Source organism: Physcomitrium patens, chromosome 4 (assembly GCF_059467195.1).
Source record: "Physcomitrium patens ecotype Gransden chromosome 4, ASM5946719v1, whole genome shotgun sequence".
Taxonomy (NCBI): Eukaryota; Viridiplantae; Streptophyta; class Bryopsida; order Funariales; family Funariaceae; genus Physcomitrium; species Physcomitrium patens.
Genome location: NC_143413.1, coordinates 13,187,692 through 13,473,241, shown reverse-complemented (window position 1 = coordinate 13,473,241; position 285,550 = coordinate 13,187,692). Strand labels below are relative to the sequence as shown.

General features: G+C 36.9%; 23 protein-coding genes and 2 non-coding genes across 63 annotated transcripts; 14 read left to right on the top strand and 11 right to left on the bottom strand.

Moving 5' to 3' along the window:
- The first annotated feature begins 74,659 nt into the window (after positions 1-74,659).
- On the top strand, positions 74,660-77,893 carry LOC112280814 (SNF1-related protein kinase regulatory subunit beta-2). The gene is made up of 4 exons (XM_024516670.3): positions 74,660-75,439; positions 76,318-76,514; positions 76,767-76,929; positions 77,290-77,893. The coding sequence occupies exons 1-4, from the start codon at positions 75,122-75,124 to the stop codon at positions 77,614-77,616; spliced, it is 1,005 nt and encodes a 334-aa protein (XP_024372438.1). The 5' UTR covers positions 74,660-75,121; the 3' UTR covers positions 77,617-77,893.
- A 355-nt stretch (positions 77,894-78,248) lies between these two features.
- LOC141045364 (uncharacterized) lies at positions 78,249-80,187 on the top strand. The gene is made up of 2 exons (XM_073533789.2): positions 78,249-79,733; positions 79,871-80,187. Exon 1 carries the CDS (start codon positions 78,779-78,781, stop codon positions 79,712-79,714), a length of 936 nt encoding a protein of 311 aa, XP_073389890.1. The 5' UTR covers positions 78,249-78,778; the 3' UTR covers positions 79,715-79,733; positions 79,871-80,187.
- A 4,165-nt stretch (positions 80,188-84,352) lies between these two features.
- LOC112281879 (ribulose-1,5 bisphosphate carboxylase/oxygenase large subunit N-methyltransferase, chloroplastic) lies at positions 84,353-88,937 on the top strand. 2 transcript variants are annotated; one of them, XR_016502643.1, is made up of 13 exons: positions 84,353-84,760; positions 85,414-85,627; positions 85,800-85,963; positions 86,117-86,200; positions 86,329-86,386; positions 86,550-86,603; positions 86,774-86,842; positions 87,038-87,121; positions 87,309-87,478; positions 87,623-87,725; positions 87,848-88,001; positions 88,111-88,236; positions 88,340-88,937. XR_016502643.1 is itself a non-coding variant. In XM_024518862.3 (13 exons), the coding sequence occupies exons 1-13, from the start codon at positions 84,600-84,602 to the stop codon at positions 88,478-88,480; spliced, it is 1,578 nt and encodes a 525-aa protein (XP_024374630.1). In that variant the 5' UTR covers positions 84,353-84,599; the 3' UTR covers positions 88,481-88,937. The 2 variants fall into 2 exon arrangements, 1 of the variants encoding a protein (XP_024374630.1); XM_024518862.3 differs by having other exon boundaries at positions 87,852-88,001.
- Positions 88,938-90,428: 1,491 nt separating this feature from the next.
- LOC112280880 (phosphoinositide phospholipase C 2) lies at positions 90,429-95,201 on the bottom strand. Of its 4 annotated transcripts, XM_073533144.2 has the most exons (11): positions 95,064-95,183; positions 94,605-94,689; positions 93,703-94,148; positions 93,343-93,536; positions 93,024-93,159; positions 92,769-92,909; positions 92,215-92,591; positions 91,793-92,057; positions 91,391-91,462; positions 91,054-91,162; positions 90,429-90,902 (listed from the first exon to the last, which is right to left on the bottom strand). In XM_073533144.2, exons 3-11 carry the CDS (start codon positions 94,135-94,137, stop codon positions 90,712-90,714), a joined length of 1,920 nt encoding a protein of 639 aa, XP_073389245.1. In that variant the 5' UTR covers positions 94,138-94,148; positions 94,605-94,689; positions 95,064-95,183; the 3' UTR covers positions 90,429-90,711. The 4 variants fall into 4 exon arrangements, with proteins under 4 accessions (XP_073389245.1, XP_024372560.1, XP_024372559.1 ...); XM_024516792.2 differs by lacking the exon at positions 94,605-94,689 and having other exon boundaries at positions 95,064-95,201; XM_024516791.2 differs by lacking the exon at positions 95,064-95,183 and having other exon boundaries at positions 94,605-94,792.
- Positions 95,202-101,863: 6,662 nt separating this feature from the next.
- LOC112281845 (CASP-like protein UU7) lies at positions 101,864-104,857 on the bottom strand. 2 transcript variants are annotated; one of them, XM_024518789.3, is made up of 4 exons: positions 104,640-104,857; positions 103,265-104,064; positions 102,349-102,487; positions 101,864-102,175 (listed from the first exon to the last, which is right to left on the bottom strand). In XM_024518789.3, the coding sequence occupies exons 2-4, from the start codon at positions 103,954-103,956 to the stop codon at positions 101,945-101,947; spliced, it is 1,062 nt and encodes a 353-aa protein (XP_024374557.1). In that variant the 5' UTR covers positions 103,957-104,064; positions 104,640-104,857; the 3' UTR covers positions 101,864-101,944. The 2 variants fall into 2 exon arrangements, with proteins under 2 accessions (XP_024374557.1, XP_090105957.1); XM_090249831.1 differs by having other exon boundaries at positions 103,265-104,857.
- A 376-nt stretch (positions 104,858-105,233) lies between these two features.
- LOC112281846 (uncharacterized) lies at positions 105,234-108,482 on the top strand. Its single transcript, XM_024518790.3, has 8 exons — positions 105,234-105,323; positions 105,823-106,083; positions 106,295-106,405; positions 106,567-106,635; positions 106,933-107,064; positions 107,269-107,346; positions 107,467-107,628; positions 108,049-108,482. Exons 2-8 carry the CDS (start codon positions 105,844-105,846, stop codon positions 108,262-108,264), a joined length of 1,008 nt encoding a protein of 335 aa, XP_024374558.1. The 5' UTR covers positions 105,234-105,323; positions 105,823-105,843; the 3' UTR covers positions 108,265-108,482.
- Positions 108,483-110,281: 1,799 nt separating this feature from the next.
- LOC112281114 (uncharacterized) lies at positions 110,282-113,655 on the top strand. 9 transcript variants are annotated; one of them, XM_073533687.2, is made up of 5 exons: positions 110,282-110,901; positions 111,260-111,480; positions 111,586-111,672; positions 111,776-112,056; positions 112,258-113,655. In XM_073533687.2, the coding sequence occupies exons 1-3, from the start codon at positions 110,724-110,726 to the stop codon at positions 111,652-111,654; spliced, it is 468 nt and encodes a 155-aa protein (XP_073389788.1). In that variant the 5' UTR covers positions 110,282-110,723; the 3' UTR covers positions 111,655-111,672; positions 111,776-112,056; positions 112,258-113,655. The 9 variants fall into 9 exon arrangements, with proteins under 9 accessions (XP_073389788.1, XP_090105960.1, XP_090105959.1 ...); XM_090249836.1 differs by having other exon boundaries at positions 110,292-110,901; positions 111,260-111,433; XM_090249834.1 differs by having other exon boundaries at positions 111,586-112,056.
- A 1,241-nt stretch (positions 113,656-114,896) lies between these two features.
- Positions 114,897-119,068, bottom strand: LOC112281226 (uncharacterized). Of its 2 annotated transcripts, XM_073533683.2 has the most exons (6): positions 118,870-119,068; positions 117,501-118,417; positions 116,975-117,223; positions 116,656-116,823; positions 116,462-116,549; positions 114,897-116,301 (listed from the first exon to the last, which is right to left on the bottom strand). In XM_073533683.2, the coding sequence occupies exons 2-6, from the start codon at positions 118,167-118,169 to the stop codon at positions 116,198-116,200; spliced, it is 1,278 nt and encodes a 425-aa protein (XP_073389784.1). In that variant the 5' UTR covers positions 118,170-118,417; positions 118,870-119,068; the 3' UTR covers positions 114,897-116,197. The 2 variants fall into 2 exon arrangements, with proteins under 2 accessions (XP_073389784.1, XP_073389785.1); XM_073533684.2 differs by lacking the exon at positions 116,975-117,223.
- Positions 119,069-119,220: 152 nt separating this feature from the next.
- On the bottom strand, positions 119,221-126,275 carry LOC112281224 (uncharacterized). Of its 5 annotated transcripts, none has more exons than XM_090249827.1 (10): positions 126,033-126,275; positions 125,597-125,745; positions 124,506-125,482; positions 124,302-124,333; positions 121,940-124,055; positions 121,531-121,655; positions 120,914-121,381; positions 120,145-120,783; positions 119,824-120,004; positions 119,221-119,561 (listed from the first exon to the last, which is right to left on the bottom strand). In XM_090249827.1, exons 5-10 carry the CDS (start codon positions 122,784-122,786, stop codon positions 119,413-119,415), a joined length of 2,409 nt encoding a protein of 802 aa, XP_090105953.1. In that variant the 5' UTR covers positions 122,787-124,055; positions 124,302-124,333; positions 124,506-125,482; positions 125,597-125,745; positions 126,033-126,275; the 3' UTR covers positions 119,221-119,412. The 5 variants fall into 5 exon arrangements, with proteins under 5 accessions (XP_090105953.1, XP_090105955.1, XP_090105954.1 ...); XM_090249829.1 differs by lacking the exon at positions 124,302-124,333 and having other exon boundaries at positions 124,506-124,874; positions 125,391-125,482; XM_090249828.1 differs by lacking the exon at positions 124,302-124,333 and having other exon boundaries at positions 125,961-126,275.
- A 444-nt stretch (positions 126,276-126,719) lies between these two features.
- Positions 126,720-128,058, top strand: LOC112281228 (ribosome production factor 2 homolog). The gene has a single exon (XM_024517510.3). The coding sequence runs from the start codon at positions 126,720-126,722 to the stop codon at positions 127,731-127,733; it is 1,014 nt and encodes a 337-aa protein (XP_024373278.1). The 3' UTR covers positions 127,734-128,058.
- Positions 128,059-129,073: 1,015 nt separating this feature from the next.
- On the bottom strand, positions 129,074-132,199 carry LOC112281225 (glutamyl-tRNA reductase 2). The gene is made up of 5 exons (XM_024517507.3): positions 131,612-132,199; positions 131,119-131,360; positions 130,745-130,879; positions 130,063-130,527; positions 129,074-129,929 (listed from the first exon to the last, which is right to left on the bottom strand). Exons 1-5 carry the CDS (start codon positions 131,880-131,882, stop codon positions 129,414-129,416), a joined length of 1,629 nt encoding a protein of 542 aa, XP_024373275.1. The 5' UTR covers positions 131,883-132,199; the 3' UTR covers positions 129,074-129,413.
- Positions 132,200-134,435: 2,236 nt separating this feature from the next.
- On the bottom strand, positions 134,436-137,301 carry LOC112281914 (ferredoxin-thioredoxin reductase catalytic chain, chloroplastic). 4 transcript variants are annotated; one of them, XM_024518944.3, is made up of 7 exons: positions 137,136-137,301; positions 136,676-136,899; positions 135,964-136,076; positions 135,633-135,682; positions 135,329-135,400; positions 135,102-135,162; positions 134,436-134,770 (listed from the first exon to the last, which is right to left on the bottom strand). In XM_024518944.3, the coding sequence occupies exons 2-7, from the start codon at positions 136,827-136,829 to the stop codon at positions 134,726-134,728; spliced, it is 495 nt and encodes a 164-aa protein (XP_024374712.1). In that variant the 5' UTR covers positions 136,830-136,899; positions 137,136-137,301; the 3' UTR covers positions 134,436-134,725. The 4 variants fall into 4 exon arrangements, with proteins under 4 accessions (XP_024374712.1, XP_024374711.1, XP_024374713.1 ...); XM_024518943.3 differs by having other exon boundaries at positions 136,676-136,887; XM_024518945.3 differs by having other exon boundaries at positions 137,176-137,301.
- Positions 137,302-146,318: 9,017 nt separating this feature from the next.
- Positions 146,319-149,405, top strand: LOC112281018 (uncharacterized). The gene is made up of 3 exons (XM_024517135.3): positions 146,319-147,022; positions 147,299-148,724; positions 148,835-149,405. Exons 2-3 carry the CDS (start codon positions 147,555-147,557, stop codon positions 148,907-148,909), a joined length of 1,245 nt encoding a protein of 414 aa, XP_024372903.1. The 5' UTR covers positions 146,319-147,022; positions 147,299-147,554; the 3' UTR covers positions 148,910-149,405.
- A 1,124-nt stretch (positions 149,406-150,529) lies between these two features.
- LOC112281151 (dynein regulatory complex subunit 2) lies at positions 150,530-158,942 on the top strand. Of its 4 annotated transcripts, XR_012217337.2 has the most exons (16): positions 150,535-151,186; positions 151,352-151,405; positions 151,548-151,607; positions 151,763-151,894; positions 152,076-152,210; positions 152,359-152,457; positions 152,547-152,642; positions 152,774-152,863; positions 153,003-153,157; positions 153,308-153,428; positions 153,566-153,661; positions 153,774-153,879; positions 154,055-154,254; positions 154,419-154,559; positions 154,745-157,584; positions 158,058-158,942. XR_012217337.2 is itself a non-coding variant. In XM_024517367.3 (15 exons), exons 1-15 carry the CDS (start codon positions 151,148-151,150, stop codon positions 154,838-154,840), a joined length of 1,620 nt encoding a protein of 539 aa, XP_024373135.1. In that variant the 5' UTR covers positions 150,535-151,147; the 3' UTR covers positions 154,841-157,615. The 4 variants fall into 4 exon arrangements, 2 of the variants coding, with proteins under 2 accessions (XP_024373136.1, XP_024373135.1); XR_012217338.2 differs by lacking the exon at positions 158,058-158,942 and having other exon boundaries at positions 150,530-151,186; positions 154,460-154,559; positions 154,745-154,772; XM_024517367.3 differs by lacking the exon at positions 158,058-158,942 and having other exon boundaries at positions 154,745-157,615.
- A 799-nt stretch (positions 158,943-159,741) lies between these two features.
- On the top strand, positions 159,742-165,644 carry LOC112281634 (putative E3 ubiquitin-protein ligase XBOS32). Of its 11 annotated transcripts, none has more exons than XM_024518380.3 (11): positions 159,742-159,923; positions 160,674-160,952; positions 161,595-161,654; positions 161,800-161,871; positions 162,655-162,836; positions 163,002-163,162; positions 163,442-163,500; positions 163,663-163,709; positions 163,997-164,140; positions 164,306-164,397; positions 164,548-165,644. In XM_024518380.3, the coding sequence occupies exons 2-11, from the start codon at positions 160,776-160,778 to the stop codon at positions 165,231-165,233; spliced, it is 1,680 nt and encodes a 559-aa protein (XP_024374148.1). In that variant the 5' UTR covers positions 159,742-159,923; positions 160,674-160,775; the 3' UTR covers positions 165,234-165,644. The 11 variants fall into 11 exon arrangements, with proteins under 11 accessions (XP_024374148.1, XP_024374147.1, XP_073389678.1 ...); XM_024518379.2 differs by having other exon boundaries at positions 159,761-159,923; positions 160,665-160,952; XM_090249825.1 differs by having other exon boundaries at positions 159,798-159,923; positions 160,665-161,213; positions 162,655-162,722.
- A 10,804-nt stretch (positions 165,645-176,448) lies between these two features.
- On the bottom strand, positions 176,449-181,423 carry LOC112281578 (transcription factor GTE9). The gene is made up of 9 exons (XM_090249826.1): positions 179,507-181,423; positions 179,296-179,338; positions 179,043-179,180; positions 178,834-178,949; positions 178,469-178,571; positions 178,008-178,180; positions 177,849-177,915; positions 177,605-177,735; positions 176,449-177,493 (listed from the first exon to the last, which is right to left on the bottom strand). Exons 1-9 carry the CDS (start codon positions 181,007-181,009, stop codon positions 177,164-177,166), a joined length of 2,604 nt encoding a protein of 867 aa, XP_090105952.1. The 5' UTR covers positions 181,010-181,423; the 3' UTR covers positions 176,449-177,163.
- Positions 181,424-184,998: 3,575 nt separating this feature from the next.
- LOC112281157 (cytosolic endo-beta-N-acetylglucosaminidase 1) lies at positions 184,999-190,562 on the top strand. The gene is made up of 13 exons (XM_024517390.3): positions 184,999-185,151; positions 185,465-185,539; positions 185,958-186,455; positions 186,650-186,787; positions 186,924-187,033; positions 187,229-187,340; positions 187,548-187,655; positions 187,978-188,090; positions 188,333-188,414; positions 188,590-188,670; positions 188,791-188,843; positions 189,288-189,414; positions 189,649-190,562. Exons 3-13 carry the CDS (start codon positions 185,967-185,969, stop codon positions 190,483-190,485), a joined length of 2,250 nt encoding a protein of 749 aa, XP_024373158.1. The 5' UTR covers positions 184,999-185,151; positions 185,465-185,539; positions 185,958-185,966; the 3' UTR covers positions 190,486-190,562.
- A 1,847-nt stretch (positions 190,563-192,409) lies between these two features.
- Positions 192,410-197,379, top strand: LOC112281576 (transcription factor GTE9). The gene is made up of 9 exons (XM_090249821.1): positions 192,410-194,323; positions 194,492-194,534; positions 194,650-194,787; positions 194,881-194,996; positions 195,259-195,361; positions 195,648-195,820; positions 195,913-195,979; positions 196,093-196,223; positions 196,335-197,379. The coding sequence occupies exons 1-9, from the start codon at positions 192,821-192,823 to the stop codon at positions 196,662-196,664; spliced, it is 2,604 nt and encodes an 867-aa protein (XP_090105947.1). The 5' UTR covers positions 192,410-192,820; the 3' UTR covers positions 196,665-197,379.
- A 16,626-nt stretch (positions 197,380-214,005) lies between these two features.
- On the top strand, positions 214,006-216,991 carry LOC112281807 (uncharacterized protein At2g38710-like). The gene is given in 6 exon segments (XM_090249820.1): positions 214,006-214,180; positions 214,183-214,246; positions 215,235-215,354; positions 215,812-215,926; positions 216,400-216,489; positions 216,675-216,991. Coding segments are annotated over 5 exon segments (354 nt in total). The 5' UTR covers positions 214,006-214,143; the 3' UTR covers positions 216,418-216,489; positions 216,675-216,991.
- Positions 216,992-218,441: 1,450 nt separating this feature from the next.
- TRNAL-UAA (transfer RNA leucine (anticodon UAA)) lies at positions 218,442-218,525 on the top strand. Its single transcript has one exon. It is a non-coding gene; the product is annotated as a tRNA-Leu (tRNA).
- Positions 218,526-219,136: 611 nt separating this feature from the next.
- Positions 219,137-219,220, bottom strand: TRNAL-UAA (transfer RNA leucine (anticodon UAA)). The gene has a single exon. It is a non-coding gene; the product is annotated as a tRNA-Leu (tRNA).
- Positions 219,221-231,430: 12,210 nt separating this feature from the next.
- Positions 231,431-232,280, top strand: LOC112281791 (ubiquitin-ribosomal protein eS31 fusion protein). The gene is made up of 2 exons (XM_024518681.3): positions 231,431-231,527; positions 231,677-232,280. Exons 1-2 carry the CDS (start codon positions 231,506-231,508, stop codon positions 232,120-232,122), a joined length of 468 nt encoding a protein of 155 aa, XP_024374449.1. The 5' UTR covers positions 231,431-231,505; the 3' UTR covers positions 232,123-232,280.
- A 5,591-nt stretch (positions 232,281-237,871) lies between these two features.
- Positions 237,872-240,786, bottom strand: LOC112280983 (SWR1 complex subunit 6). The gene is made up of 4 exons (XM_024517004.3): positions 240,445-240,786; positions 239,647-239,746; positions 239,142-239,260; positions 237,872-238,816 (listed from the first exon to the last, which is right to left on the bottom strand). The coding sequence occupies exons 1-4, from the start codon at positions 240,550-240,552 to the stop codon at positions 238,613-238,615; spliced, it is 531 nt and encodes a 176-aa protein (XP_024372772.1). The 5' UTR covers positions 240,553-240,786; the 3' UTR covers positions 237,872-238,612.
- Positions 240,787-241,384: 598 nt separating this feature from the next.
- LOC112280981 (L-type lectin-domain containing receptor kinase VI.2) lies at positions 241,385-244,623 on the bottom strand. 4 transcript variants are annotated; one of them, XM_024516999.3, is made up of 5 exons: positions 244,301-244,475; positions 244,079-244,127; positions 243,825-243,956; positions 242,199-243,643; positions 241,385-241,685 (listed from the first exon to the last, which is right to left on the bottom strand). In XM_024516999.3, exons 1-5 carry the CDS (start codon positions 244,331-244,333, stop codon positions 241,665-241,667), a joined length of 1,680 nt encoding a protein of 559 aa, XP_024372767.1. In that variant the 5' UTR covers positions 244,334-244,475; the 3' UTR covers positions 241,385-241,664. The 4 variants fall into 4 exon arrangements, with proteins under 4 accessions (XP_024372767.1, XP_024372769.2, XP_024372764.1 ...); XM_024517001.3 differs by having other exon boundaries at positions 244,079-244,195; positions 244,301-244,440; XM_024516996.3 differs by lacking the exon at positions 241,385-241,685 and adding an exon at positions 244,484-244,623 and having other exon boundaries at positions 241,780-243,643; positions 244,301-244,353.
- A 2,821-nt stretch (positions 244,624-247,444) lies between these two features.
- LOC112280982 (mavicyanin) lies at positions 247,445-249,629 on the bottom strand. Of its 2 annotated transcripts, none has more exons than XM_024517002.3 (3): positions 249,310-249,629; positions 248,607-248,988; positions 247,445-248,198 (listed from the first exon to the last, which is right to left on the bottom strand). In XM_024517002.3, the coding sequence occupies exons 2-3, from the start codon at positions 248,806-248,808 to the stop codon at positions 247,840-247,842; spliced, it is 561 nt and encodes a 186-aa protein (XP_024372770.1). In that variant the 5' UTR covers positions 248,809-248,988; positions 249,310-249,629; the 3' UTR covers positions 247,445-247,839. The 2 variants fall into 2 exon arrangements, with proteins under 2 accessions (XP_024372770.1, XP_024372771.1); XM_024517003.3 differs by having other exon boundaries at positions 249,168-249,434.
- Positions 249,630-285,550: the final 35,921 nt, after the last annotated feature.

Here is a 285,550-nt window from a genome sequence, read left to right as displayed (position 1 = left end):
CTGTAGCTTGAAGTAGAATTTTTACTAAAGGATAAGGTATATATATGGATCCAACCATTGTATGCATGTTCAAAGCTTTTACATTATCTATACAATAATAACAAAGGAATGATTGTAAGAAAGCTTTGGCAACCAAAACATTACAAGCAATAAATAACAAAGTTAATCAATTTGATAGAAGAGACATTTCAAAGTATTTAAGATGTTATATGCAAAAAATAGAATTAAATTGGATTTTTGAGAAGAAGATAATTAAGCTATTTGGACTTGCCATAATATCGGAGATTAAAGAATATATTATATCAATTATGAAGCATTATAGGAGTTTATGGAAAATATTTTCACATGCATTAAAAGATGAATATTTCTCAAAAGACAGTGATTGTGTTACTAAGAAATTATTTCTAGAATAGATTGAGAGGCCTAACAAGAATTTATAAGCAACAAAGCTATTAAGGAAGTTTGAAAGGTAATATTCTCAATTATAAAAGGTAGAGAAGTTAACATTAGAGCCAAATAAGATTGAATTATTTCTTGAAGTTGTCAATAAAGAATTACAAGAAAAATTAGACTTTCTTCTTGAAGACAAAGAAGAAGATAAAAGATTGACAATGAAGTGGAAAAATGTTGAAGATGCAATGGATTTGTTTACAAAACTAGAAAAGATGAAGGATGGAATTAATATTCCAAGAGTAGTATAAGCACCTAAAACTCAAGTATATACAATAGGACTAACAATGAATATTGTTCAATCTCCAATATCTACATCAAAGAAAGAAGATACATGAGTTGAAGAGATTATATGTGGTATGTGAGATTTTCAAATCAAATTAACAAGTCTTAAAGAAATGACTTCTATAAATAATTTGAAGGCTATTTTTAAATAAAAATATATACAAATATGTATTTGATGTAACAATGCTTCTCATACTAAAAAGAATTGCAATAAATTTAATAATATGATGTAATAAAGATTTATTTTTTTGAAAAGATGGAAAGGTGGCTCTAAAAGATATAGAGAACCTCTTTCAAATCAATTTTGGCAAGAGAAGTATGAGAGCATTGATTCAAGACTATTTAGTAATACATAGAGTAGCAACATGAGAAAGTGCAAGTTATAATATTAGGGTAGATGATGATCTTGATGAAAATATAGAAACAAGTGTATTTTAGACTTCTATCATTTTAATAATATAAAAAAAAAAATACCTTAAGAAGCATTATTAAGAACTGAAGCAATAATATGTAATAGAATAGTTTGTTGAGCTTTTGTAGAAAATATTTTAGTTTATGCATATATTCTTAAGTATCAACATAAAGCCTTGATGGAGGAAAAGAAACAAGAAAATTTTGATGATATAAGAGAAAAAAATTCTTCTAAGAAAAAAAACTTGAAAAAATAAGGTTCATGAGGCAGCTTCAAAAAAATTGCTTATAAAGGATATTTCAATAAGATTAGAAGGAAGAAAAAAAAAACAAAAACAAAAAACAAAAACAAAAAAAAAACAAAAACAAAAAAGAATAAAATAAAAAATAAATAAATAAATAAAATAAAGATAAATCAATAGCTTATAAACTATACTCTAATATTAAAGTAGCAACAAATTTAAAGAGAGTATTGGAAGAATATATGGTAAATACTAAGGTGGAATTCATATTAAAAGAGATTTTAGGAATTGCAAAGAAGGAATTTTATGATATTATTATTGATAGCATCAAAAAGAAGAGATAATTAATAAGTGAAGCTAGAATGAATCTTGCTATTGATGCAAGAAAATATAAAGATGAAGAAAAGATTGATAATTATTATAAAGAATCAAAAAATAGAAAAAATGATTATAATCAATAAATATATTTTAAATTTTATAGTGACAAGGAAATAGAAGCTTCAAGCTATTATAGTCAAAAGTATTAAACAAGAATAACTACAAAAGGATTGGTGAAGGTGGGAGATATAAAACAACTGGTTGTTCCTTTGATTCACCATGGTTCTAACATAAATCTTATGTCCAAGGATTTTTATAAGAAGTAAAGGTGGCTAATTGATATAGAGCTTGGATGGATAATATAAGCAATTAATAATACATGAAATGAGTTATATAGAGTTTGTTTAAATGTTAAAATTTGAATTAGAGATGTTGTAATAAAATAAAAAAATAATTTAAGATACAACATCTTATCCAATGATTTTAGAAAAATCATATATTACAGCAATATGGATAGAAACAAAAATACTTGATGATGGTTCAGCCTATGCATAGATACATAGTGAAGATAGAAAGAAAGTGGTGTAATTTTTGACTGTGCTTCTTAATCACAAAAAAATCAAGATAGATTAAAGAAGATATCATTACCAAGAATTGTTAAAGAACTTAAGGATTTTTAAAAAGTACCATTGTAAAAAAAGATTATGGAAGTACAAAAGAGAAGATACTCTTATAAGCTATAGGTGCCTTTGATGCAAGTTCTATTGGCATTTTTGGAAATAAAAGTATTATGTATAAAAAATTTAAAGATTTCAAATATATATATATATATATATGTATATATATATATATATATAATATCAAAATAAAATTATATAGATTAGAGACATTAAAAGATAATGAAAAGATTTCATGTATTTATGAAGAAAATAAATTTTAAAAAAAATGGAATTAATTGTATCCATTGGATTAGAAGATGATGATAAGATTGTAGAGATTCTTCCAAGAGAGTCTTATTCTATACTTGAGTCTTTTCAAGAATCAAAAGTTATTATAGAGACCAAAGAAAAGAATTGGAATGCTACAACAAGTAATAGGAAATATGAAAGAGCAACAAAAAATACTAAAAAAAATTTACAATAGTTCTTAGGCAAGACTTAGGAAAATTTTGTCTATCCTTGCTAAACTTAAGAAAAAATATTGGTAGAAAAATGTATATTGAGATGTACTTTATTTGTAGAATTAAGTAAAACTTATCAAATATATTTTAGTATATGATATTAAGATGGTTTACATTCAACATATTTATTGAAGGAAATGTAAAAAATAAACGTAATCATCTATCAATTATAAAAGCATTAATTAAAGTTTGTAATAAAAAAATTAGATAATGGCCTCAACTTTTGCCATTTGCATCATAGGTTGATTGAAAAACTCATAATATAGTAATGGAATATATGTCTATTGAACTCATAATAAGGCAAAAATCTATTATACTAATTAAAAAAAAAATATTTACTTGAAATATGTTCCCATAGAAAGATGAATTGACAATAGAGGAACTTTTAGCTATTAGAATTCAATAACTTGAGGAAAGATAAAAAGATGTACAAATAGCATTAGAAAGGTTAAAAAAGGTTAGATTATAAAATAAAGTACAATTTGATAAACAACATCAATTGAGACCTAAATCAACTGAAGAAAGTGATTGGATTTTGGTCTATGATAGTATCTTAGACAATCAATATAGTACTTTAAGGAAGTTTTTTAAACAATGGCTTAGACCATATGTGTTAACAATTATTCATGATAATGCAACTTATTTAATACAAGAGATAGATAGAACAAGGTTAGAAATATCAAATTTGAAGAAGCAAATAAAGATATTCAAACAAAGATAGATAGAAATAAATATAAAAGACCTAGTTAAAGATATAAATCTTTTAAAACAAGTAGATGATTTTGACTTTAATAAAAAAGATAATGAAGAAAAATTAGATGAAAACATAGAGAATATAATATGAGTTAAATAAGATTTGGATTATTTATTGTATACAAGAAAATGTACAAGTTCAAAGGGGAATAAATATTATATAGTAATATAATTATATGGTGAAAAATAAAAATAAAAATAATATTATAAAAGAATATAATAAAAGAATATAATAAAAAATAAAAATAATTTATAAAAATTTAGTAAAAAAAGCATAAATAAAAAAATAAAAATAAATAAAATAAGAAATTAATATAAAATTATTAAAAAAAGAGGTAATAATAGGTTGAAATAAAACTTACCTCAAATTATTAAAAATTGATACTTGGAGAGAATCAATTGTCAACTTGAGTCAAAATCAGATCCTAAGGCATAAAATTATATATCAATAGTGACTTTGGAGTTTTTAAGTTAATTAAAGAGAGGTATTTGAAAGCAAAGTAGAGGAGAGATTTTTGAATATTGGTTTTTTATCATATGGATTGATATTGAGATTTTAAAGGATTTTTAAAGTTAGTAATATATTAGGTGGATTTGGATTTTGAGAAATAAAAATAAGTTTATAAATTTTAAGTTTTTATGAGTTTTGTAGTATGTTTATGAGTGAAAATTAGAATTTTTTTATTATACTTGTTATAAATACGTGTAAAAAATTTAAGGTCAATTAAGCAATTAGATTGAAGCATATAAGGGATTTTATGGATTATGGTCTCAAAAATTGGAATTTAAAGGATTGGTGAGGATTTCTAAGATATTTGTTAATCCGCCAATTGAATTGAAATACAATTTTTTTCAAAGGTAGCTACCTTGATTTTGAATAATTTAGAAAAATTTGAAATGAATTAAATAATAAAATTAAGACATTATGGCTTTGAAATATCAACATTAAGGTTGAAGAAGGAATTCGACTGATTCTTAAGTGGAAGTTTAGGATTATTTAATTGGTATAAGAATTTTTTTTTAAATTTTTTGTGCTTATTTTATACTTATATGTTTTAAGGTATACAAAGTTTGAATCAAAATAAATGATTTAATCATTAATTATTAAATTTTTAATCCATTGTAGAATTATTAAGAATTTCATTTAATATTTAAGATTTGATTATAAATTGATTAAGATTAGTTTAGGATCTACGATTTGATTAGGATTTATTTAGGATTTGATTAAGATTTAGAATTTTGTTTTCATTTGATTAAGATTTGATTAATATTTGATTAAGATTCAATTAGGATTTATCTAAAGTTTGATTAGGATTTCATCAATATTTTATTTAGATTGATTTAAGATTTAAAATTTGATTAGAATTTGATTTAGGATTTGATTAAGATTCATTAAAATTTCAATTATGATTTCAATGAAGGTTTGACCTTAGATTTGATTAAGATTCAATATAATTTTAATTAAAATTTGATTAGGATTTATTTTGGATTTATTTTAGATTTTTATTTTTAATATTTAAAAATATTTTTTATTATTTATTTAAATTTTTTTTATTTTAACATTTCTTTAAGATAATTATTATTTCTTTAAATTTTTATTTTTATAGTTTTTTAAGATTTTTTTTTTTTTTTTTTTTTTTTTTTTTTTGAGATTAATTTATAACTTCTTTTATAACTTCTTTGAGTTTCTTTTGTAACTTTTTTTAAATTCATTTTGGATTTATTAAAGTTTAATTAGGATTTTTGGAGATTATTTAAAATTTGTTTAAGACTTTATTAGATTTGATAGGATTTTTGTTGCTTTTTTACTTACCTTCTACAACTAAGTACCTAATGCATTTTCAAATAAGAACACATGTAATACAATACCATTAGATGTTCTAAGCTTGAACAAATAATTATAATAGATCATAGATTTAAAAGCATTAATTCATTTTTTAAAGAATAGATTTTTATTAAGTAGTTTAGATCCCTCAACTTCTTATTTTATAACCTCAGTCTATGGCCAATCTTACATAATTCAAGGACAATCAATAAAAAATATTTATCAAGGATGTAAATTTTAAAGAATTAAAAGATCAAAATATTCTTATATTACTTGAAATAATTAGATAATCAGTCAAAGATAATATAATATTAAACTAAAATGGCTATTGCCAAAGACAAGAAGATTAGAAAGACTTGAAATAAGATTAAAGAGAAGAAAGGCATTAATAAAAATGAAGAAGACTTTACTTTTGCCTCCATATATACTATTTAATTAAGAATTACATAGCAAGATTCTATAGAACCTCCAATACATGTCCAATTTGTAAGACATGTGTCTTAATTTGTAACTCAAGTTTCTTATGTGTACCATATTATATGCTTGTACCACAAGCTACCAACACATACAACATGTGGTTAACTTGTTGGCCAAGTTTTTAACCTATTAATCAACTATAAATATGTATAAAGTTAAATATGTATATATGAAGCTTTTGAAAAACTTCACCATAAAATCATATCAAATCTCTTACATTTACTTTTTACTTAGCACTCCTTATTTAGGTAAATATTTATATCCATCATACTATTTTCTTTTCCAAAAACAAGTTCCATGAAGAGCAATCATTATATCTTGAGGAAGTCAAAGATGCAGCAAATTGTATTTGTTACATATTCTAATCTTTATTTCTTTTGAAAGTGGTTGATAGATCTTTTTAATTATTAATAGTATCTTATATCAAGGTAAAAAGATCATCTTATTATTTGATCATTATTAAGGCCTTTATAACTTCTTTCAAATAATACATTTAAAATACCTTGAAGAATTATTCTTAATTCCAATAAAATCATCAAACATTGGGAGTTTCTTCCAAAGTTGTGATACCAAATGTATTGTATCTCGCCATCTATTTAAAAAATAACATGTTATTCTGGAAGGTCTTTGTCTCTATTACATTATTTTGAAGGCTATGACAATTACAACGTCTCTTTTGATAAGTCAACAAATAATAGTTCTTGAATTGAATCTGTTGGTTGTTGATTCTCTATCTTTTAAGGGTCAAAAATATACAAAAATTAAAAAAAATTATAGAAAATAAAATATAATTATTCTTAAATTGTATTTTTTTTATAGAAAAGATTTATTATTCTTCATGTTAATTTTTATGGATATTGTTTAAAAAAAGTGTCAACCTTCTTTGCTATATTTAAAATATTCTTAACTAACTTTCATATATATTCACTAATATTATATCCATGCCAATGAACAAGATATTTTAACCTATTTTGATGCCATTTTAGATCTAAGTCTTCTTCTATCTCAAGTTTTTGATTATTATTTACTTTTATAAGAAGCAATAGCATTTGTCTTCTTCTTGAGATATTTACTATCTTATATGGCTCAAAAAAAGATATATAGAATATATGATAGATATTCATAGACTTTGATAGATATAATCAATAAGAAATTGGATTGATCTGTTCATAAATATAAAATGATCGAAGCCTATAGTAATCCAATTTGGTACAAAGATGGCTAGTCCTAATATTGAGACAAAATAATCATGTCTTATTACTAATGTAGAATTGAGGTTATTTTTTGCAACACAGATCTACATTAGTCCTTTGTTATTCTTGAGCTCTTTTAATTATGCCTTCATTATTCCATGTAGCTCAAATAATTATTTTTAAAATATTTTTCTATAAGATTATTAATTTCAAAAAAATTAAAAATATCAAATCACTCATGATAACTTATCACGGATACAGAAATACAGACTCGAGATCTAACAAGAAGTTCAAGAAGAACTAGCAAGAACTAGATTAATCAGATGAATACAAGAACAACACTAGAGAGGTGAACTAGAGCTCTAAGAGATGTGTTGTTGAGACTGAAGAACTCTTTAGCCTCGATTCCAATATATACTCCTATTTAGGAAGCTTCTCAAGCAACTTCTACCAACTAAGAAGCTTCTAGAAGGTTCTAGTGACTTGCTTCTAAAAGGTTCTAGAAACTTGTTTCTAAAAGGTTCTAAGGACTATGTCCCTAACATCTTCTACTAACTAAGAAGCTTCTAGAAGGTTCCAGAGACTTGCTTCTAGAAGGTTCTAGAAACTTGTCTCTAGAAGGTTCTAAGGACTATGTCCCTAACATCACCTCTTCATTTAGCTTTGAGGTCTCTGAGAAGAAATGTTATTGTTAATTAGTACCAATGCAAGAAAATGAAGATCTATTGTATAACGTCTACTATAAACTCCAACTGTTGTTCACAAGGCAAGTGATTCATCGGCCCTTGAAGCCAATGGTAGTGGCCCACTTCTTCAACTTCTGACCAAGCATGAACTTCTATGTCCACATTGTGAAATTGTCTTGCAAACACGCCTTCTGGCTGACCATCGTAAGCAAGCTTGAACTCAAATACAATCACTAGTGATCGGTTACTCGGTATCCTCCGTCGTCATCATAGTGTAGGCAGTTCTTCATCTCGAGGTTGCCTTCGTGAGTTAGTCGATTGAGATAATCTGACTGGCATAGTATCTATCTCTTGGATATCTATATCAAAAGACCAAACTATGACTACTGAAAAAATTCTACTTTATCTTGGAAAAAATAACTACATCAATTGCAAATTTTGGTGGTGCTCTCTCCCTTTCTTATATTCTTAGGTGAGCAAGCTTTAGAAAGAAGCTATCATTGAACCGGCTTAGGTTTATGATGATGTTGTTGATAAAACTCATGTACCTTTTGTGGCACATTGGCGAGATTTTCAGCTGGCTCCCACGTTTGCTCATTAATGTTGTAGCCGCTCCAATGAATAAGATACTGCAACTTGTCCCACCTTCATCGTGAATCTAGCACCTTTTCAACCTCGTATTTCTCGTGGTTCTCGATCTCAATACTGGGTGGTGGACATTGCACTCTTCTAAGAAAAGAACTCTCGATAAGGCTCCAACAGAGAAACATGAAAGACTGGATGTACCTTCATAAAAGCCGATAATTCCAGATGGTACGCCATTGGATTGATTTGCTTCTGAATGATAAATGGTCCCAATCTTCGATAGTCCAACTTATCACATGGTCGCTTGGTCTTGATGTTCCATCAAAGAAGCCAATCTTTATCTCCAATTTTGAAAGTAAGTACTTGATTCCGAAATCTATCTGCAAATGCCTTATAGGATTCTTGAGCAGATTGTAATTGAAGCTTCAATGTATTTTGAAGCTCTAATAGTTGTTTCGCAAATCCTTCAGCTGTTGGATTTTTATTTATTGAGAGACTCAATAAATCAAGCTTCGAATGATATCCATAGTTGGAAAAGAATGGTGTATATTGAGTTGACGCATAGAGGGTATTGTTATATGCAAACTCGGCTAGGGGCAGATATGTGGTCCAATCATCTTGTTGATAGTTGATGCTGCATCGTAAGTATTGTTGCAAGACTTAGTTCACCCGTTCCGTTTGGCCATCAGTTTGAGGATGAAAAGCCAAAGAAAGCTTGATATCCACCTTCAGGATCTCAAAAAGAGATCTTCAAAACTTTGATACGAACTGGTTTCTTCGATCTTACGATATATCTGTAGTCCATGATATCAATATTTATTATCAAGAAAGAGTCTTGCTGTGACTTCACTGAACGATGTCTTCTTGCAAGGGACAAAGTGTGCCATCTTTGTAAGCCGATCTACCACAACAAAGATGTTGTCAAATGAATTCGATGATGGCAGGTCCATGATGAAGTCCATGGAAACTGAAGACCATAGTCGATGTGGAATCGGCAATGGCTGTAGGAGTCCATAAGGGCGATGCCGAGGATTCTTCAATCTTGAACAGATGTCGTAGGAGAGGACAAAATCTTTCACATCCTTCCACATTTGGGGCCACCAAAAATCTTGAGAAATAAGATCCAAGGTCTTGTTGAATCCAAAATATCCCGCAGTTGGAAAATCATGGCGAGATAGAAGAACTCGGAGTCGTACTGGTTCTTTTAGGATATACAACTGCTCCTCAAAGTATAAAAGATCTTCCTCCACCTTGAACTTGTCGTCATTGGCATACTGCTTGATATCAATGGCTATTGAATCTTCAATGGTCATGGTACGTACTTGATTCAAGAAGTCAGCATTAATTAGTACAATAGTAGCGCAAAGCCAAAATTGCTTTGGCTTCAACAACATCGTACATTGTTAATCAAATGTTATTTTTCCAACCTTTGGTACAAGATACAATCTCCTCGATAAGGCATCAGATAGTCCTTGCTGCTTTCCAGGTCGATAAGTGATAACAAAATCGAATCTAAATACCAACATACTCGATCGAGCTTGACGTTGATTTAGAACTCGAGCCAAAATTAAATACTCCAAATTCTTGTGATCTGTGTATATGGTCACTGGATATGCAGCTCCTTCAAGAAAATGATGCCATTCTTGGAAAGAATCCACTATAACAAAAAGTTCCTTATCGTGGATTTCATAATTGATTTCAGCAGCAGAGAAATTTTGAGAATAGAATGCAACCAGATGGAGCTTCTTGTCTTCTCCCATTTATGAAAGTAGAGCTCCCAAAGCAAAATCAGAAGCATCAATTTCTAAATAAAAGGCCTTTGTAAAGTCTGGATGTACCAAGATTGGAGTCGTAGTAAATGCGGTCTTCAAGTCTTAAAACGCCTTCTCCACTAGAGGTCCCATTCTTACTTATCCTTACATGTCAATCGAATGAGAAGAGCAGCAACTTGAGAGTAATTCTTGATGAAGATTTGATAGAAGTTGGCAAAACCAAGAAAGCATTGTACGTCTCTAATCGTCTTCGGAACCTCCCAGGACACAATTGCTTCCACCTTCTTGGGGTCCATCTTCAAGCCTTCCGTAGTCGCAACGAACTGTCAAGGATAAGAACTCGATGAAAAAATAATTCAAACAAGTGAGCCTTCATTCGAAGAAAGGTAACAAAATATAAATAAACAAGTATGTATATTGAAAGAGAAACTAGAATGACTATTGCCAAAAGACAAGAAAACTAGAGACCCTTAAAACTAGAGTGGAAGGAAGAAAGGAGTTGACAAGAGTGAAGAAGGCTTCACTCTTGTTTCTATATATACTATCTAACTAGAGGCTTCGTGGTGACGTTCTATAGGACCTCCAATATGTGTTGACTTTGTAGGACACATGCCTTGACTTACAAGAAAAGTTTTTCTACGTGTGGGCCACATAATTAGCTTGATCTTCAAGCTAACAACATAAGTGGCATATGGCCAACTTGTTGACTACGTTTCTAATCCAAAAAGTCAATTAAAGACACTTATGAAGTCAAAGCAGTGTCTATGAAGCTTCTAAAAAGCTTCCATATTAAATACTATAGAATTAACTTATTTTTACCTACTTTTATTTATTTCTACCTATTTTTATATGTAATTACTAGCTTACATGAGTATGTCCGTGACATTACCCCTTCTTCTAGGAACAAGTTCTACGAGGAGCGATCATCATATGTTGAGGAAATCTATGATGCAACGAATTATATTTGCCACAAACTCTGATCTTTGTTCTCTTCGAAGATGATTGATAGGGCCTCTCAACCATCGGTAGTGTCCTATACCAGGGTGGAAAGACCACCCGATTATTTAATCATTGTTGAGGCCTTCATAACTTCCTTTGAATAGAACATTTAGAACACCATCAAGAGTTGTTCCTACCTCTAGCAAAATCACCAAACATCGGGAGTCCCTTCCCAAATCGTGATACCAAACGCGTTGTATCTCGCCATCTATTCGAGAAAGAACATGTTGTTCTTAAAGATCTTCATCTCGATTGCATCATCTTGAAGGTTGTGACAATCGTAATGTCTCGTCCGACATGTCAGCAAATGAAGGCTCTTGAGTTGAATCCACTGGTTGTTGGTTCTCTATCTTCTGAACGTCACAACTATAAAGAAGCTACAAACAAGGATTGAAAGTAGAATGTTATCTTCCCTAGGTGTTGTTTCTTTTATAAAGAAGGTTTTCATCTTGATTTTGATGGATGTCGTCGATGAAACCCTCCACTACCTTTGCTGCATTTGCAAGATTCTTTATTGGCTCCCATGTGCATTCACTAATACCATATCCGTGCCAATGGATAAAATATTTTAATTTATTTCGATGCCGCCTTGAATCTAAGACTTCTTCTATTTCAAACTCTTCATTATTATCCACTTCTATAGGAGGAGGTGGAGCTTGTCATCTTCTTGGTATATCCACTGTCTTGTATGGTTCAAGAAGAGATACTTGGAATACTTGATAGATTTTCATTGACTCCGGTAGATGTAAACGATATGGAACTAGATTGATTTGTGCACAAATAAAAAATGGTCCCAACTTTTGATAGTCCAACTTGTCACGAGGACAAGTGGTCTTGATATTGCGACGAAGTAGCCATATCTTATCACCCAAGAGGAATGGTAGTTGTTCCTTTCGATAGACATCCGCATTGACCTTTTGTTGTTCTTGAGCCTCTTTTAACTGCGCCTTCATTATTGCATGTAGCTCTGATAAATGAATCGCCAAATCTTTTGCAACAGGATTATCAACTTTTAAAAAGTCAAAAGTATCAAGTCGTGGATGATAACCATAATTAACAAAGAAAGGTGTTTGTTTTGTAGAAGAATGTATCGTGTTATTATAAGCAAACTTTATCAATGGTAAAAAAGTTGTCCAATCATCTTGTTGGTAGTTAGTGGTACATCTTAAATATTGCTCCAAAACTTGATTAACACGCTCTGTTTGTCCATCAATTTGAAGATAGAATGCCAAAGATAGTTTTATATCCACTTTTAGAATCTTAAAAAGAGTCCGCCAAAATCTTGATACAAATTGAGTTTCCCTATCTGATATAATATCCTTGGATAATCCATGATAGCGATAGATATTGTCAAGAGAGAGCTTAGCTCTTTCTTCACCTGTGATAGATTTTGTACATGGTACAAAATAAGCCATCTTGGTAAAATGATCTATTATCACGAATATAGAATTATAAGAACTTGAGATTAGAAGATCTATGATGAAGTCCATAGAAATAGAAGACCATGGTTGTTTTGGAATGAGTAATGGCTGAAGAAGTCTAAAAGGTCGATGACGAGGAGTTTTTGATCTTGAACAAATATCACATGATTGTACAAAATCTTTGACTGCCTTTCACATTTGAGGCCACCAAAAATCCCTAGATATCAGCTCGAAAGTCTTATTATATCCAAAATGTCCTACTGCTAAAAAATCGTGATGAGCTTGAAGAACACATAAACAAGCTTCTTCTTCTGAAACATATAGGCATCCTTCGAAATAGAGTAGGTTGTTCTTGAATTCAAATTTAGAAGAATCATGAGATTTAGAAGAATCATTCTTGATATCATGAATGAGAGGGTCTAAAGACATACTTAACTAGACTTGCTTAAGAAAAGTTAAATCAACAATCAATGTTGATTTTATTGCTTGAAGATGAAATTGCTCTGGCTTCAAGAGAATCATTTTTTGTTACTCAAAAGCTGTATTTCCTTCTTTTGGTGTAAGATAAGAATGTCTAGACAAGGCATCGGACAAACCTTATTGTTGTTTTGGTCGATAAGTGATGATGAACTCGAATCTTGATAAAGACATGCTCTAACGAGCTTCACGACGATTTAATATGTATGCTGACATAAAATATTCGAGGTTCTTGTGATCTATATACACGGTGACTGGACTGGAAGCGCCTTCTAGATAATGATGCCATTCTTGAAAAGAATCTACAATTGCAAGAAGTTCTTTGTTGTGGATCTCATAATTGATTTCTGCTACTGAGAATTTTCTTGAATAAAAGGCTACTGGATGAAGTTTGTCATCTATTCCCATTTGTGAAAAACCGCATGCAGAGCAAAGTTTGATGCATCTGTTTCCATAAAGAATGCTTTGGAAAAATCAACATGATACAAGATTGGTGCAGAAACAAACACTGTCTTTAAAGATTCAAAAGTAACTTTTGCTTCTTGATTCCATAGGAGTTTGTCTTTATAAATCAAACGTGTAAGTGGAGCTGCAACTTGAGAGAATTCTTTGATGAAGATCCGACAGTAGTTGGCAAATCTCAAAAAACATTGGATATCTCTTACCATTTTTGAGATCTTCCAATCTATAATAGTTTGAATTTTCTTAGGATCCATCATAAGTCCATCATTTGAAATGATGTAACCTAAGAAATCGACTTGAGTAGTGTAGAATACACACTTTTTTATCTTGGCATAGAGTCCTGTAACTCTTAATTTTTGTAACACATGACGAACATGAAGTTCATGTTCTTCTGGATTCTTAGAATAGATCAAGATGTCGTCTAGATAACAGACCAAAAAATCGTCCAAAAACTCTCAAAAAACATCATTCATTAGATGTTAAAAAGCTGCTGGTGCATTTGTAAGTCCAAAAGGCATGACGTTGTATTCAAAATGTCCATACCTAGTTCGAAACACAGTCTTCCATTCATCTCTTTTTTTGATGCATACTAGATTGTATGCTCCCTAAAGATCTATTTTTATATAGATCTTAGCTTGATTCAGCTGATCAAGAAGTTCAGATATTAAAGATAGTAGATACCTGTTCTTGATGGTAATCTTGTTGAATCCTCAATAATCAACTTACATCCGCAATGATCCATCTTTTTTCTTCACAAATAGAATTGGAGCTCCTGTTGGAGATTTAGAATAGCGTATGAAATTATTGGCTAGATTTTCTTCAATATACTCCTTGAGTTCAGTCAACTTATTTTGTGATAAACTGTAGATAGGTCCGAATGGCCGTTGTGCTCCTTCTTGAAGGTCAATTGAGCAATCATAGGGATGATGTTTCGGGAGTGTATCTGCATTTTTTTTTTCGAATACATCTTGAAATTCTTGATATTGGCTTGGAATGCCACTTGAAGTCTTTTCACCAGTAGGAACAAGTGTGGCATAAATAATATATGGTGATTCTTTCATAGCAGCTTGTGAGAAAGCTTTTGCACCTATAAACACGGGTCTAATTGAATTAGACTTATGACTCTTTACTTGATTAACTACACTGTTAGCTATACTTTTAGAGAAAGTAAGAGTTTAGAAAATCCAATCTATTTGAGGGTTGTATTTTTCTAACCATGATAAACCTAAAATGATTGGATTAAAGGGAGATCTAATGATATTAAATACTACAAAACTATTATGACCATTGATTATTACTTCTATAAGAAGGGTTTCGTGAATGATATCTCTAGAAGACAATGGACGACCATCTATGTCTTCTACATGAACAAGTTTAGTTTTCTTTACTAAAGATATGCTATGTCTTTTAGTAAATTTTTCATCTAAAAAATACGTTGAGGCTCCCGAATCTAATAACGTAGAGACTTTGTAATATTTAGGTCCTAAAATAATATTTAATGTAAAATAAGAAGAGGGCTCTGAGGAGAGAATAGGATCTTTACTAGATGTTGTGTAAGGTTCCAGCTGCACGGTCCCTATTGTAGCTGGACAAACTCGTTTTCTGACATATTGTCTTCTTTCACAGCCATACTCCTCATTTTGTGATTGCGTCATTTCTTTGGACAATATTGAGCAGTGTGCTTTGGTTCTCCACAATATAAATATAATCCTTTTTGACGATGATGAGTCTTTTCTGGCTCAATAAGAGGTTTGAAACGTACTGTATCAATTTGCATATCCTCTACTTTTGAATGTATGTGTTGAAGAGGTATTGGTGTTGCCATTGAATTATAGTAACATTGAGGTCTACTTGTATGGTTCTTAGATCGGAATTCAAAAAGGTGATTGTCGTACTTTATAGCAAAGTCAATTGCTTGACTCAATGTTTGAGGATCAGGTAAGTTGAGCATTAATTTTTTTACCTCATATTGTAATCCATAGAAAAATTGGCTAATAAGTGCAGCATCATCTCACTTAATATCAGTTGCAAGTTGTTGAAATTATGAAGCATATAACATTACTGATCGATTGCCTTGTCGTAAAATATGGATCTTATTTGTTGCAACACGAATTGCATCATGTTCTCCATACATGAATCGAAACTCTGCCAAAAAAGCCTCTAGATTATCCAATATTGGATCTCGTCATTCAAGAAAAGATGAAAACCACGATAGTGCTGAACCTGAAAGAAGCGTACCAATGAATCTAACTTGCGATCCTAGAGTTGGATAGCTTTGGGATTGAAGTTCAATCACAAGTTACACTTGATTGATAAATCCTCGAAACTTGGATCTAGTGCCATCAAACTTCTCGAGTAGGATAATTCTTGGTTCTCTAATACTAGAAGGGCGTACCACCATAGGAGAAAGGACATGGTTTGGTGCAGATGTTGAAGCAGCTTCAACCATTTCTATATCTTCACTTCTTGCCAATCTTGTTGCTCCTTGTGGTAGTAAATTGAGTTGATGTATTGCAAGCATTAACTCTCTCAATTGTTCTTGCATTTGTGCCATTGAATTCTTCATTTCAACAAGTTCTGCCATAATAACACTTAGAAAAGAGAAGATGTCTAATATCGCTCAAGACAAATAGAAGAGAGGGCTTGAGAACAAAGAAAATACTAAGGACAATATCAATTTAGAGGAGGATAATCCGCAACTTCTAATATGCTTATATCTTATCAAGAAAAAATGGTAATCCACTCTTAATCAAGATTAGACAAAGCTCTGATATTGTAGGTGTACTCTTGTCAATTTGTCAAGGATAAGAACTTGATGAAAAAACAATTCAAACAAGTGAGCCTTCATTCGAAGACAGGTAATAAAATATAAATAAACAAGTATATATATTGAAAGAAAAATTGGAATGACTATTGCCAAAAGACAAGAAAACTAGAGATCCTTGAAACTAGATTGGAAGCAAGAAAGGCATTGACAAGAGTGAAGAAGGCTTCACTCTTGTCTCTATATATACTATCTAATTAGATGCTTCATGGCAACGTTCTATAGGACCTCCAATATGTGTTGACTTTGTAGGATACATGCCTTGACTTACAAGGCAAGTTTTTCTATATGTGGGCCACATAGTTAGCTTAATCTTCAAGCTAACAATATGTGTCACACATGACTAACTTGTTGACCATGTTTCTAATCCAAAAAGTCAATTAAAGACACCTATGAAGTCAAAGCAACGTCTATGAAGCTTCTAAGAAGCTTTCATATTAAATACTATAGAATTAACTTATTTTTACGTACTTTTACTTACTTCTACCTATTTGTATATGTAATTACTAGCTTACATGAGTATGTCTGTGACACAAACCCCAAAAACTCCATCTCTATATAGTGAAATAAACACTTCTATAACTTGGCATATAGTCTTCGCTCGCATAGTTTCTTCAAGACCAAACGAACGTACTTTTCATGCTCTTCCTCATTTTTGGAGAATATCAAAATATCATCCAAATAGATGACAACAAAATCGTCAAGGTGCTCTCAGAAAATGTCATTTATCATATGTTGAAAGACCGCCGGAGCATTGATAAGACCAAAGGGCATGACATTATACTCAAAATGGCCATACCTTGTACGGAACGTTGTCTTCCTTTCATCTCCTTCCTTGATTTGTATGAGGTTGTAAGCTCCCCTTAGATCAATTTTTGTAAAGATCCTTGCACGTCCAAGTTGTTCTAAGAGACCAGAAATCAAGGGCAACGGATAACGATTCTTTTTTGTTACCTTGTTGAGGCCTCGATAGTCTATGCACATCCGCAATGAGCCATCTTTCTTCTTCACAAATAAGATGGGTGCTCAAGCTGATGATTTTGAATGACAGATGAAGTTCTTGACTAGATTCTCGTCGATGTACTTTCGCAACTCTATCAATTCAGTCTACGATAGATTGTAGATTGAAGCAAAAGGCAGTTGTGTTCTTTCCAGCAAGTCTATGGCGCAATCATATGGTCTGTATTACGGTAGCATGTCGGCATTCTTCTTTTGAAACACATCTATAAAATCCTTATATTGCTCAGGTATACTTGCTGTCGAGTTCTTCCTAGTAGTTGGAGCCGCATAAATGACAAACGGTGTACCTTCCTTGGACAATCTTATAAACGCTCTTGCTCCAATAAATAAGGATTTTTTTATTCAGGGTTTTCTACTAGGCTTACTCTTGAGTAGTTTTGTGGGAAAGGTCATCTTTCGCAACTTCCAATCTATGGATGGGTTATGCTTTTCTAACCAAGAAAGACCAAGAATAATATGATTTGATGGAGTTCTAATAATATTGAAAATAATGTGACTACTATGGCCCTTAAACGTCACTTCTATAGGTTTTGATTCATGGATGACACTACTAGACAATGAAAGGTGCCCATCTATGACCTCAACTTGAACAGGTTTGGATTTTTGTACTAAAGGGATCTTATGACGCTTCGCAAGTTCTTCATCTAAGAAATAAGCAGATGCTCCTGAATCTAATAATGCTAAGGTTCTCAGTTTCTGAGGGCCAATAAGCAAAGGGATTATAAAGCAAAGGGCAGATTGAGCGGAAAGAAAAGAACCTAGTTGTTGTTGCAATATTTCACTGTCCAGCCGTACAGTTCCTATTGTGGCTGGGCATCCTCATTTTTCTTAATAAACGTGCTCCTAGTCTTGACAATATGTCGATTTTGCTTCTTGGGGCAGTTTCCAACTTTGTGGCCTTCTTCATCGCAATACAAGCATAGACCTTCCTCCATATGCTGCTTTTTTTCTTCTAGAGTAAGGGATTTGATATGTACCGCATCAATTTACATGTCTTCTATCTCTGAATGTGAATTCACGTTGCTTGCCGACATAGTTGGGGTGTGGCGAATCGTATGTTATCTTGAACGTTGGTCTTGGTAGCATTGGAATAGGTGATTATTGTACTTCACATCTTGGCTAATAGCTTTGTTGAGCGTTTGCAGATCAGGAAGAGTTAACAGTAAATCCTTCACATCGTCCCTTAAATTCTAATAGAATTGACTCATCAACGCTTCTTCATCCCAATCGATGTCGCATGCTATTTACCTAAAGTCCGATGCATAGACTCATGTAGAGTGCATCCCTTGTCGTAGTGACCGAATCTTTATTGTAGCCCATCGAACTTTGTCGTGTTCATCAAATGCTTCTATAAATGCCTCCAAAAAGGTTTCAAAGTTGTTTAGTATGGACGATCGTTTCTCAAACAAAGGAGCAAACTATGATAGAGCTTGTCTTGTAAGTAAGGTTCCAACAAGCCCAATACATGACTCCTTGGTTGGATAGCGTTCGGGCTGTAAAACTGTTATCAACCTGATTTGGTTGATGAATCCTCAAAACTTGGAACACGTACCATCAAACTCGTCCGAAAGGCTAACTCGGGGCTCCTTATGTTGTAGAACCAGTGGTACTTGTCGAACCTGAGACAAATTTGCTTCTCTAAGTGTAGAAGTTTGAGGCTGGTGCAACCTAGATTGTGCCATCCGAGATGCTCCGTCATAATGAAGCCTTGCCACGACTCCTTCAATCTCTGCAGTTCTTTGCGATAACGTAGCGAGGGCATTCATGATAGCATCCAACTTGGACTCTGAACTTTTCATCATACTAATGTCTTGGCCCCTGGCCATTCTAAGAGAAGGACAGAAATGACTCTACAAAAAGAAAATATTGGTTTAGAGGAGGATACTCCGCAACCTCTAAAATACCTTAAGAGCTTCAAGAAAAGGAGTAATCTACTCTCTCCAAGAAGAATAAGACTCCAATATTGTAACAAAAGAAGTATCAGTTTAGAGGAGGATAATCCGCAACTTCTAAAATACTAGTACACTTCCAAGCAGAGGGATAATCTACATTCTAACGAGGAAGAAATTAGCTCTGATATCTGAGGTGAGTGAAGTCTCAACAAACTATCACGGACATAGAAATACAGACTCAAGATCTAACAAGAAATTTAAGAAGAACTAGCAAGAACTAGATTAATCACATGAATACAAGAACAACACCAGAGAGGTGAACTAAAACTCTAAGAGATGTGTTGTTGAGACTGAAGAACTCTTCAGTCTCCATTCCAATATATACTCTTCTTTAGGAAGCTTTTCAAGCAACTTCTACCAACTAGGAAGCTTCTAGAAGGTTCTAGAAACTTGTCTCTAGAAGGTTCTAAGGACTATGTCCCTAACATCTTCTACTAACTAAGAAGCTTCTAGAAGGTTCCAGAGACTTGCTTCTAGAAGGTTCTAGAAACTTGTCTCTAGAAGGTTCTAAGGACTATGTCCCTAACATAACCATAATTAACAATAAAAAGTATTTATTAAATAGAAATATTTACCATATTATTATAAGTAATTTTTTCCAATAGCAAAAGAATTGTCCAATCATCTTATTGATAGTTAATAATACACGTCAAATACTTCTTCAAAATTCAATTCACTTACTTCAGTTGTCCATGAATTTGAAGATAAAAAATTAAAGATAGTTTTATTTCTATATTAAGAATCTTAAAAAGAATTTTTCAAAATCTTCATATAAATTGAGTTTTTATATCTAATATAATATCTTTAAATAATGCATGATAGCAATAAATTTTGTTAAAAAAAAACTTAATTGTTTCTTCACTTATAATAAAATTTGTATATAGTACAAAATTTGTCATTTTTTGAATTAATCTACTATCACAAATACAAAGTCATAAGAATTTGAATCTAAAAGATGTATGATAAAATCCATAGAAACAAAAAACTATGGTTGTTGTGAAATAGGTAATGGCTGAAAAAGTCTATAAGATTGATGACAAGGAGTTTTTTTTTCTTAAATAAAAATTTTATCATTACATAAAATCTTTGACTATTTTTTATATTTGAGGCTACCAAAAATCTCTAAATATAAGCTCCAAAGACTTATTGTATCTAAAATATCCTACTATTGGAAAATTCTGAAGAGCTTTAATAATATATAATTATACTTTGCCTTTTAAAACATATAAGCATCTCTCAAAATAAAATAGATTATTCTTAAATTTAATCTTAGAAGTATTGTGAGACTTAAAAGAATTATTTTTAATATCATGAATAAAAAGATTAGAGGATATATTCAATTAAAGTTTCTTGAGAAATATTTAATCAATAGTTAATATTGATTTTGTTATTCAAAGATAAAAATGGTCTAGCTTCAAGAGAATTATTTTTTGTTAATCAAAAGCTATATCTCCTTCTTTTGGTGTAAGATAAGAATGTCTAAAAAGGACATTTGATAAACTTTATTGAATTCTTGATTAATAAATGATCTTGAAATTAAATCATGATAAAGACATGTTCCAATAGTATTATATTATGTATATTCTTGCTTAAAAATTCACCAAAAACCTAGTTGGAGAAGGTAAGTAGAAATGTAATAACAATGCTACCAAGTCTAATAGAATCTGAAATAAACTTCAAATCATCTTTAATAATCTTAATAAAACTTTAATCAATTTAAAATAAATTTAAAAGAAATATAAAATTAATTTTATTCTAATTATAAAGAAAGATAAAAATAAATCTTTAAATAAATAGAAATAAACTTTAAAAATTACTAAAAATAAAAACTAAAAACTAAAGAAATAATAAAAAAAATCCTAAAGAAATATTAAAAATAAAAATCTAAAATAAAACTTAATAAAAACTTGATTCAATTGTAATTCAAATCTCAATTTAAATTTTAATGATATTAATCAAATCTTAGGTCAAATATTAATGAAATCCTAATGAAATCCTAAATCTTAGATCAATCTTAATGAATCTTTCTAAAACTCTAATCAAATCTTAGAAAAATCTTAATCAAATTTTATTCAAATCCTAGTCAAATTCTAATCAAATCTAAAAAAACTCCTAAATTCTATCTAAATCCTAGAAAAATCCTAAATCCTAATTAAATCCTAATTAAATTTTAGATCTTAAATCAATCCTAATCAATCTTTAATCAATTCCTAAATCTTAAACAAATCTTAATAATCCAATATTAGTTTATAAATATATATTTTTTAGCAAATTTAAAAGTGAAATTTAAAAAAAACATAAATAGAAATTCCTTCAATAAAAAATAGCATTAAGACTAAATTCTTTTATTATCTTTTTATAATTTTTTATTATTTTTTTACTACATATTTCTACTAGGCTTCTCTATAATAACATCCACATTTTTATTTTCCATCTTATAGTCATATTATTACATATCAATGAGCTTATCAATGATTCAAAACATGTACTAACATGAAATATTTGAAATTCTTGTGATCTGTATATATAGTAAATGGATTAGAAGTATATTTTAGATAATAATGTTATTCTTGAAATTAATCCACAATTACAAAAAGCTCTTTACTATAGATCTTGTAGTTGATTTTGGCTATTAAAATATTTTTGAAATACAAAGTTATTAAATAGAATTTGTTATTTCTTCCTATTTTTGATAATACTGTTCTTAAAGCAAAATCTAATATGTTTGTTTCCATGAAGAATGCATTGAAAAAGTTGATGCAATAGAAGATTGGTGCAAAGATATAGCCTATCTTCAAATTTTCAAAAGAAGCTTCAATTTCTTTGCTCCATTCAAGTTTGTTCTTATATATTAAATATATAAGAAGAAGTATAATTTAAAAAAAAAATTAATGAAGATCCAATAATAATTAATAAATCTCAAAAAACATTATACATCTCTTATTGTCTTTAGAACCTTTTAATTTATGATAGTTTAGACCTTATTAGGATCTATCATAAGGCCATCATATACATATCAAATTTATATCAAAATATTCTTTTTATTGAAAAAATCATTGACATGAAATATTTGGATTTTTTTTATAAAATTTTTGTATTATATTAATTAAAGCATCACTTTACATAGTGATTGTAGCACAGTGTCAAGACAAAAAAAATAATCCTTATAAACTTACTAACTTTAATCCAAAGAATATAATTCTATCTTTATTTGTAGTAAATTTTAAATAATAAGTAAATCAATTAGAGTAGTTTTCAAAATCCACTTAAGTCTCTACTATAAAGCAATTTCAACATTGGCACTATAAACTAGATTACATTAATTTTCAAAATCTTAGCTTGCTTAGTTCTAAAAACTTAGTATCAAAAGTGCCTTCTTTCAAAATAATACCACAAATCTATAATACTTATATAGAAAGAAAAGAAACATGAGCAACAATTCATAAGTTACTTACAAATAGAATAACTAAGCCTCTCAAATTGATTCACTTAGAATTATGCAAATTGCTATTGATACAATTATTAGAAAAAATTAAATATTTTATTTTATTCACAAATGACTATAGCTACAAAACATGGATCTATTTCTTTAGATCAAAAGACGAAGCTTTAGAAAAATTCAAAATATTTAGGATTATGGTAAAAATACAAAATTTCAAAAATAAAATCATCAAATTTAGATTAAACTATGGATGTGAATTCACCTTCTATAAATTTATAGATTATCTCAATGATCACAACATTATTTGGAAATTAACCACAAATAGGACATTCCATTAGAATGGAATGTTTGAACATAAAAACAAAATCATTTTTAATATGATGAAAGCAATATTAAATAGAAATAGAGTTCTAAAATTTGTTTAAATAAAAGCCGTTCATACTATTATATATATCAATAATAGTACATCAATTCATTTCAATGATGGAGCAACTTTAATAAATTTTTTTCATAAATGAAATTAGATATTAGCCAACTTATGGTATTGTATTATGTATATTGTTGCTTGAAAATGCACCAAATATCTAGCTGTAGAAGATAAGTAAAAATGCAAAAATAATTCTATTAATTCTAATAAAGCCTTAAATAAACTTCAAATAATCTCTAATAAATCCAATCAAATTATAACCTATCAAAATAAATTTTTAAAAAATATAAAAGAAACATAAAAAAATCATGATTTATGTCAACAAAATCAACCCACCTTAATTATTTTTGGTAGTTTGGTGGAGTAACTTCACTCACATAAAGTTTACTATTTTCTATTTTTTAACCATTATTTATCTATGGTTTTATTTTATCAAATTTTTATGTATTTTCTTATTTTTTTTATTTACATGAATTTATATTATTTATTTATTTATTTATTTTTATATATATTTATTTTATTTTATTTTATTTATTTATTTATTTAAGATGTCTAACAATCAACTTATGAGAGTTTTTATATACATCACTTCCTTCAATAAAAAAGCAACCATATTAAAATATTGATCATAATACCACCATTGCCTATTATTACATCCAAAAATATGTATAAGAATCCTTCTAAACTTGTTGTCTAACCACTATTGAAAATCAACTATCACCTTGCAACAACATGGCAAATCATGACCAATCTGCTATAATCATCAACTCTCAAGCAATGTCCTATTTTTATCGCTACAAGATCATCTCTATGTTTCCACAAAACTACTATTCTGATTTTTGGCAATAGGAATGCTTTCACTTCACCACATCCTTTATAACAACCGTGCAACTTAGATCCATCAATATCAACCTGACACAACACTGCCTTAGCTTCTCTTTTAGTCAACTCAAGTCCCTCTAAAATTGCAACCCCCTCTTCTTCTTAATTGACAACATTTTCTACTAATTTGAATCTATTCCTATGTCTACAATCTCATCTACTTAATATTATTGATATAACCTGCCCAGTTCGGAACTGTTTAGGTTGGAAATTGCACAACTCAAATTGGCTCAACAAGATAGGTCGCTAGTCTAAGGTTTTTTTTTTTTTTTTTTTTTTTTTTTTTCCTAACACATCCTTACAAGAGATTGTTAGGAGCCCTTTTAGAAGTATTTTTTACTCTATTCTTGTTGAAAAATAGTATGTCCAAAAAAATTAATATTTTTAGTATATTTTTTTAGTTCTAAAGATTCAAATAATATATTTTCTACCATTTATTTCTTTCTTCACTACTTCATCAATATAACACCGCTATCTCTATTTAATCTAATTTTAAACCATAATCGTTTCATCTACCATTATGATTTTTCTTAATTCTTAATATCTAAATGAGACTTTTTATCAATAATTTATCCTACTTAACTACATCCAAAAAAAATTCTTCCTAATTTTATATTTTTTTATTCTAATATTTATTCTAATTACATTGTAACTCATAAAATTTGGTTCACAATTTAATTTCAAAGAAAAATAATAAGAAATCTTAAAGAAATAAAAAATTAAACCTTTCAAGAAATAAAAATAATCTTTAAAATATTTTTAAAATAGAAAATTTTAAAAAATAAAAAATAATTCTAAAAATATATTAAAAATAGAAATTTTTATATAACTCTAATTAAAATTTTAATTAAATTTTAATCAAATCTTAGGTCAAATCCTAATTAAAATCCTAATTAAACTTTAATTAAATCTTAAATAAAATCCTAATCAAGTCCTAAATAAATTCTAATTAAATCTTAATCAAGTTTTAAATCAAATCCTAGATCAAATCTTAAGCCTTTATCAAATTGTATACAAATCCTAAATCAAATCTTTATCAAATTCTAGTCAAATTCTAAACCAAAACTTAAAAAAATCTTAATCCTAACCAAATCTTAGACCAAATCCTAAGCCCTAATCAAACCATAGACAAATTCCAAACTGAATCCTAATCAAATCTTGGATCTTAAAAAACTCTTAATAAATCTTATAATAAAATAGAAATTCAAAAATTAATGATTAAATCCTTAATATCAATTCAAAATTTTTACACTTCTTAATATTTTAACTAAAAAAAAGCATAAGAAAGATGAAATTAACCGCACTTATCAATTAAAAGATATATAAGATAATCCAATTGGGTGTTGAGTGGCCTCCTAATCTAACCTAAATATTGAACTTCCAATGCTAATATTTCCTTTTTGAATTGTTGAATTTCTCTCAAATTTCATTCAAATGTTGAAAATTAAGTTTAATATCTATACAAAAAAGTTTTAATTCAATCCAATTGATAGATTGCTAAAGATCTTAAAAACACTCACTGACCTTTAAACTCCAATTTTTGAGACATCAATCTATAAAAAACTTTATATATTTCAATCAAACCATTCAATTGACCTCAAAATTTTCATATAAATTTATAACAAGCACATCAATATATTATCCAAATTTCATTTATATACATACCTCAAAACTCAAGAGATCTTCAAATTCATAAATATATTTTTATATCTCAAATTCAAATCCTACCAAAAATATCACTAAATTTGAAAATCTCTCAAAATTTGAATATTGATCCAAATGATATAAAACTAATTCTTAAAACTCTCTCTTCAATTTTTCCCTCAAATATCACTCTTTAATCTCCAAAAGACTTCCGGAGTCACTATAGATACGTAGTTTTGTGCCTTGAGATCTGATTTCAATCCAGGTTGACAACCAATCCTCTTCAAGTATCAATTCTTGGCTTCTTGATATAAATTTTGCTAAAATCTACTCCTAATTCTTTCCTATACATGCTTATATCATTTAATTTTTTATTCTATTTTTTTTTTGCTTTATTTATGATCCTACAAAATAAGTAGCTCATTTTGAAAAAAATAGTATTAGCACTTTTTAATTTTACTACCATTTTGTCTATTATCTATATTTCTAAGATAATTTTTTACAATATTTTAAAATAAGATCTTTTATAATATAATTTCTTTTTTTCTTTTTTTCATATATTACCCATGTTACATCACAACAATGGTATTTGGATGTGTAGCATTTGTTCACTAAGACAAGTCCAAGCAAGATAAGCTAAGGCCTAAGTCAACTTTATACATTTAACTAGGATTAGACAATGAGTCCATAAGATATAAGGTATACATTCTTTCATTATACAAAGTTTAAGTCACAAAAGATGTAAAATTTGACAAAATATGACTTTTTATAATTATTTTAAAGGAATCTACTTTCTTCTTAGATTTATTCATTTCAGTAGTTTCTATCCATGATCTAGTTGCTGCAACCTCAAATAAAGAAAAAATTAAAATTTAAAAAATAAAATAAAAATCTTACTTAGAGTAATATCATTGGCAAAAGAAAGCATATCAATAAAAAAGCCCTTGCCACAAGCGCCATCAAAATCACCACCTTCATTCCATATTCTTATGTAACTATCACAATAAGTCTTATCAACTAGTACTATACAACCTCAACTACCATCTAACAACATTCATACAAGCCACAATCAAAATGATTACATATTTAAATTACATCTTTATTATATCAAAGGTATTTATTGTTATTACTTTGCTAACATCTAATTTTGAGCCATGTCATTCTATCTTTGATGACCTAGAAGAATGGCCATCTAATAATGCCTTCAACTACTATCAATTTTTTCAGCCACTATTTATTGATCCTAACTTTTAAAGTAAATTTAGTCCTAAAATTAGTAGTAATTAAACAAGCTTAATAAAATCTTCAATCTTCTAATGTAGTGGCTGTACAAAAAATAATTTAAATGGTTTTAAGACTACTTTATTGGACTTTATAAAATAATGGTAGAACCTTCTATCTTCAAGGAAGCAATTCTTGACAAGAAATAATGTGGATCTATCAAGGACATGAATTGAAAGATGATGCATAAACCAATGAAATTTATGTGAATGAAAAAGTGACAAAATAGAAATAAGAAAGTATGTATATTAAAAAGAAATTAGAATGGCTTATTGCCAAAAGATAAAAAAACTTGAGACTCTTGAAACTAGACTAGAAGCAAGAAAGGAGTTGAGAAGAGTGAAGAGGGCTTCACTCTTGCTTCTATATATACTATCTAACTAGGAGCTATGTCACGATGTTCTATAAGACCTCTAATATGTATTGACTTTACAAAATACATGTCTTAGCTTACAAGGTCAGTTTTCTACATATGGGCCACATAGTTAGCTTGTTCTTCAAGCCATCAATATGTGTGATACATGGCCAACTTATTAACCATGTTTCTAACCTAAAAAGTCAATTAAAGATGCCTATAAAGACAAAGCAATGTTTATCAAGCTTCTAGGATGCTTCTATAAAAGATATTATAGAATTGATCTACTTTTACCTACTATTACCTAAATCATATAAATAATTATTGGTTTACATGTATATATCTATGACATTACCTCTCCTTTTAGAGACGAGTTCCATGAGGAGCGATCTTTATATGTTGAAAAAATCCAAGATACAATAAATTATATTTGCGACATACTCTGATTTTTGTTCTCTTTGAAGATAGTTGATAGGCCCTCTCAACCATCGATAGTGTTGGATACCAGGGCGAAAAGACCACCCTATTATTTGATTGTTGTTGAAGTCTCCATAACTTCCTTCAAATAAAATATTTGAAACATTGTTAGGAATTGATCCTACCTCTAATAAAATTACCAAAAATGATGAGTCTCTTCCAAGGTCATGATATCAAATGCATAGTATCTTGCCATCTATTTGAAAGAAAACATGTTGTTTTTGAGGATCTTCATCTCAAATGCATTGTCTTGAAAGTTGTAACAATTACAATGTCTCATCCGATGTAGGGGTAGAGAGAGTTTGCCTCAAGAAAATGCTGGGCTTCTGGCTGTCACTAATTATTCAATCAAGCTTGAAAATAAGAAAAGCCCTAAGTTTATATATAATTTTTCTCTTTTTGAGTAATTACACTAAATACACAATCCTCAAGTAACCCACAACTTCCAAAATATTATAAAATCTTCTAAATCCTTGTTTATTCTTATGTAGAGATTTTCCCAAACTTCAACACCTCATATCTCTTAATCCGACCGTCCAAAAAAACTCAAATTTTACATGAGGTACTGATTTATTCTAATTAACTTCTACAACAATTTTCAACTGCAAATTCATTGCAAATCTTGAGATATCTTGAAATCCCTAACAGCCGCTTCAAACCCTTGTCTTTATATACCTGCATGCAATTTTCTTCATATCTCACAAAATATAAGCTCAAATGCCACGAAATTTGTATGTTTAGCTTTTTAATACAAAACTTTACATTCTCCCAAAGTTTGAGCCAAAAATTCATCCAAATACTCAAGTTATGGCTTCAACCATTACTACAAATAAACCCGCTTACTTACTGCTTTTGATTTGGAAGCGTCGCCTTCAACTCCTTACAACTCCTTCATATGAACTCCAAAAGCAATAATTCTTTCGTAAAAGATGTAGGCCTTGAACTTGCCGTTCTAGTCGCACCTTCCGATCTTCAAAAGCTGCTGTAAAATTCCTCGTACTCTCAAAAGAGTAACAGTAAGTCTAAAATAAATACCTTAACTTCAAACGGTTATAACTTTTTTACTCTAACTCCAAATCCTCTAATTTTTGTACAAAAATTGTTCTCCAAATCCTAAACTTTACAACCTTAGCTTTAAATCTCTGAATGCTTCCTTTGAAGTCACCAAAATCCTTCTTAAAGTTGCAGGCAGCCTCGTCAAAGTCCATTGGGCATGGTATTCCACCAATAGGGATGAAGTTTCCCATTCCTTGCCTTCATCCGACCATGCCTTACTTTCATCCCTCCCAATTAGCTTTCTACTAGTTTAGATTTTCATCCTTAGGTTTCCACCTTTTCCTAAGGTTTCATACTAAACATTTAGGTCCTATCTATATATATATATATATATATATATATAATAATGTCAAAATCAAAAGAAATAAAGAAATAAAATAAAGTTTCTTATTCCAACTCCTTTTAATTTAATCTATTAGCCACTCTAACATACATCTAGATTTATCAACATATAATATGTTTTAACTAATTTTTACATACTGTAAGCATTTACAGTACGACATCTACCCCCTCCAAACTTGCACATCCTCCGGTGTCGTATTACGTGCTTTCCTGCTCGAGAACGCGTCGGACGTCTGGCTGTAGAAGGTAATATGGAGTTTCGCCAATATTCAAGCAGTCTATCAGTTTTGACTGCTGGAATATAAACGACTGCATTAATGTACTGTTAACCTATACAGATGCTCTTCGACTGCTTGTCGAAGTCCTTTTTGCCCCAGCCAGTAGGTCTCTAGACGTTACAGAGAACCCCGAACAACCCAAACTGTTAATCTTCAATATCGCTTTGTACTTACGATCTTGTATCCACTGACTGTCTTGTTAGATTAACCCAATAAATTTCATTCACTCCGCATACTCAATCCTATAGACACCCTTTTAATCCTTCAATCACAAACATGACTCGATTTCACAAAACAGTCAAGAGTATTCAAATCCACTTCATTAAAAATCTCGATTCACCATTACAATACTGACTTCAGCAACGATTGCCTCAGTCTTCCCAAAACTCTACGAAGAAGAAAAATCCAAATTCTATGTCTTTCCTTCACCGACCCGAAGCATGAAGCTCCCCTATCTAATCTCCTTGATCTTCAAAAACCTCCAATGAAAAACCGAACTAATAACCTTGCAAAAGCTTGAAAACTAGCTCCCCCCCGATTCCCAGAGAAAAGAAAAAAACCCCCCCTTCAAAACTATATCCCCTCTAACCTTATCCTCTGAATTTCTTCAATCTTCCATCTTAGATCCGAAATTGGCTCCCACCGTCAAGCTTGGATCCGAAATTGGCTCTTGCCGTCAGAGCTTTTTCCTCCGTTTTTACCTTTAAGAAATCCATTTACCAAAAACAACGTTCCCTGAAACGGCACAGAAAACAGGACAGCCTGAAACAGAATCGAACCCCGTAATCGGGACCACATTGAGTCGCCCGACCAATTCAGGTCTCATATTAGGAAAGATGCCCGTAGTAACCTGGATGTTCCCGTAATTGGATCAAATTGGTCCTCGCGTCAGATTGGCTAAGACCCGTAGTAAGACCTGGATTTCCCGTAATTAGACTGCATTGGGTTGATGGGCCAATTCAGGTCTCATATTGGATAAGAGGACCCGGATTGGATTCTCGAAATTGGATCCAATTGGCTCTTCGAACCCGTCGTGCGAATTGGCTCTTCTCTTCCTATTGACTCCCGTTATTAGAATCGAATGGAGCATTTCAGTATGCCCCAGCTGACTGTAATGGAGTGACTGAACCTAACCACTCAGTATTTGCACTAGAGTTGGTCGATGCTCCCAATATTCGAGGTAACTGAATATTAATAAAATTCCCCATTCTTTTTAATTTCACTGTATACTCGTATTACAACACGACATCCACCCCCTCTGAACCTGTGCATCCTCAGGTATGCACCAATTTACCCAATTGCTGTTTGATTCAGAATATATCCTCTACGTATTTGTCCAGTTCGTCTTCATCACCTTCATTATCTAAATCACTTTCATCTTCTTGCTGCGGAATCTGTATACCTTCATTAAGGTCTTCCATATTCATCTCTACGTGTCTTCGTTTAAATATTTTTACTCGCTTTCTTGCAATTGGTATTTTCAATTTTGTACCATCTAACTCTCGTAATGAGTAAGTCGCATTATCATGAACAGTTGTTACCACATATGGTCCAAACCAACGTTTTGAAAATTTCCGCAAAGTACTATGTTGATTATCCAGACTATTGTCATAAACAAGTACCCAGTCACCTTCCTCGATTGCTTTTGGTCTCAATCGATGTTGCTTATCGAATTGCGCCTTGTTTTGTAACCTTGCTCTTTTTAACCTTCCCAATGCTATCTGGACATCTTTCGTTCTTTGCTCCAATTGTCGAATCCTAATAGCCAGAAGTTCTTTTCTTGTCAATCCATCTTCTCATGGTAGCATATTCCAAGTAAGTACCTTTTCTTCAATTGGCATAATTGGTTTTTGACCTTTCATAAGTTCTACTGGCATATATCCTGTCACCGAACTATGTGTTGTTCGATCAGCCCATAATGCAAATGACAAAAGCCGTGGCCACTCTTTAACTTTCCCATTACAAGCTTTAACTAATGCTTTCACAATCGGTGGGTGACCGCGTTCGCTTTTTACATTCCCTTCTGGATTATAAGCAGTAGTCAGTGATAGTTTAACTCCACATCTTTCAAAGAACTTACGAGCTTCTTGTGCATTTAATTCTCCATGATCTGCAGTGATTTTTCCTACGCACCCATACCGGCAAATGACATCTTCAAGCAAAAACCTACAAATCCCCTCTGTAGATTTTATCCTCAATGCTCTTCTTTCTACTTGATTTGATAAATCTTCACGAGCTAAAACCAAATATCTCATCTGCCATAACCCAATCGGCATAATAATCAAATCAACAACCCATTTAAAATGAATAGCCAGAGGATACGTAGGATGAAGACCATCTCGATGTCGGATATTAAAATACGATTGACAAATTTCACATGACTCTACAAATAAGAGCACATCTCGATACATATTTTCCCACCAATATCGTTCCTTGAGTTTAGCAAAAGTAGCCCAGAGTCTTCTATGCACTGCCCATAAACTATCATGAAACTCCTTTAATAATTTTAGTTTTTCTTCCCATTTACCTATCACTCGTCGTGACATCTCAATTCCTTTCTTCGGTCTCTTCCATAAGAATCCATCTCAAAGTAAAAATCCATATGCTTTTTTTCTTATTTGTTTGAATTTTTCTATAGACCAATTCCTCTGCTTAGTTAAGGTATTCAAATAATGACCAATATCCAATAATTCTCCTTCATAAGATTCTTCAAGAAATAGCTTGTCTTCTTTGTTGAGATTTAATATTGAATAGAATTTCAATCCGACATCATCAATGTCTTCAACCATTTTGTCCTCCCTCTCATATCTTGCTCGAGATAGCATGTCTGCTACTAAATTGTCCTTCCCAGTGATATGCTTAAATTCTGAATTTAGTGACTTAATATAAGCAATCCATCTCAACATTGCAATATCTAGCGTTGAACAGTTAGTAATCATTCCAAGCAATGGCAAGCAATCTGTTTCAATTACTACTACAGCCCCAATCAAATAGTCCTTTTCAGCTTTCATAGCCGAAATGACTCCCCAAAGTTCTCTTTTGACTTGCAAATATGCACGCTGACGAATACTTAAAACTTTAGTTCCAAATCGAACTGCAAATCTATTCCCATTTGAATCATCTTGACCCACAGCCCATCCAATGGCAATTGGACTAGCGTCCACAGTAAGGATCACTGGTCTATTGCACTTATAATCAACCTTCCTCAATATTAGAGGTGACATCAATAATTTCTTCAATCTTTGCATTGCTTGAATATGCCTTTCTTCCCATTTAAATCGGTAACCCTTGCGTAACAGTTCATATAATGGATCCGCTATGTGAGTAAAATGAGGGATCCAGATTCGATAAAATACACATGCACCCAAAAACCTGCGAACCTCTGTTAAACAATCACAATCCTCTTTCATCCTTCCAATTGCATCAACTTTAGTCGGATCTAGTTTTCTTCCGTAAGATCCATATAAATGTCCAACAATCACAACCTTTCATACTCCAAATACAAACTTCATACCCGATAATGTAAGATGAACTTCTACAAGCTGAGTTAAAATCTTTTCACAATCTTGTATATGATCATCAACATATTTGCGACACCCTCTCGTATCTAAAGTTTCATCCTTGTCTCCTTCTCTGCACCCTTTTATAGGAACATCATTCAAAAAAGGCATAGACTTTTCTGGAATAAAATCTCTCAATACCTTATTCATCCCATTCATCATATGCGCAATTGAGTCTATCGCACCTTGAGGAAGAATGCATATTCTAACCAATCCAAGTGGTGTCCTCATTGTTGTCATATCTCTACTTCCTTCAGCAAGTTGAAATTGATCATAACTTGAATACAAGTCACCCATTGAATAGTTCGCCCTTCCAGCAAACGCCTCAGCAAATTCATCCACAATAGGTCCAATTCTTACATTCCTGACAATTACTACATTCACCGGTTGCATATCTTGAATAAACTGTAGTCACTCATTCTTCCTAGGTACCGTAAACCATTGACTAGAATACGACGCAAACGAGGGTTCCAATATTTTCATCTTTATCTTTTCTTTTAATAGTTCAATCAATTTAGGTAAATGTGCCCTCGGTATTGGAATCGATCTAAGATTCCAAGGTACATGTGGTACAGTGAAGATAACCATAGGTGTTATAATATTTGAATCCACACACCCAATTTCATGAGATTCGAAGGCAAACGATCTATCTTCTTTAGCCAACATCTTTTTGAAGCAAGTAATTTCCTCCGGCAATAAAAAACCATCAGAACCAATCTTCAATTCTTCAAAAGTCTCTTCAGTAAACTGATGTCCAATACTCATTGGATCTCTTAAACTTGCTTCTTTTGATGCTTCTCCCATTTGTTCTTTAGAATCCTCTGGTAATGGTCCGACAACAGGCTTTACCTTCTTATCTGCCGTTTTATATCTCGTCTCTACAGTGACTTCTGGTGCTTGAAAAGATTCAAGCATGGTATAAACCTCTCTCGAATGAATCTCAACAATCTCATCATTATCCCCTAACCCAATAGATGTAATCAATTCCAATGAATCTTCCAGTCGATTTTCTTCATAAACATCTAAAATCCTCTCATCATCTTGCAATGTATCTATCTTGCGTAATTGTCCTTCAATATTATATAATCCTTTTCTTTCTTTTCTTTTAAAATCATCAACTTTTTTATACATAATATTTCCATTCTTCAATATACCAATAAAACTCGCATCAAAGGCACCTTCATCTCGCGAGAGTACCTCTTCTTTTGTACCTCCATAATCTCGCTTTATAGTGGTACCTCTCCAAAATCCTTAAATCCTTCAACAATCTTTGGCAATGGTTTCTCCCTCAACCTATCTCGATTCCGTTCATGGTTAGGAGGTACTGTTAGAAATTGTACATCTTTCCTCCCATCTTCACTCCGTACCCTTGCATAAACAGAACCATCGTCAAGTACTTTTATTTCCATCTGTGTTGTCGTAATATAAGGTTGTCCTAAAATCAACGGATAAGATGTTGTATCTTGAACAAAGAAATGTTGCTCCATCGCAACATCCCCAATCCGAATTTTGACATCTGGACAAGCTCCATATAATTCGCCCCGTGTGTTATTAGCTGCTCGAATTGCCCATCCATGTTCCATATCAATTGGCCATTTTTGATTCTTATAAAAATCTTTAGACATGAGATTTATTTCAAGACCATGGTCGACTAAAGCAACAACTGGTTCTTCTATATCTCCTACTTTCACCAATACCTTAGTAGTTGTCCTTGCCCAATGCTTTCGAGTATAATGGCTCAAAGTTTCCATTTCCTTATCACTATAATCTTCAAAATGTACTCGTTGATTATACCCATTCTTTTCATTTGTTGGTTGCTTGTAACCAATATCAACCTCTTCTTCATCTTTATATATTCTTGCATCAATAGCATGACTCATTCCTGTTTTGCCTATTAATTGCCTCTTTCACTTAATGCTATCAATGATAACATCATGAAACTCCTTCTTTGTAATGCCCAAGACTTCTTTCAATGTGAATTCCACCTTAGCGTTTAATATACGTTCTTCCAACACCCCTTTCAAATTTGTTGCCGCTTCAATGTCAGAAAGTAGCTTATAAGCAATTGATTTGTCCTTATCTTTTGTCTCCGTAATTTTTTCTCCCAATGATGCTGAGGTATCTTTTACAAGCAATTCTTGTGAAGCTGCCTCCCAAGCCTTGTCTCCTCGAGTTTGCATCTTAAAAGAATTTTCTTCTCTAGTATCATCAAAATTTCCTCGTCTTTTTTCTTCCATCAAAGCTTCATGTTGGCTCTTAGCAATATATGCATGAACTGAAAGAGACTCAACAGGATCCTTTCAACCTGTTCTACCTCATATTGTAGCTGCAGTTCTCAATAGCGCTTCTCGAGGTAATTTCCCTTCTTGGATTGTAGAAACGGCAGAAGCCCAAAACTCACTAATTTTTGTACTTCCACCAAGGTCATCATCTACTCTAGCACCATAACTTGCACTTTCTCGTGCTACTGTTTCATGCTCTTTTAGGTAATCTTGAACCAATGCTCTCATTCCTCCCTTGCCAAAGTTGGTTTGAAGAAGATCCTCTCTATTTTTCAATGCTATCTTTCCATCTTTCCAGCAAATAATTCCCTGCCGTATCATATTATTAAATTCATTGCAATCTTTTCTAGTGTGTGAAGCATCATCACACCAAATGCATCTTTGTACATATCCTTATTTTAAAATATTCTACGAATTGTTTATAGAAGTATTCTCTTCAAGTCTTGCCAATTTGATTTGAAGATCTCGCATTCCTTGTATAATTTCTTCCATACCCATATCTGCTTTCTTTGACAAGGATGTCGAAGGTTGAACTGTAGGCATTGTTGGTGGTGTTGTACGTACTGGAGCTTTGGGTGCTTGTACTGTTTTCGGAATATTGCTCCTATCCTTCCTCCTTTCTTTTTTTGTAAGCAACCCCACCGCATCTTCAACTTTCTTCCACTTCGTTGTCAATCCTTCATCTTCTTCTTTGTCTTCAAGAAGGGATTCTACTTTCTCTTGCAATTCTCTATCAGCAGCTTGAAGAAATAGATCAACTTTGTTCGGCTCCAATGTCAATTTTTCTACCTTCGATAATTGAGAGTACTGCCTCTCAAATTTCCTTAGTAGCTCTGTTGCTTGCAAATTCTTATTGGGCCGTTCAATCCATCCCAGAAACAGCTTCTTAATAACGCAATCAGCATCTTCCAAGAAATATTTGTCTTTCAATGCATGTGAAAAATCCTCCCATGAATTCTCATAACGATCTGTAATCGATGTAATGTGGTCTTTTATCTCTTGTATCGTGGCAAGTCCAAATAGTGCAACCATTTTCTTCTCAGAAACCCAATTTAATTCCATTTCATGAACATAACATCTTAAATACCTTGAAATATTCCTTCCATCAAATTGATCAATTTTATTGACCACTGCTTGCAATGCTTTAGTTGCCAAAGCTTCCTTTCGATGATTGCTTTGTTGTTGCTGCATTGATAATGAGAAGGCTTGAAACACACTAGCAATAGATGGATCCATGTGCATACCTTGTCTTTTAGAAGAATCTCCACCAGAAACTCCTCCCAAAAATCCTTCAAAATTTTTATTTTCGTTTTCCATAAAAATAAAGATAAAATCAACCGAAATCCAATACCTTCCACCTCAAGCTTTCACATCGGGTTCACCACTTTTTTTGTATTACGTGCTTTCCTGCTCGAGAACGCGTCGGGCGTCTGGCTGTAGAAGGTAATATGGAGTTTCGCCAATATTCAAGCAGTCTATCAGTTTTGACTGCTGGAATATAAACGACTGCATTAATGTACTGTTAACCTATACAGATGCTCTTCGACTGCTTGTCGAAGTCCTTTTTGCCCCAGCCAGTAGGTCTCTAGACGTTACAGAGAACCCCGAACAACCCAAACTGTTAATCTTCAATATCGCTTTGTACTTACGATCTTGTATCCACTGACTGTCTTGTTAGATTAACCCAATAAATTTCATTCACTCCGCATACTCAATCCTATAGACACCCTTTTAATCCTTCAATCACAAACATGACTCGATTTCACAAAACAGTCAAGAGTATTCAAATCCACTTCATTAAAAATCTCGATTCACCATTACAATACTGACTTCAGCAACGATTGCCTCAGTCTTCCCAAAACTCTACGAAGAAGAAAAATCCAAATTCTATGTCTTTCCTTCACCGACCCGAAGCATGAAGCTCCCCTATCTAATCTCCTTGATCTTCAAAAACCTCCAATGAAAAACCGAACTAATAACCTTGCAAAAGCTTGAAAACTAGCTCCCCCCCGATTCCCAGAGAAAAGAAAAAAACCCCCCCTTCAAAACTATATCCCCTCTAACCTTATCCTCTGAATTTCTTCAATCTTCCGTCTTAGATCCGGAATTGGTTCCCACCGTCAAGCTTGGATCCGAAATTGGCTCTCGTCGTCAGAGCTTTTTCCTCCGTTTTTACCTTTAAGAAATCCATTTACCAAAAACAACGTTCCCTGAAACGACATAGAGAACAGGACAGCCTGAAACAGAATCAAACCCCGTAATCGGGACCACATTGAGTCGCCCGACCAATTCAGGTCCCATATTAGAAAAGATGCCCATAGTAACCTGGATGTTCCCGTAATTGGGTCAAATTGGTCCTCGCGTCAGATTGGCTAAGATCCGTAGTAAGACCTGGATTTCTCGTACTTAGACTGCATTGGGTTGACCGGCCAATTCAGGTCTCATATTGGATAAGAGGACCCGGATTGGATTCTCGAAATTGGATCCAATTGGCTCTTCGAACCCGTCGTGTGAATTGGCTCTTCTCTTCCTGCTGACTCCCGTTATTAGAATCGAATGGAGCATTTCAGTATGCCCCAGCTGACTGTAATGGAGTGACTGAACCTGACCACTCAGTATTTGCACTAGAGTTGGTCGATGCTCCTAATATTCGAGGTAACTGAATATTAATAAAATTCCTCTTTCTTTTTATTTTCACTGTATACTCGTGTTACAACACGACACCGGTATGTGCCACATGTTATTCCTCTTCATCTTCTTGGTCTAAATATTGAGATAAGAATTCTTGAAGGTCTTCTATTTGAAAAAATCCATCTCTTTTCTTGAAAGTTTTCACCCTCTTCTCTGCTATTGGATTCCTTACGATAGCTCCATCTAACTCATGTAAAGTATATGTGGCATTATCATGTACTGTAACTATTAAATATGGTCCAAATTATTTTTTAAAAAATTTCTTTATAGTACTATGTTGATGCTCAAGGCTGCTATCATAAACTCGAACCCAGTGTCCAATCTCTATAGGTTTAGGTCTCAACCTATGAGTCTTATCAAATCTTTCTTTATTTTTCAGTCTTACTTTCTTTAACCTCTGAGTTGCAATTTGTAGGTCTTTAGGTAACCTACCCAATTGTTGGATTCGAAGCTCCAATAATCTTTCTCTATTTATATCATCTTCTCAAGATAAAAACATCCATGTAGGATAGGTTTCTTCACTTGGCATTATAGGTTTTTGTCCTAACATTAATTCCATGGACATATAACCAGTGACAGTACTGTGAGTAGTTCTATCAGCCCATAAAGCAAATGGAAGCAGTTTAGGCCATTGAATTGACTTATCTTTATATGCCTTAACCAATACATAAATGATAGGAGGATGACCCCTCTCACTCTTTCCATTGGCTTCAAGATTATAAGAAGTAGTCAACTTCAATTGAACTCCATACCTGTTGAAAAATTCTCTTGCTTCAATAGCATCCAATTCTCCTCTATCAGCTCTCATCCTTCCAATGCTACTTTATCTACTAAAGATGTCTTCCAATATAAATCTGTATATTGCTTTTGTAGTCTTGGTTCTCAAAGCCCTCCCTTCAATATAATTTGATAGCTCTTCTCTTACCAAAATCAAGTATTTCATATCCCAAAGTCCTAATGGCAGTTAGGGACATAGTCCTTAGAACCTTCTAGAGACAAGTTTCTAGAACCTTCTAGAGACAAGTTTTTAGAACCTTCTACAAGCAAGTCTCTGGAACCTTCTAGAAGCTTCTTAGTTGGTAGAAGATGTTAGGGACATAGTCTTTAGAATCTTCTAGAGATAAGTTTCTAGAACCTTCTAGAAGCAAGTCTCTGGAACCTTTTAGAAGCTTCTTAGGTAGTAGAAGTTGCTTGAGAAGCTTCCTAAATAGGAGTATATATTGGAATCGAGGCTAAAGAGTTCTTCAGTCTCGACAACACATCTCTTGGAGTTCTAACTCACCTCTTTGGTGTTGTTCTTGTATTCATCTGATTAATCAAGTTCCTTCCAGTTCTTCTTGAACTTCTTGTTAGATCTCGAGTTTGTATTTCTGTATCAGTGACAATTTGTCAAGACTGAACTCACCTCAGATATCAGAGCTAGTTTCTTCCTCGTTAGAGTGTGGATTACCTCTCTGCTTGAAGGTATACTAGCGTTTTAGAGGTTGCGGATTACCCTCCTCTAAACTGATACTTCTTTTGTTACAATATTGGAGTCTTATTCTTCTTGGAGAGAGTAGATTACTCCTTTTCTTGAAGCTCTTAAGGCGTTTTAGAGGTTGCGGAGTACCCTCTTCTAAACCAATATTGTCTTCTTATAGAGCCATTTCTGTCCTTCTCTTAGAATGGCTCGAGGCCAAGACATTAGTATGACAGAAAGTTCGAAGTCCAAGTTGGATGCTATCATAAATATCCTCGCTACGTTATCACAAAGAACTACAGAAATTGAAGGAGTCGTGGCAAGGCTTCATAATGATGGAGCATCTCAGATGGCACAATTTAGGTTGCACCAGCCTCAAACTTCTACACTTGGAGAAGCAACTTTGCCTTAGGTTCGATAAGCACCGCTAGTTGTACAACATAAGGAGCCTCGAGTTAGCCTTCCAGACAAGTTCGATGGTACGCGTTCCAAGTTTCAAGGATTCATCAATCGAATCAGGTTGATAACAGTTTTACAGTCCGAATGCTATCCAATAGAGGAGTCACATGTTGGGCTTGTTGGAACCTTACTTACAGGGCAAGCTCTATCATGGTTTGCTCCTTTGTCTGAGAAACGATCGTCCATACTAAACAACTTTGAAACCTTTTTGGAGGCGTTTGCGGAAGCATTTGGTGAACACGACAAGGTTCGATGGGCTACAACAAAGATCCGATCACTATGACAAGGGATGTGCTCTACATGAGTCTATGCATCGAACTTTAGGTAATTAGCATGCTACATCAATTGGGATGCAGAAGCGTTGATGAGTCAATTCTATTGGAATTTAAGGGACGATGTGAAGGATTTGCTGTTAACTCTTCCTGATCTGCAAACGCTCAACAAAGCTATTAGCCAAGATGTGAAGTGTAATAATCACCTATTCCAACGCCACCAAGACCAACGTTCAAGACAACATACGATTTGTCACGCCCCAACTATATCGGCAAGCAGTGTGAATTCACATTCAGAGGTAGAAGACATACAAATTGATGTGGTACGTGTCAAATCCCTTACCCTATAAGAAAAAAAGCGACGTATGGAGGAAGGTCTATACTTGTATTGCGGTGAAGAAGGCCACAAAGTTGAAAACTGTCCCAAGAAGCAAAATCGATGTATTGTCAAGACTAGGGGCATGTTTATTCAAAAAAATGAGGATGCCCAGCCACAATAGGAACCGTATGGCTGGACAATGAAATATCGCAATAACAACTACGTTCCTTTCTTTCCGCTCAACCTGCCCTTTGCTTTATAATCCCTTTGCTTACTGGCCCTCAGAAACTGAGAACCTTAGCATTATTAGATTCAGGAGCATCTGCTTATTTTTTAGACGAAAAATTTGTAAAGTATCATAAGATCCCTTTAGTACAAAAATCCAAACCTGTTCATGTTGAAGTCATAGATGGGCAACCTTTATTGTCTGGTAGTGTCACCTATGAATCAAAACCTATAGAAGTGATGTTTAAGGGCCATAGTAGTCATATTATTTTTAATATTATTAGAATCCCATCAAATCCTATTATTCTTGGTCTTTCTTGGTTGGAAAAGCATAACCCATCCATAGATTGGAGGTTGCAGAAGATGACCTTTCCCACAAAACCACCCAAGAGCAAGTCTAATAGAAAACTCCAAATAGAGAAATCCTTATTCATTGGAGCAAGAGCGTTTATAAGATCATCCAAGGAAGGCACACCGTTTGTCATTTATGTGGCTCCAACTACCAGGGAAAAGATCTCTACAACAAGTATACCTGAGCAATATAAGGATTTTAAAGACGTGTTTCAAAAGAAGAATGCCGACATGCTACCGGAACACAGACCATATGATTGCGCCATAGACTTGTAAGAAGGAGCACAACCACCTTTTGGCCCAATCGACAATCTATCATAGACGGAGTTGGCAGAGTTGCGGAAGTACATCGATGAGAATCTAGCCAAGAACTTCATCTGTCATTCAAAATCATCAACTGGAGCATCCATCTCATTTGTGAAGAAGAAAGATGGCTCGTTGCAGATGTGCATGGACTATCGAGGCCTCAACAAGATAACAAAGAAGAATCATTATCCGTTACCTTTGATTTCTGGTCTCTTAGAACAACTTGGATGTGCAAGGATCTTTACAAAAATTGATCTAAGGGGAGCTTACAACCTCGTACGAATCAAGGAAGGAGATGAGTAGAAGACAACATTGTCGTATTATGTGCTTTTCTGCTCAAGAATGCAGTGGGCGTTTGGCTGTAAAAAGTAGTATGGAGTTCGCTAATATTCAAGCAGTCTATCGGTTTTTGACTGTTGGAATATAAATGATTGCAAGAATATGTCGTAAATCTATACGGATGTCCTTTGACTGCTCACCGAAGTCCTTTTTGTCCCAGCCGATAGGTCTCTAGACGTTACATAGAACCCCGAACAATCCAAACTGCTAATCTTTGATATCGCTTTATACTCATGATCTTCTATCCACAGTCTTGTTAGATTAACCCAAAAAATTTCATTCACTCCATATATTCAATCCTATAGACACCTTTTTAATTCTTCAATCACAGATGTAACTTCGATTTCACAAAACAGTCAAGAGTAATCACATCCACTTCATTAAAAATCTCGATTCACTAGTACAACACTGACTTCAGTAACGATTGCTTTAGTCTTCCCAAAATCCTATGAAGAAAAAAAATCCCAAATCTCTGTCTTTTCTCCCCCTCCCGCCCCGAAGCATGAAACTAGCTCTCCGACCCTTAAAAAGATCTTTTTACCAAAAGGACGTTCCCGGAACGGCACAAAGGATGGAACAGCCTGAAACGGAATCAAAACTCCCGTAATCGGGACCACATTGAGTCGCTCGACCAATTCAGGTCTCATATTGGCTAAGAGGCCCATAGTAAGACCTGGATGTTCCCGTTGTCATGTTATGGTTCGGCTACTATATGAAAATAATGTAATTATGTATTTAATATATAATTTATTAAATAACATGGTGAGAGCCATGTTAGTAGATTTTAGTTGGTTGTAGAATATAATTTGATTATTACTTTGAAAAGAGGTTGTTTAAAAAGATTACTATAGAATTTGTATAACTTTAATTTCTTTTTGATAGTCGCTTTTAAGATTGGTTTTGGTTGAAAGTAACTTCTAAATATTTAGAGTCACCTTTGTTAGACATTGGTGACATTTAAAAACTTATTTTGGTTCTTTTATTTGGTATTTAGAACATACATTATGTAAATCTTATAAGAAAAAGGATTGAAGAAGGATTTTGGTAGCAAAGGGAGGAATTAGGGCACCAATATAGATGAATGGAGATGAAAAATAAAAATCTCCATTCCTATTGGTCAAAAATCATGACTAATGGGCTTTGAGGAGGCTGCCCGAGGCCATATTAGGGATTAGGGTTAGTTTCTCGAGGCCATTCGAACTTTGAAGGCTAGGGTCAGAAGGTTTAGGGTTTTGGTTAAGGTTTTGGTACAAGTTTTGTATCATTTGGGGTTTTTATGAAGAAGTTATCGACGCTCAAAGTTAAGGTGTTAGTTTTGGACCAACTGTCACTCTTTTGGGCATAACGCACGCGTATGGATGGCAATTTAGGATCGGCAACCGCGACTGGAGAGAGCACTTTTGCGGCTATACTTTTCATATACTGCTTACTGGATTCCTAGTTGGGATGAAGGAGTTATTGGATTTTGAAGTCAGTACATGCAATCTAAGGGTAGTAAGTAAACCGATTTACTAGTGTTTGTCTCTTGAGCTATATCTTGAGCAATTTTGTGAGGTTTTGGCTCAAAATTTCAAGGAATGTGTAATTTCATGTTAGTAAACTTTGTGCATAAGTTTAATGATATTTAGAGTTCGGGTTTTTGAGATATAACGAAAATAGTTTTCAGATGCTTGTAAATTAGGGTTTGGAGTGTCTGCTAGGATTTCTTAGATGCCAGAAGATCGGGAGTGAATTTGCAGTTGATTTTTTTGTGGTAAAAGTTAAGGGTAAATTCTACCTATCTTGTAAATTTGAAACAAACTGAACAATTAGATCAATAGTTATGATTTTCTAAAGTTCTGGGCGAGAAAATCCTTAGCGGAAAAAATATGTTTTGAAGGGATTTTGTTATATTTGGAGTTTTATAAAAAAATAAAGGAGTTTTGGAAGCCAAGAAAAGAATCATATAAAGGTTTAAGGTACACTCTCTACAGTTAGATACCCAGTGTATTCTCAGATAGCAAATCACACCATATGACACTGTAATTTGATTAAATTGGTCCTTCGCGTCAGGCTCGCTCAGTCATCAATTTAGTCCTTTCAATTCTGTTGACTCCTACTATTGGACTCAAATGGAGCATTTTGTTACTGGTAAGTGTGCCATGACCGACTGTGATGGGGTGTCTAAACTGGCCCCAAAATATTGGCACTAGAATCGGTCGTTGCTCCCAATATTCGAGGTAATTGAACATTAATAAAAGTCCCCTTTCTTTATATTTTCATGGTATACTCGTGTTACAACACGACATCTTCCTCCTTTGAACCTGTGCATCCTCCGGTATGCACCAATTTACCCAACTGTTGTTTGATTTATAATATATTCTCTACGTCTTTGTCCAGTTTGTCTTCATCACCTTCATTATCCAAATCACTTTTATCTTCTTGCTGCGTACCTAACTTGCATAATTCTCCTTCAATATTATATAATCTCTTTTTTTTCTTTTCTTTTAAAATCATCAACTTTCTTATACATAATATTTCCATTCTCCAAAATACTATAAAAACTCGCATCAAAGGCACCTTCATCTCACGAGAGTACCTCTTCTTTTGTACCTCCATAATCTTGCTTTATAGTGGTACCTCCCCAAAATCCTCAAATCCTTCAACTATCTTTGGCAATGGTTTCTCCCTCAACCTATCTCGATTCCGTTCATGGTTAGGAGGTACTGTTAGAAATTGTACAGCTTTCCTCCCATCTTCGCTCTGTACCCTTGCATAAGTAGAACCATCGTCAAGTACTTTTGTTTCCATCCGTGTTGTCGTAATATAAGGTTGTCCTAAAATCAACGGATAAGATGTTGTATCTTGAACAAAGAAATGTTGCTCCATCGCAACATCCCCAATCCGAATTTTGACATCTGGACAAGCTCCATATAATTCGCCCCGTGTGTTATTAGCTGCTCGAATTGCCCATCCATGTTCCATATCAATTGGCCATTTTTGCTTCTTATAAAGATTTTTAGACATGAGATTTATTTCAAGACCATGGTCGACTAAAGCAACAACTGGTTCTTCTATATCTCCTACTTTCACCAATACCTTAGTAGTTGTCCTTGCCCAATGCTTTCGAGTATAATGGCTCAAAGTTTCCATTTCCTTATCACTATAATCTTCAAAATCTACTCGTTGATTATACCCATTCTTTTCATTTGTTAGTTGCTTGTAACCAATATCAACCTCTTCTTCATCTTTATATATTCTTGCATCAATAGCATGACTCATTCCAGTTTCACCCATTAATTGCCTCTTTCGCTTAATGCTATCAATGATAACATCATGAAACTCCTTCTTTGTAATGCCCAAGACTTCTTTCAATGTGAATTCCACCTTAGCGTTTAATATACGTTCTTCCAACACCCCTTTCAAATTTGTTGCCGTTTCAATGTCAGAAAGTAGTTTATAAGCAATTGATTTGCCCTTATCTTTTATCTCCGTAATTTTTTCTCCCAATGATGCTGAGGTATCTTTTACAAGCAATTCTTGTGAAGCTGCCTCCCAAGCCTTGTCTCCTCGAGTTTGCCTCTTAAAAGAATTTCCTTCTCTAGTATCATCAAAATTTCCTCGTCTTTTTTCTTCCATCAAAGCTTCATGTTGGCTCTTAGCAATATATGCATGAACTGAAAGAGACTCAACAGGATCCTTTCAACCTGTTCTACCTCATATTGTAGCTGCAGTTCTCAATAGCGCTTCTCGAGGTAATTTCCCTTCTTGGATTGTAGAAACGGCAGAAGCCCAAAACTCACTAGTTTTCGTACTTCCACCAAGGTCATCATCTACTCTAGCACCATAACTTGCACTTTCTCGTGCTACTGTTTCATGCTCTTTTAGGTAATCTTGAACCAATGCTCTCATTCCTCCCTTGCCAAAGTTGGTTTGAAGAAGATCCTCCCTATTTTTTAATATTATCTTCCCATCTTTCTAGCAAATAATTCCTTGCCGTATCATATTATTAAATTCATTGCAATCTTTCCTAGTGTGTGAAGCATCATCACACCAAATGCATCTTTGTACATATCTTTGTTTTGAAACATTCTTCAAATTATTTGTAGAAGTATTCTCTTCAAGTCTTGTCAATTTGATTTGAAGATCTCGCATTCCTCATATAATTTCTTCCATCTCCATATGTGCTTTCTTTGATAAGGATGTCAAAGGTTGAACTGTAGGCATTATTGGTGGTGTTGTACATACTGGAGCTTTGGGTGCTTGTACTGTTTTCGGAATATTGCTCCTATCCTTCCTCCTTTCTTTTTTTGTAAGCAATCCTATCGCATCTTCAACTTCCTTCCACTTCGTTGTCAATCCTTCATCTTCTTCTTTGTCTTCAAGAAGGAGTTCTAATTTCTCTTGCAATTCTCCAACAGCAGCTTGAAGAAATAGATCAACTTTGTTCGGCTCTAATTTCAATTTTTCTACCTTCAATAATTGAGAGTACTGCGTCTCAAATTCCCTTAGTAGCTCTGTTGCTTGCAAATTCTTATTAGGCCGTTCAATCCATTCCAGAAACAGCTTCTTAATAACGCAATCAGCATCTTCCAAGAAATATTCGTCTTTCAATGCATGTGAAAAATTCTTCCATAAATTCCCATAACGATCCGTAATCGATGTAATATAGTCTCTTATCTTCGGTATCGTGGTCCAAATAATTCAACCATTTTCTTCTCAAAAACTCGATTTAATTCCATTTCACAAACATAACATCTTAAATACCTTGAAATATTCCTTCCATCAAATTGATCAATTTTATTGACCACTGCTTGCAATGCTTTGGTTGCCAAAGCATCCTTTCGATGGTTGCTTTGCTGTTACTGCATTGATAATGAGAAGGCTTGAAACATACTAGCAATAGATGGATCCATGTGTTTACCTTGTCCTTTAGAAGAACCTCCATCAAAAACTCCTCCCAAAGATCCTTCAAAATTTTTATTTTCGTTCTCCATAAAAATAAAAATAAAATCAAACAAAATCCAATACCTTCCACCTCAAGCTTTCACGTCGAGTTCACCACTTACATCGTATTACGTGCTTTCTTGCTCGAGAACACACCGGGTGTTGTCGTATTGTAACACGAGTATACGGTTAAAATATAAAGAAAGGGGACTTTTATTAATGTTCAGTTACCTCGAATATTGGGAGCAGCAACCAACTCCAGTGCAAATACTGAGTGGCCAGGTTCAATCACCCCGTTACAGTCAGCCAAGGCATACTAAAATGCTTTGTTCGATTCCAATAACGGGAGTCAGCAAGAAGAGAAAGGACCAATTCACACGACGGGTGAGCCTGGTTCGAAGAGCCAATTGGATCCAATTTTAAGAATCCAATCCGGGTCCTCTTATCCAATATGAGACCTGAATTGGCCGGGCAACCCATTGCAGTCAAATTACGGGAAAATCCAGGTCTTACTACGGGCCTCAGCCAATCTGACGTGAAGGACCAATTTGATCCAATTACGGGGACATCCGGGTCTTACTACTGGGCTCTTAGCCAATATGAGACCTGAATTGGTCGGACGACTCAATGTGGTTCCAATTATGGGGTTTCGATTCTGTTTCAGGCTGTCCTATTCTCTGTGCCGTTTCGGGGAATGTTATTTTCGGTAAAAGAATCTCTTAAAGGTAAAAATGGGAGAGAAAGCTCTAACGGCGAGAGCCAATTTTGGATCCAAGCTCTGACGGTGGGAGCCAATTCCAGATCCAAGACGAAAGATTGAAGAAATTCAGAGAATAAGGTTAGGGGAGATAATAAGTTTTTTAGGGAGGTTTTGAAGATAGGAGAGAGCTAGCTTCATGCTTCGGGTGGGGAAAAAAGATAGAGAATTGGGTTTTTTTTCTTCATAGGGTTTGAGAAGACTGAGGCAATCGTTGCTAAAGTCAGTGTTGTAATGGTGAATCGGAATTTTTAATGAAGTGGGTTTGATTACTCTTGACTGTTTTGTGAAATCGAGTTACGTTTGTGATGAAGAGTTAAAAGAGTGTCTATAGGATTGAGTATGCGGAGTGAATGAAATTTATTGGGTTAATCTAACAAGACAGTTAGTGGATACAAGATCGTGAGTATAAAGCAGTATCGATGATTAGCAGTTTGGATTGTTCAGGGTTCTCTGTAATGTCTAGAGACCTACCGGCTGGGGCAAAAAGGACTTCGACAACCAATCGAAGGGCATCCGTATAGATTTACGGTGTATTCTTGTAGTTGTTTGTATTCCAACAGTCAAAAACCGATAAACTGCTTGAATATTTGCGAAACTCCATACTACCTTCTACAGCCAGACGCCCGACGTATTCTCGAGCAGGAAAGCACGTAATACAAAAAAAGTGGTGAACCCGATGTGAAAGCTTGAGGTGGAAGGTATTGGATTTTGGTTGATTTTTTCTTTATTTTATAGAAAACAAAAATAAAAATTTTGAAGGATTTTTGGGAGGAGTTTCTGGTGGAGATTCTTCTAAAAGACAAGGTATGCACATGGATCCATCTATTGCTAGTATGTTTCAAGCCTTCTCATTATCAATGCAGCAACAACAAAGCAATCATCGAAAGGAAGCTTTGGCAACCAAAGCATTTCAAGCAGTGGTCAATAAAATTGATCAATTTGATGGAAGGAGTATTTCAAGGTATTTAAGATGTTATGTTCATGAAATGGAATTAAATTGGGTTTCTGAGAAGAAAATGGTTGCACTATTTGGACTTGCCACGATACAAGAGATAAGAGACCACATTACATCGATTACAGATCGTTATGAGAATTCATGGGAGGATTTTTCACATGCATTGAAAGACAAATATTTCTTGGAAGATGCTGATTGCGTTATTAAGAAGCTGTTTCTGGGATGGATTGAATGGCCCAATAAGAATTTGCAAGCAACAGAGCTACTAAGGAAATTTGAGAGGCAGTACTCTCAATTATCGAAGGTAGAAAAATTGACATTGGAGCCGAACAAAGTTGATCTATTTCTTCAAGCTGCTGATGGAGAATTGCAAGAGAAATTAGAACCCCTTCTTGAAGACAAAGAAGAAGATGAAGGATTGACAACGAAGTGGAAGAAAGTTGAAGATGCGGTGGAGTTGCTTACAAAAAAAGAAAGGAGGAAGGATAGGAGCAATATTCCGAAAACAGTACAAGCACCCAAAGCTCCAGTACGTACAACACCACCAACAATGCCTACAGTTCAACCTTCGACATCCTTGTCAAAGAAAGCAGATATGGGTATGGAAGAAATTATACAAGGAATGCGAGATCTTCAAATCAAATTGGCAAGACTTGAAGAGAATACTTCTACAAATAATTTGAAGAATGTTTCAAAACAAAGATATGTACAAAGATGCATTTGGTGTGATGATGCTTCACACACTAGAAAAGATTGCAATGAATTTAATAATATGATACGGCAGGGAATTATTTGCTGGAAAGATGGAAAGATAGCATTGAAAAATAGAGAGGATCTTCTTCAAACCAACTTTGGCAAGGGAGGAATGAGAGCATTGGTTCAAGATTACCTAAAAGAGCATGAAACAGTAGCACGAGAAAGTGCAAGTTATGGTGCTAGAGTAGATGATGACCTTGGTGGAAGTACAAAAATTAGTGAGTTTTGGGCTTCTGCCGTTTCTACAATCCAAGAAGGGAAATTACCTCGAGAAGCGCTATTGAGAACTGCAGCTACAATATGAGGTAGAACAGGTTGAAAGGATCCTGTTGAGTCTCTTTCAGTTCATGCATATATTGCTAAGAGCCAACATGAAGCTTTGATGGAAGAAAAAAGACGAGGAAATTTTGATGATACTAGAGAAGAAAATTCTTTTAAGAGGCAAACTCGAGGAGACAAGGCTTGGGAGGCAGCTTCACAAGAATTGCTTGTAAAAGATACCTCAGCATCATTGGGAGAAAAAATTACGGAGACAAAAGATAAGGACAAATCAATTGCTTATAAGCTACTTTCTGACATTGAAGCGGCAACAAATTTGAAAGGGGTGTTGGAAGAACGTATATTAAACGCTAAGGTGGAATTCACATTGAAAGAAGTCTTGGGCATTACAAAGAAGGAGTTTCATGATGTTATCATTGATAGCATTAAGTGAAAGAGGCAATTAATAGGCAAAACAGGAATGAGTCATGCTATTGATGCAAGAATATATAAAGATGAAGAAGAGGTTGATATTGGTTACAAGCAACCAACAAATGAAAAGAATGGGTATAATCAACGAGTACATTTTGAAGATTATAGTGATAAGGAAATGGAAACTTTGAGCCATTATACTCGAAAGCATTGGGCAAGGACAACTACTAAGGTATTGGTGAAAGTAGGAGATATAGAAGAACCAGTTGTTGCTTTAGTCGACCATGGTCTTGAAATAAATCTCATGTCTAAAGATTTTTATAAGAATCAAAAATGGCCAATTGATATGGAACATGGATGGGCAATTCGAGCAGCTAATAACACACGGGGCGAATTATATGGAGCTTGTCCAGATGTCAAAATTCGGATTGGGGATGTTGCGATGGAGCAACATTTCTTTGTTCAAGATACAACATCTTATCCGTTGATTTTAGGACAACCTTATATTACGACAACACGGATGGAAATAAAAGTACTTGACGATGGTTCTGTTTATGCAAGGGTACGGAGTGAAGATGGGAGGAAAGATGTACAATTTCTAACAGTACCTCCTAACCATGAACGGAATCGAGATAGGTTGAGGGAGAAACCATTGCCAAAGATTGTTGAAGGATTTAAGGATTTTGGAGAGGTACCACTATAAAGCGAGATTATGGAGGTACAAAAGAAGAGGTACTCTCGCGAGATGAAGGTGCCTTTGATGCGAGTTTTATTGGTATATTGAAGAATGGAAATATTATGTATAAAAAAGTTGATGATTTTAAAAGAAAAGAAAGAAAAGGATTATATAATATTGAAGGACAATTACGCAAGATAGATACATTGCAAGATGATGAGAGGATTTTAGATGTTTATGAAGAAAATCGACTGGAAGATTCATTGGAATTGATTACATCTATTGGGTTAGGGGATAATGATGAGATTGTTGAGATTCATTCGAGAGAGGTTTATACCATGCTTGAATCTTTTCAAGCACCAGAAGTCACTGTAGAGACGAGATATAAAACGGCAGATAAGAAGGTAAAGCCTGTTGTCGGACCATTACCAGAGGATTCTAAAGAACAAATGGGAGAAGCATCAAAAGAAGCAAGTTTAAGAGATCCAATGAGTATTGGACATCAGTTTACTGAAGAGACTTTTGAAGAATTGAAGATTGGTTCTGATGGTTTTTTATTGCCGGAGGAAATTACTTGCTTCAAAAAGATGTTGGCTAAAGAAGATAGATCGTTTGCCTTCGAATCTCATGAAATTGGGTGTGTGGATTCAAATATTATAACACCTATGGTTATCTTCACTGTACCACATGTACCTTGGAATCTTAGATCGATTCCAATACCGAGGGCACATTTACCTAAATTGATTGAACTATTAAAAGAAAAGATAAAGATGAAAATATTGGAACCCTCGTTTGCGTCGTATTCTAGTCAATGGTTTACGGTACCTAGGAAGAATGAGTGACTACAGTTTATTCAAGATATGCAACCGGTGAATGTAGTAATTGTCAGGAATGTAAGAATTGGACCTATTGTGGATGAATTTGCTGAGGCGTTTGCTGGAAGGGCGAACTATTCAATGGGTGACTTGTATTCAAGTTATGATCAATTTCAACTTGCTGAAGGAAGTAGAGATATGACAACAATGAGGACACCACTTGGATTGGTTAGAATATGCATTCTTCCTCAAGGTGCGATAGACTCAATTGCGCATATGATGAATGGGATGAATAAGGTATTGAGAGATTTTATTCCAGAAAAGTCTATGCCTTTTTTGAATGATGTTCCTATAAAAGGGTGCAGAGAAGGAGACAAGGATGAAACTTTAGATACGAGAGGGTGTCGCAAATATGTTGATGATCATATACAAGATTGTGAAAAGATTTTAACTCAGCTTGTAGAAGTTCATCTTACATTATTGGGTATGAAGTTTGTATTTGGAGTATGAAAGGTTGTGATTGTTGGACATTTATATGGATCTTACGGAAGAAAACTAGATCCGACTAAAGTTGATACAATTGGAAGGATGAAAGAGGATTGTGATTGTTTAACAGAGGTTCGCAGGTTTTTGGGTGCATGTGTATTTTATCGAATCTGGATCCCTCATTTTACTCACATAGCGGATCCATTATATGAACTGTTACGCAAGGGTTACCGATTTAAATGGGAAGAAAGGCATATTCAAGCAATGCAAAGATTGAAGAAATTATTGATGTCACCTCTAATATTGAGGAAGGTTGATTATAAGTGCAATAGACCAGTGATCCTTACTGTGGACGCTAGTCCAATTGCCATTGGATGGGCTGTGGGTCAAGATGATTCAAATGGGAATAGATTTGCAGTTCGATTTGGAACTAAAGTTTTAAGTATTCGTCAGCGTGCATATTTGCAAGTCAAAAGAGAACTTTGGGGAGTCATTTCGGCTATGAAAGCTGAAAAGGACTATTTGATTGGGGCTGTAGTAGTAATTGAAACAGATTGCTTGCCATTGCTTGGAATGATTACTAACTGTTCAACGCTAGATATTGCAATGTTGAGATGGATTGCTTATATTAAGTCACTAAATTCAGAATTTAAGCATATCACTGGGAAGGACAATTTAGTAGCAGACATGCTATCTCGAGCAAGATATGAGAGGGAGGACAAAATGGTTGAAGACATTGATGATGTCGGATTGAAATTCTATTCAATATTAAATCTCAACAAAGAAGACAAGCTATTTCTTGAAGAATCTTATGAAGGAGAATTATTGGATATTGGTCATTATTTGAATACCTTAACTAAGCAGAGGAATTGGTCTATAGAAAAATTCAAACAAATAAGAAAAAAAGCATATGGATTTTTACTTTGAGATGGATTCTTATGGAAGAGACCGAAGAAAGGAATTGAGATGTCACGACGAGTGATAGGTAAATGGGAAGAAAAACTAAAATTATTAAAGGAGTTTCATGATAGTTTATGGGCAGTGCATAGAAGACTCTGGGCTACTTTTGCTAAACTCAAGGAACGATATTGGTGGGAAAATATGTATCGAGATGTGCTCTTATTTGTAGAGTCATGTGAAATTTGTCAATCGTATTTTAATATCCGACATCGAGATGGTCTTCATCCTACGTATCCTCTGGCTATTCATTTTAAATGGGTTGTTGATTTGATTATTATGCCGATTGGGTTATGGCAGATGAGATATTTGGTTTTAGCTCGTGAAGATTTATCAAATCAAGTAGAAAGAAGAGCATTGAGGATAAAATCTACAGAGGGGATTTGTAGGTTTTTGCTTGAAGATGTCATTTGCCGGTATGGGTGCGTAGGAAAAATCACTGCAGATCATGGAGAATTAAATGCACAAGAAGCTCGTAAGTTCTTTGAAAGATGTGGAGTTAAACTATCACTGACTACTGCTTATAATCCAGAAGGGAATGTAAAAAGCGAACGCGGTCACCCACCGATTGTGAAAGCATTAGTTAAAGCTTGTAATGGGAAAGTTAAAGAGTGGCCACGGCTTTTGTCATTTGCATTATGGGCTGATCGAACAACACATAGTTCGGTGACAGGATATATGCCAGTAGAACTTATGAAAGGTCAAAAACCAATTATGCCAATTGAAGAAAAGGTACTTACTTGGAATATGCTACCATGAGAAGATGGATTGACAAGAAAAGAACTTCTGGCTATTAAGATTCGACAATTGGAGCAAAGAACGAAAGATGTCCAGATAGCATTGGGAAGGTTAAAAAGAGCAAGGTTACAAAACAAGGCGCAATTCGATAAGCAACATCGATTGAGACCAAAAGCAATCGAGGAAGGTGACTGGGTACTTGTTTATGACAATAGTCTGGATAATCAACATAGTACTTTGCGGAAATTTTCAAAACGTTGGTTTGGACCATATGTGGTAACAACTGTTCATGATAATGCGACTTACTCATTACGAGAGTTAGATGGTACAAAATTGAAAATACCAATTGCAGGAAAGCGAGTAAAAATATTTAAACGAAGACACGTAGAGATGAATATGGAAGACCTTAATGAAGGTATACAGATTCCGCAGCAAGAAGATGAAAGTGATTTAGATAATGAAGGTGACGAAGACGAACTGTACAAAGACGTAGAGAATATGTTTTGAATCAAACAGCAATTGGATAAATTGGTGCATACCGGAGGATGCACAGGTTCAGAGGGGGTAGATGTCGTGTTGTAATACGAGTATACCGTGAAAATATAAAGAAAGGGGACTTTTATTAATGTTCAGTTACCTCGAATATTGGGAGCAGCGACCAACTCCAGTGCAAATACTGAGTGGCCAGGTTTAGTCACCCCGTTACAGTCAGCCGGGGCATACTGAAATGCTTCATTCGATTCTAATAACGGGAGTCAGCAAGAAGAGAAAGGACCAATTCACACGACGGGTGAGCCTGGTTCGAAGAGCCAATTGGATCCAATTTCAAGAATCCAATCCGGGTCCTCTTATCTAATATGAGACCTGAATTGGCCGGGCAACCCAATGCAGTCTAATTACAGGAAAATCCAGGTCTTACTACGGGTCTCAGCCAATCTGACGCGAAGGACCAATTTGATCCAATTACGGGGACATCCGGGTCTTACTACTGGGCTCTTAGCCAATATGAGACCTGAATTGGTCGGGCGACTCAATGTAGTCCCGATTACGAGGTTTTGATTCTGTTTTAGGCTGTCCTGTTCTCAATGCCGTTTCGAAAAATGTTGTTTTCGGTAAAAGAATCTCTTTAAGGTAAAAATGGGAGAGAAAGCTCTAACGACGAGAGCCAATTTTGGATCCAAGCTCTGACGGTGGGAGCCAATTCCAGATCCAAGACGGAAGATTAAAGAAATTCAGAGGATAAGGTTAGGGGAGATAATAAGTTTTTTAGGGAGGTTTTGAAGATAGGAGAGAGCTAGCTTCATGCTTCGGGTGGGGAAAAAAGATAGAGAATTGGGTTTTTTTTCTTCATAGGGTTTGAGAAGACTGAGGCAATCGTTGCTAAAGTCAGTGTTGTAATGGTGAATCGGAATTTTTAATGAAGTGGGTTTGATTACTCTTGACTGTTTTGTGAAATCGAGTTACGTTTGTGATGAAGAGTTAAAAGAGTGTCTATAGGATTGAGTATGCAGAGTGAATAAAATTTATTGGGTTAATCTAATAAGACAGTTAGTGGATACAAGATCGTGAGTATAAAGCGATATTGAAGATTAGCAGTTTGGATTGTTCGGGGTTCTCTGTAACGTCTAGAGATCTACCGGCTGGGGCAAAAAGGACTTCAACAAGCAGTCGAAGGGCATCCGTATAGATTTACGGTGTATTCTTGTAGTTGTTTGTATTCCATCAATCAAAAACCGATAAACTGCTTAAATATTGGCGAAACTCCATACTACCTTCTACAGCCAGACGCCTGGTGCGTTCTCGAGCAAAAAAGCACGTAATACGACAGCATCTGGCTGTAGAAGGTAGTATGGAGTTTTACCAATATTCAAGCAGTTTATCGGTTTTTGACTGTTGGAATACAAACAACTACAAGAATACACCGTAAATTTATACGGATGCCCTTCGACTGCTCGCCGAAGTCCTTTTTACCCCAGCCAGTAGGTCTTTAGACGTTACTAAGAACCCTGAACAACCCAAACTGCTAATCTTCGATACCGCTTTATACTCACGATCTTGTATCCACTGACTGTCTTGTTAGATTAATCCAAAAAATTTCATTCACTTCGCATACTCAATCTTGTAGACACCCTTTTAATTCCTCAATCACAGATGTTACTTCGATTTCACAAAACAGTCAAGAGTAATCAAACCCACTTCATTAAAAATCCCGATTCATTAGTACAACACTGACTTCAGCAATGATTGCCTCAATCTTCCCAAAACCCTATGAAGAAAAAAAACCCCAAATCTCTATCTTTTCTCCCCTCCCCCCGAGGCATGAAGCTAGCTCTTTGACCCTTAAAATCCCTTATTCCTTCCTTCATTTCTTAACATATCCTCCCCTTTAACCCTAATTCTCCCCTCTTTCAAATCCTAGCCTCTGAATTTCTTCAATCTTCCATCTTGGATCCGGAATTGGCTCCGTCGTTAAAGCTTTTTCCTCTGTTTTTACCTTTAAGAGATCCTTTTACTGAAAGGACGTTCTTGGAACGGCACAAAGGACGGAACAACCTGAAACGGAATCGGAACTCTCGTAATCAGGACCACATTAAGTCGCCGGACTAATTCAGGTTTCATATTGGCTAAGAGGCCCGTAGTAAGACCTGGATGTTTCTATAATTGGATCAAATTGGTCCTTCACGTGAGGCTCGCTCAGTCATCGATTTAGTCCTTTCAATTCTGTTGACTCCCACTATTGGACTCAAACGGAGCATTTCGTTATTGGTAAGTCTGCCCTGACCGACTATGATGGGATGTCTGAACTGGCCCTTGAATATTGGCACTGGAATCGATCATTGCTCCCAATATTCGAGGTAACTGAATATTAATAAAAGTTCCTTTTCTTTATATTTTTACGGTATACTTGTGTTACAACACGACAGCGTTTCATACAAGGTATGGCCATTTTGAGTATAATGTCATGCCCTTTGGTCTTATCAATGCTCCAGCAGTCTTTCAACATATGATGAATGACATTTTTCGAGAGCACCTTGACGATTTTGTTGTCATCTATTTGGATGATATTTTGATATTCTCCAAAAATGAGGAAGAGCATGAAAAGTACGTTCGTTTGGTCTTGGAGAAACTACGCGAGTGAGGACTATATGCCAAGTTGGAGAAGTATTTATTTCACTAAATAGAGATGGAGTTTCTAGAGTTCGTTGCGACTACGAAAGGCTTGAAGATGGACTCCAAGAAGGTGGAAGCAATCATGTCTTGGGAGGTTCCGAAGACGGTTAAAGACGTATAATGCTTTCTTGGTTTTGCCAACTTCTATCGAATCTTTATCAAGAATTACTCTCAAGTTGTTGCTTTTCTTACTCGGTTGACATGCAAGGATAAGCTGGAATGGGGACCTCTAGCGGAGAAGGCGTTTTAAGACCTGAAGACCACATTTACTACGACTCCAATCTTGGTACATCCAGACTTTACAAAGGCCTTTTATTTAGAAACTGATGCTTCGGATTTTGCTTTGAGAGCTGTACTTTCACAAATGGGAGAAGACAAGAAGCTCTATCAGGTTGCATTCTATTCTCAAAAGTTCTTTGCTGCTGAAATCAATTATGAGATCCACGGTAAGGAACTTCTTGCTATAGTGGATTCTTTCCTAGAATGGCATCACTTTCTTGAAGGAGCTGCACACCTAGTGACCGTATATACAGATTACAAGAATTTGGAATATTTCATGTGAGCTCGAGTTCTAAATCGACGTCAAGCTCGATGGAGTATGTTGCTATCTAGGTTTGATTTTGTTATCACTTATCGACATGGAAAGCAGCAAGGACTATCTGATATCTTATCGAGGAGATTGTATCTTGTACCAAAGGTTGGAGAAGCAGCGTTTGATCAACAATGTACGATATTGTTGAAGCCAGAGCAATTTCACCTTTGCGCTACTATTGTGCCAATTCATGCTGACTTCCTGAATCAAGTACGTGCCTCGACCATTGAAGATTCAGTAGCCATTGATATTAAGTAACGTGCCAATGATGACAAGTTCAAGGTGGAGGGAGATCTTTTATACTTTGAGGAGCCGTTATATATCCCAAAAGGACCAGCACGACTCCGAGTTCTTCAATCTCGCCACGATTTTCCAACTGCGGGACATTTTGGATTCAACAAGATCTTAGAGCTTATTTCTCAAGATTTTTGGTGGCCCCAAATGTGGAAGGATGTAAAAGATTTTGTCGTCTCCTACGACATCTGTTCAAGATCCAAGAATCCTTAACATCACCCTTATGGATTCCTACAGCCATTACCGATTCCACGTCGACTATGGTCTTCAATTTCCATGGACTTCATCATGGACCTGCCATCATCGAACTCATTTGACAACATCTTTGTTGTGGTAGATCGGCTTACAAAGATGGCGCACTTTGTCCCTTGCAAGAAGATATCGTCCAGTGAAGTCACAGCAAGGCTCTTTCTCGATAATAAATATCGATATCATGGACTACTAGATGATATCATATCAGATTAAGGAACCTAATTCGTATCAAAGTTTTGGAGATCTCTCTTTGAGATACTAAAGGTGGATATCAAGCTTTCTTCGACTTTTCATCCTCAAACTGACGGCCAAACAGAACGGGTGAACCAAGTCTTGGAACAACACTTACGATGCAGCATCAACTATCAATAAGATGATTAGACCACATATCTGTCGCTAGCCAAGTTTGCATATAATAATACCCTCCATGCGTTGATTCAATACACACCATTCTTTTTCAACTATGGGTATCATCCAAAGCTTGATTTATTGAGTCCGTCAATAAATAACAATCCAACAACTGAAGGATTTGCGAAACAACTATTAGAGCTTCAAAATACGTTGAAGCTTCAATTACAATCCGCTCAAGAATCCTATAAGGCATCTGCAGATAGATTTTGGAATCAAGCACCTACTTTCAAAATTAGAGATAAAGCATGACTTCTTCGATAGAATATCAAGACCAAGCGACCATGTGATAAGTTGGACTATCAAAGATTGGGACCATTTATCATCCAGAAGCAAATCAATCTAGTGGCGTACCATCTGGAATTATCGGTTTCTATGAAGGTACATCCAGTCTTTATGTTTCTCTGTTGGAGCCTTATCGAGAGTCATCTTTTCCTAGAAGAGTGCAATGTCTGCCACCTAGTATTGAGATTGAGAACCACGAGAAATACAAGGTTGAAAAGGTGCTCAATTGACAGTGAAGGTGGGGAAAGTTGAAGTATCTTATTCATTGGCGCAGCTATGACATTAATGAGCGAACGTGGGAGCCAGCTGAAAATCTCGCCAATGTGCCACAAAAGGTACAAGAGTTTCATCAACAACATCCTCATAAACCTACGCCGGTTTGACAAAAGCTTCCTTCTAAAGCTTGTTCACCTGAGAATATAAGAAAGGGGGAGAGCACTACCAAAATTTGCAATTGATGTAGTTATTTTTTCCAAGATAAAATAGAATTTTTTTAGTAGCCATAGTTTAGTGTTCTGATATGGATAACCAAGAGATAGATACTATGCCAATCAGATTATCTCAACCGACTAGCTCACGAAGGCGACCCCGAGATGAAGAATTGCCTACACCACGACGACGACGGAAGATACTGAGTAACCGATCACTGGTGATTGTATTTGAGTCCGAGCTTGCTTACGATGGTCAGCCAAAAGGCATGTTTGCAGGACAATTTTACAATGAGGACACGGAAGTTCATGCTTGGTCAGAAGTTGAAGGAGTGGGCCACTACCGTTAGCTTCAAGGGCCGATGAACTACTTGCCTCATGAATAACAGTTGGAGTTCATAGCAGACGTTATGCGACAGATCTTTATTTTCTTACGTTGATACTGATTAATAATAACATTGCTTCTCAGAGACCTCGAAGCTAAAAGAGGGGGTGATGTTAGGGACATAGTCCTTAGAACCTTCTAGAGATAAGTTTCTAGAACCTTCTAGAAGCAAGTCTCTGGAACCTTCTAGAAGTTTTTTTGTTGGTAGAAGATGTTAGGGATATAGTCTTTAGAACCTTCTAGAGATAAGTTTCTAGAACCTTCTAGAGATAAGTTTCTAGAACCTTCTAGAGATAAGTTTCTAGAACCTTCTAGAAGCAAGTCTCTGGAACCTTCTAGAAGCTTCCTAGTTGGTAGAAGTTACTTGAGAAGCTTCCTAAATAAGAGTATATATTGGAATCGAGACTGAAGAGTTCTTTAGTCTCGACAACACATCTCTTAGAGCTCTAGCTCACCTCTCTGGTGTTGTTCTTGTATTCATCTGATTAATCTAGTTCTTGCCAGTTCTTCTTGAACTTCTTGTTAGATCTCGAGTTTGTTTTTTTGTATCCGTGACAATGGCATAGCTACCAAATCAATCACCCATTGAAAATATATTGAAGGTAGATAAGTAGGATGTAATCGATTTCTATACCTAACTTTAGATTGTAGTTGACACTCTGTGCAGGAGCTAACAAAGTCTTCGACATCCTTGTATAAAGCCTTCCACCAATACCTTTCCTTGATCTTAGTATATGTAGCCCAAATTCCTCTGTGCCCTGCCGAAAGTGTATCATAATATTCTCTTAAAACCTTAAACTTAGTTTCAAGATCTCCTACTATCCTCAATGAGATTTTATCTCCTCGTTTTGGCCTCTTCCATAGGAATCTATCTCTGAGCAAATAACCATAGGATTGATGTCTAATATCTTTGAAGATTTTACCCATCCACCCTTCTTGTTTCTTCATTGTACTTAAATAAATTCTAATATCCTTTAATCTGCCTTCATACAAACCTTCATAGAATTTTTGAACCTTATTACCAAAATCCATTCCACCAGTAGCAAATGAATTTCCATAACTCTTCTCTTCTTCATCTTCACCTTCTTCGTGTGCCATCATTTCCTCTTTGAAGGTATATCTAGCTCTAGACAACATATCCGCCACCAAGTTTTCTTTGCCAGTGATATGTACTAAAACAGGATTCAATGTTCTTATGTAGGCTATCCATCTTAATATGGCAATATCTGGAATAGTATAGTTAATTATCATTCTAAGTAATGGCAAACAGTCTGTTTCCAAAACCATATTTACTCCAATCAAATAGCTCCTCTCAACCTTTAAAGCGATGAGTGCTCCCAAAAGCTCTCTTTTAACTTGTGGATAAGCCCTTTGCCTCTTTGTAAGAATTCTAGCTCCAAACCTTATAGCAAATCTTCTCCCTTCTACATCATCTTGTCCAATAGCCCATCGAATTACTATAGGGCTTATATCTATTGTTACAACCATTGGTCTCCCACATTGATAATCTACTTGTCTAAGCACAGGTGGTGAACTCAACATCTTTTTTAGATTTTCCATAGCTATTTTTTCTTCTTCTTCCCAAACAAATCGTTTATCCTTCCTTAATAATTTATATAGTCGCTTTGAGATATGAACAAAGTGAGGTACTCAAATGTGATAGAATACACATGCTCCTAAAAACCTTCTGGTTTCTATAACATTTTTACAAGCCTTTATTCTAGATATAGCATCAATTTTATCAAGGTTTGGTTTCCTACCATACCTGCCACATATGTGTCCCACCACTAGAATTTCATCAACTCCAAAGCTTGATTTCTTCAAAGATAACGTAAGATTAACTGATTCCAATCTCTCCAATATTCGAGCCACATCTTTAATATGCCTCTTAACAAACTTTCTACAACCTCCAACCTCCATGGTCTCATCCTTGTCTTCTTCTTTATCTCCTTTTATAGGTATATCATCCAAAAACGGTATGGTTTTTTCAGAAATAAATTCTTTCAATATTTGGTTCATAGCATTTTGCATATGAGCCACTGAGTTGGTTGCACCTTGAAGTAAGGTACACATCCTCATTAAACCCAAAGGAGTCTTAATGGTAGTTAAGTCCCTACTCTCTTTAGCCAATTGAAATTGGTCATATCCCAAATATAAGTCTCCAATAGAATAGATGGCATGACTTGCAAATTGTTCAGCCACTTCATCTACTATATGACCTGATCTCATATTTCGAATAGTTACTCTATTTGTAGATTGCATATCCTGAATAAACCTTAATGCCCCTGACTTCTTGGGTACTGTGAACCATCTATTAGAATAGGGAGTAATTGAAGGTTCTAAAATATCCATCTTCACCTTGTCTTTAAGTAGTTCTATCAACTTTGGAAGTAAAGCTCTGGGCACAGGTATAGGCTTTAAATCCCATAGAACATGCGGCACAGTAAAGATTACCATAGGTACTACAACATTAGGATCCACACATCCAATTTCATTAGGAGTTGAGGCAAATGCCTTACCATGCCTAATAAGCATTTCTTGAAATATAATTTTTTCTATTGATGTCAAGAAATCACCTCCTTCAATCTTCAATTTAATTAATGTTTCTTAAGTAAATTGATGCCCAATTCCACGTCCTTCTCTTAGACTTGACTCCTTAATTGCTTGGTTGATATGATCCATAGTATCAACTGGTAATTGAGTAGCTATAGGCTTTACCTTTCTTGCTACAGCTTTATATTTAGTTTATACTCTAGCATCATGTTTCAATCCATAGCTTGTAGCAAGTCCACCAATTACCACTATCTTTTCTAATTCTTCATAAGTTTCTCTTGAATATATTTCTACTATAGCATTTCCATCTATGCTTATAGCTAAATTTTCAAGAACCTTTATCAAATCATCTTCTAAACCTATTTCTTCTATTACTCCAACTATGGCTTCATGACTTGAAACTAAACCCACTCTTTTTAAGTTTTTCTCTTGTTTCTTCACCCTTCTTCTATATATAGAATCTAAATCTTTAATCTTTCGAATATTTACAAATCCATTATTAGTCAAGTTTAAAAATCCAAAATTCATATTATCTACAATGGAGTTTGCAGATGACTTATTTGTACCCATGTGTCTCCATTCTACAAGGGTGCTTTCTAGAAATCCACAAAGTTGTTTCCTGGCTCCAAAGGCATCCCTCTTAATTGTTCTCTATACCTTTCATGAATGAATTTCACAGTAATAAACTGCACAGCTTTCCTTCCATTCCAACTACGAATCTTAGCATAATGTGAATCATCATCCAAGACTCTAGTTTCCATTCTAACAGCTGTAATATAAGATTGACCAAGTATTACCGGGTATGTAGCAGAGTTTTCCATGAAGAAATTTTGCTCCACTTCCACATCTCTAATTCTAGTCCTTACAGCTGAGCAAGCTCCATATAAATCACCTTGTTGGTTGTTTGCAGCTCTAATTACATAACCATGATTGGTATCAATTGGCCACTTATTTTTCTTATATATTCGCCTTGACATGATATTGATTTCTGATCCATGATTAACTAAAGCCAAAATTGAATCTTTAGAGTCTCCTAACCTCACATATATCTCCGTAGTAGCTCTTGCCTAATAAAGAATTGAATAGCTACTACTTTCCATTCCATCATTATTACATTTAGAACAAGTATTCATACATGCTTCTTGTGCATTCTTCTTTATCCTAGTAATTTTCATAGATGTATATTTCATTTGATGCTCATCTATAGCTTCTTCATATTTATTTAAAGCTTCATTCTCCATATCAACCTTAATTCCAGCTTTTGGTATTGCAAATTGTGTAAATACTTGCCCTATCTCTTCTTCCTCATCCATAGTTACCCAAGTATCCAATGCCTCTATCATAATAGCTTCAGCTGTCATTTGCTTCTTCCTCTTTATTACATTGATGATCAACTCATGAAAATCCTTTTTAGCTATACGAAGAGCCTCTCTCAGAGTGAATTCAATTTTTGCATCTAAGATCTTTTCTTCCAAAATACTCTTCATATCTGTAGATGTTTCAATGTCAGATTGAAGCTTATAAGCAAGATTTTTACCTTTAGATTTGCTTGCATCATCTTTTTCTTTCTCTTTGCTCTTCTCCCACCACTCTTTTGGTAATGGTGCACCACCAGGATGAGTAGAAGAAGGCATTTTTTCAAATTTTTGCTCCTTAAAAGCTTCTTTGTTTCTTGGAGATCTTTTCTTATTTTCAGGCTCAATAACATCTTCTTCATGAATAGCTCTATCTCTTTTTTTTTCAACCATGGCATCGTGTAAATCATCATTATATTTATCTCCGCATAAATATGCTTTAATACTAATAGCATCAACTGAATCATTCCACCCAGTCATTTTTTTGATAGCTTCAGCTCCCCTGATGATGACTTCTATAGTTGGTAGTGAAATAGCCTTAAGTGCTTTTTGTTCAATTGTAATAGAGTAAGACTCAGTTCCTTCTCTTTATATGGCATTATTTCTTCATATATGCTCTTCTACCAATTTTTTCATGTCACCCTTTCCAAAATTAATCTTTAAAGGTTCATCTGACCCTGTGAGTCTTATCCTGCCCTCTTTGAAGTATACAATACCATCCTTGATTGCACCTTTGTAGCTATCACATTCACCACGCTTGTGGTTTGGATTGTCACATCACATACATCTCTCTACAAATCCCTTTGAGCCTTCAATTGTCTTTGATGAATTTGCTATTTGGAATTTCTTCAACTCAATCATTTCCACCTTCAAATCTTGTATACTCATAATCAATTCTTCAAGAGTACCATCATTAATAGTCTTGATCATCTTTTGAGGTGGTCCTTGATTCTGAGATGTATGAACTGGTTCCAATCTCGATATTAAACCACGAGTCTTAATCTTCTGTTGTTTAGCCAAAAGTTCCACAGTCTCTTTTACTAGCTTCCAATTACTTATAAAACCACTCTCAGATGTCTTATCTACTAGATAAAAGAAAAGCTTGTCTTCCAAATATTCATCAGTTGTTTGTAAAAATAATCCAATTTTCCTTGTTTCCAAGAGCTACCTCTCTTGCTGAGGTAATTGCCCAAACTTGGTCTCAAATTCTCTAATTAATTTATTTGGAGCCAATTGATTCCCTGGCCTTTGTTCAATCCACTCCAAAAAAAGTCTGTCTTGTCATTTTTTTTGAATCTTCTTCAAAAAATTCATCTTTCAAGAGTTCTTCAAATTTCTTCCATGATATAATCTCAGAATATAACTCTTGCACCCTTTCTCTGATTTCTGGTACCACTGCCAAATCAAAGGTGGTAATCATCTTCATCTCTGAAACTTGATGCACCTCCATTTCACATGTGTAAATCCTTAAGAACTTGGTGATATTCCTTCCATCAAACCTCCCAACTTTATCCACTACTACTTGTAAGGCCTTAGTAGTGTTTCTATCCTCTCCATGCACCTATTGTTTTTCTACCATAAATTGAGTAAATGCCCTGAATAAATCATGGACATCCACTCCTCTTGATAATCCAAACCCTGGATTTTGATCCCCCATTTCAACTTGTTGAAAAATCAGTGCCTTAAGGCTCTCTTAGTGGAAGCACTAATATGTCGGGGTAGAGAGAGTTTGCTTCAAGAAAACGCTGGGCTTCTGGCTATCACTAATTATTCAATTAAGCTTAAAAATAAGAGAAGCCCTAAGTTTGTATATAATTTTTCTCTTTTTGAGTAATTATACCAAATATACAATCCTCAAGTAACCCACAACTTCCAAAATATTATAAAATCTTCTAAATCCTTGTTTATTCTTATGTGGAGATTTTTCAGAACTTCAACACCTCATATCTCTTAATCCGACCGTCCAAAAAAACTCAAATTTTACATGAGGTACTGATGTATTCTAATTAACTTCTACAACAATTTTCAAGTGCAAATTCATTGCAAATCTTGAGATATCTTGAAATCCCTAACACCCGCTTCAAACCCTTATCTTTATATACCTGCGTACAATTTTCTTCATATCTCACAAAATATAAGCTCAAATGCCACGAAATTTGTATATTTAGCTTTTGAACACAAAACTTTACACTCTCTCAAAGTTTGAGCCAAAAATTCATCTAAATACTCAAGTTATGACTTCAACCATTACTACAAACAAACTCGTTTACTTACTGCTTTTGATTTGGAAGCGTCACCTTCAACTCCTTACAACTCCTTCATATGAACTCCAAAAGCAATAATTCTTTCATAAAAGATGTAGGCCTTGAAATTTCCGTTCTAGTCGCACCTTCCGATCTTCAAAAGCTTTTGTAAAATTCCTCGTACTCTCAAAAGAGTAATAGTATATCTAAAATAAATACCTTAACTTCAAACGGTTATAACTTTTTTACTCTAACTCCAAATCCTCTAATTTTTGTACACAAATTCTTCTCCAAATTCTAAACTTTACAATCCTAGCTTTTAATCTCCGAATGCCTCCTTTGAAGTCACCGAAACCCTTCTTAAGGTCGCGGACAGCCTCCTCAAAGCCCATTAGGCATAGTATTCGACCAATAGGGATGAAGTTCTCCATTCCTTGCCTTCATCCGACCATGCCTTGCTTTCATCCCTCCTAATTAGCTTCCTACTAGTTTAGATTTTCATCCTTAGGTTTCCACCTTTTTTCAAGGTTTCGTACTAAACATTTAGGTCCTATATATATATATATATATTAATGTCAAAATCAAAAGAAATAAAGAAACAAAGTAAAGTTTCTTATTCCAACTCCTTTTAATTTAATCTACTAATCACTCTAACATACATCTAGATTTATCAACATATAATATGTTTTAACTAATTTTTATATACCCTAAGCATTTACAGTACGACACCGATAAGTTAGTAAATGAAGGCTCTTCAATTGAATCCACTAGTTATTGATTTTTCATCTTTTTAGTATCACAAATACAAAGAAGCTATGAATAAAAATTGAAAATAGAATATTATCTTGCATAGATTTTATTCTTTTTATAAGAAAAGTCTTCATCTTGATTTTGATGGATGTTTTTGATAAAAAACCTCCACCTTCTTTGCTGCATTTCTAAGCTTCTTTGTTGGCTTCCATGTGTATTCACTAATATTAAATCTGCACTAATGAATAAGATATTTCAACTTATTTTGTCGCAACCTTGAGTCTAAGACTTCTTCTACTTCAAATTCTTCATTATTGTCCACTTTTATAGGAGGAAGTGGCACTTGTCTTCTTCTTGATATGTCCACCGTCTTGTATGGTTCAAGAAGAAATATGTGGAATATTGGATGGATTTTTATTGACTCTGGTAGGTATAAATGATATGCAACTAGATTGATTTGTATAAAAATAAGAAATGGTCTAAGCTTACGATAGTTCAAGTTGTCACAAGGACGAGTAGTATTGATATTACAATAAAGTAACCATATCTTGTCACCCACATAGAATGGTAGTTATTCCTTTTGATAGACATCCGTATTGATCTTTTATTATTTTTGAGCTTCTTTTAACTACGCCTTTATTGTTGCATGTAGCTTGACAAACAATTTGCCAAATCTTCTACCCCATGATTATCTGCTTTTGAAAAGTGAAAAGTATGAAATTATGGATGATAACTATAATTAGTAAAGAAAGACATTTATTTTATAGAAGAATGTATTGTATTATCATAAGTAAACTCTCCCAATGGTAAAAGAATTTTTCAATCATCTTCTTAGTAGTTGATGGTACATCTTAAATACTGCTCAAAAACTTGATTAACATGCTTCATTTGTCCATCAATTTGAAGATGGAATGCCAAAGATATTTTTATATCCACTCTTAAAATCTTGAAAAGAGTCTACTAAAATCTTAATACAAATTAAGTTCTCCTATCCGATCTAATATCCTTGAATAATCTATAATAGCGATAGATGTTGTTAAGAAAGATTTTAGCTATTTTTTTACTTGTAATAGATTTTGTATATAGTACAAAATATGCCATCTTAGTAAAACGATCTATTATCACAAATATAGAGTCACAAAAATCTGAGATTCAAAGATCCATGATGAAATCTATAGAAACAAAAGACCATGGTTGTTCTGGAATGGATAATGGTTGAAAAAGTCCGTAAGATTGATGTCAAGGAATTTTTTATCTTGAAGAAATGTTGCATGACTAAACAAAGTCTTTTATACCCTTCCACATTTGTAGCCACTAAAAATCTCTAGATATAAGCTCTAAAGTCTTATTGTATTCAAAATGTTTTGTTGTTGAAAAGTTGTGACATGCTCGAAGAACACGTAATTGTGCTTCTCCTTTTGGAACATATAATCGACCTTAGAAATAGAGTAGGTTGTTTTGAACTCAAAATTAGAAGTATCTTGAGACTTAGAAGAAGGATTCTTGATATTAAAAAAAAAGAATCAAAAGACATGTTTGATTAGATTTGTTTCACAAGGGTTGAATCAACAGTTAATGTTGATTTCATTACTTGAAGATTAAAATGCTTTGGCTTCAAGAAAATCATTCTTTGTTGATGAAAAGATGCATCTTCTTCTTTTGGTAGAAGATAAGAATGTCTAAAAAAGACGTCTAATAAACCTTATTGTTTTCCAAGTCAATACGTGATCTTAAAATCAAATCTTGATAAGGACATGTTTTAATGGGCTTGGCAACAATTCAAAACATATATTGACATGAAGTACTTGAGATTCTTATAGTTCATATACATGGTAACTAGTTTAGAAGCGTCTTCTAGATGATGACGCCATTCTTGAAATAAATCTAGGATTGCAAGAAGCTTTTTATTATAGATTTCAAAGTTAATCTTGGTTGCTAAAAATTTTCTAGAATGAAAAGCTAGTAGGTGAAGTTTATCAACTATTTCCATTTATGATAATACGACATCCAAAGCAAAGTCTAATGCATCTATTTCCATAAAAAATGCCTCAAAAAATTCAACGTAATATAAGATTAGTGTAAAAATAAAGGCTAACCGCAAAGCTTCAAAAGATACTTCAGCTTCTTTTTTCTACTCAAGTTTGTCTTTGCAAGTTAAATGTGTAAGTGGAGTTCTAATTCAAGAGAAGTCTTTGGTAAAGATCCAATAATAGTTGAAAAAGTCTAAAAAGAATTGAACATCTTTTATTATTTTTAGAATCTTTCAATCTATAATAGTTTGAACTTTCTTAAGATCCATCATAAGTCCATCATTTGAAATGATGTATCCTAAGAAGTCGATTTAAATATTATAGAATATACACTTTTCTATCTTGGCATAGAATCTCGTATCTCTTAATTTTTGTAACACACTATGAACATGAAATTCATGTTCATCTACGTTCTTAGAATAGATCAAGATATTTTTTAGATTACAGATAACAAAATCGTCCAAAAACTCTCAAAAAACATCATTCATTAGATGTTAAAAAGCTGCTAGTGTATTTGTAAGTCCAAAAGGCATGATGTTGTATTCAAAATGTCCATACTTAGTTCAAAATGTAATCTTCCACTCATTTCTTTTTTTAATATATATTAAATTGTATACTCTCTGTAGATTTATTTTTGTGTAGATTTTAGCTTGATTCAGTTGATGGAGAAGTATAAATATCAAAGATAGAGGGTATTTATTCTTGATGGTGATCTTGTTGAGTCCTTGATAATCAACACACATTCGCAATAATCCATCTTTCTTATTCACAAATAAGATTGGAGCTCCTACTGGCAATTTAATATGGTGTATGAAATTCTTGGCCAAATTTACTTCAATATATTTCTTGAGTTGTGTTAATTCATTTTGTGATAAACTATAGATTGGTCCAAATGGCAGTTGTGCTCCTTCTTGAAGATCAATTGAGTAGTCATAGGAATGATATTCTGGAAGAGTATCCGCATTTTTCTTCTCGAATACATCTTGAAACTCTTGATACTAGCTTGAAATGCTACTTGAAGCCTTTGCATTATTAAAAATAGGTGTGGCATAAATGATACAAGATAATCTTTTTTTTGTAGCATGCAAGAAAGCTCTCACACCTACAAATATAGGTTTTATTGTAGTAGACTTATGACTTTCTATTGGATTAATTTCACTCTCAATTATACTTTTAGAGAAGTCAAGAGTACGAAAAATCCAATCTATGCAAAGATTATATTTTTCTAACCACGATAAATCTAAAATGATTGGATTAAAGGAAGATCTAATTATATTAAAGATTATACAACTACTATGAACATTTATTACTACATCTATAGAAAATATTTCATAAGTAATATTTCTATAAGACAACGGATGACCATCTATGACTTCTACATGAACAGGTTTAGTTTTTTGTAATAATGATATTTTATGATTTTTAATAAATTCTACGTCTAAGAAAGAAGTTGAGGCTCTTGAATCTATCAAGATGGAGGCTTTAAAATTATTAGGTCCTAAATGCACATCTATTATAAAATAAGGATAGGGTTCTGAGGAGAAGATAGGACTTTCATTAAAAATTGTACAAGATTATAGTTGCACAGTCCCTATTATAGCTAGAAAAATTTGTTTTCCAACACATTGTCTTTTTTGACAATTGTGCTCCTTATTTTGTGGTTTTTTACTTTTTTGGACAATGTTGAGCAGTGTATTTAGATTCTCCATAATATAAGCACAATCCTTCTTAATAGCAATAAATCTTTTCTTGCTCAATAAGAGATTTAAAACATACTGTATCAATTTACATAACATCTATTTTTGAATGTATGTATTGATGAGATCTTGATATTGCCATCAAATTGTAGTAATGTTGAGATGTACTTATGTAATTCTCAGATTGAAATTCAAAAAGCCAATTATTGTACTTCATACCAAAGTCAATTTTTTGACTCAATGTTTGAGGATCAAGTAAGTTGAGCATCAATTTCTTTACTTCATATTATAATCCATAGGAAAATTGGCTAATAAGTGCAATATCATCTTACTTGATATTAGTTGTAAGTTGTCAAAACTATGAAGCATATAATATTATTAATCGATTGCCTTGTCACAAAATACAAATCTTTTTGGTTGTAACACAAGTTGCATCATGTTTTTTATACATGGATCAAAAAAATTCCAAAAATATCTCTAGATTATCTAATATTGGATCTTGTTCTTCAAGAAAAGATGAAAACTACGATAGTGTTGAATTTGAAAGAAGTGTACCAATAAATCTAACTTGTGATCATAGAATTGGATAGCTTTGAGGTTGAAGTTCAATCACAAGTTATACTTGGTTGATAAAACTTCAAAATTTGGATTTTATACCATCAAATTTCTCAAGCCAGACAACTCTTGGTTCTTTAATACTTGAAGGATATTCCATTGTGGATAGAAGGACATGATTTGGTGCAGATGTTGACATAGCTCTAATCATCTCTATATCCTCACTTTCTGCCATTCTTATTGATCCTTGTGGTAGTAAGCTAAGTTGATGCATCGCAAGCATCAACTCCCTCAATTGCTCTTACATTTGTGCCATTGTACTCTTCATTTTAACAAGCTTTGCCATAATAATACTCAGAAAAATATCTAATACCACTCAAGACAAGTAGAAGAAAGGACTTGAGCACAAAGAAGATACTAAAAACAATATCAGTTTAGAAGAGGATAATCAACAACTTCTAATATGCTTATGTCTTATCATCAAAAGAGGATAATCTACTCTTAATCAAGATAAGACAAAGCTCTGATATTATAAGTGGACTCTTGTCAATTTGTCAAGGACATGAATTAAAAGATGATACATAAACCAATAAAATCCATGCCAAAGAAAAAGTGATAAAATAAAAATAAAGAAGTACATATATTAAAAAAAAAAACTAGACTTACTTATTGCCAAAAGACAAGAAAACTTGAGACTCTTGAAACTAGACTAGAAGTAAGAAAGAAATTGACAAGAGTGAAGAGGGCTTCACTCTTGCTTCTATATATACTATCTAATTAATAGCTACATGGCGATGTTCTATAGGTCCTCTAATATGTGTTGACTTTACACAACACATGTTTTAGCTTACAAGGCAAGTTTTTTATATGTGGGCCACATAGTTAGCTTGTTCTTCAAGCTATCAACATATGTGGCACATAGCCAACTTGTTGATCACGTTTCTAATTTAAAAAGTCAATTAAAGACACCTATAAAATCAAAGCAGTGTCTATCCAGCTTGTAGGAAGTTTCTATAAAAGATATTATGGAATTGACCTACTTTTACTTACTATTATCTAAATCATATAAATAATTATTGGTTTACATGTATATGTTTGTGACAGGATCAATAGAAGATAAAATATTTTCTATATAAAAAAACCAAACCTAAAGATTAGAGACTTTATTACTGAGAAAAGTACTTATTTTTATAAAATAGATGTATAAAATAAAATTTTGTCTTGATAATATTTTACAAAAGAAAAAGACTCAATTTATTATCCAAGGTCTCAAGAAAAAAGAAGGTTTCAACTATGAAGACACTTTTGTACTAATAGTAAAGTAAAAGATAATAAAGTTGCTTCTTGTTTTTGTATCTCTATGCTAATAGAAATTATATCATATGGATGTATAAATTTTGTTTTTTTATAGCAATCTAAATGAAGAAATCTTCATCATACAATTCAAAATATTTTACTAAATAGTGAGCACTTGATCTATCATTTACAAAAAATAATATATGACTTATGTTAAGTTTCCAAAGCTTGATACAAGAAAATTAATTCATTTCTTTGCAAACAAGGTTTTATAAAGGTTGAGAGAGACAACAATTTATATGTTGTATATAATAATGACAAGATCCTACTTTTAGCCCTATATGTAAATGACTTATAATTTATGAGAAATTATTCCAAATAGATAGTTTGGTTCAAGTAGTAATAAGAGTATTGCTTTGACATATCAAAGCTAAGTAAAAGAGACATGATGCTATTTTTGAAGGCTAAATGCATACTAGTACCAAGATAGATCTTTCTTATACAAAAGGCATATGTAATTTAGACTCTCAAAATTCTTAAATTAACCAACTATTTGTTGGCATCTATATCAATTGTAGCAAGATTGAAGTTGAGACTTGATATGAATACATTGTACATCGATTCAATTTTCTATGGCAAGATGGTAGGTAAAAATATTTATCTAATCCACATTAAGATTGATATGTCTTATATTGTCAAAAATTTTGTAAATATATGCAATGTATAGAAATTCTTTGCTTCCAAATAGCTAAGAAAATTCTTTGCTATGTAATTAAAACAAAGGAATTCAAAAAATTTTATCCCAAAATAAATTATTTACAAATTTTGGACTATACTAACACTAATTGGGTGGAAAATTTGGAGTATGGAAAATTTACAATAAGATTTAAGTTTTGTCTTGGAATTGCTCTATTTATATGACTAATTAAAAAAATAATCCATTGTAGCTCTCTTTTCTTTGGAGGTAGAATATATGGATTTATCCACTCCTACTTGTGAATCAACTTGGTTAGAGAAACTATTGCAAGACCTAAGACTAAAGATTACAAAGCTAGTACTAATTAGATGTGATAATGAAGCCAATATGAGAATGGCAACCAATCTTGATATTAATCTTTAAACAAAATAAATGTCTATAAATTTTTACTTTAATAGAGACAAGATTGAGAAAAAAGATATTTTCTTAGATTACATGCAATCAATTGATTATATTGTAGACATTTTTACCAAGCTTTTAGACAGAGTCTTATATGAAAAAAATTATATTTTACTTAACATGTATAACTTCAAGAATGTTGCAGAGATGAAACAACTAAAGTCAATATGCTAATTCAAGTATCACCTCTAAACCTACATCTAAATTTTTTTGGCTACAATCAAATAAATACTCATCTATCTACTTATCAAAATTCCAGTTTACTGGGTCTTTATTCCTATCATAAGCTATTGTTGTGCTAATATAGCTCTCTTCATAATAGGCATGAAATTCCTTGTTTCCAATCTTCATAATTGAGTATCCAATCTTACTAGGCTTTGCATATTGACTTAAGAAATGATATTCTTTTGATCTTCATTTAGATGCTTGCATTTGCAAGTATCTTATACAAAATCTAAGCTTGTATTATCTCTTCTAGTATTCCTTCAAGAAACATGTTCATTATTCTTGGTTCTTTTATTTCTTCTAACTCTAGAGGCTCATTTTTTGTAGCATCTTTGTACTTATCATCATTTGAGTCTTCTTGTACAAACAACAATGATAGTATATTGGGCCCATCTATATCTTTAAATACATGTTGATAATTATTAGGAGTCTCACATTGTGTCTCTCCTTAATCTAATCAAAACTTCTTATTATAGCTCGTATAATATGGCATCATGTCTGCTCCTCTACTATTTTATCTATGATTCCCTCTCATTAAGTCAAGTGATTATTATGTACTTCCATGCTGAAGGCCAGCTTTCTCCTTTTTTATTTCTCTTAGAAAATAGGATCATTTGGTCCTACTAGCTATTTTGTAGCAAGGGAGGGAGTTGGAATAGTTATTATTTTTAGCTAATAAATATTACTTTATTATTAGTTGTTAGTTATTTATTGTAAGTTAGTTTTTCAAGTTTATTTCTTGGCACCCTTTGAAGCTTGTGTACTTATACTAGTTCACATCCCTTAAACAATATTGAATATAATTTTATTAGTTTTACTTCATTTCTCTACAAATGTACATTAAAACTTACCACGTGAAGAAACCAAGGGAGAGAAATCTAAGACTCTTTACAATGGATTAATCAATGGAAAGACTAGATTAGACTCCAAAATTTGATACCACATATTGAAGCATACTAAAACATTAGAAATATGAATTTTGTTCAATAAAATTTAATGGTGATACAAAGTATGCAGTTTCTGATCCTAGTTTTTAAAGCCTATTTATAGTCCAGAATGGTGTGTCTGTGAATATTGGTGCTCAAAAAAATAGTATGACCTTGTGCTAGCTCACGATGCTACCATGAAGAAGGCGCTTGTTAAAAGCCACTCTAAATCTTTTTTACCTTTCATATGATATAATCGAATATTGATTCTGCTACAGAAAAGGAAAGAAAAGGAAACCTCGTCTAGAAAAAGAAAAGGAGAAAGAATAAACCAACCAACAAAGGAACAGAAAATATTACAAAAAAAAAAAAAAAAAAAAAAAAGAACAAAGAAGGAAACAATCCACCTAGAAAGGAAAAAGAAAAGAAAAGAAAAAAACAAACAACAACAACAACAACAACAACAACGCACGGACGAAGGCAAAGAAGGGAGAGAGAGAGAGCGAAAAGAGGAAGAACGAGCTCCTCCCCTGCCTAATCAGGAACAAGCAAAAAGAGCTGGCTGTGGCACACAATTAATTGCAGAGGAAAAGCAGAGCGGAGGAAGACGAGGTAGACGAGGTAGACGAGGAAGAGTGGTGAAGAAGTAGAAGAAGAAGAAGAAGCAGTAGAAGGCGGACGAGGACGACGAGGAGCCGAGATCGATTGATTGATTGATTGTTTGATTGGTGAGGATTCAGCAGCAGCAACAACAGCAGCGATGATCCATCGCCGCCACGCTGTTGGGACTGAGATCCCCCGCTCTCCCCGACTCTCTGCTTCTGCTGCTGATTTGGGTTTTGTCCGCAGAGCTTGCAGCACCAGCGGGGTCTCACTCGCTTAATCCCTGCTACATTCCATTCCAGAGCCTGGAGCGTTGATCGAGAGGTGGGACTAGGGGGAGAGATTGCGGTGAAGCAGGCGGTGTGAGCAGGGGGGGGGGATGGGAAACGCAAGTGTGCGAGAAGGAGGCGGAGGTAGTGTAGGCGTAGCAGGAGCAGAAGGAGGGGGAGGGGTTGGTCAGCATCACCATCCGCATCAGCAGCCTCCCGTGGGGTTTCATGCTGCAGTATCGGGTGGGCAGCAACAGCAGCAGCAGCGAGGAGGCCCCTCGGGACATGGGATTCGTGCGCATTCGCAAGCGCAGCCGATGCGTGATCAGCCGAGGTTTGGGCATGCGCCGTCCACTGAGAGTATGAATCAAAGCCCGTCTGGGAGCCCTGGCAGCGTCGCGCGATCGCCTCTCACGTTCAATCCTCAGGTCAGGAAATATTCTTCTCTCGCTCTCTCGTTTGTGTGGATGATCCTCTGGGGTTCGATCCGTAGGCTGAGATCAGTTGGCGATTGGTTTTTAATTTGTCGAAGTGATGGGCATTTTTGACTGTAGAAGCTCAGAGACAACTGCGTTTATTGCGCCAGGTGTTGTTGTGGGAATTGGGTTGGTCACGGGAAATGACAAATGAGGCACGAGTTAGTTTTGCAAATGAAGAGGGTGAAAATTGAAATAGAATATTTTGCGACGGAGTCGGTCCCCTTTTTCTTTAGGGCTTGGGCTGAGTTGTTGTTTCTGTAATTACTTGAGTTACAACGATTCGGAAGTTTAGGTCACTAGGTTTGTGTTACTAGTTTCCAATGGGTCAATGTTTCCGACAGCACATCCGCTCGAATTATGGCCGCATTCAACTATGAGTACAGGCCAAGCATACTTGATGCCCGAGAAAATTCATGCTGCACAGCTGCAGAGCATTGACTTAGTCAGATTGATGGTATAGTTCATTAGCTTCGGCCATCGTAAACACTTTTTGGTGCATTGAAATGTGATTAATACAGATTGAAAATATAATTTACAAATCTTTGGCCAACCCCAACTTCTTTACTAATGAAAGGAGCCAGTTTAATCTGTCATTGATGTCAAATTGGCGTCCGCTCCTAATCTTATGCGGAGATATGCTGTAAGTGTTCATCGAACGATTGTAGGGTTCCGAAGTCTTTCAACTGGTTAGGTTTTCCTTAAATTTTTTAAAACTAGGTCAAAGAATGGATTCAGTTTACAGAATCATCGAAGTTGATGAATTGTTTTGGTGTTATAATTTCTGCTTCTACTCATCGGGGTAGAGAGGTTTCGTGTGCATGTCGCAGGTGCCCATGGTGCCCATTTCTAAACCAAATGAGTTGAATTTGGGAGGATATGCACAAGCGAAGCGCACTCAACAGCAAAATTATTATGAGACGTGTCTGTACGGAGAGCCTGAAAAGGAGGTGGCTACCATGATAGTGTGGAGTCATGGGGGCGTCCATGTTGGTGTCATAGGCTCCTGGGATAATTGGCAAGTAAGGTGCGGAATTTTCGTTCCTCTAGTGTCTCAGCAACGTAGAAATAGATGGCTGTCAGCCTTGCGGAGCAAAAATTGCCACTTCAGTTTATGTGTCACACGTTTCGTGTCTCCTCCTTTGTTCATATGTTGGTGACTGCATAGAACTGGTTATTGTCGTGAGATTTTGCACCCGACATAGTATGGATGATATTTTCTGACTTTCATGCGATGGCAGAGAGTGAATGAGTTGAGTTATTCTGTGTTGTACCACAGGCAATCACTCCAGAGATCTGGTAGGGATTTCACATTGGTCAAGGTACTTCCCCCAGGAGTTTATCAATACAAGTTCTGGGTTGATGGACACTGGAGGTACTCACCCGATTTACCTGCAGTTTCAGATGGCCCTAACAACTTAAACAATATGCTGGACGTGCAAGTAAGTGTATTTATAGACTTCATTACATTCAGTCCTTACTCTCTAATCTGTTTGAAAAACTACCTCGAGTATGTATTTGTGTGCCCCTTCAAGGGCATCATATGCATGTGGTAATGAGCATTTTTGTGATGCACTATCTAGGCTCTAGTCGATGCTGTCTGGTCGATCAATGCAGAGTAATTCAAATAAGTGCCATCTGAAACTGGCACTAATAGAAAGATCTATTTCGGATCTTTCTTTGTTACAGTACCTTTCCTTTTCACTTGTTAAATCTTTTTTCTCATTTCCACTTGTCGCCATGCTGCCTTGTTTACCAAATAGACTATTTCTGAGTGCTGTATTGTACAAACACAATTGTAGGACTACGTACCAGAGAACCTGGACAGTGTTGCTGGGTTTGATCCACCACGATCACCTGATTCCAGCTATAACGATCCACTGCCTGGTCCTGAAGATTTTGGTAAGGAGCCTCCATCCTTGCCCTCACAACTGCGTTTGACACCATTGAACATGCCTCAACAAAACGAGACCTCAGCAAATCTTCCTCGGCCACAACATGTAATTTTAAACCACTTGTACGTTGAGAAGCAGACAACCACAGACAACCTTTCTGTCGTTGTGCTTGGTACCACAAATCGTTTTCGATCGAAGTACGTGACGACTGCACTGTACAAGCGCTTGATATGAGTTTTGGAAGCGGTTGTTGAGGACGGGGCTCGTATACAAGTTGAAGACCAAGGTCCAATTTATTTACATGTAGTGTACACATTAGGCTGTGCCTAGCATACAACAGTGGCCAGAGCGCTCTCACCATAGCTCTCAGACCACAGGTCGTAGAACTGAGATTTGATTTCGAAGGCAAGATGTGGAGACCTTATTACTTGAATTGTGATCTAGCAGAGTTGGTACTCCTTGCACAGATGTATATTTAAATTCGCTGGACTTTAATTTGCCAACTTCCCAACTGCGTGACTTCTTGTCTTGCAAAGATTGTTTCTGCTACTCCTGATATTCTGCTGGCTTACCTGGGTACTTATCAGTTGGTTCCCTGCTTCCTTGTACTTCTAAATATCTTATTGTATCTATCTTGTGAGGTTGGCTCTTTCGTTGAGGATTGTGTTCTGCACAAAATTTAGATTCATTACGCTAACATTACGAGGTCATTATCTTTCCCATACTGATGCAGGTCGGGATTCTGCTAGTGTGATGTAACTGGCAAGGTGTGTCTTTTCTGACTCGAAGAGAAACAGGGAAGGAAAGTTTCTATTGGGGTTCGATGGTGAGTTCACTACTTGAAGATTCGTTAGATGACGCAATCTACTCTCTTGTGATATGAACAAGAACCAGGCCGAGATATGAATGAACAAAGCAGCCCACCGTCCTATCTCTCTTCTCGGTTTCTTTGAGAGCGTGAATGAGGGAGCTGATTAGGCTTGTAAATTAACTCGAAATTGCAGCCGTGGAAAGGGGAATGAAGCTGCTTGAATCGATGTGCGGGTCTACGTTTGCTTCTCTTTATGATAACTATATTGACAGTAGTTATGCTTTGACCAGGAACCAGTGGAAGTGATTCACTGGTTGTAGTGCTGTCGGTGGTGGTAGTTACAGATTTTTAAGAAAATGCTGCCAATCTCGGGGTTGCTCGTCTGGAGGCAGCATCTATGGCTCCGCATCTGACACGATAAAGCTCCAATTTAGTAGAATCAACCTTCAAGGACAAGCGAACCCCTATAGAGACGGAGAAAAATCAAGCGGTACACGATAATCTGTCACACTTCAGAGGGTGTTACTCGCAGGATTCAGGCACAAGGGGAAATGCAGAGTTCTGAAATTGAGGTTTACAGGCCCAATGAAGATTCGAAGTTGGAGAAGCAACGTTTTTGGAATGTGGTCACTGGCAAGGATGCTTGCTTGCGTTTTGCTGCAGTGGGCAGTATTGTGGATCAATGTGGGGACCTTCGCCCGGGGTCTAGCCTTAGATTTGGTAGAGACGGAAACAGGCTGGAATTTCGAGGACGTCGTTGATTATTCCTCTCCTCCCATCGAGGTCTTTGATGGCAACGTAACAACAGCCCTATCTGCCCATCTACCTCCGAAGCACATTTTTGTTCTGAATAGTGACTTCGAACTAACCACTGTAACAAGCAACGTCACTGTCCTCGCGGATACGACCCTTCCCACCATAATTCCCAACTGGTTGCCTGGTGGAGCGGGGGTCCAAATCCTTCAGAGCGCATCATACCAGATGTCGACCTTCGCCGGAGGTGTGTTCGCCATACACCTGAACAACCCTTTCTCTGCGGGTAACAGCACTCAAGGTTCGATATCCACCATGAACTTGCCTGCAAATCCCAAACCTGCCACATTATATACGGTGCAGTATGACTGCGCGCGGATGCCTGACGGACCTCTCAACCTGGTGACCACTTTGAAGGTCTCCTCGATGACGGGGCTTACGACCAATTACTACACGATTCACACATCGAGGTATAACATCACAGACACTCCTAAGCAAATCACCTGGACCCGGAAAAGCTTTCTCTTCATGGGCACCGGCGCTCTCACTAGCATCCGGTTCGAGAGTATGTCGGAGAAGTATGGACCCATCATCGACAACATCGTCCTCCAGCAGGGGGTCCACATACTTCACGACCTTGGCCCTCCAGCTCGCATGCTTGCTCTGTGGCAGTGGTTGTGTCCCATCTTCACCGCCTTCGCCTTCATCGTCGTTGTGCAGCCACAAGATGTGCTCCTCTTCAGGGAAGCAGCTCAATACCTACTCTAATCGGTTGTGTAGATGTTTTGTAAGTCCAGAATCTTGTGTTTGTATTATTTAATGGAACCAAAATGCATGGTGCGTCTTTATGAAGTTTATATTTATGTTTACTCCTCCAAATGTCATTCCTTTTACTGGCTCTTCATGTTCATGTAATGGCGACAGTTAACCACAGAACCCAGAGTTGCGCTGATCATTTCATTACCAAGGAAGAGGACCAGATTCGCCCTACCGTGTGCATAATATTTCCATTTGGATGGGAGATGTTTCTTTTCATTGTGGGATTCCAGTACAATTCAGATTGGTCTTTTAATGTTGATAATCACTGTAGTGCAACACTTGAAATATGCCATTGTGCACAAATGATAGTGTTTGATTTGCATGGAAACGTATATGGCTAACGCCACACTTGTCAATGTGTCTCTTGAAACGACTCAGCACATCTTTTTGATTCAGGAATGGTAGTGCAAGGGGTTCTGGTATTTATGAATGTGTTTGTTTGTTTGTTTGTTTGTTCTGTTGTTGTTGTTTTTTTTTGTTTTTTGTTTTTTGGGAGGTTGCCATCTTCAAATTGTTTTTGCAATGCAGGCCTTAATTGCTTGTTTATGTTGTTCCAATGATTCAACCACCATGTAATGTTATTCGTCTAGATTGCCATTAAAAGATTTTTGTCTGATGTAAATGTGATTGCTCAAAATACATTTAAAAAGTACATGGTATTGTGCTTCACTTTTAGTTCCTGTATCACTATTTTTTTAAATTCAAGGACTATTGTAATCATTTAGTACAAACAAATTTGTAAAATTACAATAGTTGTGTTTTTCAACCTATACTCAAACACTACTAAATTTGATGGAATAAAAAATTTCATTGATATATATAATGGTAAATAATGGTAATTAGAGGATGTAAATTCAATACAACCGAAAATTAAAGTAAAATAAAAAGAATAATATTTAGGCATAAATACATGGATGTAAATGAATATATTTAGTGAACTATAAACTTATTAAATCATGCAAAAATTCATGCTTTTTATTCTGTATCTACTTTAAAAAAGCTTCAATGTACTAAAAACATATTAAAGGTTTGTAAATGAAAACTTTTTTAATTATATAAATAAAATTTCTATGTTATTGTTATTATTCAACATCTTAAAAGACTAATGTCTGATGCACTATATTAGCTTGCTACATATTAAGTAAAAAATCTCAAATATGTTTAAGTTTTTTTTTAGTCATTTTTTATTTGGATGTTTTTAAAAAAAAAATTATAATTATAATTTATTTGATAAGATATTTATTTAATATATTTATAAGTATCTTATTATATTTTTAAAGATTTTTCACTTCTTAAAAAGTTATATCACTTGATCTTCTTGACTTGGTAGCAAGAGTATTTGAACTTAAGCATTGTCCATTGATTAAAGACATCTATAAGAATTACATTTTAGGACGTGCACTTACAAGAGTACATACTATTGAGTTTCAAAAGCAAGGTCTTCTGTACAAGCATTTTTTTACTCTTTTTTGAACAAAATAGTAAAGTAAAAGATCCAATCAATATTAATAGAATTATTTGTACAAAGTTCCCTATTAAAGAAGAAGATCCATTACTATTTGAGACAATTATTACTTGCATTGTTTATAGTCCATGTGGACCTTAAAATATATAAGTTCTATATATGAAACATAGAATATATCAAAAGATATATTTAAAAGAATATCAAGAAGTAATATCAATGAATGGTGATGGCTATTATCAATATTATAAAAAAATAGTAGAAGAACTTTCAACATTGGCAATTATGTTGTAGACAATTGAGATGTTGTTCCATACAATCCAATTCTTAGTAGAAAGTATAAGTGCTAAATTAAAGCAAAAAATTTTAATGTTATATTTATTGATCTTATTATGAGAGAAAGATTCTATCTTTGGCTTCTTCTATTGATAGTACTTCAACTACATTCATTTGAAGATCTATGTATTGTAAATAGAGTGCTTCAATCAAATTTCAAGAGTGCATTTACAAATGGGATTGTTGTAAGATGACAAAGAGTGGAATCAATAATTAGAAAAATCCTCCATAATAAAAACGAGGAAGCAGTTAAGAGCATTATTTGTTATTATTCTTCTTCAGTGTTCACTTACACATTGAAAAGAGCTATAGAATAAGTTTAAAGAATTTTTTTGTGATGATGTAAGTTATCAATTGATTCAAAATTATAGAATTAAAAAGCCAACAAAAAGAAATATATTAGATTATAGACTATTTCTTCTTAATAAAATTCTTTAAGAATCAAATAAAATATTTATTAATTTTCTATTGATGCTATTGTGAAAAAGAAATTAGAATAAAATTGCTAAAAATTGAATGTTTATAGAATATATGACATAGAATCATAAAAAGCTAAAATAAATAGTAGAAGAATGTACGTTAATGTTGAATGATGAATAACGTACTATATATTTTGATATCCTTGCTTTAATAGATAACAATCTTAGAAAGATACATTTTTTAGAAGAACCAACAAGAAGTGGAAAAATATTTATCTATAGTACAACAACAATAAAGTTTTGGGATGATGGAAAATTTATTTTGTATATTGCTTCTTCTTAAATTGCAACACAACTTATAAGCATTAGGTGGACTACACACCCTATGTTAAAAATTGCACTCCATCTTGATAAAGATTTGTTTTATAATATTGCAAAGAATATACCATATACAAATGTGCTAAGAAAGATAATTCTTTTTATTTATGATGAGGTACTAATGCAATATTGCCATTGTATTAAGATAGTTGATAGAGCTCTTTAAGGCATAAATGGTACTAACAAGTTATTTGGCAAAATTACTATAGTTTTTTGTAGATATTTTTAATAAATTCTTTATGTTGTTGTTAAAGGCTTAGAAGAAGAGATTTTGATGCTTCTTTGCAACAATCAAATATCTGGTTTAATATTAAAGTATGCAAGTTGACCAAATATGAGCATTTAAAAGGTGTATCTAACGAGTATCAATCATTTATTGAAGAGCTCTTGAAGATATGCATTGTATAAGACTATTACATTTGAAAGTTTTTTTTTATGATACGATATCTTTATTTAATATATCTAAGAAATTTTTTTATTTACAAATTAGAAATAAATTAAAAATTGTGGATCCATTGAAAAATACCAAAATTCTTCTAAAATGTATGAAAGTAGGTCCAACATCAAATGATTTGATTCAAGTTGTTTATTTGGAATTGGATGATGATATGATACTTAAAGATGAATATTCCAATAATAAATTTATTTTATTTTCTTGAAAATATAATATTGATAATTTAAACAAGTGTACTATATAGAGATTTCATGGAGTTTCATATGTTTATCTTAGCATAGATGTAAAAATTCTAGAAGATAATGCCCATAAGATAATTATTATCCAACCAAGTATTTGAATAGCTTAAGCCTATCTAGATTGCCATCATTTAGCTTAGGACTCAAGATTGGATGTCCTATTATATTATTACAAAAAATTGCTCAATGTCAAGGACTTTGCAATAGATCATGTTTGGTTACTATACAATTGATTGATTAAGATACAAAGGCAAGATTTTTATCTGGAGACTACAAAGAACTATAGGCTTTTCTTCCAATGATCATATTATATCCATTATTTGCAAAGATTTTGTTCAATGAGCAACAAAGGTAATTTCTAATAAAAGTGAGATTTGCAATAGCCATTAACAAATCTCAAGAACAATTGTCAAAGAATGTAGGAATAGATCTTAGAACCTTTATATTTGCTCATAGGCAATTGTATGTTGTCCTTTCTTGATGCACTTTTCTGAACATGATTAAGATCCTAAATCTTAAAAATAATGAAGTCAAAAATACCACCATAAATGTAGTTTATCTTGAAGTTCTTTTAACTTAGTTATTTTAGTTGTTATTTATATAGAATATAAAAAAATATTTTTCTCAATTAAAATGAAGAAACATAAATGGTTCCATTGTTATGTATATATTCTTTTTTATTTTTATTTTTCTTGGTCAATATTTTTTATGCATATATTATTTTTTATTTTTATTTTTCTTGGTCAATATTTTTTATGCATATATTCTTTTTTATTTTTATTTTTCTTTGTCAATATTTTTTTAAGAGTGATCAATTTTTGACTAAACAACCACAAATTAAGATTTTTCAACTTTTTTGAGGCCAAAAATGCGGGTTTCCATTAATATATATATATATATATATATAAACTACTATAATTATTCATACATCCATTTCGTTAATGAGTTTAAATTGTAATAAGGTTAAAAGAAAAATACCATGAAATGTCATTTTTAAAAATACATCCTTACATTTACATATCATTCCAAAAAAATCATAAAAAATTTCAAACACTTTTCATTCACGAATTTCGAGTCTACACATAATTTTGTGTACCACATTCAAGCAAGTAGCCGTGTAGAAAACGAAGACTGTCATCGACCTGATGGAACGAGGTCTTAAGCCGAGAATCCAGTCCCCCGTGGTTGTTAAACGACGGTGTGAATGGATCCCGAAACGCCAACGTGGAACAAGACCTGTGTCTGGACCTTGAAAGTGGATAGGCAAGCGGCAGGCCGAGCGCGAGCGTGATGGAGAGCGAATGCGTGCGTGAGTGAGTGAGTGAGCTGCTGCTGCTGTTTCACAGCTCCTCTTGCAATTGCAAGCATCACTCGCCGAGCTTCCTCTCTCGCTCGCTCTCCCCTTCTTGTCCCGCCGGCTTGAAGCCCTCTGTTCCAACGCAGTAGCACCGCGTTGAAGAGTTTCTCTTACTGCGGCTGCCGTTGCGATTCTCCGACTATCTTCTTCACCCGACACCGCGATTTCTCTCTTTCTCTCTCTCTCACCATGGCTTCTTTCGCATTCCACGCCATCTCCCTGCGTTCTTCCTTCCTGCCCCCGACTTCCTCTCTCGCCGTGACTTTTTCTTCGTCTTCTTCACCGCTTGCATCCCCCTGTGTCGTTCGATTTCCAATTCTCTCTTCTTTGCAGAGTACTGCGGAGGACAGGTTTTTACCTCCTTACCCCCTCCTTTACTTGGCATTTTCACCCTCGTTTTTTTCCTTACACTCCCTGTTTGGCGTCTTTGAAGATTTTTGTCGTATGAATTTTTGGATTGGAGTTGGTTAGAGCAGCGGTCGAGTTGAGCAGATGGTACCAGGCGCCGTGGACAGGAGCTCCAGAGATTGTCGAATTGTGACATTGTTCGTGCCCCGAGTTTGGGCTCTTTTTGTTTCCGAATCGGCAAGAGATGGATTAGAGCTTTTTTTTATTGTCACATTCAGGGATTGTATTGTATTGGCCTGCTGTGTTGTACTAGACTTTGGTTCTACGTCAGGGTTTATGGATACGTTTAGCTAGTAGTTGAAATTACTAAAAGTCTTTCATAACAGTTCTTTGTTGATACTGAGAATAGTTTCTCAATTTGAAAACTGGAAACAAGTGGCTTACAACTGCTCTTCTATATTCCTCCCTCGACTACTCCTTCACGCTCTCAATCAGGTCGCTGTTTTTGATCAATCGAAATTTTGAACATCGGCATTTCGTGAAGAAATCCAGAGTATTGAATTAGGCAGTTGACGATGACAATATTGCCAGTTGGATAGTATAGTTGTCAAAGGATTTGATAGCACATATGAATTGGAATAAAATCTCTTTCCAGGAAGAGGACAGGCGTGAACTGGGGGTGCGATCCTCAATCCATAGAGAAAGGGTCGTTGCTGCAAGATTGGTTGATGAAGGAAGGACTTGCGAAACAGAAGCTGGTGTTGGACAGAGTAGATTCTGGTGGCAGGGGTCTTGTAGCAACGCAGAGCCTGCGTCAGGGTGAACGGCTGTTGTTTGTGCCATCTGGGCTTCTTATCACTGCTGATTCGGTGAGTTCATTCCTCTGGCGATTTACTGAATCATGGAATGGAGTGGAATGATGTTAAGTAATTTGGAATATCTCCTTCGTGTAGAGCTAGCTGCACTGTGGTTTATGGTCGAGAATTCGCTTGAAATGTTTGTGAACGGTGCATTACATTGTCTTGATTTATGGTGTGGCAGGAGTGGGGGTGTGCTGAAACGGGCAGAATAATTAAGGAAGCCGGACTCCCAGAATGGCCCATGCTAGCAATATTTCTTATCAGTGAGGCCAGTCGAGAAGAGTCATCTCGTTGGTTTCCTTACTTCGCCACCTTGCCGAAGACACCTTCGTCAATCTTGCAATGGTCAGTTCTTGTACATGTTCAGACCCTGAGGTGTAACTCTTGCTCTTAGAGCCCGTAGAAGTATCTTTAGTCTAGGCAGGGTCGCATTGGCGAAAATTTTGCACTTTCTTCGTTAACCTAAACCCTAAGAGGCCTGTTGGGATTTCGGAACAGGACCGAGGAAGAAGTGAACACATGGTTGACAGCATCACCTGTCAGAGAGAAAGCTTTGGAGTGCATCAGAGATGTGACAGAGACGTAAGAATATTGACCACTCAAATTGCAAAGTCGTGTGGAACTTAAGGACGATCTATTGCGTCGTCAGTCGTGAAGTTTTCATAACAAGTTGCACATGAGATATTAACAGCGTTTCGGTCTTTGAACAGATATCGAGATCTCCGGGCGACCATTTTCCTCAAGCATCCCGAAGTATTCCCTTCTCAGGTATTTCAGAGGTCACTAGTGTTTTATTTCTACTTCTCTAGGTTCCCTTCACAATTCTTCCATTACATCGAGAGTTGTGGCTGTTTGTGAGATCGCTCATGCTAATTCCCATAAAATGGCGTTGATCTTTCAATTTTTGACGTTCAGCAATGCCTGATCTCAGGTTTACACTCTGGCGGCCTTCAAATGGGCTTTTGGAATACTCTTTTCTCGCCTCGTAAGTCCGATCTTGTTCCCCATTGTGTGTGGTAGTGTATCATGGCAACTTAACAATTTAGCTGTTGACTTTTTAGAATTGATTTACTGACTTGTTTGAAGCTGTGTTCATAGTAGGTAAGCCAAGTGTGAGAAACGTCACTGTTGATACATTTTCTATGGATTTGACAGGTAAGGCTTCCGTCGGTTGGAAAATTGGCCCTTGTACCCTGGGCGGACATGTTAAACCACAGCCCTCAGGTACCATCTCGTATTTTCGGCGTTCTAGATCTTGTCTTTTTTTTTTTTGAGAAAGCGTTACAGCAAGATATCTGTGCCGGATTGTTTGTTTTGGTGAGCTCCGTGATCTGAGTCAACCATAGAATAAAGTTCGTAGTTAGAGTCAAAGATGGTGAGTATTTCTTGCCACTGAAGCACCGTGCCAGGAATTTGCAGGTAGATTCTTTCTTGGATTTCGATCAGAACAATGCAAAGTCGGTTGTGACCGTCACTGATCGCGCTTATCAATCTGGAGAACAAGTATTAACTCCCAGACTTTTAAATCATGCATTTAATATTGTGTTGCATTATCGTCGTTCAGTAAATAAGTAGTATCTGCTTTTCTTTAGCGATTAGTAGAGAATATGCAATAGATTCAAATTTGTGTTCGAATAGGTTTGCTCCGCATTGGCCAAGATATGGGGATTCAGGAAGAGATATTAAACAGGTATTCATTTCCTACGGCAAACGATCAAGTGGGGAGCTCTTCCTCGCATACGGCTTCATTCCATCAGAATTAAATGTACATGATTCTGTGGAACTGGAAATGGAAATAGACAGCGACGACCCTTCATTCGAAGCCAAGTTGAGAGCAGCAAACGAACAAGGCCTTTCTTCGTATCATTCATCATTACTTTGATATATTTGAATTTATGCTTTTCCTTTACTCTGAAAAGTTCCGCTAGTGATTCTTGAAGGAAAATTCTTTAGGTCTGTATGCTTTACTTTAGACGGTAAAGGTTGGATCCTTGACGGAAATAGGCCTCAGAGATTTCCAGTAAGGAAAGATGGTTTTCCAGCACAATTACTTGCATATGCTAGACTTATTGCGAGCCGAACTTCAGACCCTGCTCAACTGTCTCGGGTATGGTTTATACTTGCAGCTATTTTACTAAGAACCTACTTGATTTCTTCTCTCGTACATCAATTTGGGGTTGCTTAGGCTCATTTTGTTTGTTATTTATTGCCGGAATTCGGAATGCCCAGATAGATTGCTAGAGCAGCCACTGAAGCAAACGCAACGGAAAAGGACGATTCTGATGTGATAGCCATGCTCTCTGCTGAGGAAGAAACGAACGCTTACGAGCGAGTTCTGGCAGTCTGTGAGAATTCCATCGCAGAGTATACCAAGTTTCTGGAGGTAAGCCCTACAAGGATTAATCATCAAAAGAGTGTGTTTCGTTTTGTATCGGCTGTTTTCCGAATGCTCATCATTTTTGTGGTTTTCCATGCAAATCAATCTTCTCCAGGCACACGAGTTGGATGAAGTAATGAATTCGGATACCAGCACACGTGTCAGCAGAACTCGAATGTTACAGCAGTTGGCGGTGTCCCTTTGTAAAAATGAGCAGCGGATGCTCTTTAGATTACAACATGTCAGTAAGCTACCCTTCTCATCCTCTAGAATGTAATTTTCATCTTATCAGAATGATGACAGAATTTCTGATGCTTTGTCATCTGGGGCTGTGGCTGCAACAGATTCTACGAACAGACCTGCGGGGACTTCGTACCTTGCCCGCCACAGAGAACATGAGTGGAGGCGCAAAGGGGAAGGCACAGCGTAAAAATGGAGGTCTGTTCGGATTGTTTAAATGGGATATTGACATCCTGCAAAAGTAGTGTGGGATATCGTGGAATCTTTGAATTCGTCATCTACTCATGATAGAATGCACGCAAATTCTAGTCCTACGACACTTTTTTTTGTGTTAAGCTAGGAGCAATTCAACCGTGATTCGAAGTGTCTTTCTGTAGCCTAGAATTTAATGCCTCCTGAACTAAGACTTAAATTTTCTCTACTTCTGGTTTGAGAGTCATTTTAGAATTTCACCTAGTTGCCAAACGGTGCTGATGATATCTCACTTGAGGGACTGACGTTGATGATATCTCGGTATGCATTTTCAGAATCAGCAGTTCTCATGATGTAAGCCATAGTTTCAGTGTGTGGAGTTTTCATTCAAAATGCAGCCTTATCCAAGTGGACCTTGAACAGCTTGAATTGTACATGAATCCCCAAACCAGATGACGAATGGGTCTGATAAGAAATATAGTATTTTACTAATCAACAGTGGTCACACAAGCGTCAATTGAAAGTGACTCTGGTCGAAGAGTGAAAGATGTAGGCCACGAGAGCTGATTGCAAGTGTCATGCTCGGGACAATTGAACATTTTAAACCATTGGATGCACTCCTTGTATAAAAAGAATATGGATTGCTTGGGGATGCAGCCAGCGTTGGAGTTGTATCCACATCACAGATATTTTGCAATAAATGCCCCTTTCGTAGCTTATTGCAAAACAATTGTGTGCTCTTCTTTAGCAGCTGTCTCAGGGCAATGGGTGAGAAAGAGAATGATAATTTGGGAGTTGTTGCAAGAAGCTATTTGCTGATATGGTAAAGTGCACTATGTGGAGAGTACACTTTTCCAACCATGTTTTTCCTTGTACAAGGAGTCACAGAATGTGACAAGCTGTGAACACATTCAAGTTTTGTGCTCTAAATTGATGAAGAACAGAAGAATTCAAGTTGATATTTCATGACGTGAAATTCAAAAATTAAAATGTAAAACTGCAAATCATGCTATTTAATTAGTTGTGTGTGATGTGATGATCTTTTGTTAGTTGATACACATTTTTGTAACTAATCAGGAACATTAAAGAAAAATGTGAGCGTGTGCAGAGAATTAGTGAGTTTGTGTAGGCCACATTAGAAATAGGATGTAGCTTAAATTTTCCTCAATTGAATTACTTTTAAAAAACAAGAATAAATAAAATAAAAAGACGTAGAAAAAAAAACATGAATCAATGTATACCAATTTTATTATTAATGCAATTGGGTTCCAATTATATTTGATCTGAGATGTGGAAGAAATTTTGCACAATAATTATTTCATACGAACATTATTATACTATCCTTTAAAAGTGTTCCAATCATGATTAAATTAAATAAATAATGTGTTATATATAAACATAATTAATAATAATTCATTATGTGCATTAAATTACCTTTAATCAAAATTAATATCAAGTGTTTGTTTCTTTTTAATGTAATACTTGAGCTATCAAGCTTAAAAAGAATAGTACAGATAAATATTACAGTATGATGTTATATACTATGTTGTAATATCTACTATGATGCTTCAAATCCTCTTTATCTCATCCATTAATAACTTAATATTTTGTCAAGGTAAACTAAATTTCGTTCTTTTTCATTAACATTTCTTAGAAAATGTAACAAACTAACACGTACTACTACTCCCTTTAACAATTAATTTATGTTTTATGTTTAAAAAAACGCACATAGAGATTCGCATGCAAACTGGTTAAATTATACATTTTTAAAGAGAATCAAATTATTCCATATTAAAATTTATAATAAATAGATAAATGGTTGTTTGTCATACATAGAGCAATTAGTACGTAAGTAGACTAATTGACATTTGATCACTTTGAAAACCACAATTAAAGTGAAGACAGCACCAAGGATGATCAAGCCGAGGAGGAAACAATTGATTCCAAATTACAAATGGAATTGGATGTAGAACTGAATGACATGACGGTGAGTGCCGAAAGTCTAATTAATTTACTCAACAGATGAGATTTGATTTATAAATTGGATACGTAAGGAACAATATCCTGCTACCTACGTCACTACTGGAATTCGTTGATTAGGAGAAAGAATTTATTTACAATATTGCGGCCATGGTCAAGGATTGCTTCAAAAGAAGAATAATGCAACCATGGAGGAGCTCCTTCTGAATATTCATGAAATAAACACTCAAAACAATGGAAACTTGAATTATAAGAAATCAGCTATCAAATCAGCTACCAAATCAGTAAATTACTTGGTGCGAACTCATAATGTACGTGTGATGAAGTGGCACAAGAGCTTCGAGCTCCGAGGCTCTCCCTTTTTAGATGCCAGTTGCACAGCACGAATTCCCTGCCGGAGCTCAGTGACGGGTACGCAAGATTGGCCAACCATATCATCTCGGACGATTCTGTCATACTCCCTCACCTCCAACCTGAGTATTGCTAGCTCCGGCACTGAAAACAAATTTACACTTTAAACATTAGATCCACCCCATGAGTCTTCTAAGCATGTTTCTCTACTTCAATGATTTCTTGACAGAAGCAACAATTGGATCACAGGATCATCAATGCTTGCGATTGCTTAACTAAAAACATGGGACTTCACCTCGAATTTGAAATACAAATTCTTCATCCTCCCAGTGAGGTTCCCGAGACCGTTTGCACACATGTGTTTTGAACTTCTGCTCATCGTCATGCATGCCATGTATGGCAACCTGATGATCAAAATATTTTAAGAACCAGGTCAACATGCAATTTTTCTGAAAGCGTTCGTTCTGTATCCTGAATGACTAAAAGTTCCTGACATGACTTGCACTCAAAAACTGTCAACCCTCAGTGATGTAAGTTGATAATATTTCATTCAGGATGAGGATGAAGCATCTAAATGATTTAACAGATTGAAAATCCTTTACTGCTTCTGAAGACAAGACTACGCAAAGTACCTTCACAAAATAGTCTGGTTTCTTGAAGACGTCATAGTTTTTGTGCCAGTCGGTCCCCAATAGAACCGTCACCTACATCAAGTGTACAATGTAGGAAGGTTAAGACGCTGCTCAAGTACTAAACAGCAGGTTCACTCAGTTTCACCATTCAGAAGGCTATCGGCGTGATAAATTGAACCTTGTATTCACCTTTGGATAAACCTATAGTCATAATTCGTTACGGAGTTCCGACCTAAATTGACGTGAAAAAGAACTGTAAATGGAAGGTTTTCAATGTTGCAAAACGATCTCAAAATGTAAAAGTGTGAATCGCTTTGCTTCCGTGTGGCGAGTTGCAATAATTAGGTTATACCAAGAATTGGCAATCCATTTGCGAAATCAACTGGTCAGTAGAGGACTAACCTTCAGCTCAAGCTTTGGTTGCAAATTCATTAGGCTTTTATGGTCCATATTAGATTCAGGTAGAAGAATATCGGGCTTCTTGACGTAGCCGCAACCACCGTTCCTACTAAATATTGCTTTGGATATCCATACAGGTCGATCTCGTCCTTGCATATTTATAGCTGCAACTTGAACTCCATGCTCCCAAGCGTCCATAGGGTCTGCATTTGATGAAGTAACCCGAAGTCCAAATGGGTACACTCTAGTCAAATTGGTCTTCGAGAACCTGGCAAACCATCGCCATACCACATATCCCACATAACCATGGGCGAAATGGACTCAACATACTGACACGTATGTGCTGATATGTGTGTAATTTCATTCATACAACGAGTCCAAAATCAAAATAAGACTTTTAGGGGTCACAATGTAAGAGTACTTACTCTATCAGAGAATCGGTGTGATCCTCAATAAGGTCATCGAGTTGTGATTCGCTTAGATTAGCCATTATTGCATGTTGTCCTTTAATCAATGGGCCACCTTTCTTTTGCTCGGTAGCCATTTCTGTGGGTTTTTGACAATGAATGTATAATAATTCATCAAACGCAGGATCATTGGCTATGGCTGGCCTGCCAGAGTCACCAAGTTTTCCTGAGGGCAGTTTCTGTATCCTGCTTTCAGCGATTTGGCTTTGACGTCTGCGTAGCTTCTTCTTCTTCCCCCTCCGTCCATGTCTGTGTTCATGTCTGTTGTCTGGGCTGGGGTCTCTCACCACTTCATGCAATAGCGTCTGCTGTGCAAATTCAGGCTCATTTGCAGCCTGCAGAGAAATGATAATACTTTGCTCAGTTTCCTGCCATTGTATTCCTAAAATAACAAGAATAAGGTTCTTCAATTCGTTTGAGTTAGACACCCTTGCGTAGAACAGAGAATACTGAAGTCTGGCAGACTACATCGCTGTAACAGTTAGTTTCAATGCTGCGATAATATTTTATACCTGACTTAAAAGTGCGTCACCCGGAGGTTTATCAGAAATGATAATGCGATGCTTCAACTGCTCAGGTGATCGAAAAGATTGGGGTGGAAGTTCATTGGGAGGGGGGACAAACATGATATTACCGAGTATCTTGTTTAACACCTGCAGTCCGTAAGAGAACACGGTAAGTCACAAAATGAAACTGCATACTAAGGAATCCTCTGTGTTGAAGAAGTAAATCAGTGGATGATCATCCAATTGAAATATTCAACTTACCCTGGCGGCTTCCTTCTGGTGCTCTAGATCCAAGTGACTTTCAATGGTAACAACGACAGGATAAGCCGAAGTCGTGAAGGCATTGTCTTTTATTGCCTTAACGCAGTCCTCAAATGGAACTGCCTTCGTCAAGGTCCTGTTGAGCCAAAAGACATGCCAGGGCTAACGATGAAAGCTGATATGAGTTGAAAATGAAGAAATGCAACTGCTGCGTAATGCCTCAAAAACAGTCACATTCACTTTTGGAAGACATTAATGCATTTTGACGAGTATAAACTCATAATACTCCAAATCGAGTGAATTCGCAACGGATACTTACCCGCCATGAAGGACATCAATTCTTTTGTTAGAGCCATTCCAACAATCCAGCTCGATTACACGACATCCATCCAGCAGTGCTTTCACAATGGGGGCAGTGCTGGATGGACTACACAACTGGTTTCCCATCAAGTAGGTATTGTGACTCGAAAAGATATAGTAATCTGATAGTGGCGCATTCATGTCGTCTGTCGGCTGATAAAAACGCAAAACAAATATTTAGACCAAAGCGAAAAAGATTAATCGTGTCCACACAGCCCTCTCGCAACACAATGCAATCCAGTGAAATGCTTCTGCGACCACTACAGTTCTCAAAAGCATCAGCAGTTGACCCAGTCTTACGAGAGAGTTCAAAGTTCACCGTTTTCGAAACAGGTACTCGGTGACCGTTAAATTCAGGATGCAGGAGAAACTTTAGAAAGGTAGCAATGTCAAAAGTAGGAGTCTCTGGCGCCGATTGACCGTGTTTGGAGCCACTGTGCCTGGAGCTAAGGGAATATTTCGAGCTGTGACTTAACCCAGGAATCCTCAAGGCGCGAGAGGCAGTCGACTTCAAGAAATTAAAATCAGCCATCAAGGATGTCGCGCGCTCTTCGGTCGCATTTCTGTCGCCCTGCCAATCTGTCATAAATTTTGCCAAATCGGCGGGACCAATTACCCGTACATCCCTTCCTATCGTCGCCTGCTCAAAAACTCTTGTAACTAATGCTGGCGGAGTACATACAGCATGGTAGGGCGCTACGGTGGGCGGTAGGCAATGCGAACATGCCTCTTTCAATCGCGCAATAGACACCATCCTAAGCTAGCCTGACACACACCCCCAACAATTCATTACATTCACCACGAGGGCATTGAGGAGGATCTCGTAGAAAAAATCCTCGAGGAACACGAAGGCACCGTTCGAGCGCCTCCGATCAAGATGTCAAGCAAAATCCCTATACAGATCGCGGTTGCGCGTAGCAACCAAATGAATCCTCAAGTAACTACCTGCTCTAGCTCTGACACTATCAAACTCCATCGCCAATCTTCGTACCCTAGACCTCCAATGTAGGAAGTTGTTTCGCTAAAAAACCATCCGTTGCACACAACAAAGCACGATTCAACCGTAACAAATTCGACGAAGTGCTTTCTTTTAAGATTCTCGCCCGTAGCCCTATTTCATACCACCAACTCAGCTGTTCACTCTAAAGCTACACTTGCAACGGTTTCCACAGGCCAGCCCGACACCAATCACCCCGAAGTGACAAGAAGAATCCCCATTACCTGCTAGACAACTCGTAATCTGAGAACGACACCAACGCCCGCAGATGCGGGTGCTTAGATCTCAAAGGGAGTCCTGATGAAAGATCTTCCTCAACGAAACTACACAAAAATTAGCGCCATATGTATACACCGAGTGGGTGCAATGCATCAAAGAAGCACGCACAGCAATTGTAAACGTTGAACAACGCGGAAAAGATTTAGGAAGAATTAGTCTATATACCAATTCTAGCTGGGCGACTACTGGTGATTTTAATGCGCAGAAGACCCACAGACCGACGAACAGTTCTGCACGCACGTGAAGAGGACGAAAGCACTCTAAATTCCTTGACCTCACACCGAGGAAATCAACCTCGAAAATTCGGGTCTACTGTAGGACCAGACTGCACTATCCTGTCGATCCATGAGCCCATACAAGTGCACGTGTAAAGAGAGCCATACAGACAAGAAAGGAAGACTTACAAACGTCGACTGGTTTCACCGGTGGTCTAAGACCACCCATATTGTAGTACGGCTCGCACACGTCCGGTCCAAGAAAACGCCAGATAAAATTAATGAACACCTGCCAACCATGATGGCGAGGAATGGCAACCCAGATTCGCGTAATTGAGACAGGAAGGAAAGGTTTCGAGGGTTGGTGCGCGCGCAGTCAGTCCTCCACGGAGACACCGACAGTGCTCCGCTCCAGGTTTCCAGTCATCCAAGGCTCCAGCGCGTGTGCGTGGACCAGTCATCCACGGAGGAGGAGTAGGTGCGCAGACGAGAGCAAATCAGGTGGACGTGGTGTCAAAATTTCCCTGAACAGCGGATTCAAAGCAGTAAAAGTAGAGGCAAAAATGAGACAAGGTGAGGCCAAGGCCGAGGTAGAAGTAGGAGTACGCAGGGAGAATGGAAGGAAGGAAGAATGGAAGGAACGCATTTTGAAAGCGAAGCCGAGGCATTGCCCCGCCCCCACCACCGCGTCCCTTTCTAGGTGAACCTACCCCAAACGTGCCCCCGCCCCCGCTGCCAGCCTGGCAGTACTCCTGTTTGAATCCCTGGCCTTTCCCTCCATGGACTCGCTAGCCCCTCGCAATCTGACTCAGATCCCCCTCGCCGTCGATCGACCACTCTGCCTCATCCACGGTGGTCGTGTCCTGTCTGTTGGTTTTACCTACTTCAGCTTTTAAATGATTTTGAGATTCATTACCTTTGAATTGAGCTTGCATGGTTACAATTTTGGAGTGTGTGGATTAAGTGAACTAGGAATTGAAATAAAAAAATGAAATGAAATCGAACCCACATAAATCTCTTCAGTAAATAGTTTTTGATGGAGAATACCATTTCTTGTTTCTTATTGAATAATCATGCCATGATCATCACACCGAGGCCCTTTTTTTATAGACCTTGAAATGGGTAAACAGGTGAAACTTTTTCTTTCTGAATGAATAGATATTTAAAAATCCAATGGTCCAAAAAGTGAGAAATTTAAAAGTCAAGAATGTTATAAAGAACTCTTTTTTAAATGCCCTTTGATAGAAAGAGCATTTTCTTTTATGATGATTTAATAATATATAAAATAACATAAAATAATAAATATTTTAATGCAATTTGGTAAAGTATACTTGTCTTAGGTCTAATCTAAAGATTTCTTTTTCTAAAAATTTACACTCAAATTAATAAATAAATAAACTTATATAACTAAAATATATATAGCAAGTTTAGAAACACATGAGAGATTTCTACTTACAAATAAATTTAGGTTTTATATTAATTAGTTAAAGCTTTATATCGTACTAATTTGCCTTTCATCTTATTAATTTGTCCAAATTTTTTGATAAAATAATCCCATCATGATAGAATCTTAGAATAATTTTTTTTTTTTTTTGTTATTGATATAAACCATGAAGATGAATCATCTCTATTTATTGATATTGAGTTGTAAACTAAAAAATCCACAAGATAATAGTTGTTTCATAATAAAATCATAAAATCATAAAATCATAGTGATAAAGCTATTATTAAGATATTGAATGGATTTGATAATATCTATCTAATTGCCATCCAATCAAGGTAATTTTAAATATGAGAATGTTAAATCAATCCCATCTATTGTTAAAACAACTCATCCAATATTAAAATCATCAAAAACTATATCATCACCAAATTGCACCAATATGAATATAAATCAAAAATTAGAAAATAGATTGTTAAAGTGCATTTTGTCACCATAACCATTATTAAAAGATTGATCGGAACAATCATATGCACTTGTCTTTGGATGTTTTATCATAGTTGCAACCAGCTTTGTAACCATGTTTAGAATGAGTAAGCTTTCTTTTAGAACACAATAGAAGACTATCTATTATTTTGAATTCTATATGACTCTTTTTTAGTGAATATAGGAAATGACTAAGAAAAAAATATTTTACAAATATATTTGTACATCTTATATCACTACCTATGCCAATGATCTATAATTAAGAAACTAAATCAATCTTTCATTATTATTATTGTGTATTGTGAGCAAGTGTATTTTCTATGAATTATGTTAGACTCAACAATTTAGCACGAGGCTAATGCTTGTAACAACAAAATCTAATTACAGTTGATTGTTTTCTTTATTATACCTAAAATTAGCCATGAGCTCTAAACTAAATCAAATTCATATTCAAATTGAACTATGTATAGGCAACCATTGATCTACAATACAACTACTAGATAGATGTAAATCTAGCAACCTATTTGCTATATTTAATATCTATACAAAATATTATTATAAATCATATATTTATACAACTTCCAAACTTTATCAACCACATCTATTTACTTATAAATTTCAACAACTTCAACATAAATCACAAATCAAAACTAATAACACAATATCAAACTATATAAATTATAGGATACATATATTATAAGATTCAATCCAAATATTAAATTCCACATTCATAAATAATACATAGAAGATTAAGTATAGGAGGTGGAAAGAAAGTGATAGTACTAATAAGTTCAAATCTAACAATAATAACATAATATCATGGACATACATATTTATTTATTTAAGAAGTATTAAATAAAAGATAAATATAGATAGATTTGATATTATCTTATGTCAAAGTTCTTAGAAGCTTCATAGACATGTATTTGACATTAAACATGTTTATAGTTGATTAGTAGGTTAAAAACTTGGCCAATAAGTTAACCATGTGTCGCATATATAGGTAGCTTGTAGTAAAAGCTAACAATGTGGCATCCATATAGAAAAATTATTTTACAAGTTAAAATAGGTGTCTTGTAAATTAGACATGTATTGAAGGTCACATAGAACATCACTATGTAGCTCTTAGTTAAATAGTATATATGGAGACAAGAGTAAAGTCTTCTTCATTCTTATCAATGTCTTTTTAGTCTTTAGTCTTGTTTCAAGACTTTCTAGTCTTCTTGTCTTTGACAATAGCCATTTTAGTTTAATATTATACTATCTTTGAGTGATTTTTATATCTTTTTGAATAATATAAGAGTATATTGATTTTTTAGTTTTCTAATTTATGTCCTTAACAATTTGATAAGAATGCTAATTTTTTGTTTTTATTTTGTTTTAAAAAATGAATGGATTATCTCACTTCTATTGTTGTGTTTTGAAGGTTGTAGATTACCTATATTTAAATTAGTATTCTAATTTTTTTTTAAAATAAATTAAATAGAATAAATTATCTTTATTTGTGAAAATTTTTATTTAGTATTAGATATTGTAGATTATCCTCCTCTAATTTGACTTGTGGATTTGTTTGAGTTTTCAATAGAAGGAAAAATTATAAATTCTACTCTCCATTAATTAGAAAATAGATTTTTAACTATTATAGATCTTTATAACCTTATCAATATTATTAGAATAGAAATTTTATATATTTTTAATATAAATTATAGATATACTATTTCTTTGCCTATGGAAAAAATCAATAATAAAGTTCAAAGACTACATTAAAAATTTATACAATTAAAAAAAGTAAATAAATCAAATTTTCAATCAAATCCAAGAAACCTTATTATTACAAGTATGAAGGAGGTAAGAATAAGTATGCCAAAGAAGTTTGATGGAACAAAATCAAAATTTTGAGGATTTTTACAAGTGAAGCTCTATCTAAGGTTGCATCTTTTTCAATATCCTAATCGATTTATTTAAGTCAGATTCATATATATCCTTCTAACTTAGAGTACTCTTTTTTTATATATTTAATAGAAAAGAATTTATTCTTAGAAGTATTTATGGCTATATTTTAAAAAGGTGATTGAAAAAAGATAATAGACACAAAATTCATATCTTTACAATAAGGATCATGTTCAACCACCATATATGTTCTTAAATTCTAAAATGTTCTTGTAATATGGATTAGAATAACAAAGCTCTTATTAATTATTTTTTATATAAATTGAAAGATAATGTTAAAGATTTATTATTTACTATATCAAAAATAGATTTATTAGAGTAATTTATTCTTTAAGCCATTGTGTACAATAATTGATTCTTTGAAAGACACTAAGAATAAAGATTTGATTAGTGAGGTACAAGTCAAGTCATGGTGACACCTTCTAAGTTTATTGGAAGCTTATTCATCTAAATTAGAGCTTATTCACAATGACACAATATATTTTAAATTGCTTATTGAGCAAGAAGGTTTAGGCTTATATTATAGAGAATTCAAGCTTATATTATGGAGAATTCAAGCACACTATTCAACATTGTTCAAAAAAACAACTTAATCACAAAATAAGGAGTATGGTTGCCAAAGAGAATAATGACTTAGAAAATAAGTTTCTCTAGTTATAATTGTCACAGATATACATAGGTACTCTAGTAAATATCTATATGATTAGATAGAAATAGATAAAAGTAAATAAAAATAGATTAATTTCATAATACTTTCTAGAGAAGCTTTTTAGAAGCTTCATAGATACTACTTTGACTTTACAGGTATTTGTAGTTGTCTAACAGATTAGAAACTTGGTCAACAAATTAATCACATGTTGGTAGCTTACAAAATAAGCTATCTATGTCATACACATATAAAAAACTTGCTATGCACGTTAAAATACATATCTTACAAAGTCAACACATTTTTGAAGTCCCATAGGATATCTCTTTATAGTTCTTAGTTAAGAGTATAAATGGAGGTAAGAATAAAGCCTTCTTTATTCTTGTCAACACTTTTCTAATCTTCAGTCTTGTTTCAAAACTTCCTAGATTTTTTGTTTTTGGCAATAGCCATTCTAGTTCAACATTATATCATCTTTGAGTGACTTTCTAGTTCCTTTCAATGGCACAAGAGTGTATTGAGGATTTTCATTCTTTGAGATTTATATCCTGCATAGTTTGACAAGAATGCTAACTTTTTTTTTTTTTGTCTTGTTTTAAAAGTAAGTGGATTATCCTACTTTTATTGTTGTATTTTGAAGGTTGCAGACTATCTACCTTTAAACAAAAAAATCTTATTTTCTAACATTGATTTGTTCCTTAAAGAGAGTGGATTATCCTTCTTTGTGGAAATTTTCATTAGAGGTTGCAAATTACCCTCTTCTAATTTAACTTTTTGATTTAATTTGAGTTGTCTATGGAAGGAAAGATTATAGATGCTACTCTCAATAGAAGTGAGAATAGATTTATAACTATTGTAGATCTTCATGAACTTGTCAACAATCTAAGAATAGAAAACTTGTATATTTTTAACGTGAATTATGGAGGTACTATACCTACATCTATAGAAAAAGTTCAAAGTGTGTAATAAGAAGTTGTGCAATTGAAAGAAGCAAATAGATCGACCTCACAACCAAATCCAAGGAGTTTTGCTTCTACAAGTATGACAAGGAAAATGATTAGTATGCCTAAGAAGTTTGATGGAACAAGATCAAAATTTTGAGGATTTCTGTAACAAGTCAAGCTCTATCTAAGGTTGCATCTTTTTCAATATTCTCATAGATTAACTCAAGTTGGATTTGTAGGTGTACTTCTATCAAGAAAAGCTCTCTCTTCGTTTGCACTTTTAATAAAAAAATATTTTGTAACTTCTTTATGATTTGAATTCATTCCTAAAAGTGTTTACAGCCACATTCAAAGAAAGTGATCAAAAAAGAGTAGTAGAAACCAAGCTCTTATCTTTACAACAAGGATCACGATCAGCCACCATATATACTGTTGAATTCCAAAACCTCACTTTTGATGTAGACTGGAATGACAAAGTTCTTATTTATCAATTTCGATATGGATTGAAAAATAATATCAAAGATTTGTTACTGACAATGTCCAAGGCAAAATCTTTGGAACAATTTATTGCTCAAGCCATTGCATGTGACAATTGATTATTTGAAAGAAGTTAAAAACAAAGATTTGGTTAGAGAGGAACAAATCAAATAATGATAGCAGCTCCCAAGTTGATAATATTTTATTAATAATTTATAATATTCTAAATAATAATATATTTAAAAATTAAAAATAAGAATTTATATTTTCATAAAAAATAAAATAAAAACTTAATATAAGATTATGTTTTGGTTTTTTTATAAAATATATATTAAAAATTTTAATCTTTATAATTAAAATTATATTTGATTTTGTGTTTGTATGAATTGATATGTTAATAAAACTTCATGTAAATTATGCCTTTTAAAACATCTTTGAAGAAGAAGGTATCTACTTATTATATTCAACTATTAAAAATTTATCAATATTTAACCATCTTTTAATGATTTTTTTGATTCAATTATCTATGTATCATTTTAAAAAATGCTAAAATTTCTATACTTTATCCAATAATTAAAGTAGCAAATATTTAAATTAACATTTTAATCATATTTTTATTTCTTCACCTTTGTCTTTACTTTCCTAGCATAATATTTATGATTAATTTATCTTTGATTTTTAAAGACTTTTGTGATAAATGTGGAAAAAAAATTGACTTGCATTAGTTGAAACTAAATGAAGACTTCTATATTTTTATATTAATTTCATAACTCTTCAACTTTAATTAATTAAAATTTTCAAACATACATCCCAAAGTCTGCAAGTTGAAAAGAAACACCAACTTAAAGATTGGATTCCGCTATCAATTAAAGAAGTGGTATCAATTTCTTTTTGGAATACAAGCTTTCTTGTTGAATTTAATTTAAAACAACACAAACTTTAAGCAAGCCCATCACATGATAGAACCCATTCTAAATGCAACAGTATTTCAAAAGAAACCTAACAGAAGGGTTTTAATGCAGTACAATGAACTAAATCACTAAGGTTCTGTATATCAAGCATCTCGCTTTTAATTGAATATATATGTTTACAAAAACCCCATGAAATCATTTCACAAAATCTGCAATCATCTATGAAATTCCCTCATCATCACACAAATGCGATAAACGGCAAGAGCCGTAGAAGAAAACATCACCAGAAAAGTGAAGAAGCTCAAAGTTACAGCAGCATCTGCCCTAGCGCAGAAGGAAGCAAGATCAAAGCGTGAGCACAAGGAAACACCCATCTCTCCATTGTAGGAGATGTTGGCTATTGTTCCTGCTGAAGTGCTTGCAGACAAAAGGAGATAAGTGAATAACTGCACATGCAAGCACCACGAACACATAAAGACACCCAGCTTAAGCACTGCATGAAGAAACGCTCACTTTCAACTGAACTGAATGAGGTAGAAATAAATCTGAGCAAGAGTTATATGTACGTCTGAAAAAGTCTCCGTTAACTAGAAGAAAAAGGCAATACAGGAAAACCAACCTGATCAAATCCGTAAGTTGTCCACGTGCTGATCACAATAGAAGGAATGAAAGAAATGCCTAGAATCACAATATACATCAACTGTGTAAACTGCAGAGTAGAGTAGAAAATAACACACACATTTACAGCTATCAAGTACCTGCATCCACAGCACAGATCGACTGCGTTAGCATGAGATCTGGCAGTATTACACCACAGTGTCAAATGCCTGAAACCGTCAATACCAGAATTTGAAATTCATTAACACAATGCTACTTAGTACCCACTTGACAACACAAGAGACATTCATGGTTGCAACACCAGAATAGACACCAGGGTTAACTTCATGTGGTCGCTTCTTTACGGCATGGGCGCAGAATCAACACCCTCTCCTGCTCAATATTGCACTAAAATTTTAGCCTCTTCTATACCATTTTCAATCTCGGAGCATTCCAATCAACATGCTAAAACTTCCATGGAATCAAGGAAATGCAACCCAATGGGTACGTCGACGCAAATAGACGCCATTGATTCAAAGAGATAGAACTAATACTAGTCGTGGCCAGAAATGAAGACTTCACATATTACTTGTGTAATTCAGAGGTACTGAGCATCCAAGTGTCAATTTTTTTATCAAATATGAAGCTCCAGATAAATTTCTTTACAATGAAGGATGGAAAACAAAGCAGCCTGAATGACCCTGTGGAATTAAAATCCGAATAGACTTGCTCCTCAAACACTAATTTGCATTTTAAGCTGTAGCTAGTTCTGCTGGTCACTCAAGGATCTCCAGAAATTAGAATTAGAATTAGACCCTTTCACAGACTCATTGTGACCTTCACAAAGGTCATCTGATAAATCTCCAAAAAATTTCATCCACAAGAAAGACTTGAGGCAACGTTTGTCACGCCGTTAAATGTGATTTGTGGAATAATACCTGTAAGCCTGGAAGTGGTTGAATTTCAAAGTGCCGAAGTCTACCTCAGGAGTGTGCATGCGTTGGGAGTTGGAGCACATGACCACAATGGAGATAAGAGAAAGTACGATTTGTGAGAGGCGGAATCCGAAGCTGCAGGCTCCCATAGGAGTCAAGTGCTTGCGCAGCTTGGATTGTTTTCTTGAAGGAACTTCTACCATCGCTCTTCTTATAGAACCTCTTGGGGTTTCTGGCAGAGTTTCGACCTCCTTCGTCTCGGTAAAGTGCATCTGCAGACCTGCGTCGTCATCCGGAAGCCGTGTCATTTCGAAAGTGATGCTCTGGAGAGTAGGGAGATGAATACCGCCGCTGAGACCACGAAGAATGCCTCCACTTGCGCCACGATGGATATGGATTCGTCCAGGTGAAGCATTGACACGTTTTGCATGAGATTGTGCCCCATCTTCAGATCCCGCCGGGCCATCTGCGGTTCCTTGGTGGTAGATCGAATCTGTTGGCCAATCTACCTTGACTCCAGCTCTAATCTTACTCGAGACATAAGCAACATTTTTTCCATTAGGCTTGAAGTTGTTTAGATCAGGTGATTCCAACCGATTACCGTGTCCCTGAACCGCATCGATCGACTCCACCCCGCCATCTGTTTTCTCTCCATGCTCGTCCGCTTCTGCTTTTGAATCCGTCACAGTTCCCATTCTAATCCTTTCTTGTTGGCAGCACAGAGAAACTGCAATTCGCTAAGAGGTTTTTTCCGCGGTAACTTTACCACAAATATGAACCCCAGATAATGACATATGTCGAACCTGATATGTTCAGAAATCCCAAATCTCACCAAGTTTCAAGAATTACTCCTTTGTCCATCCTTGGATTAATGATCAATCTTAGCATACTCGACTACAAGATTTACACTTAAAAAGAAAAATCACCTCCTCTCCTAAACCTCCAGACTCTATGGTTTGCAATTCACCTTCGAATATCCCCACCACAAACCTCTTCATACCCAACAAATCTTGATGCTGACAATTTTAAAGCAGCTCAAACTCCCAACCAGCGACAAGTACCTTTCCTTCACTTGTGACAACAATTACCAGAGTTGGGAACACCTTATCCCTCTACTGAACACTTATGCACCCCTTACAAATCAAATAATCCACATAGCGCCGCTAAAACAACTGTACAATCAAAACGATGTTCCAAAAATACAAATTCCACATTAGATTATCTTTCCGACGGACACCCTGACAACATAGTCACACTGCATGTACAGTCTCATTTGTGAATGTGTCTAATCCCACGGTGGTCGTCTATGACTGTGTTTGATCACCACAAATGATCACTGTCATCGCGCCGCTAGTACATACAGAAGTTGAAAACCTACCTTACTGTTTCGTCCGATCATTCTAAACTGCATACAAAAAGTCCTTCGACCGACATAGTATGCTTCTGAATCGAACTAACATCACAGAAGTGTTGTGATGCAAAACGACTACCAGCCCGGACGTATGCAAGATGGTCAATCCAATGGGTATCGTGAACTCTATCGACGAAGCTCTTTCAAAAAGGAAAAGCCTCCGCAATATCTTGTGTCGGAAATGATTTCACAGTGTACATGAAGGCCAGAAGGGCTGCGAAGCTGTTCCGAATGACACATGGCGCGGCAAGAGTAACTTCAGGGCTTTTTAGTAGGCGGGAACCAGAAATCCAGGTCCTTGGTAAGTTACCGCGCTCACATTTCCCACCACCCACCCAACGCGAAATCAATAAAATGCGTCGCAAGGTAAGAGTTGAATGTTCGTTAACCAGGATTGATATTGGTGTCACATACCCTCATGTGGAGGATGTCGGATAATGATACCCGGTATAAGTTTGCCAAGATTGAAGCACGTCTTCTTCACAGCTCTAGAGTATTCTTGCACAAGACGATGGCGGTACAACCCCCAAGTGGTTCCCGCGATTGCTCTCGCATCTGAGTTATCTCGGCATTGGCTTCGAAGTCGTCTGTTTCCAGTCTTCTCCGGTGCTCCTACGGTTGCCAAAGCATCCGCATTTGCCTACTCACGAGGTCGGAGCTCCATTACCTCGATCTGCTCTATCTTTCCTAGTTCCTGTTGTTTTATGTGGAAGGGAAGAACAGCAATTTTGTTCATGTAGATAGCATCTGTAGTTGTTTAACATTTAGATGTTTTTGGGTTGTGTGTTTTTATTAATTCCTGGGGTGTAGTCACGGTTTTATCACTGGCGTTTCTGATTTTTTAGGGGAGAGTTGCGGAATGATGCTCGAGGGTTGAGTGTTTTGTTCTCGTGACATTTTATATTAACAATGATTGATTCAATGTGATGGAAGTGAAAAGATTTGACATTAGTAGTCATTGGCGGGCTTTCTCAGCCTTGTTCTGTTTGATTTGATGCTCGATTATGCCATCGAGTTTTGATAGACTTTTTTATTTTTATTTTAAACTTGCGGTGGTATTGATTGATTGTAAGCTATCAACCTTGCGAATTCTTAGGGTATCCTGCGAGATGCGTATCCTGATGTAAGTGTTTCTTTTTTGTCGTGTCAGGTTTTGAAGGGCAGGACTTGAATGATCGGGCCAGGAGTGCGATTAGCAACTATGTCTTCTCGCCGATTCTCCATGATCTTGCTTCTGCTTCTAGCGGGGGTGTTCATTTCTGGTTTGGAACAAGTAAATGCTGATAAAAAGGTGGTTGCTACAGCTAGAAAGGAAGACATCCCATTAATCAAATGTAGTGTGTGTGAAGTCATAGCTAAGCAATTGGTGCGTCAAGTCAAGGATAAGCGTGAGAAAGCCGCTCCTCGAAAGGTATACGTACCACCGAAGATCTTGAGTCACTGATGATTCAGCTTTATTTCATGTTTGGAACAAACCTCTCTCTTGTGCACAAGTATATAGCTGGTTGGCCGTCGAATGCCGTTCAGAATGTTATTTTGGTGAGTCTCTCTCCGGTCACGCTCTGTGAGCTTGAAGATGTTTTCAGGATACGTATGCCAATATTTTTTTTAATTGTCTGCAGATCACGGAACTTGAGATTATCGATGTCGCGGAGAATATCTGCAACATGAAAAAAGAAGAAAGTGACTGGATTTTGAAGCTCGACATTGTGGAGAAAGGGGACAAGCTTCAGGTAGGGTACAATATTTCTGCTGTGGCAGAAAAAGCTGTACTAACTTGTTAATTTTCCAATTCGTTTCTATTGAAAGCTAGGTAGAGAATAGTACATACCCTACACTAAGAGCGATTGTTTTCTGACTTCGGTATTGATTTTTGGTGGTCGTTGTCTTGAAGCTGGTAGAGCAACAGGAGGAAGGTGTTTGCAACACAGAGTGCAAAACTATTGAACGAGCTTGCCGAGAGGTACTGGGATCGTCTTTTCTAGCAACCTCTTACATTTACATTTTTATTATTCGGAAGAAAGTTGCCATTTTTCCACAGTAACTTCCCGCAATGCTTGAGTTGAGAATTTTCCTTCCCCGCATTTTTTCCATTTTCTAGTGGCGACCAGTTGATGAATTTCTAGGAAGGACAGGAATCAATTCATTCTCTTCTGAGGTACTTTTGTAAATACACAAGATTCCTCGGTTTTATGGCAAGCAGTCCGATCTAGTTGGACTAAGCTGGATACAAGCTCTAACACCTGGTGTTTTAATGAAGGTTATGGGAGATCATGACACGGATCTAGCAGAATATCTTTACAAAGCTGGGGCAACACGAGCTGGCTTGACGAAACTGCTCTGCAAGGATTTGAGTAAAGCCTGTGTAGGGAAAACACCCCGTGTGCCCAAGGTAGTACTAGATCACTTCATAAACTTATTTGTTTGAGTGGATACTACATACTGGACCCTTACGTTCACACCAAAGTGGAGGACACCCAAATCAATTTGTATCAAAGTTGAGATAGCTCAGATTGCAGTCTTTTCCGCATTTGGGTTCCATAATATTAGCTACATTCTCTCACAAACTTTGACTGTATGTGGTGTTGATGAGCAGGATAGAGTACCAGGAGAAGCTTTTACTCCAAAAGGAGGCAAGGAAGCTGAAATGGAGAAGCTCATGCGCTCTCTCAATGTGAGTTTATTGCAATTTGTCAACTGTTTGATCTTAGACTTAAAGAGCAACGCTAATCCTTAACTGCTACATTTAACTCCCGGCCTAATTTTCTACCAATTATGCCCAACTATTGCGCAGGACGTGCCAGGAGCACCTTCGATGAAAATGTTCTCCAGGGAGGAACTTCAAAAGAATCCCGGTTTAATGGGTGGTGGCCGCGGCTCTGATGACCCTGATGCCGAGGATGAGGAAGAGGACGAGGACGAGGACGAGGGTGAAACTGACGCTAAGACGAGTCAGGTATTTACGATTTATAGGCTCCATAGAACACTCTCCATGCCTTCCTGGTTTCTAATTAGCCGTGAGGGCGCGCAGGCCCAGAAACTTTACTACAAAACTAGGCTGAACATCGACGTGGGTCATTGTGGCTGTTCTCGCTTGCTTCCCTATATTTGTGTATATATGTGTTATCTAGTTGTTAGTTGCTTGAAAGCTTAAAATATTCCTGAAAGTCGTATTCATTAGGCTTGAGCTGCACCAGTTCCACTTTAAAATTCCTTTATTTAGGATCACTCATGTATGTGGTAGTGAGGGAAGAAATTTGGAAGCCAGTAGAAGGTTGCAGATAAACCGGATTCCATTGCTGAGGTTCCGGATGCTGTAATGTCATGTTACGTGATGAGGTTTCTGGTTGATACTTTTGTGACGTAAATCCCGCAGGTGAAAAAACCATTGGTGAAAACATGGGGAGACTCTGTTTCTAAACTTAGTAATGAAGTCGGAGCCCGCACTCAAAAGGCCATTCGAACTGCGTCGAAAAGTGTGAACAAAGCAATGCGAACCATTAGCAGTTGGTGGAACGGCAAGAAGCCAGCTAGAAAGGCTGCCCCATCATCTGGTGCTAGGCAGAAGGCAAGTTCACATGGGGAGCTGTAATATTCTCCCTTCGTTACTTTTTTAGCCTTAGCATTGCATTCACGAAGTTAGCGAGAAAAAATTTAGCACTACATGTCCAAAACAAAAGTACAAATTTAACTGTCATGTTTACTGTCTGCTTAGTAATGATTCATTATGGAAGAGACTATGAATAAGCAGAGTGGAGATAAGAAGAGGAAGCAAACAAATAAAGGTTGAGACTACAGATTGGAGCATCACCTTCTTTGCTTGTGTCCTGCAATGACCATCGCTTCTGATGGTGTTGCTGAAGCAACGACTACAGAACCATCTCAATTATCATAAGTACCACAAGGTTGAGGTCGTCATTAATTACGTCAAGTTTTACTCGAAAAATTTCGCATCATTCTGGGTCTCGTTAAACCAGAGATCCACTAAACCAGTATTAGTTCAAAATAAATACTTTTTTTTGTCATCACGATTGACAGACATTTAGCTTTCATTCTATATTCATGGATTCATCAGGTCCAAAGAGATGGATATTAAACTCAGACTTATGATGAAGACCATTCTATTACCCAGGAAGTAACTCGTCATATGAAGCTATTTTCCGTGAGGGATTGGTTTAGAAGCGACATTAAGTTTTGCATGAGCCACTTGATCAAATATACAGTGCAAGATGAAATTTTAGTGGAAATATTGTAATATTTATCTTACAAAATTGATTAGGCTTGGTGTTTTTTTATTATTATTATTATCCTTGCTAATCTGCTTAAAATGCTACGTAGTGATGTAAGATGCCAAATCAATGAGGGTGTTCTGGGCAGTTTTTGGAGAATATGTAATTTCTCCAAGCTCAATAAGATGAGATAGAAAAGATTGCTAGTATGAAACTATGATAGTTATATCATTGAATGACTCCTTGATCAATTTCGTTGTGTATAATGGGGGTGAAATAATGAGATCACCCTTTTCGTTGGTATTTTTTACGAAAATTTTCAAATCCCTTTCCCGTCTTTATCTTTGTAAGATAAATATTAAAATAGTAAAAACATAATAATAATTTTCAAACTTTTCTTGGTTTAATGAAAAAAATTAGATTATGTTTACAAAAGTTATTAATGTTTGACTTGGTTATACTTTTTTCAAGACATTTAATCATCAATATAATCTTATTTATTAACAAATGATGAAGTTTACATTTAAGTTCAATAGAGTTTTAAAATTAGTTGTAAAAAGGAATAACAATGGTTTGTAATTCTTATATATATATATATATATATATCTATATGTGTGTGTGTGTGTGTGTGTGTGTGCTTAAACAGATATTTTCTCTTGTTGTATTTTTTTTTTATCTTCTTTATTATTTTATAATTTCTTCAAATTTTTAGCAGTGATTGTTGCTTGAACACTCAAAAATAAATAAGTTATTGCACACATCATTCTAGCAATTTTGTGAAATAAAGATTAAAAAAACAGCATAAAAATTATTAAAATGTGAAGGTATAACAAATAAAATATTGGCAGGATAAGAATCATATTAAAAGAAATAATAAATAAATAACTACAAGACTTATGATTTTTTTTCCCATTGCTAAAGAATAAAAAAAAAATCAAATAAAAAACTAAATTTCTTAAATGTCAGAAAAAAATTAAAGATTTTAATACTGGACTGTCAATATTTAAAAATACTAGCAATGACAAATGAGCTAACATCAGAATCCAAACTATAGGAAATTTTTTAAAAATTATAAGAAAAATAGATTTCTTAAATAATTTCAGCATAATACTTATTCTAAAAAGTAAGATAAAAATCTAAAAAAGGGGGTTTTAGTCTCTTTAATCCAGAACCAGTAACAAACCCTACTGCACAAGTAACGACCCAGTGAGAAACCAGAGGCTGCTAGTTCCCAGATCCGTTCTCACGTTCCCAATTCAGTTCCCATGTTACCAAGTTCCCTTTACAGTTCTCGTGTTCTCAGAGGAGTTCTCAGGTTCCCCTGGCAGTTGTGTCGGCCGAAGTCGGTAGAACCAGCGGCAGTTGGGAGGCGGAACGATGCGCCTCATGGCCAGCCAGCCTTGGAAAGGATGATCCTCTCGCCTCTCCCGGTACTGTAATGTAATGTAATATAATGTAATGGAAGGTAGTCAATGTAATGCATTACATCTTTGCTCCACCCCGCTCCACCACCCACCCTACTCGGTATCTCCTCAACCGCCACGCCGCTCTGCATCGCCTCTCTTTCTCTCTCTCTCTCTCACATGCTACCACTTCTTGCTTTCTCCCCGATGCATGGGATCCTCCGCCTGTAGTGTCGTCGGTGCCAGGATGCGTTAGAAGCTATAGCAGCGGATTTGGAATTGGGATATTTAGGATCTCTGGGAGTAGAGCAGGAGCTGATCATGAATTTGACGTTGGGAAACGGGCAGCGTGAGTGAATAGAGTGGGGTTATGATATTAGCAGGTGGATCGTGACCTTGTTTGCTTCTCGTTTCTGAGAATGTCACAATTGGGAACGCCGATGGTCCAGTGCACAGACAAGAACATTCTCGTGACCCTCATGTACAGCAAAACCAGCCAGCAGATTCTGTTTGTGGAAGCTGGGAAAGAGTTCGTGGATCTGGTTTTGGGGTTCCTAACCCTGCCCATTGGCCGTGTCATCAAGCTTCTCTCCGACAGTGAGCGTTTCTTCTAAACCCAGCTGCGATCGCCAACTCATTTGTTACTGCCGGTGTTGGGTCTGCATTCGAATCAGTGTCGGGTTCTGAAGTTTTCATGAAATTAGGGTTTGTTAAGTCACGTGTATTGTGTGGCAGCTTCAATTTCTTTTTAGGCGTCGCAATTCTCTAAAACCTTCTCTTCTCGACCTCGGATTATGATGGTCTGTTTCTTGCATGAAGTGCTTATGCGCAAGTATTTAAGAGCTACACGCGCACCGCATAGATTTCTGGATCGAGCTGGCAAGTTGAGACCATTTACGCAGAATTCTCTTACAAATGGAGACATTTAATGTCGAAGTTCCTCGGAATGATGCAGATTCATTGATAACCCCCAAGGCTGTAGGCGGCATTGCCAATGTTTTCAATAGCATCCAGAGGCTTGAAGCTGAGGAGACTCTTTGTACCAATAAGATGATGCTCGTAGATCTGAAGCCAGTGCATGGGCTGGGTCACTTGGCTACAGAGGATGAGATTAGACGTTCGAGAGAGGGTACCTCGGAGCCCAACAACTCTGAGCAAAGTTTCTTCTTATGCGGCGCAAGTTCTCATTGCGCCTTTGTCTCTCCAACGCACGTTCCAGTTGTTGTTGTTCCACTTGAACACTTACTATTAAATTCATCTTATATTATTGATGGGTGGCAGATTTGTTTGAACTTTAGATTGAAAAGAGGTAACCTGACACAGTTAAGGGGATTATACTCTCCACTTTAGAGCCCAATGACCTTTAAGGTATTTCTTAATTATTTTGGTGAATCCAATTCATTTAGAGCACAGCCACAGCTCATGAGTGTGACACCGCGGATTCAAGGTTTTAAATTATCTGCTTGACCAGATGCGGAGCGAAATGCCCTCGGCACCAGAAGAAGATAACCACGCAATGCAAGATAATGCATGAGAGCGAGACGTCACCGAATACTGAGACACATAATGGTTATGTGAAATGCGGTAGCAAATATTTTGTGACTGATAATCTTGAGATCTTTCCCAGCTCCAAATCCTTGGCTTTGCTGAAGAAACTGAATGTGGAGAACATGAGCATCTTCACACCTTTAACAATCGATATACTTGGCAGCAATTATTCAGCACTCTTTTAGGCAGGAAAGTATGAACCAGGTCATCATCATGTACTATCTAAAATGGGTGCTTTTCTGCAGTTGATGGTGAAATTGTGGGTGATGTCATTGCCTTCAGTGAAACTTGATTATTAACTGAGACAATTCTGAATTCCATTCCCATGAGAGTAGTACTATTCATCAGTCATAGTAATGATTTCTCCGAGGCTCTATTGTAATGACCCCCCCCCCCCATTTTCAGGTGTTGCAACTACTGAGGGCATCCCTGACATCCGTCAACGTCATGAGTGAAGTGTTCGGAAAATCACTTGGGGAAACCTGTGTGATTACAACCAACCAAGTGAACCTTCCCTCGACACCTTCACAATACAAAACCTTCAGCAGCGAGGAAGAGAAGTCGGAGCAGGCTCCACAACACAATCCAGTGAGACAGGCCCAGGAAATTGCACGTCATTTGGGGGCAAGGACTCCACACTGCCTTGAGGGAAATCCAGGACACAGCATTTCACAGCGGCAGCCTTGTGAATTACGAGAAGGAGAGGGAGCACAGGATCAGCTGTGTTTTGCGAGACTTGAGCTACCCTGCCTCAAGTGTCACGTCCCATTCCAGCAGATCAAGCTCCACTAGTGTGGGCACAAAGCAAACCATCAGATCGAATGGAGACCACACGATGCCTGGGCCTTGCAAGGAGATGCTCATGTTGGAGAAGCAGGTGGACAAGCTGATGGCGAGGGTGTGTCATCTCACCTCCTTGGACCACCCACCCAAGCCCAGATCTGCCCCACCAACTGTGAAGCCTCCTTGGATTACTCATCACTCTACTTCTCGCGTTCGAATACCTCCCAGAGTCTGGCATCTCTGACACGCTTTATTCTCTTCTTTTTGCTCCATGCGGGTCTTTCTTCATTTTTTAGCCTTGAGAATGAATTCTAGTTTACCATTGTTCATGGGTATGGCAAACAAGAGGACGGTTTTGTCATAGCTGGGTTTTGCTGTTGGAACATCTTCAGCAGAGACGTGGGTTAGCGGCAACAAATTGCAGTAGTTATACTGATTTGATAGGAGAAACTATGAAGATTCCACTGCTTCTCTCTCTCCGTGACTACAATCAGCGAAGTTGCAACCTCATTGGTTTAACATGATGTGGCAAATATATTTCAGTGGGTTCTTTTCAAGAGCAAATTCCAACAGTATTTATTTGATGTCCATTCATCCACTGTAAATATCACTTAAGTCAATGACCATCATATGGGTATGTAAAAATAATTATTAAATAATACCCAAAACTGTTTATTTTCCAAATGACTAGAAGAAAAAAAAAGAAAAAAAAGAGAAAAGGAGAAGTCAAGTGTTGAATGTAAAACATATGGAATAGAAGACTTAAGGTGTCTAGAACCTTTTTTGTTCAAAAAGGAATATCAAAGATAGTAAATGAAGTCACATGCAATTCATGGTAGTCTAATGAATTATTACTACAGAATACCAACAAGAAATTTTAGATTCATGATGGCGAAGTTGTATTTTACTTTTGTAGGTGTTAAAACCTTTTAATTGCTTTATTTCTACAAGAAAATATATTTTTTTAAATAAACCATGAAAACATTCAGAAAAAAATTATTAGTATCAACATTTTTAAAATATGTCATTAAATATACTCTTATGTAATTTGAATTCTAAGTAGTTTAGAATGATTGGAAAAATATCTTAAGAAATGTATGATTTTCATTATGTACCAACTCTAAAACAATACTTTAGAATTTTATTATTAATTATTATTAGGTTATAAATTTATTATTTAACAAAGATATTATGTTACAAAATATTTACATACATTTTATATTTACAATGTCAACTTGTAAGTTTCCAACTAGATAAATATTGCATAAACAACATTATTTATAATAAATAAGATTAAAAGACAAAATTTTAGCAAATAATTTATTTTATAATAATCTCTATTTTGATATTATTAGAAGCATATCAACAATAAAAAAATAAAAATTAAAAAAATGTTGTTGAGAGCTTTAAAATAAATCAAAGCTACATAAATATAAACATTGGGTGCATATAAAGAATGCTCATTTTTTTTATAAAAAATTAAAAAATTAAATTTCCTTAGTAGCTAAATTTTATTTATATTTTATAAAAAGAAATTTATCAAATCATCTACAAAATATCATTGAAAAAATTCATAATTATAAATTGAAGTATTGTATGCCTAAAAAATGAAATTAATCATAATGTTTATTTAAAAAATATCATAAATTTTATTTAACTAATAAGTGATTATAATCAAAGTAGTATTTCTATTTTAGTATGTACATGCTATAATGGATTATGTTGTTATTTTTGGTAATACTTGTGGAATTTTGACTTCTCCAATTTAAGACCTTTTTTTTTTTTTTTTTTTTTTTTTCTCTTCTTCTCTTCTTAATTACTGATTGTTATGTTTATCAATAAAATTTCTTTGTAAGATTGTGAAGTGTTAATCTACTTTTTGTTATGTTAATTTTCAAAAAGATATCATAAGCTTAGCGTTTTTGCTCGAACATCCAATATAATAATTTCAAGATAATATTTGTTGGAATCCATTGAAAGAGTTATTTTAGATAATAATCACTAGTAATGCAATGTTTTAAAATTCAATATTTTAAGTTATTATCTATAATAACTATAATAATGATTTATAATATTTAATATTTTGAAAAATAAGAAATAAATGTAATTTTTAACTAAATCTTTTGCAAGATGATTTGTGTAAAATGCCCTATTGTATAAATATTCAAAATAAAAAATATAAATATTAGAAAATATTAATTCTACACACCTTAAATTAGGTCATGATTAGAATACATCAAAACGGTAATTGATTCAAAAGATAAAAGAAAAAAAAATCAGTATTTGATAAATATAGCAATATTAATAGAAGAACTTACATTTCAAGAAAGAAATTTTACCAAAAGTGGTAATCCAAACACTGAACAGCACTAGTAATTAAGGACTGACACTGAAAATGGTGTGGTGAAGACTTGATCCTATTGGGCTAACAATGGTTACACTAGTTTCATTACGGTGGTTCATCAAAGGCAGGAAAAAAATCGTTAACGTTGTTGTTGACTAACAAAACCGACGATGAAAGAATGAGATGTACCTCAAGTTCAGGTCAAAGAGCCACAATCTTGTGACGACACCATTTGTAATGCAGAGATTCAAATGGTGAGTGTGGGGTTTCTGTGCAGGAAACTGAAGTGTTGCTGAAGGTATGAAGCTCCAAGGACGCTACTTTTACACATCGTTCACAAGAGGGCTGAACCTTCCGAAGGTGGGTGTGAAGAGAAGGCTCAGCTGTTCGTCCCCAACTGGCAATTCCCAAAGGTTTCCACACCAGATGCTGCCATGAATGGTCCACATTTATTCACACCCACACAGATAGCTATTCAGCCCTGAAACTCATCAGCGCGGTGCTCCAAGCCCTGCTTGCGTTACTTTAGTTCTGCAACCTCATCTTCATTCCTGAATGCTCGAAAACCTTAACCTTCTAGCAGAAATTGTTTTCATACAGTTCGATGGTGAGACCGCCAAGAGATGTGCTTCTCTTAGCTCCTGATCCAGCTAAAAAATCGTTAACGTTGTTGTTGACTAACAAAACCGACGATGAAAGAATGAGATGTACCTCAAGTTCAGGTCAAAGAGCCACAATCTTGTGACGACACCATTTGTAATGCAGAGATTCAAATGGTGAGTGTGGGGTTTCTGTGCAGGAAACTGAAGTGTTGCTGAAGGTATGAAGCTCCAAGGACGCTACTTTTACACATCGTTCACAAGAGGGCTGAACCTTCCGAAGGTGGGTGTGAAGAGAAGGCTCAGCTGTTCGTCCCCAACTGGCAATTCCCAAAGGTTTCCACACCAGATGCTGCCATGAATGGTCCACATTTATTCACACCCACACAGATAGCTATTCAGCCCTGAAACTCATCAGCGCGGTGCTCCAAGCCCTGCTTGCGTTACTTTAGTTCTGCAACCTCATCTTCATTCCTGAATGCTCGAAAACCTTAACCTTCTAGCAGAAATTGTTTTCATACAGTTCGATGGTGAGACCGCCAAGAGATGTGCTTCTCTTAGCTCCTGATCCAGTTTTATAACCTGCCTTGGAAAACTCGCTACTGTTGGTTGTTCCTAGTTAAAATGGTCTATTGGCCAACATAGGAGTCCCCATACGAGAACACTGGCAGCAAGGCTTGTCAATACACTGAGGGAAAAAAGCGTCCTTCTTTTCTTCATGGACTGTACATTGGCAAACGGCAAGCTCAAACACAGGGCATTAACATCAAGCATCCAATTTCTCCTATTCTGATATTCGCTTACAATGTTCAACTCCTCTTGTAATACCACACTGACAAAATACTTTGCACACTGATTGAGGGAAGGCTTGTGTAGAACTAACCAACGATTTTAGGATCGGTGCAGTACTTGCCGAACACGTCGTTTAGCACATTTGTGGAAGTAAAGGAGAATTTCAACAGCTCTAAGATCTGTAATGAATCCCATCAGCAAGTATTCACTAACAAGAACGATATTGTTTCGTAAAATATTCTCAGCTCGGTCAAAGGAGACAAAGGAGACAAAGAAGGTAATCACCTCGGCTATCACGACCTTCACTGGCATGGTGTCCAAGTCACCAACTCGTTCAGACCGAATAATCTGAAGGGTAATAAGGGCCTTGATTGCCTCAGAGCTTGCGTATATTTCAAGAGTGTTGGTGACCATATACTTGGTGCCTTCCCTCACGTATCCTCCTCTGAAGTTCTGCCAAGCACAACTTCATATGGCCAAGCTTTAAAGCGATAAACTCATCCCGCAATGACCACAACCAACTTTGTATGTATGTATGCCTATGCAAAAATGAAGGGAATGTAAAGGATGCAGGATCCGAGGACCCTTGCAGCGAAGTACATACGATAGAACGAGCTCGTGGAGCGGTAGAAAATGCCAGCTGCATGTCGCGACTTCCCCTCGTCACTCGAACAGAGTCAAATGCAGAAACTACAGGTTTCTCTGTCAGAGATAGCCTATTTTGAGCTCTACTTGGAGAGCGCTGAAGCTTGGTAGACGGGGCGAGGCGGGGCGAACCACAACTCTGCGAGGCACATTGCCGTGCACGCTGTAGTCTAGTACCAACATGAACTGACTCGGTATCTGGCTGCTCCTGCCCAATTAGAGTTCTGTAAATCTGTCAGCTTTTAGACCCGTCACAATTGACAGCAAAGCAGCACGACACCTCTATAGCAGCGCTCTCGACTAAGAGCATTTCCAAATCCCACCAGTGGTACAATATTCTTGCAAGTGATGCTTGGTTTCGAGTTTGTTGGAAAATAATTTTACTAATATTAGCAAGCATCGCAAATGCCATGGAGAGAACGGAAAATAAATTCTCTCCATGGCATCTGCGATGATACATAAGAGCAAAATATCCATAGCCTAACCTGAGGGATTTCGTCACTCCCTTCAATAGCGTCACTCTGAGAGGCCACATTTCTCTCCACAATCTTGAACGGAATGTTCATTTTCTTTTTGTGCTTGGGGCACTTAGTGGCTGAATTTGAAGTGAGGAAACAGCAAACATTCCCACAACCATAGTAATTTGCAACTTCCGAACCTTGTGTTGACTCGTCAGAGCTAATGAAGCTCTGCGAATCCAGAAGCTTGCCAGCTCCGAACGGCGTAGCTGGCTTCGGATCAACCAAACAATTCTTCTCCACCATCATCTCCTTATCATCCAGCTTTGCTACGCTCTGTAAAATGTTGGAGATGGAACTCATGGCGAAATGCTCACCAGAGTCTGTCTTTCCTTTTCTAGGGGCTGGAGAGTAGGGACAACCGGGAGGGAATGTAACGGTAGTCGAAGGCCGAGGCGCAACTTTGCACTCTGGCCTATGAATCATGGAGGCTCCTTCAAGAAATTTTATGATGCGACCAACAGGTAGGGTAAGAAACCCAATCAGCGTGTCCACAAAGTCTTTCCCGGCTTCCACACACAACACTTGCCTGGTTGCTTTAGAGAAGAGTAGCGTGATGGGGATGCTATCATCTCGCTTGCATGGTGGCATACCACAGTTGACGCATAGCTCCTGTGTTTCGCTGTCCCCCGCCATTGCAAAAAGTATCGGTTTTATGTTAGGGCTAACGGCCCATGCCTCGCCCTGGAGTCCCTTCCTTGCGCAAACGTTTCAACAGAAGGTGGACCTGAAGTGGTGCATCCCAGGAACTGCTTCCAGGGGAATTGTTAATCCAATCTTGACTGACAAAGCCGTAGGCATCTCCCGAAACCCTGACTAGAGCTTCGCTTGTGGTGTAGTTAAGCACATGCAGCATGTTATATGGAATTCCAAAATGAGATAGCCTGCATTCGAGTGTCATACTGATCATTGACGCATTTAAGAGAAAAGTAAGAAATTTGAAACCTAACAGGTAATAATTGCCTTAGTGCTCAAGTGCCGAATCTGGAATCATACTACGAGTAAAGGACGAGTAATTTGCGCTAATCAGACCTCTGAAGACAGTAAACAGTGACCCTGAAATTGATCGAATGACACAGAAGAAGGGTTTTAGGAAATTGTGGCTTGCAAATGGCACAGTGCAGTGCAACAAAACGAAGAACAATATCACAACTCCTTTTTCTGGTACAATGCAGAGCTATTTCGATAGACACCTCATGACCAATCTTTCAAATATGATACTCGAAATGCAGGTTCCTGCCACCAATGAAAGCACAGCTAACAATGCTGCGTAGCGCATCACATGAAAGTAGGATGCAGTTCAGTTCTGGATTTAAAAGATGAGGAAGAAACTCACTTGTCTACATACGCACAAATTAGAAGATCCGATTACATGGGTCCGTCGCAATGATCGCAACAAGATAAGTCCGAAAAGGTGAAGATCACGTTCAGTGCAGTGAGCCTAGGAAGAGGCAAAATTATCTGCGACGCGAAACTGGCGAGGGACGTGGTCGACAAGGATACGCAACTCGCGCACATGTATGCGAAGCGTTTCAACTGAATCTCATAGGTCACTTCGTTATCAGATCTGGACTCCATCCATCTCCAGCGCTTTTTTCATTCATAAATGTACACGTGGAGCTGTGAAAACGTAGTAGATGCAGGAAAACATGCTCTCCTAACACACCACTGAACAGATACATGGAAGTGCAAGAAAAAATGACAATTCTATAAAATAGAAGTTCTACTTCGTGATACAGATCGACAGCTTGCCACAAAACGTCGAACTTCTATGAAATATTGAGGTGCAGTAATACTACATTACACACGTTATAGTTGAAGAACCATGTGACAACCACTATTCACATTGATACACAAGGTTGCAAACACGAAACCGCACTCAGAGTGCCCACGAAGAGCGCAGTACGAAAGCAGGGGTTTGTGACTGTTTATTTAGAAGATACACTAAACCAGGTTGTAGAGTAAAACCACGTCCCATACTAAGCTTCAGAAATGCCTCCATTTGCAATTGCATGTCACATGATCCACCTGATACAAAAATATGGCTAGAACGTGAGACAATCTTACATTCAGCAGACGATGATGCAAAACAAACTTGAAGGAACTAAGAAAACATCAATAAAAGCAAGAGCCCAGCTATAGTTGGACAAAAAATTCCTAGATTTTCTAAGATTTTCAACTACTATTTCTTAGATTTTCCAGAGGAAAGTATATCTTTAGATGTCGTAGCGAAAACCAGGTTTGCTCGAAACAAAGCTTACTAATGCAATGTAAAAGTTGAATAGCATACCTAAACCATCTTCAGCACAAGTATATCTAAGATCTTCGTTTCTGGTAGAGTTCCACAAGTCCACTTTTGAGCTACCCACACACAAACCCCAACCAGCCGTTGTCCCGACAGTTTTTGTAAGGCTCACTGTCCATTCGATTTCTCTGTTCTCGCCTTCTTGGAGCCAGTACTCTCGGTCAGCCTAAAACAAGCCACACAGTGCAGGAGTATGACTGATTGTATAAATAGTATGATTCAAAATCCAGCGAACACAAAGTTAACCTCAAATCACTGCCATTAAGGACAAAATTTCAATACACAACATGGTTGAGCATCACCAACCTGGGCCCAGCCTGCAAGGCTCACATTTGCACCAACATCAATTTCACCAGCTACTGCAATTGACTGCATTGCACTGCCATGTGTCTCCGGAATAGTAATGATTCCACGATCTGGTTCACCATTAGGTGTTCCCCATGAGGCGTTTGCAGAATATCCAGATGGATTGTCTGATGATGTCCGAAAATCACGTAGCCTTGTGTCCATGGATGTTCGAAAATCATACATTGATAAACTGTCCATGGGTATTCGAAAATCTCGGGGACTGTTCACAGGTGGGCTACTGGAACCCGAATTTTTCCGACTATGATGAGACTTCGAGAGAACTAGTGGTCCCATTTCACTCCAGTGTAAACCTCTGAAAGAAGGCAAGGGAGGACTAGGCCAAAAGCGATTAACTGCCGAGAGCGAGAACACAGAGTTCTCCCACGGTTGAAACATAATATGTGCCAGGGTGCTGAGACAGAGAGGCCCACTATTCGCTGGCCCATCAGATAACAATGACCCAGTGCCCCAGCCAGAAAGGAACTGTGACAATGAAACGAGCGCCGTTTTTCCTCTCAAAGTAGCTCCTAAAGCGGAACCCACACAATCGTGGTACATGGAAGGTCCTACCTTGGCAAATTGTGTCAATGCATGACCCTGCAAAACAAAATCAATTGATTAGACACTGTCCTTCTTAGAAAGCTTGACCAGATTAGACCACCCCCCTCAGTAAATAAAATTGGTAAGTCGATAGCAGAACATAGGTGATAATCACCATCATAATCACCTGCAATGGGTTCACAGTCTCCGTGATATCACTACCACGCGCTCCTAGGGGCGCAACCACAACATTTAAATCATCTGTAACTTGAGCATTGTAAACGAGCTTGGTAACTGAAATGGGACCCCCAAGTATGCTGCCATCACTACCAGAGTGCCCAGCTGAACATTCCGTGATCATCACATCTCTCTCCCTGTAAGAGGTCTCGAATGTGAAGCGCACATCCAGGCCTGTGTGAAGACCAGCTTGCTCGAGCGCAGCACGGGAGTGTCGACTGCTCTCATCGTCCAATAAAACGAAAGCACCGCCAGAACAAACTTCCCCCTTCAGTTTCGTCTTAGCACCACCTCCTTCAAGCGAAGTTTGCCCCTTTGATGGACGTAGGCCTGTGTGAAACTCAAGTCTATCCAGACGCTCTCTGACTCCCAACAAATCTGAAAAAGTCTCACGCTGTAGTCTCCTCAAGGCAGCAATCTGCACAGAGGATAGCTTGTCAACTGAATCAACAAAAAGAAAATATGAAAACAAACAACACAGACTAAATATATCGTTTATTTCAAATAGCATATTAAATGTGTAAGCAGTTCGCAAGAAGGGACTGCAGAGTTTCTTAAATTACAAACCTCAGAGCTCTTTGCAGGAGTCTCATCTCCATTGTTCTGCTGAATAATCTGCGTCGCGTATGCAGAGGCTTCATCCTTCAACGCAACTCGCTCGTTTTCCATTCCATTAGAACCAACCAAATAGCCTGTTAAATTGCACAGTGGACAACCAAAGGCTCGGTCTGAGTTCACACTCCGCACACTACTACTAGGAACCAGAGGAAAAACTGGGACTCCACAAACCAGGTCAACAAGTTCGGTTCATTACAACCTAAACAGAAAAAATAGGTGAATTTCTTGCAAGTATAAGATTTCATGAAATGTGAGTCCTTGCCAGATTGTTTTCAATGTCTACCATTAGCAGGAGATAGAAAATTAAAAGAACTGTATGCAGCCTTTTCGATTGATCTAAAAATTTCACGAGCCGTACCCTTGTCGGACGCTTTGGAGGGCACCTTTGCAGACGAATGCTCCGCAGCCCCAGCTCTATTATTCCTTCCAAGTGGCAGATTATCAAAGGGCCCCTTTCCACCTGAAGCATCTCCTGATGTGGAGGTCAAGGACGCCAGAACCGGTGCGCGCTGATCCAGATTCTTAACAGGCGCTTCCTTGCCATGTTGCTGTTCATCATCTCCCTCCTCCTTCTCAACTCCATTACTAACCAGAACCTCCCTCTCTATTTCCCATCCGCTTCCGTCATTGCCACTACTCCCATCCCCGCCATTCCCCTCATCCCCACCACCCCCACCTCGAATTCCACTATCACCTTCACCTCCATCTCCAGCTTCGCTAATCTCCAAACTATCATCCGCTTTGGAATTCCCTGCATTTTCCCAAAACGGATGCCAAAACGAGAACCCTGATGACGCACTCGCCACAATAGAACTCCCCAACGTCCTCTCCCCTAGGTCGCTCCACCACAACGACTTCGATCCTTGCGAAATTTCCTCCGTGGATGTCAAGGTGCGGCGAACCCTGCTACGTCCAGCAAATCTCCTGGAACTCTTCGCACCTCCCCTCGATGATAATACCCTTCTCGCACGACCACTCGAACGCAGCTCACAACCATAATCACCCTCTTTTCTCAAACATTTGGTGTCTTCCCCATGCTCCAACGCTAAATCAACAAAATGAGCTCTCTTGCTGCGAGGCATCTCCGACAGCCAGGACACATCGTTCGAATCCCCGAGCTTCACGGGAATGTCCGCCCCGGAGCTCTGCGCGAACTGCGCTTGCAAGACCCCCGATGTGGCGTAGTGCCACAACCCTAAACCCATGGATACTTGGAGCAATCCCCACACCCAACTCGACAATCTCAACCTTTTTCAGGAATCCTGCAACTCAGCCATCATATGCCAATCGACAATCGACACCCAACTCTCTGGAGTACAAAAGCTCAACGATTGCTCCAATTTTCGCTCATCGTCACTGGCTGATTGCATAAGAACATAGCTTGACTTCTTCCGAGTAATTGCCCCATCCCATTCACTGACGTCGTCGACATGACGCATTCTCCAGGTGAGCATCACGACGGAATAATAAACACAAAAGAAAAGCAACATGATCCACGCTGGAGATTGACGAAGTCCGTAACTTCGCACAAGACTCTGAAAAAGGAGCTCGTCAACAATCACGGCGGGTGCACACTTCATCGAACGGATGAGAGCCAGTGCGCATTCTTCGACAGGCATGAGTTGCACTTCGAACCTTTATTTTCTCGAAAGAATATACCTCTGATAACGAATTTCACCACTGGGGAAGAGTAATTCCATGGAAAAGAGATTATTCCTTTTGAGATGCACTAGGTGTGAGCCATGTGGTCGAAGTTGGATTCGACTCAGGTGCTGTATTACATTGAAGATGAGGGTTTCAACTGTCGGAGGATTCGAGCATTGGAGACCCAAAAGCTGGAAAACAGTACTGATCTCCATGAGAATGGTGACGATTTTCTACATCGGGTTATTCAAGGCCGAAAGCTGATCAGTGCCCTGGGGATCTATAACCCTGATACCTATCAACGCGGCATTAGTTTCCTACCAAAAGAAGTAAAACTATAATTAAACAGTTCAGTTTGTGCTTACGCAGGACGTCAAAGAGTTATGGGAGGAGTTGTTTGTAGGTAGCAAGAATTTAACTGATTTCTCAAATTATTCAGCCTGAGTTTTCAGCAGTTGTGCCATCGGCCCTTTCCTTCACCTAGTCTTAGCAATTGTAACTTCAGCTCAACAAGAGTTAGAGGCGTTGAAGGATTCCGGCACGCAACGTAGATCTCCACAGCCGAATGCCAATTCGGACCTTAATTGGACTATTACATGCCATGCAATTGGCATTGTTTATGCTAGAGTGATGATTGTACGATTATTAGTTGTGTTGAAAGCATTTGAGGCGATTTCATTCTATTCACTGTAACATTAAGTACTTCAGAACCAATTGTAAGTGTAACATGTTCGTGATCAATAGCTTGGACATTAAGCATCTTGAACAACCCGCTCTGCATCACCACAAAAAGGGTCGGGTCTCGATCTCAAAGTCGATATAAAGTCTTTCTGCGGTCCAATCAAATTTGGAAACAGTGTTAGTCCATTTTGTAAAGCAGACTTTTTTTCCACCACGAACACAGCTTATACGAATCCTTACAAACAATTGCACACAACTAGCCTGGAGTTGAACTTGTATGAGCATTATTCCACGAGGGGATAAGGATCGTTAGTATTGGTGCAAGTCACATGATGTTTCAACCAAAGTAATAAACAAAAATTCACAATAGTTCCAGCGTAGAAAATCAATGCTACCTCCGTTAGATTCAACAGCAGTTGAAATTCACCTGTGCACAATGGAACGTTCCAAGCCATCATACAAAAACACTTCCTACTACATTGCAACTGCACTTAATTATTTCTTCCATGATGATCAGTACCAGACAAGTTTCAAGACATTATTTTCTTGTGTGAATATGCTAGGCAATCAAGGAATCATCAACGAAATATCAAGCACACCTTTAGGTCCATGATAGCTCGTTGCAGCGACTCCCGCGCGGAAGCATAGATACGACCATGTACAAACCCAATTACAGTGACTATTGCCACAACGCCTTGTCTCTCATTTATGTCCGCAGAGAGTAGAATCATGACCACAACAAAATTAATCAAAATACGAGATAAAACACTTAAAGCCAAAGAAGTGTGCACAAATCAGCAGTGTGGGTATGTCAAAAGGGTGAATCAGAACTAACCCCCTGTTCTTCCATTATTATGGACATGTGCAAGGTGTTAAACAACCTGTTGGTTGCCCAAAATCTTTACACGGCTATGTGTGCTTAAGCTAAAAAGTGCAATAGCATACATGTTATGGGCGACAATCTTAGTCTGTAGAACATTTTGGATCACACAAGGAACCCAAAGTTAAAAAATAGTATAAGTATTCCAAAATCCTAAGTCTCAACACCAAGAAAGTGGAACATGAAGCTGACTGTCACTGCTTCACTAACCACAGCTACGGCGGACTTGAAGCGTGCAGATACAACTGATATGTTTGCATATAAATTGTCCCAAACAGTTCTAGCAGAACCTCCATTAATATTCACAAGTAATGATAATCTGTATTGCACCGAGCAAACAATCGTACTAAGAACATCGATGGTGGCAAGCTTTTCCCACAATCCACTAGAAACATGAAAATATGCAAGATAGAAATACTCAGAAGAAGGTGCTCATCATTTTCAAAGGTTCAAAGGAGACGCAGATGCCACTGCCCTCACTGCCCAGCTCAAGCGCCGCACCAAACAAAGACCATCTTCAACTTGACGTTTTAAGCCTTACGGATTTTTTTATTCAAAGCAAGACCATATCGTGGCCTGATATCGTATAAGGACGATGACCTACCACAACATCGATGTCGAGTTTCTTGAAGCATCCTCAGAAGCAAACATAATTCTACCAACCACATCCATTACTCCAACAAGCATCGTCGACACCTGCACAACACAAAGACTCCAATAAGTACGGTTTCGAAGCGGAAACTTTAACCACGATCTGCTGGGAAGAATAGCCCTGATTCATATCCACAAGCAGTTCAGATGGCATCTCACCTGGCGAGAGTGTTCGGCAACCCAAACAGCGTCAATAATCACGGAAGGGTTGGCTAATGCTGGCTTTGGATTTGCATTCCTCTTACCGCTGTTCTCTTTCTTGCATCTATATGCACCTGTCAGCTTAGCAGCTTCGTCTCTACTTTTACCTGGGATTGAAACGAGAGAAAATATAGAGTCACGGAAAAGTTATGCACCCGATTCTCCATCTGATAAAACATTCGATTCCCAAAGTTCCAATTCGGCACGCAGCACATGATTCTCATCTCATCTACGGTAGAATATCAAAACAAATTTAGAATGATGATAACAAAACCTACTTGGTGCGCGAAAAAACAGAAGAATTATCGATGAATTAACTCACTGAAGCAGGAAACAAATGATAAGAAAAATCGCATGCACTTGCAAGCGGGACTGGGATAGTGCATCGACATACAATTCCATTTGCCCCTTATTATTCTCTACCACAATCAGCACCATTCTGCTCCCACTCTCCGCTGCTTCCCAATTTTCACACAATGCAAACAGCGCCGAACCTTCAAAAGTCACTTCGAAAGCAACACACTGTCCCGCTCCTAAAAAAGCAAACTCTAACCATTCGTCTGCCCTTGAATATGTCAAAATCAACTCTCCTCACGGTTTAGGGGTCTGCCCACATTGTCCACTTGTCCGCAACAAATGATCTTCAACAGAAATACTAAATCCAAATCTCCCAGGGACACATGGCTCTGATAAGGACAGTATAACAAGTTCTTGTCTGGGTTATTCAAAACTTTTTACTGGGCATTTGTAGTTTCAAATGGAACGTGTCAAGCAACTTCTCCCTAATATTTATGCCAGCTTTTACATTATAAATGCCGACCATCAGACAGGCTCAAAACTGGGACTAAAAATAGGGCTACCCACTTCTTATGAAAGGAAAATTAGGGTACGGGTTCCTAAACCCTAGAGCACTTTCCGCGCTGGGTTTTGGTTTGACCTGTACCGCCTTAGTTTTGCAGAGTGATTGAGGTTTGGGTAGAAGTCGGAACTGGCGAAGCGCATGGTAGTAGTGGAGTAGTTTTGTCGTTGGTAGGGTTTTCAGCTTGCAATTCTTTCCAGTGGTTAATAGGAATTAGCAGCCATGCTTCGTATAGTGAAGCCCAAGACGAAGAGGGCAAAGCGGGAACTAGAGAAGCGAGCTCCCAAGCTTGAGGAGAACTCGAAGAAGCTGCTGCTCTTGCACGGGACCAAGACCACTGCGAGTATCAAGCAAGTGTTATCGGATTTCTACCACCTTCGCAAGGAGGGTGGGAAGGCTATTAAGTACACGAAGAAAAATGACGCGATTCGACCTTTCGAAGGTGGAGGCGAGACATCTCTGGAGTTTCTTTCCCAGAAGACGGATTGTAGCTTGTTTGCGTTTGGTTCGCATTCGAAGAAGCGGCCTAATAATTTAGTTTTCGGGCGCATGTTTGACCACCATGTTTATGATATGATGGAAGTAGGAATAGAGGATTTCAAGTCTATTGAGACCCTTGGAGGAGGGAGGAAGGCTGCACCTCAAGCTGGGTCTAAGCCATGCTTTGCTTTTGTGGGTGAGAAGTTTGAATCAGACCCTAAGTTTCGTCATTTCAAGGAGCTCATTGTCGATTTCATGCGTGGGGAGGTCGTCGAAACGATAAATCTTCAAGGACTAGACAGAGTTTTTCTTTGCGTTGCTGTTGGAGACAAAGTTATTTTCAAGCACTGTGCCATTCGATTCAAGAAGTCGGGCACTAAAGTACCCAGGGTAGAACTTATTGAAGCGGGTCCTTGCATGAACATGGTTCTTAGAAGGAACCGGGAGCCTAGCACTGATTTGCGGAAGGAGGCTATGCGACTTGCACCGAAGACTTCTAAGAAGAAGGTCAAGAATGTGAGCACGGATTCCTTGGCTGGTAAGGTTGGGCGCATGTACGTTCCCGCACAGGAGGTAGGTGACATGGCCTTGACGAAGATGAAGGGGCTGAAGCGGGAACGGAGGGCCGAAGCTGCTGCCAAGGCTTCTTCTTTGCGAAACAAAAGCGAAAGTGGTGGAGGTGATGTGACAATGGGAGAGGCAGAGAATGAGTTCGCTGGGTCTCCCAATAAGAAGCTGAAGAGCAAGGGCACGTAATCTACCAAGGCAACCATAGTGAGATTCAGGACTCGTTTTGGCGAATGATAAAAAAAAAAGCTGCTGATTCGGTTAGAGTTTTTAAGGCTTCAGATTTCATTATATAGAGTACAATTAGCAACGATTTAGTACAACTAAATTATATCTAATTTGAGAGTGCTAGAAGCTGGCCATCATAACCTTAAATCCGAAGGTACGCACAATGAAACAATGTGCGAACCGGAAGCTACGTGCAATTGTTTTGCAAAATTGCACATTACTGTTTTATTTTTTTTTTCGCTTAATTTATGACCTGAGCATTTTCTCAGAACGCGGCTTCCTTCTCTCTTTCTTCGTCGTGTCATTTCATGCTTGACGGAATCGATTCCCCTTGCAGATTAAGAAATTCTTTCTTCACAACTGTTAACTCTTGGTAAAACCTACTTGGTGAGATGGCATCAGTATAGGTGCTGCATTCAGAGATGCTTGATTGTGGGATAATCGAGCGAAAAAAGTTGTGGTTTTTCTCAATCAAAAATTGTAATTGTTGTAAGTTCGTCGGGTATGGATAATAGGTGAAGGAACGAGTACGTAGTAGCATCAAAAAAATCGCAAGTTTGCATAGGTTAGATGCGGGTTAGCACTATTTCAATCTCATGCAGGGCAAGTAGATCATTTGAGGCTCGAAGGACGTTGACAGGACGCAGATCATTGCCGGGTTGATTTGGAAACACCATCAGATCATCTATTAGAGACATGGTTCTAATAAAAAGAACGCAGATGTATATGGCCATTTAGGCGCAATATATTGTAAGTTTTCTATACAAAATCGTGTTATTTCCAGTAATACTCCCCAGCTGTGTTTGAGCTAGTCCGCCATTACGTGTGTAACGATCACCATATCACGGTTTTTTTCACAACTTCCTTCAGCATTTTCATGGTGATGGCCCTCAGCGTTTCCATGAAACTCAACTGCTCTTGCATAGATTTATGAAACTGTTGTTTGGAACTCCAAGCGCAAAGAATTAATCAGATCTGGCAAAACTTAAGGTAACAGATTGAAACGTTGCCAAAATCGTTTAGTCAGGTAGTCTACTATTGTCGACACATACGTAGGTACCGACAGGTGATTGCAGGGTGGCACACAGATGTGGACAGTGCAAGGCCTACGACAGTACTTAATTGAGCAAGAAGCGGATCTCGCGAGTCGAGTCAATTCTCATGTAAGTACAATAGTAGTCATTCACCTTACTTGTACAAATATACATACTTTAAATATGTTGTCTGCAATCGATCAGGCAATTCTCGTCCATTCGATACGAAATGATATCTCAATGTCACATAGTCCATAACTTCGATCGTAGTGAAGAGCTAACAAGCATCAAGCTTATTCAGAGGAAAGCTCAATGTGCATTAAATTGAATTGAATGATACGAAGGGAAACCCCTCAATGCCGAGAGTATTAATACAAAGATGTGATTGTGCCTTTCATAACCAAGAGTCCAGGAAAGACCAGCAACAGCTCTTCTAAGATTCCATGGACACATGGCATGCTGCACCTGTATCCAAACAACCAGAGTCTCATGTCCCCAAACGGAACTTTCATCGATTTGACATTTCGACCATTCAGTAGTTTTTCAATATTAGTGATGATTCTCTCCTAGTGTACAAAACAGTGAAAACGAAGCTCTAACAGTTGAATTACTTCTTCCCCTTCGCTTTGGTTTCCACAACCAAGACTTCCGAACCAAGATCAAACATCCTTTCCAGTGCATGCATGTTCTCGATAGTCTCGCTAACCGTCTTCGAATCCGTCCCATCTGATCTCAAGTGCTGCATTGGACCATGCAACAACTTGTTCACAATACCCCTGCTTAGATCCTCCAAAGCCCGTTTCTGCTTTGTCGTCAAATCCTCTGGCATTTTGCTCAGCGCTTTCTCTAGCTCTGCCTGCCTGACACGCTCAGCGTATGACCGCAACTTCTTAATTGTGGGCACTGTTTCCAAAGAATCCCTCCACGCCTCGAAGTTCTGAATTTCGGCGTCAATAATCACTTGAGCATCAGCAGCCTTTCGTCGCCTATCTTCCTTGTTAGCAGCCACCACTTCCTTCAAGTCGTCTACATTGTATACACGAGTGGAGGACAGGTCGGAGAGGCAAGCGGCGACGTTCCTTGGCACTGAGATATCAATGAAATGCCTCACACCGCCGCTAGTCTGTGACAAAAGATCAATGTTATTAAGCTTTACACAGCAATAAATTGTACCCAGAATAATAGATTGAGATATGAGTTTTAAAACTGCAAAATTATTAGGAAGAGATGCGAATAATCATTTATGCCATCCTCACCTGAGATGCAGGGGTCAAAGGCTCCACATTCTCTTTCGTAAATAGAGGAATCTCGGATGAGGTACTAGTGAAGACGAGGTCAGATTCTCCAGTACACCGCAGCATTTCAGTGAGAGGCTCGTATATAATGTTTGCATCTGGAAACTCAGTTTGCAAATCCAGAACTCTTTGCTCTGACCTATTGACGATGGTCATACGCGTACATCCTTTCGAAATCAAATGCTTCACCAATAACTTTGACATCTTCCCAGCTCCTACAATCAACACGTTCACTCGTGACACACCCCCTTCCGGGAGCTTCATGACGGCTAGCTCCACTGCAGCTGAGCTGACCGAGACGGCCCCGGCAGATATATTAGTCTCTGTTCTTACTCGTTTTCCTGCAGTAATTGCCTGCTTGAACAAACCTGTAAGATTACGACCAAAACCAGAAACTTCTTGCCCAACCTTAAGAACCTGTTTAACCTGCACATCAACATAAAACATCAGGAACTGATTAGCAAATAAGATGCACCAATAGTCATCTTGCTATGCTAATGGTGACACTGCGAGGGCATTCTGAATAAGACCATGCATATTCTCAATGAACACCACCAAGTGCGGGAATGTTCAATCATCACTAGGTCACGGTTATCGTTAAAGCAGCACGTTATCAAGGAAACCTCGGAAGTGTATCCCTCACCTGCGCAAGAATCTGACCTTCTCCAAGAACCAAAGAGTCTAGACCTGAAGAGACTCTGAACAAATGCTGAGTAGCATCTTGATCCCGCAAAATAAATATGTGTTCCATTAGATCCTCAACAGAGATACCACTAGTCTGCACAGCTCATACACGTCGAACATGTTAAGAGCAGCAACTATCTTTCAGGCTCGCAACTTCTTTTTCTTCTCTTTTTTCTTTTTTGGGTCCAGACGAAGAGATAGAGAAATCGAGAGAGGCAGTAATCGAAACAATGAAATACACCTGACAACGTAATTTACCACTCGAATTTAATACAAAACAGCAACGATGCCCAAAATGTGGTGTAAAGAAAGGCAGAAAAGAGGACGCGGTACCTTCGACATCCACTCGGTGACCTCCTTAACTCCTCTATTCCATGAGACAGCAACCACATATATCTCAAACCGATTGCATGTGCTGAGAACACCAGCTTCCTCAATATGATTCTGACTTGAGAGTTCGTCGATGGCACGAGGCCATTCAGCTTCGGGTATAGCAAGCTTCTCACGCATCTCCACAGGAGTAGTGTGAATACTTAAACCCAATACCATGACACTGCTCTTCACTTTCGTATACCCTGCACACAATGTAAAGAAACAACTAGTCTAAGAAGAGACGCGTCGCGAGGCACTGGCAACCATTAAACAGAACCATCATGTTGGAAGCAACTGCATCATTTAAATTGAACGCAGACAAAATCGGTTCAAGAGTGTTTTTGTTCGGTATAGTTGGTGAATGGCAATGCCTAAGACCAAATGCGTGCAATCCCCCAAGCCTTGTGGACATGATTAATCTGTGACCCCAAGAATGGCAATGCAAAGCACTTACGATTAGCGCGGGCGTTCTGGAACTCCTGAAAAGCTGATAGACTAGCAGCCTTAATCCTGTGGCTAGGGGGCATCTCACGATCAGACATGTCAGCCCTGGGAGCCCCAGAGTTGACAACCTTCATCCCCGCCAGCTTCACGGCGCACAACCCCTTCGAGGAACCCCACACACTGGACCTGCCGATTCGCACTCTGCGCAAACTCACGCCCTTTGACGCAACCCCCTCCACGAAGGAAGGCGCGACCACCTGACCCACCCGCATCGTCACCATGGCTATGGCCACAACCCCAACTCCCCACCTTGCACAAAACAGCTGCCAATGCTCAAGCCTACTGAAACCTGCCCTTCACGAAAACCGCGGGGATCCAAAAACTCCACACTAATGCCTCATCTTCGATTGAGTAGCCCCCAATTAGCGTACCCACACGAGACTTGGCTAAAAGATCAAACCCACAAACAGAATAGCACAATAGCAATCAGACAGAGTCCAGTGCACCGTTACAGTGCGAGCTGTGGATTCAGAGAAGGAATTGCAGCCACGAGCGGGCCGCAGGATCGACAACGACCAACCGATCAACAGCGGTTTGGAGCACATAGAATGAGCAAAATCTGTCCAATCCAGAAACAAGAAGGGTTGGTAGCTATCCCTCCGCATGGAAGAATGGATTCGTCCCAGCAATTGTTCGAGGATTGGCTGGGGGGCGATTTTACCCTCCGATGAGGATCACGGGTTGGGTATGCCGTCAGATCGGTGTGGGGTCCAGGAACGAGATGACACACGATAAGAAGAAGAAGAAGACTGGCGGATGGATGATTATCTGACTCTTGGGGTAGCGTTGGACTTACCGATTTACACCCACAATTCTGTGCATTTAGTATGTCCGAAGCGAGTAAAACAGTTCCTCTCCTGTTTTCTTTTACAATTCCCTCGAAATCGCACTGTCGAGCCTCACATCTTGTCGATATTTCGTACATCTTTTCCTGATTACTGGTTACTGACTCCACCAATCGCGTTCATTGTTTCGTGAGAAAGTGGGTTTTGGCTTTCGGAGGCGAAGTGATGTGCAGGGTTTCTCCAGACACAAGATTTGTTGCCCATCATCACGAGCAGTATCATGGCAACCAATCACGTTCCTGGTGGCGAAAACAGAGATAAAGACGCCGCGACGCCCCCTCGGGCACGGTTGCGACTCCGGCCCACTCCCAGCCACAAGCGCGGCTCTGACAAAGGCGCCATCGTCGTCACCGCCGTGGTCCAGCAACCATTCCCTTGGATATGACCGCCCTACATCCGCGGCTCCGCAACTGCCATGGCCTTGTCCCAACCCAGTTTCGAGAGCTTGTGGCACGCGCTGCTCCTCGACCACACTCCTCCACCGCTCCCTTCTTCCCCAACTCCCTAGCACCGCATTTTACCTCCTTTCGGAACTTGTCCTTATGCTTCTTCTTCTTTGCAAACTGGACCTCTGCAGCTGTGCGCACACATCACCTAGAAACAAGAAAAAAAAGTGGATGGCTCTGGGGAGAACCACACGATCTCCCCCATTGCTATGCTACCACCAGCTCGCCACGCCCACAGATCCTGGTGTATCGTGCACCCAGTTCTGATGCACCCGTGTCTTTCCTGTGAGATAAATCCCAATTGCGACGCTCCTTCGTCTTCTTCCCTGCCCAGACCGGTCTTCGGCGGCAATCCACTCAGCCATCCCGAGCAAGCGCGGAGCTTTTCAGACGGTGTTTTTGATTCCTGTTATGTTTATTTAGTGAAATTCATTGGGATCTTTTACAATCACTTAGCATTTTATAAAAATAAAAAATCATCTAAGAAATTTTAAAGAATGTTTTTTGATGAAGTTTTAGAAAAGATCTTTCAGCGGTTTTATGCTGCAAATCCTTTCATAACGTATTTGCTGTCTGTGATTTGTTTAGTGTGCATAACTTTGTTTTTGGATTTGATTTGTTTCTATTCAGGACCATTTTCATTCTTATTGCTAAAAAATACCAATTTCGGTTATGTTGAACATCTAGAGAGCTTAACCCTTTTTTCTATTTTTCTGGAGCACCCTGGTATTTTTATTTTTTTGAAAAGTTGCAAACATTGTAGTATAATTTCCAATGGTTTATGTTCAAATCTGCTAGTTTGTAGTTATATAGAGTGAAGGAAACAAATCACTTCCAACAAAAGTATTAAAAAGAATATGAGATGTGACATAATATTTTGATTCCATTAAAAGATATTGTTGAGCAATGAAAACCACTTTATTAAAGAAGATATTTGCCAAAAGTTTATTGAATCAAAGTTTGTTCTCATCAATCATGATGCCCGTGTATGTATGTATGCAATACAAGTATCATAAAAAGCAAATTTTAGATATGTGGGAAAAAAAAAAAAAAAAAAAAAAAAAACAGTAATTTTACTACCACCTATAAATGTGGCAAGATTGAGGCAGGTGGTAACAATTCAAAATTGGTAATATTGATTATATAGTTGTTTCAAAAACATAAAACCTATTTCATTGAAAACAGTGTTCAACAAACATTTCAACAAAGAAAAAATATGCATATTACATATTTTATAATTACTCTTCCAACAGTTTCATAATGATTGAGGAGGCTATATCCATGCTACGTGCATCAAGTTTGAACTTGAGAAAATGCATTTAACTGTTCTGCAGAGTGTCTCATTCTGCATACATAGGCCTCTAAATTTTACAACCATGTATATATATATATATATATTCCTAATTGTTGCGCCCACTCATTTTACATACACTCTCCAATACGGGAGTCATTTAAAGCCATTTCGAAAATAGTAGACCACAAGTATAAAATTGCAGACAAGAGACTGCATTATAAAATGGGAGGAGCTGTCCTTGGGCAAGAAAACATGTGCGGCTCTCTCAGGGGCTAAGACAATGTTATATGCTACAATCCAGTTCAAAATTTACACTCTGAATGCATCAATTCAGAAGCTGATGCTACGTCATTGAAGATACAGCCATCACCTTCTTCTGATACACCAAGGCATCTATAGATGAGGTCTGCCTACAGTGCCACAAGAAGTTCATACAGAAAAATAAAACATAGTACAAATGCCTCATCCAGCACACAGCCTTAAAACCCTTTAGTCAACTCAGCAATTTCTTCCGCCGTGATTTCCTGGACAGCACAACACGAACACTTGGTGAGAGATTGATACGAGACAGAGGAAAGAGAAAAATACTTGGGACTTTCACCCGCAGTGCACCCATTAAGTATTAAACTAAGGGTACTCTATCATACCATCTTCGCCATCTGCTGTGAATATTTCATTCAACTGAATGCACATAGAATTTAAGAAAAAGTATGCGTTGTCGCAGTGTTCAAAAAAGTTACTTTGACTAAAAGTATTAGTTCCTTAGATCCCACAGAATATGATCCAGACAAAACCGACAGCTGCAACATGAGAAGCAACAGGTATTTTTGAACATTCATATATTATCAAGGGTACCTGCTCATCTCCCGCAAAGTCGTTGTCTTTGGTCAAGAACAACATGCAATGGCACTCCTTCCTGAACAGACACAAGCTCTTGAGGAAACAGAAACCACTGCACGAAGGTAATCCCTCACTAGCCTAAAAGCAGTAGACTTTAATCGCAAGCAGGCATTCAGGACACAAGTCACAGCAGACTAAAGAATTAAATACCAGAAAAAAGTAGTAAGAAAGTAAAGCCACACCTCTCACGCATAGGAACACAAGGACAGTTCCAAAACCCTTGTTTAACTTCAGCCTCCTTATCATCGTAGTGCCTGTAAAAATGAAAAAATGTGATCTCTAACAATTTCACAAAATTGTAATGGTGGTACCTACATAGGGTTGAATCGCCGATTGTAATTCCTTTTCCCTATTATTTTTCAATGATAAGATAATACTAAAAAATATGAGGCTTTGAAAGACCAGTTTCTAGTAACAGGTTGAGAGAGAAGGCACTGATAGTCGGAAAAGACCAGGTGTACAACCAAGCAATCTTCCGATACAAACCTGCATGGACAAAGAGGAGCGCCTAAGGTGTCCTTATGCTCTGCCAATCCCTGCAAAGTAATGACCAGCCTACGTATCTCAGCAAAATCAAGAATTATAGGATATCATGATGCAAAAAACAAGATAATCGAACAGAGTACACCAAATATTAACTTGCGCGGTAATATACCTCCACGAAACCTAGTAAACAACAAGCAAGTTCCTAACTCATGTAAATTACTACTAACATACAAACTGCCCCAAAACAGTTCTGAACGAAATTCCGATTATTTAGTAGTATTTGAACTATCATGGAAAAGAGGGTGCTAACGATGAATACAAGATCACCCACCTTAATAACAACGGCAGTAACACCCTTGTCCACGCAGAAGTAAGTGTCTGATTTCCTAGCATACTGCTCCGAAAATTTGCGCATGGCATCGAGAGACTTCTCAGATGGCTCTCCTGCAATTAAAGCAGATCCACACATAAGGCACCAAGCTTCAACAACGTTCCAGTCTGTTTTTTGTTTTCTAAACTACCAAGAGGAGACGGAAATCATCGCCTCGGAGACAAGTGAACAACTGTTGCTTCAGAAAGCTCTTAACAAAAGCAATCCAGTAGAATTGCCCGACAAACTTGGCACGAGTCACTAGTGTCAAACATGCGGAACAATGGCACTTGCTCATGACACTACAACAACCCGCAGCAGCAAATTCGTGAAGTGGCAAACGATGAAGTAAAATCAAAATCGTCAAACAAAGTTCAGAACCTGACGGAGCCATGTCGTCGGCAAGCTTTACAACTACAGGATGCTGAACGCCCTAACTAATTTGCATATGTCGATTGATAGATGCTCTTTGGGAAAAGAATTGCTCTTAAATATGTTTATTGCACGTTCCATAACAAAGATAGATTGCAGGAAAGAGATTGGCAATATGATCACTCCCCAACTCTACTGTCCCGAGGCGAAAAACGACAGTGACTGCCTCAACTAAAACCCCCAGAAACAAAATTCTAATTTGTTACCAACAGAAGTGGCGAAAGTTGAGATGCTTGCGTACCTGCTGCGCGAATTCCGTGACCCTTTGAAACGACAGGAACAGAAGTACACGTCCCAGAGAACCCACTAAACTGCGAAGAGAGCGAGTAACGGCTGCTGAGTTGCGATGATGAAAAGACCGCTGTCATTCCAGCACCAGCTATCAAGCACGCCATCTTTGCTTCCCCTCAAGGTCCGCTGCAATCCAAAACCCCCACCAAACCTCGCCTTATCCTGCGCAGACACCTGAATGAGCAATGCAGTACCCCAGTTCAAAAAAACCAGAAACCAAAAATAAGTTACATGAAACGCCTCAATTCATCCAAAATCCAATCTCTCTTGACAGAATAGAATCCACTGCACACCACACTGTTTCAATCCCATCGACGTCGAAATTCTCTACGGCATTACGAAACCAACTTCGTACAAATCCAAAAATTAACCAAAATTTCAGCTCAAAGACCCCCACAGCAAAAACCCACCAAGCAATGAAACCGACGGAGACAAAAGCACGCCGTCTACCAACTCAGAGGCGCAAAAAATGGCACCGACACTGGCACTATTCTCCACAAAATTGAACCCAGAGAACGACTTCAACCGTGCAGCAATTCGAGGAGCCAGAGCGTGCAAGCAGAGCCCAGCATTAGGGCTGGCAAAGGTGATCGAAGCGGTGGATTCCTGTGGCTCATGAGACTCCGCTTCGGAGACGGCGAATACCAATAAGCATCCACGCCCAGTGGATCATGTGGATGCCGTATGGATGATTTCAGACGCGCATTGATGAACAACTCTCTTCGTCTCCGTCCTCATCCATGAATGAAATTATTTCATATGTTTGTCGATGGATGTATTTCGTCCTTGGAAGAATGTACATAATAAATGATGTCGTCGAGATGGGATGGATGATAACCGCTCGGCTTGTCGAAAGGGTGCTGTTGGTTGTACACTCTAGAATGTATTAAACTCTACAATAATCTAGGCACATCAATCGTCTATACTCCGTAAAGCAATTAGTGTTTATTAGATTAGGCGTAGATTTAGGTGGAAATTGAATACTCCCTTGGGATTGACTCTTTTCTTTCTTTATGATATTGCATTTAGTTACGACTTAATGTTTTCACCTAGTGTTTTATTTTATTTCATTCTATTTTATTGGTGATAGCAATGGATTTTGTAATGTGTGTAGAGTGTACACATGTGCTGTATTATTTTTGCTCATATCCTTCTGAAATCTGTTTCTGATTTTCGGATGGATAGAATGCAGTTTTTATTATTTAAAAGTTGTTATATATACATATAGACTAGTACGAGAATAGTGTTTTGCTATGTGCGTGATGTGTACTTCTAAATGAATTGTAAATAAATGGAACCATGGTTAGAGTACTTGAATGAACGTTTGAAAGTTAAAAATATCTTTTTAGTTACCTAATACTAAAGAATAACAACAACACTAAACGAAATATAAATATCATTGAAATTGAAATTGAAATAAAATATTTAAATAAAATAGAACAAATGAAATCATGTATTGATTGATTTATTTATTTTTGCTTCCAGTATTTTTTATATAATGAATTAGAATAGAATATTTCAATCAAATACTCAACTTTAATTTAAATACAAATGATTGGAGCATATTACAATTATTAAATTGAGCTAAATTGAATAGTATACAATAAAGGCCCTTTCATGTTACAATCAACTTCACTTTATGTTTTATGGAACAATCAATGTTAATCTAAAAAATATTAACATCAGTAAGTGTATTTCTATTAAAGTTTTAGAATGATCAGACGAAATAAAATTATCATAAAATTTTCACATTTCAAACTACATGGAAATTGTAATAAAATTTAATTACAGAAATGAAGTCTTAAAAAGAATATCATGCATATGCTAATAGACAATGTAAAATCTATCATATTTCATGCTTTGAAACAATCCTTAGAATATGTATTTTGTTAATAACTGCCATAGAAGTTTATAGAATACATTACATCAAAATAAAAATTCACACAAGAAAAAAAAAAACTGTAAAAAAAATAAAAATAAAAATAAAAAAAATGATGTTTTACACATGCACACATTATTAATAAGAAAAAGAAAAAAAGAAAAAAAGAAAAAAAAAACACAGTAAATTCTATATCACATCCTTACAATGCAATTAGGATAATGCTATCAACTTGGACAATTAGGATTGATTTGTGTGACTTTTCAATCCTCCAAATTCATTATTCTTTTTATCATTTAAAAATATAAATTATTATAATCCTAATTTTAAATAAGTAAAATAAACAAGACTGGAAATACAACAAATCAATAGTTCATCAATCAACATTATTTGTAGAATTCTGGCCAACACATTTAAAATTTAATTTTTCAAAAAAGACCCTAACAACAATTTACACAACTTTTTAATTATTTACCTCCTTAAAACATTTATGTATACACAAATTCCATTTGGTGTTGCAAGACAAAAAGACTGTACATCTATAAGACCTCTCCCATTTTCAAATCCCTCTAAACAAAACCAACAGTACTCTCAAATTCCATTAGAACTCAAATCTAAGTTTGATTACTCAACACGCAGAGTAATCGAACTATTGTATCTATAGTATTCCAAAATCATCCTGGTACTATACGTCTACGTTATTGTTGTACATTAATATAAACCACACGCACCCATTTCAACTCTTCAAGCAAAGTGACACCAGGGGGGGCATCAGACGAGACAAAAATAGCTGGGGATTTATTTTACTTTTAATTTTTAATGAACTTAGTTGGGGTCCTATTTCCACAACTACGTTTTTCGGGGCTTCACAGCCTGGTGCCACGCCGAGGTGGAAGGCCGAGCACGGGGGCCACAGTTCGGGAAAGCTGATGTGGAACAGCAATACAGCACGAACGAGCCACGTCGGAGGGTGGAAATGGAAACAGGGTGACGTGGAGGCAAGGCTGTGCCACCTCACCTTCCAACTCAGACTTGCGCTCCCGCGCGTGCCCTCGTTCCCTTTCCTCACCTCCGTGGTGCCACCAGCTAAAAGAAGAAAACGCGAAAGATAAAGAAGGGAGATAATGAGGCGAAATGAAAAAAGGAGCGAACGATTAAGAAAGGAGTGATAAAGAAAAGAGGAAGAAGACGATGACGGCGAGCTCCGCCCCGCAAGCAGCAGGAATGGTGCAAAGGTGAGTGCCGCGAGCAAGAATGTGTCAACAGGCAACGGGGGGAGGGCGAGGGAGAGGCAGATTCACTCTGCCAGTTGAAAATCGAGGGATCTGAACTCCAAACTCAGATTATCTGGCAATTTTACGACGACGCCAGCGGCGAGTTTGGTGGAGTTCCCCGCAGTGAAGGTACAGCTGACGCCCCTGACGCTACCGCGCCTCGAAGATTGGTGAAGTGGGTTTGCAGAGCAAGAGGGAGGGAGGGGGAAAGGGAGGTGGGTACATGATTGGTGGTGTTGAGGATGATAATTTAGGCACTCTGCCTGCGTGTGTGTCCTGCGGTGTAAGAAGAACCCCTGCTACGCTGCAGAATGCAGTTGATGTTGGTGATCGGTAAGCTATATCTTACACAGTAGTTGCTTTGGTAAGTGTGTGTATGTGTGTGTTTGACGACGTACTCATGTTATTGCATCCACATTATATGGGAATCAGTATGAATGTATGCCGCTTGCTCCACGTGTGTGTTTTTTTTTACCAGTGATTCGAACCATGTTAAGTCATATCCTCTTTCCGGTTGTTTGCAGATCACACTGAGCTACAACCAAGGTACTCAAATCTGGGATATAGGGAATTGAATTCAGATTGAGCACTGTGGGCGACGTTAATGGCCTGGTACTTGCAGATTCAGCGACCTTGGCAGATGAGTAGTACCACAAGGAGTCAGGGTTGGTGTTGTTCCTCAAGTACCTGGCTCCCCTATGGACATAAAAAACATGGGAGTCAATGGAAGACTGGTGTACTAACTTTTTACCTTGCAGGGAGGGAGGAGAGGGTAGCTTCAGTGCAGAGGCTTCACTGTCAGATGTGGAGCTTATGCTTGGTTGGCAACTTGGCAAGTAACTGCATTACAGCTACTCAAAACAGAGCAATCTTTTTACGAACCCTTGACGATGGATTGTGCGAAGATCAGGGATTTACCTTAATATTCCCTAAGAACTCACGATAGCGTGGCTATCGCTTGTTTCGTGCGAAGTGAATACCTTGAGATGGGCCAAGATTCTGCGACAGAAAGAACACAGTAACTATTTAATTTTTTGTTTTATTTTTATTTTTATTTTTTTGCTCCAGAATCAGGTATTAGATTGTGATGTGACACGAGGCGCTGTCTACTAAAATCTGAAAATCAGCTTGAAGCTACTTGCTACGTTGCCAACTTATTCACCTTCCGAAACTTGCAATTCAACGGTGCGATGTGGCAGTTCTCCACGCGAGGATTTTTACTACCACAGTGTGAAGAGAAGAGAAGAGAGATAAAGAAAGAGAGTGTCTGTCCCTGTCTTGTAAGCATTATAAATTTTTACTTGAGGCTCGGTGAATCTGTGAAGCAGACCTGGACGTGCAATGATCAGCGTCTTTGCTGTAGTTACAAGCACATTGAAGAGAAAAAGGGTTCTCATACATCCCGATTACAACAAGCCTGTTCACAGAGTCTTAAGGAATACGTCACTGTTGAAATGAAAAAAACAATTTATGACAAGGACAATGATATGGCCTCCCCCTTTAAGTGTAGTCACAGACCTTCCTTTCTGCACCCTTGCAACTGGAGACCCAGCATAATTGATGGAAAGAAAAACAGAGCCGACTCTTGCAGAAGAAAATAATAATTGCTAGTAAAGCCTTGAGATTGTGCAGATACATCAAGCAAATCTTTTGAGTTACATATATAAAAATAAAAATCTTAGAATATATTTGGGTCTAAATCCAGGGGTTGTTCTTCAAGGCACTTCACCATGAGAGGTAAGCCTCAAAACTATGAAGGCTCAAGGAAATTAGAGCAGATAAGACAAGATTAATATAGAGCTCCAAGTGACATCAAACCCAATTGCAAAGTACAGTACTTTCAGGTGGCAATCTGAAGGCATTGTTTGTTAGACAAGCAGGCCTTTGTTAGCACCAAATTTCAAAATCTATTTTTGCATGCTGCCCTAAATGCATCCTTCTGCATCCAAGTACCCATGTCATGGATTATACTTGTGCAGGTGTTTGTTCAACCCCCCCCCCCTATGGAAGGTGTAAGGCAGCTTTAGATTCCAGTTTCAGAGCATGGGATGCTGCTGCTACTTCTGCTCCTCTTCCTCTTCCTCTGCCCACCATGGCCAGATCTAAGCTACCCAACAAAGTCTTGTGAGTTTGACTCAAAACAGTCCTTGCTGAACTTGGCATTTTGTGCATTCAAGAGAGGAAAATTCTTGTCTTAAATAACAACAGTCCATAGATGAGGGGCAAGATTTGGAGACATACCATCCAAAGTCAAAGCCCAGCTCCCCAAAAATATATCCAACTTTGCAAAGGATTGGTGTGTCATACAACTCACCTGGACTCAGAAGATTTCAATATAATATGTCAGAGTGCTTGTGGGCCTTAAGGTGGGTAATCCAAGCAACAGCACAGCCTCTCCCACCACCAATCCATCCAAGCATTCTGGAACCTGTCTTACAAGTGTTATGATTCAATCTATACAATATGGAAGCTTAGGTATATGACAAAGACACAAAGAAGTCTTCTCATTTTCTGAAGCCCAAAAAATTGTTAACCAGCAGAAGCCCTGTATAACTTGTAGAAAGATCTCCACCTTTTCTGTGCTTAACTGCACAGGTTTCAGCTAGTCTATATAATAAGAAAGTTTAGGTATAAGACAAAGAGACAACAAAGCCATCTCCTTGATTGAAATCAAAGAAATTGTTAACCAGCAAAAAGCCCTTCATAAACTGCAAAAAAGACCTCCAGTTTACTATCTGTAAACAGCTTTTCTGTACCTGAATGCACAAGTTTCTGCTAGTGTTTCATTTTGCAAAAATCTTAACAACCTTTACCAGGAGTTGTAAGGAAGCTTTCCACCAACTAGTGCACATCAAAGGGCCATTGATTTTCCCATTCTATGTTGTGCCTTCTAACCATGTTTTAACTCTCATTCAAGCTTTTGTTGATGCTTGATGGGGATAGACTGTGTACTTGACATAGTCAGTGGTAGTTTTGATTTCTACAAAGGTCATGAAAATATTTTAGAAGGTTGCCAGCTTGGTATTCCTAATAAGAGTTTATTGACAAGTTGTGTTGCAAGAATGAGGGTTATGATTTACTGTAATAACTGTGTTAAATGATTGTGATGTATTATATGCAAGCTCAAATAAAATGTTCTGAAATTTGGTTGCAAAGTTTTCTTAGTATTTGTTGCACTACTTTGTGTGTATTGTGCTTGTGTTAAGCACTTAAGTCAATTTTATATGAATAAACTCTAAAGTTGAACATGTTTTAAAAATATCTAAAATTATAAAATATTTGGCAGATAGACTCTACAAACATCATTTCAATAAACAAATATGTTACAACAATGTGTGAAGAGTAATTGACAATTAACAAGTACTATTAATTGAATTATGGAAATTTATTTTCAAATTGGATGATAAACATATGTTCAGTGTTTTCATTAATATACATGATTGTATTTTAGATTTTAGGTTTTACTTTGGATATCATATAGTTTGAACATTTCAAAGCTATTCTTAATTTAGAAATAGATAAAAATATATAAAATAACTAATTTAATTTGATGGAGTAAATTTGGTACACAATTAAGTGAGAAAAAAGCATTGGAGTACAAGTTGATGTTAATGTTTTCAAAATTGAAAATTTATACCAAATAATTAAAAAAATTGAATCCACATTTAAGAAAAATACTTTACATTTCTGATACTGAATCCAATTTTGAATAATAAAAATAAATTATTAGAAGGCCTCAAAGTTCAAATGAATATTATTAAAATGGATTATGAACATAAGAAAGATGAAATGGTTTAATGACCTCACCAACCTATGATCTTAAAACAGAATTCAAATATTACATAGTTATTTATTACCATTTTTCAGTATATAAGACCAGTCCTTGGTGTAGGTCAGTTCACAGTACTTTTTAAAAAGTGCGAGATAAATTTAAACACTTGTAATAACACACATCAACAGTTTTACTATTATCTTGCATGTAGTTAGGATTGAGTCATGAAATCAATATTTCTTAAAGGTCTATAATAAATTTTAAATTTAATATAAAACCAAAAATAAAAAAACATCTTGTAGAATTGCAATAGGTAATCAATGATTGCATGATTAGCAAGAAAAGCGAAACACACTAAAATGAGCCAACACACAATAGAAGTTATTAAATAAAGATATATCATTAAAAAACCATTAGGATTTTAAAATGTTGAAACTGGAAACTGAAATTACCTATATTTTTACAAAAATAAAAAATCATATTCAATAGAATATTGTGCATTCTAACAACACAAAAACAAATAGAACACTGATGTTTAATAAATAAAAAGTTGCAAAATAATTGTATAAATGTAGAACAGCATGCATGAATTATGATTAAAAAAAAGCTTATGGTAGCTTCTCTATTCACAAATTTATCATTAGTTGTTGAAAAAGACATTCTTTTTTTAAAAAAAATACCAAATTGAAAAAAATAGAAATTAAAATGTATCAGAGATTATGTAGAAATTGAAGTAATAGTGGGTTTTAATTTTAATTTTTTTAAAATAAAAATAAAAATCATAAGATTACTTGATTAATTCAAAAACTTTACAACATGTCTAAAAATTTCAAAAAAAAAAAAAAAATGCAAAAAGGCTTTTGGAGAAATAAGTTTTATGTTACACTCTGGAATAGGATGCAGCAAAGCTTATGCCTACAATAAAAACAAAGTCACAATACATTGCACAAGAATACAAACAATGATTTGTAGAGTTGACATGCATCTCTTTGCAAACACTCCATTCAATTATATTGTCCATAAACTCTGCTTTTCCAAGCTTTCTATCACTGTACATGAAGAATCATGGGGTTGACTTGCATCTCTCTAAAATCATTCTATTACAACATCTTGTAAAAAGTCCTATACTTGTCCAAACTCTCTATTATTGTGTCATACCAATATTAGTATTAGTATTCCAATAATTGATTTGTTAATAAAGACAACTTGCAATACCGCGTTCTACACAATTATCACAAGTTAACTAATTTATTCGTTTTCTCCTCCTCCATTCATTCATTCATTTTATTACATTTTATCTATTTTTTTGGTTTGTTTTGTGTTTTCTTCCCTCCCCTTGTTATGCACATTTCCATTCTTAGGTTTGTATGATGCCCTCGACTGACCATGGCAAGACTTTTGGCTGAACTTTCTGAGGTCATGGTCAAACCCAACTTTAATGGTCATACGTGAAGCAGTTTGAAAAACCCCCACAAAAACAGAGTTTTGAAAAAAAGAAGGAAAAAAGAAATAAATAAAGAAATGCCTCTCCCCAATGCAAAACCCTAATTGAGTGCTATGGGATTTGGAGTGTACACAACACCAAGTTACAACAACCTGAAGCATGAGAGTGCTTGGGTTCCAATGTGTCAAGTGGTCCCAGCTCAGAGTCCACACTCCTCCGCATCAATGCTACACACTCCCCACAATTACTTCACTGAGCTTTGCCACGACTTGCCTTTAAAGGATAGCTTGTGAAATCCCCCACCTTGTTTTTTAAGGCATTGGTTTGACCATGACCCAAAAAATAACAAACAAGCAAAAAAAGAAAAAGAAAAAGAAAAAAAAAAGAGGAGGGAGGGGGGGTCTTGGTGGTCATACAAAAGCATGTGTGGATTCATGCAAACATGGGGCCCAATGGAAGTCTTCAAAGCAAGAATAAGATTAAAGAGCTATAAAAGCTGTATATATATATATATATATAAATGTGTGTATGAGTGTGTAAAATAAAATAAAAATAAAAACTCAAAAATAAAAACCTTGTTGTGATTAATATTTGGATTAGTTTATGAAGGAAATTCATTGACTTAGTGTTTTTAATTGGCTAGAAGAATTTGCTATGGGTGGAGTCTTCATCTACTGCAATTAAACAAACTACTGCAGTTTTGAAGCTGGCAATTGCAACTTGGTCTAATATAAATTTATCACACACACACACACAGACACACACACACACACATATATATATATATATATATATATATGTATGTATGTGTTTGTGTGCATGCATTCCCTATGTAACCATGATTATATTTTGACATTACAAAAAATAAATAAAAAGAGGCTTCTCCACACATTTTTCAAAAGAAAAGACAAGAAAAAGCAATATCTATTTTAGACCTGCAACCCAGAGAAACATCACCAATAGTGACACAAAAAAAACACATTGCACAAACCTATGTGCCAATCTAACCAGCTCCAGTGCACTTTTACTCATAATGTAAAGAAATCTCTTCAAAACAACATCATCACAAAGGACAGAATCAAACAAAAAGAAATGAAAAAAAAGAAATCTTCACTTCACTCCACTGGCTCCAAATCCACCTAAACCCTTTACAGCAGAAACCATGGATGGGATATGAAAGCTGGGGGAGGGGGCAAGTAAAGGAGGAGTAGTCTATAGACTGCTACTCTCTCTCACTCTCTTGTATTAAGTTACATTACAATTATATGTGTATGTATATTGATGTATTTGTAATACAGGCTTCTGCTTCTTCTTCTTCTGCTGCTACTTCCTTATACTTCCGTCTACTTAGAGTTGTTGTGTACTGAATTCCTGCACTGTAGTACTCTGCAACACTGACTCTGTTGTTGTTGAAGTAGAGCTGTGCAGCTATGGCGGCGCATCACTCTGCCTGACAGACAGACAGACACCGCCACTCTGCTCCCAGCTCTCTCTACCTCTCTCTCTCTCGCTTCCCCAACCTCGCCATGGATCGCATTCATACCTCGCTCGCCCTCGTGGCCCCTTATTAGTCAACTCTTCCACCTGCTCAATCTCCCTCACCATCCTCCGATACATCCCTCCTCACTCACTCACTCACTCACTCACTCTATCTCTCTCTCTTCACTACTTCTCAGTTGCACTCCCGATCGTTGTGTTTCTGTTTTGTTTTGTTTTTTGTAATGTGGGTGCTTATGGAGCGAGAGGTGGATTAGTTGTTCCATCTCATGGGGTTCACTTGGAGTGTGTTGTTGTTGTGTGCATTGTGAGGAGCGATGTGTTGCGATCATTTGACGTCATTTGACGTGGAACCGATTGTTGGGGTGCTTCAGTGTTTCTGCTCTTGCTTCTCGGTCTCTTCTCGATTGTGAGATCTTGAGCTTCTGTTGGTGAGATTTTGGGTGGACCGATTCTTGTACCGGGTCGTCTTCTGTGTAGATTGAACTGGGTTTTTCAGTGAGGCTGCTCCATCTTGTGGTTTGTCTTGGTTCCGTTGCTGGCGTTGGACCCCGCATGGCTTCGATGTGCAATGAGAGCTCTTCCTCATCTCGCTGTAGTCTGTTTCTTGAGCTGAAGCTTTCTGAGTAGCATTCGAATTGAAGCCCTTCTGCTGCATCGAATGTTTGTTGCCGCTCTTAATATGACTTGCTGATCGTCACGTGCAGGATGGGGACTAAATGGCACTGTGTAAGTCGATCGACTATTTAGAGCCGTAGAGGGGATGGACAGCACTTAGAGTGCTGATGCGAGCCGCAACTCATCCCTTGAACGTGCTGCATTTTAGTTCCGAGTGCATTTTCCCCGTAGCTGGAGCTCAAACAGCACTGACATCCTCTCTGACTCAAACTTCCCCCCCAAATTTGCGCACACTATCATTACGTGAAGCCAAAACGCTACAGTCCCAAGATTCATTCCGAGAACATGGCATCGGTTTACTCTGATGCTGGAGACATGTTGTCGCGAGCTAGCAATGTTACAGCCTACGAGGATCACATTGGCATGGTCTCGGCTGATATTCATAGCAATGTGCAGCACCTTCGCACAGATCACTCCCGAGGCTTTATAATGGAGAGGTTCTTGCCTGCAGCGCAAGCTATGGCGGCAGCCAGAGGAGAATCCTCCTCAACATCCACAATCAGTTCATCTCTGCCAGCACCAGATAAAATGCCACATCGTAATTCCAGTGCACGCTTTGTATCAAGCAAGACTTCCAAGAGTCGGTATATTGACGAAGTCAAGCAAGATGTGCGCCGCGAGGACTTCGCCAACGACGGCGACGAACTCACAAAGGCGTGCGGGTTTCCGCTTCACTTCGGGAGGCTGACTCTCCAACATTTCCGGTTGAGCTTCTGGACATCGAGATCAGTGCGCGGGCGCAAAAGCAAGTCGAGGAGTCAGACGCCGACGAAGCCTAACCTCCAGGAGAATGTCGCGACTCAAGCGGAGGCGAGTGACAACTCCGAAGAGATGTTCTGGTCCGATGAGGAGGGGTTCGACAACGCAGTCACTGCTGGCTGTGATGCGCAAGGGACAGCAAATGACCGAGACGAGAAGAAGCGTCTAGCGCAGGAGATGCTCAGGGACGAGGTATTTCCAATTCGGATGCACTCCATGGAGACGGTGCACACACCGAATCATCGAGGGTTTCTAGGTTTACCCAAAACAGCGACGAAATTCGAAATCGAAGAGGCAGAGCGCACTGGGCAAGTGGATCGCCTGGGAGCGCGGCTGACGCGAATGATGAGCAAGACGAACTACATGGAGCCACGGGTGGGTGCGTCTCGCATGAATGAGCACGAGGAAACTGATTTAGGAAGAGAGTTTAGTTCCAGCCAAGGACACTCCGCCACCACTTCGTCCTCCTCGGTGGAAGCGCCTCCGGCACAAACCAAATGGCTGGACGCGGTGTCGAAATTGTTGCCCCCTCCGTCTCCCAAGATGCCTTCGCAGTCATGGCTGTCCAGCGCGCTCCCCCCAGAGCGCTACTTGGAGGTGAAGAAGCTTTCTCGCAAGTCGCTCGGCAGCTTCATTCCCATCAAACCTCCACCAAAACCTTCATCGTCCACCGGCAAGCACCCTTACTCATGCGAGGTACACTAGCACCGTCCAACCTGATCGTCTACTCCCGAGCTTGTCACCGACAACGAAGCATGGGTTTTTGCACGTAGTGCCCAGACTGATTGTGTGCTGGACATTCGCAGGAGGCTGTATCGATCCCCATTCGGCAGTCGTGCAGTTTGAAGGAGCATTTGCAAGGCAGGTACGAGGATGCGTAAAAACATGAGTGCCGTGAGAGATCTACAGCTCCTCTAACCTCACACCAATCCTTGCAACACCACACCCTCGACAAAGATCCACTTCGATTGCTACTGTGACAAGTTCTGAAATCACGGGCCACACACTAAAAGTGCTGGCTTTCTAGATGACGGAGTTCAGCTGTCTGGGTTCTCATCGCACCAGCTAGCTCAACACTTATCGTGTTTCAAAGTCACGTCCTCAAGTCACCTTATCTGCGTACCGACTGCGATGTTTCCACACTGTTTCAGATACAAAACACTTGCCTTGCAATATTCGATTCCGGTGCCGAATTTTTCACCGACAACTGTATCAAGCCTTGTCACGCGCGGACCCATGTTTGATCTTTTAACTATCCAGGGACTCTCTCGCAGTGAGAATTTCCTAATGTATAATTCCCTACAAATTAGCTTGTAAAGACTGAATTTTGTTATCACTTCGATGATCAACAGCATCGACTTCGCGGATTTCCTCCCACCCACTGCTCACTCATCTCACCGAATTAAGAATGTGGGTTGAATTCATGCTCGTGTGAATGTTCTCACTCGCACTTAATGCGGCCACTTCGTATGTGACGATCTTCTCTGAGAATTTGTGGATTTTATTTTATTTTTCGTCATAAATGTCTTAAATTGTTTCATCAAAGTGATGGTGAGAATTTGCATCAGTGCAGTGGATCAATATTGTTTGATAAGTATAAACAAGCTACCATGTTTAGCTGGATTAACCCCATAATCTGGCTTGTTTATCTTATTTTGTCCCCCTTTCATTGCTTGGTTTTTGTACAGAAAATGGAATTAGGAATTTCATGACTTTTGCATACTAAGTGAAATCCAATACTCTTATACTATAGGGAAAAGCTTTCAGCTTGTTCTATTGGTAACAAAATACTAGGCATGTGAGACCACTGTTAATTTCAAAGTCAATTTCACTTTTCTACCCTTGAAAAGTATATTAACTAAATAATGAATCATAGGAGTAAGAATACACTTTAAGAACAACTATAGTTGGGTTTTTGAGAACTTGTAGCAACTAAAAAAACTTATATGTTTGAATTATATAGAAAAATATTTTTAATTATCCAAGTAGAGAATATGCTTTATTCTTTTTTATCTATTATACTTAAATCTGAAAATGTCTATCTTTATGTCAAATAAAAACTACATTTTAGATTATTTTGGTATAATTTTCGAATTTTCTTGTAAATACTAAAAAATGCTTCTTATAGATATATAAAAAACCTAAAATCTAAATGCTGAAGATTTAAAGATACTTTTCTTGAAATATTAAAGAAATGAGTATAAATGGTATATTTATAAATAAATAAATAAACCCTAAACTATCAATCTTGTGATGATTAATTGATCAAAAGTTCTATAGTTGGATTTTTTTCTTAAGAATGATATTAAAAGTATTATTGACATTGAAAGAAGAAACACAGCAGCCAGCAAAGCACACAACCTGGAAGGGAAACCAAACAGAAAGCAAAGTGTATTGTCGCTCATTTCAGTGGATATGGCGCTATTTGTTTGTTTGCTTGTTTGCTGGTTAGTAAGTTTTTCATGGCTGCTGATATGGATCACTTGGGCAGCAACCATCACGACACTTCCTGCAACGCCGTTCTTCAGATACTAGTGACGTTTTGCAAAACGCACTAATCCTGCAGATTAATGCTCATGTAGTGAGGAATAGTTCCACTAAAACGGATCAGATGTAAATTCAGGTGGCATTGCCAACAACTCCTCTGTCTCTCTCTCGCTCGCTTGCTTCCTTTCCAGTCTCCTCGTCTCCCTTCCCCTGCTGTTTGTATAACCTGCATTTTTTTTTTTTTTGGAACCTGGGTCATGGTGAAATCAATATATATATATATATATATATTGGATGGGTATTTGATGCTGTGGCGTAGACTGTGGGATTGACAATCTAGTTGGGTGGTGCCATACTTTTAAGCTCGAGACTTGCGGGGGGGTATCGCTTCTTCGAGACAGTGTTGGAATGAATTGATGAGGTTGTGTTCATCCGCAACAGCAAATTTATTGGCTGTCTCAGGCTTTCGGTTCCCATGTGTTGAGTATGTCATAGATCAGGAGGGTTGAGCTACATAACGCCAATGGATTTATGGAGGAGGTGTCTTTTTTGATTAATCTGTGAGCAAGTTTGTGTTTGAAGTATTGAGGAAGCTACCGATTGAGGTGACCTCGAACAAGCAAGCGAGCACCATGGCACCGAAGAAAGGAAAGGCACCGAAGAAGCAGAAGGTAAGTTCTTTTATTCTTGCGGACAAACTTATGTCGGGTGTAGAAACCAAAGATTTGAGGAATCAAAGCCATGAAAGATGGGTACGATTTTGAAAGTTCTTTGGTTTTCCGCATTATCGTTTGGAGGGTAAGTCTCATTGTTGCGGAGTGTGTACCTTTTTCCAGGGGCCACTAACAGAGGAGGAGAAGAAGGCGAAGGCCGAATTCGAGGCACTGAAGGTAACAGAATTTGTACATGAGCCTTCACATTGTGAGTATTTTTTATCAACATTTTCGGCCGCGATTGACTCAAAACATCTGTATATTACCATTGCTTACAGAGTACTTGCTCAACCAGAATGTCGCCCTCAATTTGTCGCAGGCTGTAGAAATGAAGAAGAAGGCCATTCGGGATCGAAGAACAGCAATCAAGCAAGCAATGGTGTGTCAGTTTTGTTTGAGAGTTTGTGATATTGTCTCCAGTCTTATAATGCCCAACCAAACGATTTTATGCTATTCGTGAAACTCTGTGATGAATTGGGTGGTACGAATTCTAAGGCTTTTCACTTCCTGAACTCACTCATGGTGGAGTGTAAGGTTGAGGAGGAGAAACGCAGTACAAATAGCATGCTTCAAATTCACAATCAATGGAGGAGTATTATGCGCTCTGCCAAGTTGAAGGAGCAGCGAGAGGACATTGATTGGTTGTCCAAAAAGCATGTGCATCAGGTGAGGCTGCTCTTCTTCTCATTCCTCTCATTCTGAAAAATCACCTTCCACTTTACTGGTTCCCTTTCTATGTGTTTATCAATTCTACAATGTGTATGTCAAACAGCACAGTCGACGGAGAACAATATAGAAGCGGGTGGATGTAATGTTTTTAGCCCTCATAAGTTCTTGAGTCCTGCAGGTGGAGGTGAAAGACCGTGTCATAGGATTGTACCAGATGCAGATGGACGAATCTGAAGCTCAATATCACGCTGCTCAGATCAAGCATCTAACAATGCTTGATATCTTGATTGATCTCCATCACTTGGGAACCATGGTATTGCAATTCAAAGCTCCAATGCCGTCTTTCCGCCTTCGTCACGATGATAGAAACCATTTTTAAGCGGATTGGTTGTTTCATCTCCCGATGTGTGCCCTGGCAGATTTCATTGTAATCGATACCATTGTTCGCTTGATCACTACAGAAAATGGAAGAGCAATTTTCTGAGCAGTTGAAAAGCCTCGAAGACTCCTTCGTGACGGAGAGGAAGCTCATGACAACAGGGACTGAGAAACAGAAAAAGGTAGCTAAGTACTTCTTTTCAGACAGAAATTCGTAATCTTAAAGCATTTGTGAACTTGAACAGGAAGAAACGATCACTTATGGATGCAGGAATTGAAAGACATAATTGCAGCAATGAGAGAAGAAGCCGAAGAGATAATTTCTGAAAGGAAACAATATTTCGAATCATCCCGAGAAGAGCTTAAGGTTGGAAATGTCGCTTATTTCGATTGCTCTACATCACGACCACTTCCGTAACGCCTTTCTAAAAAGTTGTGTTCTATATTTGTACTCATACAAACTAATAACTACTAGTTGTTCGATTTTTCACGGGATAGAGCAAAAACATCGTGGAATACAATATGCTGAAACTTTCGCTTGAAGCGGGATTGGAGGAACTCGAACGGCGGATTGATCACACACATCAGGTCACAGTTCAGGATTCGGTTCTATCAACAAAGTTACACTTGATAAGTTCGATGTTCAAACTTGATGGGAGTTGTTTGGATTGGATCATCTACTTGAAACTCACGTTCTTTGTTGCTCCAATGCCAACGATGGTAACAGTCATACCTGGCAACCACGGAGGCAAATACTGTTTCTTTCAAAAATTTGGTCGCCAAGGATGAGGTTGTGTCGCGTGTCATCGAGCAACGGATGCGCAACCTCATTCAATTACATGAAAAACTGTCGTATTGGCGCGTTCGCATGATAAATCAAGGGTTTGTGCTTCACAAAAACTCCAGACTCCAAACCCCAAACAACAAGTTGTATCCATATCCCTCCCTACTATGCATCCAATGTGGAACTGTAGCCAGTTTTTAGGATTTCATCCATATTAATCCACGATGTGTCGTGAATTGCATGCACAGCAAAGAGTGGGATACCACGAACAAGAAGGTGAAAGACGAGAAGGAATACTTGCTCAGTCACTACATCCACTTGAAACGACTGTTGGACAGGATACAGCATCACGAGCATAACTATCTCAAGGTGCTGTGAAGTGTTAAGCAAGAGAACAGCCGAACTACATCACAAAACAGCTAAAGCTAATCAAATCACATGCATTACTTATATGATACTTTTCGTTTCATTGCGGGTGACTGGTTTGTGACCAAGACCCATTGCAGGAAGTCTCGAAAAATGTTTTGGAGGCAAAGAACATACTTCTGCAGAAGTTGACGGCGGTTCAACGAGTCCAGATCATGGCCCGCCGGGTCGCCAGAGTAAATCTTCGAACCTTGTCCAGATACGTAGCCTCTTGCTAATATTTCTTTCTGTTGCTCTCGAATGCTTGTTTTGTGTGAATTTCTAATGGGGTGGGTTCTTCTTAAACAGCTTGAGACAGAGCACGAGAAGATTTTCCCATTCGATCCATTGCATTGTTCTGCCATCCCACTGGTGCCTGGTGTGGTGCTCGAACAAGAGCTGGATGGAGACGCTCGTAAGGTCCTGCATTGATTCCCATTCGAGCATATGGATGTGATAATTTAAATAGTTTATCAGGGGAGGTGAATGTAGTGTTTCCAATAATATATTATAAATTGGAATGTAGACTTTAGCAATGATCTTCAGTTGAACTTCGACTGAATGAAAGTTTTGTCGAATTGTGCATGCAGTTGTTAAGCGGGCGGAGAGGAAGAATGAGTTGGGAGTGGGCTTTCTACTAAAGCCGGGGCTGTTAGAAGCCGAGCCCAAAGCGCCAGCAGCAGAAATTGGCAACAAGCGATTCCACTGGGCATCCTGGGCTGTCAGTGACGCTGGCGATGAAGTGGAAGAAATCAACTGTATGATCAACTTCGATAAGCGATTCAACAAGGTTAAATTGCCACGCCATAAACTTGTGTTCACTCTCAAGATCAGATTTGAATACCGTGAACAGATTGGTGTTAGGTCTGTTCAGTAATGGTTGGTGAGTTCACAAGTAGCTTCATTCGGATGTGTGATGTGCACGAATGGAAATGTTGGAAAAAACCAAAACAGGTCAAGCTTGACACACTGGCCATCCAAATGGAAAGAAACAGGCTGAGTAAGGAGAATACGAAGCTTGCGAACGGCTTGCGCAACTATTTGAATAGCGCCACGATCCCCGAGCACATCAAAAAACAGCACAATATCCTGGTGGTTGGTTTCACTTCCCTTTACTACAAGGGCATGTTACCTAAAATCTCCCGACAGAATCTGATCTTAGTGACGAAAATAAAAACACTTGCAAGATCGGATAAAGGTAGCGAGACTTGTTCTTGTGACAGTTTCTGGGAGAAGAAGATAACCTAAAACCAAAGCAAACCCTTTGTTATCTGTTTCAGGCTGTACACAAGAAACTAAAATCGCCCCGAATGAAACCTCCCCCGGTGTATCGGCCGCCACCAGTCAAGACGCCGACATATGTGGAGGAATTCTAGAACCCATGTGAGCAGTAGGGCAACTGCATGGGTTCACATATTTCGACTATTTCGATCAATTCAATGCACCGCAAAAAAGCTTGAACTGATCCCATGACGTCCTTCACTGGCACATTTCCTGAGATCAGTTAAAATCCACCGAAGTGCACGATAGTGTGACTGAACCCTTCAGTTTCATGAAAGAATCTTGTGGTTGAGGAAGAAACTCTGAAGACCTGTTGCAGCCTGTCTGAGCGGCAGATTTCGAGAAAGCTAGGCTTGAAACTTATTACACGTCTGGTCCTTCTAGCGCAAAACTGACACGACCAGGTGAGAATGGAGCTTATCTTGCAAGTCAGGAGAATGAAACCTCACCCACTTTCTCCGAGTGAGCGCTGAATGAATACCTGGAAGAGAGAACACGAGTCATCACCGGAATCTGAACTAGTCTCAAGCATGATTCTTCTGCTTGACTCATTCATTTATGAGCCAAAGTTTGGAATAGGTTCAACACCAAAAACTTGACCAGCTGTTTCCTTCACCATGTTACGTGTGAGCTCTCAAGCATGAGAGTGATGAAGATGGTGAACAGCCTAAACTGACAATTGATTGACTCCACTACCGTTTCACCACAGCTTTTCTTGCTTTGTGGCGACGTCCATGCTGAACTCAAAATGCTTTTGTGAGCCATGTGAGTCTCTTACCTCGGCGTTTTGAAGTGTTCCAGGTTTGTTTATTTATCACCCACATATAAGATACACACATTTGGGAGTGAGGCTCTCCAACTTGAGATTCTCCGCAATCTTCACAACACTAAACCAGCCGTCCATCAATTAATGAAAATCGCCCGATAAGATTGATTTTTTATTTTATTTTATTTCATATCATTTTTTCGTGTGTGTGTGAGTATTGTCTTCTTCAAAGATGAAGTCTTTGGTGAGAAATGGAATTGTGGTTGATCTGTCTCAGTGAAGTCTATGCAGCTGAATACTTGAAGGTATTGTTGTATTTTGGACACTGAATTGTTTGAACACATGTGAAGATGAGTATTCTGTCACTTATGAACATTGTCTGTGATGCTGAGGTTGAACTTTGTGGGACCCATGTCTTTGAGGAATTTAAATAAATAATAAATATGGTTCATTTCTGATTCCATAAAGAAAGAAAGATAATATAAAACAGAATAAAACAAATGTTCATTGGTCAGTGAAATACTTCATGATGGTTTGTTCTTAAATGATTTTTAACCTATATTTGTTCAGTCATAATCATAATCGCAGAGTTATTAAACAATTTTTGCATAAGTGTACATCTTTCATTGAAATTTAATTGAGAAGCAACCACAGATGTTAGAGTAAGTATTTAATGAACTTTCCAATTTTAAGGTGGTGGGTGTGAACATGACGATGTTATAAACAATTTTTATTTAATGATTTACCAAAAGAATTGAATCTGTAGCAATATATGTTGTTTAAAAAATAATTATTGTAAAAAAATGCATTAATAAATAGACATGTGTGAAAAATAATTTAAAATTTTAGTTGATTAAGGAAAACAATTAGTTTTTTTTATAAAATTTAAGGAGGTTGTGATAAAATGAGATATAGTTTTCAAATTTTCTCTAAAAATCATAAAGGGATATTCTTATATAAAAAGTATGCCTTTTTTATTACATAAATTATTTGGATGGCATGAAAATAATAAATAAATAACTTATCATCAACTTAGATGATTGCAGAGACTATTTTGAAAATCATCATTTTGGTTATTAAAAAGTCTTAGATTAAATTTATCACCAAGTTTAAACATGTCAAAATCTAACTTTTATGGTTTTTTAATATTCTCACACCAATTCTGGATCAAACGAGTTTTCTTTTAAGTAGATAATTATTGATATATGTTTTAACTCTCTTTATTTATGTATTCATTCTAAATAGGACTTCAAGATAAATATTAAATTTGATACGAAATACTCTATCTACAAATACAAATTACAACTTCAACACAAGGAATCAATTGTAAACTTTAATTAGAAAATAGAATTTTCAAAACGTGATTACAAAAAAATTAAATTTTCTAATTCGAAAATGTAACTTTAAAAAAAATAAAAAAATAAAAAAAAAACTGTTGTTCTTATAATCATGAATAAATTAAAATGGTGTACAACTTCCAAATTTGTTGACATCACTCCCTTGATGAACTATCAATTGTACAATCGGTAGTGCAACAAGCTTTCTCAGAAAAAACAGTGATTAAAATTGAAAGGAGAAGGGAAAAAAAATAAAAAAAAGAAAAAGAAAAGTTTACATACACAATATAAATTTAAAATACAAAACTTTAAAATGTTTTGTCCTTTACCATGTCATATAACTGGCTACTTCTTAACTCTTGGATACTTACAAATATCATCCTGATTAAATGAGATGAAAAAATGAAAAATGAAATGATTGGTTTATTTTAAATAAGAGCAAGACAACACTTGAATCTTATTTTCAATTTGTTTGCAACCAACACAAATAATTAGACCACTCGTTTTATTTATTTTTATTTTGAATAATCTAGCATAAACCAGATAAATATATGTTTAAGGTGATCAACCTAATTATCTAACTGAATCAAATAAAATCAAAAGTCAAATGAATTAATATTTTACTATTAACTGATTTTTACCCTCCAAATGTGTGCATGAAATGTGATACAAATGATACTTAATGTTTTACAAAAAGTTTCATTTCAAATGAGTTACAAAGGCTACACATCACAACGTAAATGATTCAATACAAAATTCTATGTTACAGCATACACTGACTAAGACATTACAATACCTTTATTTATTTATTTATTTATCTTGTTCTCACAAAATCATTCCATAAGCAAAACATGGTGTGGATTTGTATTTATTTTTGTTTTTTCTTCAATGTGAAACTTCCACTATATTGAACACCCACAAGGGCTTTTACATGATTTCAAATATTTCAAAGCCATGGAGTCATATATGAATCGTTTCTTAATCAACCTGAAAAATGGGTCATAATCTGCACATGTCAAATTTACATTTATCTTTAAGTCCAAACAAAATTCATGCAACCAAATTAATTATACAATAAATAAGTAATAAATTAATAAAAGTTTTAAAATCAATGAAAAAAAGTATTGGAATTGAATGCTAGAAAACTGCTCATGAAAAATTCAAAAACTGACAGTACGAATAATTTGTTGTTGGCCAAATAACATGCAGCATTGGACTTGAGAGAGGATCTGATTATTCTTTACTCTGCCCGCTGCCCGCTGCCCGGAGCTGAGTGCGTTGGCGGTTAGGGCTTCTGTTGCTTTACGGGCAGGGAGGGCTCTGGGGATCCACTTCCAAGGAGTTTCGAATTCCGAGGGAAGCTTCTTCGAAACTAGAGAGCCGTCACATGTACTGGGTGCCGGATGAATGTGTGCATGGATGAATGTGGACGTCCTCATTAATTATGGACTTCAAACATTAAGTCTCCAACATAATTTCTTTTTTCTTTTTTTTCTTATGAAGTTTTAAGTTTATTGTCTTCTTTGGATGAGACCTTCTAACTAATTTGAATAAATTAAGCTCCAACTAGATTTTATTAATACAATCTTCCTTACCCCACAGACCTACTTTTAAAAATTGGGACATATCTTTTTAAGTTTTTATTATTCATCATTTAAAGTAAACTAGTCTATAAATAATATTCGTAAAATTTCATAAATTATTTTAAAATGTAAAATACCTTTTTATTTCAAAAATGGTATGTCACTTTCTTCGAATAAAAACACAGTAAAAACATTTCTTCTATAACTCATTTTTAAAATCAAGTTTCAAAACTGTTCTTTTTCACTCCATCCCACAACACAGTATTTCTACTTCAACAATTTGTGAATGCAATTTCATTCAAAATTCACTAAGTTAGTGACATCTACTGTGAACTGCAAATTGGAACGAGGTTTAAAATTCTTAGTACTCCACTAATTTTATATTCATCCAATAATTGCTAATTTTGATGTGAAACGAAGGGTCTTATAGCCATCATGTAATATTATCAACGAAACAAGGCACCAATCATAGAATGAGGTCAAAACACACGAAATTAAAACACGGTGTGAGTTAAGAAGCAAGACAAGAGAGATTCTTTTTATTTACTTTATTGTTTTGTTTTCCTCCAAAAAGTGATTTAAAAAAATGTACTGCAGCTTTCAGAAACCCATGTTGAAGCACTTTCCACCCGATCAAGAATAACTAGAATATTCTGCAATCATTGTTTCCATGTAAGATTTCAAATCAATTCCATAAATGTTGTTATATTTTATTTTATGTATATTTAATTATTCTGTTTGTCTGATATGTAGAATCTACGTCATAACTATGCACCCAAATGAAAAATTTCAAACCTCAAACTTCACTTCACGCATCTTAAAAATGATCACCGTCATTAAAAGCATAAGATAGAGAATGGGCTGTAGTTTGGATCATATATTAATTGAAGACATTGGGAAATTGTTTATATTAACTGTAGCATGAAAATAAAAGGCACTACGTGAAAATCAATATTAGGGGGGTACATAAACCTAATAATCCCGTAGCCGTTTTCAATGAGGGCACTGATACACCGGTGACCCGATTTAGAAACCCAGGTTTGCCGGGTCTTTCCGAGTATCAGGGGGATTCCAGCCCACTGAGGCACGCTATCCATGAATATACCGTGTTCATATTCATCGCTCCAACCACAATGCCGATGGGCACCCATGCCCGCTCGCCCGGTCCAGCCCAGCCAGCCCAGCCAGCCCAGCCCGCCCAGCCCGCCCAGCCCGCCCAGCCCGCCCAGCCCGCCTGCTGTCGTGGTCATGGCGGAGTGACGTAAGACCGAGGAAGGGAGAGGGGCACGTTTGACCATGCTCTTTCCTTCTTTCTTTCTATGTTTGTGTCTTTCTCCTCCTCCTCGTTTCTACCCTCCCCTCTCATCGCCCTTGCGGAGGAGTCCTTTGGCTTGGATTCTGAATTCCATGCCCCGCTATGGTGCCCACCACTTCGTACACGATCGGCGTCTTACCCGTCGGCGGTGTGCCGTAGCCCCTGGCTTAATTGCGTGTAAGTTTCTGGAGGAGTAAGAGTGGTGTGTGTTTGGAATGAGGTTTTAGCGTTTTGCCTTGAGAAATTGAGGTCGTCCAGAGGGTGGAGGAGGAAGAGTTGGCATAGTTGGATTGTACATTGGTGACGAGGTGTTGGCGGTACGGTGCGGAGGTTAGTGATAGGAGAGTTTCTGGAGGTTGTTAAGTGATGCGAGGAGGGCGTTCAATTTTGAACGCGTTTGGGAGTGTGAGGTTTGGCTCTATGGCGTGGGGTTGTGTGTGATTCGTGGTGTGGCATTGGCTTTCGAGGAGCGGTCGAGAGTGTTTCTATTCTGTATTTTTTTTTTTTTTTCTCTCTCTCTCTCTCTCTCCACCTCCCTCCCTCTCCCTATTTCTATTTGTTTGAAAGTGCTTAGTGGCGATGGCTGGAAGAGTAGAGGTCGATTTCTGGGGGATGGCTGCAGCTTCGTTCTCGGTAGGTTTTCTGTAACGAGCCTGGACCATTTCGGCCAGATAGTTTGAGCATTTTGCGCGTATTCCTTGGTTAGCGGCAGGTTCCATGTTTCATTCCCTGGTGCATTGAAGTCTTAGATTGAAATCTCAGACTGCGGAAGGGAGCATTTAGTAATTTTGAGTACCTTCCTCGGAGAGACCGGGTGGTTTGAGTAGCTTTGCTTCTCGGACGATAGGTGTACGGAATTCATGGCGTACGTACACGCTGATATTAGGATCATCCTCTTCTTATAGTTTCCCTGTTTAGATGTAACAGCGAAATGTGCGAGCGGATTGCATTTTTCTCCGAAGAACAAGATGATTTGAGCAGATTGAGGAGCAGGGGTTGCTACAGGAACGTCAAGTAAGTGGTTACAGCATGGGCAATTCGTTTGGTTGCTCTGCGTCAGGAGAGCGCTTGGTATCCGCAGCACGTGATGGAGATTTGCAAGAGGCACAGGCTCTATTGGAATGCAATCCCCGTTTGGCAAAGTATTCCACCTTCGGAGTGCGCAATTCGCCCCTTCACTTCTCGGCAATGCAAGGGCACAATGAGGTTGGCTTTCCTCTTGCCTTCATTAATGTTTATCACTCGCTCTCATTCGGTTTGGAGTTCTGGTATGTTTGGTTCTTCTCCAACTCGGGTCATGCGCTCTATCTCTTTGGCAATCCTTTCAACGAGTTGAGTAAAGCGACAATCATGGGTAAGAGTTGAAGTATGCTCTGTTAAGCTGGAGAAAGGGACATATATTTAATAGTTTTACCAACATTTCTCGGATGATGGATGCTGTTCGAAATCTGTCCGGGGTCGTTACAGGTGACTTCCCTACCGAAAAAAAAATCATAGATGTACATACATGATCATCTAGTGCGATTTTTTTAATTTGAGGTTGGCAGAGTTTGTCTTGTTTTTGGGGCTTACCAGATAGCATGTCTAGATTGTAGCATCGTAGTTCATGGTTGATTAGGCGCACGTACTCTAGGAGTTGTGAATGAAGTGTCGGACTCCTAGAAGTTGCTTTAGCTACGCTTAGGTTAGCAGTCATCTACGACTTGTAAACGGTTATATTAGAAGAATGATAAATTCTGCGCATAGAAGTGTTAGTAGGGCCTTGGGCGTTTTAATCTTGGTTTATTCAACTTGCTATCTTCCCTTGAACTTTTTCTTACTTTGTTTACCTGTGAACTCGCTATTCAGATTGTAACATTACTTCTCGAATGCGGAGTAGAAGTCAATACGAGGAATTACTGTGGACAGGTATTAGGCTATCTTCCACGAATGATCAGATCGGAGCATGCCAAATTTTAATGGTCAATGATCAGCCTACGTCCCGAATTCATTTGTGTGACGTTATTCTGAATGTGTACGTATTTTTGACACTATTTTTATTGTGTATTTGCAGACTGCATTAATGCAGGCTTGTCGTTATGGGCACTGGGAGGTGGTACAAACTTTGCTACTCTACCGAGCAAATGTGAGTGAAATTCTAATCCTTGTAGCTAAGAAATTATGGTGTTGTTTGACTTGTAAGGTGTAGCTGAATTGGAATGCGTATAAGTGGCCACAGCAATTTCCCATCACGTCAATCTTGACCGCCTCTTCACAGCATGAAAAATGTAACGATTTGTTGGAGTATCGTAGTTGAATTGCGATTCTTTGACGGACTGCTGTGCTGAAGTCGGTCTTTCTTTTCTTTCTTTGAAAATTACTGAATTTGTTTTTACTGGTTCCACTACGAACATCTTTGTGAGGCTCTGACACCCATATCGATGCATCCCTTACAGACACATGGTGGTTTCCCCCTAGTTTTTCCAACATGAGTATCTAGTGAATAGATTGTGTCAACCTTGCGCATTTGGAACTTTATCCGTTATATTATTGGTAGTCATCTAGATGGAATTTAATACGAATTATAGGTGTTTATTGTACCCGCGACTCATTCACTACGTAGCCTCAGACAATTTCAGTGTTTTTGGGATTAAGTAGTGGAGGCAGTATGAATTTTTTTACAGAAACGAGAACAGAAAAAAGTGATTGTGTACATCTTTGGTTTCTGTTACGGGCTTAAGCCTGAGCAGAGCTGAACAATTCGCCTGAAAGGAAGGCTCTCTTCAAGCATATTGTTGTGATCATGAGTGGGTACTTTGGAGGATGTGACAACCTGAAAGTGCGCGCAGCCGTGACAGCTTTAGTCTATTTACCTAGTACAGTTCTCACAACGCCTGGATATTCAAGGTTTTTAAGTCTTTTTGTGCAGGTGAACAGAGCAGACTATCTAAATGGTCGCACAGCTCTACATTTCGCAGCAGTCAGTGGCCACTCACGGTGCATACGCTTGATCTTAGCTGATTTTGTGCCCAGTATTATCCATCCGTCGAACATATTGCAGCCAGTGAACTGCGATGAATCGGCACCTGTGAAAAATTACCCAGATCGAAGGTTCTTTATTATGATATACTTAAACCAACACACAATCTTAGAGTGCATGTTGATCGGGATATGTTTGTATCAGTTGAATGTAACTGATGATAAATATCATCTTGCATGTTGAATTACAACTGTTTGTCCGTTCTTTGAATTGAACAGATTCTATTGCTCTTGCAGTTCTTTGGCTAGGGTTGTGAACAGAGCCGCTGATGGAGGTATTACGTCACTTCATATGGCTGCTCTAAATTGCCACACCGAGTGCTTACAATTGCTGTTGGATCTTTCTGCAAACGTCAATGCAGTAACCATTCAAGATGGCACTACTATTGACTTGATAGGTATTTATTTTTCCCCTCTAATCCTGAAAGCGTGGTGTTGAGAAGTCAACATTGAGTGAGTGAACCGTTTTATTAGATTAGGATCTTGTATTACCAGAGTTTTACACTTGTTACCTTGTTCCTAAGCAGTGATGGCATTTCAATTTGCCAGGTAATTCTTAAATTACATAATATCTTTAATTTCTTGCCCAGGACAATGCCGGTCATCATTATTAAGTAGTTTGAGGCCTTCGTGTGGAACATAGTTGAGACGAAAGGCCATTGTGTTATTTGTTACAGGAGCAGGTAGTGCGCCGTTGCATTATGCTGCTTGTGGAGGCAGTATACCCTGCTGCCAGGTGTCTACTCTTCTCTTTGCTTGCTTTGTTTGGTCTTTAAGTAACTCCATCATCAAGAATGCTCTTGCCACTGAAATTTGTTTTATACTTCTGTTTAGTAGTCCTTTTCAACGTCAGGAAGTTAGTTACTCTTAATTGAGAAAAACTTTCTTCTGTGTGCAGGCTCTTATTGCGAAAGGGGCAAGTCGAATTGCTACCAACTGCAACGGGTATACCCGCTGCTTATCCTACATTCTTGTGCTTGAGTGCCTCATGCTATTTGCAGCAGGTACTAGAATTGTAAATGTAAATTTGCCTCCGGTTTTCGATGACATGGTGAATCCTAGCACTAGTCTACTAGACAATTGGAGCTATGGTAGTGACTTAGGTTGTCGACCCGTATTGTGTTTTGGAGGGTAAGCCTTCAACTTAACTTTATGAAAACATTTTGTTCTCGTTGTACCAATGTCCTAGCAAGTCATTAGTGTAGAGCACTTACAAATTTGATGTGATGTAGATGGACACCTTTGCAAGTGGCACGGTTATTGCGGCGGCACTGGCTGGAGCCTCTGTTGATCCCAGACTCATCAATTCCTGTCCAACCTTTACCACCATCGCGCTATCTCGCCCTCCCTCTCTCCAGCATTATGAAAATAGCTAGGTAGGTCAGAGGTTGACATTCCCCTTATGTAGTTAATTTATTTCCACTTTTTGTGTCCTTGTTCAGGTCTAGACGTTGAAGGCTTCTCTTCCTAGTGCATGTTCTGGTAACAAGGCACCAGAATTTTTAAATCACATATTCTGTTGATCACCTTCCACGTGGCAGGGATTGTGGCTGGCGAATCGTAGATCCTGCGCCTGTGGACGCTGACCCATGTTCTGTCTGTTTGGAAAGACGGTGCACTGTGGCTGCAGAAGGTGCTGTTCTCATATCCTTTCATGGCAGATAAATCGTGATTAAATATGCTACACGACCTGGTTTTAATTTCCTTATTTTCTAGTATGGAAGGTTATTAGTTTTTGATATCTTATTTTATTTCTTTTAGTCCTAACCAAGCGTTGCTTCAGGTTGCGGACATGAACTTTGCACTCGTTGTGCTCTCTACCTGTGCTCCACCAACATCATTGCAACTGCAACCTCAAGTCCACCGGGAGCCATTCCCTGTCCTCTTTGTAGACATGGCATTGTTTCATTTGTGAAACTCCCGACTACCATGTCCCTCAAGGATCTTGCTAAAATGAACTTGGCTTCTCTTACTCTTTGTACCACATGCACCATGGAAATCCCGGAGCTAAATTCTGCAAGAGCCCTCCTGCATAAGGGTGAAAACCGAGGTGGTTGTCGAGTTTCTCCGCTTTCCATCCACTCCTTAAGATTGACTTGTCCTGGCTTCTCTTCTCTGAACTGTCCAGGAGGTTTCGGTTCAAATGATGAGAATTCCGGCTGTACATCCCCTGCTGTGACATGCGGCTTTGCAAGGTCAGATTCTCGGTCTGAGGTCCGAACTGATGACCCTACAACAATTGAGACTCTTGCTTGGCCTTTGCCTTCCAGGGTGTCGATCCTTAGAACCACTCCAGTGGTAGCGGCAAATACTCTGCCTGTACAGCCCCCCAATAACGATGGTGTGCCGTCTACTTCTAAACCTGCCCCACAGAGAGACTACTCTTCCCCGAAGGTGACGACCAGGCGGTGGTTAAGGGAACCATTTCGATGGAGCAACTATGCTAGCTTGCGGTCTCAAAGGAATTAGTCTCAAGTATATCCACTTCTTCACTGCACTCTTTACTTCTCATTCTTGGCTTTACGTGGGAGACGGTAATTCAAGGGCAACACGATTACAGTCCGTATTTAAGCGGTATCATACCTGACCATGACAAGTCATTCTTGAATCAACTTTTCCCGGTATTCACTTTTTCACTTTCGCGAGCCTGACAACTGAAGGAATCAGAGTGGCAGGTGAAAATCAGGAGCTATCGTACTTCTTGAACATCATGATTTGATGTGAAACCTTCTTTCAAGAAGTGGATTTGGGTACATATTGCGTACACATACTGACTACGATCGGGAACGCCCAAGAATATTTGTACTATGTGATACACAAATGAATTTGTCGATAAGTGCGATCTTGTCTAGCATGCGCTTGCGACTATCTTCTCATTTATTGTACGGTGTGTAATATCCTGTTACTGAAATTGTTGCTGGACTACGTATCAAATGATCTGCAGATGGTCAAGGATATAAATATGTGCAAGTGGTAACTAATTTTTGTCCATAAGATGAATTAAATAGACATCATTCTCGTAACAATCCATCACATACATTCCAATGTATTCCACTTGCAATGCTGTTTGCTCCCATATAGTCCACCCTCGATATGTGCTACCCTGATAAGCGGTGAAATTGCATATGTGATAAGAAAAATTGTGCTCTCGAAAAAAAATCCAAAAAATATACTGAGAAGTAACAACAGTTAAGAGAATTTGTATAATAATTATGCTTTCATATTCAATGAAATCACCTCAATAAGTATTAATTTCAATGAAAGTGAGGCTAATTAATTGTACAACGTGGATTAAATTGAATTAGATGCAGATTATGTTGTGGTTGATACTTACAATAATGTACATAGATCACAATATCTTCATTGCACATTCCACATCATGTAGATATTATTGGCTACAAACTCCAACAACCTCTCTTGGAATTACACTACAAGTTCTCTTGCATTAGCCTCTTCTAATGTTGTGACAAAATTGTAATTTGATGATTTGGAGGTTGGAAGTCTAGGTCTACAATGAAGAAAGACTCTAAATTTACTTAAGTGCAAAAAAAAGAGATCCTCCAATAGCATTAGAGGTTGGTGGTTAGTGAAAAAAATATTACTAATAAGGCTTTGACTACATAGACTAATTCTATGTATCATACTTCAACTTCTAAGATGAGTATTTGCAAGTTAATGAAGAAGAGAGATTTATTGGATATTGATGTTCAACATCTACTTGTCTCAAAGTGCATTAGGAAAGTTCAATGTCCACATGTGGAGGAAGCTACTTTCACCTAGTTTAAGCTTATGGAAGATTATAATGTTGTTTTGTCTAATGATCTTATAGTTGCTATTGCAAAGAGATTTTATAGTATGATACTCAAAAAAGAGCGTGAGAGGGAGCTTGAGTTTTCACATAAATGGGTAGATTAATTCAAGAAGATATTTCATATCAAGAGATATATTTGTCAAATAAAAGATGCATTTGTTGATACTTCTCTTGAGACCTTAAAGAAGATAGAGGCAAATAAACTTTTTATATCTTAGTATATGATTTCTCACATATTTAATATGGAAGATATATGCATCATTTATAGAATTCAACCAAAATCGTACACTTACTATGAAGAAGCTATGTGAAAAGAAGGATGAGAAGGGATACATTACAATTGCACTTATTGCAAATGTTGATGGTACCATCAAACTTCCTCCTTTGGTTTTTAATAAATATATGAAGCCTCAAGAATTTTCATGTAGGCACATTCAAAACCTAAATAACCTTAAAATTAAGTAATTTGCAAATAAGAAAGCTTAGATGACTACAAGTGTATTAGAGAACTTTATGCTTGATTTTGAGAAGAGAACAGTTGTTGCATGAAAAGAAAAGGTATTACTATTGGTTGATAATTTCTTAGGTCACAAAGTACCTAATTTAGGTGCATAATTGAAAAAGACTAGACTTAAATTCATACTTCTAAATACTATAAGTAAATTCTAATCTATAAATATAAAAGCTATTCAATTATTCAAATCTCAATACCATAAGCTATTGATTTAATACCAAATGGACTTTTTTTTATTGAAAAGAGCAAAGATATTATTAATGTGTACTCATATGTGACGATGATAGAAAATACTTGGCACATTAGTATTATTGCATCAATAGTCATAAATTCTTGAAAATATACACCTATCTTTTATGTTTTATTTGACAATATAGAAGCAAACAAGGCAACTATGAAAATCTTTAAAATCAATATAGATAAAAGAGTTCGAAAAAATTCCTACATAACTAAAATAATTTACATTGATATTTGCAAAAAATGAAATTAAACATACTATGAACATACATGAGTTTATTGATTATAAAATAGAATTCGATCTACACAATGCCAATACATCTATTCAAGACAAATTTATAGGTATTCATAATGAATAAGATGATGCAACTAACAATAAAACCATCAAAAAAACTCATTATATGCAAGAAATCCATTAAAGATTATAAAGTAATGTAGTTGTAGCTGGTGTAGGATTGAAGGATGTTGAAACTGGATTAGTGCCCTCACTAATTATTGATATTGAATTACTGATATTATACATGGTACATAAGATTTCACACTTCAAATAAGATTTAAAAATTCAAAAATAAGTAGAACCTTTGTATGTATAAGAATCTCATCTTCTACTTTATATTTTATCTTCCTTGAAATCCTCTCTATTATTAAAAACAAAGCATCGAGATCCATTACATTAAATGTCGTGGCATGTGTTATATGACTATTGGCTAAACAAATGTCATCCTAATACCTTTTCATAAACAAACTTGACTATGGTTGCGTTTTCTTGTAACAATCTCACACATAACTATTCATAATCATATCTAGTCATAATTATTTTTGATGAGTGGAGACTTTTGTCAAAGTACCAAATATTGAATTAATAGAGAAATTATGATGAATGGTTTGGTTTATAGAGATTTACCTCCAAGCATGTAATGTGTCTCAAGTATATTGTACATGATATTGTAGTTGTTTTCCAATCATGTCTATGTTTATTGCCACTTCTATTATTTATTAGTTTGAAATAATCCAATTATCATTGAAGGTGACAAAGGCTTAGATTAAAAAACTATCTCATGTTTGCCATCTATGTTTGAAAGTTATTACTTTATAGGTGTTAGTTCGTCGCTGCATAGATATTGAAGGCAATGATGCCATTGCAAAACAATGGACAACTCTTAGCTAAATCAAATAAATAGAGGAGGTCTGTAAGATTATATGGAACAACATTGTATCATTATTATCTCTCCTTTTTCATCTTTTTTTGTTGCAAAAGCATTCAAGGTGGATATACTTGTTGTTCCAAATATTCTTACTCCATTTTTGTCAAAATCTCTTCTACTTCTCTTTCCATCTATTCTTCAGTTAGATGTATTAAACTTTAACTATCTTTATATGCAATTTGTGATACAAATTGCATAGCATCTGAACTAAAATAACCTTATTGAATTGTAAATGTACCTAAAAGACTTGGTTTCTTTGCTCTTATTGGAAAGAAAATATTACTTGTATTCACTTCATTTTGCAAATATAGTTTAGAAAGGTGCCCTTTAATCTCTCAATTTACTTCATCAAAGAACTTGTCTATGATAAAAGAAAGGTCCTTACTTTTTAAAGTTATTCCTATTAAATCCTATGAAAAATGTGATTTAAAAAATATACTTTTAAGTGGCTAGAAAACATTCTTCACTAGTTTCAGCATAAAAAAAAGATAATTGGGAGGAGCCAATTTCAATGTGAGGAGTTTTTTGAACTTACAAAGATACCACATTTTATTCAAACCTTATAGAAGATAATAGCCAGGTAGGTGATCTTATTTGGTTTGCATTTATAATAAAAAATACTTTGCCACATCTTTGTCTCAATATGTATAACCATTTTTTATATGTAGTATAATGTCTTGCTTAAGAAAAAAATATGTTCAAATATTTCTTCTTTGTACTTTTGAATCCATATGTTCTATTTTGAGCTACTACACAAGAGATCCTAGGGCATGTTGTTGTTAATTTGTATATGAGATTTTGTATCCTAAGAGCTAATTGAGGCTATATTGGAATTATTAAATTAATTCATGATACCAAAATGTATGTTATGTGAGATGGTGTAGTTGTTTTGTAGGTTGTAATGGATCCAAAGGGCATTGAAGTGATGTCATGTAGAAAAAATCCTTAAGAAATTGTATAAGGCATGTTTGTACATCTTTATAAGTCCAAAGCTGCACAAATTATATATACCATTCTCAGAGGCTTCAACTCTCTATTTCTCAATAGATAAATTTCTAGTAAGATGCAACCATTGTATAGCTGCAATCTTGCAAAAAAAAGTACAAGTTTTTGAATCCTTTAAATTAGAAGCCTTTTTTATTTTGAAAATATCTATGTCTCTTGAGATTGTGTAGTCTTTACATAGTAATGTTGGTTTTGGATAGGCTAACTCAATAGCCTTATTTTATTATATACTAGAAGTAATTACATGTTTTAAGACTGCCGAGCTTAGTCCATTGTCAATTTCAAGGATAATATGCCAAGTGATTGATAAAAACCGTATTATAGAGCCATAACCTATCTTTTATAATATAGGCCTTGGAATCAAAAGAGACAACTTTATCTTTTATATCAAATGTAAAATGAATTTAAACATGATGAAGGATTCTTTGAAGGAGCACTTGTAAGCTTGCATCATTTGACATTATTTCCTTGGAGTGTAGTACCTAGAATACATAGCATAGTCAATCTAGGCATACTTATTGTTCAACAAGGTATACAATGCAAATGCTTGATGTAGTTGAGATGATCTAATTATAAGATTTGAATAAGTTTGTACAAGATGGCATCTAAAAAATAGCTTAAAGAAGTGTTGGCTACTACAAGGTAATTACGTGTGAGCCAATGGCTATTTTGATAAAAAGCTTTAATAAGCCATTGTCTAGAAAGTTGATAAAATACATGCTTAATTTGGAACTCTTATGTATTTATGGAAGTAGAGTAAGTAGAATCAAATATAGCTCTTGATGCCTAACATATTAATTGATTGCCAAAAAATAATTGTTTGAGTATATCTATAGCATGAATTGAAGAGATATGTTTTAGATCCGATTTTATTGAAAGCCATATCTAGAAGGTTGTTCTTTGTAGAGAGGAAGATCTACAAAGAAGGAAGAAAGAAAGAAGGGAAGAAAGATGGAAGGAAAGAGAGGAAAACAGAGGGGTACATCATGTTGAGATCCAATAAAGGTGATGTGGCTATCTTCCCACCTTGGTGGATCTAATATGACCAAAATTGTGTTTGGTAAAGACTATTTATGGTTTGTAGCCTAGTTTGAGACTTTTGATTACAAATTTAGTTATGAATGCTTATATTTATAATCAAGAGTTCAATACTTTGGCTCTTTTAAATCCAAAATCTTAATGAATATTCTCCATCTTAATTTTGCCTCAGTTGCCTTACGAATCCAAGTTCCGTAGATGAAATTTTAAATGAGTGTATGTATGATTTTGAATGTGGAATTTGTGGTTGCCAAATATAAGCACAAGAACAAGATTATGGTTAGTATTATTTAATTTTTTGCCATAATTCTCTGCACTAGAAATAAATTTTATACACCTTGGATTATGAGATCAATAGTTAAGTTTTGAATAATTTTATTGGCTATAACTTTTAAAAATGCGTTGAACTTGCTTTATAATTCCAAGTATTAGATTGTATTTCTAAGGCATAGCTAATGAAAGTTGGGATTTTTTATCCATTACTACAAGTGAAGTTGATGAGATGCCTAGATTCTAAAAGACTTATACCAATTAATCTTGGCTCTTTTATCCTTATAAAACATTATAAGTATATTCATAACCATATCCAAGTTATTTTTTCTTTCTTTAATATATATAACAGAGTTGGTGTATATTTGGTTTGTTGTTGATTGGCCTTTTAAGAGAGTAAATCGAGTTAGTGATATTGATGGATTTAAGAGTATGTGGCCTAAAACATTGCTTGCAAGGATGTAGATATAAGGTACTAACAGACATTTTTTTATCATTGATCTTTGTATAGAGAATTGCTCCCAAAATACACCATTAAGTATGAACCTAATTATAACTTTTGTATATAACAATATTACAATAGTCACCTAGTCTTGGAAGAATTTTATATGCAATATGGTCTCTTTGAGAAAGTTACAACCGATCTTGTCATAGGCCTTCTCAAAGTCAAGTAACAAAATGACAAGAAGTTGATTACTTTCTTCCACCTAGTCTATTGTCAATTGAATTATGAATATGTTGTTGAAAATATACTTCTTTAGAAGAAATACCATTTGAAAGCTTTGGATTTGAGTAGAGAAAAAAAAAATCATCATATTTACTAATACCTTGGTTATTATCTTGTAAACATCACCTAATATGGAATTTGGATGCAAGTTATTAAAGTAGGCTAATTCTCATTTTTTTTACAAGAAGACAAATCTTACTTATATTAAGAGCTATGCATAAAGATTTAGTCTTGAAAATCTTTTTGATTAGGCCAAGAGGGTTTGCTCCAATTTTTTTCAAAAATATCTAGAAGAACTTGATGGAAATTCTATCCATATTGAGAGCTTTATCTAAGGGGAGTTCTTTGATTGTCTTTTAATTTCACATATTGAAAAGCTATAAATAAGCTTCTCACCTTATTCTATTATAACATACTTTGGAATGTTTAAAAAGTAGTTCTACCAAACTTGTTGATTAAGTTTGACAATATTATTGTACAAATAAAATTGGATATTAAGAAAATTGACGTATTATTGCATCTCATTATAGCCAATGAATGATATATATTTTTAAATTAATTTTCTTATAAATATAGATTTTTTTGTATCTAATATAGAAGTTAAAAGATTCATAGTTATATTTGTCATCAATTTTGGTCCATTTCAAATTGTATCTATCATGTTTAGCTTCTAGGATCTTTTGGCATCGGTAATGAAAAGCCAATTGTACCACGTTGAAGTTATCTTGAGCTTATTGATAATTCTATTTGCATTGTAGCTCTAATTTTGCTTCAAAGATTGGTAACAAATAGGCAACAAAGGCCTCTTGACGTTCAACATGGTGGGAGCAAGTCTTTTAATTATTGTACTTTTTAGTACTTTAAGTCCCTCTACTAATTGAACATTCTAAGATTTTATCAAATATCCTAAGATGGCCCTACTCAATTCTACTAGTATTAATGGCTTCATTATAGCACATGTGAATAGGTGCTAGTTAAATGCAGGTTGGTGTAATGACTTTATATGGGACAGTTGGATTTTTTCAAAAACTAAAGAAAAATTGAAAACATGCAATAAGATGGGCCAAATTATAGCCAAATTTTGGATCAAAGTTAAAGTTTAATTTTAGTAAAATCTATCTAAATAGAAGCAATTCATTTCTAAGAAAACATGCATATTATCTTACAAAACTATTTAGGAAAGCCTTTCATAAATTCATCTACTCTAAAATAGTCTTCTAGACCAAGATGTATTTGTCTTTTCTTTCTGTGCAATTAATTTCTTAATGTCTCTTTTGATTGTATCCTAACTTCCTTGTTTATTGTTTAGCTCATCAATCATATTAAAAACCCTCCCTACTTCAATATCTAATTGATTGCTAGAAGTGGATGTTGAAAAATCTTCTTTCATAGATATGTATGTGATTTAATATAATTGAATGCATATATATATTAATAATTCCCAACTTTTATGTATAGAGTCCATTACAAGGTGATATATTGGGCCCTTCTCTTCATTATTACTTTGTACTCACATAAGAAATCTACTAGTTTGGCCAATAGAAGAATGAATGTTTATCCTTTAAAACTATCTTTGTTAGTACAATATGTAGCCTTGTTCCAAAAAAAGAGCCCTCAGGGACATTCTATTTGCTTAGTATATTATTTTTTCTTATCCAATGATAGCTTGTGTTCTTAAATTAAAATGATTTCTAATCAAGGATAAAAAAAAATTGAAAGAAATTTCTTACTTCATATTGCTTGCATATTTTAATATTATCTCTTCCTAGATCTTATACATTTAGCCACAATACATGCAACCTCTACAACTTTGCACTAACAAAGATGCAGAAACACGTCTTGTACAACTGCCCAAGGATTTTTTTTTTTTTTCTGCATGGCATTGCTTCAATGCCCTTTGGGCCTATTACAACCAACAAAACAACTACACCATCTCACATAACATACATTTTGGCACCATGAATTAATCTGATAATGCCAATACAGCCTAAACTACTTCATGGGATTCAAAATCTTGTATACAAATTAACAACAACATGCCCTAGGATCTCTTGTGTACTAGCTTGAAATGGAACATATGGGTTCAAAAGTGCAAAGAAGAAATATTTGGACACACCTCTTCCTTAAGCAAGGCACTGTTCTACACAAAAAACAGTTATACATATTGAGGCAGAGGTGTGGCAAAGCATTTTTTGTTATAGGCTTACGTTTGTTTAGCCAACGATCATATGACACATGCCACGGCACTCAATGTAATGCATCTGGGTGCTTTGTTTTTACCACCAGAGGGGATTTCAAGAATGAAAGAATGTAAAGTAGAAGATGAGATTCTTATGCATATAAAGATTCCACTTGTTTTTGAATTGTTAAATCTTCTTTGAAGTGCGAAATCTTATGTACCATGTGTAATATCAGTAATCCAGTAGCAGTAAACAGCAAGGGCACTAATCCAGTTTCAACATCCTTCAATCCTACACCAGCTACAACCACATCATTTTATGATCTTCAATGGGTTTCTTGCACATAACGAGTTTCTTTGATGGGTTTAAAGTCCGTCTGCGGGATTACAAACTCCCCGTCTTCGTCTTCGCTATTCAGAGTTGGTGTAGCGGATCGATGATGAGGCATGTGGTCCTCGGGCAATCGTGGAGAGTTGTACCCGAGGAAGGATGATAAATCTGTTGATTCAATGTCCCATGCCTGTGCGGTGGGAAAGAAATCATGGGAGATAATCTTGAGGATTGATGGAAGTATCGTCCATCGCAATCCATTAGTGTTCCTTGTTGTGTACACTCCTTGCTGTTGTTGAGTAAGGCTGTGATTATGCAGAGTGAGGAGCCCAACTTTGGTTGTGACCATGTGTATAGCCAGTGTGCGTCTTCGCCGACCCCGAGTGGATTCACATGTTTTTGTTTCAAGACAATTTTACCCCGAATGTGAAGCATGGTCTAATTAACCATATGGGTTCAAGCCGACGTTTGTGTCCAGGCTTTTTCCTCAAGGCCATGTGACAGGGAGAAGGTTGCGGCGGTTTTGTTGAGGGGCCTTTTGTTTTGATCAATGCTTTGGGGAGGCCCTCTCTCTTCCTGTAAAAGGCGGGGAGTATGACTGCGGAGGCAGTTGTGTCATCTGGGATTCGACTGGGAGCTAGAGCCGACCAAAAACTGTTTTGTAAGTTTTTGGCTTTGTATCCGTGTATTCTTGTCTAGATGTAGGCAGTGGTAGAGGCTTGGCTCTTCTGTTTGTCCTGTTTTGGATGCCAAAGAAATGTCTGACATTTGGCGGGATGTTCATTGGGATGTGTTGCTATATTCTGTGGTACTAGGGCCCTTCCTTTCTCGCTTGGGGTAGAGGCTACATGTATTTGGTGATTCCACGTTGCGTGCGTTTGTTGTTCATTCTTTCAGCTGCTGGTCTTCTTGCAACCTAGCACTTTTGTACCGAATGGTCCAAAGAGCGACATCTATTGCATTGAGAGGGTAGGCCGCTGTATTCCAACAAATATTCAATGCCCCCTTCGTCGTCAAGCTGGGATAGTATGATTGATAGGGGCAAGGCCTCGATTTTGTCTGTCAGTATGCACACTCTAGGGCCTGAGAGCGGTGAAAGTGTCGGTGTCGTCAGCACAAAGGACTTTGCTGAAGTTCCCAAACGTTTTGCGCAAGAACTCATGGGTTCTTAGGAAGGGAGGGAGCTCCCGTGTTTGGGCCCAAACTCCCATCTTAAGGCTTGATTTATTAAGAGGGTGGTCAGTGTTGAAGTATGGAGACCAACTACAGAAAGTGATGTCAACCCTTCAAGCCAGCTTCCATGAGATGTCAACGTGCATGTCCTCCCCTCTTCTTGTCTACACTGTATTTCGAAATAGTTATTGGACCTAATTGTCAGCTTGTGAAATTACCTATGAAGATCCACATGGATAGTTTTCTGACACCCGGAGTGCCCCCAAATATGTGACATAGATCCATGTAGTTTGTTAAGTTTTTTCATTTTTTCTTAGTAAGATTGGAGGCGGTTTAGTGCCATGGTAATCTGTAAGGGTGGGGAACGCTCCTCATCGTTCAGTGAGCTGAGGGGGGCTGTGACGTTTGCTCGATCCGTTGTTACAGCGACCTGTTGACTGCAGAGTGCGGGCTGGAGCTGCTGGGGAGCAGAAACCTGCTCTGGAATACGAGGTACCTCCTCCGAGAGCTCGTAAGTTTCTACTTGACAAGAACTGTCCATTCGACGGAAGATGACAACAAGTGTATTTAAAGAATTTATGCTTGATTTAGAGAGGAAGATGGTTGATGTACAAAAATAGAAGGTGTTACTATTGGTTGATGATTTCTCAAACGTCCAAGTACCTCACATAGATGCACAATTGAGAATTGAGTTCCTACCTATAAACACTAAGTAAATTCCAACCTATGGAAACAAAACTATTCCATCATTCAAAGCTGAATATCGCAAGCAGTTGATTCAACAACGAATAAATTCTCTCATAGCATTAAGAGCAAAGATATTATTAATGTGTACCAATGAACAATGATACTAGAGAATGGTTGGAACATTACTGATATTACATCAAGAATCATAAATTGATGAAAAATTACACGTATAATTTTGGCTTTCTTTTTACAACAGGGAAATAGAGGAGACAACCATGAGAGACAGAGCAGCTCAAGAAACAATACAAAAAGTGTTGGAAATAGTTCCTACCACAACAAAACAATTGGCAATGGTATTTGCAAAGAGTGAAATTGGACACACTACGAATGCACAAGAGATCATCAATTATGATCTAGACATTGATTTAAACAAAGCCTACACACCTACTGAGGAGGAATTTATACGTCTGCAAGATGAACAAGATGATGCAGCAAACAATAAACCCATTAAAAAAGTTCATAATGTGTTATTCATAAGTTACGTTCTACATTCTCTACGTCCCCTAACGCACCATTCCAGTTACAATTCCATCCCACATAACCCGCACACCACATTCCATACATACCCTTGTTCTTCCGTCCTCCGTCAAAGCGACCGGTGGTAACACACGCACACTACCTCATCCCCACACCACAAACATCATCACAATACACCCAATCTCTCCCCAAACCAGGCCCACATCCTGCTCTATCGGAATACGATCAACTCGCTCACCGATATCAAATCCAAACGCACTACCATTCACACCCTATCTCTCCACCCACAAGCCATTCCACCACACCACACCACACCACACCACACGCATCCACGCCGTCTTCATGTACATTCCCCTCCATTCCTATTCCAATCTCCTCGTTTCACATCCTCTTCTTCAATTTCCCCCCTTTCCCACCCTTTACATCACAAAAGCCCCACCGTTTCCTACCCTATCCACACCCTCACCTCGGCTGGGCTGGGCGGGACGGACTCCTACCGTCCTGGGGTCTCTCTTCATACATATCCATTGTACAATGCCTGGCAGCTCTCCGTACCTCCGCCAGGTACCGAGCTCTCCCAGCTCTTCCGTATACCTGTTTCATTGCTACGACAGAACCCGCAACCAAGACCCTATTACCCCGTGCCTCACGCCTCCATCCCCTCCCCTCCCATCCCCCCCCCCGCCTATTCCACGTCGATCTCGCCGTCCTCCACGTCCACCACCTCGTCCTCTTCGTCCGTCTTCACCGCCTGCGCCGACTCCCCGTCCATCTCCCCCTCCTCCTCCTCGTGCGCCTCCTCCTCGTCGTCGTCGTTCCTCATGTACAGCCCCAACTGCTCCAGCGGATTGCTCCCGCCCTGCAACGCGATCGTCGATGAACCATCCGCCGACCCCTCATCCCCGTTCCCCGCATCGTGCCCTCCTCCCAACATCGCCTCCAACGGTACCGACCGCAGCCTTTCCAAATCCTTCAGTATTCCGCTGTTCTCGTCTATCTCCACTGTCCTCTCCATCTGCACCCGCCCACCCACCGCGTCCCGTCACGTCTCCCACACGCAACCCCCATACTCACCTCACCCCACACAGCCCCCGCCTCCATCCATAGAATAAACATTCACACACACCTGCTGCAGCTCTCTACGAGCCTCTTCGCGCTCCGCCTCCCTCTTTTGCCTCACCAGTAGCGCAGCCTCCGCTTCCGCCTTCCTCTTCGTCATCTCCGCTGCCTTCGCCTCTGCGTGCAGCCTCGCCTTCTCTGCATCACATTTCCATCCCCAACCCCACTTCAGAACACCGACACCACCACCACCACCACCATCGCTGCCATAACTCCACCCACTCTATCCACAACACCTCCAACAAACTCACCCTCTCTTTGCCTCCTCTCCATCTCCTCCCGATCCCTCTTCAACTTCTCCGGGTCCACTTTCTCGTTCTGTTTCACCACCCCCAACCACGTCACCAGTCAGCATTCCCTTCAACCACCACCACCCCGTCCCACACCCACACACACTCACTCACTCTCACCTTCTTCTCCAGAAGCGCCCTCTCCTGAGACTTCACTATTAGATCCGCGAATCGCCCTTTCAGTAGGGCTGCCCGCAACTGCTGCTGCGGCGATAGTTGCCGCCCCGAACTGCTCTTCTCCTGCGCCGCCACCCTCACGACCACACCCTCCCCATCGTTCGCCCCACCGTCCCCTGCATCCACAAAAAACACACCCCCCCCCCATCCTCCGTCACCACGCCCGTCCTACCGTTCGCATCCAAAAACCACCCAATGCCTCCACCAAAACCATCACACCTTCGCTCGCATCCACAACCCCCCGCTCTCCAAAACCACCACCTTCACCTCTTCCATCCCACACCACGCCCCAGAACCCCCCACCTCTCGCTGCTTTTCCACCGCCTCCCTCCCAAACACCACTCTCCCACCCCACCCCCACCCCCTCCCCCCCCCCCCCACAAGTAGAGCACGAAACCACTCACTCTTCGGCACCTCCGTCGCTGCCATAGGGCTGCCTGTGTGCTCGCTTGCGGGGTCTCTGCCCGCCGGGCCCTGCAGCGGTTGCGGCGGACAACCCGCAATCGACTGGCATGTTTCAGCCTCCACCTCCCAGTGTAAGTTCAATGTAGGACACACTCGCAAGCCCTCCTGACTTGAACTAAAGCCAAAGCTAGAGACCCAATATCTTCACACCAGGCACGCAGCCTGCTGCGACGAAAAGTACAACGGCTGCCAAGCAAGGAACCACGACTAAGCCAACCAAATTTCATCACCTCGCCGAGCATCCCCACGAGAAACTAACCAGCCTTCATAACCCTCACTCCAGCCCTAACCCCATCATTCACACCTTGTCATGTGATGCTTTGCCTCCACCTCCACCCCCACCACCACCACCACCACCACCACCAGTCTGCCCATCCTCGGCATCCGATTCACTCCCCGACGAGCTCCCGGAATCCGAATCTACACATCCAACCACCAACCCCCAACCCCTTCAAAAACCGTCTCCTCCCACCCCCTCCGCCACCAACTGCAACCTCCCCTCTCCGCACTTACCACTGTCCGAGCTCCCCGAGTCGCTGCTGTCACTCCCCGAGCTGCTCGATTCTCTCCCGTTGTCGATCACTACCGGCGCGAATTTCGTCGCGCCCACGTCGTCGCCGATATCTACATCCCTCTCACCCTCTTCCCCGCCTGTACCACAAACCAACCATGTCAACCACTCTCCTCTTTCGCACACCCCACCACCCATCATCCCACACTCCACGCCCCCACAATATCATCCAAACAACGCCCACCCATCCCTCACCAGTTCCACCTCTGCGCCCCTCCCCATCGCCTGCTTCCGCCATCTGTCCCCACCGCCCCAAACCACAAATCAGTACCTTGCCATCCCACAACGTTCTCCCGCTCACTACCTCGCACCCCCTCCTCCCCGCTCCCGCCACCACCATCAACCCGCTCGCCCAACAACCCCCGCCGTTCACCACCATAAACCCCCGCCCCCACATTCCACCCACCTCAACGTCCCCGTATTGCGCCTGTGCCTTCGACTTCGCCCTCTTCCCCCTGCTCTTCATGTAGTTCGTCACGAACCGATCCAGCTCCCACAGCGTGTCGTTGTCGAACGAGTCTATGTCCACCTCGATCTCGTCCTCGTTCTGCCCCAAATCCGGATTCCTCTTCTTTATGATCTGTACAATCCGCTCCAGCTTGTCCCCCGGAAGCCTCTCCAAGTTCACGCTCAGTTTCCTCTTCTCCTCGAACGTCATCGCTCTCTTCCCCACCTCCTCCGGCCGCGGCTTCGGCTGCGAACCCATCCGCGAGCTCGCCTTCCCCCGCGTCAACGACACCACATCCCTCTCCCCCCTCCGCACCTCCCCGCTCTCCTCCACCGAGTCCTCGTCGTTCGCCAGCATCTCCTCCTCCTTCCCGCATCGCCTCCTCTCCTCCTCCACCTTCCTCCCCATGTTCTTCCACCACTCCTCGAACATGTTCTTCAGCAGCTCCGCCATCACGTACACGTCGTGCCCCACCGGGTTGTACGTCATCGCATTCGAAAACGTTAACCGAATGTCCTCCCCGAACTCCAACGGCGACGCATACTGCTTCAGGTGCAGCTTCTTCTTGATCGTCCCCAGATCCATCGGCTTCTTTATGATCGAGTGGTAGTCGTGCAGCCCCAGCTTCTCCGCGTCCACCGGCTCGTTGAACACCCACCCGTGCTTGTGCGTCATCAGCTTCCGCAGCAGCGTCATGCACTGCTTCAACATCTCGCCCATCCTCTTGCCCCGCGCCGCCTCCACCTTCTGCCGCCGAGGGTCCCTCCCATCAAGGGTCCCCTTCTCCCCCACCCCCCTCTTCGCCTTCGCCTTCTCCGGAGCCGGCATCTTGTCCTTCCCCGACACGAACTCCGAGTTCACGTACAGCGCGTTCGCTTTCGGCGTCCGCTTCATCTTCTCGCTCGGCGTCCCGCCCGAAGCCTCCGGTACCGCCACGCTCGCCTGACGCGCCAGCCGAGCCTCCCTCTGCGACATCTCCTTCGGCATGTCTCGGGGCGTCTCGCCCGACGACGACGCCGGATCCGACACCACCGACGCCACCTCCTTCCTCCCCTGCCACGTCTCCGCCCCCCGACCCGATTTAGCCTCGCTCCCCTGCGAATGCTGCTTGCTCTCCGATCCCAACCCCCCCGCCCGCTGCCTCCCCTTCGCAAGAACCTCCAGCCACGCCTCGATCTTGCACCCCACCGTCCGAACCTCCTCCAGCCCCCGCTTCAGCTTCTTCCGCAACTCGCTCCTCTGCTCGCGGCTCAGCTTCGCCACGTCCACCGTCATCACGCCCGCCGGCCCCTGCACATACTCCTGGTTCAAACTCATCGACTTCCGTTTCAAAGCCCGGGGCTCGTTCGACACGTCCGCGCCCACCTTCGCCATCTTCGGCCCCTTCTTCATCATATCGTCCGCCCCTACGGAGTAAGGGTTCGCGTGCCGCTCATGATTCAACACGGCTATCGACGCCATGCATGCGGACTCACTCGCAGGGCTACTCCCCCCCCTCCCTCCCTCCCTCCCTCCTCCCCGTCGCCCTCTCGCTCAAACACTCATCCTAACCTGTTCCACCACCCTTCGCAGGCCACCTACAACCGCAACCCCTTTCCCAACGCCCCCAAAAAAATTACCCGCCGCTCCTCCGAACTACCTCACCGCCGCCGCTTCTGCTACCCAGCACTCCAGACGCGGATCTATCCCCCCTCCCCTCTAATCTGCTCCCACCTCGCGTGCTACTGCTCCCAGATGGATGCCCCAGCCAGGCCCCTCTAGTCGGCCCCCTGCTGCATCCTGCGCCACGCCCGAGGGGTCATCCTCGGCGGATCACCCACCCCAGGGCCTCCCGCACGCGAGGGCGCATGCACAACATAACACAGCCCAAACCCCACCCCACCCCACCCCGAAATTCAACTCTAAGCCCCCGTCCCGACCCGACCCGGCCCGGCCCGAGTCCGCGACGCACCCTCCAAGCTTGCCTCAATTTGCTTGCCTGCCCCACGACACCGGCAGCAGCACGCTGGACTGCAGGCAGCTCTAGGGTTTTCCCGCCCGAACCCTCCTCGCGAATCGGCGGCGAAGGAACACTCGATCACTCGCACAGCCAAGCCAGTGCCCCCGTCCCACCCGACGCCGCTCGCTCGCTGGGTTTCCCCGCGGCGCCACCTGTGTTCCTGCCCCGTACAACAACAGTCCAATGCCACCCGGGGTCGCCCACCCGATCACGCCACCACGGATCCCCTCCACCCCCCACGCCCCACAAGCCCTCCTCCCTCGATCCGCCCGACCGACGTCGTGTTACTGCTGCTGCAACGTCGTTGTCTTCGAGCTCCGTCCCCTGCAGCGCTCCGCCTCCCCGTCTTCCATTATGTAGGCCCCCACGCGCCGCGGGATTAGGCGATGCACCTCCCGCCGTCGAGGCGCCCCTTTCGAGTGGTCCGTGTGTCTATGGCTGCTGTTGATTCTGACGTGGTGTTTTGTGTGTGTCTCTCAATTTTACGACGGATCTATTTTCGCCTGTATGATCTTACGTGGTTCTGGGGCTTTATGGTGGGTAGATACTGTTTTTGGGTTTTTGGAGGCAGTTTGCATTGTTGTTGTCACCTTAGTTTGTTTGAAATTCTTGGGACGTGACCGCGCCTGGTGTCTTTATTCTTCGGCGGGAGTTATGATTTTGCTGGTTGCGTTTTTTTGCGTACTTTAACCAACGAAATTCGTTACTTCTGTCACTTCGCTTCGATGTCAACTCTGTGTTTGGCGTCCGTCGCCTCCTTTCGAGTTGTGAAATTTGTTGAGTTAGTGTTTTTTTCTTAATGTTAGCTGACTGTGCATTACCATGTGTACCACTTATTTTCATTTTGTTGGTCATTCATTCAATGGCTACCATTCAATTTGATTACAATGTACTGATTAGAACTGGTGTTCAATATATTTCTCAGTTTTTACTAATGTAGATGGATCTAACATATTTAATTTTAGGATATAGACACATCTAAATCAATGTAATTGTCTCTATTCTACATCACACAGGTGCAAATAAAAGTAGGCAACATATTTATTCCAGTTTTACATAAGTATCGAAGAATGTGCGGCGTCGATTCTATCATGAACAAAACATGTTTTTAAGACACTTCATCAATTTATGTATAAAGTTTTTGGACTTTCTAGTGGGATCAAAAGTAATTGACATGGCTTGCATTCGCAACTTACACATGGTGAACATACTAAAATACACTGTCTATTTTTTTATGTGTCTGTTAATAGAAAAAGAAATCAGTTTCTACGAGTGATTCATGTATGTACACATGTTTGTATACATATGTGTGTATTGGTATATATTTTATACTGTATTAGAATATAAAGCTGTATGTATGTATACATAAATGCATGAAACACCAAAAACCCATGTTAGGCAGAATGTTTATGATGACTTTTTGAGCTGTTTAATACAACCATATGTGGAATGGATTACAAAATGATTGTGATATCACGTTTGTAGATAACATAGTTGAGTTTTAGTAAGTTCAGAAAAGGTTGACATTGTTGCCTGTGAAGATTTTAATGATTTGTACACAGAATTTTATAAACCCGTAAATTACAATAAATTTACAGATAATTATAAATAGCTTGGTTAAGATATTATTAAAGAATAAGTTATTTACCTTGAGTACTTTATCAATATAGACTGTGCTATATTACTAGCTTGTCAACAAATATTTTCTATGGTGTTATTCAATATTCTAACCATTTATAATTAGTAAGGGATTAATCAATTTTATGTGTTTGTGGATATATATATATGAGAATATTATATAGACCCAAGTTTTTAATGGATTGACCCACCCTTAAAATAAATAAATAAAACAATGATTTTTGGATTCATTTTTCCATTATTAGGTTTGCAACCAATAAAATCCAACCATATTCATCATGATTACCATGTTTTTCATCAAGATTGGGTCTATTTAGTAAAAGTATGGGTCTATTTATAACTCCCCTATCCATACATACAAACATAGTTTTTATTGTTTTTAAAATAATGCATTGAAACTTATCTATCCCTCCTACATTTTGTTTCTTGAAATATTCTCAATCAATAAAAATTTATAAACATGTATAACTAAGTGAGTTTGATAAAGTTTGTTGAAACTTTTTCTGATAAAATTTTCAACAAACTTTTATCAATACTACATTTAGTTATATATTCAAATTTATACCGTATGGACCAGTTTCAGCAATAACTATCAAGCAAAGCATGTATGAAAGTTTCTATGTCATGGAGTAAGAAAGGAAGTGGTTACCTACCACAATCTGGAGGAAAGGGGCCCATATATATTTATCCTTCGAGCATTGATGGCGAGTTTTGCTTGAAGAGCAAGGTAAGTATATAAAATGAGTAATGAAAAGAGGACATGATTGTCATTTTCAATTGCCCTCGTTGAGAACGTGAGAGCGCTTCACAATGCATTGTGGGAACGTATATTGAGTTTGGGAACCTCGTACGAGCTTGAAACTCATATGTACGATTGGGGACGTGGACGAGAACGTATTGCTGCGGTCATGAGGGGCAAAGGTACCGAACTGCGGTGGGGCATTGGAAAGAAATCGACTGCCAGAAGAAGAGAGAGAGAGGTTAGAAAACATTTTTCTTCAAGTGCGTGGAAAAGAAAATCGGAAAGTGAGAAAGATACATATAGATCGGGCAGTGAGAAAGATACAGATATTGGGCAGTGAGAAAGATACAGATATTGGGCAGTGAGAAAGATATAGATCTCGGGCAGTGAGAAAGATATAGATCTCGGGCAGTGAGAAAGATATAGATCTCGGGCAGTGAGAAGGATGCAGAAATCGGGCAGTGAGAAAGCTACAGATATTGGGCAGTGAGAAAGATATAGATCTCGGGCAGTGAGAAGGATGCAGAAATCGGGCAGTGAGAAAGATATAGATCTCGGGCAGTGAGAAGGATGCAGAAATCGGGCAGTGAGAAGGATGCAGAAATCGGGTAGTGAGAAAGATATAGATACCGGGCAGTGAGAAAGATAAAGATTTCGGGCAGTGAGAAAGATGCAGAAATCTGGCTGTGAGGAAAGAAATAGGACATTGAGAAAGATACAGAAATTGGGCAGTGAGAAAGGGCCGTAGCGAAATAGGGGTATCCAGCTGGTAATGGATGAATAGAAAGCCCTAATCCCTCGGTGTACGATTACAAATTAACAAATCTTAAACCCTTAATCTATCCAACTGTTCATAAATGGATTTGTGTTTTTTATTTAAAATCTCAAACCCTTATCCTTGCACCCCTCGTGCTAATATTTTGGGACTCCTAGCAATTGCATGCCCGTCAATGAGCCGGGCATCTGTACCTGCAGACACACATGGATGGCTGGCAGATGAAGTAAAAACGCCAGAGTGCAATTGGGATGTTAGAGTGAAACAGAAATTTGCCGAGGATTGCTTGATGTTTGTACAGATTTGCTGTGCACAAAATCGGTGTTGACGAGGGACCAAGAGGATCGTCGTATCGGTTGTGGGATCTCAGGAGGGGCAAGGCCGGATTGGAGAGATGTCGAGTTGCAGAGGAACTGGTCAGAAATCACCGGAGTTTGTCTGGAATTCATGTAAGAAATTTGAGGAACTGGGACGGCTGTGTTCACGATTTCCACATTTGGCTTCACAGGTAGTGACAGACTGAGAGATATACCGACTCTTGTGAGAGTTGATGTCCTGAGAGCTTAGTTTCAGTGTGTGGAGTACGAGTCTTTCAAGATCATTTGCGCGAGGTCGATTTTGTTTCGCAGGAAGAGTCAGTTAGCTGCGGCGAAAAAGAAGCATTGAAATTGCGGAGGTGGACATGTAATTACCAAGATGAGATTGTTGTGTCAGTTAACCAGATTTGATAAATCGAAATTTGTTGGAGTTTTGGCAGAGTAGATCTTTCGCTTCCGACCATTTGTAGCAGAGGTCGGGTTAGATGTCATCACTGGGTCTGAAGGAGCCACAACGCAGGTCATGAATGGGTGACTGCTACTGTGAGCCTGTTCTTTCTCGCTGGATCTGTATGTTTTGGTTGCCAGCCATCCATTATATTTCTCGAATGTTGGAGTTGTAGGGGTTGACCGTTTGTGCAGGTGCTGCGTGGTATTTTACACTTCGGTAGTTTCAATGCTTGTTGAAATCGCAACGTTTTCTTTTCTAACTTCAGTGTCCGATGTTTTTCTAAGCATGTGAGTCTGGTTGTTATTTGAGAGAGGTGATAGGCAGAGTTTTTGTCAGAAGATGGGGTTTCTTCAACTGGTAAGATGCACACTGGAGGGGTGTGTTTCCAAGAGCGTGATGCTAACAAAATTATGCGGTAGTAAAAGCATAGGGAGGCTGAAAGGTTTACTTTGCAGGAATTCTGAGAACTCTCGGATTTGTTTTGCAGGAGATATATATGTACTTTAGTGTTAGGGTGCTTCGGAGACGTAAAGTTAGAGTATTTATTGCAGAAGCAAGGAGGCGGGTATTTGCAATATTGTCGAAGCTACCTGCAATTTGTTCCTGCTGTATTTGGAGAATTCAAGTAGCTACAGCCATGGTAGAGTCTGCTGCAGAGTCTGAATACGGATCACCAGTGGCCCAACCGATTGATACTCTGGCAGATTTGGCGGGTCAAAAGCTTCTTAAGTCTCCAGTACGGGAATTTCTTGAAGGCTCGGTACCATTGCCGCTTAACATCGAGGCAAAGCGGCCACAGCTGCTTGTGTGTCATGATTACAAGGGAGGTTATCAAGAGGACAAATGGGTGCAGGGAAGGAAGGGAATGGAGGGGTACGTTCTCTGGCATTGGCATTTGGTCGATGTATTTGTGTACTTCTCACATTCGCTAGTGACCATTCCACCTCCAGGATGGATCAATGCCGGCCACAAACATGGTGTTCCGGTGAGTTTGATGAAGGGTTTATTACGATGTTCGAGGGTTAGAAGATCTCTCTTAGAGGATGTGTTATGATACGGAACTCGTGACCGTTTAGAATGTTTTTTGAAGGGATTTTTTCTTTTTGGTTTGTTTGTTTGCCACTTTCAGGGCTACGACGCTAAAATTTAATATTATTTTACCTCGAATATTGCAAACAGGTCCTCGGAACTTTTATTACCGAATGGGCACGCGGTGCGTCGGTGTGCCGGGAGCTCCTTGCCAGTGCAGAAACTTGCTGTATGTACGCGTCCCAGTTGGCAGATTTGGCTTATGGTTTGGGCTTTGATGGCTGGTTGGTATGTAAATACTCACACATTTACCCAGAACCTTCAGTAATTGCAGTTATAAATTATGTATAATACTTAAGGTGGGAGGATTCAGCGGGAGGGTTCCAAGTATTTATTACTGATTTCTCTTTTTTGAATCGAGCAGGTCAATATAGAGAATAAGGTGGATACGAAGGATCTACCACGTCTACATCTTTTTTTGCAACATTTGCGACAATGTATGCACACCCTGAAGCCCAACTCTGACGTCATCTGGTAATAGCCTCACCATGTTGTGCATTCATTCTGACTACTACCTCTACTTCTACTTCTAATAACAACAATAGTTTGATACATAGTATTATCCAAAACCTAAACCCGCTTTTGGATTGTTTCCATGTAGAATGTGTCTATATTTTGATATTATATTATGCTTGAGACTATATTTGAAATCAATATTATATATTGTAGGTACGATGCTGTTACAGATGAAGGAGATCTAGATTGGCAAAATTGTTTGAACGAGAAAAATCGGTCCTTTTTTGCCGTCAGTGATGGCCTCTTCACCAACTATACTTGGAGTGTGAGTCTCTGCATCAAATGGAATTGTTCTCATTATAGAAGAAATTTGCCATGTTCTGGGGGCACATTATACTTGAAGTTTTAGAATCTCTATCCCTGCGCCGTTTGTAAGATTTTTGTACACTGCATGAACTCTCGGTAGGTATTGTCTTTGACTGGGTTTACGCCTATGCATCGGTTCACACTTTTGCGGATGAATATGGAACAGGAGGGGATGGCTAAATTAAGTGCCAATGCAGCTGGGGAGCGGAACTTTGAGGTGTATATGGGGGTGGATGTTTTTGGGCGCAACACATTTGGTGGTGGAGGTTTTGATGTAGGCTTCCTATTATCCGTGTTAGTCTTATGTCGTTTAAAATTCTTCCTTTGTACGTGTGAAATGTATCAATTACTTTGGTTTTTCAAAATATGGTCACTCGAGGTATCGAGCTTGTGGGCGCCACTTGTCATGCTCAGCCATAGATTCTGTACACAGCGTTAAAGGCTTATCTTGTTGATTCGCATGGGGCTAAGCCAGAAAAATTGTTTATCTAGAGGAAACCTTTTTCTTGCTAGTCTTATACAAGGCTGAACTTGGGTGGATTTATTAAGGTGTTGAAGTCTTCTAATATTTAGTTTGACGTGGAAGGGGTGCGCAGTGTGACAAAGCGCTGAAGGTAGCACGCGAGGGAGAAGTATCAGCAGCTTTATTTGCTCCAGCATGGGTTTATGAAACCAATCAACCACCTTCCTTTGAAATTGCCCAAAGCAGGTTATAAGCAGAAATATTCTTTTCAACTATACGTGCTAAACTCGTTTGCGGATGTGAGCCTGCTGTGTTGTACGTTTATTTCGTGCCGTTTTTTTTACTTTTGGAAATCCTATGTTAGTTTTTAGAAGCGTGCCAATGCACATATGAAAGTTCTTTCTGATCTCAGTGAAAATTAGTGGTTATTTGAATTGGGAAATCAGTCGCAGTTGGAATTGAAATCTAAACTATGTTCTTTGATATAGGTGGTGGAGCCGCATTGAAGACTGTTGGCCAATTGCTCGTTGTAGTCCAATAGCACTTCCGTTTTTCACCGACTTCAATCGAGTGAAGCACCGAACTTACTAGAGAACGATTTATTTATTTATTTCTTTTGGAAATTGCCGTTGATCCACATTCTAAAGTTTCTTAAATTTCCTATTTATGATTATTCTATACTGCAAGGAAGAATTATTCAATGAGCATAAAGCTCAACGGATGCTGATGGCGGTAATGGCAACAGGGTTGTGGAACTCGGGTGGCAGTAGAAGGAAAGGAGGTTTCAACTCAGCCATGGTTTAATCTTTCATGCCAAAATTTACAGGTATTTGTTAATGTCTGTGCTCCTTCGATTTACATAATTCCTCTGCTTCCGTTTATAGTTAGGTGTTCCTTATGATCGAGTCTTCTTCTAGCATATTAACCTTTCGGACGTTGTGAGCAGCCGATATTGAAAGTGATTGCACTGTCCGAAAGTCCCTTGGAAGTCAGCATGAGGTGACATATGTACCCCATCCATTTTTTGCATGAACAGCTTCTATGCATTCTTGTTTAATCATCTTTAGAGAACTTATCCAACGACGGATGTTATAAGAACCCATTAATGGATGTTTCTTGCCTCTTCAAACTTGAACATGATCAGAGTTTTCGCCTAGGAGTTCCTTAGTTAATTACTTTTCTTAACAATGTAACAAATGAGATCGCAGCATGTCAGCTTGAAATGTTTTTGTACGTTCACATGTTTTTTTTTAGGTTAGTCATTTGAAATTAGACACTTGACTTTCGTTTATTCTGTTTATTAAAGAATGAGTTCAAAAAGCTGAAGGATATTTTTCTCGTTCTATCCTGTCGTCTTTGGCAACAATAGCCTATCCTATCACGCTTAAAGTTCTAAAGCGTTTTTGGGGTAATCCCTGAATTAAAAATTCATTGTTGTGGCAGTCATGAGGCAGCGTATAGCGGAGGGTCCTGCATAAAATTAACAGGATCTGATGACTCTCAAGGTTTGGTGCTGCTATATGAATGTAACGTTCCCGTAAAGACGAGAGAGATTCATACATCATACTGTGTAAGTTTTTGTCTATTTTCATTATTTTTGTTAACTGCTTTTGTTTTCTCATTGTTTACCGTACTCGCTAATCGTGTGTTTGTTAGAAACCGTTTTGCATAGATATCTTTTTCAGAAATCGAATTTGTAGGATATCAACATAGACTATCATTCCCTGCAACTAAAGCATTATACGGTGTTCAAGTATTACATATCATGATTCTAAAATCAGGACTGGTTACATCTTTGGTACAGGTTCATGTGGATGATCAGCTCCATATCTGTATTGCTCTTATTATTCACAGAGAAAGCTCAAGAATTGTAGTATTGCTGGTAGAAGAAGGGTCTCAAGTACAAGTGCCTTCAACCTTGAAAAACTGTGTTGTCCAGCAGGCTACGCGCAAAGCAGATTTGGAGACCCTCAATTCAGAAAGTAACAAGTGGATTGTGCGCAAGCATGTGTTGGAACTAGGCATTTGTGCACTTTCCCAAATATATGCTGTTACGTACTCTCACGAGCTCGACGTAAAGAAGCTCATATCCTTAGTTGAGGATAACACCCTGACCACGAGAACTTTGATTACTGATTCCGTTGCTGGTTCGAAAGATCCTGAAATTTTACATGGCATGCTAGGTCACCTGCGTATATCTACTGAACGAGAACATGACAGAGAATTACCCAACATTGTTTTTGAAGGCTGCGAACCACAGTGGACACAAAAATCCGAGGCATGGAAATCAGTTAGCTTGACTTTGAGGTGGGGACTGGTTCAGATGCATAGTTCACCTGGAAATTGCCAGTGGGTGCAGTATCACGTATACATATCAAAAGATGGTGAATCAAGAGGCTGTTCAGTAAGCAGAGGAGATCCCGAGTTTCTGGGAGTTTCAGTTGTAAAAGCATTTTCTGTCCAAGACTTGTTGATTTCTAGTTCATGCACCATGCTTAATTTTCACGTCCAAGCTCACTGCACATGTGGATTACCAGGGGCCCTTACGGCTCCTTGCATTGTTAGTAATTCCAACAGCAATCCGAGTTCGCATCTGGACTCTGATATTTCAGGACCCGTTCTGAATAAGCACGCAGTCTGAATCATTGCGTGGTGCAATTTATCATTAATACCACAAATCAGTTGCATTTGACTTCTGAACGCTATGTTGAACTTGGACATTTTAGTCTTGTTAAGTCCACATCTCCTGGTTGGAAAGTTTCTGGTTAACGCTGTTTTATGCAGCAATATCGAACTATTGTTCCAACAATGAACGAAGTTTCTAAGTGTACATAATCATTGAAAATGTTACTCTTCAAAATCATACTTTGAACATCAGCCCTTCCATAACTACTCTCTGAATGACGGCAATGGCCTTGGCAAAATTCCGTTCTACAAGCTAACAATAACAAGCCCACAAAAGAAAATTATGTATTTAAGAACTTGTACACATCTAGTGGTAAACTGTGTGCACTTCTAACAGTGCCGATTGACATAGTACGGTTAACCATTCTTAGTTTATAACCAACTTGTATGACCCACTACAGCTGCACACTTGGCAGATTTGCAATTCAGCAAGGTTATACTCATCTTGTTCTTACAAAAAACTAGATTAGAGTCTGAAATTTGGATATATATCGCAAGATAACCAAATGGAATACCTAGTTTAGATACATCTAAAGGTGTGGTTTCACATAATTCCCTTCAATTTTAAACATCCGACAAGTAGCCTGCAACCAGGTTAACATAAACCATACATCACCTAAGGATATTCCACTTCGTAACAAGAACTCTGCGGTGCATGCAAGCCGATTCTCGCTATTCTCTTGATACAAAGTGACAGATAACTTCTAAAGATTCAAGAACACGATTTACCTAAAAAAGACCTGAAATTGAAGCTAACAGATCATGTCACCCACCACGACATTGCAATTCAAAAAACTTAGTTAATAACTTCGAGGATGCCAGAGCTCTGAAAATGAAAGCCCCACACTGAAAATAAACAAAAAAATAAGACGGCATGAGCAGCTTGGCCGCTAGTACCTGACTAAAACAACGACCAACTTCTCAAACTCCAATAAAAACATGGTGATAAAGTGCTCAACAAAAGGAATTCGAAACAATACTAAAGCCCTTGGATAAATCTGACTACAATATCCCTACACAGTCCATAACTGCTAGCAACCAAAACTAAGAACAGTATCTTCAAAGAAAAAACAAGAGAGCTCAAGCAATGCAAAAAAGAAAATAATAAAACTCAAACAAGGCAAAACAAGATATAAAAACTTCTCAATAAACAGACACCAAAAAACATACTAAAAAACGCAAAAAACAGATATTCAACTCATTAACCAAGCTACAACCAAAAGACAAGGTAAAAAACGCCAATACACAGAGAAAAGAAAAATTCAAAACAAAACAAAACAAAACAAAAAACGAAAAACGAAAAAAAACAAACAAAGAATGACAACAGAAACCCATAAAAAGCCGAGCCTCGGTGGCGGGAGGTGCATCGCCTAATCCCGCGGCGCATGGGGGCCTACATAATGGAAGACGGGGAGGCGGAGCGCTGCAGGGGACGGAGCTCGAAGACAACGACGTTGCAGCAGCAGTAACACGACGTCGGTCGGGCGGATCGAGGGAGGAGGGCTTGTGGGGCGTGGGGGGTGGAGGGGATCCGTGGTGGCGTGATCGGGTGGGCGACCCCGGGTGGCATTGGACTGTTGTTGTACGGGGCAGGAACACAGGTGGCGCCGCGGGGAAACCCAGCGAGCGAGCGGCGTCGGGTGGGACGGGGGCACTGGCTTGGCTGTGCGAGTGATCGAGTGTTCCTTCGCCGCCGATTCGCGAGGAGGGTTCGGGCGGGAAAACCCTAGAGCTGCCTGCAGTCCAGCGTGCTGCTGCCGGTGTCGTGGGGCAGGCAAGCAAATTGAGGCAAGCTTGGAGGGTGCGTCGCGGACTCGGGCCGGGCCGGGTCGGGTCGGGACGGGGGCTTAGAGTTGAATTTCGGGGTGGGGTGGGGTGGGGTTTGGGCTGTGTTATGTTGTGCATGCGCCCTCGCGTGCGGGAGGCCCTGGGGTGGGTGATCCGCCGAGGATGACCCCTCGGGCGTGGCGCAGGATGCAGCAGGGGGCCGACTAGAGGGGCCTGGCTGGGGCATCCATCTGGGAGCAGTAGCACGCGAGGTGGGAGCAGATTAGAGGGGAGGGGGGATAGATCCGCGTCTGGAGTGCTGGGTAGCAGAAGCGGCGGCGGTGAGGTAGTTCGGAGGAGCGGCGGGTAATTTTTTTGGGGGCGTTGGGAAAGGGGTTGCGGTTGTAGGTGGCCTGCGAAGGGTGGTGGAACAGGTTAGGATGAGTGTTTGAGCGAGAGGGCGACGGGGAGGAGGGAGGGAGGGAGGGAGGGGGGGGAGTAGCCCTGCGAGTGAGTCCGCATGCATGGCGTCGATAGCCGTGTTGAATCATGAGCGGCACGCGAACCCTTACTCCGTAGGGGCGGACGATATGATGAAGAAGGGGCCGAAGATGGCGAAGGTGGGCGCGGACGTGTCGAACGAGCCCCGGGCTTTGAAACGGAAGTCGATGAGTTTGAACCAGGAGTATGTGCAGGGGCCGGCGGGCGTGATGACGGTGGACGTGGCGAAGCTGAGCCGCGAGCAGAGGAGCGAGTTGCGGAAGAAGCTGAAGCGGGGGCTGGAGGAGGTTCGGACGGTGGGGTGCAAGATCGAGGCGTGGCTGGAGGTTCTTGCGAAGGGGAGGCAGCGGGCGGGGGGGTTGGGATCGGAGAGCAAGCAGCATTCGCAGGGGAGCGAGGCTAAATCGGGTCGGGGGGCGGAGACGTGGCAGGGGAGGAAGGAGGTGGCGTCGGTGGTGTCGGATCCGGCGTCGTCGTCGGGCGAGACGCCCCGAGACATGCCGAAGGAGATGTCGCAGAGGGAGGCTCGGCTGGCGCGTCAGGCGAGCGTGGCGGTACCGGAGGCTTCGGGCGGGACGCCGAGCGAGAAGATGAAGCGGACGCCGAAAGCGAACGCGCTGTACGTGAACTCGGAGTTCGTGTCGGGGAAGGACAAGATGCCGGCTCCGGAGAAGGCGAAGGCGAAGAGGGGGGTGGGGGAGAAGGGGACCCTTGATGGGAGGGACCCTCGGCGGCAGAAGGTGGAGGCGGCGCGGGGCAAGAGGATGGGCGAGATGTTGAAGCAGTGCATGACGCTGCTGCGGAAGCTGATGACGCACAAGCACGGGTGGGTGTTCAACGAGCCGGTGGACGCGGAGAAGCTGGGGCTGCACGACTACCACTCGATCATAAAGAAGCCGATGGATCTGGGGACGATCAAGAAGAAGCTGCACCTGAAGCAGTATGCGTCGCCGTTGGAGTTCGGGGAGGACATTCGGTTAACGTTTTCGAATGCGATGACGTACAACCCGGTGGGGCACGACGTGTACGTGATGGCGGAGCTGCTGAAGAACATGTTCGAGGAGTGGTGGAAGAACATGGGGAGGAAGGTGGAGGAGGAGAGGAGGCGATGCGGGAAGGAGGAGGAGATGCTGGCGAACGACGAGGACTCGGTGGAGGAGAGCGGGGAGGTGCGGAGGGGGGAGAGGGATGTGGTGTCGTTGACGCGGGGGAAGGCGAGCTCGCGGATGGGTTCGCAGCCGAAGCCGCGGCCGGAGGAGGTGGGGAAGAGAGCGATGACGTTCGAGGAGAAGAGGAAACTGAGCGTGAACTTGGAGAGGCTTCCGGGGGACAAGCTGGAGCGGATTGTACAGATCATAAAGAAGAGGAATCCGGATTTGGGGCAGAACGAGGACGAGATCGAGGTGGACATAGACTCGTTCGACAACGACACGCTGTGGGAGCTGGATCGGTTCGTGACGAACTACATGAAGAGCAGGGGGAAGAGGGCGAAGTCGAAGGCACAGGCGCAATACGGGGACGTTGAGGTGGGTGGAATGTGGGGGCGGGGGTTTATGGTGGTGAACGGCGGGGGTTGTTGGGCGAGCGGGTTGATGGTGGTGGCGGGAGCGGGGAGGAGGGGGTGCGAGGTAGTGAGCGGGAGAACGTTGTGGGATGGCAAGGTACTGATTTGTGGTTTGGGGCGGTGGGGACAGATGGCGGAAGCAGGCGATGGGGAGGGGCGCAGAGGTGGAACTGGTGAGGGATGGGTGGGCGTTGTTTGGATGATATTGTGGGGGCGTGGAGTGTGGGATGATGGGTGGTGGGGTGTGCGAAAGAGGAGAGTGGTTGACATGGTTGGTTTGTGGTACAGGCGGGGAAGAGGGTGAGAGGGATGTAGATATCGGCGACGACGTGGGCGCGACGAAATTCGCGCCGGTAGTGATCGACAACGGGAGAGAATCGAGCAGCTCGGGGAGTGACAGCAGCGACTCGGGGAGCTCGGACAGTGGTAAGTGCGGAGAGGGGAGGTTGCAGTTGGTGGCGGAGGGGGTGGGAGGAGACGGTTTTTGAAGGGGTTGGGGGTTGGTGGTTGGATGTGTAGATTCGGATTCCGGGAGCTCGTCGGGGAGTGAATCGGATGCCGAGGATGGGCAGACTGGTGGTGGTGGTGGTGGTGGTGGTGGGGGTGGAGGTGGAGGCAAAGCATCACATGACAAGGTGTGAATGATGGGGTTAGGGCTGGAGTGAGGGTTATGAAGGCTGGTTAGTTTCTCGTGGGGATGCTCGGCGAGGTGATGAAATTTGGTTGGCTTAGTCGTGGTTCCTTGCTTGGCAGCCGTTGTACTTTTCGTCGCAGCAGGCTGCGTGCCTGGTGTGAAGATATTGGGTCTCTAGCTTTGGCTTTAGTTCAAGTCAGGAGGGCTTGCGAGTGTGTCCTACATTGAACTTACACTGGGAGGTGGAGGCTGAAACATGCCAGTCGATTGCGGGTTGTCCGCCGCAACCGCTGCAGGGCCCGGCGGGCAGAGACCCCGCAAGCGAGCACACAGGCAGCCCTATGGCAGCGACGGAGGTGCCGAAGAGTGAGTGGTTTCGTGCTCTACTTGTGGGGGGGGGGGAGGGGGTGGGGGTGGGGTGGGAGAGTGGTGTTTGGGAGGGAGGCGGTGGAAAAGCAGCGAGAGGTGGGGGGTTCTGGGGCGTGGTGTGGGATGGAAGAGGTGAAGGTGGTGGTTTTGGAGAGCGGGGGGTTGTGGATGCGAGCGAAGGTGTGATGGTTTTGGTGGAGGCATTGGGTGGTTTTTGGATGCGAACGGTAGGACGGGCGTGGTGACGGAGGATGGGGGGGGGGTGTGTTTTTTGTGGATGCAGGGGACGGTGGGGCGAACGATGGGGAGGGTGTGGTCGTGAGGGTGGCGGCGCAGGAGAAGAGCAGTTCGGGGCGGCAACTATCGCCGCAGCAGCAGTTGCGGGCAGCCCTACTGAAAGGGCGATTCGCGGATCTAATAGTGAAGTCTCAGGAGAGGGCGCTTCTGGAGAAGAAGGTGAGAGTGAGTGAGTGTGTGTGGGTGTGGGACGGGGTGGTGGTGGTTGAAGGGAATGCTGACTGGTGACGTGGTTGGGGGTGGTGAAACAGAACGAGAAAGTGGACCCGGAGAAGTTGAAGAGGGATCGGGAGGAGATGGAGAGGAGGCAAAGAGAGGGTGAGTTTGTTGGAGGTGTTGTGGATAGAGTGGGTGGAGTTATGGCAGCGATGGTGGTGGTGGTGGTGGTGTCGGTGTTCTGAAGTGGGGTTGGGGATGGAAATGTGATGCAGAGAAGGCGAGGCTGCACGCAGAGGCGAAGGCAGCGGAGATGACGAAGAGGAAGGCGGAAGCGGAGGCTGCGCTACTGGTGAGGCAAAAGAGGGAGGCGGAGCGCGAAGAGGCTCGTAGAGAGCTGCAGCAGGTGTGTGTGAATGTTTATTCTATGGATGGAGGCGGGGGCTGTGTGGGGTGAGGTGAGTATGGGGGTTGCGTGTGGGAGACGTGACGGGACGCGGTGGGTGGGCGGGTGCAGATGGAGAGGACAGTGGAGATAGACGAGAACAGCGGAATACTGAAGGATTTGGAAAGGCTGCGGTCGGTACCGTTGGAGGCGATGTTGGGAGGAGGGCACGATGCGGGGAACGGGGATGAGGGGTCGGCGGATGGTTCATCGACGATCGCGTTGCAGGGCGGGAGCAATCCGCTGGAGCAGTTGGGGCTGTACATGAGGAACGACGACGACGAGGAGGAGGCGCACGAGGAGGAGGAGGGGGAGATGGACGGGGAGTCGGCGCAGGCGGTGAAGACGGACGAAGAGGACGAGGTGGTGGACGTGGAGGACGGCGAGATCGACGTGGAATAGGCGGGGGGGGGGATGGGAGGGGAGGGGATGGAGGCGTGAGGCACGGGGTAATAGGGTCTTGGTTGCGGGTTCTGTCGTAGCAATGAAACAGGTATACGGAAGAGCTGGGAGAGCTCGGTACCTGGCGGAGGTACGGAGAGCTGCCAGGCATTGTACAATGGATATGTATGAAGAGAGACCCCAGGACGGTAGGAGTCCGTCCCGCCCAGCCCAGCCGAGGTGAGGGTGTGGATAGGGTAGGAAACGGTGGGGCTTTTGTGATGTAAAGGGTGGGAAAGGGGGGAAATTGAAGAAGAGGATGTGAAACGAGGAGATTGGAATAGGAATGGAGGGGAATGTACATGAAGACGGCGTGGATGCGTGTGGTGTGGTGTGGTGTGGTGTGGTGGAATGGCTTGTGGGTGGAGAGATAGGGTGTGAATGGTAGTGCGTTTGGATTTGATATCGGTGAGCGAGTTGATCGTATTCCGATAGAGCAGGATGTGGGCCTGGTTTGGGGAGAGATTGGGTGTATTGTGATGATGTTTGTGGTGTGGGGATGAGGTAGTGTGCGTGTGTTACCACCGGTCGCTTTGACGGAGGACGGAAGAACAAGGGTATGTATGGAATGTGGTGTGCGGGTTATGTGGGATGGAATTGTAACTGGAATGGTGCGTTAGGGGACGTAGAGAATGTAGAACGTAACTTATGAATAACACATTATGAACTTTTTTAATGGGTTTATTGTTTGCTGCATCATCTTGTTCATCTTGCAGACGTATAAATTCCTCCTCAGTAGGTGTGTAGGCTTTGTTTAAATCAATGTCTAGATCATAATTGATGATCTCTTGTGCATTCGTAGTGTGTCCAATTTCACTCTTTGCAAATACCATTGCCAATTGTTTTGTTGTGGTAGGAACTATTTCCAACACTTTTTGTATTGTTTCTTGAGCTGCTCTGTCTCTCATGGTTGTCTCCTCTATTTCCCTGTTGTAAAAAGAAAGCCAAAATTATACGTGTAATTTTTCATCAATTTATGATTCTTGATGTAATATCAGTAATGTTCCAACCATTCTCTAGTATCATTGTTCATTGGTACACATTAATAATATCTTTGCTCTTAATGCTATGAGAGAATTTATTCGTTGTTGAATCAACTGCTTGCGATATTCAGCTTTGAATGATGGAATAGTTTTGTTTCCATAGGTTGGAATTTACTTAGTGTTTATAGGTAGGAACTCAATTCTCAATTGTGCATCTATGTGAGGTACTTGGACGTTTGAGAAATCATCAACCAATAGTAACACCTTCTATTTTTGTACATCAACCATCTTCCTCTCTAAATCAAGCATAAATTCTTTAAATACACTTGTTGTCATCTTCCGTCGAATGGACAGTTCTTGTCAAGTAGAAACTTACGAGCTCTCGGAGGAGGTACCTCGTATTCCAGAGCAGGTTTCTGCTCCCCAGCAGCTCCAGCCCGCACTCTGCAGTCAACAGGTCGCTGTAACAACGGATCGAGCAAACGTCACAGCCCCCCTCAGCTCACTGAACGATGAGGAGCGTTCCCCACCCTTACAGATTACCATGGCACTAAACCGCCTCCAATCTTACTAAGAAAAAATGAAAAAACTTAACAAACTACATGGATCTATGTCACATATTTGGGGGCACTCCGGGTGTCAGAAAACTATCCATGTGGATCTTCATAGGTAATTTCACAAGCTGACAATTAGGTCCAATAACTATTTCGAAATACAGTGTAGACAAGAAGAGGGGAGGACATGCACGTTGACATCTCATGGAAGCTGGCTTGAAGGGTTGACATCACTTTCTGTAGTTGGTCTCCATACTTCAACACTGACCACCCTCTTAATAAATCAAGCCTTAAGATGGGAGTTTGGGCCCAAACACGGGAGCTCCCTCCCTTCCTAAGAACCCATGAGTTCTTGCGCAAAACGTTTGGGAACTTCAGCAAAGTCCTTTGTGCTGACGACACCGACACTTTCACCGCTCTCAGGCCCTAGAGTGTGCATACTGACAGACAAAATCGAGGCCTTGCCCCTATCAATCATACTATCCCAGCTTGACGACGAAGGGGGCATTGAATATTTGTTGGAATACAGCGGCCTACCCTCTCAATGCAATAGATGTCGCTCTTTGGACCATTCGGTACAAAAGTGCTAGGTTGCAAGAAGACCAGCAGCTGAAAGAATGAACAACAAACGCACGCAACGTGGAATCACCAAATACATGTAGCCTCTACCCCAAGCGAGAAAGGAAGGGCCCTAGTACCACAGAATATAGCAACACATCCCAATGAACATCCCGCCAAATGTCAGACATTTCTTTGGCATCCAAAACAGGACAAACAGAAGAGCCAAGCCTCTACCACTGCCTACATCTAGACAAGAATACACGGATACAAAGCCAAAAACTTACAAAACAGTTTTTGGTCGGCTCTAGCTCCCAGTCGAATCCCAGATGACACAACTGCCTCCGCAGTCATACTCCCCGCCTTTTACAGGAAGAGAGAGGGCCTCCCCAAAGCATTGATCAAAACAAAAGGCCCCTCAACAAAACCGCCGCAACCTTCTCCCTGTCACATGGCCTTGAGGAAAAAGCCTGGACACAAACGTCGGCTTGAACCCATATGGTTAATTAGACCATGCTTCACATTCGGGGTAAAATTGTCTTGAAACAAAAACATGTGAATCCACTCGGGGTCGGCGAAGACGCACACTGGCTATACACATGGTCACAACCAAAGTTGGGCTCCTCACTCTGCATAATCACAGCCTTACTCAACAACAGCAAGGAGTGTACACAACAAGGAACACTAATGGATTGCGATGGACGATACTTCCATCAATCCTCAAGATTATCTCCCATGATTTCTTTCCCACCGCACAGGCATGGGACATTGAATCAACAGATTTATCATCCTTCCTCGGGTACAACTCTCCACGATTGCCCGAGGACCACATGCCTCATCATCGATCCGCTACACCAACTCTGAATAGCGAAGACGAAGACGGGGAGTTTGTAATCCCGCAGACGGACTTTAAACCCATCAAAGAAACTCGTTATGTGCAAGAAACCCATTGAAGATCATAAAATGATGTGGTTGTAGCTGGTGTAGGATTGAAGGATGTTGAAACTGGATTAGTGCCCTTGCTGTTTACTGCTACTGGATTACTGATATTACACATGGTACATAAGATTTCGCACTTCAAAGAAGATTTAACAATTCAAAAACAAGTGGAATCTTTATATGCATAAGAATCTCATCTTCTACTTTACATTCTTTCATTCTTGAAATCCCCTCTGGTGGTAAAAACAAAGCACCCAGATGCATTACATTGAGTGCCGTGGCATGTGTCATATGATCGTTGGCTAAACAAACGTAAGCCTATAACAAAAAATGCTTTGCCACACCTCTGCCTCAATATGTATAACTGTTTTTTGTGTAGAACAGTGCCTTGCTTAAGGAAGAGGTGTGTCCAAATATTTCTTCTTTGCACTTTTGAACCCATATGTTCCATTTCAAGCTAGTACACAAGAGATCCTAGGGCATGTTGTTGTTAATTTGTATACAAGATTTTGAATCCCATGAAGTAGTTTAGGCTGTATTGGCATTATCAGATTAATTCATGGTGCCAAAATGTATGTTATGTGAGATGGTGTAGTTGTTTTGTTGGTTGTAATAGGCCCAAAGGGCATTGAAGCAATGCCATGCAGAAAAAAAAAAAAAATCCTTGGGCAGTTGTACAAGACGTGTTTCTGCATCTTTGTTAGTGCAAAGTTGTAGAGGTTGCATGTATTGTGGCTAAATGTATAAGATCTAGGAAGAGATAATATTAAAATATGCAAGCAATATGAAGTAAGAAATTTCTTTCAATTTTTTTTTATCCTTGATTAGAAATCATTTTAATTTAAGAACACAAGCTATCATTGGATAAGAAAAAATAATATACTAAGCAAATAGAATGTCCCTGAGGGCTCTTTTTTTGGAACAAGGCTACATATTGTACTAACAAAGATAGTTTTAAAGGATAAACATTCATTCTTCTATTGGCCAAACTAGTAGATTTCTTATGTGAGTACAAAGTAATAATGAAGAGAAGGGCCCAATATATCACCTTGTAATGGACTCTATACATAAAAGTTGGGAATTATTAATATATATATGCATTCAATTATATTAAATCACATACATATCTATGAAAGAAGATTTTTCAACATCCACTTCTAGCAATCAATTAGATATTGAAGTAGGGAGGGTTTTTAATATGATTGATGAGCTAAACAATAAACAAGGAAGTTAGGATACAATCAAAAGAGACATTAAGAAATTAATTGCACAGAAAGAAAAGACAAATACATCTTGGTCTAGAAGACTATTTTAGAGTAGATGAATTTATGAAAGGCTTTCCTAAATAGTTTTGTAAGATAATATGCATGTTTTCTTAGAAATGAATTGCTTCTATTTAGATAGATTTTACTAAAATTAAACTTTAACTTTGATCCAAAATTTGGCTATAATTTGGCCCATCTTATTGCATGTTTTCAATTTTTCTTTAGTTTTTGAAAAAATCCAACTGTCCCATATAAAGTCATTACACCAACCTGCATTTAACTAGCACCTATTCACATGTGCTATAATGAAGCCATTAATACTAGTAGAATTGAGTAGGGCCATCTTAGGATATTTGATAAAATCTTAGAATGTTCAATTAGTAGAGGGACTTAAAGTACTAAAAAGTACAATAATTAAAAGACTTGCTCCCACCATGTTGAACGTCAAGAGGCCTTTGTTGCCTATTTGTTACCAATCTTTGAAGCAAAATTAGAGCTACAATGCAAATAGAATTATCAATAAGCTCAAGATAACTTCAACGTGGTACAATTGGCTTTTCATTACCGATGCCAAAAGATCCTAGAAGCTAAACATGATAGATACAATTTGAAATGGACCAAAATTGATGACAAATATAACTATGAATCTTTTAACTTCTATATTAGATACAAAAAAATCTATATTTATAAGAAAATTAATTTAAAAATATATATCATTCATTGGCTATAATGAGATGCAATAATACGTCAATTTTCTTAATATCCAATTTTATTTGTACAATAATATTGTCAAACTTAATCAACAAGTTTGGTAGAACTACTTTTTAAACATTCCAAAGTATGTTATAATAGAATAAGGTGAGAAGCTTATTTATAGCTTTTCAATATGTGAAATTAAAAGACAATCAAAGAACTCCCCTTAGATAAAGCTCTCAATATGGATAGAATTTCCATCAAGTTCTTCTAGATATTTTTGAAAAAAATTGGAGCAAACCCTCTTGGCCTAATCAAAAAGATTTTCAAGACTAAATCTTTATGCATAGCTCTTAATATAAGTAAGATTTGTCTTCTTGTAAAAAAAATGAGAATTAGCCTACTTTAATAACTTGCATCCAAATTCCATATTAGGTGATGTTTACAAGATAATAACCAAGGTATTAGTAAATATGATGATTTTTTTTTTCTCTACTCAAATCCAAAGCTTTCAAATGGTATTTCTTCTAAAGAAGTATATTTTCAACAACATATTCATAATTCAATTGACAATAGACTAGGTGGAAGAAAGTAATCAACTTCTTGTCATTTTGTTACTTGACTTTGAGAAGGCCTATGACAAGATCGGTTGTAACTTTCTCAAAGAGACCATATTGCATATAAAATTCTTCCAAGACTAGGTGACTATTGTAATATTGTTATATACAAAAGTTATAATTAGGTTCATACTTAATGGTGTATTTTGGGAGCAATTCTCTATACAAAGATCAATGATAAAAAAATGTCTGTTAGTACCTTATATCTACATCCTTGCAAGCAATGTTTTAGGCCACATACTCTTAAATCCATCAATATCACTAACTCGATTTACTCTCTTAAAAGGCCAATCAACAACAAACCAAATATACACCAACTCTGTTATATATATTAAAGAAAGAAAAAATAACTTGGATATGGTTATGAATATACTTATAATGTTTTATAAGGATAAAAGAGCCAAGATTAATTGGTATAAGTCTTTTAGAATCTAGGCATCTCATCAACTTCACTTGTAGTAATGGATAAAAAATCCCAACTTTCATTAGCTATGCCTTAGAAATACAATCTAATACTTGGAATTATAAAGCAAGTTCAACGCATTTTTAAAAGTTATAGCCAATAAAATTATTCAAAACTTAACTATTGATCTCATAATCCAAGGTGTATAAAATTTATTTCTAGTGCAGAGAATTATGGCAAAAAATTAAATAATACTAACCATAATCTTGTTCTTGTGCTTATATTTGGCAACCACAAATTCCACATTCAAAATCATACATACACTCATTTAAAATTTCATCTACGGAACTTGGATTCGTAAGGCAACTGAGGCAAAATTAAGATGGAGAATATTCATTAAGATTTTGGATTTAAAAGAGCCAAAGTATTGAACTCTTGATTATAAATATAAGCATTCATAACTAAATTTGTAATCAAAAGTCTCAAACTAGGCTACAAACCATAAATAGTCTTTACCAAACACAATTTTGGTCATATTAGATCCACCAAGGTGGGAAGATAGCCACATCACCTTTATTGGATCTCAACATGATGTACCCCTCTGTTTTCCTCTCTTTCCTTCCATCTTTCTTCCCTTCTTTCTTTCTTCCTTCTTTGTAGATCTTCCTCTCTACAAAGAACAACCTTCTAGATATGGCTTTCAATAAAATCGGATCTAAAACATATCTCTTCAATTCATGCTATAGATATACTCAAACAATTATTTTTTGGCAATCAATTAATATGTTAGGCATCAAGAGCTATATTTGATTCTACTTACTCTACTTCCATAAATACATAAGAGTTCCAAATTAAGCATGTATTTTATCAACTTTCTAGACAATGGCTTATTAAAGCTTTTTATCAAAATAGCCATTGGCTCACACGTAATTACCTTGTAGTAGCCAACACTTCTTTAAGCTATTTTTTAGATGCCATCTTGTACAAACTTATTCAAATCTTATAATTAGATCATCTCAACTACATCAAGCATTTGCATTGTATACCTTGTTGAACAATAAGTATGCCTAGATTGACTATGCTATGTATTCTAGGTACTACACTCCAAGGAAATAATGTCAAATGATGCAAGCTTACAAGTGCTCCTTCAAAGAATCCTTCATCATGTTTAAATTCATTTTACATTTGATATAAAAGATAAAGTTGTCTCTTTTGATTCCAAGGCCTATATTATAAAAGATAGGTTATGGCTCTATAATACGGTTTTTATCAATCACTTGGCATATTATCCTTGAAATTGACAATGGACTAAGCTCGGCAGTCTTAAAACATGTAATTACTTCTAGTATATAATAAAATAAGGCTATTGAGTTAGCCTATCCAAAACCAACATTACTATGTAAAGACTACACAATCTCAAGAGACATAGATATTTTCAAAATAAAAAAGGCTTCTAATTTAAAGGATTCAAAAACTTGTACTTTTTTTTGCAAGATTGCAGCTATACAATGGTTGCATCTTACTAGAAATTTATCTATTGAGAAATAGAGAGTTGAAGCCTCTGAGAATGGTATATATAATTTGTGCAGCTTTGGACTTATAAAGATGTACAAACATGCCTTATACAATTTCTTAAGGATTTTTTCTACATGACATCACTTCAATGCCCTTTGGATCCATTACAACCTACAAAACAACTACACCATCTCACATAACATACATTTTGGTATCATGAATTAATTTAATAATTCCAATATAGCCTCAATTAGCTCTTAGGATACAAAATCTCATATACAAATTAACAACAACATGCCCTAGGATCTCTTGTGTAGTAGCTCAAAATAGAACATATGGATTCAAAAGTACAAAGAAGAAATATTTGAACATATTTTTTTCTTAAGCAAGACATTATACTACATATAAAAAATGGTTATACATATTGAGACAAAGATGTGGCAAAGTATTTTTTATTATAAATGCAAACCAAATAAGATCACCTACCTGGCTATTATCTTCTATAAGGTTTGAATAAAATGTGGTATCTTTGTAAGTTCAAAAAACTCCTCACATTGAAATTGGCTCCTCCCAATTATCTTTTTTTTATGCTGAAACTAGTGAAGAATGTTTTCTAGCCACTTAAAAGTATATTTTTTAAATCACATTTTTCATAGGATTTAATAGGAATAACTTTAAAAAGTAAGGACCTTTCTTTTATCATAGACAAGTTCTTTGATGAAGTAAATTGAGAGATTAAAGGGCACCTTTCTAAACTATATTTGCAAAATGAAGTGAATACAAGTAATATTTTCTTTCCAATAAGAGCAAAGAAACCAAGTCTTTTAGGTACATTTACAATTCAATAAGGTTATTTTAGTTCAGATGCTATGCAATTTGTATCACAAATTGCATATAAAGATAGTTAAAGTTTAATACATCTAACTGAAGAATAGATGGAAAGAGAAGTAGAAGAGATTTTGACAAAAATGGAGTAAGAATATTTGGAACAACAAGTATATCCACCTTGAATGCTTTTGCAACAAAAAAAGATGAAAAAGGAGAGATAATAATGATACAATGTTGTTCCATATAATCTTACAGACCTCCTCTATTTATTTGATTTAGCTAAGAGTTGTCCATTGTTTTGCAATGGCATCATTGCCTTCAATATCTATGCAGCGACGAACTAACACCTATAAAGTAATAACTTTCAAACATAGATGGCAAACATGAGATAGTTTTTTAATCTAAGCCTTTGTCACCTTCAATGATAATTGGATTATTTCAAACTAATAAATAATAGAAGTGGCAATAAACATAGACATGATTGGAAAACAACTACAATATCATGTACAATATACTTGAGACACATTACATGCTTGGAGGTAAATCTCTATAAACCAAACCATTCATCATAATTTCTCTATTAATTCAATATTTGGTACTTTGACAAAAGTCTCCACTCATCAAAAATAATTATGACTAGATATGATTATGAATAGTTATGTGTGAGATTGTTACAAGAAAACGCAACCATAGTCAAGTTTGTTTATGAAAAGGTATTAGGATGACATTTGTTTAGCCAATAGTCATATAACACATGCCACGACATTTAATGTAATGGATCTCGATGCTTTGTTTTTAATAATAGAGAGGATTTCAAGGAAGATAAAATATAAAGTAGAAGATGAGATTCTTATACATACAAAGGTTCTACTTATTTTTGAATTTTTAAATCTTATTTGAAGTGTGAAATCTTATGTACCATGTATAATATCAGTAATTCAATATCAATAATTAGTGAGGGCACTAATCCAGTTTCAACATCCTTCAATCCTACACCAGCTACAACTACATTACTTTATAATCTTTAATGGATTTCTTGCATATAATGAGTTTTTTTGATGGTTTTATTGTTAGTTGCATCATCTTATTCATTATGAATACCTATAAATTTGTCTTGAATAGATGTATTGGCATTGTGTAGATCGAATTCTATTTTATAATCAATAAACTCATGTATGTTCATAGTATGTTTAATTTCATTTTTTGCAAATATCAATGTAAATTATTTTAGTTATGTAGGAATTTTTTCGAACTCTTTTATCTATATTGATTTTAAAGATTTTCATAGTTGCCTTGTTTGCTTCTATATTGTCAAATAAAACATAAAAGATAGGTGTATATTTTCAAGAATTTATGACTATTGATGCAATAATACTAATGTGCCAAGTATTTTCTATCATCGTCACATATGAGTACACATTAATAATATCTTTGCTCTTTTCAATAAAAAAAAGTCCATTTGGTATTAAATCAATAGCTTATGGTATTGAGATTTGAATAATTGAATAGCTTTTATATTTATAGATTAGAATTTACTTATAGTATTTAGAAGTATGAATTTAAGTCTAGTCTTTTTCAATTATGCACCTAAATTAGGTACTTTGTGACCTAAGAAATTATCAACCAATAGTAATACCTTTTCTTTTCATGCAACAACTGTTCTCTTCTCAAAATCAAGCATAAAGTTCTCTAATACACTTGTAGTCATCTAAGCTTTCTTATTTGCAAATTACTTAATTTTAAGGTTATTTAGGTTTTGAATGTGCCTACATGAAAATTCTTGAGGCTTCATATATTTATTAAAAACCAAAGGAGGAAGTTTGATGGTACCATCAACATTTGCAATAAGTGCAATTGTAATGTATCCCTTCTCATCCTTCTTTTCACATAGCTTCTTCATAGTAAGTGTACGATTTTGGTTGAATTCTATAAATGATGCATATATCTTCCATATTAAATATGTGAGAAATCATATACTAAGATATAAAAAGTTTATTTGCCTCTATCTTCTTTAAGGTCTCAAGAGAAGTATCAACAAATGCATCTTTTATTTGACAAATGTATCTCTTGATATGAAATATCTTCTTGAATTAATCTACCCATTTATGTGAAAACTCAAGCTCCCTCTCACGCTCTTTTTTGAGTATCATACTATAAAATCTCTTTGCAATAGCAACTATAAGATCATTAGACAAAACAACATTATAATCTTCCATAAGCTTAAACTAGGTGAAAGTAGCTTCCTCCACATGTGGACATTGAACTTTCTTAATGCACTTTGAGACAAGTAGATGTTGAACATCAATATCCAATAAATCTCTTTTCTTCACTAACTTACAAATACTCATCTTAGAAGTTGAAGTATGATACATAGAATTAGTCTATGTAGTCAAAGCCTTATTAGTAATATTTTTTTCACTAACCACCATCCTCTGATGATATTGGAGGATCTCTTTTTTTTGCATCAAAGTAAATTTTGAGCCTCTTTTCATTATAGGTGGTGGCTTTTGCCCTAATGAACGACTTCCATCTTTTGAAGAAATCATCTATCTAACTTTCTACCAAAACTATCAATTATTATCTTATCTACTATGAAAATATGTCTTTAGTATATTTTGTGTATTCTTAAGATCCTTTCATTTATCTACTTTATCTCTTCGGCTTCTTATATACCAAGAGCTAATCTTTCAACCCATAGCAACTTATATATAATATTATTTTCTACAATAGTATTTATTTATTTTTTTGTATTTACTTTTATACTTTAATACTCTCACTTTAATTTTTATTAAAGGCTTTCAATCCTAATGTGTTTGTCAACATGTGATGTCTATCCTTTATTAATGCTTTTATTATCAAATTATCAAGCATGTCTTCGATTGCATAATGTTTCATATGAATCACATCCATCTCAATCTTCTCTCTTATGAAATGATGTTGAATGCGAATGTGCTTAATGCTTGGTTGATGCTTTTGATTCTTTGTAAATGCAAGACATCCTTCATTGTCACTTTCTATTAAAGTTGCTTTCATTTGTAATATTTCAATATCTTCCAAAATTTTTCTTAGTCATATTGCCACTATTGCACCATGACCTACTACTATGTATTCGGTCTCCATTATTAAGCTTGCAATTGTTGGTTGTTTTTTAGAATTCCGCAAAATATAATGAATACATATTCCTTTGTTGATCTTCTATCATTTGCATGTCCAATCCAATTTGCATCATTATAATCATACCAAGTAATGTTTTCTCATCCAAAGCATAATTTGAAATACAAAGTATCTTTTAAGTACCTCATGATGCTTTTGATAGTTGCCTAATGGTTTGGTCCAGCCTTTGACATGTGTTGGCTCACAACACTTACCGTATATGCAAGATCCACTCTTGTGCCAACCATTGCATATACAAGTGAACATACTGATGTTTTATATAGAAAATTTTACATTTCACCTTTAACTTCAACAAATTCTTAATCCTTGAGCTTCATCAACTTTAAATTGGTGTCTAAAGGTGTTTTAATAGGTTTTTACACTTTTATGTTGAATCATTTCAATACTTCTTCAATATACTTATTTTTGCTCATTGTAATGGTCTTTTTAGCATGATTTTTTACAAACTCTACTCCTAATCAATAATGAAGGTCTTCCAAATTACTTATCTCATACTCTTTTTCTAACTTTGCCATCAATCAATCCATTATCTTCATAGTATTGATTAAGAGGATCAAATCATTGATATAATATATGGTAATCAATATGAACTCACTTAATTGTATCACATATAAGGAATGATTAGGTTCACTCCTTTTAAATCCTTCATTTACAAAGAATGTATCAATGTATCGGTACCATGCCCTTGGAGATTGCTTGAGCCTATATAAAGCTTTCTTTAATTTACAAATAAGATATTATTTGTATTCTTCTATAAATCCTTGAGGTTTTTCCATGTAGATGTCTTCTTTTAGATTTCCATTCAAAAAAGCCATCTTCACATCCCTTGGATGCATCTCTAAGTCCATTGCTACTCCAATTACAACAATGGTTGTAATGGTGGTGAATCTGGCTATAGAAGCAAATGTCTCATTGAAATCTACACCAACTTGTAAATAACCTTTTGTAACTAATCTAGATTTGTATTTCAAAACATTATCTCACAAATTCAATGCATCAATAAAGACTGTAACATTAATATATTTTTTACTTATTTGAAGAAAGATGTAATTCTTCTACTATGCTTTAAGTTTTTTTCTAACTTTCAAAAGATAGCTCCTTTCACTTGATGAAGCTTCAGCTTCTTTCAGTCCAACATTTTTTGTAAGATTCTTCTCTCTTAAAACTTGCTTCTTCACATTGAAAGATTGGTACTCTTCATTATCATCATTAACATCCTCATTATCTTCATTGTTGGTTTTAATAATTGTAGGTACACTATGGTCTACCTTCTTTGGCTCTTCACCTTGATTTGAATTTCCACCATCATTAATGTCATCACCTTCTTCTTTTTTGTTTTTTGAAATTGAAGATGTATCTACAAATATACCATTACTCCTACTTGAATACATCTATGAGTGTTCATAAGCACTTTTATGTTCTAAAAGTTTTACATTAAGAATTTTAATGATCTTCTTGGTTTCTAAATACATAAGCTTATATACCTTGGTACCTTCACAATATCCAACAAATACACATTTTGTACCTTTTTTATGAAGTTTGGACCTCAAACAATCTGGTATCTTTATATAGGTAATATATCTAAAAATCTTCATGTATGAAACACAAGATTTTTTACCACTCCAAGCTTCTTTTGAAGTCATTGATGTAAGTACAGTTGTTGGGCTTATATTCTTTGTATACGCTATATTTACTACTACTTTTGTCCAATACTCATATCTAAGATTTTGTGCATAAAGCATACTCTTTGTCATCTCTACAATGGTATAATTTATTCTTTCAACAACTCTATTTTGTTGTAGTATATAAGAAATAGAAAATTATCTTGTAACACCTTAAATCTTTAAGAATTCATTAAAATATTTTGACATATAGTCACTTCTATTATCTGTGTGCAATATTTTGAGCTTGCACTTACATTATTTTTTTATAAGAGCCTTAAATTCCTTAAACCTTGGAAAAAATTCAATCTTAGCTTTAAAGATATAAATCCACACTTTTCTTAAAAAATCATTAATAAATGTGATAAAATACTATGCTCTTTCAATTGATGGTATCTTCATTGGTCTACAAACATTAGAATGCATAATCTCCAAAAATTTGTTTGGATGTGTTATAACTCTTCTTGTTAATAAAGCACTTTATTGTTTGCCTTGTATACATCTTTCACAAGTAAATATTAAGGTATTGTAGCTGAATTGACTAAGATCCAAGTCACTGATGATGGATTGGAGCTCTTTCATGCTTTTGGCATTCAAATGATTAAGTTGTTGATGCCAAATTCCAAATTTATCTTAATCTTATGGAAAATCAGCAAATATTTCCACTTCTATTTTATTCACCTTCTTACAATTGATGAAGTAGACGTTGCAATATCGAAGGCCTCTAGCAACATGTTGTCCATTCAATGTCTTCACAAAATATCTATTCTTATCAAATTGAATCTTACAACCATATGATATACGTTTGCTCACCAAAAATAGGTTCTTCTTCATCTTTGGCACATGTAAGACCTCCTTCAATCTGATTTTCTTGATTTGGTTATTCACAATACTTTTTATAATAATGGATTCAATTCCATCTGCTTATACCATGCCATTGTCTCCCAACCAAACTTTAGTTGGTGGAATTTCTTCATATGTATCATATGAATACTTGTATGATGTCACATGCTCAGTAGCATCCAAATCTATAATCTACTTTAACATAACAGCCATGGAAGCTCTTTCACTTGCCATAAAAGCATAGTCATCTCCATCAAAGTTATCACAAGTATTGTATGCATTCTTTCTATCTCCTTTCTTAGCTTTGTAGTAATTAATAATAAAATAATGTAACTTTCTATAAATATAGTAATTTTTCATGTTATTTTTTGAATTATCAAGTTGGTGGAAATAGCTACTTTTACCTTATCTTGAAAATTAAAACCTAATCATCACTTTGAAGTTTTTTTTTTTTTTTTTTTTTTTTTTTTTTTCTTAGTCATTTCATAGGCAAGCCTTGATGTGATATAATTCATAATAAGTTCATTTATGTTGATAGATTCCAATGCCATAATGAGATAGTTGTAGGACTTTGGAAGACTCATGAGAAATGTTAATACAATGTCCTTATCATCAACTAGCTTGTCAATAACTATTAGTTGGCCTACAAGTGATTTTATTTTGTTGACATGAGCCATGAGGTCATCTCTTTCTTCCATTTTTATCACTAAGAACTTCTTCTTTATCTAGAGTATGTTGGAAAGGTTTCTACTCTCATAGATGTCGCAAAGAGTCTTCTATGCTTTTGCTAGTCTATTGCAAGCAATTACATGTGAAAAATTGGCATCATTCAAATTTAATGCAATCATGCTAAAAGCCTTCTTTTCACAATACTTGTATTCTTTCTTCACCTTGACATCAACATCATCACTTGGAGGCTCTTCACTTTCATCCATAATATCTCAAAGGTCTAATGAAGCCAATAGAAGCTCTATTTTCTTCTTCCAATGGTAAAAATTATCACTTCTAAATTTTTCAATCAATTTCAAATCCTCACCCTCACTTAAAGCCATGTCTAAGAAAAAGGTGTATTAAAAAAAATAATAAAAGGGAAGAAAGAGCTCTCAAAATTAACAAGAAGGTGTTGCTGCTTTAGTAACCTAAAATGCCCTCTTTGTGAATAAATAAGTGATTTTACTCTTTAAATACTTTTAACTTCACTTATAAGACTTCTCACAAATCTTATACTATGTCTTAACCTCTTGTATAGGCTTTGTCACTCCCTAATCATCCCTCTTCTTTCATAAAATACTTTTAACCTCATAAAACACTTCTTATTGATATAAGACGATCTTAAGAGAAATTTATCACGTAAAACGACAATGTTAGATCACAAATGATATAAATTAGCAAAAAAATATAATATTAATGTTCTAAAACATCATTCTAAGGAATTTAACAACCTCCAACTTTATCAATGCACTTAACAATAAATAAGAGTAAAATTACATCAACAACTAGATGCAACAATAGAATTAAATGATACCAAATCCTAACATCAATAATAACCAAAAAATCTACTCCTCACAATAAGTAAGACTACAAAGAATTCCAAAATTCACAAGTAAAGGTCAGCGGGCCCATAATCTATTGAAGCACAAGTACTATGAAGTCACAATACTTAACATCAATAAGTTTGCTCACAAAAAGAGTATGGAATAAGATTTCTCTCACTTCTAATATTCGTTACTTATAGGTGGTGGTTGTTGTTCTAATGGAAAACTTCCATCATTTGATGAATACATCCATCCAAAATTCTATTGAGACTATCTATTGTTATCTTATCTATTATGAAAATATGTCTTTAGCATATTTTGTATATTCTTAAGTTCCTTGGTCTATTCATCTACTTTATCTCTTGGCCTTCTTACATACCAAAAGCCAATCTTTTAACCAATAGCAACTTACCTAAAGTAATATCTTCTATAATGTTACTTATTCTACTTCCACATTTTCTTATATACTTTAATAAATCAATGCTCACACTAGTTTTGAGGAAGACAAATATTTGAAATTAATTAATGAAGAGTTTAAATAAGTCTAAAATTCCTCAACTTTGTTTTTGAATTTAATATTTTTAACAATGATGAAAGTATTCCATGTAACATATTTTTTCCATTTAAGAAACATAAACAATTATTAAAGAAACAGTTATATTCTTTGCTTTGTGTCTCCTACGTCATGTCCATGCTATCTACTCACTACCTCCACACTTAAAGAACAAGGGGCCAAAATTTGTACCTAAGCTTGGCTCTATATGAATAATAATCTCCTAGATAATATTACAAATTGGATCTAGGGATACTTGTGCATAACTAAATTACTAAAGGTTAATTGCTACATTTTTAACAAATCTCTTGTTTCATTCTCTCTTTATCTTCATTCTATCTTCACTAGTACTATTTTATCATTATTATTATTATTATCTTCTTTATTTAGAAAACTGAACTAGTAACACATAATGCAACTATACACATGTTTCATGAGCCAATTGTAGGTTGGACGTGCATGTAAAACAGAACTCTTTGATGGAAAGTATGACTCCGCTGAAGTCATTCTTTTTTGAGGAAAGTAAAGTAAAAGAAAGGTAAAGTAACCCATGTCCTCTCTCAACACTAACTGACCATCACAAAGCGACGGAAATAGAGACCCTAAGCTTGTGATCCACGGTGACCAGAACAGGTATGCCCGGAGGAGGGGTGCCTACTCCAGGCCATGAGACCACGACAATCACGATGGGACAAACCCCCCGGCAATATGAAATCGCATTTGGCTACAACCTTGGCAGAGTGTGTGTATAATTGTTCCTCTCTCTCTTTTTGTTACATGCCTTTTTTCCTTCGTTGGACGGAGACTACCCTTCTGCCGCACTCTCTGTGTGTGCGTAGCGAGCCTGATTGCGGGCTCGTCTGATACCACAACCCCTGCACTTGCACAGAGGGAATCCGCAGCTTTCCAACAAGCCTTAGATCGGCGGGAATTGTTCCTTAACGCCCGCGGAATTGATGTCTGTTTGTGCGTTTTGGGGGGGGGGGGGGGGGGGGGGGGGGGGGGTGTTGTGAGTTTGCTGCAGTTGGGTCAGTGGTAGCTCCTGGTTTTGAGCTGTTTCGGAGACGGGAAGAGTGGTCGATGTTCTTGTTTAGAAGGGGGAATTGTGCGGATTAGAGACGTGGTTATTGTTGTTGTTCTGTCCTTCCTTCTTTCTTTTTCTTCATATTGTTGCAGGGAAAGGCGAGGGGAGTACAAATTGTTGATCGAATTTTTGGGCGTTGGTTGTATGGATTCGTGACTGGTTGCTAAGGATCGAGGAGGGGGAGGAAGAAGGAGAAGAGGAGCAGAAGAAGGAGAAGCAGACACAAGAGGAGAAGATGGTGTACGCTAGTAAGGAGATGGCAGTGTACTGCTTTGCACCTTGGTTGCCCATTACACGGGCGAGGTGGTGCCCGCACCTGATTTCGAAGAAGGGCAGTTGTAAGTATCGTGCTTTTTCTTGGTTCTTCTTGCGAAGTTAGAATCTTGTTTCTTGCATTTTGTCATTTTCGGTTGTTTGAGAACGTTTTTGTGGTTCTTGATTGCTGTTTGGTCTTTCTTTAGCGGTTGTCGCATTCAAGCGCGATATATGTTGCTTCCATGAGCACTAGGTGGGTTGTTTCAGTGGTTTTAGGAACGTGCCTTTTGGGTTTTCGTTGAATACCTTCTTGCGAACACATTAGAGACCTATTGCGTATGTAGTGGAGACGTATACACGCAGATTAAGCACATCGTTGTGTGTTCGTTTGTGGTTGTTTTGTCTTTGATTTTTTCTACCTGCAATTAGACCTATTTCTTGTCGCATCTTGCTGTTGGTTATGAAAGGGGGATCTGTGAAGCGTGCTTAATCATTTGCAATCAACAGCTCCAAATTGCTCTTTTTAAATTTATAATTTATTACTTAGTATTATTTCATTATTTCTATAGTTTTTGGTTTATAATAACTGATGGTATTGCCATCAATTTTTTTCCTAGCATCATTCCTGTTTCGGGTCAACTCATTAATCTTTCATCTATGATGTATTTGAACTTGGATTCTGTGTGCTGATATCAAAATCGATATCACACTGAAGTATATTTTTGTCTCTTTGGATGGTTGCGTGATGTATGAGTTCGCTTTTAAAGGTTGGAGAGGATGTATAGATTCTCTAACGTTGTTGGTGGAACAGTGATAGCTGGATCACTTGGTGTCAATGACCACATGGTATCATCTGGTACCGCTTGCCATCATACGGACAGAATCACAGGACAAGGTTGATATTTGAAGATTGTGTCTTCATCCGGTGAGATTTGTTGCCCACGTTAGGGTACCATGGTGGCCCAATTTTGGGTGAATATACGTAGGCCTTCGGAAGGTCACGGTCTCCAGAGCACATTTATTCCCTTTAAAGTGAAATGTTGACTTTGTGTTTTGTGGGCTTTGTGGCAGCCCTTTGTTTGTCACATGGAAGAAAATGTTGAATGGTGGGGAGCCACGCTTGCGGGGGTGCATTGGTACACTGGAAGCCCGATACATTATCTCCGGGTTCAAAGATTATGCACTCACCAGGTAGTTCTGGTTCCGGCTGTGGATTGCGTGTTCAATCCATACTCGCGAACTCATACTTTGGTTTATTAAAAGTACTTATAATTCCTTCCAGTTGGCTTTAATGGTTCTCCCTGCTCGACTATGCTTTTTGGGTAAAGAAGCGAGAGTATTGTGGAGCAAGTTTTCTAGCTTAATATAACCCTACCTAATTCTAAGATCGACCAGAGGAGATATCTAGTTACACAACAAGGTTCCTTACCGCATGTGGTTTATTAACGAATAGATTATGAGTGGAATTGTAAGCGAGTCAAGGAAGTCTCTCTTTTTACGAATTTCCCTAATACTGCAGAGAAAGTGCTTGTGTAGTATCAAGTTGTTGTATTCATCAATTAATAATTCAACTTTTTGCGAGACTTCATGACGTTTACTAGGCTCACTCTATTAAACGGGTTTAAATTTCAGAAACCCTGTGTTGCAGTGCACTCCGAGACCGTCGCTTCCCTCCAATTCAGGCACGCGAGCTCCCATATTTGGAATGCACGGTGTCTCTACTGACAGATTACGAAACTGCATCTAATTACCTTGATTGGGAGGTATGAAGTACGTGGTTTACCCTTTGGAGACTTTTTTTCATCTGCTGTGTAGTGTGACTGCAGGTCAAGCTTCAGTTTCCTTTCTGTGTTGCCCTTGACGGGCTTTGGGATGTTCTATGAATTTTTCTTTATGTAATGAAGTAGGAATATACTGTATGTCGTGTGATTTCACTGCTTCTGTTTCCCATGCTGCCAAGCTGATATGTGCGGGTCTTCACTGAGTATTTTCTTCCTCATTCTTGTAAACAATAATCCTTAAAAAAAAACAAAAAAATCGCTTCATTAACGGGTTTTTGGCCTAGTATCTTGTTAAAATTCTCTTGACCTCATTAGCTAGAATCAACCCATTTGTGGGCAACTGAATAACTCATGCATGAAGAACTACTTTTTGAATTTCGAATTTTAAATTTTGATTCATATCGGAAATCTAGTTACCCTTGGCTCATTCAAAGATGAATATGGTCAAATTTTAGGTTGGAAACATGGTATGATTCTGGAGTTCACCCACCCTGACAGCACGCGACGAAGCGCTACTTATCTTCCTGAAGTTGCGGCACAGGAAGGTAAGCGTCTAACATTTGCATCAAAATAGTAACAAGATTCTTATAAGAGCTGTTATATTTCAATTTTCGACCAATGTGCGGTAGAAAAATATCATTGTTGTATGTGCACTGAGCATGTGTAATTTCTGCTATGTAGGTTCCCCCTCGTTTACTTTGACGGCTAATGAATTGAAGAACTTGTGCAGGATGGACAAAATTAGAAACAGTGGACTCTCTGGCACGCAAGGCGAGTTATGCAGGCCTCATCACAGAATCAATGAGACGCAAGTTTCGTATCACGCGCTATCAGAGCTCCTTGTACACCATGCACTGAAGTGAATATCAAGCGTATGTGAAGCACATACGTGGAGCCATCCCTTTGTGTTCCGCTGTTAAGTTCTAAAAGACCACTTCAAACCTCCACAGATTATGGTCATGGCACCTTGTCGCTGCATCCTGTGTAGCTTATTACAAAACGGATGTTTGATGAGGTTGAATGTTGCAACTTAAGACTTGACCTGAAGCCCAATCTCTTTCATCTGGCTGAATTTTGTGTCTATCCGGAACAGTTCATTGCTGAATGTTCCATATTCCTTGGTGCTGTCATGTTAATGCCATCACATTGAGGGACTTTCAGCCGTTTTCGTTATTATTCAAAACACCAGGGTCTTGACTCGACGGAACTCATTCTCATAGTAGGTGAGGCCATTACCTCTCTACTGATCTGACTATACTTGAAAAAACGATCTCTCTAATTTAATGCCAAAAAGCCTCTTCACTTATCCACGAATTTTGATGCAGGTCACGCGTCTCTTTTCGTAATAATGAAAAAAACGGGCGAATTCTTTATCCTGAATACACAATTGTTCCTCTATCTCCTCAACTCCCGTAATCTTACAGTGAAAAGCCTTCTTGGTTCACTGACGGCTACCAATCACTTCAACAATCATGTCCAAATGAAACCGTAAAATTACCATGGTGCACCATTACTGTGTTTCCAATGAATTCAAGGTACGTAAATTAAAGCATCTCTAATCTGCACCCTTCAGCCACGGTAAACGGGAATGCCCCCGCTGCTTCAGAGCGTCCGCTGGCACGTCAAACTTACTACAAAACCAGGGCATGATCACAAAACCAAACACGCTGGTCGAAACGCTTGCCCCATAAATGGGGTGTCTATGTTTAAAAATAAAGTTAGAACTGCGATAATTAATCACATCCCCGCTCAAAAGCAACGTCTGATACTACATATACTTTAATTGTTCTCGAAAAAAGGCCCTGTAACTCTACACAGCCAAAACATTAGCACAAAGTACTTCCAAAAATGATGTCCCAAGACGAGGGCAGTGCAGGAAGGGGCAAGTTGGCGAAGGCAAGCGCGGTGCCACGGGCATGGAATGCGACACCACCCCTGGATCGCATTCGCACTCGGACTGCACCCGATGCGCACGAGTCCCCAATACCGTAGGTGGACCAAAGGAGTGGTAGAAAAACAGATTCAGGAGCGAGGGAAAGGAGAAAAGCGGGAATGCAGCAGCAGCAGGAGCGCATTCGCACAAACAGATACTAGTTGGAGGATCGCAGCAGCAGCCCAGCCGATCCTCGGTACAGACGCTTCGTGCACAGACACGGACACGGAAGCGGAGAGGAGACCCCCGCCCCCCCCCCCCCGACGGAGCAGCAAGCGAGGTGTAGCCCTCCCTCCCCGAAGCACATCCAGATAGATGCTGCATGCCCTGGCGACCCCGGCGATGGAGCAACTGAAGCGACGAGCGTGGCAATCGCGTCGCGCATCGGGTGCTTGAGCAGCGGCACATAAGTCATAGATGCGGTTTCCTTTCGAGGGAGGGGGTGGATGCCGGAGAGCGTGGCAAGGAGACGGGGGGGGAGGTGGGGCGAGGAGGCGAGTCGCAGCGTACTAGTAATACAATCCGATTCCTCCATGCATGTCCGGGGCCTTCCAACTCACCCCAGCTGGCTTGCCCGAGTGGTCTAAGGGGGGCGACTTAAGATCGCCTATGCGTAGGCATGCGTGGGTTCAAACCCCACAGCCAGCAATTAGAGCGATGAATTCCCCTCTTGCTCTCCTGATGGGCCTTGTGATTCATCAAACCCTCCTTGCAACCCACTGTCACCATACAGCACTTCTTTTAGACCAGAATACCCCTACCCGTGATGTCGTCTTGACTCAATTAGTCAGTGCCCAAATTCCCTCTCGATATTTTTCAATCAATATTTTGATTCCAAACCAAGTTTATAAAGATTCTTTACATAAATAGGCATGCGTGGGTTCAAACCCCACAGCCAGCAATTAGAGCGATGAATTCCCCTCTTGCTCTCCTGATGGACCTTGTGATTCATCAAACCCTCCTTGCAACCCACTGTCACCATACAGCACTTCTTTTAGACCAGAATACCCCTACCCGTGATGTCGTCTTGACTCAATTAGTCAGTGCCCAAATTCCCTCTCGATATTTTTCAATCAATATTTTGATTCCAAACCAAGTTTATAAAGATTCTTTACATAAATAATCTTTCATATTTACATCACGTTTTTTTACATGTGTTATTTTAAAGAATTCGATAGATTTTCAAAGTGGGTCGCAAGGAGGGTTTGATGAATCACAAGGTCCATTAGGAGAGCAAGAGGGGAATTCATCGCTCTAATTGCTGGCTGTGGGGTTTGAACCCACGCATGCCTACGCATAGGCGATCTTAAGTCGCCCCCCTTAGACCACTCGGGCAAGCCAGCTAGGGTGAGTTGGAAGGCCCCGGACATGCATGGAGGAATCGGATTGTATTACTAGTACGCTGCGACTCGCCTCCTCGCCCCACCTCCCCCCCCGTCTCCTTGCCACGCTCTCCGGCATCCACTCCCTCCCTCGAAAGGAAACCGCATCTATGACTTATGTGCCGCTGCTCAAGCACCCGATGCGCGACGCGATTGCCACGCTCGTCGCTTCAGTTGCTCCATCGCCGGGGTCGCCAGGGCATGCAGCATCTATCTGGATGTGCTTCGGGGAGGGAGGGCTACACCTCGCTTGCTGCTCCGTCGGGGGGGGGGGGGGCGGGGGTCTCCTCTCCGCTTCCGTGTCCGTGTCTGTGCACGAAGCGTCTGTACCGAGGATCGGCTGGGCTGCTGCTGCGATCCTCCAACTAGTATCTGTTTGTGCGAATGCGCTCCTGCTGCTGCTGCATTCCCGCTTTTCTCCTTTCCCTCGCTCCTGAATCTGTTTTTCTACCACTCCTTTGGTCCACCTACGGTATTGGGGACTCGTACGCATCGGGTGCAGTCCGAGTGCGAATGCGATCCAGGGGTGGTGTCGCATTCCATGCCCGTGGCACCGCGCTTGCCTTCGCCAACTTGCCCCTTCCTGCACTGCCCTCGTCTTTGCGCCCACGGACACTATCGTACTTCAGCATGGAATTGACATCGGTGTTCTCGCAAATGCTGCCGCTGCCTGTGATTGTCCATTATGGCTCTTCAAATATAGTAAATGATTATTTGAAAATCGTGTAAATTGACACATCTATACACACAAATTTTCATTACTGTTAGATTAAAAAATGATTTGAAGTCTTTATAATTTCACTTGAGCTACTTCCATTAGTTGTCTTCTAAACTTATTTTTGCAAGTTGAATTAAGTAGCTGCATACAGATGGTTTAACATCTTTAAACATATCCACAACTATGTTCAATGTCACTTCAAAATTCTTTTTGTTGGATTGGTCTTATTGCATATTTTTTAAATTTAAGATTTAAAGCTATGTTTCCAAAAATGAACAATGAAGGTCGATTATAGGAATCTATTAATAGTGTTAATGACGATAAGACAAAGAAACATTTAAAAGCACCATCAGAATCAAAGACTACTCTTTTACCATCGTTTAAGTACCACCGAATGATTTTTGTTAAAGTTTTATTAATGGTTATGTGAACTGATTACAAGATCAAATGCTCTTAATTAAACAGCAACCTATTTATGTGCTGTATAAAGTTTTGAAATTTGTGAAATTCACATTCAGTTGTAGCAAAATGCTAAATTTTGTTTTCAGTATACAACACTTCATACATCAAAGATGACAACTGTTTCAATTACTCCCTTTGTTAGAGTACGGGTTAAATTCAAAAGAGACAATCTTTGTAATGCCATATCACTCCATTGATTTTATATTTTGGAATATCAACCCTAATGTTTTAAGAGGAAATAATGAGGTGGGATGTAACTATTTTTTGCTTGACATATGTAGTGTTGTTTCTTATGATTGGCAGTAGGTTTAAGAAATATATTTTAATTCAAGAATTAGTATGAAAAAATTATAAGAACAATCATTGAAGAAATTAAGAAGATATATATATATATATATATATATATTCATTCTATACATGTGACTTTAGTGAAACTTTTGTATCATAGCTTTTTACAATGGACTTTGTATTTAATTTCCTTTTTAATGTCTAAAATCTTTTTATATATGTGTATAAGCAATACATAAATAAATCATTTGAAATTAAATAATATAAATGAAATAAATAAATATATGTTATATACTCTTGATAGAAATATGTATTATAAAAGAAATTATAATATGGATGAAAAAATCTTTAAATAAATAATTATATTGGATGAAAAATACATACACAATGATATCATTTGTCTTAACAAATCTAAATCAACTTAGGATAAGTACATGTGTGTGTATATCTGATATATAAGACAAGTTGGGTATAAATTAAAGAAAAAAAGAAGCCTACTGATTGTGTAACAAGGTATAGATAAGATATTTGTATTATTGGCACATAAGAATAGATACTTAGAACTATGTTTCAAAATTATGGAAGTTTTTAAAATTAAAATTAAGTTAGTGGATCAGATAGGATCTACCACGAATCATTCTAGAAAATCTTAGGATAATTATGTAGATGGGATCTACCATAGAACGTTATAAAAAGAATTTAAGGTAGTTATTTACATAGGGCCCATCAACTAGGAATATTCTAGAAAGTCCAAGGTGGTAGAATTAAGTATAAATAGGACTAGCTAAGGCCTTTTGGGGCATCTGGTCAAGTATGGCTTTGGATCCTTTCTCTTAATACAATGGACTTTTGTATCTTCTTATTTTGTTTTGTTTTAATTAAGATTATTCAATTTTATCTTTTATATCTCATTCTATTAGTTTTATTCAATTTTGTTCTAGTCTAGTTTGTCTTACCTTATGATAAGATTTTATATTGCTGTGGATTAGAAGAGTCTTGGACACTTGAGGTAGATCGGTCTTGTTTTATTGGTATCAGAGCAACTATTAGATTGTTTTTTGATAGTATATTGTTAGTCATTATCTAATCCAAGGTCAATTATTGTGGTTACACTAGATATTGTATTAAAGCTACCATGAGTTATTCTTAAAAAGTCAATTGGGAGGAATTTGAAACCAAGTTTAAGAATCAATTTTGGCCCATGAATGTAAAGAAGATATCACGCGATTAGTTGACAAATCTTACACAATCTAGATTGATGTAAGATTATATCTCTCGATTTAAGTCTCTATGTCTCTAAATTGGTAATGTTTTGAAGGCGAAGATGATGGATCGATTCCTACAAGGTTTGAAACCTGGGGTCTAGTGAGAGATAGAACTAAGAGATCCTCAAACATTTGAAGAGGCAATTTGGATTATTGATAAGGTTGATGCTATAGATTTTAGAAATCGTGGAGTATGACTTATAGTACAAAATCCTATGCCATTATCTAATACTATAATACAACAACCAACACTAATGAAGATTGATGCATTACAAGGATCATTGATATTACAAAGATGACAAATATTGGTACAAAAAGAATTATATTTTTATTGTTGGAAGTCAAGCCATTAGATTGGAGGTTGTCCAAAATGTCAAAATTTAAGCAGTAGAAAAATAAGGTAAATTCACAATTTTAAAATTTACCAATTCGATAATGAGACAGAGCAAGAAAACAAGGCTCCTCAATAAAGGTGCTAAAGGCCAATATTAGAAATAGATACTATCTCTCAAAGATAAATGGCATGGCCTCAAAGAACTATAATAAGAGTCTAGTAGTGTATTTAATGGGACTACTAAGAAGACAATTAAAACTAAGCAAATCAAGGAAAGAAGTTAATATCTTATAGATGACTAAGAGAATGCATTAAATCAAATATCTAAAGAAGAAACCTTGAGGTTAACTGACACCTACATTTAAGACAGAGGTTGAAGGTAATAAAACTAAGATATGTTATCCTTGGTATTCCATGGCTAGAAATAGAAAGTAAGGAAGTTGATTGGATAGCAAGGACAATCTCCTTTAAAGATGGTAGCCATAAAGTGATTCTTTGTACTTTTGCATCAAATAAGGAAGAAAGATAATCTACAACAAAAGACTTATTTATAGGGATGATTTTTAAGAAGAAACAAATATAATATAAACAACTAGTATATTAGTAGTTTCAAATCTTGCATCAATGGTAAGAAAGACAATTGAAGGAATAGAATGGATAGATCAATTGATATAAAAATATCAAGATATTTTTCCAATGGACCTGTCTAGTGGTATGCTTCGTGATTGAAGTGCCTCCTTTCAAATAGATCTATTTTTTGGAGCCAAACCAACAAGTCGACCAATTTATCGCCTAGTACCAAAAGAATTTAAAGAGCTATAGAAGACATTGGACGAATTTTTAGAGAAAGATCTCATTTGAAAAAGCACATCACCATGGAGAGCACCTATACTCTTTGCACTCAAGAAAGATGATGGACTTTGGCTTTGCATCAATTATTGAGGCCTCAACAAGCAAATTGTTAAAAATGCATATCTACTTCTATGCGTGGATGATCTTCTTGATCAATTTTGAGGTGCGACCATCTTTAGTAAATTAGATCTTTAGAGAAACTATTAACAAATACCTATTGCAAGAGAAAATGTAGAAAAGACGACATTTTGTACGGACTATGGATATTTCAAATGATTGGATTTATTTTTTAGCCTGACTTATGGTTCAGCCTCTTTCACAGATCACATGAACAAATTATTTTGGAACCTTTTGGATAAATATATAGTTTTTTTCATTGATATTATCCTTATATATAATAAAATCCCTGAAGAATATGACTTACATTTATGAAAAGTGCTATACCAACCAGAAGATAGTCGCTTCTATTGCAAGCAATCAAAATGTGAACTTTGGAAGTCAAAAGTTATTTTTTTGGGACATGAGGTGTCTTTTGAAGGCATGCATATGGAGTATGATAAGATGAAAGTAATAAAGGATTGGCCAACCCCCAAGGATGCTTTTGAAGTTTGTTCATTTTTAGGCCTTGTTGGATATTATTATCATTCTATATAGCAATTTGCATACATTGTTGATTCATTGATAAACCTATTGGAGAAAGGATGCTTTATTTGAATGGAAATTGGAGCAACAAAGCACCTTTGATAAATTGAAAGAAGCACTCATTATTGTTCCAATATTGCAGCCATAGGATTCTAACCTTTCTTGTATGCTTGACATTGATACTTGTAACTTTGCTATTGAAGCGGTCCTTTAATAAGACATTAGTAGGGGCCTTCAACTTGTGGCATATGAATGACACAAGCCCAAAAGGGCAAAGCATAATTATTTTATACACAATCTAGAGTAATTAGTAATGGTACATGTTACAAAGGTATGGCAACATTATTTATTGAAGAAGCCAATGATTGTTTGGACTGATTATTGATCCTTGCTATATGATTTGCATTTGAAAAATATGAAATCACGACATCATCATTGAAAAGAATAGTTGCAGCTTTTTAATATCCAACTTGAATATAAGCAAGTGTGATAATATACCGTGCTAGATAACTTATTGCGGAGACCAGACTTAAAAGATGAATGAAGAGACAAGACAAAAGTTGCTACCATTAATAAGATTATTTCAAATCTAATCAAAGAAGCAAAATAGAAAGAAGCTATGCATTGAGATTTTTATTTCAAGACAGTTAGCAATCGGCTGAAAGTCAATAATATATAATATCAAGTTTATAATCTTAGAGATAACTTGCTCTATTTTAAAAAGTAGATTTATGTATCCAAAAATACTATATTCTAGACCCATATTGTATTTTAATTTCAATTACTCAATTTTGTCTTCTGTATTCTATTTTGTTAATTCTATTTAGTTTTTTGTTGGTCTAATTTGTCCTAACTTGTGATAAGATTTTATGTTGTTGTGGATTAGAAGGGTCTTAGATACTTGAGATAGACTGGTCCTATTTCAGACTAGTTGTGAAGAAGGAAGTACAAAGAACTTAGAGAATCAATAAATATAGGAATATGAAAGCATAGAAAACAATGAACATAGGAACATAAGAAAATGAGAGCATAGAAAACAATGAACATAGGAACATAAGAACATGAGAGCATAGAAACCAATGAATATAAGAACATAAAAATAAGACGGCATAGAAAATAATGAATGTAGAAACATGAGAATAAGAGAGTATAGAAATCAATGAACTAGATAATATTAAAACTAAAGAATCATGGAATATAGAAACTAAAATATTATAAAATTAAGGAATATAAAAATAAGCAAATACAAGAACAAAAAAACATAGATAAATAAAAAATAGATAGACATGCTAGAAATTGTAGTATAGAATGGTATGAATTTTTTTAATATATATATATAAAAAAATTATTTAAAATAGAGAATTAATATTTCTACTAAAAATTTTATTATTTTTTATCTAACATTGTGTTGTACCAATCATATTATTATTATTATTATTATTATTATTATTTTGTATTGTGTTCAAATACAATTTTACATTGATTAGTGTTCTAGTAGACAAACTTTTTGTCTTTTTTATTAATGAGATCCATCTTAATATGAATGTTATTTTAGCGATAAAAAAATGAGACTAGACAATCTCTAAGATCTAAGATCCTTCTAATCTATAGCAATATAAATTCCCTCATAACATAGGACAATGTAGACTAGAAAAAAACTTAATAAAAATAAATAGAATGGAGCATGAAAGATAGAACAACGTAAAGAGAATGGAACAGAATTGAACAAAAAAAATACAAAATCAAAACCTTACTAAGAAAAAAAGACCAAAGTCATACTTAACCAGATATCCAAATGGCCGTAGCCAGTCCTATTTATATTTTATTCAACTATTTTAGAATTTTTTACAATGTTTCTAATAGTAGGCTCCATCTAAATAACTACCTTTAGCTCTTTTAGAATGTTCTATGGTAGATCTCATATGGACCACCAATTTAACTCCAATTCTAGAAACTTTTCAAATATGGCTTTAATTATTTATTTCTATGCATCAAAAATACACATATCTTATCTATATTCTATTACAATTAATTGTCTTTTATTAATATGGAATGCCTTCGTCTCGCTCTTGATGGTATCTCCAAATTATTCTTTGAAAATAGATGAGATTTTGTATAGATTTTCATATTGCATCGTGAATAGAATAACTTTTTTAGAGGACTTTGTATTGAAGTTGTAGACATCCATTACCACGACAAAGGTAGTGATGCTCCAAAATACCGTCTACTTCATACTCTTGTTGGTCATCAATTTCAACCAGTAGTGGTGGTGGTGGGTGGTATTAGTCCAAAAAGCACCTTAGTTTAGTATGAAATTCCTTGAGTTGCGAAACATAGAAGATAAAATGGACCCAAATATATGGTAGAAGCTTGACGTAGTATGTACTATTAGAAATCACTTTAGAACTGTAGAAAGATCTAAGCCACCAAAGTATCAACTTAAAGATTTAGATTGATGTAGCAAGTGGAAAGTTGGCATTAAAGAATAATACTCGGTCACCTTCTTGGAAGATCTTATATTGCCAATGGTTATTCATATATTACTTTTATTGATTTTGTGTAATAAGAAGGCGGTACCATGCTTCTTATAAGGCCATTGTAAGTCATTGTATAAACTTCTTTGTTGTTGAGTTGTTAATAGCAATAGAATGATGGAAAGTTATTAGCAAATATAAAAAAGAATAATAAATAATTAATACTTGTTTGAATATTATTATTATAAACAAACTCCAATGGCGTTAAATATTCATCTCAATCACTAAGATGAATGGCGACAAATGCTTATAGTATATGCTTCAAGGTCCAATTTTAATGCTTTATTTTTTCATTTGTTTGAGTATGAAAGGCTATAGACATAGCAAGTTCTGTACCCAATAGCTTAAATAAAGACTTAGAAAAACTTTTCATGAAATATGGATTCCAATCTAAAACAATGACATGAAATAACATATTGTGACAGAACTTAATATCAAAAGAGATCCATGCAAGTGTTAGAGCATCAATATTAAAGCATACCTCAGCCAAGTGAAATTGCTTTAAGAGTTGGTCTACAAAGACAAAAATTATATTGTGATTGTGAGGCATATGCCACAAACACATAATAAGATCTATAGTTATCTGCTTTCAATATGTTGTAGGTAATGGAATTGGCTACAATATTCTAAGAAATATTACGTTATGTACTTTATTACATTGACATGACTTGTAAGAGGACTCAAAAGATTGAAAATCATAATCCAAACTTGCCTAAAATCATATCTTTGGAATTTGCTCTAGAGTCTTTTCATGCCTTAGATGTCCAAATATTAGAATGTCATATCCCTCTTAAAATATATTCATTTAGAATATAGCATCAACAAGTACATAGATTCACTTTTTGAAATAGAATAAGCCATCACTAAGATAATAATCTTAATATTATACATTTCTAATCTTCATAGGATTGATAATCATCTTAAAATAAGCATTTGTATGTGTAGCTTCCTTCCATTCTATTCTTTTCATTAAGTTTGAATTAATACTACTAATAGTAGTAATTTTTGTCTTATTTCTTGATTTGGGCTTAAAATTTGGTCTATGTAATAAGGTATCTGGCATGGTATATTGTCGCCCTTACTTATATTTAAGGTGAATGTCAAGGAATTATAATTGTTCTTTTTAAAAATAATGTTGTGATTTCATATTTTTTAGATGTAAATTGTGTAGCAAGGGTTGATAGTTAGTTCAAACAGATATTGGCTTTTCCAATAGATAGTGTTGCCACATCTTTGTGGCATGTATAATTATTAATTGCTCTCAATCACATGCAAAGCAATTATACTTTGTTCTTTTGAACTTATATAATTCATACACCACAGGTTAAAGGTCCCTACTAAAGTCTTGTTGAAGGACCACATTAATAACAAAGTCAAAAGCATTAATATTAAAAGTACAAAGAAGATTGGAATCATACGATGGCAATATTGGAGTAGTAATAAGTGCCTCTTTTAACTTATCAAAGGTCCTTTTTGGCTCTAGTTTCCATTCAAATGCAACATCTTTCTTCAATAGGCTTATGAGTGAGGCAACAATGTGGGCAAATTACCAAACAAAACTGCAATAATATCCAATAAGGCCTAAAAATGAACAAACTTCAAAAACATCTTTGAAATTTTACCAATCTTCCACCACTTTCATCTTATCTTACTCTAGGCACATGCCTTTGGAAGATACAACATGTTTCAAAAAGGTGATTTTTGACTTCTAAAGTTTACACTTTGATTGCTTACAATAGAAGTGACTATCTTGTAGCCAACACAATACTTTTTGTAGTTGTTATTCATACTCCTCACAGATTTTACTATAGATTAGGATATCATCAATAAAAACAACTACATACTTGTCCGAAAGGTCTAAAAAGAATTTATTCATGTGACTTATGAAGGAAGTTAGAGCATTGGTGAAACTAAAAGATAAAACAAGCCATTCAAAATGTCTTCAGCATGTACAAAAGGCCATCTTTTTTATATCCTCTTTTGCAATAAGAGTTTGTCAATAGCTACTTCAAAGGTCCAATTTGCTAAAAAATAATTGTATCTTGAAGTTAATCAAGAAAATCATCTATGCTTAGAAATAGATATATATATTCTTGATAATTTTCTTATTAAGGCTTTAATAGTCAATACGAAGCCAAAATCTACCATCTTTTTTGAGTGCGAAGAATACAAGTATTGTCTATGGTGACATATTTTTTTGAATGAGACCCTTCTTTAAGCATTCGTCCAATGTCTTTTATAGCTCTTCAAGTTCATTTAATATTTGGCAATAAATTAGCCAACTTATTAATTTGGCCCCAAGCAATAGTTCTACTTAGAAGGGGGTACCTCAATTCAGTCAAATGACACTATGTAAGTCAATTAGAAAGATATTTTGATATTCATGTATGAATTTCTTTGCTTTATTCTACTCTTTCAACTATTTTTTCCATCACTAAAATAAGATTTGGAACAACTATACATATTGATTGATTATGTTTTATTTTCTTTTTTATAAAAGACATTCCTATAAGTAAGTCTTTAATCACAAATTATTTTTCTATCTCACTTAATAAGAAGGTACAAAGAGTCACCTTGCATTTACCAACTTTGAAGGAGATTGTCTTTGTTAATCAATCAACTTGCTTATTTTCTACCTCTAATCATTGTGTACCAAAGATAACATCTTATTTGAGCTTTGTTATTTTGAATTTCTTTCTTAAGTTATAGGTATCACTCAACCTCAAGGTTTTTTCTTGACATGTCTTATTCAATACATTCTTTCAATCACCTGCTAAGTATATACTCCTTCCTTTGATCACCTTGGTTTTAATCCTAAATTGGTCGGTAATTCCAATTGAAATGTAAGTTTTTTGTAGAGTTGCAATCCATAAGTACTCAAAGTGATTATCTTCTTAGTCAACCTATTAGACACATGAGTCAATCCATATGATAGTTGTCCAAGGTCATGCCGTTTATCTCTGAGAGACAATAACTATTTCGAATACTAACTCTTAGTGCCTTTACTAAAAAACCTTGTTTTTCTATTCTATTTTATTATCGACTTAGTAAATCTTGAAATTATGAATCCATCTTGATTTATTAGTGCCTAAATTTTGATATTTTGGAAAAATCTCCAATTTGATGGCCTAGCTCTTAATAATAGAAATATAATCCTTTTTGTACTAATATTTGTCGTCTCTGAGGTATCAGTGATATTGACAAGGTATTAATTTCTATCTATGTTGGTTGTTATTCCATAGTATTGAATAGTGGCATAAGACTTTGTGCTATAGATTATGCTCCATAATTTTTGAAATTTATAGCATTGATCTACTCTACAATCTTAATTACCTCTTCAAATGTTTGTTGATCTCTTAATTCCACCTCTTATTGGACCACATGTTTCAACCTTTATACAAATCAATCTATCATCTTTGCCTCTAACATATTTCTAATTTAGTAATATAGTAACTAAAATTGAGATATAATCTTGTACTAACTTAGATTCTATAAAATTAGCCAAATGATCCTATGCTATTTTCTTTGCATTAATGTGCCAAAATTAACTCTTAAACTCGATCTCAAATTCCACGTGATTACAAAATCCATCTTGAGCTCCATAGCTTTGAGCTCAATATTGCCACCAAATGTCTACCGTACCTTTCAAATAGTTGATTGTATACATAATTCCTTTGATGGTATTTGCCTCAAATAGTTAGAGGTATGACACATATTGAAGAGTCATTGGCATACATCTTCTTATCTTGAAATCTTAAAGTATGTATCGAGCTTACTCAATATCAGCCTAACAAATGTTAACTTGCTTGTCCTAGATGCTTTGATTTGCCCTTGCAGTGTAACTATCTAGCTTAGGAGGTGTTATATTTGAATCTCTATGTGGGATTGCTTTGCCATATCTTCTATGTTGCAATTTTTTTATTGAACTTTGCTACTGTAATGCCTTCTTCTCTTCCAACTAACTTAAAAGTAGCTCGTGGTAGTTCCAAAACAATATTTGATGTGACCACAACAACTGACCTCCAATTAGATGATGGCTTTGAGTATACTACCAAAGAACAAACTAACATTTGATCTGATACCAATAAAATGAGACTAAACTATTTCTAAGATCTAAAACTCTTCTAATCTATAGGAATGTAAATCCTATTACAACGTAGGACAATGTAGACGAGAACAAAACTGAATAAAACTAAACAAAATTGAACATGAAAGGCAGAACAAAGCAAAAGAGAATAAAACAAAATTGAACAAAAAAATATAAAAGCAAAACTTTACTAAGAGAAAAGGACCATAGCCATACTTGACTAGATATCCAAATAGTCCTAGCCAATTCTATTTATACTTTGTCCAACCATCTTGGAACTTTTTAGAATGTTTCTAATGTTAGGCTCTACCTAAATAACAAAAATCCTAAATCCTAAATACCTTCTTTCTATGTGGTATTTTAAATTACATGTATATTGATCGATTGATTTATATGAATCTTACATTTTTTGATAGAAAAAAGTAATTAAAATAGAGTTGGTAATGATATATTATTTTTACTATTTGCATAAATTTTTTCTTCATGACAAAACCTAAGTTCTATTCATAAAACTTATTTTTGTTTTTTATTTTAGAATTTGATCTAATCTGTTTTTTCTTATGTGAATTTCTAATTCATAGTAAAAATTAGTTTGGGAAGAATAAATTTATTTCATATATCTTAAAACTCGAATTTTGGTATGCATAGATAAAATGGTTTTAGCCATGTAGCTTGTTAATAAATAAACCACATGTGAGCAAAAGGACAAATATACTTTTGGGTTTCTAATCTAAATTAAGCTACTATATTCATTGAATGAAAAGGACTCTATAATTGATTGAATGGTATTTGCAGACGTTTTAAAATGAGTTTACAATCACATGAAATAACATATACATACACATGCTCCAGGCGTGGAAGCACGAAGACAACAGTCACGGTGGATGAATATTAATAATGGATGAATATGTCAAACGTTTTGGATGAAACCCTAAGGGGGTGCTTGCATAAGACATGGCGGATGCGGAACATTGCGTCTTCTTTCTCTCCTCTGTTTCGGTGACGACGCACCACCGCAGCTGCTGCTGAGCCCACAGAAGGAGGGGGCGTGCCGGCCTTCAGCCATGCAGATCTTTGTGAAGACCCGTGAGTCTTCCTTCATCCCCCTGTGATGTCTTTTTTTTCATTTGTGTTTTTTCGGTGTGTTTTTCTTCTGTTTGGTTTAGGTTCCGGCTCCTATGCGCCAATATAATCAGGGTGTTGATATATGCGTGCGTGGGTTGTATCTTCTCCAGTTACGGGCAAGACTATAACCCTCGAGGTTGAGTCTTCGGATACTATTGACAATGTGAAGACCAAAATTCAGGACAAGGAGGGGATCCCTCCCGACCAGCAGCGATTGATATTCGCCGGAAAGCAGCTCGAGGATGGTCGCACCCTCGCTGACTACAACATCCAGAAGGAGTCTACCCTTCACCTTGTGCTTCGCCTGCGGGGTGGAGCGAAGAAAAGGAAGAAAAAAACGTACACGAAGCCGAAGAAGCTGAAACACAAGAAGAAGAAAGTGAAGCTCGCAGTGCTGCAGTTCTATAAGGTGGATGACTCCGGCAAGGTGCAGCGGCTGCGGAAGGAGTGCCCTAACCCTGACTGTGGGGCGGGTACTTTCATGGCGAACCACTTCGACCGCCATTACTGCGGAAAGTGTGGTCTGACCTACGTGTATCAGAAAGCTGAGGCTTGATTGATCAAAGCCGCCATTTGAATGCTTGGTATTCAGCATAGGGTGTGGAGACATCACGTGCAGGTGCTAGTCAGAGGCAGTGTTTACTTTGTAGATCTCACGGGGAGTAATGCGTCTTTTTTGAGTTGAATCTATGAACTTGGAAGGGTTGTCTGGGATACGGTCGTCTTTAAATTTTTTTTGTTGGATTGTTTTTGTTGATCCCCTGTTAGCATGTTAATTTCTGTACGCCTTTTTGTTTTCTTCCCGTATCTTTGTTTCTCTGTTAACATCATGCTTGCTGATTTGTCGTGGAGGAGATTGTGTTGATCACAAGATCTGTAGTCGGGGTTATTGTGCACGCTCGCTCATAATTTGTCTATCCGATGTCTAAATTTTCTATTCGTGAACCACGCTCGACTTTTTATTGTAGTGTCGTAAATGAACCCAAGAACCGTATCGTTTTGGAGAGACTCTGATCCCATTACCGTGTGACTCGATAAATCTATCTTGGGAAATGCCTGTTGAATCGGAAGTTTTGGTTTATGTCGCACCAGCTATGTTAAACACTTCTGGAAGGTTTTACTGTTGAATTACGACTCCCGCATCACAGCTGACACAGTGATTAGGTAACCTGCCCTTTTCCCTGTAGTGAAATCTCCTTGGCCCTTCATTTCTGCTCCTTCGAGGCTTTCACTCGTGTGCCCCCACAATCACTTTCGATCGCTATATCAATCTGAGAAGGCAACTGATCTTCTCCCATTAGTTCTTCTTACGGGATCTTTCTTCCACAGCCTGCCGAACCTGAATAGATAACACACAGAGTTGGAAGTGGGTAACACCTATCTGATTGTGATGTGCTAACCACGTCTTCCACATGCGGAATGAAATAGAGAAAACCAGGTCTTTGCTTCTGTAATGTACTGCAGGAAGTTCACCATTTTTGACGCTGTTGCCGTGGACAGTCCCCGTCGAAGACCATAGGTTTTCATCACTTTCTACGTCAGTGAGGGCACAAAGTGATGTTGCAACTCTTATTTTTAAGCGAAATTCTAATGCTTCATTATATACAGCGTATGTATAGGGAAATATTAAATTGACCCAAGGCTTGGTGCAATGAATAGTCAATGAAGATTGATTTTTTTAGCCAACAAGGTTATGATTTTTGTTGCAGCACTTGTATTTCATATTTTAAGCATGTAAGATGAGCTCTAAACCATATTGGTATGTACTGAACCAAAAATTTGATAGTTATTGTCTATTAAGTACATAGTTTTTTTTCTTTTTAATTGGATTTGAGTAGTCATAGGAATTGACCTACAGGAATAAGATTGGTCGATGTAATATTCCCTCATATAGAAGTAACTTGCCTAATTAGTAATCTTTGTGGATAGAAAATTTATTAATTATGCAAGATTTTACATAAATAGTAAAATCTTACTTATACTTATTATACCATAAAATAGTAAGGCCTTGAATTCAAGGCCATACTATTTTATAAAAGGGAAGAATTCAAGGCCATACTATTTTATAAAAGGGAAGAATTCAAGGCCTTACTATTTTATGGTATAATAAGTATGCATGCACAATTGACACATAATTGGTACTAATACACAATGGCTATAAATCTAAAATAAATTAAAAATGAAAAATAAAAAATTCATGCATAATGCAAAAGACTCTTGCAAAGTAGACAAAGGAGGAGTCTAGTCTTATAAAAGTATCTTCATAAGGGACAATTTTAAATATCTTATCATACTATGAGGAGTATGAGAGAAACAATAGTAGAAAGTTAAGAGGTCATTACAAATTTGGGTCTTGTCTTTTAACAATAGAAGTTGAATTTGCAAATTAGATTTGTCATTGTGAAGTTTGTTGCATGAATATCAAGTTGGCCCTCATTTGTAATAAATGTGAGAAACTTTGCAATTTATTCATTATTCTTGAAGAAAAGAACAAAAAAATTTAAATATCTAAATGGCTTGTTTTGATGGACATGATAAATTATACTTCTCTTTGTAAGGAGGAAGCATAAGTACAGATGCAATGGTAGCAATGGCAACTTAGCCAAAAGAGTTTATTGTACAATATAATTAAGAGGATATTTTTAAAATTGGTGAATCTCACATATTTGTATAATATGTCATTAAATGGTCCAATAGCTAACTAATGTATTGAGGGTACAAAAAAAAAAAAAACAAAACAAAACAAAAAACAAAAAAAAGATATTTGTTGCATTTATAGCCAATACTTTGGGCATTGAGAAGCTGTAATCAATTATTGTTGATAAGGCCCAAAAACCATGTACATTTGAGAAGAAAAGTGACAAGCAACTTGTATTCTATTACAACTACAATAAGAAAGCTTGAATAATATCAATCTTATTTATTAAATGACCCTAGCAGTTAGATTACAAAATCAGACTTCAACATCAAGAAATTCTCTTTCTCCTTGACATTTGCTTTGCACATAATTTGAATGGTGTTAAAACACCAAACATTACTTGTCACTTCTTCTCCCTCAATACAATAGATGCTAGAATTATTGTTGCATATAAACAATCATATAGGCACATTTAAATGCAATTTGTACCTGAAAAATTTTAAAATGGATGCAAAGACCCTTACAAGGTCAACATATTACAAGCCATGCATTAGACATGACATGCATGAGATGGAATAACAAACTATTAGAAATATACAAGGCTACTTAATGTTATAATTAAATAATATGAGAATGAAAAACCAAGTAAAGACATAAAAAGTGTTGTAGATAACATTGAATAAAAAATAAGAAGATTGATTATTAAGATTTTTTAAATTTTATAAATCAAATTAGACTATACTATTGTAGTCGCACACAAGCAAAAAGATTATTCTTTAATGGCTCTACACAACATCAATATCTTAGTAAATGAATACATTAATAAGTTCACTAATTTGTATCTATCTTAGTAAATGAATACATTAATAAGTTCACTAATTTGTATCTATCTTAGTAAATGAATACATTAATAAGTTCACTAATTTGTATCTATTGCTTGGTCAATACTCACAACCACACTTGATTGCTTTTTTTCAATTAATAATCCCACAATGTATTTTATAAATAGTAATTTCTTATCAAGAATATAGTTTTTAATTTTATAATTTTTGACTATTTGACACAATAAGAAAGGTAAAATAAAATAAAATAAGATGAGAAGGATTGTATAAGTTCTAATGCACTGAAATCATAAGCTCTAATGGCATGCAAAGAAGAAGACAAGTAGGGATATTAAGACAAGGACTTGTGTAAATGAATCAAAGCATTAAATAAGCCAATAGAGCAATTAACAATGGAACTTAGTATTGTATTGTAGTATGATTATTTGGTGAAGAAAAAAGAAGAAGGTAATATATTATAATAAAACATATTTTAAAATATAGTAGTAAATTCTCTTAAAAACATAGATTAAATTTAGAGAGGTAGTAAATTATTTAGTACTAATATTTTCTATTTATAAAAAAATAACTTCTATTTATTTTTTAGGATTATAAATAAGATAAAATAAAATAGGTTATAAAAAATATAATCAAAAGACATATTTAGGTGAAATTAAAGAGTATCTTTTAGAAAAAATTACCTAGAAAAACCTTAGATTGATATCTAAAGAGAGCAAGTTATGAACCAAGGTCAAAACCAAAACTTGAGGCACAAAATTGCACATCCATAAGAATTGTGGGAATTTTTTGTTGATTTGAGAGTGGAATTAAGACCAAGCTGGATAGAATTTCTTTAAGCATTGGTTTCTAGGGATTTAATACATAATGAATTAGTGAGAGCTTTGCAAAGTTTGGATTGTTTTGAATGACTCTTTTTTAAGTTGAATATAATAGAAATTATATTTAACAAATTTAAAATTTTTTGTAGTAGATCTATAAGTATAATTTTATAGATTTGTGAATGTACTTGTGTTGAATTTGTGATATGAAATTGAACTTCATTGAAATTTAAGGAAATTAGGATCTTAAAAAATTGGTTTTGAAGATCATTAAGGGTTTCTAAAATTCAAAAAATATGCCATTTGGATTAAAAAAAATAATTTTGTATGCTAATGGTTTACTTAATTTTTAACATTCATGCAAATTTTGATAATAAGTTAATGGTTCAAGAAGGAGATATTGATGTTGGAAGGTTAACATTGAGATTGAAAAAAGAAGATAGCCAACATCCTATCAAATTAAGAGAATTTTTTTTCTTATTTATGGGTTCAATTCTCTTTAAACTTTGTATGCTTGGTTCCAACTAGTAAATTTAGATACGTAATTTTTTTGAATTAAGATCAATAATTAAAGTAATAATTATTGTAATTTGAATATTTTTGTGGAATTTACTCTAACTTTGACTAGAGTATGTTTGAATTTACTTAATTTTTAATGATGATTTTTAAATTTTATTTCAAAATTAAATTAGAATTTGATTAGAATACTATAAAGATTCTATTAAGATTTGATTAGAATTCAATTAGAATTTGATTAAAATTTAATTAGAATTTATTCAAGATTTCTTTAGAATTTCTTATTTTTTCTTTATAATGTTTTGAAGATTTTTTTATAGAATTTTTTGAGGTTTATTTGAAGTTTAATAGATTGTGATAGGATTTTATTATTATTATTATTATTATTATTATTATTTTTTTAATATTATTCAAGACTCCAAAAAAATGTTCTAAACACCTTATAAATTGTTTTTTTTGGATTGTAAATCTGATTTACAATTGCAAGAGTTTTGAAAAGTTGTTGTAATGGCCGCAATTACTCTTTCAAAGGTCTAATATGCAATCTTCACATATCATCTCAAATCGTAGTGAAGGTTCCTTTGTAGGGCTCAATATTGCCTAAAACATGCAGACATGCAAGTTTAACGTGCTTGTAGACCTTCCTCAATGCATAATGAGACAATAGTCAATTGACATCTTGAAAGATTTCACCTCAAAGAGTTGTCTTGGCAAATGTCAAGATGCACATCTTTTCACAAGAGAGTTGCACTACATACTCCTTGTGCATGTTCCTGATGCAAAACTCCATGCATTGATATATGCCAAACAAATCAAACTTAATTGATCCAAGATATTGCTTGACTATGTGGTGCATGTCCTTTGTTGTGGAGGTTAGAGAATTGCCAAAGTGACAAATCTTGTTTTTCCGAACAACAAGGAACATCTCCTTATTCTCATATTAAGTAATTTGACAGCAAGGAATGCATCATTTTTATCAAAACAAAAAAGGTGATGCAAGCACAATATCCAGATGCATTCAATGCTCTTGAATCCAGTACTACAAAAGCTCAATAGAAACGAAGCAAAGCATTGATCCTAAATTTGATGCATGTGGTGATGTTGAACATTAGCAAACAACAATGAATGGGACAAAGTTCAGATTAAAATTTTTCTTTTGATGGCTTTGCCTCCAAAAAACCCCACAAAGAGCACTGCCCCTTGACTTTGCACACTAAGCGAGACCATTGTAGGAGGGTGTTGCACCCTCCCAACCCCCTCACAATTGTGGCAGGTGTCAAGGTCCACACAACAATTACATCCTCACCAATTAGGGGCCTCAGGGTGTAGTAACTTAGGGTGTGCTTATAGCCAAAGCAGTCTTGTATCATCAGTTTAACCCAAAACGGCCAGTCATTCATTTTCTGTCTTTACAGAATTCTTCCAAAACTTAACTCGTATTTTATTCTACAAGAACAAATTTTCTTAAGCGATAGAATATCACAGTTGGCATTTTCGAAAAATATAGTCACAAGTAGGCATCCTTGGTAACTTTTAAAGCACCTCATAACAAGCTTCGTCTTTCAGCAGGAACTCAAATTCTGCTGTGATTCGTTGAGATTATCACCTCACTGACCTTGAACATAATTTCTGCAGACATATGAATCATTTTCAACCCAAATCCTAATCCTGGTTAGAGGATTCACTTCCATCATGGGTCCTCACTAAGTAGACAGTATATTTTCGCATGTAAGCACCAGTTCTGGCAAATCAGTATAAGCTTCATAGCTTGTGAGCTTCCAGATTGCTCACCGCATGGATTGTAAGTTTGTGCTATCCCAAACGTTTCACTTGATGTTCTAATTGCTGCAGATTCTCAATACGCAGGTTGTGGACAGCTCAAAACTCTACGACGATTCTCCTCAGCATTTTGCTGGAACTTCTTTACTTCTGAACTCAGATGAAGATGAAGCCCTGCTCGCAAAATCTCGAACTCCTGATGGCAATCTGAAAAGAGTTGTTGCATCTTCACCACTGGTGGTGCATGTGTGCCACAATGACAGGAGCAAGGCGTCTTGCGAAAGACACTCCCACAAAGATATCATCCACAGCGCTTCCGTCAAGGAAGAGCACATAATGCCACGAACATCCCGACTTACGCCAAGTGAAAATTGTTCTCTGGAACATCAGTCCACTTGCAGCAGGGAGCATAACGAGCTGCGAACATGCTATAAACAGAAGGAACAAAGGACACTATGCCAAAAACTTCTGGCAACGGGTGTCGGTGTGTAAGGTTTGACACCGAGAACAGCAGAAACGTGCACCACATCGCGGGCACGTGTAAGGAGCAAGGTAACCACACACGCTGCAGAAATGACGGCGTGCCCCTACGCTTGGTGGTCCCACCGCTGCACGCAAGTAAGACGGTGCGTTGGGGGGTAACGACTCCAGATTGGCCTGCACAGTTTCACGTCACAGCTCTGTGCATCAATTCAGTCTCCGATATCCATAACTACAATTGAACTGCAAGGCATGTTACTGAACATAGCACTGAACACACGCACTTGTGAATATGCTGCTGGTTTGCACGTTACAGGTAGTGAAGTATTCTATTGCGGCAGAGTATCAGGCAGGACCAGAGATAGTTTATGTGTGTAGCGCAGGTGAACCGCATACAAACAAAGGAACATCGTAACGAGTTTGTATGGATAGTTGAGAAGGAGATGCAAGATTGTGAAAAGCATGGACGGGTGCACAGCAAGAACTTCTAGATCGGAGATACCTCTTGAAGCAGGTCTAGAAAGCTTCTGGGAGCTTTCTTTGTCGAAGCAACTTGCTCCAAGGCTCTAGCTTGCCGGGTTTTCCGCTTCGAGCTCTTGGGTGCCTTTTTCTGTGTGGGTCCTAGTGTACGCAGCACCCGTGGCCATCAAATAAGCATGGTACACAATACATCCAACGAGGTGGCACTAAAATTACGGAATATTCACGGCAGCAGTAGCAGGTACCGCCCTACAGATGTAATGCAGCGATTGTCTTCCTACACCAACTAACACCACAAGCATTTATACAACCACTTGAATGTGAATAACATTGTTGCAAGAGCTCCACACTTCGAGGGACAGGTACACAATCAGGAAACTGTGGGATACACATAGTAATCACAGCAAGTAGCACTGTTGTTCATCATCTATTCAAAAGGATAACTTGATACATAGCAAGAATCAAGTGATGCATGAAGTTCAGACCACAATAAAAAGGAAAGGAGAAACAAACATGTTGCAGCTTACTTTCATCCTCATCCATGGAGGCTTCGTCGTCATCATCGATGTCGATAGCCTCGTACACGATAGTGTCCTTCTCCAGAGCTTCCAAACGAGCTGCTGCTGCCTGCAACCCTCTTTACTTCAGTTCTCTATCATTCCACACCTACAAAGGAGTTTGTTCTAATGTGTAATTGGTAATGCGTACTATTACTTGGTGACACAAAACCTCGATGGAACTCGTCTCTCTTGTGGATAGAAACTAAGCGTAACGGAGCTCCTAACTTCGAGATCAGTTCAAAATCAGGTGCACATAGAAGGAGTAGCTGGCACAGCAAGCTGCAAACGGTATGCTTGCACACCGTGTTTTTCGGCCAATTACATCATGAGCAGTCCCACCAATCCTACTCTAGAAAAATTTAGCGGACTGCCTAAATTACATAGTACAGAGTGGGAAATTTTCATTGAAAACTCAATCAAACCCAAAAATGTAAAGCCCAAAGGTTAAGAAATTAACAAAGTAAGGCTCTACAAAACAATGATCTTTTCACTTGAAGCCATGATGACACCTCCATTCGACCTAACAGATGAACTGCTGCAAGTGTTCGGACGTGAACGACAAACCAAACCAGGTTTTTCTTCTCATAACCTCAACAGTTAGAACTGCGATCTCATGAAAGACTGTGACACCTTCAAGTGCTGTCATCGTAAACCCTAACCCCAAAACCCAAAACCCACAAATCATTTTCATGCAAGGAATTTCCAGTAGACTTTAAAAGTTCTTTGACGACACCAACAATCACTAAGAAGATAATTGAAAAGCACCTGGGCACGCATGTTGGTATCCTGAAGGGCTGCCCCCACCTTAGGCGCAATCTTACGAACTCTTCCAGACGCTCTCCGGGCAGCCCCTCCCTCCCCATGATCCTCCATGACTTCGTCCTCCACCCAAAAACTCCCAAACGTATCCTATGCTTCCCTCTACGCTAACCGTCCTCGTACTTTGCAATCCTAGCCGGACGCCAACAAAAAATCCTCTTCACGATCAGAACTCATCTCTCAGCAGCTCTTGACGTTAGCGATACTCTAAACCCTAGTTTGTAGGCGACTACGCCATAGCCAGCTTCAACGATGCAAACGAGAACTTTCATGTCCAAACAACCTTGCACATCGATAATTGAGAGAGACGGTGCACCAAACCCTAACTTACGAAAATCAAAATGAGTTGATGAATCACTATCGATGAACGAAAAAAATACGGACGGATGAGAATATGTAAAGTAATACGCTTCTAACAGTACAAGCTGTGATAGGTTGGCCCACATAGGATGAGGCACAGATCCCAATCCAATGAAAACCTCATGGAATTGGGAATTTGCAACTGGCATGTAAAATGCTGTAGAAGTCGGAATTAGGCGTTAGCGTAGCGCCAACGATGGAGTGATGCCCGCCTGTAAGCTCATTTGAAGGAACTGTGGCGGGATTCGGAATTAGAAGTAGAGCTATGTTTAACAAGATGGAGCAACACCAATAGAGTGCTTGCCAGCGGCGGGGGAGAAGTGACAGAAAAAGAAAAAGAAAACTAAGCACGTGGGTGCTTCTGAGATTGTAGCCGATATGGGGCGACAGGGCATCGCCGAGTGCCGTCACTTCAGTCTCAACGACTGCCAGAATGAGACCCACAGTCGCCAATTTATGGTTGCAAGTTCAAATCCGTCGAAGAATATATGTCATACCATAGCAGCAACACTTATGAACACTGGTGAAGGGTAAAATATGAGAAGTACTTCGAATGGGATCTGTATTTGAGAAATTGGATGTGCATGTTCATTCAGGAAAAAAATATTATAGAATCTTTGTGTGCATGAGCATAGCTTCTATCTTGAGTGCAAATTGGTTGTACATTTTGATGGAAGCTTCCGATAGCAAATGAATCTCGACGAGGGTCCAAGTCTGCCGTTGTTTGAAAACTTCTGGACAGGATAAAGCTTGGCAGTGCCTGATGGCTCTTTCGCTTGTAGATCTGTCGATTTCGTATGCGAGCCTCAGCTGACCATAAGCGGATTCTGCGCAATTCAGATAGTAGGAGAAATTATCAAAAGCATAAAAAAACAAAGCAAATTTCAACCATCTAACGCAGAACACCTCGTTCCAAGCCACTAAATCAAAAGGAGCACTCTTGCTAAGGCAAAGTGAAGCCTTGCATTTCGATTTGATCTCTTGAATTACAGAAAGATGCAAACAGTAGTAAACATGCTGGGATCGCTTTGCGAATTGTACCCCTAGAATACATAATAGTACAGACAGCAGCATTGCATCTGCAACTCAATCTGCACGAGAATATAGAAATCACTGCAATGGGCCATCTTCTCGGAAAAGGAAAAGACCCTACGCTGCTATTCGCTGCCATCTACGAGGAGAGTCTGAATACTGATGTTCAGATTTTCTGATCACTACAAAAAGAAAACAAGAGTGACACAGCCATTAAAACAACGTAAAATTCTAGATCGAGTCGGAGGACTGCATGTTTGAAATGCTAAGGCGTTCTATGCTGCGGGCGAGTTGTCAGGCTTTCTTACAGATTCGTCAGTGTTCTCCGGGTGTTGAACCTCTATGGAAATGCACTCTTGCGTAGGTTGTATGGTGGAGCTCCACGAGTACGAAATTACTGGGCGCGATGGAGGGATGGTGGGCAACGAAAGGTCACCGTAGAGCACCTGTCGGACGAAGCGCATGCTGGGCCGGGAGGCAGGGTCAGGATGGCAAGCCAGAAGTGCAATGTGCAAGACGAGCCTGCTCTGCATCACATCGACGTCTTCACCGAGGCGAGGATCCACACACTTCCGTAGCTGGTTGTTCTGATGCATCGTCCACACCCAGTCGAGCAGGTAGACCTCAGCGTGCGGTCGGTTAGGGTCAAAAGCTCGTCTTCCACATGTGACTTCGAGGGCAAGCACGCCAAAGCTGAACACGTCCGTCTTCGGCGTGGCTTTGCGAGTGTGCGGAAGCTCAGGGGCAAGGTATCCCATCGTCCCCGCTACTACAGTGGAGTAAGCTACTTTATTGTGATCAATCAACCGCGCCATTCCGAAATCTCCCAGGTATGCGTTGAATTTGTCGTCCAGAAGAATGTTACTCGGCTTCACGTCGCGATGCAAAATGCACTGCTGCCACTCCTCGTGGAGATATGCCAACGCCCCAGATAGACCACTGAGAATGTTGTACCTTGCATTCCATGCTAAGACGGGGTTTGTTTCCCCCTCTTCCGCAGGCATAATCCACTTATCCAAGCTCCCATTTGGCATGTAATCGTACACGACGAGCAACTTCTCCTTCTCCGCGCACCAGCCACGCAACCTGACGAGGTTACGATGCCGAATCTTCCCGATTATTGACACTTCAGCTAAAAATTCGATCTCGCCTTGCCGTGAATCTTTTGCAATAGATTTCACGGCCACCATGGATTTGTCACGAAGTACACCCTTGTACACGCTGCCGAATCCGCCTCGGCCAAGCAACTCCGTCCGGGAGAAGTTCTTCGTCGCAGCAGCCAGCTCCTTGAACGTAAACACCCTAGGACCATCCGCACCAAGACTTTCGAAAGGTATCAAAGGAGATTTCCGTGCGGTCAATCCGCTTCTACGACTTCCGTGCAAACTAGAGAATCTCTTGCGCCGTCTATTGTACCAAACGGCACCTGCTGCAACAAGCATAACGACCACTGTACCGATGATTGCACCTACGATGGCGCTTAGATTGGAGCCCCCGCCGGGAGCACCAACGCTACTCGAAATACTCGCAGAACCAGCGTCACTCGCGTTGACGTAAATTTTCACCTTCAGATACCTGGTGGCGCAATGTCCCAACACAGCGCACACGTAGTAATGCCATCCTGGCCTGTCCAGAGTCACTACGTCTACACCAGATCCGAAGGTGGTAATGATGGCCGACAAATTACACATATCGTAGTCGTTTCCCGTTGCGAGTTCCGCAACATTGTGAAGCCCCGATGTGTAGTTAAAGACTGAGCACCAACAAAACAAAACAAAACAAGAAAATTATTGTGACATTATCGGCATTACCACCACTGGTTTCGGTAGAGAATAGCGTCCTAGATTCAGAGCACCACTATCCAATTCCTGCGCTGAGTACAAAATGGCTGGAAAATGTAACGTAAGCATGCACAGCAGATGCGCAATATATACCTAGTTGGTCGCCGACTCTGAAAGTGTTGTTATTTGCCCAATCATCGTACCAGCTGCTGCTGCTGCTATTTGGGGGAAAATCCCACTTCCTGTCGCCACCAACTATATGCGTTGAAGCTTCGCCGTATGACACTGCTATCACACTCACAAGCAGAAGCAGGGTGAACGATCGGGATGGTCCTCCAAGTTGGCTCTCCGGCGCCATAGCTGAGGGTGATGCTACTTGTGACTCATCAGGGTCACGCTGTACTCACCTAGTGAGATGTGCTGCTCTGCTACCACGCAGTCGACAAAAGCTGGTACCTACGGGAATCTCATTCTTATGGTTGTTCGAATGGAATAGAGGATAAAATCCCCAAACTAGCAATGATCTGAACAGTTGCGGCAGTGTCATAAACAAGTGTAGAGAAGACGAATGATCAACATCTTTCGGGTGCCATCACAATATCAATCATTTCACAGGACCGCACACTTACAAGCGAGGTGGATGGGGACGATTCCGAGACCATAGGGTAGCAAGAAATTAAATCTGGATCCAGGAGATGACACGGAACAAAGTTCTAGGTCAAACGCGAACCAGGAAATATAACAATGCTTGTGGCAAGAAATGAAGGATGCAAATACAGCAGAGATCAACACCAACTGGCGGTGGGTCTGACATGAAACAATTTGCTATGGACTTTGCTTATGGCTCGATATCCTTGTTTCGAACGATTTGGCGTCAGCACGCTTCCTTACATTCAGGATGAAATGGGCATCCTGAGAAGAACTACCAATGTTTTATATCTATCGCTTTTCTGCAGACGGATCCAGCGGAGAGCACAATGGCGGATAATACTCAGGTTTCCATCACTCCAAAACTCGGCGACTCCGTCTTGGTTACAGCAGCTAAAAATGTGGCCACGTCAGTCTGCAGAGCCGCACTGGGCCTGCCCTCAGATGCAGGGGGATGGCTGTTGAGGCCTTTCCTGAAACCTTTTCTTTTCCATTTTTGCTCCTTTCCCACCACCCTCTTTGGCAGAATATAAACCCATTAAATATATCCATCGAATGCAGGACATCCCTTCATGTATGGACCCAACCATCTTCACAAACCATTTCTTTCTCCCACGTGTAAGGGATGGGCTATCTTACCCATTCGAGTCAAGTAGTGACTTATCCGAATATGATTTCAACAACATGCACAGTTGGGTTCATGAACTACACCCGACTCCAAGCACTACCCCAGTAAAAATTTCCAGACTTCCGCAAATTAGTTGTTGGCTCTTCGCCAGTTATCATCAGACACTCAGGATTTTGGCTTGCGGTTTCGGAAAGTTGTTAAAATCCTTGTTGGATCCAGGACCTATTTATTTGTGCACTGCGTTACGCTTGGAGGCCCGTAGATGACTGGTAGTAGATTCGAGCTCATCTCGGAGTCTCGAAACCTGGTGTAACTGTTATGATCATGGATAGAGCCAGCCAGGTTTAGGATCCCGAGTGGCTTTCTGGTGGGGTGTGTGAAAGTTGCAGCACGAAGATCACGTCTCGGCAGAATACCACAGCCCAAGTGGCCGTTCTGTGTTATTATAATAGTGATACAACGCAAACAAAAAAAAAAAAAAAAAAAAAAAAAACACATTAAACCAAAATACAAAAAATTAATAAAACTATCTCACACGTGTGCTCTACTATAAATCAAACAGTTAGTACTTCAGATGCTTGCTCGAATTGAAACATTTAGTTTGTTAATTCACCACTGAATAATGTTTCCAAATCGAAAAACAAGGAAAGAACGAAAAAAGTATAACGTGGCAGTGCGGCAGTGCTGTGAAGTTAATGACTGGGGGCAACAGACCATTAGACAGGGACTAAACTGGGTGCCAAATGCGCCCATTGCAACTGAAAAAAGCGTGAAAGGAGATAGTCGGGACAAAGAAACATCTATCTCCAGAGGAACCCAGGCGTTTCGATGGAGAAACGGCAGTGGGAGAGTTGATGAAAAGTGGGGAGCTCATCATGTTCATCGGAGGTGCCATCTCCGTTAATACACTTTCCCTTTTCAGCATGTTGCATTCGCTGCATGTCGCGAAGATGCAGTGCACTGGAATTCCGTAGGGAGTTCCACAACCATTGCCGCGCTTGTAGATATGGATTTCCATCTCTGCGCAATTGTAGCCGAGCGGGACGCAGGGTAAGACTAGGAGCTGGATGAGGACACGGACGCATACCATCCACTGTGCTTTCCACAACCAGCATTATGGCATGACCCGAGACCAAGGCCTCAGGGTGGTGCAGGGATTAAGTCAGAAGCATGGCAGCTTGAATTCTGCAAGTCTTTACGGAGTAGCGTTTCAAAACCTAATAGAATCATTCCCAGCAGGCTTGCAAATTGTTCCGTCGGGAGGAAATACCTAGAGGGATACCTCTTCCAAGCGTGAAGCGTTTTTCAGGGACAAAGAGACTCTGGAGCAACATTCCCTGGCCCCAGCCTCATGACAGAATGCATTCAGTCCGTCTAGAAATCCGATGACGTGGAGAGGGATGCAGCTGTGGTCGATGTGAGCAGCAAGGCTTGTTTCTGCATTCTTGGGCGCTCGTGTCATGTGCGACACTCGTCGTTTTTCTTTGAGTCGTGGGGACTGCAGAGTTCACCGACCAAGTCTGGACTTTAGCTGATACGTTTTTTGCAACACTTCATTTGAAAAATAGCGGATTTGCCTTGGCGATCGAATTCTCACGTCGAGGTTTAAGACTGCTAGTAGTACACACATTGCAGCACCGGCTTAGCGATTGTAAATGGGATGCTGGTTCTGTTTCGTTCGGAAAACACGAAACCTTATTAAGTCTAGCTCGATTAACAGCTACTTTCCCATCTCATCAATGCCAGGGCTACGACTTCCTTCTGCGCAACGCCAGTGTGCATCAACGATCTCGTGCGAACTGATGGCATCACAACCTTCGACAACAGCTGCCTCCAGGGCTTAATGCAAGGTCGTAGGACCTTGCCAGCTGGTTATGACTTGGTAATCGACTCCTCATCCAAGTAGCTTGTTCGGTTTATGGTGCATTTCTAAGGCCACGAGGTGTGTTTCGCCCTTCTTCCATAATTCCTTGGAAAGTCGAACAAGATGAACATTCTCAGTGGCACTCAAGGGCAAGTTCGGAATGAATGCTGGGTTCTAAACTGTGTCGACAAGTCCACGAGCCCAAAAGAGACAATGCTGACCCTGTCAGTTCCACCATTCGTATGCCCACAAAACCAAAGAGATGCCGACATGCACAACAAACGGTATTTGGAAGCAGGTAATTGTAGGCTTTCGAGCTCACTGGGTCCAGATGAGCAGATCGGGTTAGATCCGTGTGACATGGAAGTTTTGCAATCGGACGGCGTTCTTACATTCGCTTGGAGAACACTTCATCACTCGGGACCCTGCCAAGTGGTTTTCAACGCAGTCGGTATGACCGAAACACCCAGTTGCGGTGAATGAATGTCACAGCGGTTTGTTTTGGGATTGAATGAAATGACTCTCCTGTGCACCTCTTGTGCCATGCGTAGACGTCACCTTCAAGAGGAGTATCATTCCACTCGCTGCAAATAGCCATTCCACCGCACTCGCTGCAGATCCTAAGAAAAAGTATTAACCTGCCAAGCTACAATCGACTGATGAATTTATTAAAGATGATCAGGTGCATAAAAACTCATTCCTAAGTGAATGTATATAACACATACAAGTGTACAAGGCGTCAGAGATCTATTGTGCCGATCCCAACTAATTCCTCTGACAATGCCAGTACTAAAATTTTGTTGCAGATCTACTGGAGTTTGGTGCTCATTTCTACTCCTGGAGATCTACTAGTCAGATCGCTTAAATCTACTCCAACAGTGTTCATCGATGTCTCACAGAAGCTTGAAGGTTTCTAGAAAACCAGCAAGGTTTACATTCTTTGTGGTGATACCACGGAATGACTGCATGAGCTCCCCCACTGATCAGCACGTAGGTAGCCCAATTCGAATAATGATTTGTGCACCCCTTCATAGAAAAATAGAAACAAATGCAGCCACAGAAATGCAGATTGAAAGGGACACAGAACCAGGACGGGTTACTGTCAGTGAAGCTTGACTACCGGGTGCAGCAGCGTCTGATCCAACAGGTGGAGGAGGGGGTGCACTTATAGGCGATCCAGTAGCACTAAGCGCGAATTTCATGCCTTGTTTACAATGAGATGGAGCTCCGCATACGAAGTAGTACGTGTCAGGAGTGCTAAGGAACACAATGTCCTGCCCAGAATGAAACGAACCCCCTGGGATAACGGTCCCCAAATTACAAGAAGTAAAGTCTGATGCAGTTCCCAACCGATACACGCTGTGCGTTGAATTGTCGTAAGAAAAAACTGCATTGCAAAACCGAGTTAATTCATATGTGAATTGGGACGCAGAGGTTGAATTAACGACAGTAATGGCAGGGTTACAAAGACTCCACATATAAGTCTCTTTGAATACCACCCATTAAACAGCGATCCACGAATTACAATGGATATCCGAAACTCTTTCAGAGCTCTGAAGGATGCGTCAGGAAATAAAACTAGCAGGTCCTGTCATTCCAGGAAAGCAGCTCAAATAACGTAAAACAAATATTTGATTTTGAAGGAAAAATCGGTAAAAAAGTAACGTATCAAGAACATGAATCACATCAATTTGTCCCACACTGCATCAAAAGCAATTCATTTTCCTAAAGAACAGAAAACAAACGCAAGAACAAACACACAATATGTAAAAGTGCAGACAGTTAGATAACCTACGGAGAGTGTCGCCGGTCTTGAAAGCGATGGTGTCTGCCCAGTCTTGATAAAATGAGGGTTTACTGGTTGCATGAAGATAATTCCATTTGGGTACGTCTCCTCCCACAATGTACTGCGCGGCATACGCGCTGCCCAGGAATGTTAACATGGCCAACACAAGGATCACGGCGCCAAACAAACCTCTCTCTCGTCCCTGTCTCATTGTAACCAATCCGAAAAAGATGATGTCACATCTGCTAGGAGATCCAACCAAAGTACACCCAGATCGGAGAGAACAGGTATGGGGAGATCCCGATTCAGATGGAGCAATTGATCACACCGACGTCTTCACGATCTCCGCGGCTAGGTCTTCACTTCCTGCTAACTAGCGCACATAGGGCCTCTGCGCCGCATCCAAAAGAGAATGGCCGGCATGAGCAAACACAAAGACTTGACACAACAACTGGCAATGCAGCTGCCAGCAACACGCAGGTGAAACAAGGGATTGACTAAGCGTCGGTAGAGTTCTCAATCTAAGGCTTCACAGCGATGCAACAGGAGAATCCATTGATGCGGCATTACCTGGCTGTGATTTACGATACTATTCCATAATGAAGGATTCTGTTGAAAATAACTTGAACTTTATATGGAACATAACCGCTGCGGTACTGTGCTTACCGCGTTTCTCAATCCTATCCCAGAATTCATCAAAAAATAAGCTTACCAGTTGTTTGTCTTCTACATGAACGTCAAACCATTGTTACAGTATAATCACGAAAAGCCCGCAAAACCCCTGAATTCAACAACAAAACGGGAGAGGACGGAAGAGAAAGAGCTGGAGTTCTGCACCGCGAGGAAAAGTAATAGAACAGAGAATGCACACTTGAAATCAAGCGAAGGAGAATCTCGAGGCAGCGAAGAGAGGAAATTTGAAAAAATCACAAACACAAGTTTAGTCGAGGGTGAAATATTAATAGAAAGTTGAAAATCCACTTGCGTCACTTGACAATTTTGAACCTCATCTATCCCTCGAACGCGGTGCTCCTACCGATAATATATAATAATTGTTGGAGGAGGAAGACTTTGAGATCCATATTTAGCAGGATTCAAGTGGTTAGACACTGTGTTTGCGTCATCCTTTTTGTTTGTTTGATTTTATTTTTTTATTGAAAAGCAAGCATTCAACTCGAGACATTAAACACACTTTCTCTTCTAGGGACATGTCTAAGCCTTGAGAGCCGTTTCCGAACCACTCGATCGTTCCACTCTTACCGAAGCTGTGCAAATTTCGGCATTCTCGACACGTGAATAGAGTTTTGTGTCGCTCATGCCAACTTAGTCTGAACCCCTAAACTCATACTCGTGAGATAAACCCCTGTGGTGGATACATTAGGGTTTGTTATACCTCAAACTCTAAGAGTGCCACTCTCCCTTGTGCTTTCTAGGGTTTGGGATCAGCTTTGCTGTGGGTCACCTCTTGTCATGGAAAGAGCATTTTCAAATGAATTGTTTTGCTATATGCTCATCATAATCTGAAATAATGGATATAATTGGTTAAAAACCAGTGTGTTTCACAAATACTTAATGTGGTCTTGTAAATTCTGATTCAATTTTTATTGCAATGGTATTCAAACCTTAAGGTCAACATATGAGGTTGAAATAATTTTCCATTATTTATTTATTGTTACATATTAGAATATATTTTTTATATTGATGCACTTTTATGTATTTCATTTTAAAATATATATTTATGTACAATTTAAATTTATCAATGATTACAATTATGATTAACTTTATGTCTTTAGATGTACTTTGATTTTAGATTATGATAGACAAATACATTAGAATTTATTCACAATTACCATTAAATAAGTTCTTTAGATTGTCTATTTAATTTTTAAAAGTAATAATATAATATGTTTGTGTTATATAAATATGTTATATTTATAACTTATAATATATAACTTGCAATATAAAATTGGAAGGTTTCAAATCAAATTTTAAATATATATACATAAATTTTAAAATAAAAATTTAATATAAATAATCTATTTTGATATTGTAACAAGTAATTATCAAGTTCAATTGTATAATAAAAAAAATACAAAGTTAAAATATCTAAAATAATAGATTTAATTATTTAAAATATAAAAAACTAAAAAATGTAATAAAAAACTTAAACAATGATTAAAAATATAATATTTTATTAACTATGATGCAAAAATTTATACTACCTTTCAAATAAAAAAACATCTACTTCATCACTTTTTTATATTATAGTATTTATATTTATCATGCATCTACTAACTATATTGACAATATATAAGATGTCTGATATAATATACATTACTACATATATAAAATTTACAACTAAACTAAAATTTAGAATATTTAATATATATTCATTTTAATCTTTGATGTTAAGATATTGTATTGAAAGTAATCTAAAATAAAATATTATTTATATATAAGAATATTTTTTATTATACAATTGAACTTGATAATTACTTGTTATAATATCAAAATAGATTATTTATATCAAAATATTATATATATATATATATATATATATATATAAGAATATATATTTTTAATAGACATATCTTGTAAAAATTAAAGTCCATATCTGTCACAAATATAGATAATTATTTGAATAAGTAGTATTAGGTAGAATGAAAATATAAGTAGATTTGATAATATCTCATAGAAAAGCTTCTCAGAAGCTTTCATATGCAGATTTGACTTGTGTGTATTTTTAATTAATTAGTAGGTTGAAAACTTAACTAATAAGTTGGCCACATGTTGGATATATTGGCGACTTATAGTACAAGTTGGCCATGTATCAAGGACATGAATTATAAACAATAAAATCCTCAATACACTCTTAGGTCACTCAAAAAGAATAGATATTTATTCAAAGATAGTAATATACTAAATCTAAAATGACTTTGTCAAAGACAAGAAAATTAGAGACTCTTGAAATAAGACTAAAAATAAGAAAGGCGTTGATAAGAGTTGAGAAGGCTTCACTCTTGCTATCATATATACTATCTAATTAAGAGGTATGTGACAACATTCTATATGTATACTCATGACATTATTCCTTCTTTTAGGTATGAGTTCTATAAGAAGTAGTGATCACATGTTAAAAAAGTCTAAGATGCATCAAATTGTATTTGATATGTACTTTGATTTTTCTTCTTTTTGAAGGTAGTTGATATGTCTTTTCAACCTTTGATAGTGTTCTATATTAGGCTATGAAGACTATTCTAATATTTCATCATTTTTTACGCCTTTGTAACTTCCTCTTCAAATAAAATATTTGAAATATTATTAAGAGTGATTCATACTTTTGTTAATATTACTAAGCATTAAAAGACTCTTCTAAGGTTGTGATACAAAATATTTTGAATCTCACCATTTGTTTGAGGAAGAACACGTTATTCTTAAGAATTTTTATATCTATTATGTGGTCTTAAAGGCTGTAATAATCTCAATGCATCGTTTACTAATTCAAAAAATAATAATTCTTAAATTAAATTAATTGATTATTGATCCTTTATTTCTTTAGTGCCACAAATATACAAAAACCACAAATAAAGATTGAGAGTATATTATAATCTCCATTGACCTCATTTCTTTTATATCAATAATTACTTAACTTTTCATCTTGGTTTCGATAGATGTTGTCAATGAAAATCATTAATTTTCTTTGGTGTATTTGCAAGATTCTTAGATGGCTCTCATCTGCGTTCACTAACATCATATTTGTGCTAATAAAAAAGATACTTCAATCTATTTTAGTGCCTCCTTGAGTCTATGACTTCTTTGATTTCAAACTCTTGATTATTGTTTATTTGTATAGGAAGAAGGGGTATTTGTCTTTTTCTCAAGATATTTACAATCTTATATGGCTTAAAAAGAGATATGTACAATATATGATGGATCTTTATAGACTTTGATAGGTATAATATATAAAAGGCTAGATTGATTTATTTACAAATAATAAATAGTCAAAATCTATGATAATTTAATTTGTTTCAAAGACAAAAAGTCTTTATATTATGACAAAGTTACTATATCTTATTGCCAACATAAAAATGAGTTTGTTTCTTGCAATAGGCATCAATATTGATCTTTTGTTGTTCTTGAGATTTTTTCAATTTTGCATTCATTGCTGCATATAGTCCTAATAATTGATTTGGCAAATCTTTTATTACAAGATTATCAATTTTTAAGAAGAAAAAAATATCAAGTTATAGATGATAATTATAATTAAGAAAAAAAGGTGTTTATTAAGTAGAAGAATATATTGTATTATTGTAGGAAAATTTTGCTAATAGCAAAACTGTTGTCCAATCATCTTGATGGTAGTTGATGGTACATCTCAAATACTATTCTAAAACTTAATTCACTTATTCTTTTTGTCCATAAATTTGAAGATGAAAAAACAAAGATACTTTTATGTTTACCTTCAACATTTTAAAAAAGATTTTCTTACATCATGACAGAAATTGAGTTCTTCTATCAAATATAATATTCTTTGATAATCTATTATAATAATAAATATTGTGAAGAATATTTTTAGATATTTCTTTAGTTGTAATAGTTTTTTTTACAAAGTAATAATTGTACCATTTTGGAGAAAAAATCTACTATCACAAATATAAAATCATATCAATTTGAAATTAGAAGATTTATAATAAAGTTTTTTTGAAACAAGACTTTGATTGTTCTAGTATATATAGTGATAAAAATAATCTATAAGATCAATGACATGGAATTTTTGATCTTGAACAAAAATCATATATTTGTACAAAATCAATAATTACCTTCCATATTTGATACCACCAAAATTCTCTTAATATTAATTCTTATATCTTTTTTTATTCTAAATATTATGTAATTAGAAAATTATAACAAATTTAAAGAGTAAGTAGTTGTTCCTTATCTTATGGAATATATAAGCATTTTTTTAATAGAAAATATTATTTTAAAAATCAACTTAAAAATTTCATGAGATTTAAAAATATTATCTCTATTATCATGAATAAGACAATTTGAAATTTTTTTTGACTGGACTTGCTTAAGAAAAATAAAATTAACTAACAATACTGATTTTATAATTTAAAGATGAAATTATTACAACTTCAAAAGAATAATTTGTTGATTAAAATATCCATTTTATTTTTTTAGTACAAGATAAGAGCATCTAAATAAGACGTTTAATAAACCTTGTTTTTTTTTTTAGTTGATACGTGATTTTGGATTTAAATCTTAACAAAGTATGCTCTAAAAGCTTCACAATAATTTAAAATATATCTTATTATAAAATACTTGAGATTCTTATTATCAATATAAATATATATTAAATCAAAAGCTATTTTTAGATAATTTAAATATTCTTCAAAAAAATCCAAACTTACAAAAAGTTTTTTTGTTGTAAATCTTATAATTGATCTTGATTGCTAAAACTTTTCTTGAATAAAAAGCTAATCAATGAATTTTGTCATTTTTATTCATTCGTGAAAATATTAAATCAAAAATAAAGATTAATACATTTTTTTAAAAAAAATGCCTCAAAAAAATTGATACAATATAATATATATACAAAAATAAAATTTTTCTTTAAAGATTCAAATCCTTCTTTAAATACTATATTCTATTGAAGTTTATTTTTGCAAGAAAATGTAAAAATGGAAAGAAAAATAGAGATTTTAGGCTCCCTTGAAAGGTGGTAATAACCACTTTCTTGTTAAATTTTCAAAAAAATAAATTATTGTCATATTACTATTCTCGGTATTATTTTTAGACTTGAACCTCTAAAACTCAGATTTAGGACTAAATCTGATCCATTTACTTAGATAAAATACATAAAAATCATTTGATTTATAAGACTTTTATACTAGATTGATTTATAAGATCTAATACAGTAGATATGGTTTTGCCTCCTTAATCCTAAAGGTTTTAATAGTTGTTATATAATATTTTAAAATTATATATATTGGTCCTAAATTGACCTTCTAAATCTTTGTTATCGTCTTTCTAGTCCTACTTCTAATCTCTTATATCTTCTTATCATTCTCTAATATCAATAACAACAATAGTAATACCTCTAAGAGTAAGAAGTTTGAAAGCACTTACTGCCTTTCAAACCTTAGTCACTTTCATAATTCCAACCTTTGCCTTAATTAGGTTTTTTATCTATCTTGGTCAAAAAATCATCTTGTCATGGTGGTTATTTGACCAATCAAACATTGTTATGGCAAATATATCAATAACTACCTAAGATTTATTTCAAAGTGATAGTTTTATTATATTAAGTTATTGGTTTTTTAAATATCCATTTAACATGGAGCAACAACTTAAGAAAAGTTCTTGATGAAGATCAATAATATTAAGAAAATTTCAAAAAAATATTAGACATCTTTTATTCTCCTTAGAATCTTTTAAACTATAATAGTTTGAACTTTCTAAGAATCTATTATGAAATAACTATTTTAAATAATATATCTAAGAAGTCAACTTAAGTTGTATAAAATACACAATTTTGTATCATGATATATATTCTTTCATCTTAAAGTTTTTATAATACATAATAAATATAATTTTCATTGTCTTTTGTATTATTGAAGTAGATTCAAACATTATCTAAATAATACACTACAAAAATATTTAAATTTTTACAAGAAAACATCATGGATTAGATTTTGAAAAGTAGTTGGTGTATTGGAGAGACTAAAAGGTATGATACTATATTCAAAATATCCATACTTAGTTCAAAATGTAATTTCCATTTTTTTTTAATACATATTGAACAATAGATTCTTTGTAAATTATTTTTTATATAGATCTCTACTTGAAACATTTGATCAAAAAATTTTGATTTTTAAAATATATATATATATATATATATATATATATATATATTATTGTGATCTTCTTAAGTTCTTGACAATCCACATCCATTCTAAGTAATTCTTTATTTTTCTTCACAAACAAGAAAAAGATTAGAGATTTCAAATGGCTTATAAAATAATTAGCATATTTCTTATCAATTTACTCATTGAATATAACTAGTTTGTTTTTTAATAAACTATAGATTGATCTGAATGGTGGTTGATTTTGTACTTAAAGATCAATGGATCAATCATAAAGATAACGATCTGAAAAAATATATGCATTCTACTTCTTAAAAAATTCTTCATAATTTTTATATTAACTTGGAATATTTCTTGAAGTCTTTTCACTATCAAAAATAGATGTGGTATAAATAATAAAAGTTGACCTTTTTTTTTTAGCATGCATAAAAGTTGTTACATCCATCAATAAATTTTTTGTTATATTGGATTTATGACTATCTAATTTGATAATAAAATTTGTGGTTATGCTATAGAAAAAAACTAATTTATTTGAAGATTATACTTCTCTAGCTACAATAAACCTAAAATAATTGGATTAGAAAGAGATTTAATAATATTAAATATTACTATGCTATTATAACTATCAATTATTATATCTAAAAGAAAAGTTTTATGGATAACATCTCTAAAAGACAACAAACAACCATCTATGATTTTTACATGTATAAGCTTAGTATTCTTGACTAAGGATATTTCCAATTTTTTTACAAAGTCTTTATCTATAAAAAAAAATTAAAAAGATAGAGCTTTATGATTTTTTTAATATAAATAATCATCTATTATAAAAAAATATGAAAAATATGAGTTAAAAATAAGAATATTTTTAGATATTATATAAGATTTCAACTACATGGTCTTCATCATAGTTGAACAAATTTATTTTTTGACACATTATTGCCTTTGAAAACCATATTCTTTAATTTATGATTGTGTTATGTCAATGCTATAGATGATGATAACAAGTTTTAGCAAAAAGATATGATATTAAAGATTATTCTATGTCAATATAATATGAGAATTAAATAAAGTTACAACAGTAGAAACTATTGGTAATTAGTTATAGTACATTTACAAAAGTAAAATAGAATCAGTAATTAGAAAAAAATTAGGCATTATGAATACTTTTGAAGGAACATATACTTTTTTTCTTTCTCCTTTGAGGTTCACATATTCAAAAGCCTATGTAGTAAATACAATATGTTATTTTGTCAAGTTTTGTAAGCATTCTAGCTAAGCAAAACTATGTATTATTTTGTTCAAATGAATAAAAATAAAAAGAAAAAAAAAAGAGAATTGATTCACTATGTCTAAGGTATTCATTAGTTTAATGGTATTTGGATGGAAGTATTATATTAAAGGAAGCATATATGTCTTGGGTGCATTAATATCTTACTATTACTATTCTATGTGACATTTTTAATCATTAGCATCTACATGCAATTATTTTGGCAAACATATTGAGGATGGTTATTTAATTTGCAACAATAGATATAATTAATGATAAATAGGGTCAATTTTTTGAAGATACAACTCAACAAATCACCAATATCAAGGAGTATGGCACCAAAAAAAGACATCTCCATAAAGAAAGCTAGTAAAAGTAGATTACTTCTTGACTCTATTAAAACATTAAAATAAATATAAAAGTGTGTGTTATAACTTATTAAAGAGTGTCATTGTTTATATTGAATAAGTGATAATTCAAATCAATACATGTAAAGTTTTAAAAATATTGCCAAGATAATCAAGCCATTGACTCAATAGAACTCAAAATTCTTTTTATTACAACTATGGTACAAACAACAATTAATTAGGTCTATGACTTTGAAGAATAAAACCTTGTTGCATCTGGAAAAGAAATAAAAAAAAAATATTTTTTAAAGAAATTTTGTATTTTTAAAAGCAATAAGAAAGTATGACAAGCCCTGAATATAATAAAGTAACATCTAAAAAAATCAATAGATGTCTTTTACAATTAAGTAAAAAATAATAATATGTAGATATTCTATCATATATATATATATATATATATATATATATAAATCTTGGATATAATAGTATTAAATGAAGCCTTGACTTACCTAAAGTTATAAGATATAACAATTATAGAATAATCATATGGAGTCACTGAACATGTCTAATTGATCAACTTGAAAATTCTAGAAGAAATGAAGAATGTCAAAACCAATGACAATAAATCTAAAGAACTAAAAACATCAATATTTTTTTTATTCAAAGAATTTAAAGATGTTTTTACTTAGTGACATAAAGACATTAAAAGAATATCCGAAATGATTGACAAAGATACAATTGATCTACTACTAGATGTAACTTTGATTTGATAATGACTTTATCACATGAATCCAAATTATGCCTCAATAATACATACTAAATTAGACAAACTAATAAAAACCAAATTCATATTACCTATCAAATGAATGATGTGGTTCTTATCAATGGTAATGATTCTTAAGAAAAGTAACAAACTTTGCATTTGTATCAAATTTAGAAAACTCAATGCCACAAAATAGAAAGATCATTACCTACTTTTTTATGTAAAAGAAATAATTAATGAATTTCTAGAATATGAAATGTATTCATTTTTAGATTTTTTTTTAGAATACTATCAAGTGACAATGGTTGATGCCAATAAAAATAAAATAATATTTTCAAGAGAAAAATAACCAATTTAATTTAAAAGAATGTTGTTTGAAGTCCATAACATACTAATAATTTTTTAGCAAGTAATGAAATTAATATTTTGATCTTTTTTGAAGAAATTATTTTGGATCTTTTTTAATAAAACATTTTATAAATAAAAATACCATCAACCACATCTACTACCTATAAAGTATTTTTCAAGCATGTTGTATCCATGGTGTTAGCCTCAATATAGATAAATATATGTTCTTATTTTTTATAGGAATAATATTGAATTGTATTATTTGTAAAGAAAGTAAATTACTTGAACTATATAAAATTAAGAATATCCTTAATATGTAACCACTACAAGATCAAAAAGGACTACAATAATTTCTTGACATGAGTCAATTCAATTGCATCTATATCAAAAAAATTATGCATATTAGTGCATTCATTAATACTCTAAATTATACATACTATTACTATTTGATTCATTGGACTGTGAAGGTGCAACAAGCTTTTAAAGCCATTTAAAAGGCACATACTAATATATCAATAATATTTGCTTATGATTAGTCTTTATGGTTTTGGATCTATACAAATACATCTAATATTGTAGGCAGAGTCATGCTTGTCCAAAATCCTACTAGCAAGGTTGACTAATCAATGGTCTACTTAAGTAGATTATTAAATTACAAAAAATCCAACTATTGGACTATTAGACAAGAAATACTTATTATAATATATGTAATTAAAAATTTCGCCATTATTTATTTTAAAAAAATTTCAATTCTTTATGAACGACCATACTTTGTTGTATTTAATAAATCAATTTTTAATCATTGACTGCATTACATAGCAGATCATGATTCTTTTGGAATATGACTTTGAAGTAATTCATATTCTGAGTAAAAATCTCATAGTCTCCAACTATTTATCCTAAGATACAACTTCTATTGAACTTACTTATGTTGATGATATCTTCAAGAAATTGTATATCTTAACATCAATTGTTTAATCTATAACAATAATAAATGACTAGTATTCTTTGTACATGACATATTTTACAATAAAATAGATTTTAAAAAGATTCATTGATAAACGCCATACTAACTTTATCCACCAAGTCTTATCTTATACTTATCTAAACTAGTGCCTTTACAAATGCAATGTATATAACATGATGCAATTATGTGTTCATCAAGAATAATAATAAGATATTATCAAAGATCTATATAAAGGTATAATAAGTAGATACCAAAGATTAAAAACAATCATAAAAAAAAAATAGTAAAATATTGGTAATCAATTTTTTACAATAATGTATATTATTATGTCAAGCATTGTCATGCATGTCAAATACATATTATAATTTTTTTGTATCAAGAATAGATTCTACTACAATCCTTTGCAGTTATTGAATCATTCATATATTGGTGCCTAGATTTCATAAATACTATCAAATTAGCAATACACTAGGGACATAAATATATCTTGGCATGTATAAATTATATAACCAAATATATTGAAGCTATGGCTTCATGTACCAATTTAGCCATTGTGACAAATTCCTTTCTCTACAAATAAATAACAACTTACTTTAGATATCTTTTAGAAATTATATTTGATCAATGTATATACTTTATTAATTAAATCATTGATAATCCCATATGAGAATATATTATCAAACATTGAATCTCTACCATATATAATCTATAAGATAACAAATTAAGAGAATCCATAAAGAAGATATTATTAATAATATTAAGAGAATTTATGATTCTAAATTAAGCTGATTGAAATAAATACTAACTAGTTGCTATCATGATGTGGATCGTTTAATAATTAAACGATAAGAATTCATGTGTATTGTGCCTATCTTAAGTATACAATGAAATTATATTGAACTCTCTCTAAGATCTAAACTATTATAATCCTATCACAATATAAGATAGAGTAAATTAAAATAAAGTTAAACAAAACAAAGCAATATAGAACATAAATGACAAAATAAGGCAACAAAGAATAGAAAAAAACATAATAGAATAGAAAATATAATTCAAAATTTATTCAGAAAAAGAGACTAAAGCCATACTTGACCAAATTCCAAATGGACTTCGTTAGTTCTATTCATATCTTGTCCAATTATTATAGAAATTTTTAGAATTTTTTCAATGGTGGATTCCACCAAGATACCCATCTTTCTAGAAATTTTTAGAAGAGGACTCCATCTAAGCAACCGCCCTTTTAGAAGATTTAAGAGGTAGGTCTTACTTAGATAATCACCTTAAACTCTTCTAGAATGTTCTATGGTAGATCCCGCAGAGACCACCAACCTAACTTCAATCCTACAGGCTTTCAAAAACTCTCCAAGAATGGCTCCATTGCCTATCTCTACACGTCAATACTAAAAATATCTCATCTATGCCATATTACAATTAATTCCCTTCTACTCATGCAAAATGTCCTTGTTTTGCTTTTGATGGTATCTCCTAATTGTTTCTTGATAATAAGTGAGATTTTGAGCAAGTTTCCATGTTGCATCATGGATGAGATAACTTTTCTAGTAATTTTTTGTATTGAAGTTATGGATGTCTATTATCATGCCAAAAGTAGTGATACTCTAAAATATTGTCCACTTTGTACTTTTGTTGGTTATCAATAACAACTAGTGGTAGTAGTAGTGATTGGTATCAATCCAAAAAGTGCTTTGACTCAATATGAAACTCCTTCAACTGTGAAACATGAAAGATTAGATGAATCCAAATATGTGGCGGAAGCTCGAAGCGATATGCAACATCAAAAATTACTATAGAAATGTGGAAAGGTCTAAGCTATTGAGGAGCTATCTTATAAACTTGGGTTAATATAGTAAGTGGAAAGTTAGTATTGAAGAATAATACTTGATCATTCTTTTAAAAGATCGTATAATGCTAGTAATTATTTGTATATTGCTTATATCAATTTTGTATAGTAAAGAGGTAATGTCATACTTTTTGCAAGGCCATTGTAGGCCATTTTATAAACTTCTCCATTATTAAGTTATTGGTCTTGATGATATGATAAAAAGTTGCTAACATAATTAGATGTTAATTTATATTAAAAAAAATAGTGAATGATTAATACTTATTTGAATACTATCATTATAAGCTAACTTTAAGAGTGTCAAATATTCATCCTAGTGATTATGGCGAACTGCCATGAATGGTCATAGCATATCTTCTAAGGTCCAATTTATATGCTCCATTTATAGATATATTTGAGGATAGAAGGCTATAGATAAGAGAAATCAAGTACCTAATAGCTTGAATAAAACTTGCCAGAAATTCCCCGTAAAGCACAAATCTCGATTTGAAATGATGATATGAGGTAATCCATGGTGATGATAGACAGTGTCAAAGAAGATTTGTGTAGATGTAGAAGCATCAATATTAAAATACATCACAATCAAATGAAGTTGTTTTAAGAGTTGGTCCACAAAGACAATGACTACAATATGATTGAACAACATTTACGGTAAATATATATTGAGATCCATGGTCATTTACTTCCAATGTTTTGTAGGTAGTGGAATTGGTTACAAAAGTCTAAAAGATGTTGTGTCACATACTTTATTCCATTTGTATGACTTAAAAGAGCCTACAAACACTTGAACATCACGATCTAATCTTGTCCAAAATCATATTCTTGAGACTCATTCTAGTATCTTTTCATGCCTTAGATATCTAGATATTGGGATGTCGTCTCTCTCTTAAAATATGCATGTTTAGTGTATAGCATTGTTAGGTACACAAATTTACTTCTTGAAATAGAGTAAGCTATTACTAAGATAATAATTATGATACTAGACATTGTCCACCTTTAGCCAATTGATAATCATTTTGAAATAAGTATCCCAATGCATAGCTTCCTTCCATTCCACTCTTTTGGTTAAGTTTGAAATGACACTACTAATTGTAACAACTTTTGCCTTGTCTTCCAATTCAAGCTTCAAGTTTGGTCCTCACAATAAGATGTCTGGCATAGTGTGTTGTCACCCTTGTTTATATTGAAGCTGAATGCCAAAGAGTTGTAATTTTTCTTCTTAACAATGATATTATGATTTCATATTATCTAGATGAAAATTGTGTAGCAAGGGCCGATGGTCAGTCTGAATAGTCATTGGCTTTCCAAATAAATAATGTCGTTGTCGTATTACGTGCTTTCCTGCTCGAGAACGCGCCGGGCGTCTGGCTGTAGAAGGTAGTATGGAGATTCGCCAATAGTCAAGCAGTCTATTAGTTTTTGACTGCTGGAACATAAATGACTGCAACAATGTACCGTAAATCTATACGGATGCTCTTCGACTGCTTGTCGAAGTCTTTTTTTTTTTTTTTTTTTTTTTTTTTTTTTTTTTCCCCAGCCGGTAGGTCTCTAGACATTACAGAGAACCCCGAACAACCCAAACTGTTAATCTTCAATACCCCTTTGTACTTACGATCTTGTATCCACTGATTGTCCTGTTAGATTAAGCTAATAAATTTCATTCACTCCGCATACTCAATCCTATAGACACCCTTTTAATCCTTCAATCACACACGTAACTCGATTTTACAAAATAGTCAAGAGTATTCAAACCCACTTCATTTAAAAATCCCGATTCACCATTACAACACTGACTTCAGCAGTGATTGCCTCAGTCTTTCCAAAACTCTACGAAGAAGAAAAATCCAAATTCTATGTCTTTCCTTCCCCGACCCGAAGCATGAAGCTCCTCTCTCTAATTCCCTTGATCTCCAAAAACCTCCAATGAAAAACCCGAACTGGTAACCTTGCAAAAGCTTGAAAAACTAGCTCCCTCCCGATCCCAAGAAAAAACCTCCCTCCCTAAAACTACATTCTCCCCTAACCTTATCCTTTGAATTTCTTCAATCTTCCATCTTAGATCCGGAATTGGCTCCCGCCGTCAGAGCTTAGATCCGAAATTGGCTCACGTCATCAAGGCCTTCTTCTCCGTTTTTATCTTTAAGAGATCCATTTACCGTAAACAACGTTCCCTGAAACGGCACAGAGAACAGGACAGCCCGAAAAAGAATCGAAACCCCGTAATCGGGACCACATTGAGTCGCCCGACCAATTCAGGTCCCATATTGGATAAGATGCCCGTAGTAACTTGGATGCTCGTGTAATTGGGTCAAATTGGTCTTCGCGTTGTCGTATTACGTGCTTTCCTGCTCGAAAACGCGCCGGGCGTCTGGCTGTAGAAGGTAGTCTGGAGATTCGCCGATAGTCAAGCAGTCTATCAGTTTTTGACTGCTGGAATATAAATGACTGCAACAATGTACCATAAATCTATACGAGTGCTCTTCGACTGCTTGTCGAAGTCCTTTTTGCCCCAGCCGGTAGGTCTCTAGACGTTACAGAGAACCCCGTACAACCCAAACTGTTAACCTTCAATACTGCTTTGTACTTACGATCTTGTATCCACTGACTGTCTTGTTAGATTAACCCAATAAATTTCATTCACTCCGCATACTCAATCCTATAGACACCCTTTTAATCCTTCAATCACAGACGTAACTCGATTTCACAAAACAGTCAAGAGTATTCAAACCCACTTCATTTAAAAATCCCGATTCACCATTACAACACTGACTTCAGCAGCGATTGCCTCACTCTTTCCCAAAACTCTACGAAGAAGAAAAATCCAAATTCTATGTCTTTCCTTCCCCGACCCGAAGCATGAAGCTCCTCTCTCTAATTCCCTTGATCTTCAAAAACATCAAAAAAAAAAAAAAAAAAAAAAAAAAAACCCGAACTGGTAACCTTGCAGAAGCTTGAAAAATCCCCCCCTCCCTCGATTTCCCCTCCTAACCTTATCCTCTGAATTTCTTCAATCTTCCGTCTTAGATCCGGAATTGGCTCCCACCTCAAGCTTGGATCCGAAATTGGCTCTCGCCGTCAAGCTTTCTCCTCCGTTTTCACCTTTACGAAATCCATTTATCGAAAACAACGTTCCCTGAAACGGCACAGAGAACAAGACAGCCTGAAACAGAATCGAACCCCGTAATCGGGACCACATTGAGTCGCCCAACCAATTCAGGTCCTATATTGGTAAAGATGCCCGTAGTAACCTGGATGTTCCCGTAATTGGGTCAAATTGGTCCTCACGTCAGATTGGCTAAGACCCGTAGTAAGACCTGGTTTTCCCGTAACTAGACTGCATTGGGTTGCCCCACCAATACAGGTCTCATATTGGGTAAGAGGACCCGGATTGGATTATCGAAATTGGATCCAATTGGCTCCTCGAACCCGTCGTGTGAATTGGTCCTTCTCTTCCTGCTGACTCCCGTTATTGGAATTGAACGGGGCATTTCAGTATGCCCCGGCTGACTGTAACGGAGTCACTAAACCTGACCACTCAGTATTTGTACTGGAGTTGGTCGATGCTCCTAATATTCGAGGTAACTAAATATTAATAAAATTCCCCTTTTTTTTTATTTTCACTGTATACTCGTGTTACAACACGACAGCGTCAGACTGGCTGAGGCCCGTAGTAAGACCAGGATTTTCCCGTAACTAGACTGCATTGGGTTGCCCCACCAATACAGGTCTCATATTGGGTAAGAGGACCCGGATTGGATTCTCGAAATTGGATCCAATTGGCTCTTCAAACCCGTCGTGTGAATTGGTCCTTCTCATCCTGCTAACTCCCGTTATTAGAATCGAATGGAGCATTTCAGTATGCCCCGGCTGACTGTAACGGAGTCACTGAACCTGACCACTCAGTATTTACGCTGGAGTTGGTCGATGCTCCCAATATTCGAGGTAACTGAATATTAATAAAATTCCCCTTCTTTTTTTTATTTTCACTGTATACTCATGTTACAACACGACATCCACCCCTTCTGAACCTGTGCATCCTCCGGTATGCACCAATTTACCCAATTGCTGTTTGATTCAGAATATATCCCCTACGTCTTTGTCCAGTTCGTCTTCGTCACCTTCATTATCCAAATCACTTTCATCTTCTTGTTGCGGAATCTCTGTACCTTCATTAAGGTCTTCCATATTCATCTCTACGTGTCTTCGTTTAAATATTTTTACTCGCTTCACTGCAATTGGTATTTTCAATTTTGTACCATCTAACTCCCGTAATGAGTAAGTCGCATTATCATGAACAGTTGTTACCACATATGGTCCAAACCAACGTTTTGAAAATTTCCACAAAGTACTATGTTGATTATCCAGACTATTGTCATAAACAAGTACCCAGTCACCTTCCTCGATTGCTTTGGGTCTCAATCGATGTTGCTTATCGAATCGCGCCTTGTTTTGTAACCTTGCTCTTTTTAACCTTTCCAATGCTATCTGAACATCTTCCGTTCTTTGCTCCAATTGTCGAATCCTAATAGCCAGAAGTTCTTCTCTCGTCAATCCATCTTCCCATCGTAGCATACTCCAAGTAAGTACCTTTTCTTCAATTGGCATAATTGGTTTTTGACCTGTCATAAGTTCTACTGGCATATATCCTGTCACCGAACTATATGTTGTTCGATCAGCCCATAATGCAAATGACAAAAGCCGTGGCCACTCTTTAACTTTCCCATTACAAGCTTTAACCAATGCTTTCACAATCGGCGGGTGACCACGTTCGCTTTTTGCATTCCCTTCCGGATTATAAGCAGTAGTCAGTGATAGCTTATTTCTACATTTTTCAAAGAACTTACGAGCTTCTTGTGCATTTAATTCTCCACGATCTGCAGTGATTTTTCCTACGCACCCGTAACGGCAAATGACATCTTCAAGCAAAAACCTACAAATCCCCTCTGTAGATTTTGTCCTCAATGCTCTTCCTTCTACTTGATTTGATAAATCTTCACGAACTAAAACCAAATATCTCATCTGCCATAACCCAACCGGCATAATAACCAAATCAACAACCCATTTAAAATGAATAGTCAGAGGATACGTAGGATGAAGACCATCTCGATGTCGGATATTAGAATACGATTGACAGATTTCACATGACTCTACAAATGAGAGCACATCTTGATACATATTTTTCCACCAATATCGTTCCTTGAGTTTAGCAAAAGTAGCCCAGATTCCTCTATGCCCTGCCCATAAACTATCATGAAACTCCTTTAATAATTTTAGTTTTTCTTCCCTTTTGCCTATCACTCATTGTGGCATCCCAATTCCTTTCTTCGGTCTCTTCCATAAGAATCCATCTCGAAGTGAAATTCCATATGTTTTTTTTCTTATTTGTTTGAATTTTTCTGTAGACCAATTTCCCTGCTTAGACAAGGTATTCAAATAATGACCAATATCCAATAATTCTCCTTCATAAGATTCTTCAAGAAATAGCTTGTCTTCTCTGTTGAGATTTGATATTGAATAGAATTTCAATCCGACATCATCAATGTCTTCAACCATTTCGTCTTCCCTCTCGTATCTTACTCGAGATAGCATGTCTGCTACTAAATTGTCCTTTCCAGTGATATGCTTAAATTCTGGATTTAGTGACTTAATATAAGCAATCCATCTCAACATTGCAATATCTGGCGTTGAACAGTTAATAATCATTCCAAGCAATGGCAAGCAATCTGTTTCAATTACTACTACTGCCCCAATCAAATAGTCCTTTTCAGCTTTCATAGCCGAAACGACTCCCCAAAGTTCTCTTTTGACTTGCGAATATGCACGCTGACGAATACTTAAAACTTTAGTCCCAAATCGAACTGCAAATCTACTCCCATTCGAATCATCTTGACCCACCGCCCATCCAACGGCAATTGGACTAGCGTCTACAGTAAGAATCACTGGTCTATTGCACTTATAATCAACCTTCCTCAATATTGGAGGTGACATCAATAATTTCTTCAATCTTTGCATTGCCTGAATATGCCTTTCTTCCCACTTAAATCGGTAACCCTTGCATAACAGTTCATATAATGGATCCGCTATATGAGCAAAATGAGGGATCCAGATTCGATAAAATACACATGCACCCAAAAACCTGCGAACCTCTGTTAAAGAACCACAATCCTCTTTCATCCTTCCAATTGCATCAACTTTAGTCGGATCTGGTTTTCTTCCGTAAGATCCACATAAATGTCCAACAATTACAACCTCTCGTACTCCAAATACGGACTTCATATCCGATAATGTAAGATGAACTTCTCCAAGCCGAGTTAAAATCTTTTCACAATCTTGTATATGATCAACAACATATCTGCGACATCCCCTCGTATCTAAAGTTTCATCCTTGTCTCCTTCTCTGCACCCTTTTATAGGAACATCATCCAGAAAAGGCATAGTCTTTTTCGGAATAAAATCTCTCAATACCTTATTCATCCCATTCATCATATGCGCAACTGAGTTGGTCGCGCCTTGAGGAAGAGTGCACATTCTAACCAATCCAAGCGGTGTCTTCATCGTTGTCATATCTCTACTTCCTTCGGCAAGTTGAAATTAATCATAACCTGAATACAAATCACCCATTGAATAGATCGCCCTTCCAGCAAACGCCTCAGCAAATTCATCCACAATAGGTCCAATTCCTGCATTCTTGACAGTTACAGCATTCACCGGCTGCATATCTTGAATAAACCATAGTGACCCATTCTTCTTAGGTACCGTAAACCATCGACTAGAATACGGCGCAAATGAAGGTTCTAATATTTTCATCTTTATCTTTTCTTTCAATAGTTCTACCAATTTAGGTAAATGTGCCCTCGGTACTGGAATCGGTCTTAGATTCCAAGGTACATGCGGTACAGTGAAGATAACCATAGGTGTTATAATATTTGGATCCACACACCCAATTTCATGAGATTCGAAGGCAAACGATCTACCTTGTTTAGCCAACATCTTTTTGAAGCAAGTAATTTCCTCCGGCAATAAAGAACCATCAGAACCAATCTTCAATTCTTCAAAAGTCTCTTTAGTAAACTGATGTCCAATACTCATTGGATCTCTTAAACTTGCTTCTTTTGATGCTTCTCCCATTTGTTCTTTAGAATCCTCTGGTAATGGTCCGGCAACAGGCTTTACCTTCTTATCTGCCGTTTTATATCTCGTCTCTACTGTGACTTCTGGTGCTTGAAAAGATTCAAGCATGGTATAAACCTCTCTCGAATGAATCTCAACAACCTTATCATTATCCCCTAACCCAATAGATGTAATCAATTCCAATGAATCTTCCAGTCCATTTTCTTCATAAACACCCAAAATCCTCTCATCATCTTGCAATGTACCTATCTTGCGTAATTGTCCTTCAATATCATATAATCTTTTTCTTTCTTTTCTTTTAAAATCATCAACTTTCTTATACATAATATTTCCATTCTCCAATATACCAATAAAACTCGCATCAAAGGTACCTTTATCTCGCGAGAGTACCTCCTCTTTTGTACCTCCATAATCTCGCTTTACAGTGGTACCTCCCCAAAATCCTTAAATCCTTCAACAATCTTTGGCAATGGTTTCTCCCTCAACCTATCTCGATTCCGTTCATGGTTAGGAGGTACTGTTAGAAATTGTACATCTTTCCTCCCATCTTCGCTCCGTACCCTTGCATAAGCAAAACCATCGTCAAGTACCTTTGTTTCCATCCGTGTTGCCGTGATATAAGGTTGTCCTAAAATCAACGGATAAGACGTTGTATCTTGAACGAAGAAATGTTGCTCCGTCGCAACATCCCCAATCCAAATTTTGACATCTGGACAAGCTCCATATAATTCGCCTCGTGTGTTATTAGCTGCTCGTATTGCCCATCCATGTTCCATATCAATTGGCCATTTTTGCTTCTTAGAAAGATCTTTAGATATGAGATTTATTTCAGAACCATGGTCCACCAAAGCAACTATTGGTTCTTCTATATCTCCTACCTTCATCAATACCTCAGTAGTTGCCCTTGCCCAATGCTTTCGAGTATAATGGCTCAAAGTTTCCATTTCCTTGTCACTAGAATCTTCGAAACGTACTCGCTGATTATACCCATTCTTTTCATTTGTTGGTCGCTTGTAACCAATATCAACCTCTTCTTCATCTCTACATATTCTTGCATCAATAGCATGACTCATTCCAGTTTCACTCATTAATTGCCTCTTTCGCTTAATGCTGTCAATGATAACATCATGAAACTCCTTCTTTGCAATTCCCAAGACTTCTTTCAATGTGAATTCCACCTTAGCGTTTAATATACGTTCTTCCAACACCCCTTTCAAATTTGTTGCCACTTCAATGTCAGAAAGTAGCTTATAAGCAATTGATTTGCCCTTATCTTTTGTCTCCGTTGTTTTTTCTCCCAATGATGCTGAGGTATCCTTTACACGCAATTCTTGTGAAGCTGCCTCCCGAGCCTTGTCTCCTCGAGTTTGCCTCTTAAAAGAATTTCCTTCTCTAGTATCATCAAAATTTCCTCGTCTTTTTTCTTCCATCAAAGCTTCATGTTGGCTCTTAGCAATATATGCATGAACTGAAAGAGACTCAACAGGATCCTTCCAACCTGTTCTACCTCGTATTGTAGCTGCAGTTCTCAATAGCGCTTCTCGAGGTAATTTCCCTTCTTGGATTGTAGAAACGGCAGAAGCCCAAAACTCACTAGTTTTCGTACTTCCACCAAGGTCATCATCTACTCTAGCACCATAACTTGCACTTTCTCGTGCTACTGTTTCATGCTCTTTTAGGTAATCTTGAACCAATGCTCTCATTCCTCCCTTGCCAAAATTGGTTTGAAGAAGATCCTCTCTATTTTTCAATGCTATCTTCCCATCTTTCCAGCAAATAATTCCCTGCCGTATCATATTATTAAATTCATTGCAATCTTTTCTAGTGTGTGAAGCATCATCACACCAAATGCATCTTTGTACATATCCTTGTTTTGAAACATTCTTCGAATTGTTTATAGAAGTATTCTCTTCAAGTCTTGCCAATTTGATTTGAAGATCTCGCATTCCTCATATAATTTCTTCCATACCCATATCTGCTTTCTTTGACAAGGATGTCGAAGGTTGAACTGTAGGCATTGTCGGTGGTGTTGTACGTACTGGAGCTTTGGGTGCTTGTACTGTTTTCGGAATATTGCTCCTATCCTTCCTCTTTTCTTTTTTTGTAAGCAACCCCACTACATCTTCAACGTTCTTCCACTTCGTTGTCAATCCTTCATCTTCTTCTTTGTTTTCAAGAAGGGGTTCTAATTTCTCTTGCAATTCTCCATCAGCAGCTTGAAGAAATAGATCAACTTTGTTCGGCTCCAATGTCAATTTTTCTACCTTCGATAATTGAGAGTACTGCCTCTCAAATTCACTTAGTAGCTCTGTTGCTTACAATTCTTATTGGGCCGTTCAATCCATCCCAAAAACAGCTTCTTAGTAACGCAATCAGCATCTTCCAAGAAATATTCGTCTTTCAATGCATGTGAAAAATCCTCCCATGAATTCCCACAACGATCCGTAATCGATGTAATGTGGTCCCTTATCTCCGGTATCGTGGCAAGTCCAAATAGTGCAACTATTTTCTTCTCAGAAACCCGATTTAATTCCATTTCACGAACATAACATCTTAAATACCTTGAAATATTCCTCCTATCAAATTGATCAATTTTATTGACCACTGCTTGCAATGCTTTGGTTGCCAAAGCTTCTTTTCGATCATTGCTTTGGTGTTGCTGCATTGACAATGAGAAGACTTGAAACAAACTAGCAATAGACGGATCCATGTGCATACCTTGTCCTTTAGAAGACTCCCCACCAGAAACTTCTCCCAAAAATCCTTCAAAATTTTTATTTTCGTTTTCCATAAAAATAAAGATAAAATCAACCGAAATCCAATACCTTCTACCTCAAGCTTTCACGTCGGGTTCACCACTTATGTCGTATTACGTGCTTTCCTGCTCGAGAACGCGCCGGGCGTCTGGCTGTAGAAGGTAGTATGGAGATTCGCCAATAGTCAAGCAGTCTATCAGTTTTTGACTGTTGGAATATAAATGACTGCAACAATGTACCGTAAATCTATACGGATGCTCTTCGACTGCTTGTCGAAGTCTTTTTTTTTTTTTTTTTTTTTTTTTTTTTTTTCCCCAGCCGGTAGGTCTCTAGACGTTACAGAGAACCCCGAACAACCCAAACTGTTAATCTTCAATACCCCTTTGTACTTACGATCTTGTATCCACTGATTGTCCTGTTAGATTAACCTAATAAATTTCATTCACTCCGCATACTCAATCCTATAGACACCCTTTTAATCTTTCAATCACAGACGTAACTCGATTTTACAAAACAGTCAAGAGTATTCAAACCCACTTCATTTAAAAATCCCGATTCACCATTACAACTTTGACTTCAGCAGCGATTGCCTCAGTCTTTCCAAAACTCTACGAAGAAGAAAAATCCAAATTCTATGTCTTTCCTTCCCCGACCCGAAGCATGAAGCTCCTCTCTCTAATTCCCTTGATCTCCAAAAACCTCCAATGAAAAACCCGAACTGGTAACCTTGCAAAAGCTTGAAAAACTAGCTCCCCCCCGATCCCAAGAAAAAACCTCCCTCCCTAAAACTATATTCTCCCCTAACCTTATCCTTTGAATTTCTTCAATCTTCCATCTTAGATCCGAAATTGGCTCACGTCATCAAGGCCTTCTCCTCCGTTTTTACCTTTAAGAGATCCATTTACTGTAAACAACGTTCCCTGAAACGGCACAGAGAACAAGATAGCCCGAAACAGAATCGAAACCCCGTAATTGGGACCACATTGAGTCGCCCGACCAATTCAGGTCCCATATTGGGTAAGATGCCCGTAGTAACCTGGATGCTCGCGTAATTGGGTCAAATTGGTCTTCGCGTCAGACTGGCTGAGGCCCGTAGTAAGACCCGGATTTTGCCGTAACTAGACTGCATTGGGTTGCCCCACCAATACAGGTCTCATATTGGGTAAGAGGACCCGGATTGGATTCTCGAAATTGGATCCAATTGGCTCTTCAAACCCGTCGTGTGAATTGGTCCTTCTCATCCTGCTAACTCCCGTTATTAGAATCGAACGGAGCATTTCAGTATGCCCCGACTGACTGTAACGGGGTGACTGAACCTGACCACTCAGTATTTACGCTGGAGTTGGTCGATGCTCCCAATATTCGAGGTAACTGAATATTAATAAAATTCCCCTTCTTTTTTTTATTTTCACTGTATACTCGTGTTACAACACGACATCGTGATACCTTTAAAGCATGTACAATTGCTAGTTGCTCTCAGTCATGTGTAAAGTAGCTACATTCTTTGCCCTTCTAAACTTAAATTTTCATGCCATGTTTGAGTATGATATATATAAACTAAATAAAAACTATAAGATCTATCAGTTCTTAGCTTATGTTTTTTTATTTAAAATAAAATATTTAAAAAATGATTAGAAATAAAAATTAATTAATTAATTAAGTATTAGATTAGAATAAAGATTAATAAAAATATATTTATATATATATATATATATATATATATATATATATATATAGATGAGTGAATTTTATTAGTAATAAATCTTATAGTTTTTAGAAATTAAAAATAAGTTTATATAAAGAAAAAATAGGATTTAGGATAATTAATTTTTAGAGTGTCTATTTTATGTAAAATTTTGTAGACCCATTTTTAGTAGGTCTGTAAATAGGTGTGCAAATTTTCTTTAAAAAAATAAGTTATAGTTTATTAAAAATAGGGATTTAAAAAAAAAAGAAGAGGTCAGGTAGCGAGATTTTAGGAAAAAGAATTGAAACTTTTGACATAAATGGTGACTAAGAGCTTCTGGAGGTGGATGGATGACAAGGTGCTTGGATCATATCTAGGAGGTCCCAATTTCAAATTGCCATGGTGGCGCATGGAAGAGAAGAAAAAAAATATTTTTCAAAAATTTTCAATTAATTTATTAAAGATATCCAAAAGGTTGGCCCCACAGTGCTTACATTAGGAGATTATATTGAATAATAAGGGCTTTTATCACCTATGGGTGGGAGTGAAGAATCTCCTTTAATAGTAGTATGATATGTGACGTCTACGCCTTGTATATATTTGTCTTCCTAATAGATTGGTATATAGCTTCCTTTAAAAAGGAAGAAGCTATAAGTTGGTGATAGCTTAAAGTGAGATAGCATCCATCCTTTGGAATCTTCAATCATAAATATTTTTCTTTTAAAAATAAATATACATACTCAAATAAAAAAAAATTAAGATTTAGAGTTTAGGATTTAGACTTTGGAAGTAAGATTTAAGATTTAAAAATAGAATAGGATTTAGGATTTTAGAAAAAAGAGGACAATCATCTTAAGAAGAGGATATAAAGACTCTTCAAGGGAGTTTTGGCTCTCTCATGTTTTGTTTTTGCAAATGTTTAAGAAAAGAAATTTCTTGATATGAGAGAAGTGAATTTACAAAGGATTAATATTTTATGGAGTGTTATGAATGTTTTAGAGTTATAAGATAGTAAAACAATTAGTAGCAATAAGAAGCCTAGTGTTTTTTTAAAGCAAACACTCTCTCTATAACAATATGATTCATATGCCATAGGTTGAAGGCTCCTATCAAAGTCTTATTGAAGGATTGCATTAATAGCAAAGTTGAAAGCATCAATGTCTAATGTTCAAAAAAAATTAGGATCATATAGTTGTAATATTGGAGCAATAATGAGTGCTTTCTTTAATTTATTGAAGGCCTATTTTAGCTCTGATTTTCATTCAAATAGAACAACTTTCTCTAATAGGCTTGTTAAAGAGGCAATAATGTGTATAAATTATTAAACAAAGTGGCAATAATATCCAACAAGACTTAGAAATGAGCAAATTCCAAAAGCATCCCTAGAGATTGGCCAATCTTCTACCACTTTTACCTTATCTTGATCCATGCACATGCCTTTGGAGGACACTACATGCCTCAAAAAGGTGACCTTTGACTTCCAAAGTTTACACTTTGATTGTTTGTAATAGAAGCAATTATCTCGTAGCTCACACAATACTTTTTGTAGATGTCGCTCATGATCCTTGAGGATTTTATTATAGACTAAAATATCATCAATGAAAAAAATCACATATTTGTTCAAAAGATCCTAAAACAACCTGTTCATATAATCCATAAAAGAGGCTAGAGCATTAGTAACGCCAAAAAATAGAATAAGCCATTCAAAATGTCGATAGTGAGTTCAAAATGCCATCGTTTCTATATCCTCTTTTATAATAGATGTTTGCCAATAGCCACTTTAAAAGTCCAATTTACTAAAAATTATTATACCTTAAAGTTTGACAAGAAGATCATCCATATGTAGAAGTGGATATACATTCTTGATAGTCTGCTTATTGGGGCCTCTATAGTCGATACAAAGTCAAAGTCCACTATTTTTTTTGGGTGTAAAGAATACAAGTTCTCTCTATGGCGATGTACTTTCTGGAATGAGATCTTTTTTTAACAGCTCGTCGAATGACTTTTGTAGTTCTTCAAGTTCATTTGGTGCTAGGTATTAAATTGGTTGACTTGCAAATTTGGCCCCAAGTACTAGTTCTATTTGAAAGGAGGCACCTCAATTAGAGAGCATGCCACTAGATAAGTTGCTTAGAAAGACATCTTGATATTCATGTATGAGTTGCTCTGCTCGATTTGCTCCTTCAATTGCCTTTTCCACCATTGAGATAAGATGTGGAACCACCACATATACCAATTGCTTATGTTGTATTTTCTTCTTCATAAAGGTCATTCCTATGAGCAAGCCCTTAGCTGTAGATCATTTTATTATTTCACTAAGTGTCATAATGTAATAAGACTATATAGTGAAACTATAATCAAAATTGAATTTCTAATTAATGTGGAATTATCTTTGTTCAATAATAATTCAAAGTATCTAAATATGGCTTTTATAAAAGTCTCTTAGATTATTTTCTTATCTTAATAGTTAGTAGGTTGAAGGTCAGTTAATACTTTATTTTTTAAGGTATAGAGACTCTTTTACTACCTTAGAAAGACCATGAATTAATAAAATTAGATTAAAAAAGATAAATAATTAATATGAATGATACTAAGGTTAAATTGAAGATAGGGTTGGACTAAAAAATCCTTAGAATAGGTTAGATTGATACCTAGGAATTGACCATTTGTGAGCCAAGGTCGAAATTAGACCTCTAGCCACTAAAATGACCACCTAGGGCAAAATAAGTTTTCATTTGAAGATCAAAGATTAGAATTTGAAAGCTAAGTTGGAGCTTATTCTAGAAACATAAGGTTATTTTTGATAGGATTTGTTAGAATTTAGCAATTATTTTTGAAAGTCAGGGTTTGTATTGGCAACTTTGGATTTATGTAATGAAATTAGGACTAGCACTCTCGGCTAGTTCATAAAATTGGTATTACATCTATAGTTCAAATTTTGAAAATACTTGATTAATTAGGTTTTTTAAGTGTATGTAAATTTTTTTGATAATTCAATGGTGTAATTGAGAGATATCTAGGTTTTGATACAAGAACATATCGAAAGTTGGTAGTTTGGAGTTAGATAGGATTTCTATAATATCTAGAGATCTACTATTTGAATCAAGGTGAAATTTTGCACGGTATTAGAAGACTTAAAGATCAACCTATACACCAATTTTGAATTGAATTTAATAATTGGAGAAAGAAAAACCATTGCTAAAACTTGTGCATCACCTTTCAAGTTGGCGGCTAAGTGATATCAGTGCAATTTTTGGAGTTTTTTTTCACAATCTATAAGTTGGATTGGGCTGAAATTTCTGACGCATATATAAGACTTACATTGCCAATTACATAAAAAATTTCTCATCAAGTAGGTAATTAAATTAGAAGTTACAACTTGTCAAAGTTCACTAATTAGAATTCGGACTTACAAGAAAAATCTAAATTATTTAAATATAAAAGTAATAAGGTAATTTGGATTTATGTATGATTGAAGCTACTAAGAAGAGTATTTTTAGTACTTTTGAATTAAAATTTGGATTATATTCTTCTCATATGGATGAAATCTATTAGAATTTCTTAAATACTTGTGAAACACAACCTCACCTTCCACAACTAGCTGCCCAATGCATTTCCAAAGAAGACAACACATAATATATTATTGGTGTAGAGGCCCAAAGAGTCACCTCCCATCTATTGTCTTTAAAAGAAATCATCTTTATTAGGCTATTAACTTACTTATTTTTCACCTCTAGTCTCGACATAGTAAAGATAATATCTTATTTAAGCTTTGTTACCTTGAACTTCTCCTTCAAGGCATAGGTATTACTCAACTTCAAGGTTTCTTCTTTATAAGTCTCACTTAATATATTCTCTTAGCTATTTGTTAAGTATATATTCTCTCTTTTGATCACCTTGGTTCTAATTTCAAGTCAATTGATAATTCAAATCAAGATGTAATTTTTCATAGAGCCATAATTGACAAGTATTCAACATAGGTGTCTTCTTAGTCAGCTTATTAGATATACCAATTGATCTTTTTGATAGTTATCTAAAGCCATGCTATTTATCTCTAAAGAACAATAATTATTCTTAATATTGGCTATTAGTGCCTTTACTTGGAAATTCCGTTTCTATGCTCTACTTCTTTATTGACTTCATAAATCTTGAGATTGTAAACACGCCTTAATTTTTTGGTGCTTGAATTTTGACATTTTGAACAATCTTTGATCTGATGGCTTAGCTCTCAACAGTAGAAACACAATTCCTTTTGTGCCAATATTTATCATCTTTATGATATTAATGGTCCTTACAGTGCATCAATCTCCATTGGTATTGATTGTTGTGCCATAGAATTAGATAGCAGCATAGGATTCCATGCTATATGTAGTACTCTATGGTTTTTGAAATCTATAGTATTGAACCTCTTTGCAATCTCAATTGCCTCCTCAAATATTTGTGGATGTCTTAATCTTCTCTCCTATTGGACTATAGATTTCAATCCTTTTATAAATGAATCTATCATCTCCGCCTCTAAACATTGTGAATTTAGAGACATAGAAATTTGAATTGAGAGACATAATCTTACATTGATTTGGATTGCGTAAGATTAGTCATCTGATTATGTACTAACTTCTGTACATTAATGGATCAAAATTGATTCTTAAGCTTAGTTTTAAATTCCTTCTAATCACAAAATCTACCTTGTACTCTATAGTTATGAATTTGATGTCGCCACCAAATGGCTACTAGATCTTTCAAATTACTGGCTGTATATATAATTCTATTGGTGGCATTTGTTCCAAATAATTGAAAGTATTGTTGCATATTAAAGAGCCATTGATACACATTTTCTTGTCTTGAAGTCCTCAAGTATGTTTCAAGCTTGCTCAACCTCAGCTTAGCAGATGTCAAATTCCCTGTTCTAGAAACTTCTATTTGTTCTTGCAGAATAGCTATCTAGCCTAAGAGATGTTATATGTGAATCTCCATCTTGGATTATTCTATCATATCTCTTGTGATGTAATTTCTTATTAGATTATGCTACCATAATATATTTTCTTTTTTTCTTTGGTTTTTTAAAAGGTAGTCCCAAAATAGTATATAATGTGACCAAAATAACTAACTTCCAACTAGATAGTGGCTATCAACATACTACCAAAGAATAGACTAACAATTGCTTTGATTCCAAAGAAATTAGATTGAACTCTTTCTAAGATCCAAACTATTCCAATCCTTTTACAATATAGGATAGAGTAAACCAAAATAAAGCTAAACAAGACAAATAAATATTGAACATAAATGTTAGAGTAAGGCAACAAAGAATAGAATAAAATATAATAAAACAAAAAATATAATTCTAACTTTACTTAAAAAAAGAGATTAAAGCCATACTTGATCAAGTTCCAAATGGCCTTGATTAATTTTATTTATACCTTGTTCAATTATTATAGAAATTTTTAAAATATTCTCAATAATAGATCCTATCAAAATAACCATTTGGAATTTTTTAGAAGTTTCTAAGAACAGGCTCTATCTAAGCAACCGTCCTTCTAGAAGATTCTAGAGATAGGCTCTACTTAGATAATCATCTTAAAATCTTCTAAAATATTCTATGGTAGATCTAGCATGGACAATCAACCTAGCCTCAATCCTAAAGGCTTCCAGAAACTGTCTAAGAATGGCTCCACTGCTTATCTCTACGAGTCAATACTACAAATATCTCATCTATGTCGTATTACATATAATTAGATTATTATTAGTAATTTATTATTTTAATTCATATATTTATTTTAATATATATAATTATTTATTTATAAATAAAAGACTAATTATAAGATTGACAAACGGAATGATTAGAAGATAAAGATAAAGAGTGTTGAAGTAAGTTAGTAAAAATGAAAGTAGAATAAATGATCTTTTAAAGGATATTATCTTAGATAAGTTGCTAATTTTCAAAAGGTTGGTTCTTGATATGTAAAAAAGCCAAAAAACAAAATAGATGAACGGACAAAAGATCTTAGGGATATAAAAAATATACCAAAGATATATTCTTATAGTAGATAAGATATTAATAGATAGTCTTAATAAAAAGTTAGATGGATGTATTCATCAAATGATGGAGGTTATCCATTAGGGCAATAACTACCTCTTATAAATAACAAGTAATAGAAATGAAAATTATCTTATTTCATATATTTTTTATATATGACTTTATTAATATTATATGTTGTGACTTCAAAGTTCTATTTCTTCAATAAATTATGGATCTACTTACTTTTAGTTATGAATTTTGAAGTTTTTTGAAGACTTTCTTATTGGAAAGAATAGATCTTATGATTATTACTAATGTTAGGATTTGATATCTTGTAATCTTACTTTTGTATCTAATTGTTGATGTACTTTTGTTCTTCTTATTGTTAAGTACATTCATGGTCTTGGAAATTATAAGACACTATAGAATGATGTTTTAAAATATAAGTAATATATTTTTTTATTGAGTTACAACCTTGGTGCTTTAATATTGTGCTTTTATGTACTAAACTTCTAAATAGATCCTCTTATAGTAACACAAAGTATTTTGTGAGATTATAAGTGTTTTATGAGAGAGGAGGGATGATTAAAGAGTAGAAAAGCTTACACATGAGTTTTAGATAGAATATAAGACTTGTGAAAAGTCTTATAAGTGAAGTTGAGAGTGATTAAAGAGTAAAATCACTAGTTTATTTATAAAGTAGGCATTGTAGATTTTTATATCAGCAACATCTTTATCTTAATTTTGATAGTTCTATTTCATCATTTTTTAATTTTCTTTGATACACCTCTTACTTAGATATGACTTGGAGTGAAGGTGAAGGCTTGAGAATGATTGAGAAATTTAGAAATAACAACTTCTACTAAAGTAGTTATTCTTATTAATATGATAATTTAAAAAAATAATATGAGAAATTACTATATTTATATAAAATCAAGTTACTTTATAAAAAATTTCTAGAAAGCCAAGAAATAAAATAGGAAGAATGCAAACAATGCTTATAATAGATTTAGTAAAAATAACTATACTTTTATGGCAAAAGAAGAAAAATCTATGATTACAATATATAAGTGGATTATAGATTTGGGTGTTACTAAACACATGATACTATACAATTATTCATTTAATACTTATGAAATAATTTCAATAATAAAATTTTGGTTGTGAGATGATGGAATAGTACAAACCATTGGAATTAGCGCTATTGTAGTAGAGATTGTTTTAAAGGACCAAATCAAGAAGATTAAATTGAAGGAAGTCTTATATGTACCAAAAATGAAGAAGAACCTTTTTTTAATGAGTAAACTTATATGACATGGTTTTAAGATTCAATTTAACATGAATAGATGTTTTATAAAGATATTAGATAGACAACTTGTTGCTAAAGGCTTTAGAAATGACAACCTCTACTTCATTGATTATAAAAAAGTGAATGGGATTGAAGTGACAATATTTATTAAATTTTCCAAAAGAGTAAGTCAAGTTTGGCAAAAAACCTTGTATTTTACACATGAAGATTTTTGGATGCATTACTTATATAAAAGTATCAGATTGTATGAGATCCAAACTTAATAAAAAAAGTACAAAATGTATATTTGTTGGATATTGTAAGGATGCCAAGGCATATAGGCTAATTTATTTAAAAACTAAGAAGATTATTAAGAATCATGATGTAGAGTTTTTGGAGCATAAGAGTACTTGTGAATACTTGAAAATGTATCAATGTAGGAATAATAATTAATTTGTACTCATCTTCAATTTTAGCAAAAAAATAAGTAGAAGATGATGATAATGAAGATAGTAGAAATACAAATTAAAATAGAGAGCCAAAGAAGGTTTATCAAAGTATATTTATAATTATAAAAACTAAGAATGAAGACAATTAAGATGTTGAAGATGATGATGATGATGATGATCATTAATAATCTTTAAATTTGAAGAGATAAGTTTTAAGAGAGAAGAAACTTGTAAGAAACTTTGGATCGCATAAAGGTGAATCTTAATCAAATGAAATGAGATATCCTATGAAAGAAAAAAAATAACTTAGTTAATAATAAAAGAATCACATCTTTCTTTAAGTAAGTGAAGAACATGCCAATATTATATTCCTTACTAATTCATTAAATTTATATGATGTAATGAAATCCACAAATACTATGAAATTTGAAAATGCCATAGAAGAAGAGTATAAATCACTCATAGACAATGGAACATAAGTGTTGACTCAACTTCTACTAAAATAATCTTTAATTGGTTGTAAATAAGTGTTAATTTTTTTTAAAAAAAATACAATATGAAATATTATGAAATACAAGGCTAAATTGATTGCCAAAAGATACTTACAAATTATTAGTGTTGATTTCAATGAGATATTTAATCATGTAGCCAAATTCACTACTATTAAAATCATTGTGGTAATAGGAGCAATAATGGACTTAGAGATTCATCAAATAGATGTAAAGATAGCTTTTTTGAATGAAAATTTGAAAGAAATTATTTGTATAGACCATCTTGATGTTGTATATTAAAATATGTTTAATAAATTTCATACAATTCTACAAACCAACCACATCTCAATATATATTTTTTTACTAATATTATTCTTTAAGTTTAGCAAGAGTAGTCCAAATTTTCTTATGTCATGCCTATAAACTATCATGAAATAATTTTAATAATTTTTTTTGTTCTTTCATATTTTCTATCACTTATTGTGGCATTTTAGTCTTTTTTTTTGGTCTTTGTAATAACTTCTTATACTTGAAAAGACTCAAGTATTGAATAAATCTCTCTTGAATGAATTTCCAAAATCTTATCAATATTTCTTAATTTAATAGATACAATTAATTCCAAAGAATTTTCCAATTCATTTTCTTCATAAACACCTAAAATCCTCTCATTATCTTCTAATGCATCTAATCTATATAATTCTTTTTCAATATATTTTAAATCTTCAATTTTTTTAAAAATAATAATTCTATTTTCAAAAATATCAATAAATTGAACCTCTATAGGTTCTTTCCAACCTATTGTACCACATTCTTGTATTATATGTATTCTTGATTTAAAATGCATGAATCACCTAGTAATTGAAAAATGCATGAGGCACCTACCAAGAACATTATTAACTTTGAAAATTCTTCAAAATCTCAATATTGACTCAAACGATATGAAATTAATATCTAAAAATCTCTCTTTAAGTCTACTTTCAAATTTCTTTCATTTATCTTCAAAAGAACTCTAGAATCACCATATGTGCATAGTTTTGTGCCTTGGGATTTGATTTTGATCTGGGTTGACAATTGATCCTCTTCAAGTACCAATTCTTAATTCCTTGAATTAAATTTTACTAAAATCTATTCTTAATTTCTTCCTACATGTGCTTATATTATTTAATTTTCTAATCTATTTTTTTTCCTTATTTATGGCTTTACAAATTAAGTAGAAGTCTATTTTGTAAAAAGACATCATTAGTACTTTTTAATTATACTACCTTTTTTTGGCTATTATAGTATATTTTAAAGATAATCTTCTATAATTTTTAAAAATTAGATCTCTTATAATATAATATTTTCTTCTTTCTTTCATTCATTAGCTGTATTACATCACAATATCTATTTCCTCTAAACCTATGCATCCTTTGGCATGTACCAAGTTTTATTCATTACATTGATATAGAATATATATATATATGTTTTTTATCTTAGTCAAATTCTTCATGTTCAATTTATTCCTCTACTCCCATCTCAATGTCTGTCACGAAAAAGAACTCGATGAAAAAGTAATTCAGACAAGTGAGCCTTCATTCAAAGAAAAGTAACAAAATATAAATAAATAAATATATATATTGAAAGAAAAACTGGAATGGCTATTGCCAAAAGACAAGAAAAGTAGAGACCATTGAAACTAGACTAGAAGCAAGAAAGGAGTTGACAAGAGTGAAAAAGGCTTCACTCTTGTCTCTATATATACTATCTAACTAAGGGCTATGTGGCGATGTTCTATAGGACCTTCAATATGTGTTGACTTTATAGGACACATGCCTTGACTTATAAGGCAAGTTTTTCTATATGTGGGCTACATAGTTAGCTTAGTCTTTAAGCTAACAACATGTATGGCACATGGCCAACTTGTTGACCACGTTTTTAATCCAAAAAGTCAATTAAAGATACCTATGAAGTCAAAGTAGCATCTGTGAAGCTTCTAAGAAGCTTTTATATCAAATACTATAGAATTAATTTATTTTTATCTATTTTTATTTATTTCTATTAATTTATATATGTAATGACTGGCTTACATGAGTATGTTCGTGACATTACCCCCTTTCTAGAGATGAGTTCCATAAGGAGTAGTCATCATATGTTGAGAAAATCTATAATGCGATGAATTATATTCGCCACATACTCTGATCTTTCTTCTCTTCGAAGATGATTGATAGGGCCTCTCAACCATCGGTTGTGTCCAATAACAATGCATGAAGATCACCCAGTTATTTGATCATTATTGAGGCCTTCATAACTTCCTTCAAATAGAATATTTGAAATACCATCAGGAATTGTTCCTACTTCTAGTAAAATCACCAAACATCGAGAGTCCCTTTCCAAGTCGTGATACCAAACGCATTATATTTCACCATCTATTCGAGGAAAAATATGTCATTCTTGAAGATCTTCATCTCGATTGCATCGTCTTGAAGGTTGTGACAATCGTAATATCTTGTTCGACTGGTCAGCAAATAAAGGCTCTTCAGTCAAATCTCCTCGTTGTTGATTCTCCATCTCCTGAGCATCACAACTACAAAGAAGCTACAAACAAGGATTGAAACTAGAATGTTATCTTGTTTAGATGTTGTTTCTTTTATAAAGAAGGTTTTCATCTTGATTTTGATGGATGTCGTCGATGAAAATCCTCTACCGCCTTTGCTACATTTGCAAGATTTTTTACTGGCTCCCATGTGCATTCACTAATATCACATCCACGCCAATGGACAAGATATTCCAATTTATTTCCACGCCACCTTGAATCTAAGACTTCTTCTACTTCAAATTATTCATTATTGTCCACTTCTATAGGAAGAGGTAGAGCTTGGCATCTTCTTGGTATGTCCACTATCTTATATGGTTCAAAAAAAAACACGTGGAATACTGGATGGATTTTCATTGACTTTGGAAGATGTAAACGATATGCAACTAGATTGATTTGTGCAGAAATAGAAAATGGTCCAAGCCTTTGATAGTCCAACTTGCCACAAGAATGAGTGATCTTTGTATTATGATGAAGTAGTCATACCTTATTACCCAAGTGGAATGGTGGTTGTTCCTTTCGATAGACATCCACATTGACTTTTTGTTATTCTTGAGCGTCTTTTAACTGCGCCTTCATCGCTGCATGTAGCTCTGACAAATAAATTACCAAATCTTTCGTAGCAAGATTATTAACTTTTGAAAAGTCAAAAGTATCAAGTCGTGGATGATAACCATGATTAGCAAAGAAAGGTATTTGTTTTGTAAAAGAATATATTGTATTATTGTAAGCAAACTTTGCCCACAACAAAAAATTTATCCAATCATCTTATTGGTAGTTGATGGTACATCTTAAATATTGCTCCAAAACTTGATTAATATGCTCCGTTTGTCTATTAGTTTGAAGATGGAATGCTGAAGATAGTTTTATATCCACTTTTAGAATCTTGAAAAGAGTGCGCCAAAAACTTGATACAAATTGGATTCTCCTATCTGATATAATATCCTTGGGTAATCCATGATAGCGATAGATGTTGTCAAGAAAGAGCTTAGTTATTTCTTCACCTGTGATAGATTTTGTACATGGTACAAAATGTACCATCTTGATAAAACGATCTATTATCACGAATATAGAGTCATAAGAACTTGAGATTGGAAGATCTGTGATGAAGTCCATAGAAACAGAAGACCATGGTTGTTCTGGAATGGATAATGGCTGAAAAAGTCTAAAAGGTTGATGATGAGGAGTTTTTGATCTTGAGCAAACATGAGAAGATTGTACAAAATCTTTGACTGCCTTCCACATTTGAAGCCACGAAAAATCCCCAGATATCAGCTCCAAAGTCTTATTGTATCCAAAATGTCTTACTGCTGAGAAGTCGTGATGAGCTTGAAGAACATGTAAACGTACTTCTCCTTCTTGAACATATAGGTATCTTTCAAAATAGAGTAGATTATTCTTGAATTCGAATTTAGAGGGAACATGAGATTTAGAAGAATTATTCTTAATATCATAAACAAGAGGGTTTGAAGACATACTTAACTAGACTTGCTTGAGAAAAGTTAAATCAACAATCAATGTTGATTTTATTGCTTGAAGATAAAATTACTCCGGCTTCAAGAGAATCATTCTTTGTTGCTCAAAAGCTGCATCTCTTTCTTTTGGTGCAAGATAAGAATATCTAGACAAGGCATCGAATAAACCTTGTGTTTTCCTAGCCAATAAGTGATGATGAATTCGAATCTTGATAAAGACATGCTCCAACGAGCTTGACGATGATTTAATATGCATATTGATATGAAATATTCAAGGTTCTTGTGATTCATATACTTTATGATTGGATTGGAAGCACCTTCTAGATGATGATGTCATTCTTGAAAAGAATCCACAATTACAAGAAGTTCTTTGTCATAGATCTCATAATTGATTTCTGTTGCTGAGAATTTTCTTGAATGAAAGGCTACTGGATGAGGTTTGTGATCTGTTCTCATTTGTGACAAAACCACACGTAGAGCAAAGTATGATGCATTTATTTTCATAAAGAACGCTTTGGAAAAATCAACATGATACAAGATTGGTGCAGAAACAAACGTTGTCTTCAAAGATTCAAAAGCAACTTTCACTTCTTAATTTGATTGAAGTTTGTCTTTACAAGTCAAACGTGTAAGTGGAGCTGCAACTCGAGAGAAGTCTTTAATGAAGAT

Coding starts and splice junctions, on each gene's coding strand:
- LOC112281151 (XM_024517367.3), top strand. CDS start 151,148: ATGGCACCGAAGAAAGGAAAGGCACCGAAGAAGCAGAAG. Junction 152,211..152,358: donor TCCATCACTTGGGAACCATG/GTATTGCAATTC, acceptor TGATCACTACAG/AAAATGGAAGAGCAATTTTC. Junction 153,158..153,307: donor GTTCGCATGATAAATCAAGG/GTTTGTGCTTCA, acceptor TTGCATGCACAG/CAAAGAGTGGGATACCACGA.
- LOC112280814 (XM_024516670.3), top strand. CDS start 75,122: ATGGGAAACGCAAGTGTGCGAGAAGGAGGCGGAGGTAGTGTAGGCGTA. Junction 75,440..76,317: donor CTCTCACGTTCAATCCTCAG/GTCAGGAAATAT, acceptor TGCATGTCGCAG/GTGCCCATGGTGCCCATTTC. Junction 76,930..77,289: donor ACAATATGCTGGACGTGCAA/GTAAGTGTATTT, acceptor ACACAATTGTAG/GACTACGTACCAGAGAACCT.
- LOC112280981 (XM_024516996.3), bottom strand. CDS start 244,333: ATGGTCTCGGAATCGTCCCCATCCACCTCGCTT. Junction 244,128..244,300: donor CGTCCCCATCCACCTCGCTT/GTAAGTGTGCGG, acceptor AGATTCCCGTAG/GTACCAGCTTTTGTCGACTG. Junction 243,644..243,824: donor CAGAGTCGGCGACCAACTAG/GTATATATTGCG, acceptor GTTGGTGCTCAG/TCTTTAACTACACATCGGGG.
- LOC112281845 (XM_090249831.1), bottom strand. CDS start 103,956: ATGGGAACTGTGACGGATTCAAAAGCAGAAGCGGACGAGCATGGAGAG. Junction 102,488..103,264: donor AACCACTTCCAGGCTTACAG/GTATTATTCCAC, acceptor CTGTGGATGCAG/GTACTTGATAGCTGTAAATG. Junction 102,176..102,348: donor CAACTTACGGATTTGATCAG/GTTGGTTTTCCT, acceptor TTGCATGTGCAG/TTATTCACTTATCTCCTTTT.
- LOC112280982 (XM_024517002.3), bottom strand. CDS start 248,808: ATGAGACAGGGACGAGAGAGAGGTTTGTTTGGCGCCGTGATCCTTGTG. Junction 248,199..248,606: donor CAAGACCGGCGACACTCTCC/GTAGGTTATCTA, acceptor TTTGCAATGCAG/TTTTTTCTTACGACAATTCA.
- LOC112281018 (XM_024517135.3), top strand. CDS start 147,555: ATGGCATCGGTTTACTCTGATGCTGGAGACATGTTGTCGCGAGCTAGC. Junction 148,725..148,834: donor AGCACCCTTACTCATGCGAG/GTACACTAGCAC, acceptor GGACATTCGCAG/GAGGCTGTATCGATCCCCAT.
- LOC112281914 (XM_024518944.3), bottom strand. CDS start 136,829: ATGGCGTGCTTGATAGCTGGTGCTGGAATGACAGCGGTCTTTTCATCA. Junction 135,163..135,328: donor TGTGTTCCTATGCGTGAGAG/GTGTGGCTTTAC, acceptor GTGTCTGTTCAG/GAAGGAGTGCCATTGCATGT. Junction 134,771..135,101: donor ACTTTGCGGGAGATGAGCAG/GTACCCTTGATA, acceptor TGTGCTGTCCAG/GAAATCACGGCGGAAGAAAT.
- LOC112281157 (XM_024517390.3), top strand. CDS start 185,967: ATGTACTTTAGTGTTAGGGTGCTTCGGAGACGTAAAGTTAGAGTATTT. Junction 186,456..186,649: donor GCCACAAACATGGTGTTCCG/GTGAGTTTGATG, acceptor TATTGCAAACAG/GTCCTCGGAACTTTTATTAC. Junction 187,341..187,547: donor TCACCAACTATACTTGGAGT/GTGAGTCTCTGC, acceptor AATATGGAACAG/GAGGGGATGGCTAAATTAAG.
- LOC112281114 (XM_090249833.1), top strand. CDS start 110,724: ATGTCACAATTGGGAACGCCGATGGTCCAGTGCACAGACAAGAACATT. Junction 110,902..111,259: donor CATCAAGCTTCTCTCCGACA/GTGAGCGTTTCT, acceptor GGAATGATGCAG/ATTCATTGATAACCCCCAAG.
- LOC112281228 (XM_024517510.3), top strand. CDS start 126,720: ATGCTTCGTATAGTGAAGCCCAAGACGAAGAGGGCAAAGCGGGAACTA.
- LOC141045364 (XM_073533789.2), top strand. CDS start 78,779: ATGAAGATTCGAAGTTGGAGAAGCAACGTTTTTGGAATGTGGTCACTG.
- LOC112281578 (XM_090249826.1), bottom strand. CDS start 181,009: ATGGCGTCGATAGCCGTGTTGAATCATGAGCGGCACGCGAACCCTTAC. Junction 178,572..178,833: donor GCAAAGCATCACATGACAAG/GTGTGAATGATG, acceptor GAAACATGCCAG/TCGATTGCGGGTTGTCCGCC. Junction 177,736..177,848: donor GGAGAGGAGGCAAAGAGAGG/GTGAGTTTGTTG, acceptor AATGTGATGCAG/AGAAGGCGAGGCTGCACGCA.
- LOC112281879 (XM_024518862.3), top strand. CDS start 84,600: ATGGCTTCTTTCGCATTCCACGCCATCTCCCTGCGTTCTTCCTTCCTG. Junction 87,479..87,622: donor AACGAACAAGGCCTTTCTTC/GTATCATTCATC, acceptor TGACGGAAATAG/GCCTCAGAGATTTCCAGTAA. Junction 88,237..88,339: donor TGCTCTTTAGATTACAACAT/GTCAGTAAGCTA, acceptor TGGCTGCAACAG/ATTCTACGAACAGACCTGCG.
- LOC112280983 (XM_024517004.3), bottom strand. CDS start 240,552: ATGGAGGATCATGGGGAGGGAGGGGCTGCCCGGAGAGCGTCTGGAAGA. Junction 239,261..239,646: donor CTCCATGGATGAGGATGAAA/GTAAGCTGCAAC, acceptor TGCGTACACTAG/GACCCACACAGAAAAAGGCA. Junction 238,817..239,141: donor TTCTAGACCTGCTTCAAGAG/GTATCTCCGATC, acceptor GAAACTGTGCAG/GCCAATCTGGAGTCGTTACC.
- LOC112281791 (XM_024518681.3), top strand. CDS start 231,506: ATGCAGATCTTTGTGAAGACCC. Junction 231,528..231,676: donor GCAGATCTTTGTGAAGACCC/GTGAGTCTTCCT, acceptor TATCTTCTCCAG/TTACGGGCAAGACTATAACC.
- LOC112281576 (XM_090249821.1), top strand. CDS start 192,821: ATGGCGTCGATAGCCGTGTTGAATCATGAGCGGCACGCGAACCCTTAC. Junction 194,788..194,880: donor CTCGGGGAGCTCGGACAGTG/GTAAGTGCGGAG, acceptor TTGGATGTGTAG/ATTCGGATTCCGGGAGCTCG. Junction 196,224..196,334: donor CTCGTAGAGAGCTGCAGCAG/GTGTGTGTGAAT, acceptor GGGCGGGTGCAG/ATGGAGAGGACAGTGGAGAT.
- LOC112281224 (XM_090249828.1), bottom strand. CDS start 122,786: ATGGGTTTAGGGTTGTGGCACTACGCCACATCGGGGGTCTTGCAAGCG. Junction 121,382..121,530: donor CTCCTGCAAAGAGCTCTGAG/GTTTGTAATTTA, acceptor TCCTCTGTGCAG/ATTGCTGCCTTGAGGAGACT. Junction 120,005..120,144: donor GCCTTGCAGGCTGGGCCCAG/GTTGGTGATGCT, acceptor GGCTTGTTTTAG/GCTGACCGAGAGTACTGGCT.
- LOC112281226 (XM_073533683.2), bottom strand. CDS start 118,169: ATGGCGGGGGACAGCGAAACACAGGAGCTATGCGTCAACTGTGGTATG. Junction 117,224..117,500: donor GGAGTGACGAAATCCCTCAG/GTTAGGCTATGG, acceptor CTAATTGGGCAG/GAGCAGCCAGATACCGAGTC. Junction 116,550..116,655: donor TGAAGGTCGTGATAGCCGAG/GTGATTACCTTC, acceptor GATTCATTACAG/ATCTTAGAGCTGTTGAAATT.
- LOC112281846 (XM_024518790.3), top strand. CDS start 105,844: ATGATCGGGCCAGGAGTGCGATTAGCAACTATGTCTTCTCGCCGATTC. Junction 106,406..106,566: donor AGAAAGGGGACAAGCTTCAG/GTAGGGTACAAT, acceptor GTTGTCTTGAAG/CTGGTAGAGCAACAGGAGGA. Junction 106,636..106,932: donor TTGAACGAGCTTGCCGAGAG/GTACTGGGATCG, acceptor GTTTTAATGAAG/GTTATGGGAGATCATGACAC.
- LOC112281225 (XM_024517507.3), bottom strand. CDS start 131,882: ATGGTGACGATGCGGGTGGGTCAGGTGGTCGCGCCTTCCTTCGTGGAG. Junction 131,361..131,611: donor CCAGAACGCCCGCGCTAATC/GTAAGTGCTTTG, acceptor CATTGTGTGCAG/GGTATACGAAAGTGAAGAGC. Junction 130,528..130,744: donor AAGGTCAGATTCTTGCGCAG/GTGAGGGATACA, acceptor GTTGATGTGCAG/GTTAAACAGGTTCTTAAGGT.
- LOC112280880 (XM_024516792.2), bottom strand. CDS start 94,137: ATGGTGTCTATTGCGCGATTGAAAGAGGCATGTTCGCATTGCCTACCG. Junction 92,910..93,023: donor ACCAGAAGGAAGCCGCCAGG/GTAAGTTGAATA, acceptor TACGGACTGCAG/GTGTTAAACAAGATACTCGG. Junction 92,058..92,214: donor CACACCGATTCTCTGATAGA/GTAAGTACTCTT, acceptor ATGGTTTGCCAG/GTTCTCGAAGACCAATTTGA.
- LOC112281634 (XM_024518380.3), top strand. CDS start 160,776: ATGGGCAATTCGTTTGGTTGCTCTGCGTCAGGAGAGCGCTTGGTATCC. Junction 161,655..161,799: donor CGAGGAATTACTGTGGACAG/GTATTAGGCTAT, acceptor GTGTATTTGCAG/ACTGCATTAATGCAGGCTTG. Junction 164,398..164,547: donor GTGCACTGTGGCTGCAGAAG/GTGCTGTTCTCA, acceptor GCGTTGCTTCAG/GTTGCGGACATGAACTTTGC.